The sequence below is a fragment of the Cheilinus undulatus genome, linkage group 19, assembly GCF_018320785.1.
Source record: "Cheilinus undulatus linkage group 19, ASM1832078v1, whole genome shotgun sequence".
NCBI lineage: Eukaryota > Metazoa > Chordata > Actinopteri > Labriformes > Labridae > Cheilinus > Cheilinus undulatus.
The window spans coordinates 22,656,995-22,945,352 of NC_054883.1; the positions used below are offsets into that span (position 1 = coordinate 22,656,995).

General features: G+C 39.7%; 5 protein-coding genes across 5 annotated transcripts in view; 1 reads left to right on the plus strand and 4 right to left on the minus strand.

Annotated features, from left to right (window-relative positions):
• Nucleotides 1-1,439, minus strand: part of LOC121527103 (C-C chemokine receptor type 4-like) — a 4,765-nt gene extending 3,326 nt beyond the window's left edge. Inside the window, exons 1-2 of the mRNA XM_041813816.1 lie at nucleotides 1,316-1,439; nucleotides 982-1,197 (exon numbers count right to left, since the gene is read on the minus strand). Of these exons, the coding sequence (XP_041669750.1) occupies nucleotides 982-1,175 (194 nt within the window). The 5' untranslated portion in view covers nucleotides 1,176-1,197; nucleotides 1,316-1,439. The remainder of the gene's footprint in view (nucleotides 1-981; nucleotides 1,198-1,315) is intronic.
• A 15,206-nt stretch (nucleotides 1,440-16,645) lies between these two features.
• si:dkey-225n22.4 (collagen alpha-1(XXI) chain) lies at nucleotides 16,646-92,109 on the minus strand. Its single transcript, XM_041814600.1, has 32 exons — nucleotides 92,031-92,109; nucleotides 91,684-91,820; nucleotides 91,452-91,571; nucleotides 88,845-88,961; nucleotides 88,510-88,696; nucleotides 86,041-86,206; nucleotides 85,743-85,965; nucleotides 83,429-83,602; nucleotides 83,224-83,301; nucleotides 83,079-83,090; nucleotides 81,354-81,449; nucleotides 80,499-80,552; nucleotides 80,339-80,392; nucleotides 79,654-79,707; nucleotides 79,516-79,569; nucleotides 78,254-78,307; nucleotides 77,879-77,932; nucleotides 61,102-61,155; nucleotides 54,143-54,187; nucleotides 54,001-54,051; nucleotides 53,100-53,102; nucleotides 47,451-47,504; nucleotides 44,434-44,487; nucleotides 38,125-38,196; nucleotides 37,633-37,668; nucleotides 31,987-32,031; nucleotides 22,849-22,881; nucleotides 21,787-21,942; nucleotides 21,472-21,526; nucleotides 19,691-19,885; nucleotides 17,337-17,414; nucleotides 16,646-16,833 (listed from the first exon to the last, which is right to left on the minus strand). The coding sequence occupies exons 1-32, from the start codon at nucleotides 92,107-92,109 to the stop codon at nucleotides 16,646-16,648; spliced, it is 2,832 nt and encodes a 943-aa protein (XP_041670534.1).
• Nucleotides 92,110-109,355: 17,246 nt separating this feature from the next.
• Nucleotides 109,356-138,579, plus strand: zcchc2 (zinc finger, CCHC domain containing 2). Its single transcript, XM_041813893.1, has 14 exons — nucleotides 109,356-110,319; nucleotides 114,592-114,712; nucleotides 115,228-115,298; nucleotides 119,251-119,322; nucleotides 119,851-119,951; nucleotides 122,379-122,482; nucleotides 124,151-124,213; nucleotides 126,088-126,148; nucleotides 126,881-126,974; nucleotides 128,950-129,017; nucleotides 129,108-129,184; nucleotides 130,148-130,264; nucleotides 130,362-131,993; nucleotides 137,142-138,579. Exons 1-14 carry the CDS (start codon nucleotides 109,519-109,521, stop codon nucleotides 137,201-137,203), a joined length of 3,444 nt encoding a protein of 1,147 aa, XP_041669827.1. The 5' UTR covers nucleotides 109,356-109,518; the 3' UTR covers nucleotides 137,204-138,579.
• Nucleotides 138,580-143,552: 4,973 nt separating this feature from the next.
• Nucleotides 143,553-163,847, minus strand: ift74 (intraflagellar transport 74). The gene is made up of 20 exons (XM_041814195.1): nucleotides 163,678-163,847; nucleotides 162,494-162,627; nucleotides 161,741-161,882; nucleotides 161,551-161,599; nucleotides 161,342-161,440; nucleotides 161,141-161,201; nucleotides 160,708-160,767; nucleotides 160,458-160,519; nucleotides 149,991-150,129; nucleotides 148,339-148,401; nucleotides 147,570-147,713; nucleotides 147,418-147,458; nucleotides 147,190-147,269; nucleotides 146,388-146,441; nucleotides 145,839-145,936; nucleotides 145,560-145,686; nucleotides 145,273-145,436; nucleotides 144,641-144,766; nucleotides 144,028-144,088; nucleotides 143,553-143,911 (listed from the first exon to the last, which is right to left on the minus strand). Exons 2-20 carry the CDS (start codon nucleotides 162,620-162,622, stop codon nucleotides 143,796-143,798), a joined length of 1,815 nt encoding a protein of 604 aa, XP_041670129.1. The 5' UTR covers nucleotides 162,623-162,627; nucleotides 163,678-163,847; the 3' UTR covers nucleotides 143,553-143,795.
• A 6,920-nt stretch (nucleotides 163,848-170,767) lies between these two features.
• Nucleotides 170,768-288,358, minus strand: part of LOC121527359 (microtubule-associated protein 4) — a 125,164-nt gene continuing 7,573 nt past the window's right edge. Inside the window, exons 2-18 of the mRNA XM_041814295.1 lie at nucleotides 286,190-286,246; nucleotides 254,811-254,924; nucleotides 250,236-250,322; nucleotides 245,798-245,974; nucleotides 236,612-238,063; nucleotides 194,873-195,249; nucleotides 194,033-194,620; nucleotides 193,250-193,504; nucleotides 190,183-190,357; nucleotides 189,931-189,993; nucleotides 186,956-187,260; nucleotides 184,753-184,809; nucleotides 181,155-181,247; nucleotides 178,812-178,893; nucleotides 178,401-178,513; nucleotides 172,007-172,193; nucleotides 170,768-170,922 (exon numbers count right to left, since the gene is read on the minus strand). Of these exons, the coding sequence (XP_041670229.1) occupies nucleotides 170,915-170,922; nucleotides 172,007-172,193; nucleotides 178,401-178,513; nucleotides 178,812-178,893; nucleotides 181,155-181,247; nucleotides 184,753-184,809; nucleotides 186,956-187,260; nucleotides 189,931-189,993; nucleotides 190,183-190,357; nucleotides 193,250-193,504; nucleotides 194,033-194,620; nucleotides 194,873-195,249; nucleotides 236,612-238,063; nucleotides 245,798-245,974; nucleotides 250,236-250,322; nucleotides 254,811-254,924; nucleotides 286,190-286,246 (4,190 nt within the window). The 3' untranslated portion in view covers nucleotides 170,768-170,914. The remainder of the gene's footprint in view (nucleotides 170,923-172,006; nucleotides 172,194-178,400; nucleotides 178,514-178,811; nucleotides 178,894-181,154; nucleotides 181,248-184,752; nucleotides 184,810-186,955; nucleotides 187,261-189,930; nucleotides 189,994-190,182; nucleotides 190,358-193,249; nucleotides 193,505-194,032; nucleotides 194,621-194,872; nucleotides 195,250-236,611; nucleotides 238,064-245,797; nucleotides 245,975-250,235; nucleotides 250,323-254,810; nucleotides 254,925-286,189; nucleotides 286,247-288,358) is intronic.

Genomic DNA, 288,358 nt, shown 5'->3' on the forward strand with positions numbered 1-288,358 from the left:
AAATTGTATAGGGTAAAGACATCGTTTAGCCATACAATAAATTTGACGATTCATGACACATTTAATGCCTCTACTCTATCAATAAGCCATGTGGTGGCATTAATCAATCAATAACCCATTTTTAGAGAAGGCCCATATCTGAATAATTATCCGTATCGGGTCTGATATTTACGTTATTTTTGATCCAACATTGGACTGACGGTGCCGCTCCATGTCACCGTTCTAAATTCATACGTTTTGCCAGGCTGTAAATGCACCAGTGTTAATTTAGTTAACTAAAACTATGACTAAAAATGTTCATCAACAGCCTTTTTTCCATGAGAATGACTAGACTAAGACAAGCCAAAAATGAATCATTGATGGCTAAAACTGACTAAAAGTAAGTTACGTTTTCATCAAGATGACTAAAACAGGACCAAAATGTAATTTAGTTTTCGTTCAACATTCAGAATCCATGATATTTCCCCACTTTGGGGAACTCAACTCAGTTTGTGTCCGGTCATCATCATATTTCACTCCCAGACTTAGGAGCAGTGAGAGAACCGCCCAAAGAAAGAAAGAAAGAAAGAAGTCTGGTACAACCAGGACCCTTCCACATGCAAGATGCCACGCCAAACTAAGCAGCTGGGGGAGAAGGGGCTTAAAGACCCTGTAAAGTGAAAACAAATTATGGATTATGGATAATAATCATGGATATATCAAGAGGAGGACAAATGGGCAGGCTCTCCTCCAAATAGAACTCGAGGTATACATGTGATAAAATGTAAAGAAGATCTTTGTACATACACATAAATCCATGGTGGAAGAAAAGCGGCTGCTTAAATATCCCTTAGAATCAATAAAGAGTTAATCCATCTATTCATCTATCAAATGCATAGTCTTGCTACCTTTAACAGCTTGAATCTTTTACTGCAAAATCATAGATTTGTTTTAAACGCTTAAAGAAAAAATACATTTCACAATGTTTGCTGGTCTACTCACCGATGGATGATCACCAGGACCAATATGTTACCAAAGACACTGAAGAAGAAGACAATGTAATAGAGCGTGGATAGGTAAGCTCCAAAAATATTCTCAGCAGATCTGTCACAGGGTTCAGGTGGGGTTTGAGACCCGTAGTATGACCAGTAGTCTATGGTTGGTGTTGCCACTGTCATAACTGTGGTTGATTCCATCTCAGCTCAAATGCAGAGGAGTCTGTAAGGTACAAAAATATGCCATGAAATTAAATTTATACAACAATAAAACCAGTATAAATATGAATTTGTAAGATGTAAATGTTGTTAGAAGCTTTTAGGATCAAAGTAAAGAGTACCTCCAAGGATCACAGTGAACCTAAGATGTTTTAGGGCTGGAGAATCACACTAAAATTAGCTGGCCAGAGAGAAGCTGTCGGTGTCTGAAGGCCACAGATGTCTGAGCAGCAGTGACTTCAAGCCAGTCCAGAATAAGTCAGCATGTCCCTCCCACATACAGTCACTCACACACTTCTGTGGTGTTTCCTTCCTGTTGCTGGCGATGAATCTGCAAGCTCACTGTGGTAACAAACCCTGAATCATTTACCATTAAGCTTTGTTTTCACAGAGACTGGACAAGTTTAACATTGAAACATTAGTATGACATTCAAACTACATTTTACAGTCATGATTACAGTTGTTTCAAACACCAATGGCACTAATATTTTAAAAGAAATACCTCTGATACTGAATAGAGATTTGTAAAAGCAGCCTATGACTGCATTTTTGTTATTTAAAGTTAAGACAATCACTTATGAAAAAAACAAAAAACCCAAATTCTGTCCATATGAATGTGGTGCAATTGTCACCATTTTAACAGGTTTGGATGTATCAGTATTTTTTATTTTTATTTATTTTTTTTTTATTTTTTTTTATTTATTTATTAATTTATTTGCACAGGGACTGACTGGTGATTGACCATGTTATACACAGTGCTCAGTCAGGAACACTCTCATCATACATTTTACCATTTTATTGCAAAGTGGTTTACAGTTTTACTAGGTGGAGATGGCCCTGCATAAAAGATGCTCCCTGGGTTAGTCAAGCAGCATGCTTTGACTCCCAGGGAGTACACAGCTAGAAACTCTCATATGGAATTCTGCTGAATACAATAAAATTAGTTCAGAGGTAATTAATACATAGTAGCATGAATCTCAATGTAAGGGTGCAACAAGCTTAATGCTATAAAGGAGGGGGCTGGGGTTGAGGAGGTGAAGCTGCCAGCAGCAGCAGCATGCTGCATCAGCATTAATACAAGCAGGGATTTGTGAGAAGTATGTCATATTTATATACAGCACTGTGTTGAGAGAAAGAGCTGTGATTGGCTGTGGGAGCTGGGAGGCGATAACTGGAATCGCTGGCTGTCAGCTGATCACGGCTGTGCCTATGACTACCATGTCTTGCATGAACTAACACTGAGCTTGATTTTTTAGGTTGTTTCAGATTGTAATTCTGCATCACTATTATAACACCTTTTGCAGTGGTGTGCTGTGCATTTTTATGTGGTAACTGATAAAAATACTTTACAGACAGTTTTTGTCCCTAACTCTAACTTTATCTGGTCCCAACCAGGTTATGGGCTTAGAGCAGCATCATGCCACGTATTTTACACCCGAGCCTTCAGAATGTTTCCATTAGCTGGTATTTACTGTTCAGCAGATATCATTAACAGCCAATATGTCCAGCTGAAATATGTAAGCCTGGGCTGAGCAGAGAGTTATAGTGGACTTCAGTGAGTGGGTAAATCTACCTATGACCAATTTTCTTATGAAGTGGAACCGTTTTCAATACCGAATCATGTCATGCAGGCATGGGTTGTTTAGGCAGGTGACGAGAGCATAATCTCACTTCTCTGTAGCTGGGAGTGCTAGCTCAGGGCTAGTATACAGTAAATAACTTCAGCTGCAGGAAAGAGCCATTGATGAGAATAGGACAGCACTAAAATATCCACAGTGGATGGTTAGGTCTTTCTTTGGGACTACTCCAAAAAAATTACAATGAAGGATTTACAGTTTTAGCTGAGGTTACAGTTGAGATCATCAGTAAGACTCAATTTTGAGTTTTCAGGTCAAGTTAACAGAGCACTGGTTAGGTAATTGTTGCTTTAGCTACCACTAATTTACATTACAAATTTAGTACTACATAGCTAAAGCTAACATAGCTACACTGGCTTACATAGTCACAATAACTATCAAGCGTAGATGTGTTAGCTTTAGCTGAAGCTGACAAAGCCAAGGTGAGCCACCATTAATCATGGATTAGACCTCTGACTAGGATTGGGTGGTATTCATTTTTTAATACCATTATACTTTCCCAAATATCACCAGGGTATACAGTATCACCACAAAGGTTTTGTTGTAAAAAAATCACATAGTATGAGCACTTGTAGGTATGCTTGTGCAAGAATAGCATGGACCTCTACAGCCCTTCATCTAATTATTTATAAAAAAAAAAATCTTCTTGACAGAGGATCAAGTGAAGTTTCTCTCTCTTTCCTCTCCATGTATGACAGTCTCTCTTCCTCCCTCTTCCCTCCCACCCAGAGGTAATACAAGAAATAATCATCCAAAACTATTATCATACAGGATCTGGGAATGTGAAGTAATGTTCTATGTGCTTTTAAACAGATAAAGATTGGACTTGTTAGGCTATATATTTTCAGATTGTGCTTGCTTGTGAGCTCCATCCTCCACATTACGGCTCTACATCCAGGAAGAAGAATTAAAGTGTTTGTACACTCACATTGACATGGATCACATTACAGCAAGCCGTGAACATTTAAAAGTCTGATTTTAGAGCAGAACAAACTGCGATGCCAGAACTGTACCAGTGCCAGCCAGAGCTAGAAGCATTGTGATTTTGCATTCTTGTTTGAGGTATTTTTGTCAAATATGCAAATTATGCATCAGTTTGACCCTAACATAGTTAACTAGCTCTGTAATCCAATGCTATTACAAAGCATGCACCTGCATCATTGAATAAATAACATTTCTACCAACCACACCAGCACAGACTTACTCCAGCTCTTCTTCTTGACCTGCTACTGTCACTGAGGAGCAGAATACCTCACCGAGGTAACAGCCACACAGTAGTTCTAGTTTTAATCCTACACCACATGATTTTAAATTTCCTTAGAATACTGCACATGCTTGCACACTGTGTAAACAAGCAGTGGGAGTTTCACATTTACACACTTCAGCTGTAAAATTTGTACCCAACTCTGCCTGTAATGCTTCTGTAACTATCTACTCAATCTCATATATCCAACCCCATATATTTTAATAATTTTATAGGCTACAGTTCTAACTCTTCTGGTATACACATCAAACACCCTGTTAACCCCGTTTTATCAGTATGAAAAATATTCATTTTGGAAAATTTGTTTACTTTTCTTTTAACATAAGGATTTCCATCTGAAAAAGAAAAAATGTTCTCATTCATGTCATCACTGGTGAAACATCGCTTGATCTCATGCTCTGGTTGTGACACGCTACTCTATGCATGTCTTACGTTTTGTGTGGTTTGTCTTTTGGCCTGTGGTTACTGTAAACAGGAAGAGGATTCTTCCCATGGAAGGTCTTTGTGGTGTCAGCATATATCCACATCTGGTGTGAATTTTTTCTATCCTGAGTCTGGGTATGAACTCTGCTGTAGATAACTCCTTTTACTAAGTAACATTGAGGGAGTTACCTCCTTCCTCTTGCTTCATACCTTAATCATTACTTTACACAATCTCTGTGAGCAATAGCAAACAGGGAACACTGTTATTTTATATATATATATATATATATATATATATATATATATATACTTGACTGAGTCAAGTGAGGCCTGCAGGTCTTCTGGGTTTTTTTGGAACCTCCTGATTGAGTCCTCAATGTGCTTTTGGAGTCATTTTGGTAGGCCGTCACTCCTGGGAAGGTTCACCACTGTTCCAAGTTTTCTCCATTTGTGGGTAATGACTCTTACTGTGGTTCACTAGAGTCCCAATACCTTAGAAATGTCTTTATAATCCTTTCCAGGATCAAAGATGTCAACGACTCTGTTTTTTTATCTGTTCTTGAAATCCTGTCTATGGTGCCATGATGTGTTGCTTTTTGAGCTCTTGAAGCCTACTTCATTTTGTAGGTTGGTGTGGATGCCTTTTTCCCTTAATAAATGAAATCATTTAACTGCATTTTGTATTTACTCAGGTTACCTCTCTCCAATTTTAATCTTTATAATGATCTGAAACATTAATATGTGGAAAAATATGCAAAAAACAAACAAAAGAAAAATCAGGAAGGGTTTAAGTATTTTTTCACTGTACTGTACATACTCTCTATAGGGAGGAGCTGAATAAGATGAGTCAGTTTATACTTGGGTGGTTCTGCAGAATAACACATAAGTACAATGAAAACAACTCCTCCTGATTTTGAATGTTGCCAAGCAACAGAAATCATACCAATGAATCAGTCAAAAGGGCTTTAAAATCATGACTTCAGGAATAAAAGTTTGCGTTTAGTTCAGCTTAACTCCGGCAAGGCAAGACACTAATACATTTAAAAATATAAGGATATTTATAACATTAGCCAATTTTCTGACAAGACACATTTGTGATTTTGAGTTTTATACGGATTTTCTCAAAACTGGAATTAAATCCCTCAGAGAGCTGATTTTCTTGCTGTTTTTGTTGACATGATATTACCAAAGGGATATTTTTGGATATTTCTCAATTGGTTCTTGGCGATCATAGTGATTATCCCCAAGAGATTTTAGCAGGCAAACAGGACACAATAGATGAAGCTAGGCTTTAAAGTGCCACAGATGGGCATAGGTGCTTCATGTTATTTAGCAAGTTTTTACAATGTGGGAAATGTAGTATTTAAAAAACATGAGAAAAATTTTGAATCAAGTGGGTTTATCGACAAACACCTTTTCAGAGTAAAGTAATTTCTTATTTTTTGGTGTCACATTATTCTCTGTATTGAAATTTGCAGCTGGTCCCGGCACTTCCCAATTACAGCCAGCCACTTGTAAAGGACAATGTAAGCTGTCAGTCCCAGAAGATGTTTTGTTTTGAGAAAAATCCATGATTCAAAGGGGAGTGGGTTTTCTGAATGTGATGTTCTGCTGGGACATCCAGATCTATGATAATCTCTAACTACCTAAGTACCGCAGCCTGCATCACTCCCCATCCAGAGTTCCCTATAAGAGGGCTTCCCCAGTGTCACATGTTGCTGATAGAAGTCCTAGTTTAATTGCCGTTATTTGTCAGTTAGAGTCACTGGTTCTGCTTAAACGTGTTATATTCTGAGTTTGTCTCTTTACAGCCAAATGGTGTGATGCTATTTTAAAGCTCAACAATAAAGTGCATGCACAAAAACTCAGTAAATAAGTCAAAAGGCACAAATTTAATGCTCCAGAGCACCGGCAAATGGACAAGCTGAGCCATTATGCAGTTATTTTGAGAAACACCCTTTTAAATGCAAATTCACCCATTGCATTTATCATCTAATGACAAGGTTGGTAACAAAATGGTAACATGGAATGTCACAATCTATGCAGGATGTGGATGGGATTAAAGCTATAATTAGGGTCCAGCATGTTCACTAACTTTCTAAAACCTCTTTGTCCACGACTGAAAATAGCTGTAGCTCTATGGATATATTCACCAATACACCTTATGATCTGTTGAGCCTTCACACTGTTGTGGGGAAGTGGGATTGTGAACGCTTTCCTAAGAGTCTTTTGGCCTGGCCAGTTTCTGTTCCTCGCATCTTTGTGCATCTTTTCAGGGTGATGATTTGCCAAATGGCTCCTTGTATAACTCATATTCCCCATCAAGTGTGTCATCTCAGTCTGGCAGTGCCTGCATATTCTTTTTGTTTTTCCTTCATCATTTCTTGACACCATAACACCCAAATGCTCCCACTAGTCAGATTTAAAAGTTGCTGGAGCATCCAGAATCTCAGAAACCTCAGTCACTCGAGCTTCCCCACTGATTCTCCCTCACCACCTGTATCATCCACCATTTTCGCGCTCTTAGATTGAACCAGCGAGTGGAGCATGGGTAAGCATGGGTGGATGGTAACTGTAGTTCCCACTTCTCTTTGCTCTGCACCACTAAAAAAACACACTTGAAAACACCTGAAGCCCTACCGTGTGAAACTGTCACCATTACAAAAATACAGGAATATCCCTTTATCGTCAACTTTAATTAATGCAATGGAATTAACTAACTGCTTTTGATGTCAGGGGTTTGCTAATGGATTATCAGTTACCATAATTCAATTAATTTTGCTCATCCCTGGTGAATGTATTATACCTGGGACTATGAGAGTGGGTTGTGGGAGTCTCTTAGGTGTCTTGTAATCTCCTCATTCAACACAAAGAGAGTGTGTGAATCTTGAGTCGCTGGTTGTACCTGGCTCAGACAGCCAGTTTATGACTTTGCATTCATCAAACAAAGTTGTGCTGGTAGCCATAGAAACCTCAGCCTCACGGCTTTGTCACGTGAATCCTTTAACCCTTTAAAACCCACCATTATGCAAGTCCACCAGGACATATTCTTACATTTTTACATCCTGTAGTGCCATTTTTGGGAGTATTTTTGTTTGCTTTACATCAATATAACCCTTATATCCCAAATGTTAATAATATGTATTGACTTTTGTCTTAACTACTACAATGAATTACTTGAAAGTGCAATAAACCTAAAAAAAAAAAAAAAAATCTTTTTTGTTTTTTTCTAGTGGTATATCTAGTGGTGTGTTTCCACCTGTTCTGACTGACTACCTTGTGGTCAAAGGTGAGTATGATGGACACATTATCCCTACTCAAGTAAAACTACAAAATAAGCAAGCAATTACTTTGAAATAATCTGTGATATTATTGATTATATATATTTTTTTAATTAAAAAAGGCCTAAATGTAATATAAATGCTTATAGTATGGTTAAAATCAGGGTGAATTCTGGTTCTCTATCTGTCTCTTTATTCAGAGCACGTCTGGTTGGCATGAGACCTCAGGGAAGACTCAGAATGCGCTGGAGCGATTACATATCTTGTCTGGTCTGTGAACACCTTGGGATCCCCCAAAAGGAGTTGGAAAGTGTTGCTGAGGAGAGTGATGTCTGGGTTGACTTGCTCAGTCTGCTACCACCGTGTCGCAGCCCTGGATATGTGGTAGAAGATAGATGGTTTGGTTTAAGGAATAAAAACATCTGAAATGAATCCTGAAACCCAGGTTCTGGTAGCTTTTACCCAACAACCTAGTAATTTTTACCCAATTTTTTTTGAGTCAAAAACATAACCCAACTCGCCGGTGTAAAGCACATAGCCCAGCCCCTCTGAGTTGACCCAACTCAGGGTTGGGTCCTCCCCTTTTGGACCCTGTGCTGGGTTACCAATATAACCCGTACTGGGTTATTTTCAACCCTGCTGTTTTAAGAGTGCATATGGGAACACAATCCAGAAATGCCATGGTAGTCTCTGGGCCAGGGCTCATTTAAAATGGGCCAAGGCAAAATGGAAACTGTTCTGTGGTTAGATGAATCCAAATTTGAAATTATTTTGGGAAACTATGGACACTGTGTCTTGCAGACTTAAAAGGAGAGGGGCCATCCAGCTTGTTATGAGTGAACAGTTCAAAAGCCTGCATGTCTGATGGCATGGGCAGCTTACTCATCTGGAAAGGTACTATCAATGCTGAAAGACAGGTAGAGGTCACATCCATCACAACAGCATGGCTTCACAGGAGAAGGGTCCAGGTGCTGAACTGGCCAGTCTGCATTCCATACTTTCACCATAGAAGACATTTGGAGCATCATATAAAATCTGGCAAAGAAGACACAGGACTTTTGAGCAGCTAGAATCCCACATCGAACAAGAATTAGACAACATTTCCCTCCCCAACTCCAGGAATTGGTCTTCTCACTTCCCAGATGTTTACAGGCTGTTGTTAAAAGAAGAGGGGATGCTACAGAATGGTTAACATTTTTAAAATGCCATTGCCTTTTTTCTAATTCCCGCTCGTGCCCCTCAAACATCCTGAGTCCGCCTCTACTCATTCGTTTGCAGGATGTGTACAGAGTCTGTGATTTTAAAAACTTTTTTATGAACATCAGGAGCATGATAATGATGAGCCTCCATAGAGACAACAGCAATCATTAATAATAGCAGAGAAGATTAGACTTGAATGGCTCCCCTGTGAGTAATATTAACTTTCCCTATGACAGTAAGGTTTATTGAGCACACACTGATACCAGCAGCAGTGGTTGTGTGTGTGGCCGGTTCACTGAGTGCAGAGGCATTCACTTAGCTAGGATGAGGGATTTGCACAGTAAGGATCGCTCTAAAGACATGTTAACAATCTTAAATGAGGACGGGAGAAGATCAGCGCTCAGTGAACCCCACTCACATCTGTGTCTAGGGATTTGGACAAACAACCCGTCTCTTCAGGATCAACATTAGCTCGTACATGATGGAGTTTTTAAAAGAGGAAGTTTGGTCTTTACTGCTACTGATAGTACATCAAACTACAGAAGCCGAGTTCAGATGGAATACTTTTAAAGGAAGGAGGGAGAGTTGTCTGTGATTTCACATGCTCAGCAAATTCAATAGAAAGAACAAAAACAAGCTTTTCAACAAGGTTTTAGATCATAGCCTTTACTAAAGGCATATGTATCGAGCAAGAGGCAACAAATATGTACTTTGATTTTTAAAACAGAAGACTGTTTTATTTGATGGGAACAGCGAGTCCATAACATTTTTATGCCTCCACTGGAAAAAGTCAAAGCCTGAGGCATTATGTTTTCTGCTTGTCTGTCAGTCCACCCAAGCCATTCTTGTGAAATGGGGCATCTCAAGAACTTCTCCAGGCATTGCACAAATGTCTAAATCCTGATTTAGCATTGTTGTTTGCTACAGTGCCCTTATTGGCCCTCATTTATCAAAACTTTTGTAGAAACCAGTACAAATTTGGATGTAAAGTCAGCTTTGGACATGGTCCAAATATACGTATCTGGCCAATCACAGCTGATGATGGACCAAGCTTGTATATGCATGTATTCAAGTCAGTGTGGACGTGCTGTGCAGCATAAACCTAAAGGTGTTAGATGTGATATTTAAAATGTATTTATTATTACACCCAACTGTTGACAACCCATTATTTCAACATAATCCACACATTTTGCTCCAGCAGAAGGTGAGCAACCTCCAGCGCTCCCCACAGGATTTAGGTGACTATGGAGAAGGGACCCTGAACCTGACTAAACCGGGATTCTGTAAGTGACACTGTCAAGACTGGCCAGCACTAGACAAATGTACAATGTGTTATGAAGCACAAAATACAACATTAGAAACACAACACTGTTAGGCAACATAAGATGAGCAAAAAGCAAGAATGGAAAAGGATTCTGCTTCAGATACTTCAGCTGTTAGGGTCTTTAGTCCACAGACGCCCACAGGGTAAACAGGCCCCTGTCCCAGCTTTTTTGGAACCTGTGGAAATGTTGGAATATGTGTTTTTTTTTTTCTTTTCTTTTTCAAAAGATTAAGAAAAAACAATAGGATTGACCTGTTTTGAAATGAAATATATTTCCATTGTTCTGTATTCAAGGTTGAAAAGGTTCTGGGAATCATTGAATATCATTAGAATGATTTTTTACACAATGACCCAACTTTTTTGGAATGATGGTTTGTATTACCTTTTTATATGACCATAAGATAGTCTTTTTTCCATTAAGTTCTTAGAAGTTTATGAAATGGAAATGGCCTCTCAGGCTTTAAAGTATCAGTCATATAAAATATTCAAAGGTCACATATTTTACCCCTTTAAGACAAGTCTATACTGGTCTCAGAGGTCCCCCAAAACATGCCTGTGAAGTCTGTTGCTGGTTCAACACTCTAGTATTGGATTTTTGCATGTCTTGAAAGAAGATAAGCAACTAAATCCCCTCTGAAATAATTAATCCCATTATGAAATCCAACAGTTGTTTATGTTTGCCTTTGATATTGAATAGACAAAAAAGTGTAAAAGAATGTCATAACATCAAAGATGTAAAGTTGTGTACTTAAAGGGATATTTCAGTGTTTTTAAAGTCGGGTCATATGAGGTAATTGGCAATAGCAGTGGCATTGCTCTTTAGTGATTTCAGTGAGCGGTGCCCCATTATTAAAGATTTGCTTGGAATACAGCATAGCAGGTGGATACAGTTTCTCCTTATAATTATGTGAGTTTAAGGTAAAAATTGGCCAAAAATAATGTTGGCTCAGTTGTACGCCACATCAAAAAGTTTTGAAGCGTTATATTTTTCATGCAGAGTGTCTCTGTGTTTGGAACTATTTTGCAATGCAAGTTTCAGCTACCTGTTTTTCCACCTGAGCATGACCAATCAGCTCTTTTAGTCCGTGGTTTTGATGGAGACAGCAACAGCAAACTAAACTCAAACAAAACAACAAAAAAAATAGCAATTTAGACTGGAGTGACAATGATGTGCTGTTTACTGTGGATATCTGGGGATGCTTTAGTTAGCTGGAGCACACAGAGGAACAACTTGTACAGATGGAGTCTCAGCAGGAAGAAAGAGAGGAGGAGTGGAGCAAGTTACCTGGTGGTGTAGGTGTGGAAACTTTAAGCCCATGCCCACCACCATGGAGAATTACTGCTATCATGAGTGGAATTTCACAGCACGTCTTCATGACATTTCAGATCAAGGATAGCAGCTCACAGACGCCTGCAGCCTGCATCACTCCCTATCCAGAGTTCTCCATTTGGTCAAAATTTGTAGTTGTAACAAAAGGCTTGTGCTCATAACTTCAGGGTCACACATAAAGATAAGATATGTGTGCTTCTGCAACTAAGACTTTGTAAAATTAATAAATAAATAAATAAAGCTGAAACTCTTCTCACACAAATTTTACAATCTCACAAATGTTTATTTTTTTTACAACTACATAATTGTTTTCCTGATGCACAAAATATTTCTGGAGTTTCAAATATTTTTTGCACATGTGCAAACCTTAATTTTGTGCACAATATGTTTTGCAGCTACAAAATATTTTTTTAGTTCAAAATATTTATGGCCCTTATTTAAGCCCATACGACCTCTCCAATTAAAGCAGTCTGCACCCATGCCTCATCAGCCGTACCTCTGCACGCTGCTTCATAACAGTCATCCTACTCAAATCAGTCTATAATCAGCTTCAAACACACACTGAATACCTAAATTACATGGAACTATATGTGATTATCATTTGTATGACAGCTTCCTTTGAATGGAGCTGTAGGCTTTATGAGAAACATACCAACATAAGATAAGAAAAGACAAGGGTCTTTCATGGATCAGAGTTCATTGAAATTTTATTTCAATAGAAAACAATTTTACAAGCAATTTTATAATGCAATGCACTAAAACATTTGACAAATTTATATAAAAATATCTTTGTAAACATTGCATCTCTCCAGCATATGGATATAGTACATCATCAACACATAAAAAGGGTATTAATTGATGCATTTTTAAAGAACACAAGCAACGTAATAAAAAATCCCTGGGTGGGAGCTGTGTTTTTTTCTGATGGAAATTGCAAACATTTTTTACCACATAAAAAAGAGGTGAACTGAGACTTTCGAAGTAAACAAACTATGTCACCATCTGCACAGGGAGGTCGACCGTATTTAGCACAGACTGCAGTGATAGCTGATACTGATAGGAAAGCATGTTGCACAAGAAGTGAGACTTAAAGGCAGGGAAAAAGAAACATAACAGTTTTTAAAAACCACAGCTACCTCTCTGTCACAGCATTAAACTTGAGACTGTATTCAAAAGGACAGAGGCTTACTCAGGAAGAAAAATGAAGATAGCATGATGATCATTAAGGCTGCAGAAGCCAGCCAGAGACCTCATCCTGCCTCCTACTAAAAGTCAGTCTTGGTTTATGTAACCTTACTCTTGTCATTTTATGCTCGGTCAGCAAAAGGCTCTTTTGCATTGTTGGTCGACACAAATAAATATTCCTTTTGTCATTCAGACTTGTCCTAAGAATTTAGCAGAAGAGATGGAGAATTACAACCTTTGTGAACTCCTTTGGATTGTGCACCAAAGGAGTTTGTCAAACATGTATGAAGATGTCACAATGGATTTTAAGCAAGAAAAAAAAAAAGCAGAAACCTTCATGCTCTTTATACAATGTTTTTTTTTTTATATAGTGATGAACAGAAGAGCTACCCTTTTACCAAATGTTATAAGGAGTGCTCTGCTATAGGGGGTGAAAGGAACAAAAAAATGAATAGATTCTAAAAATAGAGGTCGCAATAGCATGTGGATAGAAAAATGCATAAAAATGCAGGACCGAGGCAAAATGGAAAACTGTTCTGTGGTCAGATGAATCAAAATTTGAAATTATTTTTGGAAACCACAGAAGTCATGTCCTGTGGACTACAGGGGAGATGGACCAGCCGTTTACCAGTGCACAGTTCTAAAGCCTGCATCTCTGATGGTATGGGGTTACATTAGTGCCTATGGCATGGGCAGCTCACACAACTGGAAAGGAACTATCGATGCTGAAAAGTCGATTAAAGTTTTAGACTAACATATGCTCCCGTCCAGACAAAGTCTCTTTCAGCAAGACAATGCTAAACCCCATGCCGCATCAGTCACACCAGCATGGCTTGGTAGTAGAAAAGTCCAGATGCTGGACTAGCCTGCCTGCAGTCCAGACTTTTCACCAATAGAAAACAATTGGAGCATCATAAAAGGAAAAATCTGACAAAGATCCAGGCATTTTGAGCAGCTAGAATCCTACATCAGATAAGAATGGGGCAAAATTCCTCTCGCAGAACTCCAGCAACTGGTCTCCTCACTTCCCAGATGTTTGTAGCCTGTTGTCAATAGAAAAGGGGATGCTACACAATAGTCAACATGGCCCCATTCCTACTTTTTTTTATTTTTTGCTGCCATCAAATTAAAATTTTGCTAATATTTTCGCATTAAATGGTAAAAAGTCTCAGTTTCAACATCTGATATGTAGTTTATGTTCTACTTTGAATAAAATATGAGTTTATGAGATTTGAAAATCACTGCATTCTTTGTTTTACATTTCACAGAGCATCCCAAGTTTTCTTTTGAATTGGGGCTGTATTATTTAAAGAGTTAATTAATTCCTTAATTGGAAGTTGTCTTTGCAGATAAAAAGGAGTTATATGTTGTCAACCATTACCTTGTTTCTCTTTGGTTGTCTTTGTCTCTTAAAGTGTCAGGCACAGTTTAAGCACCAGGACTGTTTTAGGAGCATCATTTTAGCACTGGTATCAGAAAAAACCCAAACGATGTTCAGCCTTAGATGTGATAAACAATGCAGCCCTCTATAGGGGCTGCCTGCTGTAGAAAGTAACATAAGGTTGAAAGTCTTGGAATCTGAAAGCTGAAAGCTAAAATCAAAGTTTGGCACCATGCAAAGCATCCCTGTAAAATTTTCACTCTTCCAGCAGGAATGTTGGCTAAGTGCATGCTTAAATTCATCCTGCTTTGAAATACTTGCAAGGCTCCGTACCACTTGCTTACGGCACTGATACTTTGATACCTGCCAAAGCTTTCTGACAAGACAACAATCACCAGTGAGAGCAGCACACAGCACTCAGGAAACCGGGATCTTGAAGTCTGAACTAGAGAAAGACATGCAAACCTGTTTGTAACTCCACAAGGCTTTTGGAAGGGCTCCAAGTTCTTTGGCAGAGTTTTCTGATGACGTGTGTCTTATCGGGCCTACACTGAATTTTAAGAGTTACTTCTTGGGAAACTGGGACAGAAGCCATTTCCTATAAGAAAAAAACAAAAAAAAGTATTCCCCTTAAATGGCTGTGAAATCACTGTCTCATGAATTCTTAAGAAAATATTCTGTTTGTCTCCTTGCAAAGACATGGTTAAACTGTTTATTTCTGTGGCTGCATGTTTTGCTTTTTGTCTGATACAGCTAATGTGATGCTGTAGCGGCTTATTGTTGCCTAATCCCTCTACCTGGAACAGAATAGCTGCTCCATTTGGCTCTGTAGACCTGCTCCCACTGATGTGCCATAACTCCACAGAGCTGATGGGACTGAATATGTGATTAATCTGAATTCTTTTTACTAATAACAATGACTTTAGAGGAGAAACCAGCAACTAGCTTTTGAGATTTTAGCATAAAAATGTTAATGCCCTCTACAGGAGCTGTGTCCTTTTATTAGATCCAATTAAAAAGTATTAATGGACAAATAAAGTCATTAATCTGGTCACGTTTTGAGGCTTTGAAGAAAGCATCACTAAAATCAACATGGTCATACACCAGGGCAAAGAGGCAACAAAGACAGAGAATTTAAAAAAAAAAAAAAAAAAAAAAAAAGCAAGTCAAGATGCTGAGCTGAAAGAGACAAAAAGAAATCTCAGTGGCCTGCCTGGATACTGATGTGGCATTAGAAACAATAGCACCATAGCTCACCATTACTTTACACTGATTTCACTATCTGAAATTATTCAACCCAGTCTGAGAACGGACTGGAACAATCAGCTTCCTTCTTAAGTAAGAAAATACACTCACAAAACTCTGTGTGGTCATGCATGCATGAAAAAAAGTCATGCAAAATAAATCCAACACTGGTAAACATGAACAAGAAGACAGGTAACATTAGACAGTGACAGGAGTCACAGAACCCTGTGTGATAGTGATGGATTAATACAAACGTAGGTGTTCCATGCACATTACATAATAAAAATATGTCTTACAAGAATGGATTACATTTAGGATGCACTAGAAGCATGCTGACAGGAAAATAATACATCTCAGACAAAATCATTGTGGCTAGATTTCAGCAGTTTTACTCTTTCATTAATTAGACTTTTTAAGTTATTTTCTCACCGCACTGCATTATCTAACCTAGAGCTAAACTTTCACACAATTAACTGTCATGAAGTGTTACGTAAGTTTCACATAAATTGAAGATACAATCAGTTCACTGAATCAGATGCACTGATGGCAGAAATAACCACATTAGATGACTTAAACCTCATTTGATAAGACCTGGGAAATTCAGTGTGGGTTACATCTTGTCCAGTTCTGGTTGACATTAAGTCTGTAGTTTTTAACAACATAGCTAAAGAATCACAGCTGGAAACATCAACTAACCGTCCACTGTAGTGAGCTTATGCTGAAATGGGATCATTTTCATGTGTTTAATTTCTGAATGTTCTAAAAAGCCAACCTGTTAGCATCCAGTCTTCTTGGAAAATAGTCTTGAACATAGCCTTGAACATTAAAAATGAGTCTTGTCAAGGTAGAGGTAGCTTTTGAAAATATAATTCTTATCCCCCTTCTCTAAAAGGTTACAGAAAAACCAGGAAACACATTTTCTCTCAATTTCTAGAGTCTACTGAAACTTTGGTTGTTTTATCACACTGTTAGCCTTGTGTTTTAGAAAGTAAGTTTGCCTGCATGCAGTTAATTCCAAGTAATGAGGTTGTTTTGCCTCCATTGCAGCTGATCTCCACACACACGCTGTCATATAGGACTCAACAGTCACACACATCTCAAAAAATCAGTGATTCAGTAAATCGTTCCTGGAAACGCTTGGGTGTTTTAGTCAATAGCAGCTTCCCTCAGGCTGCTTTAACATCAGACGTTTGGTCCTTTGCTGTAATGTTCTCTGAGGTTGTAGGTCTGATAACACATGGAAATGTCACAAACACCTGGAAACCCTGGGTTGCCTCGTTTACCAGGGTCTCCTGGTGGTCCTGGTTTACCTGGAATTCCCTGATTGCCTGGATGACCGACGCCATCAAAACCACGTGGACCCTGAATTCCTGCAGTGATAACAAAAAGGAGGGAATAAGGAAAACACAGCTGGTGATGGTTGTACCTCATTAATGGAAAGAAAGTGAAAGATTTCATTAAATGTGATCATAGTTCCTGCTCTGTGAACTAAAAATAGCACATGATGGATCATTAATTACATCTGTTCATACAGTATGGGCTGAGTTAATAAGCTATTATAGCTTCCATGGAGGAACACAGCATTCACTGTCTGTGACCTGCCCTCTCTTCTCCTTCACCCCTCCTCCACAGCTGTCACAAAGTGTACTCCAGGAAAATTAAACCCTAACAAGCTGCTCTCCCATGTCAATTGAAGATATAAGAACATCAACAACCATGGTTCATTTTTGTTAAAAGCACACTCAAGCTCAGACCTGAAAGCTCAAATGTCAGGCAAAATGGTGTGGCTGTTGAAACCACTTCAGCTCCACAGTATGGCTAATGAGGTGAGGATGTTTCTGGAAACATGCTGACAGGTGGGCTTTTTGCATACCTGGCTGTCCAGGTGGTCCTGGAGGTCCATGATTACCCTCTCCTTTGCAGCCTTTGAGCCCTCTTAGTCCTATGTCGCCTAGGGGAATAATACAGCTTTAAAAATAGCATGAGTGAGCTTACATGAAAGAAATGGCCTTTCCCTTCAAACCAGCTGTGTCCAGTCATATTCTGTGAAAGACTCTGCACGTTTAACCCAATGATAAAACTTCAGGAATTAATTCTTTTATCTTGCTGCAACTTGGATTCAGTGCAACCAAATCCTCTCAAAATCAAATATTTTCATGACATGGTAAAATGTCTTGGTTTCAGCATCTGATAAGTAAACATTGGTTTTTGAGATTTGCAATCATTGCATTCTGTTTTATATACATTTTACATAGTGCCTAAACTTTTTGGGAGTTTGGGTTGTAATTTACCAGAACAAAAGAAAGATCTCTTAGAACTCTTTATAAATCTGTGCCGTGACTTAACTTACAGATACACTCTACTGACAAAAGTATTTGACCACACCTGTTAATTATTCCAGTGTTTTAATCAGACCTGCTGCCACTGTTGTATAAAATCTGTCTCCATTTGCAAACATTTGTGATCCTAAATGGGTTGTTCTGAAGAGCTCACTGACTTCAAGTGTGGCACTGCAATGGATGCCACCTTTGCAGTGAGACAGTTCATAAGATCTTTATAGACCAGTACTTTTACTTTTACAGAAGTAAATTTTGACCGGAGTTCTTTTACTTGAGTGCAATAGTCTTCTACCCTTGCCCCAACACTATCCCCTAACCCTTACACCCAACCCTAAAAAAATTATTGGAAATCATTCAGGTATGATTAACTCTAATTTAGCAGTCCAAAATAAAGAAAATGACCTGGCAGTTATCAAGAAACTTACATTGAAAATGTTCATCTTATTTCTAGAAAATAGCTTGGTAAAATAATGACCAAAGAATTGCTACAATATCAAGAGGGTAAGTGTTAGGATTAGAGGGTTAGGGTAAAACACCACCAGATTACCAGAGAATTGCCACAATATAACGAGAGTTAAGGTAAGGGTTTGGAAAAGGTACCACCTTATCACCAGAGAACTGCAACAATATTACGAGGGTTAAGGTTAGGGTTAGTGTTAGGGTAAGAGGGTTAGGGTAAAATACCACCTAGTCACCAGAGAACTGCCACGATATCTTGAGGTGAGGGGTTAGGGTAAAATACCACCTTATTACCAGAAAATTACCACAAAATTATAAGGAATTACCTGATAATTAATACATTATTTCTAGGTACTTAATATTATTTGTCATTACTTATAATATTACTTGTAAACAAGTTCTTACTCGTTAAAATGCCTACTTATTACTAGGTTATTACCACCCTATTCTTGAGATATTAGTACATAATTACTACTTTACTATAACTTTACTAGGTAATTATGTTCCACTAAACTTAAGTGCTACCAACATGGGCTATGAGTTGGTGCTATACATTGAACGACTGACTGAAAGTGTAAGTGATGAATGGCTCTAACAAAGAACCCTGTTGAAAGGGCTTTTGCTTCATTGAGGGTAAGCATTTTTCACCCGTCACCTGCTCTTTAATAGAGCTGAAAATCACACAACCTGGACACTGCACTAATTTTACTCTAATTAACTAGTTTTTACTTGAGCAACTGGCTTAAGATAAAAGCATCTTTTGACTCAGGCAAACTGATCTGCATTTTATTCCCCTAGAAACCCTTGAGAAGCGCCCAAACTCTGGAGCTTATACTTCCTACAATCCATCTTGATCTGTCTTTTTATAGACCTTCCCCGCTCGGTGAATCACATCTCCTTCAAACTAAAATTTCCCTCTAGCTTCTCCCTCATCCTGACAGTTCTAAAGTTCCTGTTCACCCTGACCTGCGGAGTGGAAATGGTACACAGCAGTGGAGTGGTACAGTTTGGCATCTTTCACAGATGATTAGCCACTCTCCGTCTTGAAGTGGTAATAAATCAAAGACAGCTCAATGAGATGGGTATGCATTTTGTATTTGTTGTCTTTTGCTCTGCTGCCTTTCACTGATGTTCACTTGTTTAATGATGTTGTTTTACGGGGAACAGTGAACATCAACACATCCAATTTGTTCCTTGTTGACACTGTTTTCATTTTAATCGTTGATGAAAGCAGCAGTAAATTTTGTCCCAGCCCTAGTTCATGAAGATGTGCTGTTATTTATCGTCTTGTTTCTGTCAGAGTAAAAAGACTGATTGAAACATTTTTGTCATAGTTTCAGAGAGTGAATCAAACACCGCTGGCTTTAAACAGACACTGAATACAGATTACTTTCACCTGCCGCAAGGTTCAAATTATGAGGGGTATCACCTTTGAGGCCTGTGGGACCCTGCAGACCAGGGGGGCCTGGGTATCCGGGAGCACCACTCCTGCCAGGGTAGCCTGGAGATCCCATGGAGCCTTTAGGTCCTGGTACTCCTGGCTCACCTGGGGGTCCCTTCACACTGTGGCAGGTTGCACACCTGGTGGAGTGAGCCAGGCTTTGGAGCAGTGCTGGAAGCTGATCTGTGGGGCACAGAGAGGATGTGATGAGAAACCCAACTAGGCCTAAATTCATATTTAGCAGTATTTTTTTATATAATCATACCATTGTAGACTTTTATAGATGTCATATATGTGATTTAAATGTTCTCTCTTAAAGTCAAGAGTCCCTGGATATTCCCTCTCATGTGCCACATTAGAATAAGGGAGTGGAGGGGAGGTGGCCAAAATAATGGAGGAGCTCTCTAGCATGTAAATGTTGGTCAAATATTACTGAAAATTGTGAAAACAACTTATATGGACAGGAAAAAAGCTCATTTTCATGATTGTTCCTGTGTTACTGATGTTTATGAAGAACAAGTGATTAGATCTGTATTTAATCAGAATAAAATTTCATTTTTCCAACTTCTTCAGGCAAAAGAAGTCACATTGCTATGAACCTTGTAAGTTTTTCTCTCCTCATTTATGAAACACAGAGGAATCCAAACAAGATTTATCTGCAGCAGGTTATTATACTGTACCTGCAGCAATCCACAAACCAATTTGATTGCCAGATTAGTGGTAATTTTATTCAGTCCCAGTCGTTCATGCAGACAACAGATCCAATCAGCTATAGAGAGACAGACGGAATCAATGTGCCTTCATATTAATCTGCTTTCATCAATAATCTGTTTAAATAATGAATAAAAATAGGGACATACAATACCTGCAACAAAGTATTCACCCCATTGGATGTTTTACCCTTTAATTGATTTTATAAGTCAATCAAAGTCAATATCATTTGGACCTTTTTTAGACAATTTTTTTCCTCAAAAATTAATCTTTAGTGGTGCACAGATGGCCCTGACTTATACTTTTCAATAGCCTTTTCTCTGAGTTATTTGGAGTGTTATTTTGTCTTTATGGTGTAATGGTGACCAGGGATACTGATTAATCAGTGTACATCCAGACATAGGTGTCTTTATACTGCAGTCACTTGAGACACATTCACTTCACTCAGGTGATCTCCATTTCCCTAACTGTGAGACTACTAGCACCAGTTGGTTGGACCTCTAGAAGTCAAGGCACGCCTCTTGTATGCAGGCAGCCTGGGTTCAAGTCCAGCTTGCTAGTCCAAGTCCAGTAGATGCACCTTTGGCTGCAATCAAAGCATCTTTCAGACGCCTGTGTCTTTATACTGCAGCTACTTGAGACTCATTCACTGCACTCAGGTGAGCCTCATTTCACTAATTGTGAGACTACTCCTCTACTTTACATCATCCAACATCAACTTCCTAAGCTATGGTTACTGAAGCGTCAGTGTTATTTTGTTATGAACCTTTAAGATACAGTGTACACCTGTCATCATACATCAGACGAGCCAAAATGAACATAAACAGTGGGGGGGGGGGGGGGGGTAATGGTAACAAATCCAGCAGCAGAAGGATCTCAGATCTAAATCTTTAAAAACATTTGGGTGGGAGCTCTTGAAAACCTTTCATCTGCAGCAGAAAAAGTTTGGGACCTCCTGCTCCACGTATTGATCTTCTGTTTGTTGTGTTTGTGTTTGGAGTTTCACACCCATTTTGGGTTCTAAAAAGTTATGAATAAAAGACAGCTGAGATACTTACTCCGCAGGACATCAGAGCAGAGCTTCAGAAGATGTTCATCTGAGGGAGGTTTGCCCTGAAACACACAATCACACTTTGATTCAGCAGAATCAACTCAGCCTGTTACTGAGCATGCCTGAAGATTTACAGGATCTTCTTATCACTGTATTCCCTGTCTCTACATCGCCCACACACGCTGACAGACATGCCCTCATTACACCTAAACATATCTCCTCATCCCAGACGGGAAATCACTGCCTATTTCTCTGAGTGCTTTTCCTTCCTTTGCTTCAAAAGATCCACTCAGAGGACATAGTCAGGAGGGGGTTCACTCACTGGTTTTCCGGGGTATCCTGGTTGACCTGGTTGACCTGGTGGGCCTGGCAAACCATCCTGGCCAGGAAATCCCCTGGGACCAGCTGCACCCATGTGGCCCATATCTCCTTTCTTTCCTTCAGTCCCCATGAGGCCGACATCGCCTGTATCTCCTTTCTGAAGAAGCAAGAAAAGGAAGCAGAAAAATCTCACAATATGATAAAAAAACGAGGTAAAAGGGAGGTTTATTTAGTAGCAACTTACTAAGAAATGCTATATTCCCATTTCAAGGTCTAAAAAGTAAATTATTAGATCTGAATTGCAAGAAAATTAGAAAATCAAACCTGCCAGTAGAGGCAATCAAACTTCTCTCATTGGGTGTCTCAAAATAAGATGCACTAACTTATAAAGACACAGTACATTTCAGTTCAAGGCACCAAAAGATACATTATTGCAGCATTTGACAAATATTTGTGGAAAAGTTAGTAGACATGAAACAGTTGTCAAGCTTAAGAGATAATCAGAATGGGGCAGCTGTGGTCCATGGTAGAACTGGTCATCTCTTGGCTGGAGGGTTGGGGGTTCAATCCCCACCTCCTGTAGTAACATGTTGTTATGTCCTTGGAGAAAACAGAATGTTACAAATAAAAAAAAACAAAAAACAGAGAGCTCAACAGATGTAGCATGCTGCGCTAATGGGAAAGAGATAAGCAACATGTCAATCAGCAATTGAATCTAAAGGTTTTGACTTTATTTCTTTGGTGTTTTAAAGCAAAATAATAAAACTTTTAAAAATTCAATGACATTCCTTCAACATGCTGAAGTATGATGAGCTATCCCTCTATGATTTGTGATTCTGTAGACAGTACATCAAGTGTTTGATATTTCTGACGTGTTCCCCTTCTGAAAGACGGCTTTTGTGATGTATATTTTTGCCCATGGGGCCAGATTTCCCCAGGCCTGGAGGTATTGGCTCCGTAAGTCTTCTATGGCAGCCGTGCAGGCTTGACAGGGCTTCTCAGTGTGCTGCAGAATAAGACAGAATGGATTATATCTAATACCGCCAAGTCTAATTCGACAAACCTCTCCTTTCCTTCCCCTGGGTCCCTCTTCGCCCTGATGGAAGAAAGAAAAGAGAGCAGGGAAGGATGGGGTGGAAAAGGGAAGAGGGGGGAAATAGAGAGAGACAGTTAGAAACTTCTGCTTACATATCAAAGACAGAGTTAGTATGTCAGACCAGCTATGCTTGCTGCTGCACACTGCCGATGCAGGATGTCTCTCTCTCTCTCTCTCTCGCTCTCTCTCGCTCTCTCTCTCTATTCTATCAAAACCTGGCTTACAAAACATTTTAGATTGGTTATTATAAGGCTTTCTACAAAGCCATTTTTTTTCCCGCTGCCTCTTGTAACATGATGAAAAATGCATCTTTGTATCCACTTGTCCTTAAAAGACACCATCCACTGGTAGCACATAGTCAGTCAGGATTTTCATAGAAAAATAAAGTACTGAAAAAAAAAAAACAAATAAGTGTGAAACAGGGGGCATGCTGGACCCAAAAAAGAGTGTGCTTGAGATTTATAGAAATAAAGAAAAGCTCTCCTTAATGTTTATAAGGCATTTATTCCCATGGCATGGTCAAATACCTGAAAGAACACAGAGTTTAGTTTTGACATCAAGCCTTCTCAAAGCAGTCAAGACGTCCTCGTGAAGGTTTGTTGTGAAATGCACTGAAGTGTGTTTTTAAGGTCAACTTGACCATGCTTTGAAAATAAAAGCATTTTAACTCTTACAGAGAGCTTTTGAGGTTATTCTTGTCAAACCCTTGTCTGAGCCTTTGGATATTTTCTGTTTGCTCTGCAGTGCTACCTCTTTTTAATTCTAAGGGCTGTCAGAAGATTTATTTAAAAACTACAATTAATCACTGAATTTGGTGATTGGGGGGATTTTTCATGTTTAAAAAAATATGTTTAAATGGATAGTTAGGTAGTGGTTCCCTATCTAAGAAAAGCACCAACTTTAATTGTTCAAAAGACAAAATCCCATTATAATAGACCTAATCTGTTTATTTTCAAGAAAAAAAAATCTCAATTGTCTTGTGTTTAAAAAGATGTTAATTATGAGGAAAAAAATACAGAATTGTTTTACTTTTAAGTTTTAAATGTACATGAACTAAAACCAGGAATTTTTCGACTTTCTTGTGTCAAAATATAAGACTTTTTAAACTTGGAAATTTCAAGTTTGTTCTTGTAAATATCCAGCTTTTTAAACTCTGAAATTCTGAGTTTGATTTCTTGTAAATACATGACTTTATAATCTCAAAAATGTTGTTTTTTCCCTTAAAATGTTGATGTTTTAACACAAAACTAAACAGATTCTCTTGATTTTTTTCCATATTTTAGGTTGGCCCAAATACATTATGTTTCAAATCATGGCTGTAAAAATATAAGTTCATCTAATTTTGTCAACATCAGAGCAGACAGAGTCCCGCACCCACCCCTGAGATCCTTGGCACCCCGACCCTGAACTGTGAAGCAGTGGAAACATGTTCTGTGGAGTGATGAATCATGCAAACCCTTCCAAGAAGAGTGGAGGCTGTGATAGTTGCAAAAGGGGGGGCAGACCATATTAAAGGGCATGTATTTGAATTTAGTGCCATTACAGTCCCTGTTGGTGTGATGGTCAGGTGTCCGAATACTTCTGTCCATATCATGCATGTGTTCATTTTGGACTTTTAATGCATTGCAAATAAGGTATCAAAGCTAACAGCCATAATTGTTTCTTTTCCTCTAACATAGCTTTTGAATTGGCATAGAAATAATCCAGATTTTCATAATACTGCTTTAAGGAAGCTTGGTTTTTAGGTATAACAAGTACAATGTGAAGTGAAACATAAAGAAAGCACCCATAACGCATAAGAGACACAACTGAATCTGAGTGATGTAATTTAGGGGAGTTGACACAGGACTATTTTTTATTTAAATCTCCTCTGATGTAAAGAAGCATCAACTTAGAGATGAGTGATGGCAGCCATTCTGATATTCTTGTCCACAACAAACACTGCCAGGCCCTCGGGAGATGAGACCGTTAGCTTTAACATTTTTAGGCTCTTTGGAGGCTCAGTCCCTATAGAAGTTTCTTTGTCATACAGAATCATTTAAACCTCAGAAACCCCCTCTTGTTTTTGGCTGCCACTTCCCCTTTACACTCAAAACATCTCCACTAACTTGTCAGTCTGAAAACACATCAAACTGAACACAAACACTTCAATTTTAATCAATACACTCATCAAAACCGACCACGTAACACCCTGTGACATCCCTTTCTTGTGTCACTGCAACAAGCCAATTTACTTCCATCTTATTGATTGTTTATTGCACTCAGAGAGACGTCTAAAAGCTTGTGTAACCTCGTGGTTGAACACATCCAGAGTAGAGTGACAGGAGAAAGACACTGCCGCCCACCTGACTCTTACACTATTGGGAGTGTATAGAAAATGCATTAGACAGAACTTTGTAAAAGGTCACTTTATTGGTAATGGATGTTTTCAACTACTGTCCATTCAGTCAACTTCTGCTCAGTCTCTCTTCTCTCTACTTCTTTTATTTCCTCATTTCCTTCATGTTAACTTGTTTTCACATTTCAGCGAAAGCTGCTTTTATGTTTGCTCCCTCCTTTATTGTGAAAGCTGTCCTTTTTTGTCCTGAGATGATACTGTGCTAATGTATGTTACCTGCTCAAAGCCTCTTTTTGCTTCCTAAACTTCAAAGATTGGGAATCTAGGCCATATTCTATATATAACAGAACAGCTACAATTACTGCCTTACAGGTTGTATTCCCTTTGCAAAACAGTCGAGGTGCAGTTTACATTGACTTTTTGTTTTTTATTATTTTTTTATCTATTTTTGTTTTCTGGAAAAATGAGTGCCATTGTCCCTACTTTGGGGAAATGTATCTGCATGGCTGAAAATCTGAAAGAATGATCGATCGTTAGTAAAGAGAGGCTGAAACATGAATAGTTATGTCCCATTCATTTACAATAGCACCATTAGATTTAAAACTTTTTTCATTCTCAAAATAGAATAAAACACACCACTTAAGATAATGCTGGACCAAATGGGGGCAAGGGGAATTGCTTTCCCTCGTTCCCTGATGTTAAAAAAAAAAAAAAAAAAATTACATATATATAATAAAATTGCCCTTTTGGATTGCCCTATGGTAAATAAAACAAGATAAATTGCCAGGGTGCCCTTCCAGTTAACTAAACTTGACAAAGTGTCCTCCAGGGTGCCATTACAGTGGGCTTAACATGACAAATTGCCCTCCACAGTACATTTCCAGTGGATATCATGTGATAATGTGCCCTTCAGGGTACCTTTTATTACACTGAACATGACAAAGTGTCCTCCAGCGTTCCTTACAGGGAACTTAACATGACAAAGTGCCCTCCAAAGGGTCCTTTATGTGGGCTTCACCAGACAAAATGCCCTCCAGGGTGCCCATTAAGGGACAGAACATGACAAAGTGCCCTCCAGGGTTCCTTACAGGGAACTTAACATGACAAAGTGCCCTCTATGGTGCCCTTCCAGTGGAAAAATTGTCATAAAAGATACCCAAGGGTGCCCTTCCAGAAGGTTATACAAGACAAAGTGCCCTCTGGGATGCCCTACCACTTGACCAAACATGATGGAATGACCCTTAGCATGCCCTTTACCAAACATGACAAAGTGTCGCCTAGAGTGCAGCTACCATGAAAAAGCAAAAAAAAGGAGCACCCCCCCAATACTAAAACTAAAAGTAGGTGCACAACCACAAAGGCTAAACTAGAAGCAGGAAGGTCAGCACTCAAAATGTCCTTTTTTTTTTACGTTTATTCAAGCTAACAGGCAACAACAGACACGTTTCGACATGTAGGTCTTCTTCAGCGTTGTAGACAAAGAGTGGAAGGGCACCTTCGTCCCTATTCTTTTATTTATTTGTTTATTATTCTATATTGTTTTATTGTTTATTTTCTTTTGGTTACGATTATCCCATTCTGTTAAAGTTTTTTTACCCTCTGCGTTCTTCTACTTAAGAACCCTAACTGTGTGCCTTAAAAATTATTTTCTGTATAAAAAAAGAACTCCTGTGTAACATTTTTTGCAGGTACTTCTTTGAGACACTTCTTTACACTGTTTTGTAAAGTGTTACAGTATTTATAATGTTTTAATAACAGACTGCCTGGCACATGACTCTCCAGTTTAGGATGGATACCTGGTATGTTTTTCTGGCTTCTATTGATCCTTTTGTATATCATCATATCAGGCTTTTGGCCACTAGGTGGAGCTTTACTTATTCAAGACTTAAATTATAATTGGTCTTCTCTTGGATAACTAGCACCTTTCCTGGAGCTATTAAGGAATTTGATGTATTAGCTTTTATGTCTCTCTATTGAACTGATAGTATTTTGTATGAGAGAGAAATACTAAGAATTCATTTGGATTTCAAATGTTTAAAGTGATAAACTTTCTTCTGGAGAGTCATGCCTTAAGCCCTTTGTTATTTTGTGATGTATTTTGTACATTATTAATTTGTATTATGTATACTGATGTCTTTGTGCTAGGTTTCAATGAGTGGTTGCATCTTACCCAGCTAAAACTAAGAGTCTTATTTTGAAGGATGTACCTGTGCTGTTAGAGTCATATGGACTCATCATGACAAATGCCTTCAAGGATGCCCTTCCAGTGAGCAAAGCATGGTATAGTGTCCTCCAAAATACTCTTCCAGTGGACTTGAAGTGACAAAATGTCCTCCAGGGTTCTTTACAGTGGACCCAATGTAAAAAAGTGCCCTAACAGGTGCAGCTACCATGGACTCATGTGACAAAGTGTCCTCACAGGGACCCTTCCAGTGGACTCGAAGTGATAGTGTCATCCAGGGTGCCTTTCCAGTGGACTTGAAGCAATAAAGGTCCTCCAGAATTCTGCAGAGCTTCCATCAAACATTGTTTACACTATAAATCCAGTTATATTGCTGCCAGATAAACCTAATCTGTGGACAAAGACTGTAATTTTCAGCACAAGAACTTCAATATGTGCAGTCAGTTAAAGCTGCTTGATATATTACAGAGTTATTGTTTTGGCTGCATTGTGTTGCACACTGCTATCAAAGCTCCATTGTTTCTGACAGGTGTTTGTATTGCTACATGCACAAGAGGCCTACTTTTCTCCTGTAATCTAAACGCCAAATTACCTCTCAGCCTGAAACATTTCGTAATGAGGAAGGAAACTAGGAAAATAGAGCACAAGTTCTGTTGAACGGCAGTGCAGAGACCCGTTTATTTCACCCATCACGAACAAGGAAGTCTGTCTCTAGACAAAAATATGTCATATTCGTTTGAGCAGTGACACACTTGTGATTCACAGCCGGTGCATTTAGCCTTGAGAGCGTGTGACACGGAGGCTGGGCTGCTCTCGACACTGTGGAATTACAGAGTGTGAACATTAAGCTGCATACTGAAGAATACAATCGTTTCATCTGTCTCAAGAGTCACAGACGAGACTACACAACTCTTCAGATGATGAAATATAGCAACTGCATTGGCACTCACACACACCTGACTGGATTAATCGTCTAAAGCCTGTCCGGGCATCAAGGGATGTGAAGATCAATGCCTCAGTAATCGATACGTAAAGATCAATTCTTAAATGCTACTCATTTGGTATTGTTCCCATTAAAAAGGATCAATTGCGAGGCTCAGCTGGAGAGCTGGGAATTGCACATCAGACAGCAATTCATATCGCTATGTTTGTTCATTACAAATTATTGATGAGGATGGTAATCTCAACACGGATAAACATGTTCAATCAATTATGTAAATGTGCCTCCCTCACCTTCTGGAACCTCAATTCACCTTGTTCTCAAGATCAAATCATTTCTCATAAATCGCCTTCTCCTGATTTAAAAGCATCCATCCACGTCATCAGTGTCCCATGTAGAGTGTTGACATGACAATAATTCATAAATGTTTATCACAGCCTTGTAGATGATTCAAGCAGCAAGAGCTATAAGGATTATCCATAAGATTTAACTTAATTCAGTGCAGTTAGGTGATTCTGATTCATGCATACCTCTACCTTAAAACAACCCAAAGTGTAAGTGCATAGTCATATGCATGCACTATACAAACATTCAATGCATGCTTTAGATATCACACTCTTGGTACTTCTGCCTACACAGCTGTACCAGCTAGTACAACACATTAAAATACAACAGGAAAACAACATTAGCAGCTTTCCCTGCAGAGAACAAAGACACACATGCATTTTAACTTCAGGCTAAACATTGGCTGTATTCACAGCATTTTGCAGGGGCAGAGTGATAAGCCTTAGCCCAGTTCAAGGGTTTGCTTCCTCAGAATTATTTCCTTATCAGGCACTATTTTCAAGTGACCCAGAATACAAATTTGTATTTAATATTGCCAGCAAATCTACTCATCATTTGGACAAAAATGATTCAGATCCACCTTGAAAAGCAGCCTTAGGCGCCAACATGTTTTTACATCTGTTCTCAAATGCTGAAGATTGATAATTTTCACTTTTGCCCTTAAAATTGGCAGAAACTGGTGTTTATTTTTCAAAGTTACAAAACATAGGTAGGTTAGGAATTAAGGAGAAAAGTTTACAAATGGAATCAATAACTTTAAAAAGTACCAAAAATCACATTTTGTCAGGTCCCTGATATGCACGATACAAAAGTATTTGGCCACAACTGCTAATAACTGAATTCAGGTGTTTCAATCTGACCTGTTGCCACAGGTGTATAAAATCATCACTTAGCAATGCAGTCTCCATTTACAAGTATTTGTTATCTTAAACGGGTCATCCTTAAGAGCTCAATGACTTGAAGCGTGGTACTGTGATAGATGCCCCTTTGCAATAAGACAGTATGTGGAATTTCATCCCTGCTGGATATTCAAATATCAACTGTAAGTGATATTATTAGAAAGTGGAAGAGTTTAGGAACAACAGCTCAGCCACAAAGCAGAAAACCACATAAAATCACAGAGCGGGGTCGAGGACTGCTAAGGTGCATAAGGTGTAAAATTTGCCTGTCTTCTTCTGATTTCTTAGTTGAAGATTGCCAAACTTCCACTGACACTTTTGTAAGCACAAAAACTGTGGGGTGGGAGCTTCATGAATGGGCTTCCATAGCTGTCACATGGACTGGTGTAAAGCACACAAACACTGGACAACACTGGACCAACAGTGGAAACCTTTCCTATGTGATGAATCACGCTTCTCTGTCTAGCAGTCAAAGGGGTGAGTCTGGGTTTGGCTGATGCTGGGAGAATGTTACCTGCCCGGTTACATTTTCCAACAGTGAAGTTTGGTGGAGAAGAGATAATGGTTTGGGGCTGATATTCAGGGTTTGGGCTAGGTCTCTTATCTCCAGTGAAGGCCAATCTTAATGCTTCAGCATACCAAGACATGCTGAACAATGCTATGCTTCCAACTTTGTGGCAACAGACTGGGGAAGGCCCATTTTTCTATTCTAACATGACTGTGCCCCAGTGCACAAAACAAGGACTATAAAGACATGGTTTGATGAGTTTGGTTTGGAAGAACTTGACTGGCACACACAGAACCCACCTTAACCCCATGGAGCACTTTTGGGACGAACAGTCCAGGTACTGTAGATTAAAATCTGAATATGCCTAAGAATATTAATATTTAGTACAATGTCAAATGTATTGTCATACTGCAGAGAGTGTGCTTATAGAAGTAAAATTAAAAACTTTAATTTTTTCCATCTGGAAGAATAAAATGTCCATGTTGTGATCAGCAGGGTTCACGTTTCTATTATGATCCATCTATTTGTACTTATGATCACAACATTTAGCAGTAACATGAATTAAACTTTGCCAAAATATTCAGTTTATTTTTTGAGAAAAAGCATTACTTATTGATCTCCAACTATATTATCCAACTTGAGAAGTTCAACTTGAACAATTTCGGTCAGCCTAACATGTTCACGTGTATAACAAGTCCATTGTTAGCTGGAATTACACTAGAAATGTAACCTAGCAAAGCAGATGGATTTGCCAGACCCCATCTCTGTTATCAGGCAAATCTATGGTGATAAGCTCAATCCACAATGTTTGTGCCAAACCGAGCACTGTTCGGACCAATTAGCGTCATTTAAGGAGAACAAGGCAGTAGGTTTAGTTGTAGGGTTTAGCTGTTTGCAATGGCTGCCTCCAGTGCAGGGATTAGCTTGGATATAGCTTTGGCATGAGTTTACAGTCATTACAGGTGGGGTTTGCCCGTGTGTCCAATGGCTGCTGCCACATTAGCTACTAGCTCAGATGTAGCTGTAGGAAAGTAGCAAGTTAATCAGAACTGGAGCACATTTCTGCACGACGTCATTGTGTCTTGTCACTCTGATTGGACGGGCGTGAATGTGACAGACAGAAAGTTCGTCCAATCACCTTCCGAGAATTTTTTGAAAAGTCCTGCCCCCTTCTCAGACACTTTCTATGGGAACTTTCTCAGGTGAATGTGAAATGTATTCATGTAATGGATGTTTGAAACAGCCAATCTGGTGTGTCACGTTACTATAAATGTCTGTTTTCTAACTGTTCATGTCCTAAATGTCAACATAGGGTCAGAGTTGCTTTATGCTTGCAAGAATTTGCTTTAAACCATAAAGCAACTCTTCTGCACAAAGTAAGCCCCTCTTCTAAAAGCTAACTTTTTCAGGCTGTTATGTTTGACTTTAGGTTTTTATTTCGCTCTGTGCAGCCTCCATGACGTTTTATTCCCCTGTTTCTAATTATCTCTCTCTCATTTACTGCTTAGTTTTGTCCATCTCTGTTTTTGGTTTCATTTCCAGTTTTCTTTGTTGTGATGCGCTCTGATTTTTAATCTTGTAAAGCAGCTTGTAAAGTCAGTAAAATGTTTTATATTTCTTTGAGTTTATTACCACTGTATTTACTGTGATAAAGTGTTCATGGTGTTTAAGATACAACTCCAAAAAGTGTAAACTTATGATCTAACACCCAATTCAGTATTTGTAAATGAAAACCAGCAGTAATATTTCCTCCTCCTCGTGCCCTTGTGAGGACATTTTGTCCCCTAACAGTCACACATTCACACAAACACTGTGGTTTTAATAACCCTACTAAAGACATAAAAAGATAATATCTACTGCCACCCAGTGGGAGAAAAAAGACTCTGCACTCACGGCTACACCAGGCATCCCGGGCTCTCCGTCTCTGCCAGGCTCCCCCTGCAAACAGATACATCATGATTAACAGAAGGTTTGTGTGAGTTTGTTTACATACATGCCTGTGTGGCTTCATGCAGTCTGAGAAAAGGTGAGATTGAATGTGTTCCACAATGTGTTTCAGTTTAAAGGTGTGTATTACTGAGTGCTGGTCCATGTCTTCATCCCGGCTGAGTGTGTGAGTGGAGAAAAGGTCATGATTACCACTAGCAGCCAATAAGAGAAACCCGTGGAGAGAGGGGATAGGAATTGGCTAGTGGTGACCTTTAACAAACCTGACTTTTTATCTCGTGTGTGTCTTTTCCAACTGCATCCTGCAGCAGTGCACACAGACACTCTGTGCTCGCCTCTCTCTGCTGCTCTGAGCCATCACACTGTCTTCCATTAGTGTGTGTAGAGGCGAGAAACTGAATCAGAGCATTCATCACAAGCTTTGATTGTCGCATTTCTGACTGATGCTGTGCTCACACTTACAGAGGTACAACAGGGTGACGTCTTGTTGCTACGGCGCCGAGGTGTTGATGTGTTACATTTGGGGAAAAAAGTCCCAGCTTCTGAACAGCAATGAAAACCAGTCACAGGGATAATGTGCAGCGCAGTTTTACATGCAGGGGTGGGATTTCAGTGTTCTCTGTGAATGGAATGATCACTTTAGTTACTGTAGGTAAGGCATCTTACATTTCCAGACAAGGACTTGTGATGGATTTTAGAGCATTGCAGAGGAAAGCCGCTGCAGTGTGAACTGCTCCAATCAGGCTGGCTAGCAGTGATGTCTGTGATTCTGTTTGTCAAGTCACCAGCACCTGGTTTAAGACTGTAAAGTCTGTTTCAGACCAGGTGCACGTGACCTGCATGGTGGACGCTACTCGGCTTGATTCCCATTTTCAGTTGCATGTCAACATGTCAGTGCTTTCAGATGACTTGCATGAGCACTGCGTCTTACATATTAAGAATCCAGAGAAAAGGGTGCTTGCCTATTTTTTCCCGCTAGCCACACACATCGTAGCAGGCTGCTATGGACATTATTTACCATGATATTTAAGCATTATTGTCTCACTACTATAATTGGCAATGTGTCTGTCTGTGTGTCTGTCTTGATTTGCATGCCACACTGTTGCTCCAACTGACCTTGATACCTCTGAAAACATTTTGTTGGTGTTCTGGTTTGAAACTGATGCCTTGAAAAATTCATAAATATGTAAAGATTTTCTATAAAACCCCTGAAGACTTCCTTCAGGGACTTCTGCTGCATTCAATTTACCTCAGAAGTCAGATGTTGAAGCCAGAAATAATGTCACACCTGAGTTGAAGGTGTTCCATTTGCTACGAGCTCAGAGTACGTGACAGAGCCGGAAACAACTGGGCTTAGTTGAAACACGCCCACAAGGAAACGTATCTGGATGAGTTGATACACCTGCTCCAAGATCCCTGATCAAAGTAAGCTCTTCCCTTAAAGCACTTCTCCATGCTCAAATTAAACAAGATAATACAGGAAATGTGTCACACGCTGCTGTTAGAATCATTCACAGAGAAATTGCGGTTTAATTGCTGTTTTGTCAGCTGTAGACACCAGTCCAACGTAAACATGTTTGAATATGGGTCCATCTCTACGGAGCCAGCATCACACTCCAGGTGGGCTTTGTGATTCTTTGTTAACACTCCACAAGGAAGTGTGGGCACTTAAACTTTGTAAATAACTCAAAGGCACAGCTTTAATGCTCATCTTATTATGTTGTAGGCCAATCACCACACATATGCGCTGGTGCACAGAGACAGTGAGCCATTATGCAGTTATTTGGGGAAAAACCACCCCTTGCATGCAAATTGTCCTTATTGCATAAAGCATCTAATGATGAGGATGGTAACAGCATGGCATAGAGTAAAGATTAGCCTATTGTCTGTGAGAGCTGATGGAGGTGCGCTGCAGGTTTATGGCACATAAACTTTCCAGAGATCAGGAAACAATTTCACCTCTGCATGACTTGAAAATAAATTATGTGTAGATATAGTTGGTATACTACTTTGACATTGGTTTTACTAAGCCATAGCCAGGAGTTGAATAAGTCTGAGACTCTCAGCTGCTTTTTTATCCATGTGTGGATATCATGATAAGGATGTGGTTGTTTTCTTAAGGTTTTCTTCATTCATAGAAGAAACTTTATCAGGGTGGTGCAGGATGCAGGCAGGATTTTACATACACATGGCGGGACAGGCGGTAATGGTCAGAAATCCAGCAGGAGTGGGCGGGATCAAGAAAAGAGTCCTTTGGCTTTAGTCATGATGATTCAAATTTGAGCAGTATGATCATTGTGGGGAAGTTTTGCCAAGGTTGTCTTTAATACTGGTAACCGTTTCATCCCTAATCAGGGATGAAATGGGAAGGAAGTGAAGAACACCCATAAGGAACACATTTGGTTGACTAACACTTTGACTAAAAATGTTTATACATTACATTTTCCCTGAGAGTGATGAGACTAACACTAGCAACAAACAGATCTTTGGTCATAAAACTGACAAGAAATAGATTTATTTATGTCAAAGAGACTTAACCCTCCTGTGTACCTTAAAAAATTATCAAGTACTTATCACAAAAACCAGCATTTAAGGGGTTAAAATTTTGAGACAGAATGAATATTTATTATAAATGCTGAGGACTGAAGTTACTTGAAGTATTTATTGAAAAAAAATGGAATGATACATTAATCCATATATTTTATATGGCAGAAGGTATTTTTTACCCTTAGGGACATGGATTTCGCACTTCTATAAAATCAGACACTACAAAAAAAAAAAAAAAAAAAAAAAAAAAAAAACAACAAAGGTAAAACTCAATCTTGATTCCCAGGCCAAGATAATTCAACCAAAAAAAAAAAAAAAAAAAAAAAAAAAAATTTGCATGTATGTGATGGAAAAATAATTCACTGTTAGTGTTTTTTGTTTTAACAAAAAATCAAGTTCTCATCACAAAAACTGGCATTTAAGGGGTTAAAATTTTAAAACACAGATAAATGTCATTATACATGGTGAAACTGAAGTTAGTTTAAGCATTTACGCAAAAAAAAAAAAATTATAATTGGAATGATACATTAATACATAATTTTTTTATGGCAGTCTTTCTTGGACGGTATTTTTTAACCCCTGGGTGTTGCATTTTTTTAGGAATGCAGGAGGGTTGAATGTGACTTAAATGTTAGTGCTGGACTGTTGGAGGTTCAAAAGTCCTACTTCGTTATTGTGCAATAGCTCTCATGTAGTCCAATCAATCAAACATAAACAAATAAGTCAATACAGCTGCAACAGGATGAGAGAAATCACTGATTTATCAAGGTAACTGCCTTTTTGTGAGACAAAAAAACTTTAAATAACCTAATAGAATCAGGCAGTTCATATATTTTCTGTTAAAATAAAGTGTAAGTTGTAGGTATTTTCATACAGTGGAGGAGGATAATCCTATTACAGCCTCACAGACGTTTAGTCACTTTAAAGATGTGCTTCAGTGCTGCGCAGGTACCCTGCTGAGTCTCTTTGTTTGTATCTCATAACACACAAGGATGCACATTCATGTGCAAAAGCTCATGGGAAATGAGGTACACATTCCTGCTGACAGTTATATGCTATGAAAGCAATGAGCCAGCAAAAGACAAGGGTAAAAGAAGACCTGTAACTGATGTAAACAAAAAGTTGGCTTTCCAAAAGATTAATGATGAAAGAAACACATTTTTCTGTACCTCAAGGATACATGTGGTTTGTTTTTGATAAAATGTGGAATGTCTGTAAATAAAAATCAAAAGGAAAGTTGTAAAAATGCTTTGTAAAGGATTTGAAATTGTGTCACAAAGGCACCACTAATCAGCTGTATGACAGATGAGATTTAAACACAGGAGAAGCACTTTTGCATCTCCGTTCCAACCCAGAGACTGAGAGCTGAATGCACTTTAAGCAGCACATAGGCCTCCCTTTTATTACATATTTAATCTTTAAACCGTTGATTATTGTAGAAACGAATCCAGGGTACACAGAGATTAAGAGGCTGCCATTACTGCAGTAGCATCTCATCACAACATCTGTGTTTGACTAAAGAAGTAGACATTTTCCTTTCTTAACATTAATTTACATTTAATCTTATTTTCACATAGATGAAAATTACTCCAGGAAGAATGTGGAGCTCTCAGCTGCTCATATGGTCATGAAAATTTAAATATTGAAAAAGAAAAAAAAAACAAGACAGCTTGCATTCATGAAGAGTTCTCCTGAAATTCTTCAAAAGTGATCAAGAAACGCGTTCTTATTATTTTGGTGTATCTGAATGATTCTTAGATGCCATTTTTATCGCTCATGTCCTCCAGGTTCTGTTTGTGATTTTTTTTAATGGACAAGATCTTCAGGCACAGCTGGGGGGAGGAACCTCAAAATGTCATGTCTGCTTTTTTGCAGATGATGGGGTTCTGTTGGCTTCTTCAGCAGGGGACCTCCAGCAGGCCCTGGGATGGGTTGTAGCTGAGTGTGAAGCAGTTGGGATGACATCTTCACCTCCATGTCCATAGTTCTCTGCCAGAAAATGGTGTATTGCTCCCTCTGGGTGGGGAGTGAGGGAGTTCAAGTATCTTGGGACTTGCTCATGAGTGAGGGTAGAAAGAACTGTAAGGTTGACAAGCGGATAAGTGCTGGTGTTGTTCTGGGTTCTTTTGTGACCTCCTGGATTAGTCATTGATGCGCTCTTGGAGTCATTTTGATAGGCCTGCCACTCCTGGTAAGGTTCCCCACTGTTCCAAGTTTTCTCCACTTGTGGATAATGGCTCTCACTTTGATTTGCTGCAGTCCCAAACCCTCAGAAATGGCTTTGTAAGCCTTTCTAGACTGATAAAAGTCAATGACTGTTTCTCATCAGTTCTTGAATTTCATTGGACAGTGGTATGATGTGTTGAGATCTTTTAGCCTACTTCACAGGCTCTGTTTAAAGGATTTCTGGACTCAACAGGTCTATATTCAAATATACTGTGTATATATTATGACCTGTGAATGTGAACTATCTATTTGAAACTGTGTGAGCTGAACTTTGTGCTAGTTCATTTTAAGTGTGGACTTGCACAACACTTTGGATTATAATGTTCAAGTTCTGATGCTGAAATGGAAAACTGACTTGCCTTTTGGAGAGAAGTGAGGTTGCCAAAACCTTGCTAGACTTTCTTATATAATGTGTATGAAACAATACAATTACTGTTAAAATAAATAACCCTAACTCAGATGTTTTCTTCAAAGCCCAGAACCTTTTCGGTCTCAGGGCAACTTGCTCCTCCTATAACTATTGATTGTGTGTGAATTAGGGATGAAGTGAATGCTCTTGCCATCGATATGCAATCTTTGGTAGATGCCAAAGCTGCAGTAGCTAAACCAAAGTTGGAGGAAGAACAGAACTTGTGCCACCACTGCAGGCTCTCTTTGGCTTCATCTAAAGAACTGACCCAGAAGAGGTTGGATTTAAGATGTACACCGGTAGTCTGGAGTAGATATCTTCACGTAGAATTTCTTTGCCGTCATAAAAACCCATACATTAAGTTTATTTTAGTGACCCCTAACACATGAATTAGTCACAAGTCACAGTACCTGGTGTCCTTTAGGTCCTGGCTCTCCTTTGTCCCCCTAAAAACACAAAAGATATCAGAACACTCAGTTTTCTCTCAGTGTTGTTTGACACTGATTCAAAACACTGTGATGAATTATAAACTGAAGTATTAATGTCATGTTGACCGCACCCTGTTCAATAAAAACAAAATACAGGCTGTTAACCAGGCTGGTCTGACTCCTACTGTATTTACTGCTTTTGAAGTGTGAAGGACAACCTTCAGCCCCATTAAAATGTATCATGTCATCTTACTAACATATGAATAATACATTAACAAGGGTATGTATTATGTTAAGCTGTCAACACTTCTACAGCACGACATGTAAATGTACAAACTCCTGACAGCCAAAGCATAAATCATTCATGAAGTGTCACCTCCTTTGCCATTGTCGACTTCATTATGTCCAAATAAAACCATGCAGGTCTTTATTTGTATAAAGTCCATGTGTGTTATTGTATGCATCGACTCTCACCCGATGACCTTTAAACCCCGGCAGCCCAGTGGCCCCCGCCATGCCTTGAAGACCTGGCACCCCTCTCCAGCCCTGCAAAGTTGAAAGATTATCGATGCTTAGAAATCAATAGATGACATTTCAGAGGGTTCACGTGAAGTTTAGCTCAGCCATCAGGAGGATTAAAGGGTACTGTGACCACATCCCAAGAGCCTGGGGAAGGGGGGCAATGCAAAGGTCTGTGGTTGACCCATAAATGAGTTCAAGTCCAGCGATTTACCACCTGACTTATACTGCTGACATTAAATTGATATGCTTTACCATGATACATGAACTTGGCTTGTAACTTGCCATCTGATACATGCTGTTATCATCAGAAAAGGAAGAATTTTGCAGAACTGTTGGACACGTGTGGTAGTTTTAGCATGCATTTGGCTAAGTCACCATGCTGTTTCAACAAAGACGATTTCAAAGAAAGACCAGAATGCAGACGGTGAAAGAAAAACACTGCAAGAGAGAGAAAATGGCTTATTCTTCAGGAAAAATAGTCTGATAATCTGCATCTTTGTTATTCAGCTGAAATATGAAAACCTACAAGGTTGGTGGGCTGTCAGTCTGTGAAGAAAAGCTACACTCTTGTGGCGATGGATCTGACTGAAACTGTATATTCACTGCATAAATATTCACCCCTCATAGACTGACTGACCTAACTCAACAGAGATCCAGCCAATTGGTGTCAGTAGTTTCACAATTAGTGAAATGGGGATCACCTGAGTGCAGGGAACTGTCTTGAGGGATTGTAGTATAAACACACCTGTGTCTGGAAGGTCCAGCCACTGGTTAATCAGTATTCCTGGCTACCGTTACACCATGAAGACAAATTAACACTCCAAGCAACTCAGAGCAAACATTAATGAAAAGTACAAGTCAGGGGATGGATACAGAAATATTTCCAAAGCTTTGAACATCCCCCAGAGTTCAGTTAAGTCCATCATCAACAAAAATGACACATGTGTAAGTCTGCCTACATCAGAAACTGAGTGACTGCGCAAGAAAGAGACTAGTGAGAGAGACCACCAAGACACCTATGACTATTCTGAAGGAGTTACAAGCTTCAGCAGCCTGCTTACAACAACTGTTGGCCCGGTTCTTCATCAGTTAAAGTTTTAAGGGAGAGTGGTAAAGAGAAAGTCACTGTTGAAGAAATCTCAGATTTAATCTGGACTACAGTTCCCCAAAGTCATGTAGGAGACCGCATGGTCAAGAGGAAGAAAGTTCTTTGGTCTGATGAGACCAAAATGGAGCTTTTTGGCCATCAGATAAGACGCTATGTTTCGTAGACGCCACAAACACACCATCCCCACTGTTCAGAATGGTGGTAGCAGCATCATGCTGTGGGGATGCTTCTAGGCCAGGCCTATTCAATTAGCGGCCTGGGGGCCACATGCGACCCAAAACAAAACCCCAGGTGGTCCAGCCTGTGGTCATGCCAGAGATGCAGAGGGCAACCTGGTTTCAAAGTTTTCATAAATTCCCAAAGTATTTTAGATGGTGAACGCACCACTCCACGTAGCCTAGCAACAGTCTACCTACAATGCACTGCTTTGTTTTAAAGCGTGGCTAGCGATGCTGACAGAAGTAGCTCCAAGATACCGAGTCTAAAACATGTCTTTTTCAACTTAAGCTGCAACTGTGCAAATTTAGTGTTTATGCACTTTAAGATATGCCTGGATAAGATGTGATCAAAATTATTATTTACAGAGTTTCATTTTATTTCTTCATTCTATTTATTTTATTTTTATGTAAGTGAATAAAATATTTCTCCTACCTCAGGTTATGTTCAAATCTGTTGTGTTCTTATGCACTTTTTGATGTGTTTTTGTCATGTTGCTAAATTGAAAGGCAGAATATGAATAAAAAGTGCATTTTTTTTTCATCAAAGTGATCTGTATTACATCTGGGCACCAAACATGTCTGGCCCGGCTACATTACTTGATTTTAAATTTGGCCCACTTGAATTTATTATTGAATAGCCCTGTTCTAGGCAATCTGTTTTCGCCTTGACATTAAAGAGGTGTTTTTGTAAAATAAATAAATAAATAAATAAAATTCAAATGTCAAAAAGCCAAATTATATTGGTCATGATTGATTTGTAAAAAGGTAAAACATCCAAGAGGGTGAATACCTTTTATAGGAATTGTAAATGAGAGAGAAACCACTGTGTGGCTGTAATCTTGAAGTGAAATTGCAGCTGTACTACGACAAGTTGAAAGTAAAAAATGAGGGAAAAATAGAATAATAAATCTTTTCCCTGATAAACCAACCTTGTACTGAACCATGACCTCAAAACCGAGGTACTAAGTGAACCATGACCTCTGTGAACTGTTGCAGCAATAGTAGTAAATTATTGTGGTGTCATTTTTCCTAATACAGTGAACATACTGAAATACTAAATATTATTCTACCATCCATATTTATTAACCTAGTTTCATGGGACTGGTTTACGTAACTGATATATCTGGCAGATTAAAGGAAAGAGCTAAGATAAGATATTGAAAAATATCAAACTGGAGCGGTATCCAGGTGTGGGTGTCTGTCTGTTCTGTCCCCTATGACAACTTCCAAGGCTGTAGCAGTGAATAAGAAATGTTTTTCTCCAGTAATCAAACCTTGTTAAATGTGACTTCTAGACTGGAAATGTTCAGGCTGTCTCTTTTTTCATAAAAAAACATCACTTTAAAAAGCTAAAGTCATTTTTGCTTTGACTAAGACCTGCTAAAAATCATCCAAAGTTACATGTGATTAAGCACAAGTACAGATAAGTCAGATTCTTTCTTAAAAAACAACAATGGCTGACATTTATGGAAGTAATTGCTCAGAAAAATGTCACTTATCAAACGAGTGGCATTTTCAGAGTGGCTGTCAGTCATCAGCAGGATCCAAACTGTAGATTGTTGAGGGAAGGAGTGTCTGACAGGATGAGAGGAAACAGATGGAGAAAGAGGTTGGTTCAGAGAAGAAACAAGAGCAAATCTGTCACCGTGATTTCCTTCGGATACCTTGAGGGGAATCAGAAACACCCTCACTAACCTGACCTCAATGCTGAATTTTGAAAGGCTTGCTTCACAAGGCCTTCAGTAGGGTAACATTATGATAAGAGACTAACAATTATACTTGCTTATGGCTGCTAAGGGCTTTGGAACTCCATACAGGATGAGTCTCATGATGCTTTGGGATTAATGCATGAATACCATTCTCTGGGTTGGTGCCAAAGTCTGCTTATAGAGGTAGTCTTCAAGAAGATTCATGTAGACTCAGGCACAGAAAGCAGGAAATGGTAAACTGTGATCAAATAAGGGTTAACTGAAAGTAGAGCTGTTAATCAATACTTAACGTCTCCTGATAAAATGATAACCTGACATGTGTCCATTGTACAGGAAATATTCATGCATCTGGGAAAGCTCCCATACACAGCATTTGACAGACACAGAAGATAAAAGACAAAAACACACTCCCTGTCTCTCTTTCTTTCTATTATGTGCCACCCAGGTCATCTCCAAAATGGCTCTGAATAGGTTTAAGAGTAAAAACATTCCAGTTTGGCAAAGCATGAAGTGACAACGGAACAGCCTGCCACTGGTTGTCACAGCCCATGTGACCCAACAACATGGACAGCATTAGCCGCAAGTAAACGATCTATAAATAGATGGAAAAAAACAGATACCATGACATTCTATATCTGATTTTCTGGTGTGGGTGTGGGAGCTGCAAGGCGCAGGGGTTAGCACTGTTGCCTCACAGCAAGAGGGTCCCTGGTTGGCTTCCCGGTCAGGGCCTTTCTGTTTGGAGTTTGCATGTTCTCCCCGTGTATGCGTGGGTTCTCTCCGGAAACTCCGGCTTCCTCTCACCATCAGACATGCTAATTAGGTTAATTTGTGACTCTAAATTGGCTGTAGGTGTGAGTGTGAGCTTGTCTGGTTGTCTGTCTCTATATGTCAGCCCTGCGATTGACTGGTGATCATTCCAGGGTGTAACCTGCCTTTCGTGCATGGGCTCCGTGCATAGGCTCCATTATTTCAAATTGGAGCATTGTAAGATGGATCTGCCTGATGACAGACACGGAGTCCATCCAATCTGTCGGCTTTGCAAGGTTAGATAAATGGTCAGATTGCATCCTTTTGATGGTGCACTCCTTGTGCTTAAAAATAAGGGGCTCATAGGTGCAAAATGTTCTAGACATCCATCCAGACTGGGCTGTAATGGCTTTAAACAGTCCTTGTCTACTAACAGTGTTCGTATTTACCACAGACAGGCTCAGACTGGTGTCAGGCAACTTTATTAAGAGGACTGTGACGGAAACAGATATTCCTGTCAAGGTAAGATCCCTTTGTTGCAACAGCAGGAACAGCAGCTGTGCTCTCTTCAAAGCTATTAGACTCCATTGAAAAATACAGACATGTTACACAACATTGTGGCTGCAGACCTACCTTCATTTTGAAAAGCTTATTTTAGGGGCTTTTTGTGTCTTTGGTAAGTAGACAGCACAGTGGACAGAGTTGAAAATCAGAGCAAGAGAGTGCTGAATGACATTCAGGAGCCTGGGCTGCCCATTTGGATGACTATAGCCTCCGCACATGGGGCGTGACCCTGTAACTATGCCATCTGCCCCCTCTCCCTCCAGTTTTTCAAAAGGTTTAAAAAAAACTCTAGGAAACTGCTTGTTCTAGTGAGAAAGAGCATCCTACCATTAAGTTTGTCTCTGCAATGATCCTTTCTATAATGATTTATAATTTTGAGTAAAAATCTACAACAGCCAAAAAAGTGTGGACACCTTCAAATGAGCGCATTTATCCCCAAAGCACAAATCAGTCTCAAGAGTTGTTGGAATTTAAAATTATGTTTAAAAAAATCAAAAAACATTTCTAGTTATATTCATTTAGACCCCCAAGTTATACAACAGTGTAATGTCCCTTTAACCTTTGTTTGTGAGTCTTAATTTTAAAAACATACTATTTTAAAATTATCAGATTAAAAGGATGATAGAAACTTAAGCTTCACATCTTCTTTTCTCTTTGGTTTAACTTTTAGAAATATGTATACTTTTTAATTTTCAGTAATTAGATTTGTTTGCTTGCTTACTTTTAGATACATGAGAAGACCGTTTGATTCTCCACTAAAAGCTCAGCATTATAAAGGCAGGGTAACATCTTGTTTGGCTGGATCCAAAGTTAGGAGATACATAGTAAATATGTCTTCTTTTAGAAAGTGGCCAGAGAGGAACCAAACAATTCATGCATCCACCAACGGATAAAACAAATGAGACCAGGGCTGGAGGTGGGAGGCTTTTTAGCCCTGGGGTTTCACCGCTTTAATCCACATATAAAAAAACAAATGAAGATCCATTTGGGAGCCAAACAACCCATAATTTCACGGATTTCCTGTCACAAAGAGTGAGACTGGATGGACATCAGCTGAGGAAATACATACAAGATAAGAGTTGAATGTGTTAAACCATGGCAAAACTGTACAAAACCAAACTGGACCACTTTTTAAACACAGACCATACATGAGCATTGTGTGACACAGCTCATTCAGACTTCAGAGGCTCTTTTTCGCCTGAATATTTCATTACTTTCAGGTCACAAAAGTAGCATGAGGTTTAAGAGTTTTTTTCTTTTTTTTTTTTTGCACCATGAATGCGTTGCATAGTCGTAAACAGCTCAGAACATGGACTTTTGGTAACTTTTCTCTATGCAGAAATCACTTATTGGCCTCTACCTGGAGTCCTCCACTTCTGCATGACGTCATCTGCAAAGAAACTGTTAGGAAGTATTTTTAGACATAAACATCTAATAATACTTCAGCAATTAATGCATCTATTTTGAATGTAGATAAAGGCCAAGAGTAAATAAAATAGCATTAAAATATATTTGATTATCCAAAAAGGTCCCTTGAACACTGCAAGGCCCAAAAAAGCCCCAAAATATCTTTATATCAAGCAAAACAGTTGTCCCCAACCTTTTTGTCCTGCTCCATTGATTCCCTGCTACCTTTGATTGAGAGCCCCCTGGTGACAGAAATGACATGCTGTGTTAAACGTAGGCTAACCTCTGTTTGCTAGAACTCTCCCTTTAAGAGTCATCTATCAGCTCTCTATGTATTTAAATGCTGATTCTCTGTTAAGAATGAACATTAAAGAAAAACCAGAGATAGAGACAGAGGCAGAGCATGAATAGACAGGGAAGGAAGATGCTTAAGCTTGAAATCAAAGCAGACAGAGGTTAAAGAAAACATTGTTACATCTTGTCAATAATCCGCTGCTACACTCACCTTTAGACCTGGTGGACCAGGAGGACCAGCAACCCCTTGATCTCCACAGTTCCCCTGAGGAAAACAAAACATCACAACGCGTTTGTCTGACAATGCTCTTTAAGTGTCGTCAGTTAACAACAGGCATTGCTGCATCTAATCCCTAACACGAATCATAGGGCTTAATTTTATCCATCACAAAGACCGGCACACGGGTCAAAGAGGGCATTTCAGGGGAGCAGCTATTTCGCATTCATGTAGGTGCAGCACAGCATGCAAAAAGAGGCCGGCTGAAGTGGAATATAAATCACAGCATGTGGTGATTAATCATTATCCTCTCAGCCAGTCCCATTACTGCTCTCTTCCCTGTTAAACAGCTGTGCCAACCACAATGTAAGGTAGCGGTGCATCGCTAAAGTGGCTCAACGAATTTAGGAGAGAGAAAGCTTTTCTAAGTGGTAAAAGCATACCGCTGTGTCATGCTAACAGAGATCCTGATTGGGAAAACATGCAAATTCTGAACAGGATAAACACTCTGCAGTGAAATACTGTTTGCATCATGTATTTAGAGTGCATGAAAAATTTTTATTTTGCAACTGCATCAAATGAGCACATGAGGATTGAAATATAGAGCTAGTTAGTCCAAATGACATAGTGTTTCTTTGTATTTAGTGGCAGTCAAAAATGGAAAAAGTTAAATAAAAATATAAGTCAAAGATTAAGGTTTCATCTTCCCACAGGATACAATAATTTACTTAGCATGAAACCTTACAGCCATTCATGCAATACAAAAGATATTTTCAAAAAAGGTTTAAAAAGACATAAAGGTAGCTTTCTGTTCTGCCAGGAAGCACAATTACTTTGAAAGTAGATGTTTACCTTTCTATATTTAAGACTTAAAAGCATTAATATAATAGCTATCAACAGCATTCTTTAAAAAAAAAATCACTTACACACCAAGAAATGACTAAAACAGTTTGAGATATAGTAGCTGTTAAAAGTCACATATTTTACCCTTTTATGACAAGTTTATGCTGGTCTCAGAGGTCTCTTAAATGTGCCTGTGAAGTTTGTTGCTGAAAAACCCCTCCAGTATTGGATTTTTGCATGTCTAAAAACCCCTCTGTTTCAGCCCTGCTTAGAATGAGCTGTTTCTGTGTCTGTGGCTTTAAATGTTAATTAGCTGTCTGACTTTGCCCCTGACTCCGCCCCTCTCAGAAAATCGACGTGGCTCTCCTTATCCTCCTCTCAGCTGAGGATCAGGAGAGGAGGGTGGAACTTTCTTCCAAGCAGGGAGGGTCATCCAAACCTGGGGGTGGTGCTAACTCCCCACATGATATCATGAGGGGAAAATCTGAAAATGGCTTTTTTTCTGAAAGCTAGAAAAAGAGAGAGGGGAATGGATTTTTCTGATTCTTGGGGGGGGGGGGTTGGGGTTGGGGGACAGGCCAGGGGCACATATTTTTGCTAGAAAAGCCTGAAAAAGTATATTTTGCATAATATGTGACCTTTAATTGCAGGTACGAGAGGTGTTGGAAGAATACGCTTCATGATAAAATTGCAAATATTAATTTCTACAATTCTAAACTGATTCTAGACTTACATCCACTGCATGGATAAATAAAACATTCATCTGAAAAACCCAGAGAAAAGAGTTCGGGAAGGGCTGGATATTTAAAAAAAATTCTCAGAAGGTGATTAGATGAACAATCTTCCGGTCACATTTATTACAAGCCGATCAGAATGGCAAGACAAAATGAGGCACATGTACAGCTCCAGTACTAACACGTGCTCTACAGGTAAGTGTTGCCATTGTTTATGAACAGTGGAGTTTGTCAGTGCAGTAAAGGAGACCAAAGATTGTTGAGCTGCTAGAATTCTTCATCAGAAAAGGTCAAATGTCTGTTTAAACATCTGAAATGTTTTGTTTAATTGTGAATAAAATATGCATATATAAGATCTGTAAATCATTGCATGGTTTTTATTTACATTTTACATGTGCCCCAACTTTTTTGGAATTTGGGTTGTACAAATATATATGTTAATGTGTGAACTTATTTTGCAGAAGATGTTGGTTGCAAATGATTTAACCAATCATTGTGTGCAACAGTGCTGATCTGTTCATGTGCTGTGTATTTAGTCTGTGATGAAATGTGCAGCCTTCAGACTGCTGTGGAGGTTTAATGAGCTGAGAGCAAACTTCATTCAGGTGGAAACACAGGTGTTAATCGAAATGATTTCACTAGTTAGGGTGTGTATAATTCAAGGTGCTTATTCAAGTTATGCATTTGTTTCTTTTTCATGGGCTAAGTGTTTGATTGAATCAGTAAATCATCAGACTTCTGGAGAAACTAGCCCGCTGCTCCTCTCACAATGTCAAAGAGACGATTTTCACCTTCATATGCACAACGCTCCCATCGTTCATGCTCATCTCTCCCCATCATCTGTGTGCTGTGTGTGCTGCGCTGAGTATACAATTTCCAAAGGGAAGGAAAATGTGCAATTCAAGGTCAGGGAAACATGAGCATGCACGTTGTGCTGGTCTTTGAATTGATGGATTGCCCCTTTTTCCTTACAAGGAAGAAAAGTTGGTATTTTTGCAGCACTATGAGGTTAAAAGTCAAGCTGCAACGGTGACTTTGATTTTTTTGCATTGATTTAGTTTTTTTCCCTTTTCTTTATTCAAAATTTTGCATTAAGTATTGCATTAGTATTTTTATCCACAGAAAATCTTCATTTTAAAAACATTTTGTAGAGTTAACGTGGCATGAATGCCTCAAAAAGTAAACTAGTTTGAAGGACAACAATCCAAATATAAGGCGTCCTTGGCGGCATGGCTTCATCACAAATTCAGAAACACCTATAATTTGATTGCAAACAAGTTGACTCCCTCTCAAGCAAAATGTTTTTTTCTCTATGGGAACATCAAGCGAACAGGGAGGGAGGGTACAACATTATAACAGGCTGAGAATAGCCGAGCGGCTGGGGAGCAGCAGGCCATTAGCATAATAACTAATTATAACGTTCAACGCACAGACCTTGGGACCATCTCGGCCGATCTCTCCGGGCGGCCCCCGGGGCCCCTGGATTCCCTGGATGGAGAGAGAGATATTGAAGGAGAGATGAGGAAGAGGGTGAGGGAAGGGATGAGGGAGGAGGGGATGAGAGGGGGAGAGAGAGAGAGAGAGAGAGAGAAAAGATGAAATGAAAGAGACAGACACAGAGCTCCAGGCTGAATGTGACAGAGTGCGTGACGGCTTAGTCAGGAGGCACTGAGGGAGAAATGAGATGGCTCAGGTCCACACATCACATACACACTCAGATTAACTCACAATATCACGTACGACCACATTAACACACTTCATTTTTCAGCAATACATCCTTGATTTCAGTGAAAGAAGCAAACCTCTTAGGTTCATCAAATAAAGATATAGAGCAATTTATTATAACACTGGCTTTATTATTTAGTTAAAATGTCCCAGACCAAGATCTACATTCATCATCAAGAAACGTTAAAAGACCTCATTGAAGTGACTGTGAAACGCGTATCAGGATTAAGACTGAGGCTATAACAGCAAATCCAGTGGCGACAGTTTGTGAACTACTACTTTACACTCTCCTCAAAAGTATTAGAACAATGAGGCCAGTTCCTTTATTTTTGCCGTAGACTCAAAAGCTTTCACATTAGGCCCAGTTGTTTCGAACCACACCGCAGCGCAATTCCTCTCCCTCCCCTTTTCCCCAACTGGCTTGCTTTCACACTAGCAACATCAAACCATGCCCCGGCCCACTTGCGTATTTCGTCTGAAATAGCAGGTGGCGGTATGCACGTAGCTGGTTCACAACCCCGCAAAGTAGGAGAAAGAAGAAGAAGCTACCATGGCAACCACTGGGGTTATGATCTGAGCAAAGATTGTTTTTGTTTTAACCCGGCAAAAAGTCCATCCTGCAGCCATGGATGCTTTAAAATTACTTTTTAAGATGCCAGCAACTTCGCTCTTCATATCTGCACATATACATTCAGCTAAGAGGATTAAATGGGCTCACACTGCGCAGATACAGTGGTTTTTGAGTTGACAGGAGACTTTTATTGCCTTTGCACCTCCTCTCACTGATTCCAACTTGTGTTCATCTGTAAGGTGAGCCACAACAGACCGTTTATTGGCTGGATTCTGATGCTTTCCGCACTTTGAGGAAAAATGTGAACAAACTGCCGCACTGTGGAAAGAAGTTTAGCTTTTATGATGACGTCATAAAGCTCTGTCCGTATACGGGTGCAATCACCTTCACATCTCATCCGAACCGTGCCAGAGTCCACTTGAATCGTGCCAAAGACCACCTCCCCAAGTAGGCCCGGGTCCTGTGCTCAGGCACTGTTCATTTGCATTCACACCACCAAAACCAACCGAACTTTGGGCTCAAGTGCACTTGGATCAGGGACCGGGCCCCCAGTGTGAAAGCACCCTAACAGTAGATGGTGATACCTTCACTCCTGTCCTCTGGAGGTTGGTTCTGATGTCACTAACAGTAGATGGTGATACCTTCACTCCTGTCCTCTGGAGGTTGGTTCTGATGTCACTAACAGTAGATGGTGATACCTTCACTCCTGTCCTCTGGAGGTTGTTGCTGATGTTTGTAACAGTAGATGGTGATACCTTCACTCCTGTCCTCTGGAGGTTGTTGCTGATGTCACTAACAGTAAATGGTGATACCTTCACTCCTGTCCTCTGGAGGTTGTTGTTGATGTCACTAACAGTAGATGGTGATACCTTCACTCCTGTCCTCTGGAGGTTGTTGCTGATGTCACTAACAGTAGATGGTGATACCTTCACTCCTGTCCTCTGGAGGTTGTTGTTGATGTCACTAACAGTAGATGGTGATACCTTCACTCCTGTCCTCTGGAGGTTGGTTCTGATGTCACTAACAGTAGATGGTGATACCTTCACTCCTGTCCTCTGGAGGTTGGTTCTGATGTCACTAACAGTAGATGGTGATACCTTCACTCCTGTCCTCTGGAGGTTGTTGTTGATGTCACTAACAGTAGATGGTGATACCTTCACTCCTGTCCTCTGGAGGTTGTTGCTGATGTTAGTAACAGTAAATGGTGATACCTTCACTCCTGTCCTCTGGAGGTTGTTGTTGATGTCACTAACAGTAGATGGTGATACCTTCACTCCTGTCCTCTGGAGGTTGTTGCTGATGTCACTAACAGTAGATGGTGATACCTTCACTCCTGTCCTCTGGAGGTTGTTGTTGATGTCACTAACAGTAGATGGTGATACCTTCACTCCTGTCCTCTGGAGGTTGTTGCTGATGTCACTAACAGTAGATGGTGATACCTTCACTCCTGTCCTCTGGAGGTTGTTGCTGATGTTAGTAACAGTAGATGGTGATACCTTCACTCCTGTCCTCTGGAGGTTGTTGTTGATGTCACTAACAGTAGATGGTCATACCTTCACTCCTGTCCTCTGGAGGTTGTTGTTGATGTCACTAACAGTAGATGGTGATACCTTCACTCCTGTCCTCTGGAGGTTATTGCTGATGTCACTAACAGTAGATGGTGATACCTTCACTCTTGTCCTCTGGAGGTTGTTGTTGATGTCACTAACAGTAGATGGTGATACCTTCACTCCTGTCCTCTGGAGGTTATTGATGATGTCACTAACAGTAGATGGTGATACCTTCACTCCTGTCCTCTGAAGGTTGCTGCTGATGTCAGTTGTTTGGGGTGTTTCTTTACAGCTCTGACAATGTATCTTTCGTCAACTGCTGCTGTCTGCCTTGGTCTACCTGTTGGCATCTGTTACTTAGTACACCAGTGCTTTCTTTCCCCTTCTGGAAATTCCAAATGGATTTACTGGCTACGGCCAATGTTTATGCCAATATTAACTGCATTTCACTCTACTATGCCTTTTTCTGGCACTTTTTAACCCCTTCTCACCTCTTTCTGTGTTTACCTTATTTTCAAGTAATTGACTTCCTGTTTAGATACAGACCTGCTTTTATTGGCAGATCAGATTGTAGCATGAACTGAACCATGGAAAAGGAAACTTGTTATGGATTGAAAATGAAATAAGAAACCATTACAGAGGTTGTCATGACTTTGACCTGTCCACTGAGCTGTTGGTAAATTTTGTAAGTAAAATGAGACAGAGAGGAGCAGTGACGGACTTATTTTACATCATTGTGGCTGCAGGAAAACACTGATATGCCTTAATGAAAGTGTACTGAAAGGGGCAATACAGTATGCAAATAATCACATTTTTTGATAACGATAAAGATATCACAATTTAATGATAAATTTATGTTAAATCCATATTTGAAAATTAAAGGAACACACTGTAAACCTGCTCATTTCTGCCATAAAAAGGGACATTTTTTTAACAGATGTGGCTTTCACAGCCTGACTTTGATGAGCTAAACTGTTTTGCATCTCCTCACTGAGTTGATATTTCATCACCAGAGGTTCCCACTTGCTATTGAACAAAAAGAGCTGAATACAGAATGTGCACACTTGAAATACCAAAAAAAAAAAAATGGTGTCAGCAGGGTCAGCTCACAATGAGTTCGACTCTGTAAATTTTCATCCTGATATTCTAAGTGGTTGCCTGGACACAGAAGCTGTCAGGTCTATTCTCCTCTTCCTGCTGGTGTTTGAGTGTCAGATAAGTCAGCGATTGTCTGCAGGCACAAGTTGTAGCAGCGCTCTCTTCTACTGACAGGAATAGAAAGAGGGGGATGAAGACAGAGCTCGTGGTTATAGGAAGGTGACCTCTGAGCTCTTGAAGCTCTGCAGAGGGCTGCTCTTGAGTTTAGCCAAGTTTAAAAAGGCAAGGGAAGTATGAGCCAGAGGCAGATTGAAAAAAAAAAGGCCAAAAGACCTGAATTGACACTATTCCATTTTTCATATGAAATCACTCCAGTTTAAGAGTCAAATCATGGTATCTAATTGCATTTTATCCTTTATATTTTTTAAGTTCATCCAAATAGGTTTCCAAAAGTTTCTGTGTTCAATCACCTTCTTTAACTCCTCTTTCCATCTACCTTTACTGCATATTTTCCCCCACAAGAGGGCAGCAGAGCTGCAAACATCCCAACTCATGCTGACCATGACTGACTATGTATTCACAACTTTCTACTTTAATTGCATCTGCTTGTGTGTAATCTTGTATACCAGAGGGGGGTGCCCTTTTGGTGTGTACAGCCATAACCCAGCACACACTTCTATCCTAAATTAACAGCCACTCACCACCTTAATGGCACTGCTAAATAAACCAAACGGTCTCAAACGGCGCCTGGGCCAAATTAATGATCTCATTATGGGCCGACTGCAGAGATGTTAATGTCTCAGCCAGGGAGGAGATGTTGTAAGACTGCTCCTTTCATAAAAAAATACAAAAACAGGTGAACTGTGGAAACGATTGTTTTACCTGTAGTGAATTAGAAAACGCTAAATGGTCTGTGCATGCACGGGTATCTGAATGCTTAAAATCCTTGGTTGTGAGCAACCTTAACTTAAAGGCTGTGGTGTGTGAATATAATTATTCAGATGTTTAAAGTGAGTCAAAAATTTAAGGGAAAAATACAAAAAAGGGATGATTTTTTCTTCAAATTCTGCTGAATAAGCACAGAAAAACTGATTGGTCTTGGGATATCATTTAAATTCCCAACACTTTAAATCTGTCCCCCCTCAAGATTATCTAAGGAAACATAGCCACAGTTACACCCATCTAGTGTATAGAGGTTGGTGAAGTAGCTCCCAAGTGGCAAGGTACCAAGTACAGATGAGATCCACCCCTGAGATGCGAAAGGCTTTGGACGTTGTTGGGCCATGATGACTGGCACGCCTTTCAATGTTGCCTGGAGGTCTGGGACAGTGCCTGTAGAGTGACGGACTGGGGTGGTGGTTCCCCTTTTTTAAAAAGGGGAACCAGAGCGTGTGCTCAAATTATCAGGGTACCTAACTACTCAGGAGCTGGAAAGAAGGCTCCAGCTGATTGTCAAACCTTGAAAACAGGAGGAATAATGGGGACAGCTCTTTATCCTTGTAGAACTTTTTGGAGGAACATGCTCATCCAGTCCACAACCGTGTCCCTCGGGGGTCGTGGGGGGTACTGTGGGTTTCCCGGGGCTGTTGCAGCAAGCCATCAGGTCCCAGTATAACCAAAGTGAGAGTTGTGTCCACATTCTCGGCACTAAGTTGGACACGTTTCCCTGCATTTTGGCCTCTGCCAGGCTGCCACTTGTCACCTTAGGGCCTCAAAATTCCATCCAAGCCTAGCTGGGCCAGAGTTGGCTTGGCCCATGAAAAACCAAGTGAATGGGCCCTCCACAGTTGTGATTTATTGATGACATTAATGTATGTGTGCTTGATCAGCAGCGTTGGTCCTAGCGTTTGTCCGGGCTAACAGTCCCCTCATTTTGGAGCTGAAAAGTGTATCAACATATATATTTTTTAACTCCTTGTAAAAACTTTTTCTCCAACTTTTTCCACTTTAATCAATTTTGCACATTTGTTGAAACATTTTAGCCCATTTTCACTATTTACCTGCCCATTTATGACACTTTCAACCCATTTTTGGCACATTTGACTGTTTTTTTTTTGCCAGCTTCTGCCTATTTTTGCTGAATGGATGGAGGGATGGAAAGTTATGCATCAGCTTGTGTAGTTTCTAGACTTCACAAACAAGCTGTTCTAGGAGTAAATGCCACCAAGTCTGTGATGCAGTTAATGCCCTTTCCACAGCCAACTGGGACAACAGTCAACAGCTTGTATTTATAATAAAAAATGGGGGCAGTTTTTTTTTAGTTCAGTTTACTACAACGGACTGCCAAATTCCCCAGAGTGTATTTCTGTGCTTGAGGAGAGAGCAGGGAGACATGTGCTGCCTCCATGACTGCCCGCTAAACTCCTTCCCTCTGTAATATTTTCACCCAGAATGTATGTCAGAATTGAAATCGAACTTTGCTGGAGATTTTGGGACTGCCAGCATTTATGCATATGCATAATTGCCATGTAACAAAGATCCATAGTTAGTGTTCCTTTTTTAAAATCCCATTAATCACATGTTTTATTGTCCTTTCAGGTATGCAAACTTAGGTTAAGTCATGGTAGCGTCTCCCCGTAGCCTCAGAATACTGACTTCCTTTCTGGATAAAGACCTGTTTTATTCTGAAAGAAAATAAAGAAATTTAGGTATATCAAGGATTATGATATTAGCTATGGAAAAAGGAACTTGTCATGGATTGAAACGGAAACAAGGGAACAGAAAAAGGTAACTTTTTGGTATCAAACTGTGCAGGTGACTTTTGAATTTACCAATGAGCTTGAGATTTATACATTGAAGTGAAAGTGAAAAAGTATAGTTAGCCAAGATCACCTTATTCAGAGGCAACCAAACCTTCCAAACCAGGAATACAGGGTACAAATCACACTTTCAACCAACCAAAAACATAAACAAAATTATAACCCTCCAAATGCAGCATAACTCATCAACCCTGTTACCAATGACTACAGACCTGAGATTAAAAACAACAATCTTACACAGTTATAGAGCTTTTAAAGAGAGTTGAGAGTGCCATACTCACTGGTCCATTTAACCCTGAAGGTCCTTGAGGCCCAGGCAATCCTCTCTCTCCCTGAGAAGACAATCAACATCACTGAACAACTGGTAACACTGGTTTGAAGTGGTGAACAACACTGACTAGCTGGTTACAGGTAACATATTACCTGTGGTCCCTCTGGCCCCAAGTCTCCAGGAAGTCCTCGAGCACCCTGCAGAAAACGCAAGGAAGGGTTAACAAGATCTTACTTTTGAAACTGGGATCTTTGTAAGGAGGAATGCCTTTCATTATTTACTGTAACTCTGCAGGAGAAGCATTTACACAAATATCAACATTGTAAGTAGATGGTACTGACATGGTTCCACCAAAAATCAACATAGTTTTCACACTTGCTGTGTTGCAGCAATAACTTCAGTTACATATGAATTAAAGTTATCCCATAGGGCATTTTATATAGTTTAAAATGGGATTAAGCCTGGTACAACAGATTTTGTCTAATCCCAGTTACAGGAACCATGGATGGCAGGGCTTGACAACGGGTCAGCGGTGCCAAATTGATGTTGTGAATCCGGTTCCTGTGACTATATTTGTGCTTTGGCGAATGCATCCCCTCAGTTTGGAAACTTTCATGTAAACTCAGGAGATTATGATGATAAACCTGCATTAAGTAAATATGTATGAGGGTGCATCACACCCCGCCCTGTCATGCCTTGCATTATCCGTCAGTGCGCCTGTGATCCATCAAAAGTTAAAGGCTTTAAAACGGGGCTCCCTGCCTTTTGTGCAAATACCAATGTATCATACTGAAGGATCAAAGTGTTTTGGATTCAGACGATGTGAACCTGCACTGATGACACCACTGTAGATAAAGCTGCTGTGACTGTGTGTGATAAAGTCAATGAAGCATAATCCTCGGGGTTTAAATAAGTCTGATGGATCCGGATATCAGCAGGTGGCTGACACGGTGGCTTTACTTTAGGAACAACATCGGGGCTAACACTCTGCTAACATTAAGAAGACTTCCTGTTTACTCTCTGAATCTCTGAAAGATGGTATTCAGTGTCACACTTTAATGACAGGAGAGTCCTTCTTATCCACAGTGGGAATTTATTTATGGGTAATGTCAAATACATGTGAGATTAAAGCCCTGAACCCTGATTTGAGACCAGTGGAAACACGAGATGCTTCGGTGTTTTAAATGAAGGTTTAAGCACCAATCACAGTGATGACTAACATCTTAACCTGGAGATTTCACAAACACATAAGGTGAGGCGGGTCCTGCATCATAACATCCACCTGAATCATCAATCTGTCAGCAACAGGATACTTTATCAGACTTTAACAGATCGTGGTTATGGAAACAACATCACCCTGAGGTGAAGAGGGGGTAAAAGGGGACGGGTGGGACAACAGACAAACAGGGAACAACAAGAGGCAGGAAGAAGTGGAAATAACCATGATCTAGTGCATTAAAATTGTGTGTGTCTTTGCAGCTTAACATGCCATCCCATTTAGACAGTTAATTTGCTGGCTTAGAATTGAACCTAACTTAAAGGCATTTCTTTACTGAAGGATTATAGAGCTGAAAGTCCTAAAACCTGGAGTGTGCTAGCATTTTAGCACATCCAGTTCCCTTGTCTCAAAGCTTATGAAAATTTTGAATGAGTTTTCAGTGAGACATCACCTTCAAAAACCCTACCAAAATTTTCAGCCCATATTGTACAGATTTCATTCCAAAAAAGTTGGCACATCATATAAATGGGAACAAAATTAAAATGCAGTGATTTGATCAACTGCATTCAGCAGAAAGACAAGACATCCAATGCAATCTGTTTTTGGATATTCAGATACACTCATTTTGAATTTCATGCCTACAAATTGTTCCAAAAAATATGGGACAGGGTGAGAGAAGACAAGGAAAGTGGTGGAATGTTAAAAAAGAAAAAAAAACAAAACAAAAAAAAAAAAAACACCCCTATCATTCCACAGGTAGGTACAGTGGGTTAATCGGTAACTGGTGATATTACCATGATTTGGTATAAAAGGAACACTCCTGAAAGGTGCAGTTGTTCACAATGAAAGATGGCACAAGTTTCCCTACTTTGTAAAAGACACTGTGGGCAAACAGTCTGGCAGTTTATGAACAACATTCCTCAATGTGCAATAGAAAAGAATTCACCATCTACAGTCCATTATATCATCAAAAGATGTATCAAATCTGGAGAAATCTGTGCATGTAACAATTACGACCTTTGGCCTCTCATGCTACATTGCATTAAAAACATCCTGTGATGGATTTTACAACATGGGTTTGGGAAGTCTTCAGAAAACCACTGCCAGTAAAAACAGTATCTCATTGCATCTACAAATGTACGTTTGCAGAGACAAAGCTATTTATCAACAACATCCAGAAGCCCTGACAACTCCTCTGGACCTGAGCTTGTCTGAGATAGACTGACTTAAAGTGGAAAAGTGTGCTCTAGTATGACAAGTTCATAATTCAGGTTTATAGAAATACTGGTCATGGTTTTCTTTTTGTTTTTTTTTTTTTTTTTTTTTTTTTTTTTGTCATGCAGGGCAAAAAGGGAAATGACCGACCAGACTGTTAGCAATGCAGAGTTGAAATCCGACATCTGTGATAGCGTAGGGGTGTATTAGTGCCCATGGCATGGGTCACTTACATATTTGTGAGGGATAGACTGCTTCATATAACTATTGCAAGGATATGTTTCACATTCATCAAGGAAACCTTGCATACAAAGTGTCTGGGAGTGTCAGAACTTTTTAAAAAGTTCTCTGAAGGAGATTGGACATATATTCTGTCTGTCACATGCATAATGGGCCAGTTAGAGGGACAAGAATAAATTAGGTAGTAGGCATGCCCAGCTTCAGTAGTAACCTGAGGTCAACAAGCAAATGCTGTCATCGTTTATGAACAGGGGAGCTTGTTGGTGGATAAAACTCAGACTGAAGCCACTTAGAAAAAGTGAAAAACATCTTCTCCACCAAGATAAGCCCTCAGTACTGCTCTTTTATCTTGTTTTATTTTAAGAATGTGGCCCAGTTCTGATAAAACTGCTGCCACCATAGCTACATCTGAGCTAAATGCTACAGCAGTAGCAGCCATGTCTAACTTACAATATAACTGAACCACTACTGTAACAATCGCAAACTCATGCCAAAGCAGGATGGGAGAACAGAAAAAACATATTTTCTACTAAGAAAAGCTTTCAATGCCTTCTTTTCATAAAGACACATGGTACTAGCTCTGATCAAACTGGCGCTATACTATAGTTACGTCTGAGCTAAATACTACACCAGCAGCAGCCATTGCTACCCTCTCCCAGTATGACTAAACTGTCCTTGTAGCTAATGCCAGCATCACTTCTACCCAAGTGATGCTAATTGGTAATGTCAGTTCTCAGACCGGGCACAATCATTTCAAACTGGAGCTTTGCGAGATGGCTCTGCCTGATGACAGACATGGATGAGGCCGCTTTGCAAGATTAGAGCATCATATGCTTTCATCCAGATGTCATCTTCTTCAGGGACGTCTTGCTTATTTCAGCAAGACAGTACCAAACCACATTCTGCACGAGTTACAACTGCATGGCTTTGCAATAAAAGAGGGCAGGTACTAGACCGGCCTGCATGCAGGCATAAAATACAGCAGTGGAATCCCTGCATCATTGAGCAACGCAAGATGTACATCAAACAAGAATGAGAAAGGATTCCACTTTCAGAACTTATACAGTTATTTCCTTCAGTCCCCAGATGCTTACAGAGTTAAAAGAGAAGACGATGTAAGGCAGTGGTGAATACAGCCCTATCCCAACTTTTTTCTAACAACAAAAAAAGGCAAAGTTGATAAGCATGACTCTTCTAAAGACATCAACTCTACTCAGCTGGTTCATGCACCATACGTTTATCATCTTTATGTTTGCAGATAAACTGATGCATTTGTGACTGTTTGTATGTGTTTGCATGTGAGTTTAAGTGACAGGAAAATACCCTGAAATGAATGTGGAGACAGTTTATAACAACTAGAACAATGTAATGGTGTATAGTAAAACTATTTACAACAATAAAACCTGCATTCACAGTCCTGGTTTCCCAGATCTTCATGTAAATTTCAGCTTGATTAAGAGGATTTGGGTTTTTGGGTGTAGTGGGGGGACTCGCTGCACGCAATCCTGTCTGCAGCAGAGGGCTGTGTGGTCTGTGTGTGTTCATATGTTAACATGGGTTTCCCCTGTGTGTTAATACTGGGTTATAGGATGTCTGAAGGCTGTGTGATTACAGAGGATGGGAAAAACAAGCTCCAAAGTTAGTGTGTACTACAGGTAAGTATACATCTAATGCACAAGTCTGTTAGTTTGCTTTGCTTTAGCATACTGCCTTCTATAAAGTTTGACTGTGAGGTTGTGGGGTGTAACTTATGACTTTACCAGGCTCACAATTACAGACACAGGATGTAAAAGTGTGAACATAAAGAGTACATAAACATAGAATAACATTCCACAATTACGGCTGCTTTTAAGCTGCAGGACTTCAAGTTAAAATAGGGACTTTCCATACGGATAAACCGCTTTTACTCGAGCCTCTTTCACTTAATGACATTAAAGTATAAAACCTACAATATGGAGCAATTTCGAGAACTTTAAAGCATAATCCAACGTATCTTCCAGAGAAAGAAAACTGGCCCATGAGGACTTATTCTTTTTTAAAAAAGCTATCTCCAGTGTGTTGCTTTTATGTTGCTTTATATAATGCTAGCACTAAAATGTTGACAAGCAAAGATGGGGATTTGTACCAAGGCAAACATGTTCATCTGTTCCTTCAGCTGCTTCATCTTCTTATTAAAAGCCAATCTTCTTTCTGCAGAGTGCTGAACATATATACGGATGATTGCTTAAGCAGCTGTGTGCACAAAATTCACTTTAAAGATGACTGAGACTCTCTGAATTTACTCTGCTGTATATAGAAAGCAGGAAGTATTTACTGTAGGTTAATCTAAGTGTGTGTTAATGTGTGGGTGTGTGCCTTTAAAATGTGGAAAAAGGGGAATTCAATTCCTCTGGATATATAATTTAGACCAATGTTAATCTATCTCTGAATTCTCGGTAACTGTTTGAGTTATTTGCATAAAATCAGCAACCATATTGTGTGGTTTTCCTGACAGCTGTGTGCTGAGGAAGAAATACCTCAAACCTGAGTGAATTTGTAATCTGATCTCTCCAGCATGCTGGGTTAGAGACAGGAAGAAGGGGGGATATTTAGGGTCCCCAGTCATCAGTGTTATTTTGAGAGTTTGGACAAGTTTGGGAACCCCTGTGTCAGGGTGCATGTGTCTGTTGTCTGAGTTTACTAGCACAGTGACCACAGTGTGTGGAAGCCACGGTGAATCAGAGCTCTCATGTCTGTGTGCTGTGGACTCTTTCCCTCAAACCTTTATGGGCCCATAACAAAAAGGAGTTCCTTCTTGCATCAGAGTGCTGAGCTGACAGGATTCTGACTTTGTAACCAGTCTGTGCTTTCATAAACTACTTTAACTTTGCACTAGGGCTGAGCAATTAGCAAAACATAATAATTGCATTTTTTTTTCCAGTATTGATATGCTTTTATTGTTAGGTTACTCATCTTGTTTATTTTTCAACAAATTACAGCAATAGATATTTTTTTATTATAACCTTTATTCAGTCAGGAACATTCTCATTTAACCATTTTATTGCAAAATTGATCTACTACAGTTTTACACAGCAGAGAAAGCTCTGCTCTAGAGATGCTCCCTTGGTTAGTCAAACAGCATGCTCTAACTTCCTAGGGAGCGCATAGCTAGAAATTTCCATATGGTTACAAACATTTATGATAATGTGCATTGAAGACCATAAAATTATTCAGACGTAATCAATCCATAGTAGCGTGGATCTGAATATGAGGGTGCAACAGGCTTTATGCTATAAAGGAGGAGGCTGGGGTGGAGGAGGTGAAGCTTTGCCGGCAGCAGCATGTGGTGCATCAGCATTGATGCAAGCAGGGATTAGTGAGCAGTAAGTCATCTTTAAAAACGTTGTGTTGAGAGAAAGAGCTGTGATTTGCGGTGGAAGCTTGGAGGCAATAACTGGTGTCAGCTCAGCCAATCACAGCTAGGGGTATGACAATGATTAAAAATATATATCTAATTACAATTATTGTTGCTCATATTGCAAATTTTATTGAATGGGATTATTGTTTTCATGTCACTCGTTTTAATTAAGAAAAACATACATAAAACACAAAAAGGATCATTATTGTAATCCATTTTTTTTAAATGGCACTTGAATGTTAGCAAAATGTGGAAAAAGTCTTTGTTGCTGCAAAAAAATGAATGTACCATTTTTTGTTTGTTTGTTTGTTTGTTTTTTTACATATTTCAAGTTAAAGCAACATTGCAATGTCTGTCTGCAATGTCTTTAATTTCTCAGCCCTACTTTGCACAGGTGGTGTTTTACTTAAAAAATAAAATAAAATTAAAAAAAACCTACAATACATTCTTCACACATTATACCTTTTTGAAAGTTCCTTCCAGGTTGGAGTTTTTTGGAAACTCTTTTTACTGTGTCCCCATGTAGATGAGAAAATGGAGAATTTGGCCTGAGCCATCACATTGTGTGGCAGTTTCTCCTCTGTTTTACGTCAGTGGTGTGCGATGCTACTTTTGTTTCCATAGCAACGTTGGATGCAGCCAAAGTTGTGCTAATTGGACTTGCTACAGAACTTTCTCCACAAACACAGTTGCTCCTGCTGTGTTGATAAACAGAGACGTGTGCCTGGACTACGGATCTCACTGCTGGTTTATAAACCTCTGCCAACATGGGCAGACACGTCAGGACATTATTTCTGTTTGTGACTAAACTGTTTCACCTGTTCAGTAGAGGACCGATGACGTTGGCATGACGTGATCTTTACAGCAGTGCGTTTTGCATCTTTGTGTGGATGTTTTAGGGGTGTAGATGTTCCTAAAACGTTGCATGTGAATGGGATTATTCCTGAGTACAGATGAGGAAAAACCTCGGCCTATGTTTGGACAAGTCCTCAGATTCAGCATAGGCTTTTAACAGTTAAAAAACATCACATGTAACTCACCAGGGCACCTTGAGGTCCAGCTTCGCCTGTCGGTCCAGGGACTCCCGTCTCACCCTGAGGACAAAAGAGTCACAATATTTCACCTTAGCATCAGTTTTAAATCAACTTTTACACAACCCAATGAAAAATAACATAGCTTTGGTATTTGCACCCGTAAAATTGATTTCTATCTGCTGACAGCAGGCTCAAAGCAAAGATGCTGGATTATTTCAGGTTTCTTCAAACATGAGTAATGTAAGCTGTGCAATAAACAAGGTAAAACACTGCAGCAACACCATTCTTCATTGATACATGATACCTGGCTCACCAGGCTAGTCTGAGTCGCCCAAGTCAGCATTAAATGATGCTGTGAAGTCAGAATTTTCTTCATCTTCTAGACAAGAACAGGAGATCATAAGCTGGCAGATTTGAGCTGAACAGCAGTGCTGATAACCAAGGCTTCTAGCAGCTGCTTCAGGCAATTTGAGAAATGATGTTCCACTCATTCATTCATAAAGCAAAAAGTCATTCTCACAAATGCGAGAGGCGAAACCAGAATTTTATATGAAAGGTTTGAAAAACTACAGCAAGAAAGATACTGTTGAGAGAAAGGAGCAGGAAGTGAATCCTGCATCTCCACCTGCCAGCTTCCTTCTGCAGAACAGCTCAGCTCTCTTTTTGAGGGTATCTGCAGTCCCTGTTGTATAACCAGAGGAGATGGGACAGGGTTTCCACAGACAAGTCAGCGTGCTAAGAATCTACAAAAGGCTTCCTTTAACAGACTTTCTAGTTTGTCATATAAACCACGAAGATAGAATAGTGATGTATCAGACTCATAGAGAACTGCCTATATCAGCTGTTCTGTGAGTTTATCTGCAGCTACAGTGACGCATGAACACCAGCCTGTGTGGCGAGTCCTGTGGTCAGAGCTTGCTGTGTAAGTCGGCAGCTCGTTAAAAAAGAAAAAAAAAAAAAAAGGACAGCAGCAAACAAGCACATTTCAAGCCACAACACAACATGCAAATTAAGTTTTAACAAATCCAAGACAAAAATACACTGCTTGGTTTCTCCCTTAGATCTTTTCATACTGTTTAACTTTGTTTTTTCAGCAGGGGGATGCAGGAGATGTGTGAACAAGTTCCAGTATGTCCCACTTTAATACACAGGCTCTGGTAATGAACATGTGAAACAAGCTGTAAAACATACTGTGGCTCTGCAGGCCATTCATTTTAAGATTTCATGATGTTCCCTGCAGAGCTGGGACGCTTTTCTTTATTATATAAATGTCTGCAAAGAGAAGTTGTTTTCCACATAAGATTTGCATTAAGCAAGTGAACCCTACGTGAGCCTAAGAATCACCGAACAGCAAGATTTAAAATGTATCTTTTAATATCATAATCACAATCATTGATTAATCTTGTATTTTTAACTTTCTATTCAATAGTTTAAATTTTTTATTGTACTATTTGCCATTTTCTCTCATAATTCTGACCTTCTATTTCATGATTAAACCTTAATTTAAAAATTTTGACTTTTTTTGACCTCATATTGAGTATTTTAAACTGTATTTCATGATTTTGACTTACCAGATACAGTTTCAGCTTTATGTTATAATTATGGCTTTTATCTTGTACTTTTCACTTTCTTTAAAATAATTCTTACTTTTACACTTATATTTTGACTGTTACTACACTAATAATTTACTTGCTCATAAATTATGTTTTTTTATGTTATAATTATGGCTTTCAACTGATCATTTGACTGTTTATACAAACTTTTTTCACATCATTTTATATTTTTTTATATTCATTCTTTCATGATTATAACTTTGGATCCCATTATTTTAACTTTTATCTCAAAATTGTAGCTTTTTATCTCATCACTGTAGGTGTCTTTCTGATAATTATGACTCTTTATCTCGTAATTTTGAATTCTATTTCACAATTTGGATTTTTTTGTAATCTCATGATCATGACTTTATCCCATGATTTTCTTTTAAAAATCATAATTTTGACTTTTAACTGTATTATCTTACTTAATACTTTAAACTTTTTTAACAAAACTACTTTCATTTACTTTTTAACTCGGAAGTTCTGCAGGGGGGGTGGAGGTTACACAGGGTCAAACACAGCTGTAAAAAGTAACCAGGATCAGATGCTTCAGGATGAGAGGACAAACACAAAACAGCAAATAACAAAAGAATGACTGAGTCCATGGTAGAAAAGATGGAAGATATGAGGCACTCTGATGTGATTTAAAATCTTCTATCCACCAGGGATTTCCACACGTTTCATCAAGACAACTATTTATATTTTGAACTTTAATCTTGTAGTTGTGACCAGTGTTGGATTGTAACGCAACATGCAATTTTAAGGAAAGTAGTTGGTAATTATTTCATGATGTATTAAAAAGAAGTGTTTGAAATAACTTTTATGATCAAGTTAAAGACAGCCTGCATGTATTGTCCTAGTTTGTATGGAAGCTGGTTCATCTTAAACCATATTCTGAGATGTAATTGAATTTCTCCCACCCCTGCTTTCTTTTTCTCTCCTTTAAAACCAGATGTGACTTGAATCTAGTCCTCCACTCAACCTGATTAATTTGTTGTCTATAAATAGTCCTGGTCCAGAGCTCTGCAGAGCTTGAAGTATGACACCATGAGGTTTGAAGCCTATTGCTTCTGTTGGAGCTCTGTGCTGACACGGAGGTTACCCGGTCCCACCATTGTGTATTTTCAGAGCAGAGGCCTGTACGTTGGCAATGAGGGACAACTGAATTAGCTCCCACTGCGTCTGTTTTCTTTTGAAGCGTCTCGCCGCACGACGCACATAAAGCTGTAAGAGCAGCAGACCTCATAATTACACAGCCAAGACGCCCACCACGGCCCAATAAATGACAAGATGACATAAATCTTTGGAAGTCTCCAACAAGAGAAAATAGACAGGAGAAGAGAGAGCACATAGATTAATCTGCTTCTTCAGACTAAATAGGATCCAACTGTTTGATGTGTCTGAGTCTAACAACACATGAATGAATGTGGGGGGATTCAAAGAAGCAACAACAAAAGAGCTAGAAGAACAATACTGTAAGAAAAAAAGTCTATGTATAAGCAGATGCTTTTAAAACAGACAATCAAACTAAACACTGCAGGCCTATTCAGCTACTGAGGGAGGCTACTGTCTGCAGTTGTTCTTAATGTTCAATTCAAGAATTTACTTTGGGAGTAATAAAGCTCTGTCTTTATTTTGTGCTCCTGTAGATCAGCCTCCTGTTCTTCCCTATCACACCCACATGTGTGGTAAATATTTCTACTGACAATATCTGGGAAAAAATCTTTCTGACATGGTAATAAAGGGGTTTTAATTATAGAAGTGCAGGTTAGAGAGCACATATTGTTAATTTGCTGAGGCAGAATGCTAACAAACAGAAAAATGGTGCTGCTGCATTCAGGCTGTCCTCTGCAGGGCTGAAACATCAACAATTTATCCTTACACTCAAGTGTTTCTACAGTGTATGAGTGTTTTTAGGAGCCTCATTGACACCTTCATATTATTTCAGCTCACCAGAAAAATAGATGAACCCTCTACTCTCTAGATCAGCCTTTCCCAAACTTCAGCATGCCATGGCCTAATTTGAGTCCTGAAAATGTCCTGGGGCTCACGATAACCCTTTACATGAGACCCAAATTTACCTTTAACAGAGAATTTGGATGCCAGTGCTTGCATTCAGACACATTAACTTTTCCTGGAAAGCATTGTGGGGTCACAAAGTATAATTAATAAGCCATTTGTTCAGTTTTAATCAGGCATCTGCAAAGCCAATGAAATTGTCTTTTCAAATATTTAGGACTGTTCTGATACCATTTTTTCCTTCCTGATACGATTCTGATACCAAGGTGTTTGGTGTCAGCTGATACTGAGAACTGATCCGATACCGGTGTGAACTTTCTGGACTGACTGTGCAGACTAGCAAATTATTTAGACCTTTATTTGACTCAGAACATGGCTCAACAAATAGGATCATAATGTACAGCACCTCTGTGACCCTAAAGTTGTTTTTCAGCTAGAAAACGTGCTATAAGAGCTACAAAGGCATGGTTAGCGTCACTAGAATGGCACAATGGAGGACTTTCAGAGGAAAAAACAAGAAAGCATCTGCAATCTATGGTTCAAAATGTATTTAACTTTGAATAATACATGTCTCTTCTTGTTGTATACAACAACACCAGGCTTGGCGGGTTAAACTCCAAATCCCCCACATTCTTCATAAACTTGAAATAAAATTACATGTAAGAAGCTGGAACCAGCAAATATCTGAAGATTTGTTTCAAAAGGATTTAAAAAATAAGTCGTTTACAATTAATTGTCTTTTTGGTTGACTTTGCTACCGATTTGTTGTGGCTGAGTTCCATGTTTCCCTTTTTAACACTGAGCATCTGCACAGGCCTGTCCAAGACACATCCAGACAAAAAAAAAGGATAAAGTCTATGATAAATGCTCAGACATGTTCTCTGAAGGCAAGAGACTCAACCATTGACACGGGACATCATCAACAACAAACCTTACCATCAGCCTGGCTTACATACTGTGGTGGCGGTGACTTAAAATCAAGCCTCGTCTGATTCCTCCTTGGTCTGCCGAGCTCACGCGAGTATGCACTGGGTCACCAGTGTTTGTAGTGCTGGGCTCTATGACAACTGTGTTGTCTGGCGGGGTGCGTCTTGAGATCAAAGCAACAACTCTTGGCAGAGGACAAAGTTTTCCTAAACCTTCCTAGACATCAACCACGATGTTCTTGTCCTTTACCTCGAGGAAGGAAAACAGAGGAGTCTGGATTTCTTAGAAAGAAGCTCACAACTAAATCATCATCTGCCTGTGTTCTGGTCTCTTTCTCCCAGGATGCTACTGTGATGACTGTAGCACAACCTTACCTTCTTAATTGCATGTAAATAAACTTGAATTTTCTGTAGTTGTTGGATTGGTGCACAACAATAACTACCATCATTTGTTTGAGACCAAAGTATTTGGAAATGTCTGAATTTGCAGCGACTTTCAATCACCCATGAGGCCATGAGGCTTCTCTTTACAGTCATTGCATTGAAGGCACCCAGTCAGGTGCAGACAGGACTGACCTGGTCCAGGTCATCCAGAAGATCTTCTTACATAGGATATATTCAACATAGCGAATAAAATATAAACGCATTAGCTTTTCCCTAGGCTGGGTGGTTCTAGCCGGACAAAATGTCCATTTTGACACCTCCCTTTAGAGGTTTTCCTGGTACATCCAACTGGAAGCAGACCCTCCAACTGGGGCTAACCAACAATATCATGCAGGACCTACCATTCCTGTCTGGACTGGATGTCTTGGGATCCCGCAGGAGAAGCTAGAAGATGTGGCATGCAAGATATTTTGGGATCAAACGGTCATAAACTTTAACATCTTGAACTTTTTATTGGCGACGATGCGTTGTTTGTGACAAGAAAATTCAGAAAAACAAAAGCACAAAAAAGTCAACAGGTCCTGGAAGATTTAAACGTCGGTTTGCCCGAGTGTGTCAAATCACTACTTGCATCAAAGATAAGGTCCAAATCAAAATTGTTGGAAGCCCGTCCCGTGCAATCTCTGACAAAACAGGGCTGGAGATGCTGTGATTTGAAATCTTGAACGTCAGCATTTAGAGCGCCGCAGACAAAAATCCAGTCATTATTATCGTAGCAGGTGGAGCCAAATAACTAAAAAAAGGACCCACAACGATCTACATGGAAAGATATCATCAGAGGTAAGTGAGAAAGTCTGGTTCTGTCGGGGTGTTTGATGTTGTGTATGTGTGTAATTTAGATGAAATGACTCTTTAACTAAGCTGTCATGTCCTCAGAATGATTTGTATTGTGGTATGGCAGCTTTATGTGTAAAACCGGACCATATAGGGACATAGCATCAGTCTATGCAGAGCAATGAGTGAACTGGAGCAGACCAGGCAGTAGCTAATCTACTTATTATTACGCTTTAAACCAACTTACATTCCATTCAGTTCAACCACACAAATACTGAACATATCAATGTGTAAAATAACCTGCTGTTAATAATGTCAATGCTGAGTGCAGGTAAGAGAGGAGGAACCCTGCCTAACATGGTTATAGTCAGTCCTAGTTTGGTGATGTTGAGGTACCAAAGACAAAAACTCATTTTTTGAGGGTATAAGTAGACAGCGTTTCTGTTTTCATTATTGTACTGACTGAATATGAGTGTAGCTGTATCATTAAACCTCAGATGGTGTAAAAAAAAAAAAAAAAATAGCTATACGCTATATACGTTCTTAGACAGAAAGGCAGTATAACAACAATATATTGAGCTACAACTTTGATTTTTTTTTTTTGTTTGTTTTTTAATGCTTGTTTTCCTTTTTTTAATTTGAGATTTTAATAATAGGTTATACTTGGAGTGTTTGTGGTTAGAAAACGCAATATAAATGCTACAGGGTTTTTTTTAATTCTTTGTTTTTCATATTTTTTGTCAAGATGAGACCTCATTATTTATATAAAAAAAACATTTTTATTTATTTTAATAGCAAGTTTAATTGCAAAAGGCCTCCCACTGATTTTTGTGATGTCAAAAATGCAGACATTTTTTTTCATAAACTACAAGTAAATTTGAGATCCTTGAAGGTTATTATCAGAAGCATTGAAATTGTAAAACAAAAATGAGCAATGATTTTTTTTCTATGTTTTTCTTTTATTTATAATAATTAAAATAAATTATTACACTCTGGGAGTTATAGTCAAAAATGGACTCCTGACATGAATAGCAAGAAAAATACCACACATGTTTTTAAAATCCACTTTTCTTGCATTGATTTCTGAGCCAAGATAAATATCAAATATAAATCAATATTTGGGTATTTAACCCTTTCACTGCAACTTTAATTGCAAATAAAAACTACTGTTAGCAAAACACACAAAACTGTTTTTTTTATGTACATTAAAATTTGATTTCCTCAAAGGGGATTATGATCGCCTTGAATATGTCCCTTATAACAACAGCTTTGATTTTTATGCATTACATTTTTTTTATTGTAAGATTTTAATAAATTGTTACATTTTTAAAATGTAGTTTCAATGGATTTCAATATTCTCATTTATAATTAAACTGCAAACACATAAATACATTTCCAGTGTTGTTGAATTAACTGAAAATGTTACTGAAGAAAAATCTTAACAGATTCTATAAACTTTCTTCTTTCACTTTGAATCTCTGTTCCTGCTCTGAAACTTCCAGACCTGCCAACTGTCCGCCTTTTATGACTTTAACTGAAGTAAAAAAAACAGACTGTCATCAAGTTTGTACTTGGCTGAGTTATGTTAACCTCATATTATGTCACTTCTCCACAAAGCGTGCCTGCACACCATGCCGTTATAAATAGCCTAACCTGTGTGTGTGTGTTTAAGTTTGGAGGTCAGCATGTGTGTGTTTGCTTCATTGAGAAGAACAATAACAAGCTCCAATAATAAGTAGAATAAATTAGCTCATTAAGATACTTTATTTGTGATGTTACAGCTACTACACGTTTGCAATACATTTTATTGATTTTCAGTGAAGAATGAAGTGGTAACTTTAGTTCCTATATGGTCACAAAACTTAAAAATGTCAGTTTTTAGCCTGGGTCTACCACTTTTGCAAATCATTGCCTTCTGTTTTCATAAATATTATACACAGCATCCCAACTTTTTTTTCTAGGGTTTGTTGAACCCACAATCTTTTCATCTTTTTTCTTAAAATTCAGTTTATTAATTTGTTTGGGGTTAGCTTTACCAAACCCACGTGACACCAGAGATTTTTGCACATCTGTGTTTGTGGGGAAACTGAAGTTTTGGAGGTCTAACAGCCTGCAGGATGGAGATACAGATGTAGTGAGGCGTTCTCTGAACTTATAGCCAAATTACAAACACCAGGGGTTAAAAATAAACCCCACTTAAAGAAGTGGCTTCGTTTTGATTTGAAGGAGGACACTATTGTTGACATTTTCCAACATAAAAACATCTTTGCAAACATCATCTTTCAGGTAACAGTTATGCCTTTACGCCTGGAGTAATTATAGGGAAGCTGTGTCGTATATTATGAGTCTCTGACATAAAACCTGATACATGTGCATCTGAAAATCCATCATTTTTGGTTGCACAGAGCTCTGCTTGATAATAAGAGACTAAAAAGTACCCTGAAGTGTTCATTTTCAACACATGTTTGAACGGTGATGTATAGCGAGCTGCTGACAGAAAGCAGTCTTGTATATGTGGCAGTATGTGATTAAAGAGCATGCTGACAGCCTTAAGCCTTATACAGCATGTCTAAGTTTAGGCCTCATTAACTTTCTATGGAGCTGTCATGGATGGGTGGGCAGGAATTATTTACAGTCGACAGAAGACTTTTCCTGAGGCAGCAACCACACTTGGAGCTGTTTTAGTTCTAATCACATCTACATTTGTAATGCTACTACACGATCACTGTATGTTCATGTTGGTGCCAGTAGTCTCACAGATAGTGAAATCTGGATCACCTGAGTGCAGTGAATGAGTCTCAAGTGACTGAAGTATAAAAACACTGTGTCTGGGGGGTCCAGTCACTGGTAAATCAGTATCCCTGGTTACCATTACACCATGAAGACAAAAGAACACTCCAAGAAACTCAGAGAAAAAGGTTATTGAAAGCATAAGTCAGAAGGTGGATACAAAAACATTTCCAAGGCTCTGAACATCCCCCAGAGTTCAGTTAAACCCATTATCAAGAAATGGAAGGAATCTGGCACATGTGTACATCTACCTATGACTACGCTGAAGCAGTTACAAGCTCCAGCAGCTGAGATGGGAGAGACTCTGCATACAACAACTGTTGGCCGGGTTCTTCACCAGTCAAAACTTCATGAGAGAGTAATGAAGAGAAAGCTACTGTTGAAGAAAACTCAGATAAAATTTGGACTTGAGTTCACCCAAAGGCATTTGGGAAACTCCATGGTCAAGAGGAAGAAAGTTCTCTGGTCTGATGAAACCAAAATGGAGCTTTTTGGCCAACACTACACATCACCACAAACACACCATCCCCACTGTGAAGCATGATGGTGGCAGCATCATGCTGTGGGGATGCTTTTTCGGCAGCTGGAAATGAATGCGACAAAATACAGGAAAATCCTAGAGGACAATCTTATTCGGTCTGCAAGAGAACTATGGCATTGTAGAAGACTGATTTTGCAGCAAGACAATGACCAGAAGCATACTGTGAAGGCTGCACATAAATGGTCTAAAGACGACAAGGTGAATGTTCTGGAGTGGCCGAGTCAAAGCCCAGACCTCAATCCAATAGAGAATTTGTGGATGGACTTTAAAAGGGCTGTCCACACATGATCCCTGTACAACCTGACAGAGCTTGAGCAGTTTAGCAAAGAAGAAAGGCGTAAAATTGCAGTGTCCAGAGTCCTATCCACACACACTCAGTGCTGTGACTGCAGCCAAAGGTGACTTTACTAAATACTGATTTGAAGGGGTGAAAATTTATGCAGTCAGTTATTTTACATTACATATTTTTATTTAATTGACTCTACTTTGTAGAAATCTGTTTTCACTTTGACGTCAGTGAGATTTTTTTGTTCAAAAAGCCCAATTATATCAACCATTATTGATAAATAATTTTTATAGGCACTGTATATGCACTTATAAAGGAGAAGTTGAATGAAAATATGCATACTATTCCACTAAAACACATCATTTATCATTTCATAATATAAGACATTCAGTACAGTGTTAGTTATCAGCAGAATTATACTGTTAATCATTATCACTAGCTGTTACTGCTGCTACATGTAAAACTTCCAACAGCCATGGTGTCCGTCATTTGTGGCCACAGTAACACTTAAATTATTTCTCACTGTGCCCTATGTGGTCCACTACAGGAAGCTTCCTATGTAGGAATTGGGAAGTAGGGAATGATTGTATGCAAAAGTGTTTTTTATTAAAAAGAAAAAAGAAAGTTAAATATGTCCCCTCATGTAGCCCAGTGTTCCTGCTACAGGATGTTGAGTAAACTCCCCCAAGAGATGCACTTACCATCACCAATCAGGCTTTAAGTCAACTATGAGAGGACTGCAGAATGTAAACTTTCCTTGGGTCATTAAAATACCCAAATTACTGGCAACAGCAGTGAGGACACAACCTTAGTGCCCTCACGTAACTGTAGCTGATGTAGGCCACACAGGCAGGGGCTTCATGGTAAAGAAAATGTTGGTTAAAATGTCAGTAGAGTGTCTCAGTAACAACAAAATGCTAAAGGATCTAAATTTCATCAACCATCTTTTAGCATTACTTAATGTTACGCCTGTCGTCCTTTTCCAAGCCACATACGGAGAAATCCTCCGTCAGTCGTCAGAGAGGCTTTGGAAAGATGTGGTTTACGCTTGAGTTAAATTGAAATGTTGTTAAAGGTGTGAAGCTTTCTGTTCTCTCCTGGTCTGTTTACATTTCTGCAAAGTAAATGTCATGTCTGACTTGGACAAATATTAGCAGAAAACTAACATTTGCATCTAAAAATAGTGTAAATAAATGAATCCAAAATACTTCTTTGATTCATAAGCTGCCAGTTTGGTCAAGGTACCGGAAACTGGTTGGGTTACAATTACACTGGATTTTATGCCAAATTATTTGTTAAAAAAAAAACATTAAAATTACTTATAAGATGTGCTAATGCATTGCTTGCAAATTCTAAATTAAGTTTAAATCAGTGCTAGCTCACAAAAACCATATACTCTACATGACTGCAGCAGGAGCTGTGTACTGCTGAAGTTCTCAGTTACAGACCATCTGCCTGTCTCTGCTTCTCACTGCCTCAGTGAACCAGATTTAAAGTTTCAGAGTTTCTATCATCTTATATGCGTTGCATATTAGTATACAGCAAATCTATAATATTCCCTGCAAATATATACATGTCAAATGTCTTAATAATGCATGCATACGCTGTGGTTTGAATAATTTGTGTGCCCCTTTATAAACAAATATTAATGCAAACTCAATCACGTGATATCTTAAGTCAGTGCATGTTCATGCTAGCTGGCGAGTATGACACACATACACACAAACTCCATGGTCAAAGGACAAAGTTCAGGTGTGTTTATCATATAGTACGCTCTCTTACTCTGCATATATTTTCCTCATTGACCTGTGGCTCTTTTCTGCATGACTCTCCTCAACTCTCTTGTCCCTGTTTCTGATTCAGTCCATCATCTTCCTCTATCAGTAAAAGCCCAAAAATAGATTTTTAAATCTACCCACCAATGTAGCTACTGGTAGCTATGGCTGAAATCCACCCACATTTTGCCAGTTGGCAGGTGTAAATGTCAAGCCCCATATTAGCATTAAAATATGTCCAAGCTGAGTAAAGTTTCTATTATGCTGAATGGCGCATTACAAAATAAAAGCTTGAAATTGCAGATTTTGTGGTGAATAACTAATTTTACTTGGTTGTATTGTACATTTGATAAATTTACAGTAGCCTGAATATGAAATATTACATGCTGTTTGGTGGTATTAGTGTTTGGATATTATGATGGGTTTACTTAACACTCACAAAGATGTCTACATGTCAGTGTCATTAGGAATTGTGCACGCCATTTTAACTATAATTTAAACAATAAAACATATTTAAACTAAATATATGACATGATATGATATAAGTTGGGTCATTAATTGATATTATTTGATGCAAAAAATTCTACATATTGCATCTTTAAGTCAGAGGACTATGACAGAGTTCTTCTAACACTAGCATTAAAGTTAAGCGGTTCTGCCCTCCTTACAGCTCACACTGCAGTGCTCTGTACGCTGTTTGCTGTAAATCATTAGGACGCTCAACGATCCCTGACATTGCATGAAGAAATTCTGTCTCTTTGTTGGTCTTTTGGCATCTATCAAGTAAACATCAGATTTTTTCCAGGAATTTCTGATAAGTGAACCATCTGGCAGTCGAGCTGTTTCGTAACAAATTAAGAAACCATTAAAAGCTCCATTTATCTTTAATTTTACAACTCAAAAATGGGTCAAATTACTTCACGTGAGGTGTGACTATAAGAGACAAAACCACAAACCCTCAAAAGAGTTAACTATTAGTCAGCTTTTTTCTTTGGCTTATATCATTGCCCTCATCAGCAGTGTTCAAAAAGCTGCAGCAGCTGTTTTTAGTGATATAAATCTGATTACACACTAACTGTACTGCAGACTGTTGGGACCACACAGCAGAAACTAACAAGTGAACATAGTGGAGCTAGCTACAGAGTCAGATACATGACAAAAGTATTTGGCCACAACTTTCAATTACTGAATTCAGGTGTTTTAATCAGCCCCGTTGCCACAGGTGTATAAAATCATGCACTTATTCATGCAGTCTCCATTCTTATATATCCATGACTCTAAACGGGTCGTTCTGAAGAGCTCACTGACTTTAAGTGTGTAACTGTGATGGATGCCACTTTTGCAATAAGATGGTTTATGAAATTTTATCCCTGCTGGATATTCCACTGTCAGCTGTAAGTGATGTTATTAGAAAATGGAAGACTGTAGGAACAACAGCAACTCAGCCACGAAGTCAAAAACCTCATAAAATCACAGAGAAGAGTCAGAGACTTGCTAACTGGCATGGTGCGTAATAGTCACCAACTTTGCTGAAGAATTCTGAACTTCCACTGGCATTAATGTTAGCACAAAAATTATGTGGCTGAATGCAAGCCTCACATCAGCAAGTCTAATACCAGGTGGTGTAATTTTCGAGGTTTGGGCTAGGCCCCTAATCTCCAGTGAAGGCCAGTCTTGATGCTCCATACCAAGAGAGTTGGGACAATGCTATGCTTTCAACTTTGTGGCAACAGTTTTGTGAAGGCCTTTTTCTATTCCAACATGACTGCCCCAGTGTACAAAGAAGGGACTAGAAGATTCGGTTTGATGAGTCCAGTGCAGAAGAACTTGACTGGCCCACTGCACACCTTTGGGATAAACAGGAACAGAGGGTTTTGTCCACCATCAGCACCTGAAAATATTCTACAAAATAAATGGGCACAAATTCCTCCAAAATATTGTGGAAAACCTTCCAAGACGAGTACTTTTCCTTACCAAACTGATTTAAGCGATCGCCTGCTTCATACCAACTTTTTCTTCATAGTCCTCTGGAGAAGCTTTATAACAAGCACTGTGCATTGCTTTCAATATTTAGCAGCTGTCTGCTGTTTTAATGGTCATGTGTTAAACTGCATGTGGTTTACCTCAGTTTTGGTGTGTTACAGAATAGGGCTTCATAAAGTGTTGGCCACACTGGTGGGTCCCAGAGGTACTGCAGGTGGGTCATTTACAGTTACTAAAAACCATAGAAATTATTCTTATCATTTATTTTGTCTAGTATATGCATGGCCACCCCTAGCCAAAGTGAGGCCGAAGTAGGGGGGGTGGCTCATACACTGGTTTGAGCCCCATCCCCCCAGATTGCATGAAGCTAAGCATACATTATTTTAATCATATTCACCATGCAAACGCTGGCCTGATGTGCAGAGTGGGAGTGAGGCCCCCCACATATGACGAGGCCCTTCGTGCTCTGCATGGTCTGTCTATAGGGAGAGACACCAGTGTATAGAACCAATGTCATGGTTTAACATGGTGTTGGATTAACTGGTGACATTCTACTGTCACTAACTTCCCAGTTTTAAGAATTTATAAGTATCTTTGGAGACATTAATTCTAATAGAAAACAACACTAATGGCAGAGGCTTATTAACTGTAATCTGTGACCCCATGAACACTTACTGAGGAACGTTAGTGCATCTGAAAGCCAAGCACTGACAATGAAATGATCTGTTTATGAAACAAATTTATGATAAATTAAAGGTAAATACTTCAGTCTCATGTTATGATTGTACAAGGGATTTTGGGGCACCTCAGAAGACTTTCAGGTCTTGGATTGGGCCATAACTGAACCTTCTTTTACATCCTATAATCTTGGAATAGCAAAAAAGAATCACCTCAAAAAAAAAAAAAAAAATAATAATAATAATAATAACATAATCAAAAGCATTTGAAATCAGTCAGGCTTGAATAAGAACCAATTTTCTTCTTAAAATTTGTGTGTATTGGTTGCTTGGACTTGAAAGTTAAGGTTAATCGTAATTAAAAAATAACCTTATAAATGACATATCCTGGCTCCCCCAACTGCATTAGCAGATGCTGTCCAGGAATAAAACAGCAAAACACTTGCTAAATTTAACCCTAGTTTGTGCCATTGGTTGGGTTGGCTGAAGAGAAAAGCACTGACAGAAAAAAACAGAACAGAAACCAGATTTTCCCTATCTATTGTGGTAATTAAGATAATAAGTGGACCATACTAGTGCTAAACTACAAAATAACCCACATAAACTGGCTGACAAACAATAACATTTAAATTTTTGGAAAATGAGAAGGATAGGTAAACCCCAGGGGACACACCTTGGTTTGGTTTGGTTTGGTTTAGTTTGTGGTTATCAGTTTGTGTTATTCTAAAGTCACTCAACAGTTAGCTACCAGCAGTATTTCTTAGACACATTAACCGCACACCCCCACCACTCGCATCCACATATGGACACCAACTGTGTGCTGTTTGAGCTCCACCGCTGTGTACCACCACCCTTCACTTGGTGTGGAGCGCTTCCAAATCCTCGGGGAAAGTAGTTTATTGTGATAACAGGACGAGTCCCAAATTACTGAGCTGGGCTGAGTCAAACTGGTTCGAAATAGCATCACACACTCTGAGCTGGTGGGTGTGCTCACATGCCTGCAGATGCGTACATGTGCTCTTTCATTTAGCTACTTGTTCTCTGAAAGTCACCACAATGAAGCATTTCATGCATGTGTGTAGTTTGTGGTGTTAATTTCATTAAGGAACACTTTCCCTCTGTGGAAGTGGTGCAAAACAGGAGTGTAATGTCTCAGTGACTTAGCTTGCTATAGTTGCACCATTGTGGTTTTAAACATCCCTCAGTGTGTCAAAGAGGAATGATGCTGTTATACTCAAGCAGTTTGACAGTCTGGCATCATGATGAGAGTAAGATTCTCTATGACAAAACATTTAACACAAATGCCAGAGACTTTGCTTCTTGCTGTCCATCATTAATAATAGTAAATGCATGGTATAATTTAGATCATGCATGCTTTGCATCATCTGCTTAATATTTTTTAAAGCAATGATTTCAAAAGGTTTTTTTTATGTGTATCTGAGGGCAGGGTCTTACCCAGGGTTTTAGAAATATTGAGGGCCATAACTCAGCTTACTAAGGAGACCTTGGGTTAAAGTAAACCTGATGTTTCTGGTTCAGGTCCCAGGTTACTTTATTTGTAACCATTGGCAGCAAGGCATGATTTACTTCAGCAATGTTTGGGGTGCCTAGGTGCCCTCTCCCAGCAAATGTGGAAATTAAAAAGCTTTCTTTCCTACATAAGAGGATTAGGGCCACTGAAAAAAAAATTGAGACACAATTATTTTTTTTTTAACTTGTGAGAAAAAGTCAGAATTCCAAGTTTAAAGTCAGAATTCCAAGTTTAGAGTCAGAATTCTGAGATTAAAGTCAAAAAACGCGCTGAGTCCAAAAAACAACAATGCTCGTCCCTCAGCTGCCGGCGTCCTTTTGTTGCCCCAAGTCCAAGACGCGGTATTATGATGCAGGCACGTTATGCCAAAGTCATCCCATGTTCACCCGGGTGTGACGTTCCCGTTGGAGCCGATCAGAAGCAGCCAGTAAAAACCCGTGTCCATTGCAGGGTCAGTCGACGCGGGTCTGAATGCCGATTAGACCCTCGCACTGAGACAGAAGAGTTCACCCAGTAATTAAAGGATCTTGAGCCGGTGGAAGCACTCTCATTGACGTGAAGTGAAACCTATCAGCTGCATTTCCATGATGGAGCAGAGACAAAGGGAACACAAATCTAGAATTTTAGGGGTTAGAGTTGCTTTTACAAATTTACTCGCTGACTGCAACTCGCAGTCATATTTAAGGTAAGTCAACAGACCATTTGTTGACTTGATGATATCCACAGGTCATTTAGTTAAGTTTGGACAAATTGCTAACATTTTATTGTTATTATCACATAAATCTCTGTTCCGTCACTATATAGTATGTCCCTTTCCAGCAGCAGCACCGCTGCCTGTAAGTTACGACGCTGTACGATTGATGACAGAACTCCTGTTAATGATGTCGGACTATTTGTCAAACATATTATAGGGACTAGCTATAGACGAGCATATACTTATGCAGCATTGCACTCGTTTTTGTTAAACTCAAAGCATTTTGTAAAAGGATTGTAGGAACTACCTGTAGAGGATGTGTTCTTCTTGCTGTGCTTGCGCATTCACACTGGCAAGTGCTTGGTCTGACCTGCTTCCTGTTTAAAGCATTTTATTAGACATCTGGAAGTAATAAAGTATACAGCTGCAAACATTTTGGAGAGGTTCAGTGGTATTAAAAAAATGATAACTGCCTATTCCTATTTCCATTGGCATTATAAATCTGCTTTTTAAACCACTAATAAACTACAAAACGAGTGAAAGTGTCAGTCAATGCAGAGCTTGTGTCTTGCCATTTTCAGCTTACATCTGGACCATTGTTTCAGCAGAGCCATAACTTTACAAACACACCAGCAGCCAAATCTGTGGTGTCTAAAAGTGTCCTCCTGATATTTTTAGTGCAAAGCACCATGGGACAGTCTCCCTCTGATAAACTTTAGGTCTCTTATTAGCAGGAGTCAACACTGACCTTTGGTCCCGGGGGCCCAGCCTGTCCTCTGCTGCCTTGTTCTCCTGGCTTGCCCTGTTTGGACAAAAAACACACTCTGAGAGGCAAAGTGGAGCAGCAACCAGATTCAACACCATTACAGTAATTACCTGTTTCACTTTAAACACTGCAGAGACTGCAGGAGGAAACCCCAAACACATGCACATGTACAGAAGAAACCAGACCTCTAAAACTCAGTACTGTTTTCTTTACCACCGTTTATAGAAGAATTATTTTCTGTACACGTGGCCATAATGGTTAGGCTGTTACATCTGCATATCTTCTGAATCAAATGCTGTCGTTTAAGCTGGTTTAATGTGAGTGGAGACGGGACTGTTGAACAAAAGCCAACCTTACCATTGGTCCATCTTCTCCTGGAGGTCCCGGCTTGCCTCTCTCACCAGGAAGACCCTGCACACAAAAACAAAAATAAAAATGTTAATTTTCCTTAGTTTTATGTGTCATATTGAATTTCATCATGTCCGCCATAACTCAAAGTCTTCACTGCAAACAATAAACAGAATAATAATTGATGTTTGATCAGTCTTGTGTCAGCTATCTGCTGCAGCATTGCTTCACATTAAATTAATATCTGCCAATGATATACTGGAAGGCTTGAATACTAGACCCTGGTTTTTGATGTTCTACAGGTATAAACTTGTGATTGCATATTGGCTTTTTGTCTGCAAAGATGGCAATACTTATGAACTGGTAAACTTTTCAGTCATGTGATCCCAGTGGTGTGGGAATGCCTGATGGGGGCAGGAAGTAGAGGACAGCCACAGGAATGAATGGCAAAGGAAGAAAGTTTGTACTCTACAGCTCTAAATGGACCTATACACTGCAATGCATCAGAAAATATAATTCCTACGCTTCACAAAGAATTGATCATTTCCACAGTTTAACCAATTTAACTGGTGTGAAGGTGATCAATATAACAGATAACTCAGTCCTTCAGACCTCCTCTAGCCAGATGAAGGGAGACAAGAGTCTTAAGGGGTCTTGTACTGAGCTAAGAGGCCAGCTAGAACTCGTTTAATGTATAAAATAATGCTCCTTTTCAACAAACATGCTTTAATTTGAAACAATGTAGTACTATCAACAAACTGAACCTTGTGAGGTAAGCAACTAAGTTATGATGTGCTGTTCATGAATGAGCCTGTTTCATGAAACAGCTCTTTCATGTAAGCCACTGTAGCTAGCTCCTGTTTGAGTGCCAGTTTCCTTTCCTCTGTCTTTTGTCATTTTTTAGTCTACATTTAAAAAGCTGAACTGGTACCAAATAACAACCAGCTCTAATGAGCGGAGCCAAATGAACTAGATCTCTTAAATAAGAGATGGATTTCCCTTCAAGGAGAGTAAGACTTCTTGCACCCCAACAGGAATTCTCCACTTCTGTGTGACGTCAACTGCAAAGAACCTACGCTTGAGCTTCCCATGGGTGTGATGTCACAGGGACATGGCCACCACGGAAATAGTAAGGTCTATTTTGTTAGAGAATGAACAGAAAAAAAATAGATAATTATCAGATCCATCAGTGACAAGCACAGCCTATAACCATGATGACACAGCGGCTATTCATGATGCTACATCCACAGGACTAACGACATTAATCTCACCTTGAGTCCTGGGGGTCCTGGTTCTCCTGGTTCTCCTGGATCCCCTTGCTCGCCCTGAGTGGTATAAGCAGAAATAGACAATATTGGTACTTGTAGAAGATCAGAAAAGACACAAAAAATGCTTCTTTGAAGACCTACCAGGAAGCCTACGGGACCAGGCTCCCCTTTTGGTCCGATTGGGCCAACTTCACCCTGCCCAGACAGAACAGGACAGGAGAAAAGGACATGGACAGGGTCAAATACTTGTTCACTAAAACATGGAACATTTTGAAGAATAAAAGTTTATGGTTTGGAAATACTTGTCCATCTAGTTTTGAAGTAACAATTCAGAGTTGCTCAGCTGACTGTAAGGTTTACACAAAATCAAACTATATCGTCTGCATAACAGGAGACATATGATTATAGTTATATTGGGGTATGTTTCCATAAAGAAAGCATCAAAACTTAGAGTTTACATAAAATCCAAGAACAAAAACATAGTTAAGGATGCACAATTAGACACTGTGCATACGTATTTCTTATTACTTTTATTCTTAAAATGATCCAAAAATGATGAAAGATAATAGACTTTATTATTAGAGTGTATGAAGAGCTGTATTTGTGCTATAAATGTGAAAAATAATTCACTGTAGATATATATAACATTCTAAGTTAGGGAAAATAGAGCTTTTCCCTGCATCACTCCAGTTGACATAAGTTTATTTCCTTGGATTTTGTAATATTTTTTTTTTACTTTGGTGTGTCTCCAGTGTAGTATAATCCAAGTAGATACTGCAATATAGTCTGTGGCTATAGAGGAATTCTAAAAGGATAGATTATTTACCTTTGGTCCTGGTAATCCAGGAGGGCCAGGTTCCCCAGTTTTTCCATCTTTACCCTGAAGACAGAAATGATGCATTGGCTCCATCATCTGAGGACACCATGATTACAGCAGAATAAAGTGCTTATAGGAAAATAGTGGTGAGGAAACTGTTAGCACTTACAGGCTTACCATCAGGCCCTGGTGGCCCCTCCCTCCCTTTTTCTCCTCGGAAACCCTGCAGAGTTGAAACAGTGAGTCATGAAATCATTATCACATTCTTTTGACTGTGCATTGTTCTGGTTGATTGTTATTTGAAATGAATGGAAAGATTCTTATTTGACTGGGTCATTAAAAGTGCAAAGCTAGAACTCATGTCCAGGACTTGTCCATTGTTTTGCATTGTTGCATTCAGAAACATAAAACCACATGATGCCTAATACATTAATAAACAATGTGAAAAAAGTAATTGCCCCCTAAACCTAATAACTGGTTGTTCACTTGCAGCAAAACCTCCAAGTGTTTGTGATAACTGGATATGAGTCTTTCACCTCACTGTGGAGGAATTTGTTAAGGTAAATTTGTTAATTAATGCCTTTTTTACATAGGGCCAATTTGTATAAGTCAACCAATCTTTTCCTACAGAGAGCTGTATAATAAAGTGCATCTCTCTGAGTAGATAATACTACGGTACCCCTGATGAGTCACCATGACTTGCAGTAATTAGGGGTCATTAGTAGATGACAGAAGCTGAGGTCTGAGAATGTATATTTTTGGTGAAATGCACCAAGTCCACATCAAACACACACAAATGATCTCCCTAGTTTCCAGTTCTCTGTGCCGTGGTCTTTTATCCCTTTCCATACAACATTCATCACTGTAGATTAATGCAAATAGAGCTACCAGTGTTTAATCACCTCCCTTATAATAAATGTTGATTTTGCAATCACCCAATACAGATTGGTTCTTAAAGGTTGTATTTCAAATGACTCAGCGTCTGATATGAAAAGTGTTTGTGTGTATAAGTGAGTGTGTTTACCATGCGTCCTGGCAGACCACGCGGCCCTGGTGGTCCAACCACACAGTTGCAGTCTTCTTCTTCCTTCTCCTCTGTGGCCGTTCGATTCAGGGGACACTGAGGAAACACAAACAGCTGTCAGTAAAACAAGGCTACCTCTTAAGATTAAAGCTGTTTGACTTATTTTTGAATGATTTTGTCCTTATAATCTGAATAAACTGGGATTTTATTGGTCTGCTGTGGTACACTTGACTTCAAATAACTGAGATGAGAGGAGATGAGGGGAGAAGGATCCTTCCTCTAGTTAAGTTTTTCACTCTTTTTCCCCATGAAGTGTGAATCCTTATCCAAACTTTAAAAAGTGTGCATTGACTGAACATTGAGATGGTGTTACAATTTGCAGAAAAAGTCCCTCTAAAGTAATTTTTTAACACTTTATTAAAGCTTACTTCTAGTTATTAATGTGTGTGTATAGATTTGAAGCAAATGCAAGATACTTGTGCTCTACAGAAAGGATAAGCACTCAGCGAAGAAGTCCAGAAACCCAGTTAAACCCTATTTGCCTCCACAAGTCAACCGTGCAGTCAGATGGGCAGCAAGAAGCGAACACTTCATCAGGGTTGTCAAGTGGGAACCCACCTTCATCAGTGTGCTGTCCAATTAGTCCCCTGACACCTCCAGAAGGCTGAACAGTGATCTCCAGCATCCCAGAGCCACCCCCCTCCATGCTAGCCCGCGCTGCCCACCATGCCAACATGAAGACATCTCTTTCTTACCTACCTTACAGCATGACCAACCAGCATTGCCTCCTTCAATAGACCCAGGCTTGGCAAGAGGGTGGGGGAAGCAGAGCTATGGTGAGGTACCCTGATACCCTGACTTGGACTGGCACCCCTGCCGGACTAGGCTGGCGCTCTACCTCCCCCCTCTACTTACCCTAGCACGACTCCAACACCAACAAGACTAGTATTCCTATCAACAACAGGGAACTGCAAAAGCTACACAAGCGGTATAGAGGACAGAGCCATTAGCAAGAGGGTGGGAGAAGCAGAGCTAGGGTGAGGTGCCCTGACTAGGCTTGCACTCACCCCTGCTAGACTAGGCTGGCACTCTACCTCCCCCTTATACTGACCATAGCATGACTCATAAAACACCATTAACAGATTCAGGCTTAACAAGAGGGGATAGAGCTTGGGTGTTAATACATGTGTATCAAGACTATATACAGTAATTTAATTTTGTACCTTGTCCTGTCATCCTATATACAATTGCAAAAAGTTGAGATGGAATGAAAAATGTGGGCAAAAATGGAATAAAGTGATGTGCACGTCCTTTTCAACATATATTCAATTAAATTCAGCAAAAACTGATCATGGGACTTATAAACTTTGATTAAAATGTGGAATTTCTTCCCATTCTTCCTTGACATCGATCTTAAGTTGCTTAACAGTGCATAATTTTTATTGCTGTGTTTTTGCGCATCATAATGTGACATACATCTTCATGGGAGATGCTCTGTTTCAGTCAGTAGGAACGTGCATGAAAATTGCACTGCTAAGTAGTGTTTGGGTGGAGCATTGCAGAGCACCAGCCCATGAGTATGTAGTGCTCACAACAGCATATCCACAATGGTGTAGCTATGGCCTCTTTGATTTAAAAACAAGCTCTGGGGGTTTCTTAACCTTTGTTATGTCTCAAAGGCTGGTTATTATAAAGTATAAGTAAGAGGATTAAATCTGCACTTACCCTTTCATCATCCTGTGTAAAAAAGGAGATAGAGGACAAGAGAAAACAATCATGGTTACAGTCATTTTAGACTCATACCACAAAGGCAATTCTAAAAGAGGACAGAAGATCTTGCAGAAGCAAAGACGGCGATAATGAGGTTTACCACTGAGTGGATCTCACAGGCCGTCTCTCTGTCACTCTGGAGAGGATCACAGTATAGACGCAGCTTCTGGATCTCCACCTGGATTAAAGGAAGGGAAAAGATGGCTGTCTACTTCAGAATAAGGATGATAAAAAAATGCATTCAGATCATTTTTGGTTGTTTTGCACATGTATTCTGCACACCTGGTTGCATAGTTGTCACTCACCGGCACAGTGAAGTCTGCTCCTCTCCTCTTGGCCACCTGTGTAATTCCATTAATGTAAATTGGCTCCACAGGATCCAGTTTTACCTCTTGGAGTGGTTCATCATCAAGGAAGCTGGTAACCTTGGTTGGCTTCACCAGAATTTTGAGCTGATGCCACTTCCCATCATAAAGAGACTGAGAGAAGGCACAAATATGGTTATCTCAAATGTTATCTCAAATGTTATCTCAAATGTTGTTCCAGTTTCATGCCAAGAGCAAAGTTCGATGTTAAAGGATTTATCAAAACTCCTTCGATCAGCGCTGTATTTCTGCACGCTCACTTGTGCTAATCAGTCAGCACAGCCAAAAGTGTGGCTTTCCTGAATGTGACACAAATAGTAACGACCAATAAGTCTTAGGACTGAGAACTGCTTCCTTTTCCAAGACAGTCTTCACTAAAGCTGACTAGGAGGCAGAAACAGAGCATCTATTGTCTCACTGAGCCACAGCCGTCCTTCCTAAATGACAAATCACAGCCTTCCACCTCGTGCCACATTAAACCAAATCAAATCAAACATGTGCAAACACAAATTGAGCAAAATTACAACCCTGTCTGATGCTCCTTGCTGAAGCTGAGGTGTCTGCTGGGACAGAGGGAGGTGGGTGCTCTTTGGAAAAACAACCTGGCGTGTCCATGTGTTATTAGCGTACACTGACATTAAAAGAGCCACTCTTCCGCTGGTTAGTTTCCATGGCGGTTTAGAGGAGGAAGCATTTTCTTTGAGCCTTCTCCTGGTTTACATCACATTACATCTTCACAGGCTCAGCTGTGTATTGAACTGAACAGGGGATGATGGGTAAATAACTGCTTGTTTGGCTCTCTCTAAGTCGTCTCAGTCAGGTTCATTCATAGCAGTGAACATAAAGGGAGAGCCAAGATTGGAAGTGACACAGTGTGTTCTTTCAGGGACAGGAAAATAACAGTGGCACGGTATGATTACTCTTTAAATATCAACTATGGGTCTTTTAAAGTAGTTTAAGGTTTTCCTTATTATCTCTGAGAAGCTTAGCACGATGTAGATATTATTTGTGTTGTGTGTTTATGCAGCTGTGTGAATTTTACAAAGGGGCACTGGGTGAGTTACAACCACAAGGGGTTTAAACTGCCAGCATTAAACAGGAGGGGGTGTTAGACTGGAAAGATCAGGGGTGTCAAACTCAATCACAGCAGGGGCTAGATTCTGAATTTAGGTCTAACCGGAGAGGCCAACAGGGTCAACACTTAACCGTAAACTGTCAACCTCATTTTCAACAGGAATGAATCATGGGGGAGAAATGTAGCCTTGTTGATAAGTGTGCATAATTGTGCATTTGAAGGATCAAAATATGAGATCTAATTAAAAATTTTGAGTTTTAAAGGTCAAAACATTAAATAAAATTCAAATCATGAGTTGTAAAGGTCAAAAGAAAAAATTCAAATGCAAAAAAAGTCAGATTAATGTTTTCAAAAAGCAAATATGTTACACAGAAAGTCAAATCATGACTCTTAAAGGACAAAATATGTACTACATTGGAAATTATGGGTTTGTGGAAATCAAGGCCACAATATGAAATAAAATTTAAAAATCATGAGCTTAAAAGGTCAAATTATTAAATAAAATTGGAAATCATGACTTAAAAAGGTCAAAACATGAGATACAATAGAAACATCTTGAAACATCAGAAAGATCTTGGGGGTATGTGAGTCTTTGTCTGTTCTGAGGCTGCAAAATTAGATCTTCAGATATTAACTACATACATGATAAAGCAGTTATTAAGTTGTTTATACAACAGACTCAGGTAGGTTCAGTTTTAGCTGCCTACTGAATTATTGTGCATCTCTCTCTCTCTTTATTCCAAATCCTTCCATTTACTCTAAGAAAATAGTAATGAAAGTGATGTCCTGGTGTGATTTATTCAACCATTTTTTTCAATCTGCCTGAGGTTCTGAAGCAAGGTTAAGCAATTTTCAAAGTTTAAGTGAACTGTGAGTCACACAAGAATTTAATTTTAGCGACAACCCAAGGCCAAACCGACTGAACTGAACCTAAAATGATGCAAAAGCCAGCATGATGAAGCCTTTGAAGCTGTGTCCACAGGCAAAGGTAAAATAATGTTGGAGAACATTATGCAATTTCCCTACCTTAACAGAGATGTCAAGCATTCTCACACCTCTTCCCCCATATGAGAAAAGAGAACATTTTCAGAAAATGGAAATCATATCCTGGCCAAAAAGCCAAGTAACCGAGTGAGAAAGTATGACCAAATCAACGTGGAGCTCGAGTATGAAACCCACCTTAAAGTTTTCCTTAAAGGTGACTCTCTGCTCCTGTGCTCGTGTACTGGTGGTGGTGAAGATGACACTTTTGTCCCTTCCACTCAGAGTCACTGCAGCCTGGATCTCCTTTTCCTTTGACAGCACTCTCCACAGGTCAAAGGTCATCTTGCTAGAGGTTCCCTTCAGACGTACGGTGGCTACGAACACATATGATGGAGGGAGGCCTTCTGGGAAAATGTCCCTAGAAAAAGGATGAAGTTAAATAATATGATGAGTTTGTTTTTTTTAGATGTACCCAGTATGGATTTTAACTTACTTTGTGTTTTCAGTGATATCTGTCGTGGCCGTCAGAGTGTAGGCTGCCTCTGAAATCAGAGAGCCAGGGATCTTCTTGGCTTTTATTTGGATCTTCATGCCCACCATCAGCTCAAAGCCTTTTTCATCCCTGGATGCTACAGGGATTCGTGTTGGGCACACAGACTCTGGAGAGAAAAAAATAGCTTTGTTAACCATGAAAACAGAATTTCTTACTGATATTCTTTTGGCTAACTGTTACATTTAATTGTGAGGTAATTTGTAATGGACAACACAAAAGGGTTTAATATTTCTCCTTAAAGATATGCATAGGATGTGAACTCTAAATCAAAACAATAACAGATGATGTGAGGAGTAATGGGGATCCATGGGTGGAATTTTCTATTACTCCACCCATTCCAATTGAAAATGAACTCCTAATGGATCACAGTGAAGACGAATGATGGAGAAGCTTGGGTGACAATGCACAGCCGATGACGGAGAAAATCATGAATTAAACAGCACAAAGCAGGAATGAGATACAGCAGGTGTTCCCAAACATTTTCAGCTTGACACCCAAACTTCTAAAAGTACATCACGGTTGCCATAATGTCAACACATTAAAAGTAAAATATTATACAGTACTGTGAAGAACTTCAAGGCATGTTTGGGCCAAATTTGAGGCTGAAGTAAAGCAGGTAGTGACAAATAAGCCCACGAGAGGGCAGCACTGGGCAGGATGTAAGACTGGCACAACCCCAGTAGTGCTCTGGATGTCCTTGCATGTTACCAGGGGCATGGGAAAATAAAAAATGGTGAAACACCTTCAGGGCAGGGTGAAGGGTGGGCATGGGGAGTAAGCATGGCCAAGGGCACTCATTCCCGAAGCCTGGTACAGGACCTCTGGTTGGGTCATGGGGCATTGTTTTCAGGTTGTCAAATGAATTTTCAGATTTTTTTTTTTTTTTTTTTTTGCTCCAATATTTAATGTGATATTTATGTCTGCACATTCTAGCCACATGGGGGCTCCACCCTAACACTCAGCCTCTACCATAATAAAACACAAACTAAGGCCCTATCTACTGGGTGGTTACTATTGCTCGGCTTATATGAAGGCCCAAGGGGTTGAGCATGCCATATTTAACATACGGAATGCGACATTGTTTTGTTGCAATGGCTTGTTAAAAGTGGGTCACCCGTAAAGAAAGTGTGGGAAACACTAGCCTAGGGTACCTTCCAGGGGGTAGTAGGGTTGCCCAAGCAGTAACCTCTGGTCCTGAAAAATGAAGCCAATGCAGAAGGTCAAAGAATTGCAATACCTAAAATGTCCACTTGAGGCTGGCTGCAGGAACACTGGAAGTCCCATCTGAACACATGTTAAAAAGCCATTTTTTACACAAGAAATAATCTGGTTTACAGCCTGCTTCAAAAACCAAACATGCCTCATTAGGTAACTTCTTCATGTGCTCTCACTGTACAGGGGGCGAATTTTCTTGTACCACAATCATTTCGATTATATCTCGGAAAAACCTCACTGCGCACTGATTGGCACGTCTCATTTGATTGACAGATAGCTTGAAAGGCAGATGCTACCTCCAGAAGGACAGCTTTAGTGCTAGGTGAGCTGACAGGAAGTGGAGCTCAGTGGGCAGTCTCTTGTCTGCCGTTAGGTTGATCCAAAGTTTGGTTGGGACAGCGATTTCAATATGGAGCCCACCACGGATTGGCTTCAAGCAGATGGCTGATGTCACACAGGCTTTGTCAAATTCTTTCTATAGTCTATGGGGCTGCCAAGAGCCCCTGGTTGTGCTGTAGATGTCCCAAGGGCATGGAAATTTCCAGCAGTCTCCGGGCATACCACCAGGGGTAAAAAAGCCCGGACAAAAGATTGACCTCGGCTCAAGTAATGTTTCTTATTGCTTTATTTGTGGTCCTATTTTCACACCAACGTTGCTATTGCTGCTTCCTGTATGGATAAACATTGACTTTTATTTTGAAGGAGGATAAAAAGATTGATTGAAAGTTGTAACAGACATGCCACTATGAAAAGAAAAACTTGTCAAGCATTGTGGAGTGAATGTATAGACCCCTGAAGAGGCATTAAGATTTTAAAGTGATTATTGTTTATGATGTTTTTTGTGCTTTGAAATAAGCCATAAAATCATCGGATCAGGAGTTGGTGGATCCTTTTTTTTTGTTTTGTTTATTTTAAGCTTTATCACGGAGCATAAAATACATCACGACCTCTTCGCTGCATCTACATAAGTACCCAAAACAAGGAGTTACTCACTGTGCATGTTAACTTGTGGTTGACTAGCAGTTCAGTCATAACCTATTATGTCAATTTTTGTGTACCTAATTTTAAATATTATCACTTCATTCTTTTGAAACCCATAGCGCCTACTCCCTCTCAACTAAACTACACAGCCAGAATAACTTCAAAACTGCCAGAGAAAAAGAGTAAAACAGAAAGATCAATTTGTTTCCTGACCTTCACAGAGCTTTTGCTCCATGGAGTCTCGGATTCTCTCCATGGCAGTGTAATCTTCAGCATACAGGACATAGGTGGGCGCTGGTTTATTGGCGATGGTTATCAGCTCTGAGATGGTGATCTCATTGCCCACTCCTACTGCAAATAATGTAATGCCCTGAGCTCTTGCCTCCACGCTGGCATCCACCTGCAGAAAAGTAGGATGTCTGCGGTGAAACGAGCCTCCGAAGATTTGAAGGTTTACATCTCATAATCATTATTCTGATGCCCCTTGATGCTTCAGGCCACCCAAACAAGCTTAACCAGCTATCACTTAAGCTTATAAGGGTATTTACCACGTCATCCTGAGATTTCCCGTCAGTAACCACCACAGCAATACGGTGCTTGACTTGACTGGCTCTCTGCGAGGAGGGAAAGACGTGATCTACAGCGAATCTGATGGCCCGGCCAGTCTGCAAAAAGGGTCAGATACAAGAAATCTTTGTAAATACAGCAGCAAAATGAATAACCAGACTGCAGTATCCCTATTACAAGAACATGTGTCAGAAGCAAAGCAACCAAGCCTCACTTGTTTATTTACCAAGTCTGTGCTTCTGCGGTCATATTTCTGCACATGCACCTGTGTTTGGTAAATGTTGGCTCCCTTCTGTCTGCCTAAGTGTAGGTTCCATCTTCATAACTAGCCTCAGCCTGCCTTATTTTATTAGTGTTGTGTTTTTGGGCAGAAAGCTTAAAGCAGTGAGCATTTTATGGAGCATATGGGACATTTTGTTGTAAATCACATCTGTGTTATTTGCACACCACCCTATCTCATTTTTTTAAGTGGGCAATGTCACACAAATATACAAACCCCAACTCCAAAAAAAGTTGGGATGTGAATACAGCACAAAGGCAAGATATCTAATGTTTGGTGATGAAGTTATGATGAACTATACACACATTCTGAATGTGAGGCCTGCAAAAAGTTGGGGCAGGCGCATGATTACCACTGTGTTGCATCTCCTTTTTTTCTAAAAACACTCTGTAAGCATCTGGGGACTTGAGATTGTTGGAGCATTGAAAGGGAAATTCTTTCCCGCCCATGTGTCCTTCATATTGTGCCATATATCGTCAACTGGTGACAGGTTGTAGCCAGTCTAGTATCCTCACTCTTTTATTGTGAAGCCACATTGTTGTAACTCATGCAGAATGTGACTTTCTTGAATCCTAGGAAATGATATTGTATGGATTAAGTCATAAGTTGCTCCATAACTTGCATGTACCCCTCACATTAATGGAGCCTTCAAAATTGTGCATGTTACCCATGCCATTGGCACTAATACACCCCCACACCATCACAGATTCTGGCCTTTGAACTTTGCATTGAGACTAATCTGTATAGAATTCCTTAGAGAAGCCAGAGGCAACATTATAAAAAACTTAACATAGTATATTATTAAACCCCTATCCATGCTGATGGAAATGCACAGGTCATCCTGTTACAGAATAGTGCTTTGAATCTCACGGGGGATTGACTGGAATGCTATCTTCCACAGTTACTCTCCTTGAGCATAAAACAATTTAAGTAGACATTTTAGTTTTAACAATACAAGTTCCTGGTTAATCTTGCAATATTGGAAGGAACCAAAACTTCTAAAAAATGTAGAAAGAAGAAAATATGACAGTAGTTGCAAGTGTAAAGATGCTTGGAAAACTGAACTGGAAAAATTACTTTTCTGTGGGCTGTTTCTTCTGTCACATTCTGGAAGAAAAGAACCTGATCTTGTCAGGATTTTGATAGACTGTATTAAGCACATACGTACATGCAATTGCACAGGTCATGCATTTGTGATGCTTCTGCATTATATCCAATATGTTGCACACTTATCAACATCTGTCTGTTTCCTGTATGTTTTCTTGGTATATATATATATATTTTTTTTTTTTTTGTTTTTATACTTGTTTGCTATCATAAAAGTTATTAGATTTTTTAAGCAGTTGGTTGATTTTCCTCTGCTTAGCCAAACTTTCAAATAAACTAAAGTCTGTCTTTTGCTGAGTCTTATAACATTTTTTGTTTACATATTTTTTTTCCTTTTGATTGTATGGAATTTTAAGCCTCTGACAGTGAGGTCACCCTCATTTCTGCAGCCAGCAACAAGGGGGCGACTGATTTTAGCTGAACATTTCTGTTGCCATACCGTTGTCCATGACTAGATTTGATGCTAATATGCTATGTAGTGATGATGGAAAAAAAAACAAAAAAACAAAAACAAAAAAACAAAGGAAATCTGCACTCTCAAAATGCCTGCTGAAAGCTGACACTGGAAACGGCAGGATTTTATAAAGAATGGACTGATAAGTACATATTTAACATGCATTATATTTGGTAGAAACAGCTGACTGGTGGATTTATTAAAAAATGGATGACATAAAGTTATTTTTTCAATCTCAGTTGTTTCTGGAATTGTTTTAATAGCTGTAGGGCGTTGATTAAAAAAAAAAAAAAAAAAAAAAAAAAAAAAAAAAAAAAAAAACCAGAAATGCCAAGGTATGTTTTTTCCTTTGCACATTTTCTGAATTTAATAATCTGGGGGCCTGATGTGACCAGTTGATGATCACTGATCTAAACCACTGAGCCTTTCAGGAGTGCCCCTTTACCTGTTACCAATTTATCCACCTACCTGTGGCATTTTCAGGAGTTTTTTGAGCATTCTATAATTTCCGGAGATTTTTCTTGGCCATCTTAACTTTTTCAGTTAAAGTTGCAGGATTCAACTTCAGAATGGGTGCATATTTCCAAAACAACAACTAGATTAATATTAAGCTAGTTGGAAAGGCCAGTTGTCCTCATAGCATTCAGTATGAGTGGTTAATGTGATTTTGACTGTTTTTGCTACTGTTTTTCATTCGCATGTCTGTCAGGCAGAGTAGGAAGAAAAGTCAAAAGGATGTTTACTTACCTGTGTGTTCCCTCCCAGGTAGTCGATGCCCCTTATGGCTCGGATGAGCTCAGTTCCACTCAAATGTTTCCCCAGAGGAATCTCCAGACGAGGAGTGTCGCTGTACTGGATCACAGCTACCTAGAGAATGGCACAAACACTAATTATAACAGGAACTGGCTGCATAATCATAATGAAAGCTAAAACTCAGTAATAAAGCCCAGCATATTCAGTATGATGTAGTCTTTATTACCTGTGTGTAGTAGGCGCTGATGTCAAATTGGCTGGTGATGTTTATGAGCCACTGTTTGGCCGTTTCAAAGTCATCAGATCCAACACTCCATGAGCCATCAACAATGTAGACCAGGTCATTCACAGCTGTGCTGCAGCCTGCAAACACAAATGTACACCTGCATAAGCACTAAGAAAGCAAAGAGAGTATGTGTGTCTGAAATATAAAGGTGAATAATCCATTAAATTACAGATAAAAAGGCTTAGGATTTAAATTCAACTCTGTAAACTCCTCACTGATTCGACACTAAAGGAAATAATTTCTCCTTGCATGTAAGTGTTGCTGTTTGCTCTAGAAAAAGACCTAACCTGCTCGGAGGTTGTCCTCCTCTGTAGCCTCCAGCGAGTTCAGTAGCAATAATGCACTCCATACTGACCACAGCAACATGGCTTCATAGGAGAGTGGTGCTCCTCTCCTGTCCAACCTGGGTGAAAATGGAAAGAGATTTTAATCATTAAAATTTATATTTACTTCTATCACCCCCTTATTATTTAAGAGCCCCTATCTGGCTAAAATTTCCAATTTGGCTTGTGAAAATAACTCTCAGAAAATGCAAGAATTTGATATGTGGCTATCCACCACACCAAAAAGATGATTCCTACAGTGTTTTTATAATCTATCACAATAATACATTTCATACTCTAAGTTTGCCAGGAGACTTGGGGATCCATGGTCCCCATAGGGCCTTGGCTCAAACTCTTCTGTAATTTCCTCAGATAACAAACTGGCGAGAGTGGTGTGAAAATGGAGAAGGCAGGGGAAGAAAGTGAAAGCGGCAGGACAATATGGCTGACAGCTCTCTGCCCAGGCAATCCAGAACAGACTACATACAGCCAATCTCTGGTCTAATAGTGCTGCCAGGAGGCCTACCATAACTGCCCTTTTCCATCAGGTCCGTTTGCGCTGGTGTGCAACACATGCACTGGAACCTGAACATGTGGAGGAACGTTATGTCCAGTGATGAGTCCAGATTCTGCCAACAGCAGCTGGACCATAGGATTAAAGTGTGGAGAAGACGTGGTGAACACTATGCTGATTTCTGCACCGATAGAGTAACATCTTTTGGTGGAGGGAGAGGAAAAATAAGGCTTGTCATGGGGTTATCTCAATGCAGAGAGCTGGAGATGAGATTCTGCAACCAGTTGCAATCTCATACCTCCCCAGTCTGTGACTGAACTCTGTCCTCAAAGATGACAACATTTATTGCAGACTACCTCCAGAGTTTGGGAGTGCAGAGAATGGAATGGCCCAGCAGTCCTGACCTCAACCCCATTGAACACTTGTCGGATTAGCTTGGGCGTCCTGTTCATGCCAGAGTAACCAACACAACCACACTGGCTAGCTTGTGACAAATGCTGGTTGAAGAATGGGATGGGAATGTAATGGGATGCCAGGCTGTTGTGGCTGTGTATGGTTCTTCCACACACTACTGTGGCTTCTGTTTGCTAAATGAGTAAACTGTTAAATTGCCAATATGTCTTGGTTTTCAGGCTTCAATCATCCAATCCACCAAACAACACCAAACAAGTTGTTCATTTGTTTGACAGAAAAGATATTGCTAATTTTTATGGGCGTGAAAAGCAGCTTCATTACTTGTACAACGATTGCACAGGGGGGAAATTTACAAGGGGGTTGGCAGGAATAGCAAGAGTGAGAAATTTGACTGTTCCCCATTGAGAATTTCTCAGGAGTTTTGTGCATGTGTGACACTTTTCTACAAAGTTTCCATGCACAGGAAGCTGGTTACACGGTCTGAAATTACGTTTGACTGCCTTGTGAAATCACATTTCTCTTTCCCTCTCCACTGTTCCTCTTCCCTCCTCTTCTTTCCTGTAAAATGTTTTTAGTGAGTCTTCATGTTGTGCCATGCAACATCAGTCTGCTGCGGAGAGCTCCCTGTGTTCAGTGTGCAGCGCAAACATGGCTCCATAGACCACAAGGCAGGGTCGAAGAAAATAACAACGTGAGCTCTGTGCAGGGATGGGAAAACTGAAATATAAACATGGAGGAGCAGGCTGCAGCGTGCTGGCAGAGGCTGAAAGACGGGGGAGGATCAGTGAGCTGAAGAGAGAACAGCCACCACATCTTTTCTTCTCAGTCTCCTCCCTGCTCCTTTAATGTAACTTTCTCTCTCAATTGTTTAACTTGCTTAGAAAGAACCGTTGTACTTCAAATACTTAACACTTGTGGCTGCAATGTAATTGTCCCCTCAAAACAAGTGGCTAAAAGGAGCATTGCAATGTGCAAGACTGAAATGAAATCAGTTATAAACAACAAAACTTTAGTGTCCCATTCATAAAAAGTATTTCATATTAATGTGAGGTAATATTGCATATTACAAATTAATGTAGAAGTGGTTCACTAAGAATCATCACAGGCTCTTTGTAGGCTACCAGATCAGTGTGCACATGTGCATCTCATATAAACTACACATGGGTAACAAGTGGGCCATTGGCTTGAAGTGGGAGAACTGTAAGCCCTGCGAGGCTAAATGTGTACTTGGCCAAAAACTTGGGTCACACATGTTGACTGTTTGGGTCTCTACTGGTTTTCATTTGCAGAAAGTGAGGTCTTTGAAAGATAAGTTACTGCAACAAAGATCGAGAACTGACCCTCTCTATATACACTGTCAGAAAGTCTATGAGGAACTTTTGATTGTTTTGCATTTTTGGTATCTCCTACTTATTCGAGATTAATAGGACCTGAGAGGTATAACATCATATCTCTACAATGGGTAGCTTTTAAAAGAATTGATGTGCTCATATGAGCGCTGAATGATGCTGAAAATTCAAAATTTTCCCTCAACTTCTGTGCAGGAAATCATAAGCAGCACTTTATGCTTTGTTTATAAGAACACAAGCAAAAAAAGAGGAGCTGATATCAACGGAGTGAGTGCTTGCCCCAAGTAAAGGAGTTCAAGTATCTTGGGGTCTTGTTCACAAGTGAGGGTAGAATGGACCATGAGATTGAGGCGGATTGGTGCAGCGTCAGCAGTTTTTCAGGCGCTGTGCAGTACCGTTGTGGTGAAGAAGGAGCTGAGCCGAAAGGCAAAGCCTTTGATTTACCGGTCAATCTCTGTTCCAACCTTCACCATGAGGGTTGGGTCATGATCTCTGGATAATAACCTAAAGACTGAGATTGCCAGTGCAAGCAGCCGAAATAAGATTTCTCAAGCAGGTGTCTGGGCTCAGCTTTAGAGAAAGGATGAGGAGCTTGAACATCCAGAAAGATCTCAAAGTAGAGCCACTGCTCCTTCATGTCAAAAGGAGCCAGTTGAGGTGGTTTGGGCATCTGATCATGATGCCTCCTGGGCGCCTTCTTGTGGAGGCCTTCTGGGTATGTCCAATTGGGAGGAGACCCTGAGGCAGACCCAGAACTCGCTGGAGGGATTATATATCCCATCTGGCCAGGGAGCGCCTCAGAATCCCTCAGGAGGAACTGGAAAACATTGCAGGGGAGAGGGATCCCAGGGCTGACTTGCTATGCCTGCTGCAACCGCAACCCAACCCCAGATGAGCAGAAGATGGATGGATGGATGGATAACAATGGCTGCAGGCAGCTGCATAATGTGTGTGACTATTGCTGTGTAATCCTAATTTGTCTGTTCAGTGCTGCTTTATGCAGACGTAAAACAGAAGTCATTCTGACAAAAAGGTCTGTAAAATCATTACAATTTTTAATCACATTAATCCACAGGTTTCTGTGGATTCCTTTTAGTTTTATTCATTTCTTATTATTCTTATTATTATAAATTATTCATTTCCCCCATAGTTTTAGTCTAGTTTCAGTCAATGGAAACTCAAAAACTTTACCCACAGTGGAGAAATATCATGGATTTCTAATGTCTGACGAAAATGAGATTACATTAAATTATGGTCTAGTTTTAGTCATCTTGACGAAAACTAAACTTACGTTTTGTCAGTTTTAGTTGTCAAAGTACTATTTTTTGTCAGTTTTACTCTAGTTTTTGTCATGGAAAAAAGGCTGTCGACACACAATTTTAGCCATAGTTTAAGTCAGCGAAATTCACACTGCTAACTATGCCAACTAGCAAATTATTTTAGACCTATATTGGACTCAGAACATGGCTTAACACATAGAACCACAATGTAGAGCATCTCTGTGACCTTAAAGTTGTTTTCCTGCTGAATACTGAGTTTTACTCCTAAATATTAAAATTACAGTTATACAGGGGGCTGCATCTCTCTGTCTCCCTCCATTATGTTCTATTCAGGCAGCAAGACGTGACTACAGAACAGCCTGCCATTGGCTGACAGATCCTCACAAAGGGTAAACAATATGGCCGCAAGGTATTCAAAGGCAGCAATAGCATCAATGGGAAGGCACAACAGCTTAACCTTGCAAAGCAGATGGAGTCACCTGTTTCTGTTTTTCTCACTGGTGACTCCATCTTGCAATGCTCCCATCTGAACAGTTTGGGCCTGGTTAGAAAGTGATAGGATCAATCAGCGTCAAGGGGCAGTAATTTCGGGTGCAGCAGACAAGAGGCCAGTACAATTATGGTGGAAGAGATTAGTGTGGATTCTGCTACAGCGTAAGTTTCATCAGAACTTGAAATTTCTTTTTTAAAGGAAGAACAAAGGATAACATTGAGTTGTTTTCTTTTCAAAGACAAAAAGGTCACGTACTGACATGTCTACATTCGCCATGGTTCACGTTATGCAGTTCTCTATCAAGTTTATACCTTGGTAGTGGCGCACCTCGGTATCAGCGACGACGTCACATGGTTTGTTGCTCTGATTGGCCCGTAAAGATGTGACAGACAGAACGTTCATCCAATTACCCTCCAAGTTTTTTTTTTTCAAAGGCTCTGTACTTCCTCATACACCAGCTATGGAAGGTTTTCTAGATGGATGTGTGAGACAAATCCATCTGACGTGTCAGGTTTACAACAGCTAGCTTCAAGAGGGAAAACATGTAAGAGGCAATGATTTATGGTTCAAGTTATTTAACTTCTGATAAACTGTGTCACTTCTGGTTGTGTACAACAGCGCCGGTCTGGAAGGCATTTTAGCAATCACATTCAGAGAAAACTGTTATGCAGCCACTATTCCTTGCTGCTGCTGTGGGTCCTTTGCTTTTTCTTCGCTGCTCTAAAAACAGTAGCCCGTGCATGCAGTGTTTTCTGGCAGCTAAGAAGAATTGATTTCTGTTTTGTAGTGCCAACATTTATCACGGCTAAACGAAGCAAAATATAAAGTTAAACCAAATGCTTTCATATCGGTGCATACTGTAATCTTGTGTATTCTCTGATACCAATACCTACATTTTAAGCAGTATCGGACATATTTCTGATACTGGTATCAGAATTGGGACAACCCTAATTCAAACTAGGCTATGTCTTAACTTATGCACATGGTGCAACTCCAAGCAGCTCCTTAATGCACAAATTTTCCTGCAGCAGATTCCAGGCTGCAGGTGCATCATACCTGAAACTCTGTTCACCTGTTTAATGATATGTTTGGGAACAAATGGCAAGTCTAACAGGTCATAAGACCGTAGCCTCCAGTACTTATTACAACAGTCTAAGAGAGCAGATTAAGTATAAACTGATAAGGTTAGCACATGTTGTCTGTCTTTGCATGGTGTATACTTCAGAGTCCAGAGTTTCACACTTATTCCAATGATTGCAACACCTATTCTCTTCAATTCTTATAGCAGATGAAAGACATTTAATGATAATGATAAAATAATATCAATATTCATCATTATCATGAAAAGTGTGAATATAAGGAACAATATTAACTCCCAGCTGTGATTGGGCAAGAGGCGGGGTACACCCTGGACTGGTCGCCAGTCAATCACAAAGCTAACATACAGGGACAGACAACCAGGCACGTTCACACTCAAGCCTACAGCCAATTTAGAGTCACCAATTAGCATGTTTTTAGTGGTGTGAGGAAGACAGGGTACTCAGAGAGAGCCCAGGCATACACAGGGAGACAGAAACGCCCTGACTTAGAAGCGAACAAGGAACCTTCTAACCGTGAACACACTATAAACAACATGCACAAATTTAAATTGATAGAGAGAGTGGCACACTGCACTGTCTGTCTTAGCTTGCATCATAAAAAAGACTGTTTTGTTTTGTTTTGTTTTTTTTGCTTTTAAGACAATTTGAAGATAATCAGATCAGGCAGGAACACTTAGTCTTATTCCTTTGCTTTACATGCCATCATCCATGTATTTATATCAGATATTATAAAAGAAATTTTAAGTGCAGGCGGGCCTATGCAGCTTCAAATGAATGATTAAAATGGCAAAGGAAATGTTTAAATAAGCCCAGTATGGAAGTGGTAAAAATGAGTAAACAGATCGATCGTAGTGAGAGTAAAAGGGAGAATAAACAGCAAGTGGATTCTGACTTTAACCTGGAGGCTGTGAGGTTAAGATGAACAGCAGTGAGCCATCACTCCTCAAGAGAATTATTCAAATGTTTCACTGCTTCTAAAAGTGTCTCTACTCGCATCCTCACACAGACACCTTGTGTTTTCCCCCCTTAGATCCATCCATACATCACTCTTTCATTTTAAAGCACGTTAGTCATTACAGACACAGTGCGGATAGGTGGGTAGTAGACCTGAATTCCTCCTAACCTCACTCTACATTTAGAAAACCAGAAGTGCAGTGGAGCGACCACATCAACTCTTTCCGCTGGCTTCAGTATCACAGAACATTCCTTGTGTGCATATGTTGGGATTGCTCAGCGCCTTTGGCTGAAACAGGGAGCAAGGAATACAAATATTCCTTATTTATGATTAAAATCCACAACATTTGGACAAATGGCTGAGAACATTGTTTTACCAATAGAAAAAGTCATGGCGTGGTCTGGATGAATGTTATTCCACCAAGAATTTTGGTTTAAAGGACTGACTTCTTTAAAATATTAATGGCCATGCATTTGCACTTCTTGACTGTGCTTGTGCATGTTTCTGCACCTTGTCCTGACAGCGGCAAGTACTAGATATCACGTTGCATCGTGTAGCATCCCACACTTGCTGTCCACACTGCATCTTTTGAATATTTAATTCTCTGTACCATGAATTTCAGTCACTCATTGTAAAAATGTGGCATCTAGTGCTTTTATTACAAATGCAGCGAGAGCGGGCATGTGGTGTTTGTATTGATGACATGAAGCACAACATTTTAAAAACAGGAACAGTCATTGTGAATGCAAAGCTATCACTACTGAGCACTGTGGAGAGAAGTGAAAGAAAATCTAGAAAATCTTCCTCTCATTGTGCAGTATAGTTTCCCACCTTTCCTTGAGCGGCACACACAAAACTTGCATAGCCTTGCTTTTATTATCTTAGAAATATTTATAAGATTCAATCTATTTTAACTACAACAGAGACAATCTTATATGCTTTTATTTCTTCAAGTCTTTATTATTGTTGTAGCCTTTTTAACCTGCCTGACTCGACTCGACTCCAGACAATCCTGAACTTAGCTGCCAGCCTTTTAACCAGACCAAAAACACACAATATCACTCTTGTTAAAGTGTCTTTGCACCAGTTCCCTGCATGTTGTAGGACTGATGGTTCTGATTACTTTTAAAGACCTTTATCACCTTGGTCCCAAGACCATCTCTGACCTTTTCAGGACAATCTGGCAGCAGATCGCTGCTGTCAGACCACTTTCAGGACATAAATGCTTCTGGTTAGGGTTGGGGTAAGGGTTACAGTAGGGTGGGTAAGGAAAAGTCTAAATGACAATAAAGCTTTAATACCAAAAGTGGCTAACCTGACCCTCAAAACCTAATTACAGAACATTTAATATAGCTGAATAACTAGTGTGCTTACAGAAAAAGCTCATCCTCCATAAAAACACACTAACACAGCTGACATAGCTAAAGCTAGCCTCATTAACAACTTGTAAAATTACAAATATGTCGTACTAGTAAATCAGGATTCCTCATTCCCTTCTGTTCAAAGGTTTGTTAAAAAAAATAATGTCTATTTACCTTCACTGACATTGTAGGCCCTTCTGGTTGGTTAATAAGCCAATATGTGTCTGCTTTTAAAAAAGAGGTCCCATATGAGAGAGACAGACAGACAGCAGGGAAGAGAAGAGGAGACAGGCACAGTTAGAAGCAGAGTGGTTAGGGTTAGGGGTGAAAACCTTTCCTTAAGAAACGGGCCACTACTTGATTGCTGTTCATCATCAAACATTGCAGATAAACAGCTGTGTCATCAGAGGTGACAATAAAGCCTGGACCATCTCTCATGGATCTCCATTTATTAAAACCATTAATAGCCCTGGTTTACAGGTGTACCTACCGAAAACACAGTAAACTCACATCCCTAAAGACTGAATATATGAGAAAACTGTTGTATTTTCTATCATTAATGTCAAAAATATTTACATTTATATGCCTCCTTCATAGTTCATGGTGCCATTTTGCAAGTGAACGCAGTGCATGGTGGGAAATTCATCATACCCCCTGGTTTAAGTGTGGTCCTGAAAAAGCTATGCAGCACTTGGCCCTTAGCCTTAGTCCTCAATTCAAAAGACTATCTGGATACTCCATCACCTGAAGTGAACGCACAAGACCAAGGGGAAGTGCTAAGATAAAGGCTGAGGGGTAGAAATAGGATTTACTCTTAGTCTCTTATAGCTAGAAAAAAGAGTCCCAGAATGCATTAAAAGCAGACACAACAGGCAATAAAAGGCAGCAACTACAGAGCGAAGCAAATAATGTTTAAAGTGGAAAGTTTAAAACACCTTCATCAGCTTCAGTCCTCTGCCCTCATTTAACAAAATTTATCAATAAAACATTATTTACAGTGCATTCAGAAAGTGTTCAATAATGTTCTTATGTTGCAGCCTCATGCTAAAATCATTAAATATTTTTCCTCTCCTTAATCTACACTCAGTACCCCATGATAACAAAGTGAAAACAGAATTTTAGATCATTTTGCACATTTATTAAAATGAAGAAACTGAAATGTCAAATTGACAGAAGTATTCAGACCTTTTACTTAGTTGAAGCATCTTTGGCAGCAAGGTCTGAGGTCCTGAGCGTGTGAGGTAAAATATGCAAGACAAAAAAATGATTGAGAGCACAGACCTCTGCCATTAGCACTATCTCCCAATAGTACAGAATCCTTTAAAAAATTCCTGGATCCAGACGGTGATCCAGATCACTCCCAAAATCTAATCAGTTCTTCCTTATGCCATTTCTGACATTTGAATCATAGGATAATAAACGTTAAAGTATGTATTGTTTGCCTAGATTTTTAACCAACATCAACCCCCACAGGCTACTGCTTATACCCCAGCAAGAGTATTTTTTCCTGAATAAAGGTCAGCCTATGTTTCACTGCATCTGAATTTAACTTTTCCCCCATAAAAGGGTCATGTGTCTGCTTTGAAAATCTGTGCTTAGAGAACAACCTCCATTTAGAGCAAAAAATAGCCAGTGTATTCCAGCTGTCATCTGAAACCCCATGGTGAGACTATTCTGTACATCATCCCACATACTGTCGCCATCATTTCCAGTCTGTTTACTACATATATGTACAGTAATTGTGATGAAGGACAAAGTTATTTCAGGCTACAGATTTACCTAACAACATAACAGAAGTATACAGGGAGAGACAGACCGGGCGACTTGTGCCATGTGCTGAGGCAGAGGAGACCTCGCTGACCCATAATCACAGAGGTGCATGTATGCAGTTATACCGTATATTTAGCTTGTCTTCTCATTGTCCTGATGGCTGGTCACTGGTGGCCAAACCAAACTCATGCCACGGCAACATCGAGTTTACAAGAAGCAGCAAGAGTAACAGCAACGATACATGCATGCATAAATACCTTATATATAATACAAATGATGTAAAACAAGAGACCAAACTAATCAGAAGAGCAGATATCACTTAAATTCTGTCAGAAAAAGAAATAAATATTGTCTCTGTTTGGCATCCACCACTTTCACTCTGATTAGTCTACATCCCAAAGTTTTATCTCAGTCTAAGACAGCTGTTGCTCTTGATTTATAAGTAGAAAACCCCTCTATAAAAGTCTTTTAAGAAAGCTTACGTGATGATAGAAGATGACGGAGCCTTACCTTCCTCTGTTTCACTGATGAATGCCACTGAGAGGAGAAAGTGAAGAGTGAAGCCCTGACTTGGTAGTGACAGTCCTCCCTCCTGCTGGCAGAGGGAGTGGTGGGAGTGTCGGGCCAGCCTTCACAAATTGTGGTAGGCCTCACCACAAAATGGGACATGACATAGACCAATGTGGATGTACGCATGCACAAACACGACAGATGTAATGAGCACAGTGGGAACATGCTTTTACTGTTTATCTATGTCAGTGTATGATTTTAGTTTTTATCAGACAACAGTAATTCTTTGATTTATATTCAGAGACTGACTTATGTGCACATTTCCAACTGAAATGTCTAAATTAACAAATTCTGGTGGGCACAAGCCTCCACTCTTCTTAGAAGGCTTTTCGTAAGATTTTGGAGTGTTTGGTGGAATTTGTGCCCATTCATGCTTGCTTTGTGCACTGGAGCACAGTCATGTTGGAAGAGAAAAAAGACCTTCCCCAAACTGTTGCCACAAAGTTGGAAGCATAGCATTGTCCAGCATGTCTTGGTATGCTGAAGCATTAAGATTGGCCTGCACTGGAGATAATGGGCATAATTCAGACCTTGAAAAACAGCTCCCTATTCCTCCTCCACTAAACTCCACAGTTGGCTCTATGCAGTCAGGCAGGTAACGCTCTCCCAGCATCTGCCAAACCCAGACTCACCCATCTGACTGTTTCCACTGCTCCACAGACCAGTCTCAGTGCTATTTACACCACTCCATCTAACATTAGACTTGGTGATGTGAGGCTTGCATGCAGCTGCTTGGAAATGGAATATCCATTCTATGAGGCACACTTTTAGTGCTTACATTAGTGAAAGTTCAGAACTCTTCAATTATGGAGCTGCAGAGCAATGGTGACTGTTATGCACCATGGGCATTGGCAGTTGTTGACTCCACTTTCTGATTTTTCATGGTCTTTTGCTTCATGGCTGAGTTGCTGTTGCTCCTAAATGCTTCCACTGAAGCATGATCCAGAAGACACACAAACGATAGATGGGGGGGCAGGAGGTGAAGAACACCAGTTAAGAATCAACAACGATGAAGGTAAGTTATTACTTTCAAACTCTAAATGAATCTGTATGATGCAGCTGCTGTCCGAAAATGTCAACATACACTAGGTGCGATCCCTACACTTTACAAACAAGTGATTTTTTTCCCCCAGGGGTTAACCGATTCACCTTGTGTCTACAATGAGGCAGAAAAACTAAAGAAAAAAGTGGCCTTCCTGGTTAACGCTACAAGCAACTTGCAAAAGATTGTTAGATTGCATGCAGGATTAACCAGGAGGGTCACTTTTAACAGTTTTTCTCCCTCACTGTGAGAAATTCATCCATGAAACAAAAAAGTAGCATACTGTTTTGTATAAACATCTTATGGAGTGCAGTTTCAATTGAGAAGAGCCTTCTGTAAAAAAAAAAAAAAAAAAAAAAAAAGCTGCAGTGTTAGATGGAGGTCAGCAGCTCGCTTCTACTCGTCATCTTTTGTTACCGATTTGATTCAGAGCCTCCAGACAGTGGGACTTACTACATGAGTACAACACTGCAATACTACATCACATTAACCATCAAAAGACCATATATTCAAGTCAAATAAAGCAATTATGTGTGAAATTTCACTATATTCTAAACTGGAGTGGTGCTATGGATAAACAGCCGTGTTTTTTTATGCAGCTGTGCAGGGGTTTAGTGTAATTACAGACTGTAGTTACCTTGTGGCAACAAACCAACGAGCATCTGCAGCATCTGGGGGTCTCTTTGATACTGCCTGTAAGCCATGATTTACCAATTACCAGCTCAAAGTTATTTAAAAGGGACATTCTTGCAAATAGAATTGCACTAAATTTGAATATAAGATCTGCAATCTTGAATTTTGGATGATATCCAAAAAGTCAATATTTACAAACTAATTTTAACCTATTTAGATCAATGCACACACTTTTTAGTGAAATGAACCCCAAATCTTTCCTAAAGTGACCCGATCCTCTTATTATGACAGTATACTTGTTTTAGAAACAGACATAAAACAAGAAACATAATATAGTATTCTATTCAAATATAATTTATCTAGATTATATGCACATTTTAAGAAGCTGTATTTTTAAATTAGAGTCAAACCAGACTTTACTTGCCTTTTTGAGCAACAAACTGCAGCTTAAAGATCTGTACAAATGATGCATCGTCCGCCTCCAGAGTATACTTGACTTTTCTACATATGTAAAGGGGGTTTTCTTTGCCCAGGCCTTTAGGTATTCTTCCACCAGCCAGTGCATCCTTCCTGTTAAAGACTGAACCACATTTTTTCAAGTTTTTGCTATACTGCCGATTTTTTTCCAACTTAATTATGGCCTCCTTCACTTGCACTAATACCTCCTTTGATTTCATATTGACAACTCCAATCAAATAGTCATAAAATGCCATTTCACCACTTAAAATCATCTCCAGACCTTTCATCTCCTTCATTTGTCTTAAAGAAAAAAGGTAACTTAAATAAAAAGGCTGCCTTAATGCAAAATTTTGTGTTTCGTAAAGACCCTTAAATCCTTAAATTACCGCTGAAGATCTACACACTAGTCACATCTTGAGTGTTTTCTTTCAAATTCACTGTGGTGGTAATTGAAGCAGAATGATTAAAAAATATGTTGCTGTCCAAACACTGACAGATCGAACTGTAAAACGCAAGATTACTTGCTTTTTTTATGTTGACATTTCAGTACAAAAATTCTGCAGAATACACCTTTAACATCTTTTACCCAGAGCAGATTGAGTGAGATTCACATGCAGCTTTAGGCTGTGAACAGTGAACTATCACTGCCCCCTGCTGGAGGAGCACAGTGAGGTTCAATGATGGGGTTGTTCCTGGTCTTTCAGAGCTAGTTTAAAAAGAACTCCTCATAGAAAAACATATTGACCTTATTGGACCAACATGAATGTCCTTTACATGTACTTGAAAATAAACTGTGGAATAATGATCACACTTTGTACAATGCTCTCTCTCTCATGTGATTTTCAGGTTCTCAGGTGGAACTGCATTAAAAACAGGCATGATTCTGTACTGGAAATCACTGCATGGACTCAGGAACACTTCACTTGGCTGTGCAAGTTAAGGTTATATCATGAAAAGAAGAAGCCATATTTGGACAGGATCCAGAAACACCACAGTCTTCTCTGGGCCAAAGCTCGTTTAAAATGGGCCGAGGCAAAATGGGAAACTGTTCTGTGGTCAGATAAATCAGGAAACTATGAATTCCATGCCCTGCTGACTAAATAGGAGAGGGACAATCCAGCCTGTTATCTTGGCACAGTTCAAAAGCCTGCATCTTTGATTTTAAGGGATTGCATTAGTGCCTACAGCGTGGGCAGCTTACGCATCTTGAAAGGAACTATCGATGCTGAAAAGCAAACTGAGGTTTTAGAGTGACATATGCTCCCGTTAAGACAGTGTCTCTTTCAGGGAAGGCCTTGACATTTCCAGCAAGACAATGCTAAACCACATACCACATCCATCACAACAGCATGGCTTCACAATAGAGGAGTCCGGATGCTGAACTGGCCTGCCTGCAGTCCAGACCAAGGTTATTATAGTTAACTAAAACTAACTAAAATATGAAAATAATTTTAGTTCACTGAAACTAAATAAAAACTAAGCCTAAATACAAAATGAAAACTAACTAAAACTCTATAGTGTGCTTACAAAACTAACTAAAATAAAATGAAAATTGAGACAAAATATCCTTAGCTTAAGTCTTTGAAACAGCCATACTGACTGGCACCTACACCCAAGCCTGGAGAGTGTAAAATGACCTGATTAGATTGTTTAAGACTTCACATTGTTGTAGTTTTATGTCTGAGTTGTATTCAAACATCATATTTAAATAAATACAATGATAAGTGAAGAGTAGCCTGTTTAAATACGTTTTTAAAAATGTATGATGTTCACTCAACACTGACATATATTAAAAAAAAAACTAAAACTAGCAGTAAAACTAATAGAAACTAAACTACATGGAATCATTTTTTGCAAAATAAAATGTTAACTAAACTAACAAACCAGCAGCAAAAAAAATAAATAAAAAATAAAACTAAACTGAAATTGAACATAGAAACAAACACAAAATAAAAATAAAACCTAATGAAAAATCCAAAACTATTATATCCTTGGTCCAGACATTTTCCCAGTTGAACATCATAGATCGAAAAATGTTGAGCAGCTAGAATTCTCCATCAAACAAAAATTGGACAACATTCCTCTCATAAAAAAAATCCATCAACCACTCTCCCCAATTTCCAGATGTTTACAGACTGTTGTGTAGAGTGAATGCTACACTATGATAAACATGGTCCTGTTCCAACTATTTTGAGATGTGGCTGCCATCAAATTCAAAATGAGTTAATATTTTTCATTAAAGGGTAAAGTGTCTCAGTTTCAACATGATATGTTGTTTATGTTCTATTGGGAATAAACGCCAGATGGATTTGTTTCACGCATCCATCTGGAAAACTTTCCATAGATGGCGTTTGGGAAAGGGCAGAGCCTTTGAAAAAAACTTGGAGGGTAATTGGATGAATGTTCTGTCTGTCACATCTTTACGGGCCAATCAGAGCAACAAAACATGGATGTAGCAGCTACCGAGATGCGCCCCTAACCAGGGAGTAAACTCCATAGAGAACTGCATAATTCAAACCATGGCGACTGTAGACATGTCGGTACACAACTTTTGTCGTTTTTGAAAAGAAAACAACTCAATGCTGTTCTCTGTTCTTCTGTTAATGAAGAAATGTCGTCAAGTTCTGAAAAAACAGTCGCTTTAGCAGCATCCACATTAATCTCTTCCGCCATAGTTGCACTGGTCTCTTGTAGATTTACATACAGACCAACAAAATACTTTTTAGTCAGTTTCCCTGCATTTCACAACTTAAATCAAGGATGACACTCACAGTGGTGGACCCTTTATGAGAGTGTATAGAGTGGAGTGGAAGTGTTTAAGGAGAGAATGTGGGGAGGGGTTTGAGAAAGGCTCACATTTATGGTTACTTATCTTTTAATTTGTCATTGTATCCTCTAGATGGCAGCATCCCCCCAGTTTAAAAAAAAACTGCAGAACTTTTATTTAAACCTCATAGCAGTGTTCTATTTTTATGTCATTACAATTCATGATGTAATTTTAAAAGGTGAAAACCTCAATGGAGAAGGCAGTGTTCAGCATGCTTGAAAATACTGGGCTGTGAAATAGTGTTTGCCACCTTCCTGATTTCTTTCTCTTTTTGCATATTTGTCACACTTAAATGTTTCAGATCATATATATATATATATATATATATATATATATATATATATATATATATATATATAAATTAGACAGAGATAATCTTAGTAAATACAAAATGCAGTTTGAAATGATGATTTAATTTATTATGGGACAAAGTCATCCAAACCTACCTGGCTCTCTGTGAAAAGGTCAACGCTGCCTAAACCTACTAAATCGTTGTGCCATCCTTGGCAGCAACAACTGCAAGAAAGCATTTTTTATAATAGGCAATGAGTCTTTTGCAATGCTGTGGAACAGTTTTAACTCACTCTTCTTTGAAGAATTGTTTAAATTCAGTCACACTAAAGGGTTATCCAGCAAGAACGGCCTGTTTAAGGTCATACAGCATCTCAATCAGAACTAACTATTTTGCACCCATTTGCACTTTTTGACATTGACTGATCTCCACTGATTACCACCACTAAGAAAAGTCATACTGCTTCTACTGTATCAGAGCCACAAAGGAAGTAGACCAAGGCGACCATATATGGTTCCTCGCCTCATAAAGCGTAAAAGTAAAGTAAGTAAAGTCCAGAATCTATGTCTAAACACTTTAGATATGTTGGGATAAGGTTGCTGTAAACATGAAAAACACTGAGATCTATTTGTGACTGAATTCTGGATTCAGGCCCTTTGAAAGTTTTTCTCCATTTTCGTGGCTAGATTTAAACTGGACGGGGCAAATGTAGCACCCCATGACACTAACAAGCATTGCGTGAATTGCCCCACCCCCCTAAAGCTATAACAATATATAAAATCACTGAGCAGTTTAAGACAGTATGTTGTTAGCTGATGTCACTGCCTTCACTGAAAATTAAGAGACAGTTAAATGCTGGTTTTGTTTATTGTGAGGTAAGTTTGCCAACTCTTTCAGCAACGGTGTCCTACAGGTCATTAAAAGGATCATTACAATGAGATTTTTGACAGAAAACAGTCAAATAAATCCCAGACTTCTGTCAAAGTCACACTCTGGCCACAGTGCATCACAAGGTCAGGGGGCAGGCTAATTGCTGGAGTACTTCTCTATTTTTCACTTGAACCAGGCACAGCAGGAACAAACATCTTACCTGTTGAAGATGCGCTTTAATCCATATCTCACTTGTCTTTAGTCCTGGATGTGGCTTTGTCTCTCTCAAAGCAGCAATCTCTCCTCTCGGCTGTCAGGGCTATGCTACAGTTCAGTAAAGAAGCTGATGATAGACATGCTCTAGTCCTACCAAGTCTTTCACAATAAAAGCCTCTAATTCTAATCATCATTGAAGAGCAACATAAGGAAATTGGGTGTTTTTAGCAACAATGTAACAAAGACACCTCATAAACAGGCAAGAGACATAACTAAACTTCACTTCAAATTCGATACGGAACACCTGAAGTGTAAAATACAGGATGAGAAAGTGAAACTGAGACGTTTAAGCACTAAACTCTCTGCCTCTTGTGACATAAATGTGATTATTTCTCTGGTGGCTCAAATACATTGCGGAGAGCAGAGAGATAAGTTTTACATTTATGTTGTAGCATTTTTTTTTTTTTTTTTTTGGAGAGGATAGTCTTTCAAACCTAAAATAAAGATTTTTTTAATCACTTTACATGGACTTTAATGTTCATTAGAAAAAAAAAAAAAACTTTTGGTAAAAGTTCACATAGGAAAACAATGTTTAAGGGCTGTCAATATTAATTACAATTATTTAAGGTCCATAAAAGGGTGCATTCGTTTCAATAAATTGTGATTAATTGCATGCTTCTTTGTCTTATTCAGCACACTTAGGTTTAAGCTTCTGCTGCATCTCTCTGCAGCCACAGTGATGTAGAATAAGTCAAACACTGCTCTTTAATGCCTCAGTTCACATAAAAAAGTCATGTCAAAAACATTCAATTTACCGATTTAACCAGGTTCTGTATCCAAACAGAACAAGTCAATTCATCTTGGTTTAAGACAGTAGAAATATCTGAAATGAAACAACTTTAATTTAATTTAATTTAATTTTAAAATGCGCAAATAAGGATACAATCAACTGTGACTAACTGCGATTTGATCAGGGTCGAAAACTTCAATCTTTTAACTGCCCTGTTATTGTTGGAGCATTATTTTCCTAATAGGCTGTTTGTGACAGCAACTGTAACCGTCGCCTGATGGCGGCAGTGTGCTCACCGTGCTTCGTTACTCTGCCGGAATTAAGGAATAGAAGAAGAAAGTAGCCTAGGAGAAAAGCTACAGTACTCTGGTTTCGTCGGATGACTAGCTAATAGTAAAAACACTGTTAAACGACCGACAGTTCACCTCTAATTTCAACTCTAAGAAGCCGCGGAAGTTGTCAGTAATGTGTCGAGGTTCGTTATTTACACTTTGAGGCCTTTATCGCAGCGCTGATAATGCTGAAAATGAAGCTACCGATGAAAACGGGCGAGGAAGGAGGCGACGAAACGGCCGAGGACGATTCATTGGATCGGTCGGAGCAGCAACGTATCCCCAGGGCTGTGCCTCCCTCATCAGGGTCCGACGGACTGGAGGAGTCGCCCAGACCTTATGTGCATCCACCCCAGCTGGACAAGGAGACTGTGTTTGAGTGGTTCGGCCTTCATCTGAACCCAGCCAAGAGGATCGAGTTCATGTGCGGGCTGCTACATATGTGCCAACCGCTGGAGCTCCGCTTTTTGGGATCTTACTTGGAGGATCTAGCGAGAAAGGACTATCACGTTTTACGGGACTTTGAGTTTCGGGCTAACAGTCCGAATGATTTGGGAATTTTAACGGACGTGATTGATCCAGTGGTGAGGTCCAAACTCCTCGTCTGCCTTTCCCTCCTTGGGTCTGACAGCAGGGAATGTGCTGGAATACTCTTTCGGATACTGAACCAAGTTGAACCAGGCTTGTTCTACAAAAACTACGACTACTCCCTTAATCCATTCAGGGACCCTCTTCACCACTCTTTTCACCCAGCGTGCCAGGACGGGGATGTGTACGGGCGGTCAGGACAGACCTGCGGCTTCTCCCCTAACGACACAGCGGCAGGACCTCTGGAGCAGTTGGCGCTGCTTTTTACCATGGCCTCGCTACATCCAGCTTTCCATTTCCACCAAAGGGAGACGGTCCGGGGGCATCTAGACAAAATAGAGCTTGCTATAGACGAGGAAAAACGGCGAAATCATCTTAGAATAAACGCCCAGACAACGGTAATTAATCGACATCGCTGTTTTTAATACCAAGCTAGCCCAAAACTTGCTTCAGTGTGACTTTTGCAATGTATTAAGGAGTTCACTTCTCACCAAATCTGGCTAAAGTTATACGGTTAACTGATAACTCAACATGTATAATTCACATGCTTAGATAACACATAGTATCGCTTTACATGCTGGTGTAAGAATACTCCCAAGAAACACCCTTTTGTCATTAAGGGACGCCCAATGCTAACATATGAGCTAAATGGTGTTACGGTGTAAAGAGCAGCCATGCTAAACGAATTCAACAGTGGTTGTCGTGGCTGCAGCAAAAGAAGACAAAAATCGTCAAAATCAATGTCTGTTTCTATTGATATCACAGAAATGCCGAAATATTAAACAGAAATGTTTTGGGTGTTATTGGATTTTTAAACAGTCTGGCAGAGTTTTCTGTCATCAACGTTAGTAAGTGCCGCCGACAGTCATTCTACTGAAAGTCGCCAGTTAACATGGTAGCTCTTTAAACCGTAACACCGGTTAACTTGGTAGAAGCTAACATTTGGCTGGTAGTTAACGTCTGTGGTTTCAAATATATACAGTTTAAACGTTTTTATCAATTCATTGAAGACGTTTGTTGTCGTCTAATTCCAAACGTCCTAGAAGTTAATGGGTTCATTTGTCACCGTTATCCTTGTAACCGCCCGTTGGAGTGAGTGAAAGTCATTAACAAGCTTAACTTGCTAGATGCTAAGCGGCTGCCCTTTTTAAGTCCAGTAAATGCAAAGCTCTTACAATACTGAATAATATAAGCAGGAGTCTGCAACCTCAGCCTTTCTATTGATCAGTTAAACAGGAGTTTGATATAGCACAGATTAATTTATTAACAGCTCATTATTGTAACTTTTTTATCCTTTACTTTGTAGGCTGTGTTAGGCTGATAAGGTAATAGCTATACTTATAATGACTCGAATTGTTATGGTAAGCTGTAGCCTTATGTTCATATGGTGCTTTATCATTTATCACATCTGAAATGAAAAGTTAGACTCCAATGTAAAGTAATTATCACACACATTGTAGAAAAACTTTAAATAGAAACAAGCGTGAGAACTACAACACATGTGTGCAAAATACTTTATTTACAGATCAGGAGTGGTCCTGCCTTTGATTTTAGGTTTGAAAACATTTGAGCTGCTGGGTGGAGTTAATGAAGGAGGCCACAACCGCTGGAGCTGAACTGAAGATACCTGCCAAACAAGCAATCAAATGTTCACTTCAAAGTTCAAATGAAGAACTGAAATAAGAACTCAAAAACCTATGATACCTTAGGGTAGGAATCGCGCCGCGGCACGGTTTGAAACAACTGGGCCTAGTGTGAAAGCGCCCTTAGTCTAGCTTGGCCTTCTTAAGAGTGGTGGTCACCAACTTTCCCAACTAAAGACCTATGATGGTAAAATCCAATATTATGCTTCCTTACCCTGCAGTTTCCGAATGATAATTAGTTGAGAACTACCACGGCTCAAACCTAAAACACCCCTTGGTTCAACCACTTAACCCTATTCCTATTTTTTGCATGTTTATGTCCAGGGATAGAGTGTCTTGATTCTGGAATGGAGGGGTAGGGAAAGTGTTAGGGGCACACCACCCTGCAAATGGAGATCTTCTCAAGGCACAGTCCAAATTGAGAATTAAAGAAAATCTCACAGAATGCTTTGCCAATCATCCCCAAGATTTGAAAACTGTAACAACCTTATATCATAATTTATTGTTGTTTTAATGCATTTTGGTCTTTTTGAATTTGACCAAAAATTTAAAAAGTTGCTCTTAGTAGTAATGTCCAGTATTGTCATTGTGTGCGTTGTGTAAATGCTGTCTACATCTGCTGGCAATAATCAGGAACAACATTACGTTGAGGGAGATTTCCCCACTACTCCTTGTAACTCTGTTTTGAGGGTCAAAGGGGCATTCATAATCAAGGGGTAGTGGTAAAAGTTAGAAATGGGACTGAACTTTGGTCAATACCATGGTTGAAAATACCAACATCAGCTCATTATACAGTAACTCTGTGAAACAAGGATGGATTTTTGACCGGAGCATCTTACAAATAGACCACCAGGTTTCCCCCCAGAAAACAGACTGGTAGTGTTCTTGTCCAGGGCTGATTTTATCCAGCATTTGTGAAATATTTGTACACATGAAACTGAATAATAACTTAACTTATCCAAACCTAAACTTAACCCTAGTCATGCCAGGAATGTAAAGCCAACTCTCAAGTGTCAGAGCTTCCCACCAGGGTCAACTGCTTTGAAATAATCTCTGCTTTGTGTGTGCTGCTCTACCCTTTTGTTTAAAGGGGACTTTTTATGGTGAGCATACCTTTAAACAGTCACTCAATTAAGACACCCTACAGGGCTGCTCCTGTTCTAGATACATTCACGAAGTTCGCTTTGATGCAAGTCGATGCCTAGACTGCAGATGAAGCACAGCTCTTAATAAAATCATGCCATATTACTCTCTGGGCTATCTCATATGTATATAGTAAAAGACAAAGAAAAGGTGAGTAAGATGGCAGTACAAAACAACAGCAGTTACAGGGGTTTCTTTCTGTTAACATCTGTTTCATGGCACTTTTGTACGAACGGCAGTTATGCTGGAGTTGCCTTTTAAACTCCACAGGTTATGTTTACAAGGCTGTTGTGGCTCAACTGTTCAGTTTTTCTTTTTTCCTTTTTTTTTTTTTTTTTTTTTTTGTATGACATGGTATGTGTACTGATTTTAGCTATTCAACATTTAACTGTGTCAGTGTGTTTCAGGAGAAAGATCAGTCCATTGTCCTTCCCATTTTTAAAATAAGAGCTGGGACATATGGTTTTGCTTTTAAGCTATGTTTGATATTGGAATTTGGTATCTAAGATGCAGATGATTATCTTCTTGCTGAGTGTTAGACCTACCTTTTTTAAGCTGACATCAACATGAACTCTTTCAATTTAAATCAAACTGTCAACATGCAGAGACAAGAGCAATCCTTTTTTCCAAAATGCGCTCAAATATGGAGTTTAATGTTGACCATATCTTGAAAACAAGATTAAAAACATGAATTTGAGCTTCCATTTAGGAGGTCAAAGAGCAGTGATGAAGCATCAATCTAGGATGAGAAAATGAAACGCTGGAAAAATGTTGATCGTTCAACGTAATAGTTCTACTTCAAAACTTTGGCACACTTGCACACAAAATGTAGATAGTATACTATTACCATTGCACTTGACTGTTTTTTAATATACATATACATACAGTGCTTAACAAATTTATTAGACCACCACCCAAAGTAAGGTTTATGCCACAGCTGCCCTAAATTAACAGCATTGGTAATTACCAAAATCATTTTTTATGTTTTTGCAATGGTTAATACACCAATATGTAGAAGCTCTTTAACTGAAATGATATTTTTAATGCTAGAATATAATTTTATCGTTGTCCATGAATTTTCAAATTTACTGATTTACAAAATAACAGAAAAAATAGTAAAGCACATTATTATTTCTTGATTGATGTGTCATATTATAGTTATCTACTTGCATTACTGAAGAGAAAAATTAGCTTTAGGGCTTGAATGTTATGCTTGATTCATTTCTGACTTCTCAGAGAAGCCCAGTAAGCTAGCTCAAATTTGGGTATAAAAAAGGTGAATTCAGTTTGAAATCCCTCATTCCTGTTCAAAATGGTAAAATGTGGAGAGCTCACTGAAAATGCAAGAGTCCACATTAAAGCACTTCATGATGCTGGATGGTCTCTGAGACAAATATGACAGGTGGTTTAATATATAAATATATAGTCATTGTGGTCCATGCAAACTGTACCTTACAAAACAAAAAAACCCTTGAAACCAGGGATGCAACAATTTTCAATGCAATTTAGAACTGTTGCGATATTGACACTATGGTTCAATATGCAAACCACTCATTAAATGTGCATCACAATTTTATCCTCATATTTTCTAAATTACTAGACAACTGGTATTATATTTACTAGAACATATTGAAAAGAAGTCCTGCAAATGACTGGCGCCCAGTCCAGGGTGTACCCTGCCTCTTGCCCAGTACAGCTGGGATAGGCTCCATCCCCCTGCTACTCCAAATGGGGGTAAGCGGTGTACATGATGGATGTTGAAAAGAAAGCTGAAACTTTACCTAAGAACATACAGACATGATACCTTCAAACAGTGTTTGATGATGTGAAAGCTGTAATAGACCAGGATGAAATAATCACTATCATGATGTGCTTTGTCTTTAGGATCTTCTAAATCAGAAGGCCGATTACCTGTCTCCTCCAGTGCTGGGATTGGGGGAATGTACGGCATCGCATCCTCCATGCCAGAGCCGACGCTCCAGCCGATGGGCAACACAAAGAGAAGGTGAATTAATTGATTGCTTTAATTGTGAATAACACATCTTTAAAAAATTTTTGTCAGTGTTGTAGGTAAAACGTGAAATTGGGGAACATGTTGAATATTTGAAGTACACAACATAAAACTGGTCCTGTACTAGAATCCTTAGTAGGGTCATACTTTGAAAATTATTATTTATAGGTAGTGAACAGAGATGAGTATCCAAATGTGACACCAACATGGTACCGAAATCAACATATATAATGCCTACTGTACTGAATTAAATCAGAGATTTAGGTGCTTCATTTTGGTACCCCACCACCCTGGCATGAAACAGTTAAAAGTATTGATTCAGACACCATAAGGCAGCGACCCTGTTTAAGAAGTATTGATTTAACACCAGCATCAGAATAAAAGATACCCAACCCTAAGTGTAGAAGGGATATGATGTGTAACTTTTATCATAATCACATGAATGTGCTTTAACGCTGATAAGTATAGTAAATATGCCAAGTTTTAATAGTGTGTCTTTGTTGTTACAGCGGTGCACATAGAGGGGATTGTCCTAAGAAGCATTTCTCGGACTCGAATAGACAAAGAATATAACTTTGAGGTATGTGGAAATACTATATACACTAAGACATACTCCCACAACTTTCTTCAAGTTTATGATGCCTGATGGAAATGTTACTCTGGTATGATGCAGTGATTGATGATGAAATGATAACCTCCTACACACTCCTATACTGGCTTCCAAATCTGTTACTAACCCCCCCCCCCCCATGCAAACGCTGGTCAAACAGTGAGCTTGAGACTGGATTGTAATAGGCAAAGCCCTGAGATAAACCTGAGGGAGAGATTTCCTGGTTGTATATCACTCAAGTTGACCAGTCCCTGCTAGTGAATGCGTTTCTTTTACATATCTGTATTATATCTGGCACAGTGATTGTCTAAGGTAATTGATATGGTTGAAATAGGGGCAGATATTCTTTATATTCTTTTTGCTGCACAAGTTGGCATTTGTACCCACTAATCCCTGGCTCCTGTTCCTTACTGAATCACTGTGGTGCTAAGCTCATGGCAGGACATCAGTGCTGATGAGCTTGTCTCTTCATAAATGAATGTTTTCCAAACACGGATTCACAGTAACAAATAGGAGTATTTAGTGCTCATTTGCGGAAATAAAATTTTATTAAGACAGATGGAGAGGAGAGGCTAACAAGCCTGTTGGCTTTACCGGGCTTCTACATTTAGGCCAGAAGCATTCACAACAGTGAGCTGTTCTAACTCTCCATCTGTTTATACTGGACCAACACTGATGCACACATGCAAAAACACAGAATACACACATACAGCTACACTAAGAAGACAACATATGACTTTTTCATGTAGTATATTTGATTGACTTTATTGTTATATATGAGAGTTCTTAATGTGAAGATTATTCAAGCTGGGATGAATGAACTTCTGTGAAGAAGTCTCTGTTTGGTCACTTAATTTATTTTCATGAAAAACAAATCCCACCATAATATCAGTAATTTATTGATAGATAATAACTCAAAAAGTTAATTAGTAATGTTGGCAGATGTGTACTGCCAATAAATTGAAACATACACGTTTTTTTCCCTCTTTTTCATCTTCATTCCTAAACCTTAAGGGCCTGTGTGTTTTTGTGTTATTGTAAGCACCTTTGTGCTATCAGAGACCACTGTCTGTCAGTGGGTTGTTATAGTGCTGTTTGTAGCTCTCCAAAATGAAGATGAAGCACATTTTTACTATTGCTGCTGAAAATATATTCTGTCTAGTACGTGCATGAAATCCAAAGAAATCTCTTTAGACAGTCAACATTAGAGGAACAGTAGATTTTAGTACAGGAGAGGCATGGTGTCCCTCACAGTATACTAAAAAGCGTATTGATATTGGTACCGGCAAAATTAGTTTGGAAATGTCTGCATAAGGGATGAAACGGCAACCAATTTTAATGGCCATCATGTTAGAATCTCTCTATACAAAATAATACCATTTATATTTAACTGTTTAATAAATGTACTTTAATATTACATTGAATAATGTCCAGAAAGCATGCAACATAGGTTTGTTAACTGAGGTGACTTATTCAGCATAACATTACTGTGATAATACTGCTAATAATACTGATTACTGTGATATTTTAGGCCACTATAATCATGATATGAAGTTTTGGTATTGTTACATCTCTGGCATGGACATATTTGATATCAGCAAAAGGTGTAATAATGGACTGATATTCTGAATTACCCAAAAATAATTCAGTATTATTACAAAGTATATACATCAATACATTAGCATTGATACAAAGACACAATTTAACTCATGGTGTAGCCACAAAGAAATCAATATAATTCAGTCAGATAATGACATTATCAGCTCTCCAAAAGGCCTCTTCCAATCCTTCAAATTCTTTAAACATCAGCCCAATAATTTTAACACGTCAACCAGTTCAGATTGTTTTCTGTGTTATTCAATCCTTCTGCTCAGATTTTTTTGCTTTGTGGTGCGGCTCCTGCTACTATTAATGCTTTCCAAAGGCTGATGCACTTAGTCACAGTCATGAGCAACAGATGAGCTCACACAGCTCAAAAAAGATATCATATCCCTGTGTCTTAACAGAACTGTATTTTTGCTCTATAATCTTATCTTGAATGTTCAGGGTTGGCTTCACTTTTGTTATTAAGACCAGAATTAAAATCTGTTGTAGAAGACCCACTTTTAAACCTATTTGTTCATCTTAGATGGTTGGCTGTGACCTACATCGAAGCGCCATCTTTATACTGATGAAAACACATGCATCAGTATGAAAATGTAAATGTAGCAAGAGGGGTCTGGCTGCAAACTGCAGCTCTCAAAAGCCTCCTCTTGCAGACCACTACTGTGAGATGCTGCCTCTTTCTGGACAGAACTGACATAACTTACCAGTAAAAAATATTTGCTGTTTAATAAGTTTTTTAAATTCAACTTTATTCATAAACAAAGTCTTGCAGTTACTTTCATGGATTAACCACAATGCAGACATCACAGACTAAGAAAACATTTGATGAATAAAACAAAATAAAGGTCAGAGGTCTAATCCTAGATTAAATTACAGGTAGACCAGTTGTAGTAGTAGCTCCGCAAACAGTGGATAGAATTAGCTTTGTTAGCTTTTGCTAAAGCTAACATAAAACGTGTTAGCTGCAAAGTTCATGTTACTACTTAAGCAAATGTAGCTATATTAGCTTTAGCAGTATGAGCTGTAGCAAACATAGCTCATGCTAACATAGCTACATAGTTAAATTAGCTTTTGCAAATGTAGCAGAAGCTAATGTGGCTAATGCAGCTTTGTTGGTTTTTGCTACTTAACTATTGAATTGGGAAAAATGCATGTGAGTTTTGCATAACTGTAAAAAATTGTACAGTCTTCAGCTTCATTACCTACATAGCTAGCGCAGCTTTGTTAGCATAAGCTACATAGCATAAGCTAGTGTCACTTACATAGCTTTGCTAGCTTTAGCTTAAGCCATGTTTGCTACACAGCTGCTGTACCAAACAAATATGGATTTATGAGATTTGGGTTACTGTAAAAGATGTTCAGTCTTCAGCTGCACAGCATGTATAGTTAATGTAGCATTGTTAGCTTTAGCATTAACTGCAGTAATGTTTTCACGGAGGACAAGGATTTTCCTGTAAGCAGACTGTTTAGTTGGCATATTAAACCTTTTGTTCTAAGGTTTTGAAAATCAGATTTTTTGTCTTTTAACTCCTGGTATCCTAACCCTTGCCTAAACCCTTACCCTAACTGGAAGTTTAATCTGATTTAATCGTGAAAGTTTATGCATATATATATCTGTCCTGACTTAGGCGGTCTCTCACATTAGTAGCCTGCATGATGGTAGAGCTGTTGTCTGTAGCTAGACTGTCTTAAATGCAGCTGCCACCATCACCTACTGTATAATCCACCTTGTATGATTGAAAATTCAATTTCTTTCATTGTGTATTGCGAGCAGCCGCTCGCTACTCGAACCTTTCGGAATACATAGAGACACTGGCTCAATTTCAATCTATTTTCTCCCCCATTAGGTCCTTTTCCTACATTCAGTTAAAGATTGGTATACTGTTAGGTACACAAACTATACAGAGTGCTAGTTTAAGACTAATGGATGCTGTTGGCCTGTACTTTGCAGTTGTTAGCGTCTGCTGATAGCTCAACTACTGAACCAGTACCTAGCAGTAGTGCAAACTCCACATGGTGGAAATAGATGGTACTAAAGGAGCTATAGAGCTGCACAGAAACTGTTGGGAGACAGTTTAACTTTTTCTCTCTGGGAGACTCAAAAAAGGGTTCATTTTAAATTGTGCAGATTTTACTGTAGATGAAACATTTAATAACTTCAGGATTCTTAAAGGTTGTAACTTCTCTCATACTGTATGTGTATGCGGGTTTTTAAGTGAATCAATAACACAGCCAAATTCCCTTTATGGCATTGCTGTTGTCATATTTCGGATTGTTTTCTGTGTAGTGATGAAAAATGTCCTTTGTTCTGTTTCAGGTGAAGTGGTCAGACTCGTCATCTAGTAATGTGACCAAAACACATCTGGAACTGGAGAATTTCCTTCTGAAGGTACCTGCTTGTGGTGAAATTATTGCTTTTCTTGGTAAATATTTAAATTTAGGGATCACCTAACCAGCCTCACAGACATGAAAACCAATACTTCCCTGTTAAATGCACTAGGACTTAGGTTAAGTATTTTTGCTGCTGATACATACACATTTCTTTGTACTTGGTCCTTGCACTGTGGTTTACAGTTGATCTGTCACAGCCTACTGGGAGACTTAAATTAGGAAGGACAAATTTTGTCTGATTGTCAAACAGAGCTGCAATTAAAGAAAGTCTGCAAGGCATTAGAGATGTTTTAAAGCAGTGAAGAAGTATATATGCTTAGCATTCTGTTTAGATAATCAAGCAACACATTAGTAGTAATGTACATTTTATTTATAATAAAATTTACATTATACACAAACTGAGATTATGGGGTGATTAGACATTTTCCATTTTTAAGATGGATGATTTTGGCTTTATTTATCCAGGCTTGTTTTTAAGTGCGCCCTGCCTATTTTCATTTTTGACATGTCTTTTTTCTTTTTGTAGCTTCCTAAAGATCCGTGTACCGAGTCTTTTGAGAAGAGTATCTTGTGGCTTCTGAACCAAGGGGACCAGAAAGAGAGCAGAGAGGTGGAGAAGAACCTCAGGTACATTAAACCCTGATATGAGCACCTTATTCAGCAGATACTGAGGAAATCGGAAGATTTATCATAAAACATCTTAGCATTTCTGTTCCACCTCTGAGAATTAAAAAGCACATCCAAAATTAGCCAAATCAAAGGAGATTTAAGGAATATTTATGATGAGTTGTGAACACAATTTATTTGGATAACAAAAATGTACATATACTTATTTTTTGAATTGGCAAATAAATTAAAAAGCAGAAATAGAAAAAACACTACATGAATACCAGAAATGACTCTGTCAACAGTAGAGACAAAATGCCTATTTCATTGATTTGCTGGGGTCCAGGGGTGTCTTTAAGGACTTAATTGACTGTGGTGGCTCCACAGGAGCAACAGTTTGTTAAGTGGTAGTGTTTTTGTGCACCCATAACGATGAATGTCATCGATTTGCCATTTCTAATTACAGCTAATTGTGAGTAAAGGCCTTTGCACACAGAGTCCTTTTGAAATTTTAGCACATTAAAAAAAAAGAAAAATCTCATGTTCTAAGCATGTTTACACACTGCTTCCTGAAAATGTCATCCGTCTTCTTTTTTTGGAACATGTTTGATTTTTGGGCATTTTTACACATCTGTCCAGGTCACTTAAATGGGTTATTGATGATTCAGAGCAGTGTCTGCTGCTTCCTTCTCACTTGGTCGCTCGCTTGCCCCCCTCCTTTCTCTCTCTTTGTTCTCTATCTCTCTAACTTGGTACAGTGCTATGAGCGCTATGAGCTGTGCCGTTTAGGGGTCTCTATCAGGATGGATGGATACAGTGAGTTTTTTCAAGGAGTGAGATATATTTGGGCTTTATATGCCTTTATTGACAGAATCGGTAACAGGTACAAGAGATTTGGGGGACAAGTGTGACAGGAGCCACAGGTTGGACTTGAACATACACCACCCACATACATGGGGCGCAACCTGACCCCTAGGCTGTCTGCCCCAAAATACTTTCTTTTTAAATATCTAATGTTACCAACACAAGCACCCCAGAGGACAGAGCTTTCTCGATTAACGCCCCAAAACTTTTTAATTCACTTCCTTTCAAGATGAAATTTGCAAGCTTTCAGAGTGTTTTTAATAGCAAACCAGACAGACTTTTTTCTGATTTTATTGCTTTTGCTTACTTATCTTCTTGCTTTTAATTTTTTATTGCCTTCAATTTTACTTTTCCTATTAATTTCTGTGTCTTAGTGAAGCACATTGGTCTGCATGTTTAACTTATAAAAGGTATGTACGGGTAGAGCTTAGTTGAGCTATAATGAGTTGAGAAGGGTGATGTTCAAGAGTTTGCTCTGATATTTTTGGGAGGATTTATTCCCCTTCGCAGTAACTGTCAAATGGAAAATAAGAGATAAGCTTTTATTTACAATTTGAAGCAATAATAAAAGAAAATTTGCCACATTTATGTAGAAAGAAAGACACTTGCATTCTTTCACAACACAAACCAAGTAGCATAAATCTGTACCTTTAACGGGAAAAAAATCCAATAACAGTTGGCCACAAACATTTTTAAGGGGGCCATGCCACTCCTGGCCACCCCTCTTGGACACGGCTCTGCTGGGGTCTAGCTTTAGCTGCTGGTTGTTTTGGTGAGTGAATCCAATCAGGAAATCCAGCTAATTTCCTGTTATTTTCAAAATGCCTGTAAAGCCTTTTCCCCTCGTGTAGTTAGTTTTGCTCCAGGCTCTCTCCTTCATGTATGCCTCACAGTATAAAAAAACCTTTGCTCTTACATGTTCTGTTTCACCAAGATTATATGATAGTCTTTTGAAATAACCCCAAACGGTATCTGTTTTATTTTCTGCTGTATCCATATATTGTGTCAGCAGAGCAACACAAACGCCCTCACAAACACAAACACACACATTGTCCCTAAGTTTCATTTTGTCATAAGTGAAACTTTGGGAAAATGAAACTGAACTGCCTGAACTCGATCTTTTCAGCAGAAGCTCTGCCCACAGTCCAGCTGCAATGCAGTTAGACTGCTGCTCACTTGTCTCCTCTCACCTCTCTTTGTTCTAGATTTCACTGGAAAGCATTTAGCTTCATTGTTTGAACTACATCATGTGTATTTATTGGCATTGAAACCGAGGGCCATAAATTGTTGCAAGAGTTTGTTTCATTAGTCACCTATTTGCATGTTCACGAAAGTTGAATTACTTTGGTGTGCCCTGTGGCACACAGTAAATGCTTAGAAAAACATTGAAAGGCTCATTGTTGACTGTGAAATATAATTATATCTGAGATAAAGGAAAGATAAATGTTTGGCTTTCAGTGTTATACGGATATGAAAATGTTGTATGTCACAGAATTTGACCTGTTGTCCTTATGTAAAAGTTATTCTGAGATAAATAGCATGACATCTGTTTTCCCCATGTTCCTCCCCTCTGTGCTTCGTTAGGGAAAGGTTCCTGTCGGCTCCTCCAGTCTTCAGACAGACCAGGAAAGTCTGCAGCTTCTTCAATTGTGACTCCACTTACTCTTCAAAACCTACCTGCTCTAGATGTGAGTGTCTGACTAAGACAAGGTGTAATCAGATTTTTCTTTCACGTCAATGTAATGTGTTGGTAATATTTAAAACTGGTCATATTTGAGCCATTTATGAGCTGTGTGTCTTCTGCTCATTAATGGCTCATTTGATAAGATGTGTTGTTTTATTCTAGGCCTCTTTTTATAAAGCATTAAATTGTTAACGTTATCAAACATTTATTGAACCTTGATTCGTTTCTGATTGTTTTGCAGTAACATATAAACCTGTACGTGTTTAATTTGTAGAGTTTTATAGCTGGTATTTTGTGAGTTTACTGTTGCTGACATGTGTTTTTGTGTGCATTTCAGGGATTTATTTGCATTCTGTCTCAGAGTACAAATACAAACCAGATACTTTAAGATAGTAAATATTTACTTTATAACATAAATTCCTTGAGACAGTCTTATCATGGAGTTTAACTCATGAAAATTTCAAGTTTTACCTTGCATGGGATTATTATTAACTGTTGATCTCTCACAGATTTCTGTGTTCTTAATTTTGCTCAAATCGGCTAAAGTACTAGTCACACAGGATTAGAATTACCTGTTGACTGCTGAGAATTTGTGAATTACCCTCAGGTATCAGTGTATGGTGCAGTGCATTCACAGGGGACAAGTGAAATTTGTGTTGTACCGAAATTTACTGATATTTCTGAAGGAAAGTATGACAGTGCAGCATGGCTTCAGCAATGAAAACACACATGTATTTGTTCATACAAACAATGCAATGTCATGCACATCAGGTTCTGCAGGTGACGTAATCTTATCTGTGGGGGAGGGAGAAGTCACGCGTTAAATATGAACCTCTCCTGTCATTTTAAGAATTTTCATGCAGTTGATGCTGCGCATATTACTCTGCACTCCGCACATTAGTTTTTGACTGGTACATATCAACAACTGGCTTTTTTAAAATCCTCCTGCTGTCGTTTATCTGTGAGGTTTTTCAAACTTTTTTTTGCCTGAATTTTTCACTACCTTGGTGACACAAAAGTAGCTTAAGAACTAAGAATGTTTTTATTTCCACTCTTTGAATGCTTGGTACAGTCTTGAACAGCTGAAAACATGACCTTTATGGTTTGCAGAACTCACTTCTTGCCCCCCATCTGGAATTCTCTGCTGCTGCATGACGTCATCTGCAAATAACCTTTACTTATCCTGTGCAAATTGTGCTATAGTTAAGGAATACACACAAAACAATAATCTCTGTATTCTAACTGAATAGCAATACACAGTAAATATCTAGATTTTTTTCTGTAAAGAATAAACAAAAACAAAGTCAGTTCTTAATCTAATCCGCAGAAATGCCGATTGTCACAAATTTCCAGGGGTTTAAAAGAATAACTTTATTTACATAATTTCTTAACTTTAATATCAAACAAGCACTTAGATGCTTACATTTATTCCAGAGTAACAGGGATTTTCTTAATAAATTAAAATGCTTACTTAGTACTCATCCATCCCTCCACACACATACTTAGAATTACTCTGTGTGGAAGCATGCAGGGCACAACTGTAGAGGTTACTGAATGAGGCCGAAAATGGCGACTGGTCCTGACACCTTCAGAGTCATAAATCTTACACCCTTCAGTGAGCCATGTTCAAATTTTGTAATGCTGTCACTAACAAAAATGCCCTTCTTTATAGGCAACTGGCAGCTTGGTAAAGCCTACCAAGGAGACTGTTCTGATGCCTCCAGTCAAGAGGAAGGTGAGAGGGTGAAATAAGTGCCACTCATTTTCAACATTATTTATTTTCTGCGGAGTGGCAGAGAGGGTGATGAGTCAATGAAACGTGATGGTCAGACAGAGGAAGAAGGATCGACCCACTAACCAGGCCTGCAGTCATAGCTGGAGCTTCATAGTATACATGAAAAGTAAACTACCATTTATTTTTGGAGGTGGGCTGGAAAGGCTGTTTCAATTCCTCATATTTCACAGCTATATTTGCCCGATCACGTGCTGACCTGGGTTCAGCTGGGGCAGCAGTAACCTCAGCCTTGGCCTGCTGCATACTTGTGTAAGAATTTTTATTGCCGGGAGATCTTGTGAGTGTTGGATTGATGTTATAATAATCAGTTTCGTACTAGTTTAACTTTAAGTTGTATATTAAAGGATTAAAGCTGTTGTGTGCAGTGAGATAAATGTTATAATTCCTTAAATGGGTATTTAGTAAAGCGAGAGAGGAATCATATGTCAAACATGTTAAGTAAATTTGTGTTTAGTGGGGAATATTTTTCTTGTATATATTTCAACCTACTAACAATATGATGATTCATTCATCACATGGGCTTATTTAAGTGAAGTAATTCACACAATAACTATCAGGCTGAAATTTTTTAAGCCTTTTCAACAGACTGAATAGAGCACACCGTGTTCCAAATTGTAATACAAATGATATTTTTCTCTGAATTTCCTAAATAGACGACGCAAATGACAGTTAGTATAATTTTCAATTCATCAATCGTTATATCTTAATTCAAATTTTATTGAACAAACCTACCAATGATAACTTTTTTTTTTTAACAAAAATAAAAAACTCAAAATGCACTGTTCCAGATTATTATGCACAACAGAGTTTCAAAACATTTTTTAAGTTGTAAAGAACTGAAAATGGTCATTTGTTGAATTTGCAGCATTAGGAGGTCATATTTACTGAAATCAAAAGCTATTTCAATCAAAAAACATCTTAACAGGCCAAGTTACATGTTAACATAGGACCCCTTCTTTGATATAACCTTCACTTTTCTTGCATCCATTGGACTTGTGAGTTTTTGGAGAGTTTCTGCTAGAATTTTTTTTGCAGGATGTCAGAATATCCTCCCAGAGCTGCTGTTTTGATGTGAACTGCCTCCCACCCTCATAGATCTTTAGCTTGAGGATGCTCCAAAGGTTCTCAGTAGGATTGAGGTCAGGGGAGGATGGGGGCCACACCATGAGTTTCTCTCCTTTTATGCCCATAGCAGCCAATGGCACAGAGGTATTCTTTGCGGCATGAGATGGAGCATTGTCATGCTTGAAGAAAATTTTGCTATAGAAGGCACGATTCTCTTTTTGTACCATGGAAGAAAGTGGTCAGTCAGAAACTCTATATACTTTGCCAAGGTCATGTTCACACCTCCAAAAGGGGCCTACCAGCTCCCTCCCCATGATTGGTGGTTTGTAATGGCATTTTAGCAGCTGCTCTCTTAATCCAAAGAAATTGTCTGGCAGAAAACTTCCTCATTATGCCTTTATGTATCTCCTGTGCAGATTGTGCAAATTAATGTTTTTTGCACAGTGGCAGTAATTGGCTGTTAGTGATCAGTTCCCAACCAGTTGGGGTATCTCTTTTTTAGTGTCTGATAAAAAGACTCAAGCAGCTACAGATAGATAAGAGATGGCAGCCACTGTTTGAAGTCATATTTGACTTTTGTCTCCTATCATTTTCTCTTTCAACATAAGAAATAACTGGAACACTTGAGAGGACATTTTTGAAAAGCTCATCACCAACATTCAGTTATAACCTATTGTATTTGTTAATGTTGACACTGTTTTGATCTTACTGGCTTAGTTTTTAAACAATTTTTCTGTTTTTTCTCTCAGATTTGGAGTCTTATGTTCAGGGGCACAAGAAAAAGCACGGGACCAAAAGTCCATGTCAAGGGTGAGTAGAAAGTCTGCAGTCTTGTATGTAAATACATGTCATCCAACAGATGAAAGTAGGACACTCTTTCAAGCCAAAAAACAGGGAAAAGGAAGAATACAGAGCGTTATAAAGTATTAGACATTTTTAATATCAACCGTAATTCTTCTTGTAATTTAGAGTTGTGCAGAGGAATCCTCCAGTTGATTTGTGGGTGCTTCCAACTTGAGCGGCCACTGAAACTGCAGTGGCAGTACTCGCCATTACATGCCTTACTTCAGCCTCAGTTTTGGCCCAAACATGCCTAAAAGTTCTACACAGCACTGTATGTCTGTGACTCTTAGTGTAGTGTCCGGTCTTACACTGTGCTCCTGATGAAGTCAAAACCTGTGTACCTTGCACTTCCATAGTTAAAAGCAGCTGAAGATCACATATTATTCTGGATCTTCTTTACATCTTTGTCAGTAATGAAATCACAAAAACAGTTGCATTTAAAGGAGAAAATGTTCACTTCTTTGGTCATCTTTCATTCAAACATGCAAATGTTACAGTGAGATACCACCACTGTGTTTTTTCCCTGCATTCATCTGTAGATGAAGGCATAAAATCGGTTTAGTTCCAGTGTTAAAAGTCAGTCTAGTCGTGTGAAGGCAGTGAAATATGTTGATCACATTTTTCATGGGTCTGATGCACATTTTTAAGATCTGATACACACTTTTAAAGATCGCTCTTGTCCTCTTTTATCTCTACCAGTCTTTCCAGTGCCAAGGGCCAGCAGAGCGATGGCTGGAGAGGGGGTCACACTGCAGAGCTCAATGGTTCAGCAGAGAGGAGGAAGGCTGAACAGGTGAAGATCAAACACCTTTAGATTGCTTTAACTCTTAACTTAGTCTGCTGGTTTCTTTTTTAAGGGTGGCAATGATATATGCCGGTAAAAATATATGATTAATTTTCTTGATAAAACATGTACACTTCCATGTTAATTTGACACTATTAACATGTTTGGAGAAGAGTGAAAAATCTGCTTAAACTAGGGTGGTGTCAGTTTGTACACAAAATTACAAGTCAGCATGCTTTCTGAGTTCTGTACAAAAAGATAGTAAAAAGGTTAATGTCAACAAGTCGGACTAATGATTAGATATGTAATTAAAAATGTCAATTACAAAGAAAACGCTTAATTGGTGGTGGGCCAGAGGGGTCAAAGGCCTCATTAGGTCAACTTGTTTCTCTCATGTTACAGCAGCAGAGATAGTTAGCACTGTAAGCAGTGTAAGTCTAATGATTAACTCCACTGTAAAGCTCAGAAGCACAGCTACTGACAGTTCTACAAACACTAGTTAATCATTTTACATGAAGGCCAGCAGGATTGAGTTAAAATAGCTTTTTCCTTTTTACGAATGAGACAGCAGAATGTGTGTGGGTCACACACTGCCACGTGAATGGGAGTACTCACCGCTAATCTCTCTGATTTAGGTCAAGACTGTGTATGGGTGAGAGAGAGAGACAGCACTCTGCCAATTTCACATAAAGCTCTTTCTTAAAACCATAAAACTCTTTCAAAATGTTTGCTATACTTGCTGCAGAGGAAACTAATACTAATTATAAGCATACTGGACTTTTGTTTGTTCTTCAGTGGGAATGCTTAAAGCCAACTAATTTACCATATATTTTTTTAGCTGGATGAATTGTGACTATTTCTTAGAAATTCTATCAACTAATTACATTTTTACTCATAATTTTTAATGCCATTTTGTTCATCAGATATTAATAAAGAGGAGTTGATTGGTGAATATAGTCATGGAACATTTGAATCACAGAAAGCATACATGTAGTGGGCCGGACCACCATGACATCACTTGTTGTTTTGTACCTTGAAGCCGGGGTTTTGTATTTTGACTACATCTATTTGTTTTGGAGCCAGAAGTGACCATATTTGGACAAAAGGATTATAGGAGTTGTGTGTATCAGCTGGTAGTATACCTGGGTGTGTTGTGTCCAGGGATGTGTGTTGCTTTGCATTGACGAGCATTTGACAGCTTTGAGCTGAATAGATTTCTCTCTGTGTTAACACAAGATCCAACTCAACTCAGAACACAATACAGTTCAAATGCAGATTTGGATATTATTAATGCTATCTCCACTCTAGAAAACAAGCTAACAAGCTTTAAAGAGCAAGGAAGCTGGAGGAAAAGCAAGGAAATATTCAGCCCAACACTCATTATGGCTTATCTACCTGTTTCCTTGTTCTTTGCTCATCCCATTGAGGTGATAGAGAAGAAAATAGGAACAGGGCAACTGGGGAATGCATAGCATGCTGTCAGGACATTACAGAATGAACCAGTGTAATCAAGCTGCTTTTGTCCCTGCCGCTTGCTCAATTAGGACACGATGTGAGACAAAGTACTGCTATGACCATTTGTTTGTGCTATGTGCTTCCTAAGTCTCTTAAGTTGTGTCCATGCATCTGTCTCTGGTGTCTTTTCCTTGCATGTGTCCCTCCATTTTAGGCCTTGTTGACAAATAGGCAGGTAATTTTGAAGTAGAGGATTTTCAGTGCACTTTGACTTCTAATACACAGGCAAACAGTATTTTAGGTCTCTCCTTCCATTATGAAAATATTTAGAAACTCTGCTTACAGCATTTATATGGTAAAAAGATTTTTATAGAGCCTTTCAAGTCATCTGACTACTTGAAGTGTTTTTTCACCCCCTCACTCCTCAATCAAACATGGCAGAGTATTGAACAGACTCTACATTTTAATGTGGAATCTTAAAATCAGAAAGATCACATGCCACATATCTGATTTCTTGTCCTCCTTGCAGCACCAGGATGCAGAGAAGAGGAGCCACCAAGCCACTAAATCAAAAAGCAGAGGCCTGCCTTCAGACAGGTGGGTTAACCAGTTTATATTGATGTTGTGGTAACTTTGCAGTTTTCAGCCCAGAGGGGGAAACTAACAGCCTCTATCGGTCTTTTTCAGGGACAAGGGAAAAGGGAAGGGTGCTACTTTTGTAGCTAATGGAAGGCTGGTTTCCCCTCTGTCATCTCAGAGGAAAGGTGAGTAAAAGAGAGGAAAAAATAACTCCATGAAACTGCTTTTTGTAATCAGAGTTACAGTGATAGAGCTCAGTGTAACCAATGGTAATTATGTGAATGAAGAATATTACTGACAGTGTTCACTGCATATTTTCCATGATGAAGAAAATATACTAACTAGATAAAAAATATGTCTTTGATCATAAAAAACCTGAAAAAAATAAATGTGCTGGTTTATCTTAGATGGTAGAGCAGGTGCTCATATGCTGGGGCTGCAGTCTGCAACACACTGGCTGCAGGATCAATTCTTGGTCCTGGCAATATTTGTTGCATGTCTTTCCCTGTTTTCCCTTAAGCTGCCTTGTTCACAAAGGCATAAAGCTTAAAAAACAATACTAATAAAAGTAAGGACTTTTTATTGACTGAAAGTGGATTGAAATGTTTTTTTTTTAGTTTCCTCAAACATGAATGACTAAAACTTTAATGGGTGAAAATCTTTAAATGTAACTCAAACATATGCTCAGTTTTGTCCAGAGACCAATACTGAATCTAAAATAGTTGCCAAAAAATCGTTTCTGAGCCTTACACCTCTAGTCATCTGCTTCTGAATCATCTGACAAACACTTAAAAATAATACTCGGCCTTCAGGATCAACTGCTGGGTGCATGAAATCTTAGAAATACACACAACAAACCTTGTTCACCGATCATAACAATCCAAAATTCCCTGATAAGATCTAACCACCAGATTGAAGTGAGACAAGTTATACTGATGGGCCTTTATGATAATCAAATAAGTCTATAGAATAAAGTAAAACGGAGAAACGGACTTGAGCTTGTATGGTGACTTGTTTTACCTTTGCTTCATAAGTTGTTTTGTCTTATAAAATGCCTTACATCATAGATGAACCATAAAGATGTTTTACTTTCTTTGCAGCCATAGAGGTTTTTACTAACATACTTTCCATGTTGTGTGATGTTTCAGATGGAGGTTCAGGTCCAGATACGTTTGGTGAAACATCATCAGAAAGCTACAGCTCTCCATCTAGCCCTCAGCACAGAGGACCAGAGAGCATGGACAGTGAGGATGACAACAACAAAGGTAAACAGACTCCCCCTAAGAATGAAGTCTGTCCTCCACCACAACCATGCTGCTGAGTCCTGGACTGACCCTGTCTGTTATCCTTTTGTTTCTGTAGACACAGACAGCCATTCTGATGACTCCAGCAAAGGCCCTGGTCCTGACATGTTCTTCAGCAACCAGACAGATCCAGCTGTGGTAGGAGAAGTCTCCTCTGTCCAACCTTTGTCTTCCAACACCCACCATGCCCAGATGGAGCCTCTCTGCCCAGGGACCAGCACAGACTTCCCTCTGTCGTTCATGCATCCTCTGCCCTATGTGCTCCCTAACGGAACTGTGGACTCCACTCTTCCTCTGGTCCCTCCTCCCAACCAAAGCATCATCCCCGACGTGAAGCCCTCATCTGGGGCCCTGATGATGCAGCTGCCCCTAGTGCCTCCAGCTGTTCCTGGACTTGTTGGAGACCCAGAGAAGAGGGACATGCTCCCAACATTTGGGATCCCACCTATGGGCCTCCATCCCACAGGAAGTCCTGCTGTGCAGCCTGTGGTTCAGAGGTTCAAAACTGCCTTGCCTCACAGCCAAGGTATCAGCGATGGAGCTTCAGGAAGTGGACCTACTCCTCCTGCCCCACAGGCTCCTCACCAGGCTCCTGTTAGGGCCATCAGTGTCTTGTCTCCTGGCCCCACCTCCTTCTCTTCCCTTCCGCAGCAGTCTCTGCCCTGCCAAGATCCGGCCGGTGCCAGCTCAGGCCTGGCTCCCTCTCTGCCACATGTGGAGACTTCTCATGCCAAACATCCTGGTTTAACGTTACCGTCAGGCATGCCTTCTCCCTACTCCCTGCCCCCTGTGCCCACCTCCGTCATGCCTGCGACAGGAGCGACTGGAGCAGTGCCATCTCCTGGACATGTACAGGCAGCTGTTCCTCCAGCTGTGCCCACCCACACTCCTGGACCTGCCCCCAGCCCCAGCCCAGCTCTTACTCACAGCACAGCACACAGCGACAGTACGTCGTATAGCAACAGCAGCGCTTCCTGTGGAAGTGCCCCCGTCATCCCTGGTAACCCAATCACCCCTCAGCAAACCCAGCAGCAACAAATGCCCTCCCAGCAGCCAACACAGCAACAGCCACAACAACAGCAGCTACAACCAATCAGCTGTGGGACCTGCGGCTGCCACAACAACTGCGGCAATCGAGGCAGCGGCAGCAACAGCAACACCGTGAGCATTGCCTCTGGCTGCCAGGCACCAGGCGTGTTCTTCCCCGCCCACCAGATGGCAGGCGTTCAGCGGCAGGTGTTCAGCGTCCCACCACACCTCTTCCAGCTGACAAGCCTGTGCAGTAACAGTTACCTCCCCCAGGCCCAGCCTCCTCATCAGGCAAACGGTGCCGCCACCCTTCCGACCTTCTTCCCCACCGCTCCCCCTCCCACCCACCCTTCACCCTACGGCCCCCTCCACACCCACACTCACAGCCATGCTGAAGTGCCATCACACATGCTGGGCACCCAGGCCGCAGCAGTGGCTGCAAACTACAACCTGCAGCAGCAGATGGCGCCCGCATCATTCTGCCAGCGTGTATACCAGCACGTGTACCCAAACCCTCTGGGAATGCTGCCTGCTGCTGCAGCTGCACTAGGAGGAGGCGGAGTCAATAAGAAGAACGGTCATGTGTCCTGTTATAACTGTGGTGTGAGTGGCCACTACGCTCAGGACTGCAACCAGCCCTCCATAGACTCTACGCAGCAAGGTAGTGCAGCTACACGGAGCAGGAAAAAACACAAGACCCCTTAGCCCTTCTTCACCAGATTGTCCTTAATTGTTCAGGCTTTCCACTTGTATAAGAACAGTTCATTTAAAGTAGAGATGCACGATATTGGGGCTAAGCTGATATCACAAATGCCAAAATTTCCAAACTTGTTAAAGCTCATATGACACCAGTATTTACACCTTTTATCTCTGTAAAGAAGAACAAGTGTCCATCATACTATAATTTCCCTGTTAATCCTATTAAGAGGGCACAAGACAAACATTTGATAAACTTCTGTCCTTATACTATATTTTAAAGTTTAAGGAATGAGGGGGAAAAAAGAATAACATTTAAGGTCTGCTTACAACTCAGTAAACTTAATGTCTCATAAGGTAAAAAAAAAAAACTATGCTACTGTACATTTTGACTGTACAGGCTGATATATTGGCTGTAAATATTGACAGAAATTTCCATAGGTACTGATATGTAATTTTCTAAGCTGCTATCCGTCGATACTGACTTTAATAGTCAGAACTTTTAATACTGTGATACTTTTTTTGATACCACATGATTTAAATGATCTCAGCGCAGTTTGGTGCATGTCTTCCCCACACTCTCACTTTATGTTTTCTGTCTCTCTTTGACTGCCCTCACTAATAAAGGAAAAAAACAATGTACATCCATATTTTAACCAAAAACTGCCTTGAGCAGAGAAAGAGAGGGACTGGGCACTGCAATGCCTGAGCAAGTGCCATCCTACTGCTAAAACAGAGCAGTGATATTGAGAGAAAAGATTTTTTCTCCTGATTTTTTTACACTCTAATAAAGTAGAAACACATCAGCTCCTCCACACACACATAAAGGAAGACACAGGATTTAGTTTGATTAATGCTGAAGACTTTCTACTTGCTGCCTTCGTCTCACCGCTCCACCTTGTGTCACCGCCTCTATTCTCGCTCACTGGTTGGCAAATGCGATTCTTTATTCTCTCTTAAAGAAGCATGTGTTAAGTCTGTGATAGACAGAAAGTCAAGTTTTCCTTTACATCCTGACTTACAGAATGACGGCGTCACGGCCCTGCTCAGACAGACACCGGTAAAATGTCCTAAGTGTGAAAAAATAGAAATTGCAGAATCACAGGGCACACTTCTTCTGATTTATTCATGATAAAGTGAAGGAAATACTTGTTTTTAAATTATTTTTTTGGAAAGTTGTATTTATTTTGCCTTTCATTATTATAAACAATATAAACAAATGTCTTGTATGTATGTTGGAAATTTGAAAACTACTCAATTCACCAGATTTAAGTGTCCAGGAGATTGTTGATGTGGTATCAAAACAAGCATCGACATCGTTTGAATTTAACTAGTGTTGAGTTCAAAATCTGGTACTGTGACAACTGTAAGACTGATACAGTGCAGATAATATTGTGCATCCCTAATTTAAAGCACAAATTTTGTAGAGCTTCTAAGTCATAACTGCAATTTCTTCTTTGCCTCATTGTGGTGCACTTAAAGCACAGAAACGGGCTTGTCTACTGTTGATAACCAGTTGGAGTTTACAAACAAGTTTTGTCAGAAATGCTCTTCCCATAGCAATTCGCAAGCATGTCTGAGTATTTTGGTCTTTTTAGGACAGCTTTTAACCTGGCTTACCAAGTGTATTCCTACACTTGTGCTGCTGATAGATGTTGTAAAAAGGTCTCCATGTGTATGTTTTCATGCACAAATACATTCAGGTCTGCAATAATTAGACAGTGACACAATTTGTATCATTTTGCTTCTATTTACCACCATAGTGAATGTGCATCTAAACATGCATAATGTGACTGAAATGTCGACTTTTAGCTTTAATTTAAGTGGTTTCACGAAAATATGGTATTTATCATTAGTGGGATACTTAAAAATTTTGGCAAATTCGCCCATTGCCATAATCCCTATAGTCTTACTAATAGGTTCGTTACCTTTAGTTGTTGGTGCAAATTATTTTTAGATCGCCTCTGCTGAGTTAGGAGCTGCTCTGCCAACGCAGTGCTTATGGTACCCCAGCTTTCCCTCATCAAACTCATTAAATACACAACCAACAACTCCAAAACGCTCTCGTGGACAAGTTGTGACCTGCACATTCACCACGCTATGAAAAATAACATATAATTATGTAACATTACGACACATGCAGCAAATACTCTGAACTATTTCTTAAGTAAACCACTGGGTGGAGTGTAGTTCCGACTTTGCATTTACCTTTTAAATATCTCTGTCTCGTAATGTTCCATGAGTATTTCATAGCGTGGTGAATGTGCAGGTCACAAATTGTCCACAAGAGCATTTTGGAGTTGTTGGTTGTGTATTTGATAAGTTTGATGAGGGAAAGCAGGGATACCATAAGCATTGCGTTGGCAGAGCAGCTCCTAACTCAGCAGCGCTGATCTAAAAATAGCTTGCACCGACAACTAAAGGTAACGAACCTATTAGTAAGACTATAGGGATTATGGCAATGGGCGAATTTGCCAAAATTTTTAAGTATCCCATTAACATTGGCATTGACTCTGGATCTTTCTGCCTTAAATTTTGCTTAGAGCGCTCTGAGTAAAAAGGCTGTAATTTCTAAAGAGTAAATGCCTTATTTTTGTCAAACCCCTTAAATGACACTGCTTGGTGGTTTTATTTCAGATCCATTGTGGTGGTAATAGAAGCAAAATGCTAACATTTTTGTCACTGTCCAAACAACAGCTGACTGAAGCATATATAAGCTTGGATTTAGTGAGATTGTTGAGAGAGCAGCCCTTGATTTTGCTCATGTACTGAGATCATACAATAGCTTTTAGCATGCCAGTAGGGGGAGCAGTGCCATGTGGCTGTGAGTTTTGACATATCCCATCAAAATTATGGCTTATGTCTTAGTTGATGGTTCATCATTTGGGAGAGAGAAAAAAATGCCAAATATTGATCACCTTTTAACCCACCGTTCACCTCTATTTTGCATATTTAGATTAATGCACATGTACATGTGTATTGAAAGTTTTTCCATTTATTTTGTGTCTCTGTGATGACAGTAATTTTTATATACCATAAAAACAGGAATACAAGTTGCCCCAGTGTTTAGGTTGCAGCCTGAATTTTTTAATTTGCCCAACAGAATAAAAGGTTAAAACTATCAGCTGTGATACAAGCCACAAACTGAATGACATAACACTGCTCCCTTAGTGGCATGGCAGAAGCCCCTTTTCTAGCTTAGTGCTGCTGCATGTACAGTTCTGTCATTTTTGAGGCCGCATACTGATGTTTAGACGGCAACGCACAGAAAAAAATGTTAATCTTGTTAGATTTTATTTGACTTTAAATTGCATACTTTGCTGAAAGTTTGTGAATTTTATATTTCTTCAGAAAAAAGAGGAAACTGATGACTGCCAAGAACTGTAGTAAAACTGTCAGCCTTTGTTAAAAGCTTAAGAAAATGTACCAACTTGTAGAAGAGATACAGTAGAAGCCTTTTAGGCCGGAGATATACTTGCTGCTTCACCTTGCGTGTGCTTATGCGTCTGGCTGCATTATGAGCGACCTTGTAAATATAGTTGCCCGTATGCAACATGTGCAACTGTAAGACACCGCAGGGAACACGAAATGGTAGGGCTGTGTATGACTACATGATATGTGGGACATACTTGACCATTATAGCAGTAATTATAATTATCCAGTAATTTCTAAAGAATAAGGTGGGAATAACCTAGTAACAATGTGGCATTTTACCTCAGAAACAGAAATATGGTATAAAGTATTCACATAGTAATGATTGAGCAATTCCTTATTATATCGTGGCGTTTCTTTGGTAATTAGGTTGCATTATGACACAAGGGCGTTTTTCTTTTAATTGCATAGAAGTTACTTGGAAACTAAGGAGGAAGGACTTACTTTAATTTACTGGGCTGATATGTAGACACTATCTTCTAACTACTTGTGACTTACGAAGGACATTTTTAAAAAAGGAAGAGCGAAGGCATTCAGAAATTACCATAAAGTTACTTGAAAATTATTCGGGTAGAACTCATCTTAATTTAGTGGACCAAAATAAAGAAATTACCTGGGAATTATCAAGGAAATTATATAGAAAAACTATCAACTTATTTCTAAGAAATTGCATAGTGAAATACTGACTAATTACTGGAGCATTACCACAATATTTATCAGGAATTACTTAATAATTACTTCATTTTTACTACGTAACTACTCGCTTAATATTACCATGTTTCTGCGTAAAATGGCAACTTATTTCTAGGTAATTTCCACCTTATTCCTGAGAAATGACTAGTTAGTTAAACTTTTTATTATACGATTATTTAACTATAAAATTGCCTTCAAGGTGATTAGGGCTCTTTAAAATAAAGTGTTACTGATAATTCTGAGCTCAAAAGGAACATCAGTAATCAATAGTAACACCAGATCAGCTCAGACTGATGATTGGGGGTCACCTCGGCAGCACTGCTTCTCCAACATGGACATAATTCTCTGGGTGTAGTGGTTAAGTTTATGACCATGTTAAATGGAGCCAACAGCGTTTGTATATGAGAAGAGGAATCCTTGCAAATGCCCCTTGGTTTACTTCTTTTTTATCATCAAGTCAAAATATCCTCCTCATATTGTATTTAATGTAAAGCTAACCTAATACAAAGAGGCACTGACTGGGCTGAAAGTTCACACTTTTACTTTTGGAACTGTAAAACGGTCCTTATTTTCATTATTTTCAGGTTTAGGGTTTAGGTCTAGGTTTTTCTCTGTGCAAAGAATGCGGAGAATAGTGAACCTGATTTATTAATTATCTTTTATTCATTGCCGTCCCTGCTTCTGTGACTGTCACACTTCCTTGGCCTCCACACTGCTTCGACCACACGTATATACTTTATCTCTTGTCCATTTTATGTTGATTTTTGAAGAAGTTCATGTCAAACCAACGCTAGGGCCTTGGCAGCCATGATGTATCTGCAGCTGTGTAGTTAACAACAAGTATATCTCCAGCCTTAGAACACCTGATGCCTTCAGTTACACAAAGTAATGCCCATATTATTTCTCCAACTGCCCACTGATTGTTGTATCTCTGTGTGTTTGGATGTATCTCTGTATGTGTGTATGTGTGTTGGTCTTTGCTCCACAGGTGTCTTCCGGTTGAAGTATGCAGCCTCCCACATTTCAGAAGCACTTGACAATGCTGAATGAAGAAGCTGAAGCAGAAAGGCTGAAGAGAAGTTCCTCTGGTCTCATTTCCACAGACAGTCCCCTGTTCTTCTTCCTCTGTATATGTGCTTTTCAGGGGAAGGAAAAAAAACTAAAAAAGAGAGTGACCTGCCAAGGGCTCAGTGGACAAAGCCTAAGTACTTGTGCCTGAGAAAATCTTTTTCCCATGGAGAGGATTCAGTGTCTTGTGCACAACAGTCCACGTGACTCCTGGTCCCTTCCCTTTCAGTTTGTTTTTGATATTTTTGCACTGAGGGTGGGAAATGACTAACTTATTACTTAATTATTAGGAAGTTCAGAGATTTGTTTTTACAAATGGAGACTGAAAAAGGTTCTTATTGACGTTTCTAAAACAGCGTATTTATGCCTTTTTCTTAATTATTACTGTTCATCTAGGATTTTATCGTCCGTCAGAATTGTACAGCAGTTTCAAAGATTTAAACAAGAATCAAAAAAGTAATGTAAGGAAAGTGGATTTTAGGTTTGTTGTTTTTAATTTTGCTGTAAGGTTTTGAATGTACACCTTCATGCATTTTTGCCACTTAATGTTTAGATGGAAGGTAATTGCTGCTTTGTATTTTTTATTTTTAAGTTTGACTTGCACTAAAGCGAGGCAGGAACATGTGAACTTAAAAAAAACAGGAATACCAATGTTAGGATTTTATTTTAACTACAAGAAATGAGCTGTCATTTCAGTGTTTTGGTATCCTTTTAAGATTTCAGGAGTGAAACGGCTTTTTATAGCCAATGATTTAGAGGTAGTTGTAACCATAGGAATAAAATACAAGGAAATCAAATTAGCCAAACTTAAGTCTACTCAAAGGTTTTCACTTATTTCCAGAGCAACGTAATGAAAGAGCAACATAATGAAACCTGTCTGATGTTGATATTTCATGATTTAGATGCTGTACTACAGCTGACCTTCAGTGTAAAGGCTCCAATTTTCCTCATCACGAGGTCTTATTAGGCTTCAGTTTGCTTTAAAAGAGCTGAAACTGTCTAACCATGTTTTTTATAAGTCGGATGTCATTTTTCCTCCTCCAAAAACTCACTCTTGTTAGCCTGAAATTTCATCTTAAGTTTGTGTCACACATCACACAGCCTGTTCATATTTGCAACTTTTTTAGTGGATTTGGGGGTTATTTTGTGTTGCGATAATCGTTCAGTACTTCCTTGCATCTGTCTCTTGAAATGTCTGTTTCAAAATGGAGTCTGCAGTGGTGATTGTCAGGAGCATGAGAGTTAACACTGTTTATGTCAACTGAAGAACTATGAATATTAAGAAGTGAGAAATAATATTTAAGTGTGTATTTATATACAAGTAAACTTTCAACAACAGTAAAGCTATTTTGATTTCATTCACCCTGGATGCATTTTTTTCTATTGGTATTTCTAATGGATGTAGCAAGATAGATGGTTGGTTTGATCTGAGAGGACATTACTGTAATTAAAGCAAGACTATTGAACTTTTTTCCACTTTGCATATGTTGTCGCCCGTACCTGAACAAGTGAGGCTGTAGCAGCAGAATCTGTGTGATCATTTTAAGGTTTGACAAATGTCAAGTGTTGTCAACTTATCAGCAGCATATTCGTTTGAAGCTGAGAGATAGACGGAATACCACTTGGGTGATGCTGAATGCATTTGGTGATTCAGTCAATCATAATTCATTTTGATGTTTTACTGTGAGGCTTAGAAATTTCAACACTGTGGATCAATTTATCAGTTAGTTGAATTGCCCAAGTCAGCAGTTAATTTGATCGTCCTTTAGATCAGTGGTTTTCAACAGGTGGGTTGGGACCCAAAAGTGGGTCACATAGCTGTTTCCAGTGGGTCCTGAAGGTGTGCCTGGGAAAAAAAATCAGGGGAAAAGTTTTTGATGTATGGAAGCCCTAGGTGGGCATACATCCATATATTGGATTTTTCTATTATAAAAAGCAAATTTTGGTCATTTTCTCAAGATTTCAATATGTTTATATCCTTTTCTCAGGATAACAAAGCTAGCTTTTCCAAAATAGCAAGATAACTCCTGGAGAAATTACCAGAATGTCCATGCTCTGTTAGGGAAATGGAGTATAACAAAAGGTATGCATGTGTGTCCTTCCAGGGCTTTTGCCATGATTTATTTTTCAAACACATTTTTGGATGTTCTCCTTGTTTTTTCATGTTTTCTCCCATCATATTTCCAAACCCTGAAATTTTTCATTGAATACATTTGGATGGTTGAAAGTTTTTTCTTTTTTGGTTTCTGATTTCTCATAAGGAGGGGATGGTGGGTCCTGATGCCTAACCAGTTGAGAACCACTGCTTTAGATGTCTATGGTCCTGCTGCTCCCAGAGCAACTTCCTCCACGTGTGGAGGGGTTGAAGCGCAAGAAACTCATGTTTTATGTTGTTCAGTTTATCAGGTATTGGCATGATTTATCAGTTGGTGTGGACAAAGTAAGCTGAATGTCCATGACTGAGTCTTAAAGACATTTGTACAGAGAAATAAAAGGACCGTTTTCCCCAAGCCTATTTTACTCATGAGATCTGCTAAACCTTTATCTGGGTCTGAATACTTTGCAAACACTAATGCCAAATAAAAGCAGTACAGTAATAAATAAAAAGGTTTTTACTAACTGACATACAAATTATATTTCATATTTTCCATTAAGTTTTTTTATTTCATTGACTAACTTTATATTGTTTTCTTGTGAGTGTTGTCCCCTTTCTCACCTTTCAGTAAATCACATTCCCCTGGTAAGCTAACAAGCTAAACTAGTAGCCTCCGAGTTGGCAACCATTATTATGAACTGACTCTTGACTGTTGCGGTAAATAAATAAGCCAAAAATAAGAGGTAGTGATTCCAGCTTTTATTTTTGGCTTAATCATATGATGAGTTAGCTATCAGGCTAAATTTAACCTGCTACAGTTTACTAGCAGCTATTTGCAAATATGAGAGCTAATTATCTTGAATTAAATTCTGCCAACATACACAAGAACAGGGGAAAACTAAACTAACAGCATCTTACATTTTTGGCTTAGTCGTTGTTAGCAATTTGCTAATAAGCAACTAAGCAAGCTAAATTAATGCTGCCTGCCATTTAAGAGTAAGCTTACAAGCTAATTTTACCTGCAAGAGTTTACTATTAGCTCATAGCAAATATGAAAGCCAAAATAATCTTGAATTAAATTATGCCAAAATATAAAAATGAATGGGGAAAAAAATAAACATAATCTTGTATATTTGAGTTATCATTTGTTAGCAGTTAGCTAACAAGCTACTAAGCAAGGCAAAATAACACTGCTTGTCATGTAAAAGTTATAACTTACAAGCTAAATTTAACCTGCTGAAGTTTACTAGAAGCTAATAGCAAAATTAAAAGCTAAAACTATCTTGAAGTAAATTCTACCAATACACACAGGATAAGGGGGAAAAATAGTAATGCCATTTTGTGTTTTTATCGGAGCAGTTTTTAGCAGTTAGCTAGCAAGCTACCAAGCAAGTTAAATTAATACTGCTTGTCATGGCTAAAGCTAAAATTATCCTGAAATACAGCAACCTATATACAGAGGATAAAGGTGGAAAAATCCAAACACCATCTCTTATTTTTTGGCTTAAAGTTGTCAGCAGTTAACAAGCTAAATTTGACCAGCTAGAGCTAGTCCACAACTATAAACAAATATGAAAACTGAAAAAAAAATCTTGAATCAAAATCTGCTATCTTGAATAACTTCTGTTAAATGATAAATTGTCATCTACCAAACAATCTTCATTTAACCTGCTGAATTTACTTCTGCCTACAAACATGCAGGAAAACATAAAGACACCCCAATTTTTATTTTTTACTCAACAGTTGTCATGTGTTAAACAGTTAGCCAGGAAACAAGCTAACCTACTATTGTTAAAACTAGCATGTTAGCAACTTTTTGCGTATTTGAAAACTGATGCATATGGAACTAGCATTTCAAGCTAGCCATCCTATTTTCCACCATTAATAAAATGCGTAGCTGGGAAAATTAACTTACTTCAATGTCTTATTTTTGAAAAACAAATTAAAGTAGTTAGCTACCAGGCTAACTCTGCTAACTTGGTAAAGAATAAATGGACAAACACTTTTCCCAGAAACAGCTCAGAGTTGACGCTTTAACTATACTCAAGCTACATTGGCAAGAACAGATTTCTATGCAGAAATGTTTGGTTATATTAGGCATTTGGGGAGAGTAGTGGCATTAGCCCCCCGATTTCAGAGAACCTTGCCCCTTCAGACAGGACATGCTTGGGAAAGCTAGGCTATACAGTGCTACAGATGGGTACAGCAGCTCTTCATCCTTTTGCAAGTTTAAGGTAAATAGGGGTCAAAAAGCAATGCTGGCCCAACTGCATACTATCGAGTGTTGTATTTTTCACCAAGAAACTGTGTTTAGTGTTATTATGCATTGCAAACTTTAGCTTCACTATGTGAACAGCTGTTTGAGCAAAACACATAGGATATCTGGGTGAATAACTAAATGCTCCAAAAATGTTTGATATAGCATACAACTGAGCCAACATTTATTTTTACTCTTTTTTTTTTTTACCTTAAACTCACTAAATTATGCAGTAAAACTGTACCAATCTGCTACGCTGCCTAGCAGCTACCCAAGCATGCCTTGTTTGAAGGGGCAAAGCACAAAATCACTGTAAACTATGCTACTTCTACAACCTAATATCTCATGACCCAACTTCAGAAATACTGAAATATACCTTGCTTATCGCTTGCAAGCTTACTGCTATCACTTGGTCTTTAATGTGATGTCGAGTAGTGATCCAAAATGTAAAATTTGGCTAGCTAAACAGCTTAAGCAGCCTTAATGACCAAAGACTAAACTGAAGAGGATCAGCAATTTTTTTCTAAATGTTAAAAGCAGCAGATAAAAGTGAATAACAACAATTTTGACTTTGTTTACAGTCTTGAAACTCAGATTTGTTGTCTAGCTTAAGAGCAGAGGGATGCTATTAGCTGAAAGGTAAGGGGATGGTAAAAATACAAAAAAAGTTACATAAAATTATCTGCCATGAAAACAAGAGTATCCAAAATAAATCACATAAAGTCTCTCTTTCCTGTCAGCTTTCTGAGACAGAGTTTGAAATGTTTTTGAACCAGAAGATTTCACTGCCTAAAAAGATGCCATTTTTTTCATGTGTGTGTTTCTGCTGCTCTTCTTCAGGCTGCTTTGTGGGTGCTCTGCTTGTATTTGTGGTTTTGTCCGCCATAACTGCTCAACTAACTGTCAGTGCTTTAGTTATTTTAAAATCTATGCATCTTAATATGACTGTAAGATGCTGGAGATATTCTGTGTAACAGTGCACAGCCTCAAACACAATCCTAACAGGAACAACTGTCTCATTAACTGAACATCATTTATTATGCCCCAAACTGCTTCCCAGAAAAGCTCCTCCTTTCATGGACACTTCAAGAGGACTCTGAAGATCCTGCAAAGTTCTGGATCCAGTAATCACACCCTGACTTGGATCAGTCAGACTGTTGTGTGGATGAAGGATGGAGTTGAGCAAGGATGCTGGCCGCTAAATGCTGTTCTGAACATTTGCAAAGGGTCGCTCTGCAGCCCTCAGTTGTAATGTTTACTGTAGTCTTTGATATCCATCTACTGGAAAGGTCAAATATATTTCTAGAGTGACATTTGGATTTTATGCAAAATGTTGATCTGTTTTTCCTGTAATTAAAAGCAATAAATATAAAAAAAAATTTCTTTCCTCCTCTATTACTCAGATGTTTGGACAAAAATATCCATAACTGAGGGAATGGACTAACTAGAAGAGAATGCACTGCAAAACAGGAAGCTGTGGAGCTCTGCATTGTATGATATAGCTATGAATGCTTAAGTGAAAAACATTAGTGCGTCACCTTTATTTTCTAATGTGCTAAACATGAGTGGAAATACAGCAGCGTGCAAACAGCCGAAAACCTCCTTATACTACAGAATACAATATAGCCATTTTTGTAGGATATTTAGGGCCCAAGCACTGACCTCAGAGCAAGGACCCTATTGTATCTGTAATGTTTTTTCTTCTTCATTATTATTCTTTTTCTGACACTTTGTGGTCGATTTGGGGTACTTAAACCCCCTAAAAAGTCTTGGATTTTTGCCCAACATCTGACTATTCCCACGTACCGCAAATTGCAAAACACACCGACATGTGCCGGGATGCGAGGGCCCTCCAGTGCTGCTTGCAGCCCTAGTTTTTAATTGTTCTCCAACCGACTGCACATTTTATTTCAAGGAAAAGCTGATATACCTGATGAGTTTCCCCTTAAATAACATTTATAACTCATTTGAGCAAGGCATTCTGAAAACTTTTTTATTCTTATTATAATTACACTGTCTTTTGCATTAAAATACAAAATTTTGCAAATAAATATAATTTTTCACTACACATACATTTTGGTATTTTTTTTCACAGCCACGAGCAGTTTGATTCTAGGAAATGAGCTCTTTTTAAGTGAGACTTAAACAGGCATGTTTTCTGTATCATTTTGAAGTGTTCTGTCAGGCTGAAGAATCTTAAATGTGACACTTTTTGCCTATGTTTAACTCCTGTGGTTCTGCAGAGATTCTATCAGACTCTTGTTGTACTCATCAACCTGCTGGAAGACGTTCTTGGCGACTGAGCCGTAGTCACTCTCCTGGGTTTTTGAAGCGATGACTGATGCTGCAGTTAAAGAAAGATCAAACTTTAACAGGCAGAGGTGACACCCCTCACGCTTATTCCAACAAGACTTGCTCTGAGTAGTAAGTGACAGGCATATAAAAGAAGGATACACTCTTTCATGACGAAGTTGTTTTGCTCCAAGTGTTGCCATTTCCTCTCAAGATTAGCCAGCTAAACACACAGAAACAGAGAAAACAAAGAAAAATAAAGTTACTACGAACAGAATGATGAAATTTTATGTAAAGTAAAACGGCAAGTTTCCCCTGTCAGTGTACAGTGCATTTCTATGGTTAATATGCATTTCTTACACCTTATCATCGACAAAAAATCCTCCCGGTCACAATGCTTTTTTTTTTTTTTTTTTTTTTATAAATATGATTGCATCTGTCAAATACATATAAACATGACTGTGCAGTCAAGAAAAAAAAAACCTGCAAGATTTCTCTATAAATAAAAAAAACTGAGTTTATGATAAGAAGCCGCATGCAAATTCTGAAACCATCAGACCATTATATCCTTTAAGTAGTGCAGCAATAAATATTAATGAAAGGGTGATGTAATCTGTTTTAGATCTTTAAGATGCTGCAGATATAATTGTGTTAGCTTGTAAAATAAATTGTTCACATTAACTGATATGTTGACATTAAAATCTAGCTCCAGTAAATTTGTGCACATAGGTATTATCTGTAATATATTTCCTTAATCTAACAGTAATTCCCAAACCTGAGTATGAGTTTCGTTTTCTTGCAGTTTGGTCTTGAGAGCTTCATATTTCTGGTTCATTTCATCAAGCAGCTGCTTGAAAGAATCCCGACGCTGAGACAGAGACACCCGCTCCTCCTGTAGTCTCTGCAACAGAGCAACATACAGCCATGTCATTATTAAACTTCTTTGTACTGGACACAGATAGTCAGGAGCTTTGTATTTAATCAAAATTGTCAAACACCCAAAGTGAGATGACAGAGCTGATAATGCTAAATACTAAAGACACACTGACTGTGAATATCAGAGCCAATACTGATGTATTATTCAGTTTTGATTTAAGATTCCCACAATGCCATTTTCCCTTGTTTGGCAACAAGCACAAACCAGAGTTTCTCCAACAGGTGACCTTGTCTGTCCAGAATATAACATTTTTTGATTAAATAGGTGTGCTAGACATCAGCATTAAAGTGACTGGAGACCAGCTAATGCATCGGCGCAATCCTTCCAACCACAATTAACTGCCTTTATCAGTGGCTGTCTAATAATTTAATCCAACTTTCTCTGCTGCAGTTTTCACTGCAGTTATGGCAGCCATCCAGGATAACAGTATCCACAAGTCAGTCCAGGATTTGTGAGTATATCACATTTACCTTTTTTTTCTCCTCTGCTTCATGCCTCAGGGTGTCCAGGTCCCTGTAGGTGATCAGCTCAGTCTCCATAGCATGGATACGCTCTTTCAGGCTGCTGAGCTCACCTGTGATCTTTCCCTCGAGCTGCTGCATCTTCTCCAAGTCCTGCTGCAGACGCTGTGACTCTGGGAGGAGGTTAGGAAGGACACGGACACAGAGGGATGGGTGGTTTTTGCTTGTTTTGGCATGTTAGGTTTTCCAAAGAAGGTAAATTTAACAGGCATTTTATGTGTAAGGATATTATTTACCAGTTGTCAGTCCCCTGGCAGTGCTCTCTGACTGAACCATCTCCGTCTCCTTACTAACCAGCACTTCCTGCATGTTCTTCAGTTCATTGGCTGTCACTTGATCCACCTGACGTAGCCGCGACATGTTCTACACACACACACACACACACACACCCACACACACCCACACACACACACACAAAACCACATAAAAATACACAACATGCTTAATCTTCTCTTCCAGGCTATCCTGCCAGACTTTTGTCTGTCTATCGCCCTCCTCTGGGTTCCTCAGCTCACCCTGCTGCAGTGCTCCAGGATGGAAATGATGTTCTCCTGACACTGTATAATCTTCTCCTGCTCCTGAGCCCAAGTGCCCTCAAATGACCCCATGTAACCTGAAACAAGGACAAAATATTTCTGCCAGTTACCACAAACTTCATGTTACTATACTCATAAATCAAACTGTGGTTAAGATACATGACGTCTAAGACGTTCATGGTTTTAAATGTGACAACATTTAAAAGTATGAAACTGAAACCATGAACCTGAATCTGTTGGCTTTAATATTCCCATGGGCATGATAACCAAAAGTAAATAAATAAATCAATAAAAACGCCTTGAAGTCACGAATAAAGCAACAGAGCTTGATGCTATGATGACGGTTTTGTTTTTATATAAATGAGAGTTGTCGTTCAACATATTCACAGTATCAAGAAAAGAATGGAGAACAGAACAAACTGGAAAAAACTTCAGGCAGTTTTCCAGACTGCAGGTGTTAAAGCATCACAAGACAGATGGACAAAAGACATATATTTCAATTTGGCAATAATAAAAAGTTCAACTTACGATCAATCTCTTCTTCTTTTTTCTTCAGCTCCTTGTATTTCTGCTGACACTCCCCTTTAAACAGAAAATAACATATTTAGTCTTAAAAGGTGCTGGATAATCAGCCTGTTAATAGCAAGACAAAAAAGAAATCAGGAAGATTTTAGACAAGCAAAAACTTGTCAAAGGTAGAAATGTATGAAACATTAATTTACAGTACCACTATATTGGACAAAAGTATTTGGTCACACCTATTGATCATCAAATTTAGGTGTTTTATTCTGATCTGTTGCCACAGGTGTATGAAATCAAGCACCTAGCCAAGCAGTCCCCATTTACAAACATTTGTTGTGAAGAGCTCAGAGACTTCAAGCATGGTAATGTGATGGATGCCACCTTTGCAATAAGATGATCCATGAAATGTCATCCCTGTTGGATATTGGCCGAATACTTTTGTCCTTATACTATATTGTCAATGGCCTTTTTGGGTTTGATAATAACTGATATCAATTCGTTCTGGATTATTGTTTGGTTTAGGTTTTCATAAATTGTGATGGTCAAAGTTCACTAAATCATAAATACAGCCACTAAAAAGGGAAATAATCTGAATATATACCTCCAATGAAAATGTTTGTTCGTTTCAGTCGTTATTGTAGCAATAAAAGGGGCTGACGGTCTCTGGTGCACTTTACAGCACGACACCTTGGTCCCCACCAAAATATTCAACTTGGCACACCCACAGGGAAGTTTTTCAAAAACATTTGATCAGGGAGAAAAACTTGTGACTGGTTTGGACAAGTAGAAAGCTGTCATCAGATGTTACCCTGTGCTTCCTCAGAGTCCTGCTCCAGCTGACGGACCTCCTCTGTGATCTGTCCCGTCTTGTCTCTGATCTCTGTTAGCCTGAAAACACACAAATACACTAATTATTACACAGAAACTAAGTCAGTCACACATTTAGATGAAAGAAATTATTTGGCTCAAAAGTAACAAGGTGATTGAGGAAAACAAAAACAGGATATGTGAATAAGCAATAACTAAGAGTACATACTGTCTTTCCATGCTGGCAATTTCCTGATTGTCTTCTTTCACCTAGAGTTAAAACATGAAATATTGTTTTAATGTAAATGGCTACTAATCATGCTTATAGTTAAGAGGTTGTTTACATTCTAGACTTAGATGGAGCCTTGGTGTGAAGCAAACCTGTTTTAACAATCTCTCTCGTTCCTCCTGTGGGGAGCCGAGGCTCTTGTGCTCAGCTTCCATGGCATCACGCTTCGCCTCCAGTGCTGACAGAGTCTCATGCAGCCGGACTACTTCCTGCTTTATGTGCGAGTGAGCGAGCTCCTGTACACAGAGAATGATGTTAGATTTTTTTCTTAAATTGGAAATTTGTTTTAAACAAAGGGAGAGATAAACTTACAAAAACACACAGACAGAAAAAGGTAATAGTGACAAAAACTGATATTACTACTACAGATCTGTAAAGCAGTTTTGATTTCTGTATGTATTGCTGGTGCTTAATAAATAAATCTTTCTTGCATTGCCCTTCAGATGTTAGTGTTACAGGCACACTACAGTGCATTTGGAAACTTCTGGAAAGCCCTTTGTACTTATTTCAGGTGTGTAATTTCTACTGCCTCATGTTGCATTATTTCTAAAGCCATTCATCTATCCATCTTTTTTTCCATTTTCATTAAGCTCCAGGACATGCCAGTGATTTATTTATAGGACATTGGGAACTACCTTTTTATACTGCCAAAAAGCAAAGGCAATATTAAAAAAAAAAAAAGAAAAAAGAAAAAAAAAAGAAAAATCAATAAGCTCTTATACTTCAGCTGGCATGCATTTGTTAACACAGATAGAAATTGCATTCTATGACTTGTGAAATGTCTTAAAAACACTGCTCTTCTACATTAACTCTTTGTCATCCTTTCCTTTTATCCTCCTGCTTGTTGTAAACCAAACGTACTGCTTCGTAGTCCTCCTTCCTGGTTATGAGAATGTCCAGCTCTTCCTGGATAACACTTAGCTCCTGCAAAACAAGACAAAAGAACAAGGAGTCAAGACAAGAGTAGTAATACAGCATGATACCTAAGTAATCACCCGTATCAAACTACAGTGTGAATAATATCAGCCTAGTAGTGGCATGAGCATTTAATTGATTTTGTAAAAGTGTGTGACATTCCTTTAAGCCTAGCTGTTGGATGTTTGTATGTATGCGTTGTAAAACGTTGTTATGTACTGTGTTACATGATCTTTACTTCTAAGAACTCTGTAAGTGTTTGGGGACTGAAGACAGGAATGGTTGAAGAAATGAAAGTGGAATTCATCCCATTCTTGCTTGATGTACATCTCAAGATACTTAGTAGTGTGGAATTTTCATTTTCTGTGCTTCATAATGTGCCATACCATTTCAGTGGGAGGCAGGTCTGGACTTCATACAGGCCAGTCAAGTACCCACACTCTTTTATTGTGAAGCCATGCTGTTGTTACTTGTGCAGAATGTGGCTTGGCATTTTCTCACTGCTTTTGAACTTTGCATTGGTAACAATGTGGAGGGTCCTTTTTCTCTACAGCCTGGAGGACTCATTGAGCTAATATCATGTCCAAAACCAGTTTGAAATGCCAGCTGCTCTTTATGTAGTTGCTGAAAATAGCGTTCAGTTTACATGAGCAATGTAAATTAATGAGAGCATTAACTTACATTTGGAGATGTAGTGACATACAGCAGTAACTGACATTGGTTTTCTGAAGTGTTCCTAAGTCCACGTTGTACAATTATCACAGTAGATTTGCAGTTTTTGATCAAATGGTGCCTTATGTCCCATTTTTTGGAACTGGAGTTGATGTGTACATATCTATGTCATTCAAATATATAAAGTCATGTCATGTGCATTAGTTTTAGGCATGTAGGGCAGTAAAGATTCACCAAGGGGGCCAGATGTGCAACCTGGGGTTGGAGGGGGCGGAAGGAGTCACGCTCAACACATGTTGACAAACTTGTGTGTTGCTCTGCAGCCAAGGTCAAGCTCAATGACATCTCCTTTTGTCTAGGCCTTCTTACACCTGGTGATACCCCCTGAACTGCTGGCAGCTTTCAGGCCCTTGGGTCATCCACAGCATGACAGGGTCCCACCCACTCAATCAGGTACCACTCAGTTGGTACCCTAGGCCATGCTTACTTGCAACATCCAACCCCTACTCCGCCCTAAACATCTTGACTTTGTTATTTTCTCAACAGATTATTTTCCCATGCTCTTGGTAATATGCAAGGACATCCAGAGCATGACCGCTGTCATGTCAGTCCTCCTTTCTTTCAGATAGTGCCCATCTACGCCACATCCAAGCCTTATTTCAGCCTAAATGTTTTGGCCCAAACAAGCCTAAAAGTTCTGCATAGCACTGTATTATTGAAGCATTTGTGATTAATCAAACTACATCTATTGCATAATGGTGTTTATTCAGGGTTGTCCTCTTTGACCCCACATTGCATGGGTAAGAGAGTCTCATGGGATGATTACCATATTTTGAACCCAAAGGTCCATAGCAGCATAGAAACAAAGAATTATAAATACAAATGCAATTGAGAAAGTGGTAAACAGGGCTATACTTTATTCTTACCTGTAGCAGGTCCTCATTGGCTGTTGTCATTGCAAAATACTTTTCTTGCTTTGCAGCTGGCATTGACTGGACAACCTCGTCAGCAACCCTCCTCTCCCTCCTGATCTCCTCTTCTATCGCTCTGATAGCTTCCTCTCTCCTGGAGAGTAAACACAGAAGGTGGGAGTAGTCTTTTTTTGCTTTTTCTTTTATTATTAGTTTTGCCTTGGTTAAAATAAGTTTGGGGTGGGAGACATAACATAAGACTACATCAAAGATGTGAGGGATAAGATAAATATTAATAAAAGAGCACAAATAAGATAAGTAAAGTAGATATCAGGTGGTTTGGGAAGATTTACAGAATTCCTTTCTTTCTCTTCAGCTCCTTGTCTGTCTTACTTCTTTTGCTTGAATATATCCTCTTCTCTCTCTCCTTTTAAGTTCCCCTCATTTCTTTTTATATTTCTCCTTTCCCTTATAATCTAAATTAATTCTACCCTCTTCATCCTCCTGTCTCTGCCCCCCAGTACCACTCAATAGTGTAATTACTTCTTTGCCATATTTACTGTTTCTTCAGCTTGTAATCACGTTCTTTCTCAAGCCACATTATGTAATAAAACTAATAACTAGCCCTTAATCCTATTCAATGATTAGCTGTAATGCTTAAACTTTTCTAAGGGGGTGTTAATAAAAGGCTCAAGAGAGTTCTAACTAATGCGAAGCAGTAATGAAGAAAGTAGGTTTCCCTTCATCTACCATAAAAGTTTAGCAAACTGTTGCACTATGTGTCAGGTTTTACAACATGGAACAAAGGTCAGGCTGAGCAGGCTACATCACGCTGACAGGTGATTAAAAGTTCAGCTGAGTGCCGGTAGAAGTACAGGTAAGCCGTTTTGGTTATTATTCAATCATATAGAATAATGACAGCAAGAGGTTTAAGTCTGAGACAAACTGTGTAAGATCTCAGGAATGTTTGAAAAGATAATTTGTTCTCTACACAGGACGAAAAGTTATTAGGCTGACCTACATCATCATTGAAGGTAAATCATAGTCATTAAAGGTGCAAGTATGCTGGTTCTTTCTTTAACGCTGGCCGGTAGCGTAATGTCCTTTAACAAGAGAACATCCTGACATAGCCTAAATATCATATATGTCATGGATTATAAAGAAGGCAAGTTCGGGAACAAACAGTATCTTATCAAGTAAACTGAAGGAAGTTAAGTTTTCATACTACAGTCACATAAGTGTCAAATGATAACATGACACAGAAAGAAAATTAAGGCCTTAAGGTTTTTCATTTTGACTATAGACAACAGTAACCTTGTATCCAGTCACACTTACTCTTAGTTGGTAGGAATAAGAACCATAAGACATTCTAATATACTTTAGTATACTATAACACAGAATAGCAAAGGATAGTATAGGATTGTATAAAATAGCTTAGCACAGCAAAATATAGTATAGCAGAGTACAGTGCAGTATAGCACGGTAACGTATACTAAGAAAAAGAATTGTAAAGGGAAGTAAAGTATAGCGTAGCTTAGCCAAATATAGCAGAATGAACTAAATCACACTATAGTATAGTATAGTAAATTGTATTGTATATTCAAGTGTAGCAAAATGAAGTAAAGTATTGTGTAGCTAAGTCAAGCATAGCACAGTGAAATGAATTGCTGTATAGAATTGTTTAATGCAATAGAGAATACTATGCCATACAATATAGTGCATTTTAGTATGGTATAGTTTAGTAAAGTACAGCACAGTACAGTATAGTATATTATAGTGTGGTGTAGTGTTGTATGGTATAGTATAGTGTAGCATAGTATGGTATGGTATGGTATTGTATAGTATAGAACAGTAAAGTATAGCATTGTTAAGTATAGTATTGTATCGTATTGTATAATATAAGTTACCATGGTTTAGTAACATACAGTACAGTACAGTAAAATTAAGTGTAATATAGTACAATATTGTGTTGTAAAGTGAAGCATCATTGAGTGAATTATGGTATAGTATGGTAGTGTAGTATGGTATAGTTTAGTATAGTATAGTATAGTATAGTATCATACAGTATGGTGTAGTGTAGTGTAGTGATGTTTAGTATAGTATAGGATAGTATAGTATAGTATAGTACGGTATAGTATAGTATAGCACAGTATAGAATGTTAAAGTATAGCATTGTTGAGTATAGCATTGTATTGTATAGTTTTGTTTAGTATAGTACAGTAACATACAGTAAAGTATAATGTAGTGTAATATAGTGCAGGACTGTGTTGTAATGTATAGGATCGTTGAGTGAATTACGGTACACTATGGTAGTGTAGTATGGTATAGTTTAATATATTATAGTATAGTATAGTTTTGTAATTATAGTTTAGTATAGTATAGAACGGTAAAGTGTAGCGTCGTTGAGTATGGCATTGTACTGGATAGTATTGTTAAGTATAGTATTGTAACGTACAGTACAGTATAATGTAGAGTAATATAGTGCAGCATTGTGTTGTTAAGTAAAGCATTGTTAAGTGAATTATGGTATAGTAATGTCCTGTATTGTATATTATAGTATACTACAGTACAGTACAGGACATTACAGCATAGTACAGTACAGTACAACACAGTACAGTACACCACAGTTAAGTACTGTATAGTATAGTATAGTATGGTATAGTATAGTATGGTATAGTATAATATAGTATAGTATGGTATAGTATAATATAGTATAGTATAGTATAGTATAGTATAGTATAGTATAGTACAGTACAGTACAGTACAGTACAGTACAGTACAGTATATTGTAGTGTAGTATGATAAAGTACGGTATAGTATAGTTATAGTATAGTTGAGTAGAGTACGGTAAAGTACAGTATAGTGTAGTATAGTATAGTGTAGTGTAGTATTGAATAGTTTGGTATAGTATAGTATAGTTGAGTAAAGTACAGTACAGTATAGTATAGTGTATTGTAGTATAGTATAGTGTAGTATGGTATAGTTTGGTATAGTATAGTATAGTTGAGTAAAGTACAGTACAGTATAGTATAATGTAGTGTCATATAGTATAGTGTAGTATGGTATAGTTTGGTATAGTATAGTATAGTTGAGTAAAGTACAGTACAGTATAGTATAATGTAGTGTCATATAGTATAGTGTAGTATGGTATAGTTTGGTATAGTATAGTATAGTATAGTATAGCTGAGTACAGTACAGTACAGAATAGTGTAGTGTGGTATAGTGCAGTATAGTATAGTTGAGTAAAGTACAGTGCAGTATAGTATAGTATAGTACAGTACAGTATAGTATAGTGTAGTGTATTGTTGTATGGTATAGTTTAGTATAGTTTAGTATCGTATAGTATAATAGGAGTAGAAAGAAAAGCAGCCAAAGATTATTACATAGTGCAAGTTTCTGCCAGCTTCTTGTGTGTTTAGCACATGAAACAAGCTAGATACATTTTAACAAGTAAAGCATTTATTACTTAGAGTCCCTTATGTATTGTTTTCAGGATAGTATAATGGAGAGGTTCCAGCAAACTCTTCTACTTCTGTTGTGGACAGTTGCAGCTTTGAATACATTAGGAAGTAATGCTGCTGTTGTTGAAGATAACAAACTGGTAAGTATTTATTCCACTGTCCTTTTGCTGAACAAAAACTTAGTGGGTGAAAATTAATAGTTTTTACATAGACTCTGAACCAGGGCCAGGATGTGGTTCCTGGAAGAAATGTGAAATCCATTATTTGGTTTATATATTTTAACAACTGTCCATCTTTCCAACCATCACTCATCAGCAGGAGAGAAAACTGACTGACAGTCGACTTGAAGTCATCCCTCACAGTGATAACAACTCCTCTGTTACAAAACTGTTGATTGACGGGGGTCTGATTACTCTAAATGAGGCTGACAAACTGGCCCTGGCTAGTTATTCTGTACTGGTTGAGTTCAGACTTCAAGGAAACAAAGTGACCAGTATACCAGCAAAGTACTTCTCTGTGGTACCCCACCTCAGTGTGCTGTCCTTGTCTGGGAACAACATCAGCAGGTAAAAAAGCAAGAAAATGAAAGACACAAGCTTATAAAAATGAAGCAGTGTTGTATCTTTGCTTCTGCACTAGACTTTTAAATCCACTTGTGAAGTATTTGTTAGGCCACAGGAAGACTGTATCTCTTTAAAAAGTTATGACTGTGAAACTATTTGTATTTTAATGGCTTTAGTTATTGTTATTGTTACATGTGTAACTACTGTCTTTCTTCAGCCTGGACCCAGGGTGTTTATCTGGTCTTGAAGTCCTGACAGAGCTAGACCTGTCCAACAATCTGCTGACAAGTCTCCATCCCCAGCTCTTCACAGGGCTCAATAGTCTACAGGTAAATATCAGCCAATACTCTTTTCCCAGTATCTTAGAAAGAGCCCTGAATTATTTATTATCTCTTTGTCAGGGTTGTCTAAGGATTAAAATCTTGTGATAAATCTTCCGTCTTTATTGCATTTTGAAATTCCATTACTTTGGGTTTGAAACAGGTTTGTTTCATTTTTGAATTTTTGAAATGAAATAAAGAGTTCCTGTTTGGATAAAAACCTGCTTTTATTTTAAATGGACTGTTAGATGACAGATTCTGACTTAGCCACAGAGAAAATTGGACTTGTTATGGATTGAAAAGAGAATAAGTGAACAGTAAAAAAGTGCAGATGACTTCTGACTTGTCCACTGAGCTGTCTGACTGTTTTAAGGTGAAATGAGACATTAAGGGGCAGTGGTGGACTCAGTTAGATCACTGTGGCTGCAGAGGCTTAACAGAAGTGTACTGAAAGCATGCAATTAAAGCGGAAATAAATAATGCATTAATTATAGACCTCAATTAATCACCATTAATGCGTAAATGAGTCTTACTTTTAATACCTTTTGTTTTTTTTAAATAAACACTTGCAACTTGTTATGCAGATAAGCAAAACTGACATATACCTTTATAAATTTAGCTGTTATTATCTGTCTTGTCCCAGGTTCTTAACCTACAGGGGAACCCATGGAACTGTTCCTGCCCGCTGCTGAGCACCATTAAAGACATCAAAGCAGCAGGTGTTTCTATTGGTAATTATTTGATTATTTAACCTTGCATTTATGACTTATTCTTCAGGCATGAACTGATGTAAAAAGGCGGTATGATTACAGTTTTTCCCAGTTGGATACACACAAAATAATGGAATTATGCATGTAATTCCTTAGTTACTTTTTTGTATCTTTAGACTGATTTTCTAACCTTACAAAGCAGATATAATGGCCAGTCTTCATGTCCTTCTTCAGCCAAATCCATCTTGCGAAGCTACAGTCAAAAACAATTGTGCCAAAGCTAAAAATGGCAACCAATCAGCGCCATTTGAGGAGAATGAGGTGGTAGCTACAGGCAGGGTTTAGTTGTACTGGAAGCCGATAGCAATGGCTGTCACCAGTGGAGCCTTTAGCTTGGATGTAGCTGTTGTATAGCAGCAGTTTTATCTGAACTGAACTGGGCCAAATTTCTTTATGAAATGATGAGCAAGAAACAGCACTAAAAGCTTTTCATGACAGAAAAGATATTTCAACTCTTCCCCTGACCTGCGTTAGTCTGAGTTTGTGATAGTTATGGGGGAGGATTAGTTGAAGTGTTAGCAAGTAGCACAATGGCTGCCTCCAGTGTAGCAATTAGCTCGTATGCAGCTATAGTATAGCATCAGGTTTATCCGAACTGGGCCTTATCTGTTTATTAAAACAAGAGCACAGGGCCACACTGAAAGCTCAACTTAGTGGAGAGTGGAGTGGATCTGTGCATATCCTCTACCTCATTTTGTCTTGTCACTCTGATTGGCCCGTCATGAATGTGCGAGACAGAATGTTTAACGAATCATTTTCTGAGAATTTTTTTGAAAGTCCTGCCCCTCTCAAATGCTTTCTATAGGGGGTTTCCCGGATGAATGTGAAATATATTCATGCAATCGATGTTTGAAACAGCGTATCCGGCATGTCACGTGACTGATTTTCGTTGTAGTTGTTCTTGTCCAAATAAAGTTATTTACTACATGTTATCCAAACTAGGTAACATTAGTATTGCTTATGCATATACTGTAATATATGCATGTGCTGTTTGGGGACATTAAACTGCATACTTTACTAAAAAAAAAACTAAAGGGAAAAGTATTTTCACACACTTTTGAATAAGTACCATGGCCTTTTGAATTAAAAACACACAGAGACCCTTTTGATGGAGGAGTTTTGTATTGATCACATCAGTGTTTATTTGATGCTCTGTAAGTCATTAGCATGCAATAGCTGTGTGTATTGTTGTGATGGAAGGTTTGATGGAGGTGGACTTTTACAGAAGACAGAAAATGGTTCTGAGCGCTGGAGCTTTGACAAAGTAGTTTACTGCTTTCTGTTTATGTTTAGAGTTTTGAGAACATTTGGGAAAACCAGTAATGACAGTATTTGTATAACAAATGTATTTTATGTGATGCCAGGGTATACAGGGGGAGCAAAAGCCCTCTGTACTTCTCCTGAAAAGCAGGCTGGAAGGAATCTACTGGAGGTGACAGCTGCGTGTTATCCTTCACCAACAACCACCTTCACCACAGACCCACCAAAACCCCCCACAGCTGTCAGTGTGAAGAAGTCTTGGGCCTCATCAACCATACTGAAGACCACATCAAATAAAAGAAACAACATCAACAAAGGTAGTCAAATAAAGATAACCATATTTTCATTTAGCCAATCTTCTGTTACATATTTGAAAGTATAAACAGGCTGCTCTCTCCTCTCTATTTCCTGTCACTACTTAAACTAGGCCCAACACCAGTGTCTGGAAACACATGGAAGTTCACAGCATGCGTTGCAGCCTTGGCAGTATGCACATGTGTGGTCATCATATGCGCCATAAAGGGGCCTTCCTGGTACAAGCTCTTCCATAACTACCGTCATCGACGGCTGAACTACACCGAGGAGGAGGAGGATGGGGACGTTGTGCCAACAGTTTTCTCAAAAACAGAAAGATACCTCAATGGTCAGACTTTGACCTTTGAGTGGGAAAACAGCCAGATAGAAGAGATTGAAGAGGAGGATGGCTATTTTGAAGATCCATACATTAAAAGGGAAGACTGTCATTGATTAGCAAATAGTGAAGAAAAATGAAGAAACAAACAGCTGCTGTTGAACCAGGGACAAAACAAGGAGAAAATCTTCACCGTAAAAAAGAAAAACAAAAACAAAAAAAAACAAAAAAAAAACAAACAAAACAATGATTTGTGTTTAAAAAAAAGAACGGTACCTCCTTGCTCTGAGGCTGTTGTGTGGTGCTTCACCTATATTCATTTATTTTACTATTTATTTTCTAAGCACTGTTTAGGTTTTATTATTCTTGAGGTTACTTTATCCTTGCTTTGTTGCTACTACTGTACGACTGTTCAAATGTTGGACAGAAAAAAATGATTTGTGCTTTTTGCACTTGTTTTAAAATGATGTGTTAAACTTCACTGTTGCTAAAGATCTACTATTTTAGCTTCTACTCAACAGTCTACTTTCCTGAATGACTATTCAAGCCTGACATGTGACTTCTATACATACTCTGACGTAAACAGTGCACACATGTATGTGCTTAGTCCAAAGATCCACTCTCCTGAGATGCACTTTATGGATATTAGTCAGCAGACATCCCTACCTACCATTTAGCTTACATATTTCAGCTACACCCATTGCCAACAGGTGTATAAAATCCACCATAAAGACACAAAATGTCTGTGGATGAAAGTTTAATATTTACAATAGGATGTGAGAACTCAGTGGCTTGAATGTGACATTGGACACCATCTTTGCCAGATCTCTATTTGTGAAATTCCAGCACTTTTACACCTACCCTTGTAAACCATAAAGTGTTATTATTGTGAAGTGGAAGTGGCAAGAAATAGAATTGAGGTCAGTCATAAAGACATATAACACAGTCTCACTGACCTCACAAAATTGCCATTGTATCACTAAATGCCTGGAAGAGATTTCCGTACTAAAACAGTTGATCAAAAGTTAAATGAGAGGTTTCCATGGCTAAATAGCTCCAAGTTAGCCTAATGTCACCAGCTGCAAAAGAAAAAAATGGTAACAGCTATGGTATACACTGCAACCATGTACAGGAGCAGAGGACACATTTTCAATAACTGGAAATCTGATTGATAAATATGGGATTGACTAATACAAAGAACAGTGACCTATCAAAGTATCTCATGTTCCAGGAAAGGAACAAAGGACAAAGTCTAGTCATCTGATGTTTCAAACCTTGTGCAATGGTTTAGGAGGGATCCTTTACTGTTTTCTTCGTGACTGTGTCCTTGTAATCATATTTAAGCAAAATGTAGCTCTTAAGAGCTACTGAATAACTCTTTACAAGTGTGGGTCAGCTAACAGCTTTGAGATTTATATTTTAGAGCTTTTGCCTTTTTATTGTGAGAAAGGAAAAGTATAAAGCATAATAAATCAGGGAGAGACAGCGAGGGATGATGTGTGGGAGAGAAGCCATTGGTTAGACTTGAACATTTGACACCTGCTTGGAAGATGAGCTTCCATACATGGGTTACAGCTATTGGCACCCCATCTCCCACATTTTCAAGGATGTTTGCCAGTGGTGCAAAACAGAAATTCTTTAAGAATTTTGTGTATTGAAAATACTCCGTTTTTAAATATGGTTATTCATATTAACCCTCTAACGCCTGTTGTATCATATTTGATACATACTTTTCTGATACCTCTATCTAATCAATATGCTCAATAAACTACTCAAAAAAAATGTACGAATACAATCTGATAAATGATAAAAATGCCCTCAAGTGGATTATCAGTTACCAAAAACACTTAATGAATGAAATGAGATACTAAAAATATATTTGTTAAATTTTATGGAAATTTTGATTTTTTTAAATTTCCGTAGAAAGTTAAATAAACATTTCAGTTCCAAGAAAATGAGAATTTTCTGGCTATTATTCGTGTTTTCAGGCTTTAAGGGGTTAAAATTGAAATTTAGCAGTGAAATAAAGCTGATATTTCTATAACATTGCACCATGCCATTTGATAACAATGTGTCATTTAAATAAACCATTGATGACACTTAAAACATTTGTTAGTTTTCTGTAACACAAAATGCTTAACGTGTTTTAGGAGTAATTAGTTTGACAGTTTGATTACTAAATATACAAAGTATTATGTATAATCTTTTCTAAGTTTTAGGGCATGAGTTTATGATATAAATCCTTTTAACACCTGCAAATGTAATAACTGCCCACAAATAATAAACCACAAAAGTACTGCAGATATACAGCTGTAATAATCCTACCATCGTTATAAATTTACCACAAACTTAACAGCAGTTGGCTACTGCAAATGTTAAAGTATTTACATTAGCAGGGATGTGTTACATTTGTGGGAGGGTTAAAGTTACTGCCTCCCAAAACGGCATTAATTGCCCACAAATGTAATGTGAAGATGAAAAATGAACGTTGAGGTCATTCTTTGTTGTAGCCTTTTCACAACTGCCAGTGGGTTCAACTCAGCTTAAGCTCAAGTCATATCAGTAAACAAAGCCATGGCAATTTTTTGTTCTCCATGAAATAGGAAGTCATTTTTTCAGAGTCTTAAAACACTGGTAGAGCAATGAATCTTTGCAGAGTGGATTAAAATGTGTCAAAACAGCACTCTGAAGAAATAATAAATAATGCACAGGAACATTGTTTACCCAGCCAGTTTTACTGTCTTATGATGACTTAAAATCCCAGTCCACTCCAAAATTGTTCTTAGTCTAAGGAAGTTGGAGCCCTGTATTCTTAAGACACAGTTACTTGCTTGAATAGGGAGAGATATCAAACTTAACAAGCACAGCCTTGTCCTGTAAGTTTTGTTCATGTGCAGAAAAATGTATGTTTCGTCACATCTCCATGAACAGTAAGATTTCTTATAGCTTGATAAGATGAACCCCTCTGAGGGCTTGATTCATGGAGAGCCCCTTGAATTCTGCAAAAAATGATATCAATCCACTCCTCTTCCCATTCATGGCTCTAACAGTGTTCTAAGATTCTGTAGAAACATCATGTTCCATGGCGAACAAAAATGGCCATGACTACATTTTTTGATGTGACTTGAGCGTAAGCTGATTTGAACCCACTGACAGGTATAAAAAGGCTACAACAAACATTGACTACAACTTTCATTTTTCATGTTCACATTACATTTGGGGGCAGTTAATACGGTTTTGGGAGACTGTGACTTTTACCTCACAAATCTAATAAACCACTGCAGATGTAATAGCACATTTGCAGTAGACTACTACAGTTATTTGTATTACTGCTGTTGTGTATTACATTTGTGGTTTACTATGATTATAGGCAGGTTTTACATTTGCAGGTGTTACAATCCTTATACAATTTTTTGTAAAAAACAAAAGCCTTTGAGAGAAAAGCCTAGAGCAATCAAACATTCACAAAGGACTTACTCCCTCCTCTCAGTGAAGATGCTGTCAATGCTTTCAGCTTCGCTGTCATTTTGGGCTTTTAACTGGAAGGAACACGGGAAAGAAAAACGAAAGGAATGAGAGGACATTCTTGTTTCATTTGCTATAAATTCTCTACTGTTGAATTTTGATTACCCCAAATCAGCCCATTGTCTCAAATCTTTGATGGACTTCCATCTTTTAAGGATTTAGGACTCAGCAGGTTACTACATATCTCATTTTAAATACTTACTATATTGTAGTCATTGATCATTTCCTCCATCTCGGTGTTGATGTTGAGCTTGTCCACCAGCTGAAAATAAAAAATAGAGAATTTGCATGAACAAGAATTCTAAAATCTTAGCTGTAATCTGTAGGAATGATCCACTGTTTAATTAGGATAACACAGCCAATTTTAAACAAGACTGACAGATTATGAAAAATTGTTTTGAATTATACCAGGCAACACTGCTGATGTTTATTTAGCACTAAACTTTCTAACTAATCTTTCAGCAAACATTTGCAATCATTAAACTGCTAAAGCTGGTTCCAGTCTGTCTCAGAATTGTGTTTCTAATGTCAGAAATGGTGTAATGACAAAGTAGTAAATACTGTGTAAAAATATCAGGATTATTTCCTAGGACCACAAACTAGAAATAATCAAAGAAAAGAGTTCAGTCATTTACCATGTTGTAGTCCGCAAGCTGGCCTTGTAAATCCTTAATCTCATTGGCCAGTACTTCTGCTCTGATGGGGAGAAAGAAACACAAAGTGTGGTTGAATAAAAAAAATGCTCCAATAAATTGAATAACATAATACAAATGTGGAATGGGCCTCTACGTAATTAATGGTCTATCTCAAGATTTAATATCAAAACCATCACTAACCTCTTCTCATAGGAGAGATAAACTGAGTTCTCTTGGTTGTAGTTGTCGATCTCTTTGTGCAACTTGTTGGTCTCTGTAGTTAACTCATTAATCTTACTCCTGTCAACACACCAACATATACCTTCATTTTTACATGGTAAAATAAACAAATGTGTAAAAACAGGTAGTTTAACAAATGGTTGGTGACTACAGAAAGACTCATGTCTTACCTAAGAAGGCCCAAGTAGTAGGATTTATCCAGAATCTGTCTCTGAGGTCCTTTTGAAGATGGGAAAAGAAAAGCGATGGGGGAGTTACAATGAGGGAGAGAGGTGGCTCAGAGTGGCAAAAAGTTTCAGCTCTAAGATTAAACCATCAATCTTTCCATGTGAAAAGAGTAAGATGCCAAATCTACTTTACCTTTCATGCCAGTCTTCATCCCACTGAGGCCCTGCTGGGTCACAGGCCTGTCAGTCACTTTGATTGGTGCTGACAAGACCCCAGGAGTGGCGGTGGTGAGGCCACCCCTCATACTCGGATGACCACTAGTACCTGGAACCATCTGGATAGAAAAACAAAGTAAAATCTCTGTAACATCCAAGCAAAAAGTCTCACTGCACTACAAGTACATGCCTCAGTTATAAGATACAAATATTTGACTGTGGCAGAAAAAAGTCCTAGTGGTTTTCTTAAAAGATAAGAGGAATAGCACCTTCAAATTGGGAAGTAATGTAAGTCTTCAAAAGACTATGCAGACCAACAAGTACAAGAAAGGATATGCAGGAGTCAGTAATATAAGTGATGTGACGGGCCATCTTGCAGCTGTTATTGTTTAACTTGCATTACACAGAATGAGGACAAATGACAAGCAAGAATCAGAGACAAACTGCCATCAGGAAACTTTTTAATGAATAAAAAGTGCTAATGGCAACCTTATAAATAAGATAATCTCAGATCCTTTCTAAAAAATTGAAATCCAAGGTGGAGTATTGACTGGAAAATAGGAAATTAAAATTCTAGAGCATCATAGTAGAGAATTTTGTTTTTTTTACATGTTCTTTATCTTTCTCTTAATTCACATTGACATGCTGCTGCTGTAAGTTTGGAAGAGTATCCAACAGAAAGAAAACATATTCTCAAAACCAAAATGCACCCAGGCTGATGTAGACCTACCCCCGTTGCAACACGTAAAGCTGTAGGAGGAGGTCGCATAGCAGTTGGGGGTCTTCCAGCTCCAGAGACCACAGAACCACTGCGGCTAGCTGGGCGGCCCATGCCAGAGGAAGGCCGTTGGCTTGCCATGATGCCTAAATACAGCATAAATGTTAAAAGTAACAGTTCTGAGGAGAAAACTGAAATTATTATTAATTTTACAACCTGCTGAAACTCAGTGCTTTTCAGTATATTTATGTTGATCAATAACATCTTTGAAGGGTGGTGGGTGGCTAGATTAGTTATTAGGTCTAACTATATTCTTTTACCCTGACATATTTATTTTCTATCCATCTATACCGTGCAAATCCAACTAAACACATCCTGTTCAGACACACTATATGAGAAAGGAGCAAACTGAAATTACAATGTAGGGTCTCCAAAAGTTAAACTACATATTAAGCATGGGTATACCTAATAGATGTATTTGAAAAAGGGCTCTTAAAGAGAATAATATATATTTGAATAATTAGAATCATCATTAAATAACTGACTTTGAATTTTACTCTGGTTATCTTTGTCTAACATTAAAATCTGTTTGAAAATCTGAAATATTTCAGTGTGTTAAATGTGAAAAAGAAATCAGGAAGGGGGCAAACACCTTTTCTCAGCACTGTAGCATATTTCTGTCTAAGTTACACCTTACATAGACATGTGAAGCTACTGAGATGTGATAAGTATTCACAAATATACGAGGAAATGAGCAAGTATGGCTATATTTATTCACTAACTAAGGGAAGAATGGCCTTATATTGTTTTTTTTTCTGGGGGGGGGTCCTTTCCTGTTTGAGCTTAGAAAAAAAATATTAGCGTAAAAACACATTCTTGAGACTGAAAGCTGCTGACTGCCATTTCGGATATTGAGGCAGTTTTGAAGACGTATATAACTGTTGATGTACTTCAAGACAGCACTTGTGCTTAGCTAAGTTATCACAAACTGTAGATACTACGTTTGAAAACTTAAGCTATACTCATGTCACAAACTTTTCTGAGTTTATTTTTCTCGGTGACACTCAGATTGGTAGGTTTTTCTTATTCCTTGTCATATCAGCCGTTTAGTTTACCAGCCGTCATCAACAGTGCTAATGCTAACCGTTAGCTTGCTACCATGGACTAGCTCGGATAGACTAGCTAAGGTTTCGTACCTTAAACTGGACTCGTTCTTTGTAGTTTCGACGATATTGCGGTGCTCTAAAATATTCAGTAGTCGTCTTCGTTGATATACTTATGTCTCCAACAAAATACTAAACTACAGCTAAGTAGCTTCTTCGTAAGAAAGTCGACAATTCGAGATGATGTTGACGTTACCCCAGTAACCGTCTTCTTCTCCTGGATATAGAAGGAACACGAGTTGAAAGGTGAGATGCTGCCCCCGACCGTCCAACTGAGGAAATGCATTCTTCTTGTTCTTTAATGAAGTTTGTTGGCGGCAAACAACGAATTGGTACATTTCCGCCACCTACTGGTATGGAGTGTGGATCAGACTATCTAATACTACCTTTTGCATTTAAAAAAATGATCATATTCTATCACTCACTTTAGTTTGCTTGAGACAATGAAATCAAACCCTATAACACTTATTTTCAGAGTTCTTTTGGAGTATATCTATTATATCCAACTTTATTTTTTAAGATCTAAAATGAACTGTCTTTGTTCTGCCTCATATTTCCAATAGGCTAGTATAAAATACCATGTCCCACTGTTTCTTCCAATCCATAGTAATCACATCTATCTGTGTTGTGCATTCCAATTTTCAAAAGTACTGTTTATCAAACTTTCTCTTTTTAAATTTTACTTTGTTTCAATATCTAGTTTATCAATTTGATTTTTTTGTAATATATTCTACCTTTATATATATATATATATATATATATATATATATATATATATTACTCCTCTGTGTCTTATTTTATGTGCAATTTCTTACATCTAATGTCAACTGGAAAATAAAGAGGATTGGTGATCTTTTTATTTCTTAGGCCTCCACTAGAGGTCAGTATCTGATTGTTTCTGCTTCAACAGAATATTCTTAATATTACATTTACATTTTAAATTCATCTTCATGCTGTTGTTAGAGGAAAATAAAATGTAACATAGTTGTAAACATGCTCCTGTCCAATCTTTTTTTGGAAAATGTTATAGGCATTAAATTCAGAATATGTATATTAAAAAGAGTACCAGTTTGAAAATTAAATAACTTGTCTTTCTGCTGTAGCTAATTGAATAATGGTTAAAAAGGTTGCAAATCACTACTCTGTGTGTATTTCACATATTCAATAATGTGCCATCTTTATTTATTAAATTTGGGGTTTCTACATTGGCAGGTGTTTAAACCTGAACTGATCAAACCTCCTTTAAAGAAAACTGTTGAAGACCTTTTTCCGTCTTTGAAAAGAAAACAACTCAGTGCTGTTCTTTGTTCTTCTTTTAACGAAGAAATTTTGTCACGTTCTGTTAAAACTTACGCTATGGCTGCATCCGCCATAATCTCTTCCGCCATAATTGCACCGGCCTCTTGTCGCTGTTTGCTTATGTCATGACTCTGCCGTATCCAAAAGTACTGCCCCTCGATGCTGATTGGTGTCATGACCTGGCTTGTAATGGCAAAACAAAGAAGAGAGACAACACCTGTCATTTTCTAACCAGGCCCAAACTGTTCAGATGGAAGCTTTGCAAGATGGATTGAGAAACACGGAAACAGGTGAATCCATCTGCTTTGCAAGGTTATTTCTGTGTTACTTTCGCTGTATGTATGCTTGTATTGCTGGAATAAAATCTTCTCCCAAGCCATAGTTCTCTTGCAGACTGAATAAGGTTGTCCTCCAGGATTTTCCTAAATTTGGCGCATTAGTTTTACCCCTTACTTTACAAGCCCTTCCGGGGCCAGCTGCTAAGAAGCATCCCCCCAGCATGATGCTGCCACCACCGTGCTTCACAGTGGGGATGGTGTGTTTGTGGTGATGTGACCATGGAGTCTCCCACATGCCCTTTGGTGAACAATAGTTCAGAATTTAATCAGAGTTTTCTTCAACAGTGTCTTTCTCTTTACCACTCTCCCATAAAGCTTTGATTGGTGAAGAACCCGGGGCAACAGTTGTTGTATGCAGATTCTCTCCCATCTCAGCTGCTGAAATTTGTACCTCCTTCAAAGTAGTCATAGGTGTCTTGGTGGCCTCTCTCACTAGTCTCCTTCTTGCATGCTCACTCAGTGAGCGACCTAATCTAGGCAGATTTCCACATGTGCCGTATTCCTTCATTTCTTGATGATGGATTTAACTGAACTACAGGGGATGTTCAGTGCCTTGGACTGTTTTGTATCCATCCTCTGATTTATGCTTTTCAAGAACCCTTTTCTCTGAGTTGCTTGTAGTGTTCTTTTGTCTTTAAGGTGTAATGGTAGCCAGGAATACTTTATATGATCAATGAAAGGGTAAAACTGACTGAAACTACGTCATACTCTGCAAACAGTGCCTATAAAAAGTAATAGGCACTGTGTGCAGAGTATGAAATAGGTTCAGCCTGAAAATACCTGAGTCATTCTGCAGAAATTGTAGAGCTGTCAGCAAAAGAGCGATGTTCACACCCATGAGAGTTTTAGTCCATTTTATTTCATGTTCAACAATCACATCACTAATTAACAAGTAATCACAATAAACACTTTTTTTTCCAAACCATAAAATAAAATTCAAATTAATGAAAAAAAAACAAAACCCACAAAAACAATAAGGAGGTTCTGTAAATGACATAGTAAGTCTACCAAACACATCCCACTGTTGTTTTTGAGCATGCTCTGCAGGTACAGTAGGTGTTCATTAGCTAGTGTTACACGTACATGTCTGGTACGAGTGCGGTGGCAGAAAACGAAGCTCTACGATGCTCCTTGGATAGATTACTGAGGAGCTTTTTTATTCATAACACAAGCCAAACCTGACAGCTACAGTTATTCTTCTTTTCAGACGTTGATGGTCTCACTTTGTGGGACTTTGAGAGTGAGCTCAGCAGCTGATATGTTCTTATACGCGGTTCTAGCAAATTACAGGCCATTATATCAACTTCTACACTTAGAATGAGAAATCCCCGGTGATATACACAGACGTGTTTCAGCTGCTTCTGCCCCCACCAGCATTGTTCTTATATCTTATTAACCTGCAGGGGTCACTGTGTCCTACATAAGCTTACTGAGCATTATTCTCATCTCTTAAGACTGGGCTTGCGGGCATGATTTAATGGTCTATGTGCATAAATGTGCACGACAAATTGAGTTAAAATCTCTTAAATTAAATCTATGTTGTCAGTTTCTAAATCAAGCTGCTGTTACATTGCTTTAAGTAAAGCCTAATTAATGAGATTTAAGAAATCTTGTTGTGCACATCCTTAGAGAAACACCAGGTCACATTTTGTGCGACCGGCTGCCACAGATCAAAAGTTTCATCCCTTCAACCATGAGAGCACAACCACCACGAGGCTACAGGAACACAACGATAAATACATATACAAAAGTGTTGCGTCTTTAGTACAATATATCTCAAAAGACATTCTTTCACTTCAGTGGCCCCTTTCCAATGAAAAAGGCAGACTTTTTCAACTTGTCATACTAATAATCAGGATAATAGTCATAATAGTCATGGTAAAACACTCCTCCCCATGGAACCATAAAAGGTACTTCGCTGATCTGACAAAGCTTGAACCCCCATCCCACCAATCCCCACCTGATTCTGATGCTTTGTTCTGTAATTTCAGGGTGATAACGAGTACATCAACAATAAAATATCTATATACATCCATGTGCAATCTCATAAGTAGCTGTAAGTAAAAACTCTGGGGTAAAAGCAAAAGCTAAAATACGGTTTCGGACAGGCACGAGGACTACTTCAGCTAGGCGACAGCCGTGGCACGAACAAAGCAATTTCAATGACAGCTGCTCTTTAAGAAAAGTTCTCCAACACCTGCATGTGAAACATTTCCACATTGAGGAGACATTAATTGAAGTTATTGCCTACTATATTTGATGATGCTCTCTTCGTTCCTTTCAACATGCAAAAGCTCATTCATAATTTTGGCATCACGTTCATTAAGGTTTTGTTTGAATCCTAATTATACATCTCTACTCCTCAGAAGGAGCCCTCTTTGATTTGAAGCATTAAGGTGCAATTTATTTCCATTTATTTCCTTCAAGGCTTTACTTTCTCTTTTACATAAAGTGACAATTTGAATAAAAAATACCATCACTAGTGTTATTTGTTTGTGGGAATGCACCAGTATCAGCTGATATCTGCCCTGTTGCCAAACATTGGCCATTTGCTAATACAGGTGCATCTAAAATAATTAGCATACCATGAAAGGGTTCATTTTTTTGTTGTGATTTAATTTAAACAAGTGAAACTTTCACATATTTCAGATTTATCTCATGCAAAGTGAAATATTTCAAGAATTTTGTAGTTTCAATTTTGATGATTATGGCTTACAGCTCCCGAAAATCAAAAATCCACCATTTCAAAATATTTGAATATTAAAAAAAAACAAATCAAAATAAGCATTTATAATACAAATATGTCTACATCCTTGAGAATTATGCACATTTTTGCACTCAGTACCTGGTTGGAGCTCCTTTTGCACATATTACTGCATTATTGCAAGATAGAGTAGGGGCGATCGGTCTGTGGAACTGCTGGGGCGTTTTGAAGCCCAGGTTGCTCTGATAGCTGTGTTCAGCTCATCTGTATTGTTTAGTCTGACCTTCTGTGGCTTACCCTCCTTGTGGAGGATGTCAATGATTGTCCTCTGGACAACTGTCGAGTCAGCAGACTTCTCCATGATTGTAGTTGTGTTTGCTGAACTACAGTTAGAGAATGAAGGCTCAGGAAATCTTTGCAATGGAAGTGGAATGTTGATTTTCATGAGCTGTAAACTGTAATCATCAAAAGTAAAACAAAAATGTCTTGCAATATTTCAGTTTGCATGAGATTAATCTAGAATGTATGGAAGTTTTTGTTTTGTCCTGTCAAGATGTCACCTGTTGGGCATCTGTTTTTTTTTGTCAAACTTGTGAGAAAAAGTTCCACTAAAAGGAGCATCAGCTAAATTGTTATTGACACATCGGTATCTGTCTTAAATTTCACAACTGGTGCATCTCCATTCATCTTATTTGTCTAAAAGGGACTGCCAATGGAGCTTTGGTTCCAAAACAGTTCAAATAAGGGAGTAAATCTTTAAAAAGGAAGACTAAATTAGTCAATATCTGGCAAAGGCATCTCGCTTGACTTTCACTGCAGTTTTTGTTTGTTTTAAATCAACACCAGAGGACAGAAAATCTGTCAAAGAAACCACCTTGAAACCCCCCAAAATGCACAGAGATTAACTTAGTTTTAGTAGATATGTGTTAGATCTAGCACTGCTTCTTGAACTTTGAAATAGGTGACATCTTCTGGTTAGATATATGAAAACTAGAAAGCGAACATGGAACAGCCTTTGTGGCTAAAAAGCCAGACATTAAGCAAATGATATTTGTAGCTGACATGACAAAATATAAGTAAATAATATGAGCTTTTGAGAGTAATACCATCCCAATATGAAACTAGTTTGGACATCATTTATCTAATAACACATCAGCTGTGTAGCACTGCCAAGAGAGATACACATGGCCACAACACTTTGAGTACACCTGGTTTTCACCTCAGAGTGTCATGTTATAATAACCCGACCATGCATTAAAGGCAACAGTTTGCTACATTGCTACAAGAGAAAGCAGATACGGTCACATCTTGTTCCACTGCCTTAACTCTGACAGGAAAGTTCCCAACACAATGAAAGGGATGTTCAGCTGATGCTTTCACACGACATTGCAGCGTAACCCTCATAGAAACACCTGAAATGGGACAACAGCCATGACTAGACAAAACTACCAGGATGTACAGGGTTATCTTTTAATAGCGATGACAGTTGTGCCAAGCGGTTTGTGTGCGTTTTGTGTTACTGTTGTTCTCTGAGCGGTTTTAGGCGTGAGCCTGCGGCATCTTTGTATGTTGTAGTTTCAGGTACGAAGGATAGGAGGCACGAACAAGACACACAGCGCCTTTGGGACGTTCACACTTCTTCAATCCACAATTTCACTTGCATGTTCCAACACATCTTAAATCTAAAACACAGCTCCTCCTTCCTCACTTACTTTCTCTATCCTTCTGTAATTCCTTCTCTGCTGTGCGTACAAAAACCTGTGCGTGTTTCCAAGATTCGCTGAGTGTTAACGGAAAAAAAAAAGACTGCCACTGTATTGCTTATACAGAAAGAAAAGTACAATAAATAAAGAAAAACCTGGTTTTTAAATCTTGAGGAAAGAAAACAGAAAAGAAGATCAAAACAGAACACCAAAGCTCATGTTAACGTTGTCACTCAAACACGTCATCACAAACACAAGAGAAAAGAGTTAAACAGCCTACTTGTTGTCTAGCTTTGTCATGATAGAGAGGAAGTAATGAAGCAGATGAGATGAGTTACAATGATGTTATTGAAGCAGAGTGTAAGTGGTTACTGGGAATAGACAGCCCATGAAGTCACAAGGATAAGGTGAGTCCGGGAGGGTTTCCACAATGCTCAGTCGACATATGAAGTGCTGCTATTTGGTGTGTGGGGGTGACATGATGCAGAGTCCACCACCACATTGTTGGTAAATGATTCCAGGTCAGCCAGCTTGGTGAAGATGCAACCAAAAGTTAAGAAACTTTCCCCTAATTTCCCTCCACAAAGCTCCCACCGAGGCCCAAGCTTAGTCTGTACAGTCACTTCAGCCATAGACAGAAGGGTGGGGAAGCAGGGATGATACCGGTGGTGCACAATGATAAGCTCAGAGCATGATACTAGAGTAGCAGAACTATTGGATGATTCAAACATTTGCTAAGACAGATTTAGGTTTAGAGTGTGATGGGGGCACAAAAAAAGGTCAAGATCCCTTTAAAGAGAGGCTGATGTCACCCTGGACCTCCCCCTGCTGCAAGGAGGGGGTGGAGGGAGAGCTGCTGCAGCCTGCAGACGCCAACGATTCAATGAGGGAGACACTGCGAGGGGTCGGGTGTTGGTTGTGGTGGTGATTTTGGTGTAGAGAATAGAAGGAACCGTGTGGGTGGGGACTGTCCTGGGGGGCCGGCCAGGTGACAATGTCGGCGCCGTGGTCCGTGCGAGAGCGAGCATTCTCGCGGAAGTTGAGCTTGAAAGACTCAATCTGCAGCAGACAGGGCAGAAAGAAAAATAAAAAAAGGGGCAGGGAAGAGGGGAGACCGGGAGAGGAGGGTGAGGGAGAGAGAAAAATATAGAAAAAAGGAGAATTGGGGAGGGGAGGAGGTGTTGGTGTGGGGGGGTTGAAATGAGGAGGGCAGAGGGATAGCAGAATTAGATGCCTGCAAGATAAGAAGTCAAAAGATGACGGTGTGATCAGGTGCTTTAGACCACAAATAACAAGATAAATACAGCACAGACAGATAAATAGTCTTAGTTCAGTCACAAAGACAAAGATTGGTTTCAACAACAGTAAGTACACATGTGGAAGAAGACACTCCTGATGCTGCTGATTTCTCCAATAGTCCTCCTCATTTCTTCTTTGCTATGGGGATGCATGATATTGGTACTGACAGAAATGAACATTTCTGCAGGCCACGTCTGTTAAAATGCACCATAATACTGCAGCTAACAAGTAAAGTTTATGGAGTTTTAAGAAGCACCAACAGACCTACTAAGTTTAAGTTCTTTTATTTTTTTACATCCTTATTCTTTAAACCTAAAGTGAGCTCAACAGGCAGAAATTTAAGGTCGTAGCTATGCTTAACTTAGTTTTATTTTTACCTGAGAAGAAGAAATTTTTAATACCATGGTCAATGTGAAAGCATTTACACTTTCAGTAATTCAAGCTTAGTTGCTTGCTCTGTGTAACCCACTTCAGGTTCATTATAGCTAAAAGATTTTTTAAAGACAATATTTCTTATTGTGCTATCACTTTCATATTTCTACATCTGTAAGCTAATGGTACATTTCTCCCTTTTTGGATAAACCTATTTTTATTATGAAAAAACAATGTGCACAACAATCTGTTGCTAATTAGGATTATTAATTCTTTATTGTATAAGCTTTAGAATAAAGGGGCACACTTCTGTTTTATGCACTAAGAACCTAGTGTTTGTTTGCAGGATATTTTAATGGTGTGCGTAGCTCTTTGAAAGGCAGGTAAAACTTTGTTTTATGGTTAAAATTAAATTTGCATTTCTGGATGTCTATTTGAAAAAGACTGTCATTGGGTTGATGTCTGATTGAACAGGCCAGTTTTTGTAAAAGAGACTTTGCATTCATTAACATAAAAAGTGGGGTGTAAATATTAGTTGGGTAAAATCGTCAAAAATCCAGTATCGTGCATCCCTACTTTGTTCTATTAAAATAAACCCTGAGCTAACAACAGGCCATGCCTGTTGTTACATGCACACGTATACTCACTTGTCTCTGGGATGCCTGACTCCAGAGCCTGGGGCTCTCGAAGGCCCTCACTATCACAGGGAGCCCCCTCCTTCAGCCCATTCTCATGGGCAGCAGCGCCACCTGCCTGCCCTGGCTCGGAGCCAGGGGCCGAGGTACCACTCAGGGGAGTCTCATTCCCCTCTGCTGTCTCCTGGGCCCCCTCAGCCTAGAAACACATAGCAGGGCGTGTCAATCGGTGGGATGGAACAACCTGGCTCCAAATCTCTGCATATCAGTCTTCAGAAAAAAAGACAGACTATGGATGTGTTTGTAGGTCTTTGCGTAAAATGTGTCATTGCAGAAATTGGTGGGGCAAATTTTGTTAGAAACATTTAAAGATCTGGAGCCAGACTAAAGTGGAAGAAGATGAAGCTGCAAACAAATAAATAGGCAAAAATAAGATTCAAACTCAACAAGTGCACATCATAAGAATGCAATGATAGAAAACAAATTTAAGCATAGTGTATTGCAAAAGCAGATGAAAAGTGTGTGAAAATATTTATTCTTGTGAAAGACACCTAATCTCTGAAATTGTGTGAATGCTAGTGTTCTATCGAAGACAAAACAAAACTGAGGAGACACTGAGTAGGAGTCAGATGCATTTTATTTAATTATATTCAATAATTAGTCAGGCTTTAACCCTCCCATTAAAAAGTTTTCCTTTTTTATGTTATGCTAGCTAAGGGCAGGATTGCCACGGATACAGTTTGGCATTGACAGTAGCCATTACTTCTCATTATGTGAACAGCCAGAAACGAATGCATTGGCCTAGAGCATTGGTTCCCAACTTGGGGTTTGGGACCCCCATGGGGGGTGCAAGGCTCTGCCTGCTTTAAGGTTGCCAAAATTAGATTCAGTCATACAAACCTAAAATCATGGTAAAACACGTATGAATAGTTCATGTAACCCGGTCCCTGAAAGAAAACCTTTGTGTGGAGCTAATTTATAAAGATTTGAACAATGAAAACTTTGAAATTTGATGTTAATTTTGACATCGTTATATAACCTTTTGTTCGTGTGGGTCCTGGTCAGCTCCTCTACAAGTGAGGAAAAATTGTCAATGTGTTTACAATGCTATCCACTGAAAAGCCAACCTTAAAATAAACAATATTGCAAACAAAAGTTTTTTTTTTTTTTTTTTTTTTTTTTTGAAATTATTAGGTCAAATATTGGGGTAACGATGAAAATCAGTGCAAGACACAAACATGGAGCAAAAATCAAAGGGAAAAAACAAACTGATTTCATGGAAACATTTACTGACAGGGCTGCTAAAATTATTTAATGTTCTCTATCTTCAGGCAAAAATAGTGATAGTTACTCTACCCTTAATAACCTGTAATTCCACATACATCGGCTGTGCTGTGGTCCCCAGTGAAAGGGTTTTGCTCCAAACTGGAGGCAAGCGATCTCTCACACTGGAAGTGGATTATTTTGCCTTTCTGGGGTTGATTTGCCGATCATTTCAGCATGATTCTATGATTTTATTGCTTCTGCCATGGGTGAGTAAATTAGAAAGTTAAACGGTTTATATTTTCTACAAAGGACGTGTGACTTCATGTCAAATTCTGTGGTATTCCACCTCAAAAGATAAAACTTTCCCTTACGAATGGCGCTGTAGAAGCTCTGTGACCCACTGACCACCCAATAACCTGTTGCTTGTGCTGTAGGATGAGACGTAATGATATAGTGATAATTTACAGTCAGGAGTCCATGCAATGTTTTGTTCTTTGAAAATGACTGAACACTTTGCAAGTTTTTCCGTCTGTTTGGATCGATCTGCTCTACGTGGATTTGGCAGCGGCTGGCGCTGAAATAGACCTGCTGCGTTGTCCAACGAAGTAGAGTGGAGTGGTGCCTCTGGGATGTGTTGGAGCCAGAACTGAATGTGGGCAGTGGAACGGCTCTGATTGACTAAAGAAGGAGTTCCCAAACTTGTTTGCCCCCAAAATAACAGCATCAGGGACTGGGGACCCACCAACTTCCCTGGGGGTGGTTAAAGCATACAATATTTCACAAAGCATCATGTAAAAATTTACATTCTGGGGAGTTTTTGTACATATTACTTGTGTATAAATAATGGCTAAGATATCCCCCTTTAAATAATTTAAAATCTCTCTTCTTTTTTTTTTTTGGAAAGCATCCTGCAACCTCCCTTGGGGGTCCTGACCCCCACTTTGAGAACCACTGGACTAGAGAGGGAGTAATTTGCTCTGCAGTGAGCTTTGTGGGCGGATTGTGGTGCAGCTGTTTTATGTGGAAATAAGAGGTTAGTTTAAAAAAGTCTCTCCAGCTCTGGAAAAAACAGTTATGCCACTTAAGGGAAAACAATTTAGTTAAAATATGGGGACAGTTTAACTCCATAAGAATCTCTATGTAATAATGTATTTCCTTAAAAAGCACAGTAAATATGAATGCAGAAAATACTCTGTTTTAAAGATGAACCAGAATTTTGTTAATCCATCTCTTTTGTATTTCTGCTTATCCTAAACCCACCCCAGCCAACTGTTGCAAACCACCCAGGAACATTTTGAAGGAATAAAACAATGGTGTACTCAAAGATGGTTCCTATTTCCTGTCTTTAGAGGGCTGAGTCATTTCTGAAACTGCTGGTCATGCTTGTTTTCATTAAATGTTACTCAAAGAGAGAGAATGTTTTTTTTAGCTGCAGATTATTCCACGTTTCCCGCTCCACTGAGTAATTGGGGTAGAATGATGGCATATATATTGTGCAAATAAACCACATTATGTTTGTTTGTCTAAACGAGGAAATATGTTGCTCAGTGCAACAAAGGTGGCAACAATAGAGCTTCAGGTTTTGATCATTTTAAACTTCTTCTATTCAGAGGAAACAAAAAATGCTATGTATAGATAAAAGGACATCTTTACAGTGACACAGCATGAGAAGGTGTGCAGGGAATTCATCCTACACTATCAGAATACAAAGATAATGCATGCATGGAATCCTGTCCTTCCAAAAAAAGCACTGAAAAGAAACTTTGTCTCTGTTCTTAGATGATAAGGGCAGGTTTCAAAGCTCTGCAGGTGTTCAAAAATAGACTTCAGCTATCAAAAAGTAAAGGTCTGTCTCAGTTGGGTTATTATTTTTATCAATTTTATTTATAGCCGTCCTTATGATCATGAATCTTGATTCAGCTCGAGGGTGTGGATGTCAACAGAGCGTGCAAAAACAGTGTTTGAAGATGAGAATGTGACTGAAGGATGGAGTCATGCTGTGATCATGAAACACAGATGGGCCGCCATAGGCTGAGGGGACAGGGGACATCAATTTACCTAAACTGACTTTATTTAGCCCTCTGTATTATACAAATGAACCTATCACAGAGAATAAGGAAGTTTGTGTTTTGTAGATTTTTTCTTTGTTGTAACAGTGCTTCTTGGCAATGAATCTGATACCGTTGGAAAGCCTGTTTATTTCCCTTTTAAATGATGCCACATTTGTAAGGAACATGCATTTTTGGGGTGAGCAGCAGAGCTGACTATGCGGGTTGCCCCTACGAAAACCTTGCCAAATCTTCTCTACCAATGCCAAACAGCTTATCCTGCCATTGACCCTTGACTGGTTGATTGGATGATTGAAGTCTCAGTAGCCTCAGTAGCGTGTGGAAAAACCATACACAGCCACAACAGCCTGGCACCTCCTCCTCATGCTGGTCACACACTGCTGTGGGATAGCATCCCATTTTTCAACCATCATTTGTCAAAGTCAGACAGTGTGGTTGTATTGGTCACAAACAGCCTGCCCAAGCTGATCCCACAAGTCCTCATTGGGGTTGAGGTCAGGCCATTCCATCCTCTCCACTCCATATTCTGGAGGTAGTCTCTGATAAACCTGTTTGGGCAAGTGCTGTCATCTTGAGGGATAGAGTAGAGTCTTAGACTGTGGAGGTATAGGATTGCCACTGGTTGCAGAATCTCATCTCCATATTTCTCTGTATTGAGATTGCCTCCAGTGATGAAGTTTTTCCTGTGAGGGAGATGCTGCCCCCCACACCATCACAATGCCTCTTGTCTTCTCCAGACTTTGACCCTAAGATCCAACTGTCTTCAGCAGAACCTGGATTCATTCCTGGACATTGCAATGATTTGCATAAGGTGCCAATCAGGCAGGTGACTGTCAGTGTGTGGGGGTGCCAAAAGCTCAATACAAGAGCCGATAGCAACAGCAGAAAAAGCTGTTTGGCATCAGCAGAGATGATAAGGCAAATTTTTCATGGGTGCAACACACATGCTCAGCTCTGCTACTCATCCTCATAAACGTGGCACCATTTGAAAGGGAATAAACAGACTTTCTAATGGTATAAGATTTACCGCAAAGATGCATTGTTACAACAAAGATATAATCTACCAAACAAACATTTCCTTACTTTTTGTGCCAATTTAAATTCAATATGACTCACTTCCTACATAAAATGAATCATATTTCACAAATCTTTGTACATCTCTGATCTTTCTATCATAAAGTGTTAGAGTCGAGGTTTTGTGGTGAAATATTCAATCAATCTCACTTCAGAAGGGTAAAATTACAAAAAAAGGAGCTGTCTGCCTGTGTGAGGGGTTTAAGATGCTTTTGACTGAAGCCAAACAGGCTTCAATCTTTTTAAATGTCATTTTGAGCATGACAAGCTGATAATTTTCAGCTCTTACACAAACATCTCTGACATTTTTATTTGTCAACAAGCAGACACTCAGGAAATAAAAGGACGTTAGTCAGCAGTGCTGTCCTTCAGACAACCTTTCCTCACAGCCAGACTGACAAGGCTCCAGAGTGGTTTTCTCACATACACATACTAGACTTTTTTCCTCTTTGTAAGGAAAGTGCTCCTTATCCTAGGAAAATGGTTGACTTAGTGCACATCTTCAAATGTTCATATATTTTGCACTAAATATCTGCCTATTTAATCATGACTCCTTAATGAAATAGAGCAATGATTGAAATTGAAAACAAGTTAGTTTTTCATCCTGAAAAGCCAAAGATCCAGGAGTAAAACAACAATAGTACAATTACACTATAGAAACCACAGATTTGACTTAGACTGGCCAAACTACAGTTTAAAGCCCAACTTTTGACCAGATTTGCACCCACTGTCCTGTGTTGAGGTTTGTTGCAAACAATTATTTGTCCAAAATATCTTTGAGTGTGTGATGCCAAAATGATTATTCTACTGCGCCTTACTGGACCGACGCCTTCACAACACTGAATAGTAAATATCAAACGTGTTTTATATCTATGAATCTAGTTCTGACCTCTGACCGAACACCCAGTGAGAGGGAGTAGACAGGGTTGATTTTTATGAAGCTTAGCAGGACGCGGAAGTCATACACCCAGCCATGATCAGCTGATAGCCAGCTGATCCCAATATTGCCTCCCAATTCCCACAGCCAATCACAGCTCTTTCTCTCAACATGGCGGTCAGTTTAAATATGACATCTTTCTCACTAACCTCTTCTTGCATTAATGCTGATGCACCATGCTGCTGCTGCTGGCAAAGCTTAACCTCCTCCATCCCAGCCTCCTCATTTATAGGTTAGAGCTTGTTGAACTCTCATATTCAGCTTCATGCTTCTGCGGATGAATTACTTCTGGACTAATTTAACTGTATTCAATACACATTGTCATCAGTGTATCTATCCACATGGGGGTTTCTAGCCATGCACTCCCTGGAAAGTCAACGCACTCTGCTTGACTAACCCAGGAAGCATCTTTTGAGCAGAGGCTTCTCCGCCAAGTAAAACTACTATATCCATTTTGCAATAAGTCATCAAATGTCTAACAAGAGTGTTCTTGACTGAAATGTAGTTTTATGGCTTGCAAACATAAACAAAAGTATCCTTCACTTCAGCCTGGACTTCAACCTACACTTGTTTTTGTTTTTTGCTGCAACTGTAGCACCTGCCAAGACATCATGCTGAGGATTTTGGTTATCCTCAATGTTTATTTTTCCTCTGAAGTCACATTTGATCATGCCAGTTTCTGTGAAATCTCATATGTGGGGAATCTTCACTGTCTATTATTACTGCAACACTGATATACTGGTGTATCAGCATCAGAATTAAATTGCAGAAAGGGCAACAATACTTGCTGATAAGCTGTATGCTGTTTTTGAATTTAAATTGTGCATTGCTAAAACATACTATCTTGCCATCAAGACTATCAAAACCAGGTTTTAAGTATTAGACTGCAATCACCATGGAGAAAACCATGGAACCTTGTAAAACCTGAGTTATTGCCACTGTGATTGGTTGGCTCAAAGAAGGCTTCATACACAATCCTAATCCTGTCATAAGGATGCAAAGACCACAGAGTGCCAGTGCTGACGGATTATTTAGTTGTCTTCATGTGTGATAGTCTCACCTTGATGTTTCCTCCACCAGGTGAGTGGCTCACATTATCCATGGAGCCCACTTTGGACTGAGCCTTTTCCCTGAAGTTCACTTTGTGGGACTCGATCTTCACATCGCCACCGCCTGCAGCACACAAGGACAATTAGTCTGACGATCCTCGACATGCATGTTTGGACATATACTTACACATTCAAGTTCAAAAACATTATCCTTCAGTTCTTCAAGTCAAGTTTAGAATCAAGCTAATCTTATGCTCTTATTGTGAAATTTGCTTATTTTGCTTTTGCGATCTGTGGCAATACATCTTATCCAACCCACCTGTAAAATCTTTCACTGGATTGTATTCAAAGGTATTTCCAATATAGATCACACAAATTTTTTAAGCAACATGCATTTAATAAAGCAATGGTTCCTAGCTCACCAGGTTTGTGCTTGATGTTGTCCTTGGAACCACACTTTGATGTCACCTTACTCACATCCACCTTCTTGTTGAGGATCTGCACCTGTCAAATGCCAAACAGGCCATTTTATTAACAGTGATCAAAACAGTGTACAAGGATGTTGGTTTTCTTTCCTTCTACGTCTCCAGCTGTGTCAGAAACAAATTGCACAACAAATTACCACAATCCAGACAAGCTGTGCTCACCATAAGACTTGGAGCCAAAACAATTGTGGGCACACAATAATTTTCTGGCAATTAAGTATACAGAAACCAACAAGACATACTTAGAAATTCAGAAAGAGAGTTCTGCAGTGTCATGCCCTCCTGGGCTGTTGTAGGTTAATACTACTGCAGCTAAGAGAGCCAACAGTTGACTGAAAAGTCAAAATGAAAATACTATGGGGGGCAAAAATCCCCCAACGCAATAAACACTGACTCTAAGACATGACACTAAAATTTGTGACAGACACACCTGAGGCTAAAGCCCAGCTCAGACCAAAGATTCATGGCAAGGTGAAACTTGAAATTGCATGCAACATGCAATATTCTAAGCCTGTCAGTTCATACTGCTACAAGGGAGGAGACGATGTACTATTTCCATTGCAATGGCTCTTCAGTATCCATTTCTGCTTTTCATGCTGGTCTTGAAACTTTTATTGTATGATATGGAAAAGGATAGTCTCAGCAAGTTACATGCTATTCTGCTTTGGTAAAACTGGTGGAATCTCGACCAGAGTTCACCAAAAGGCATGTGGGAGAATCTATGGTCAATTGGAAGAAAGTTCTCTAGTGTGATGAGACCAAAATGGTGCTTTTGGTCAACAGACATGATGCCAAACACTGAACATCACCACAAACACACCATCCCCACTGTGAGGGAAGGTGAGGGCAGCATCATGTTGTGAGGATGCTTCTTGGCAGCTGGCCCTGGAAGGTTGAACTACAGCTTGGGAGAAGATGTGTTTTCCAGCAAGACAATGACCTTAAACATGCAGCGAACACTACACAGAAATGGTTTAAAGACAATGAAGTGAATGCTCTGGAATGGCCAAGTCAAAGCCAAGACCTCAATCAAACAGATAATTTGTGGCTGGACTTGAAAAGGGTTGTTCACACTCAATCCCTGTGCAACCTGACAGAGCTTGAGTAGTTTTGCAAAGAAGAATGGAATAAAATTAGAGAGTCCAGATATGCAAGCCTGATTGAGACCTATCCATACAGACTCAGTGCTGTGATTGCAGCCAAAGGTGACTACTAAATACTGGCTTGAATGTTTTTTTATGTAGTTACTTGTTTTACATTACATATTCTTATTTCATTGACTCTTTGGATTTTTTTGGTCAATAAAGCCAAACTATATTGGCCATGATAGATTTATAAAACCAATAAAAGGGTAAAACATCCAAAGTGGTGAATATTTTTCAAAGGCACTATATTTTCAATATATTGCATGTCAAAAACTTGGGAAGATCGGGCCAACTTTTGCTTAATTTCTTCACATTACTGATTTAGGTGAAACCCTCACTGGCCACTGAAATGCATAGAATAACAGGCTTTTTGTGACTTGACAAACTGAATTGCAGGACACACTGTCAGTTGCCCTGATTCAAGCTGCAACGCCTCAGTTTGCACAGCTGTAACTGTGCCCTTCAGTGTTTTAAAATGTCCTAGGTGGATTGTGAATCTCTAGTCCAAACTGGGTTTAACTGGGTTTACAAGCCAATTCTCAAAAAAAAAAAAAAAGGGCCAGGAAAGGCACTTCAGAGCAAAACCGCTCCCTTTGCAGAGAAAATTTTTCTGTCTCTGAGAAGAAAATGTGGTTGATTCTAGCTAGTAAAATGATTTGACGTACATAAATTAGATCACTCTTACAAATCATATCAGAAGACCTGAAATGCTATTTTTACCTTTTGGTGGATTTATATTCCTCAAAGAACCAGACAATCCCAACTGAAACAGCCAATCAGAGGCTTATTGCTGGGCTTATTGTGCTTATGTTTTGTTTAGTAAGTTAGTGACAGGAAAGGACAAAACAGATAGGGTTTAAAGAAGCAAGGGACTGTGAAGCGGGAACCCTGGGCTTGCTAGCATGCTGTCCAATTCTTCCCCTCTACTTAAACTTTGAGCACCTGAAGAACTATCTAAATCTTTTTAATGCTGCTATTTAGAAAATACTCTTGAAGCCAAACACCCCCACTGATGCTGCCTGTAGAGCCTCAGTCATCAGACTATTTTCCATTGTTATCTTCTTCTTCCAGTCAAATTTGGTTGACTAATGGGTTGATGGATACTTGCTCTAACTATGGGCCAGGCAGTACTTACTTTCCCTCCACCAGGAACATGCTTCATATTATCCTTGGAGCCCAAGCGTGAGGTGACGTGGCTGAAGTCCACCTTTTTGGAGACTATCTGAACCTATACGGACACAGCATAGCAGCAAGAGGGGAGAGCAAGGGAAGGGAGGGAGTAAAATAAGAAGATAGGAGAAAGAAGGGAATAAGAGGGAAAAGAGGAGAAGAGGATGTGAGGAAATCAGTAGAGGAGAAGACACCATAACAGGTAGGGTTAGAAAGGATAGGAAAGGTTGGAGCAAGCTTCACCAGGGAAATATTGAACATGGCTACTGATGTTTTCTCTGTTTAAGCTGAACTTGCAGGGAAGTTGTCTGGAACAGTAAATATAACTTATGTCTCTATTTGAATGGTGACAGTGACAGACATCCTGAGGGGCAAGAAGGCTTTCAAGTGGTTCTTACACTATATGGACAAAAGTATTCAGCCACCTGACCATGACAACAACAGGGACTGTTACGACACTGTATTCAAATACATGTACTCTAATATGGAGCTGGATTCCCTTTTGAAGCTATAACAGCTTCCATCCTTCTCCACAGTGAACTTATCAAACCACGTCTTTATAGTCCTTGCACTGGGGCACAGTCATGTTGGAATAGAAAAGTGCCTTCCCCAAACTGTTGCCGCAAAATTGGAAGCATAGCATCGTCCAACATGTCTTGGTATGCTGAAGCATTAAGATTGGCCTTCACTGGAGCTAAGGGGCCTAGCCCAAACCCTGAAGACCAGCACCATACCATTATCCCTCCTGCACCAAACTGCACAGCTGGCACAAAGCAGTCAGGCAGGTAACATACTCCCGGCATCCTCCAAACCCGGACTTGCTCATCTGACTGCCAAACAGAGAAGTGTGATTGGCCACTCCACAGAACACATTTCCACTGCTTGGACTTGGTGATATGGGGCTTGCATGCAGCTGCTCGGCCATGGGAACCCATTCACGAAGCTCCCAGCACACAGTTTTAGTGTTTAGTTAATGCCAGTGGAAGTTTGGAACTCTCCAGCTATGGAATCACCATCTGCTTAGCAGTCGTTGACCCTGCTTTTTGAATTAACATGGTCTTCTGCTTCATGGCTGAGTTGCTGTTGTTCCTAAACTCTTCCACTTTTTAATAACAGCCCTTACAGCTGACTCTGGAATATCCAGCAGGGATTAAACTCGACCCATGTGAATCACAACCGTTTGCAAATGGAGACTGCATGGCCAGGTGCTTGATTTGATACACCTGTGGCAATGTGTCTGACTGAAACACTTGAATTCAATAATAAACAAGTGTGGCCAAATACTTTTGTCTGTATAGTGCATTTTCTAAGGTCAAATTCACACACTTTTAATGTGCATTTTCAAGCTTTTTTGGCACCTTCAACTCTTTATTAATATACATACATGTTTACTTTAAAATACTACCTTACTTCTTTATCATTGAAGAACAGATACTATTCTACCTGCATAAACAACCCCAGTTACATGTTACATAAAAGCAGTCTATAGGTGCTACAGACTGGATGACAAATTTAAGAACAACCCAAATGTATCAATCTGTAACATTATTGCCCTAAAATGATATCCTTTTCAAGAAATCTTTATGAAAATATGGATGGGCTGACCCACACTGGATTACCGCTTGATATTCTTCGAAAGAGAAACAGCAATTTTTTCTAACATTTTATTGATTATTTCATTCTTATTTAATGTGAACAAACTCAGTACTTCCCACAGTGTTGCCACCACTGGTGGGCCATGAGAGGTTATTTTTAATAACTAAAAAACATAGAAATAAAATAATAATAAATCATTTTCTAAATGATCATTTTATACTTAATTGCGTGTTACTACTTTAAGTCTCCGAAGTAACAAAACACAGCCAGAAGTTTTAACTTATGCTAGCTTTTAATCATTTATCTTACCTGATGTAAACAAACACTGTCATGATTAAAGTGGTACTGGATTAACTGATGATGCTCCATTATTGTGTTGTTCACATCTCGATTTTAAGAATTTATCAGTGTCTTTGGAAACATTACTGTTTCTTTAGGGGAATTTTCTAGGCATCAGTGTACTAGATCTACTCTCTAAAGATGTCTACACATCGTTAATCACTGATAATGCACTGTTTGAACAATCCATGAAATTTAAGCATTTTTAAGGATTTTAAGCACCTACACAGACCCTGAATGTTGTTTGAACCAACTGTAGGGTAAAGGACAGAAGAGGTTACTAAATGCCCTATATTAATTTTTTATAGAGCACATACATGCAGAACAACATGAAGACATTTTTTCATATTAGTGAAATCCACAGAGCTCCCATATACAGTGCATTCAGAAAGTATTCAAACCCCTTCACTTCTTCAGCTTTATTATGTTGCAGCCTGATGCACCCAGCCAAAAGCAACATGGGGAGAAGGGCGTTTGTAAGAGACCAAGAACCTGACGGTAGCTCTGACTGAGATCCTGTGTGGAGATGGGACAAAGTTCCAGAAGGACAACCATCACTGAAGCCCTTCACTGATCTGGGCTTTATGGCAGGGTGGCTATAGAGAAGCCTCTCCTCAGTGCAAAAAAACATGAAAGCCTGCTTGGAGTTTGCAAAAAAAAGCACCTGAAGGATGTTATGTCTGGAGGAAACCCAGCACCACTCACCACCTGCAAAATACCATCCCAACAGGGAAGCATGGTGGTGGCAGCATCATGCAGTTGGGGTACTTCTCAGCAGCAGGGACTGGGAGACTGGTCAGGATTGAGGGAAAGCTAGATGGGTTCTAAATACTTTCTGAGTATGCTGTAAATGTTATAAACAGAGGGATAACAGACAACATATAAAGCAAATTACAGACAGATATCACAATAATCACACACTTAACACATAAAAACAATATAAAAAAGACCTGTTAGGCAAAGTTAGTCTTTAAAGTGAGTAAAGCACACCATATGCTTCTCTTCAGAGAATGAAACAAACTCAACACTGTCACATATCTGTCTGTTACAGCTCATTGTATTCACTATTGTGAATTCCTTCCAATCCCAGACATATCGTACTCAGAAACTTGTTGTGGGAAGCATGGATCAAACTGTTGAGGAGATGCAGCTGATGCTTCTATTATACAGCTGCAACTCAAAAAGCAAGAAGATGGTAGAGAAGTTCCTTTAAAGTGATTTATTCAGCAGAGAAACTTTCAAATAGCCTACATCTAAAGTAAAAGACCAGTACTGATACTAATAGACACTGCAAGCAGGTTTCACTGTCAGATCAACCTGAAATATAACAAACATGAATCCACATCTAGTCAGTGCATCCTAACTATATATGTGTATCCTTTTTCTGTCTGAATCCATGTTAAGATTGGCAGTGAAATTGTGTTTGCCAATGCGACAGGATCCTGCAGGTGCTTTTATTACTGAAAAGCCCCTGGCTAGCCCTCGAGTGTAGCTTTGTGCTCTCAGTTTGCAATGCGGTTTATTAAAAACAAACAAAACTATGAGTGAAAAAAGGCAAAATATGCATGAACAGAAAGGAGAAATGGAGGGTAGAGTGTGTTGTGATAGTGGGGAGGACGGAGACTCACTTTGCCCTGGCTTGTGTCTTTGGAGGCGAGGCCCCTGCTCTGAGAGGCAGATGACATCTGGGGAGACAAGCCCACCCCAGGTCAACAAATAAAAAAAAAAAAAAAAAAACGAAATAAAACACAGGAAGAGGAGGTGATGCAAGAGGTGCAGAAGACCAAGATAGCAGAGGTGGGATGCACAAAAAGAAGAGAGGAAAATAAGGATGGATTTTGTTTATTGTAACTAGGGTCTAGTCAGTTTGGCCACAGTACGAGAATCCGACTGGAAAAAGTTTTAAAACAGGATCCAATCAGCGGATGACAAAATGTGTGCTTCCTCAGTACCAACATGTTATTGCACAATGTCCTCAGTTTTTGGAACAGTACTGCACTCATCAATGTCACTTCTCCTTCAGTGTCATACTGTTCATACTTAAACATCATAAAAGCTGCATGTTCAGTGCTCAAAAAAGTTTTCACCCCTTTGGATATTAAATAAGTTGGCTTTTATGACAACGAAAAAATATCCTCTTTAATGTCAGAGTGAACAGCCCGTTAACATCCCTTTTCAAGTCCAGCCACAAATTCTCTATTCGATTGAGGTCTGGGTTTTGACTCGGCCACTCAGGAACAGTCACCTTGCTGTCTTTAAACCATTTCTTTTTAGCTTTCTCTGTATGCTTCAGGTCATTGTCTTGTTGACAACCAAATCTTCTCCCAAGCTGTAGTTCTCTTGCAGACTGAATAAGACTGTCCTTCAGGAATTTGCCACATTTATTTTACCCCCTACATTTACAATCCTTTAAGGGCCGGCTGTTGAGAAGCACCCCCATAGCATGATGCTGCCACCATTGTGCTTCACAGTGGGGATGGTGTGTTTGTGGTGATGTGCAGTGTTTGGCATCTTGTCTGATGGTCAAAAAGCACCATTTTCGTCTCATCAGACCAAAAAACTTTCTTCCAATTGACCATGGAGTCTCCCACATGCCGTTTGATAAACTCTAATCCAGATTTAATCTGAGCTTTCTTCAATATTGTCTTTCTCTTATCCACTCTCCCATGAGGTTTTGACTGGTAAAGAACCTGGCCAACAGTTGTTGTATACAGAGTCTCTCCCATCTCAGCTGCTGAAACTTGTAACTCTTTCAGGAGTAGTCATAGGTGTCTTAGTGGCCTCTCTCGCCAGTCTCCTCACTTATACTGTTAAATGACCTTTTCTCTTCGTTGCCTTGAGTGCTGTTTTATTTTCATGGCGTAATGGTAGCCAGGAATTCTGATTAACCAGTAACTGGACCTTCAAGACACAGGTGTCTTTATACTACAATCACTTAAGAGACATTCACTGTATTTACGCTGACATTAAATTTCTATATTTTCTGTATTTTTTTTGTCATAAAAGCCATATTATATCGGCCATGATTGATTTACAAAATCAATCAAAGCGCATCCACATCCAAGAGGGTGAATACTTTTTTATATTATTTTTTTATGTTATGTTATTTTATATCGTTGCACCTGAACATCTAACTCACACAGGCTTTTTCGTACAATACTATATTCATACTACAGTACCGAAATTTTCTCTTTATCTGTATATTTTTATATTATCTATATATCTCATTTCTCTGTACTGCATATCTCACTCTTATTAGACTATTTTCTGCACTATCCCATATTCGATCATAACACAACAGTACAACTATTTCTAGTCTCAGTACATGTTAGTGTCGAAATGGTGTTGAAGGTGACAGAATTTTTACATGAAACAATAAAACTCAGACCCAAGTTTGAATAAACCAAAACTATCCTTAAAAGATCTGCTGCAAAGAAAAACCACTCTTAATTTGTTTTATCCTCAGACATGCTCTACAAAGGTGATGGAGCTGAGTAGAAAACGTGGAATGTTTCCAATGAACATGCAGAGGGTATGGGGGAATATGATCAAATAAAAGAGGATCTGACTGTCAAACCAGGCAAATTATACAGGCAAAGAAAGTTAAAAAGGAAAAGAATTCAAAGAATGCACTGCAGTGTAACTAGTGAGGCGAGTGTGTCAGTAATTCTGCTTTATTGCTAGTTGAGAGATAAAGGGTTTGTTGATTCTAGTTATTATTTCAGTGGAATTTGAGATGAGTTCGAATAATAAGTGAGAAGTCAGTGTCCAGAATCATGCTTTTTAAAGTCAGACACCCATGCAAAGAATCAAAGCCTCAGTCAGACATACCTTCCCTCCTCCTGGCTGGTGCTTCATGTTGTCTGTCGATCCAATCTTAGAGCGAATGTTACGGATGTCAGGAGTCGGTGCCGTGCCAGGACGAGCTGTGGTCCTCGAGGTGGAGGTGGTGGTCGTGGTGGCAGTTGTGGAGGAGGTGGCCCGGGCAGCACGTGGCACAGGGGGTTTCTTCTCTGCCGTTCCGGTGGTGGAGTTTGAAGTCACCGGCTTGGCTGCTGTGGTTCGAGTGCGAGAGGCAGCGGCGTTGGCAGTAGAGCTGCGTGCGGTGGTGGTGGTCTTGGGCTTGGTAGAGTCTGCTGAAGAGAGACAGAATCTTTTCTGAGTCTCTTCTGAAAGAGATGACAGTCAGCTCCATTTGAGGTGACTTCTTTAAAAAGGCCAACAAAAGGGAAAACGGCTGACCTGTCTGTTTTTAAAAGTTCAAAACTAGACAGTAAAGCTCTCAAAGGTAACATCATGAATATTCTGCATCTCATTTGTGTAACAACAGGAATAACCAGACATAGGCGATGAATGCCAATTCCTTTTTTTTTTCCTTGTGGTCTGATGAAATATGTCTTGGTATGCAAAGCAGTACCACTGTGCAGCATTAGCAGCCATTTAAATCTCTTCATTCACATATATTTTGCTAAATGTCAGCTTTTTCTGTGCTGAGGCATGCTGTACCATGTGTCCTGCTGTCAATCCTCCCTGAGAGCTTTTGCTATACCTCCAGCTCCTGTTAAGACGTGTTTAATTGAGGAAATCCTTGTGCCTGCCTCCATGTTTCTAAAGAGTAATTTGACTTGCAGTATGAACTCTGAGCAGATCAGACCACCAGAGGCTGTATCAGCAGGAGCTGCAAACTCTTGTCAACAGCAGGAGGACTGTAATCCACAGAGTGCTGAAGTGAAAGGTTTTTAACTCCCCAGAGCCTTTCAGCAATAAAGCCTCGCTCTCTCCCTACGAGCCGGCCCGCATTGTCATGGTGGGACTGTGTGTGTTGCAGTGTCACACTCCTGCTGACAGCTCTCCTGTTGCCATAATGTAAACTAATCTGCGGACAGGAGGGGTAAAGCTGTAGCTGTGTAGGAAGAGAGAGAGGGGAGGCAGAGCTGGGGAGAGGATTATAGAGGAGGAGAGGGAAGAAGAAAGAGGAGAGGAATATTTGCAGAGAGCAAAGGCACAGAGGGAGGGAGAGCACTGCAGTGCTGTTCAGACTATGGTAGGGAATAACGGCACCATTCGGACAGAGCTGCTACAGTGAGATTTAATGATAATATTCTTCACTTGGCTGCAGCAGTGTTTAAATTATCAGTGCAACCTAAAAGTATCCATGTGGGACTAGAACAGGGTGCTTAATTGGTGGGTCAGGAGGCAAAAGTGGGCTTCCACATTCCATCTTCCAGATAGTGAGAGATGGGGTACACATTGGTGGCCAGTAAGTCCCATTCAGTCGCACACTTAATTTAGCACCATAAACTTACCTAACAAGCAAGTCCCAACAGGAAATTTGTGGGAGGAAGCCAAAGCACCCAGAGAGAACTCACACATGCAAAGGGAGAACATGCAACTCCACCTAAAAGGCCTGTTAAATAGGAATTCAGACTAGGAACCTTCTGCTTTGAGGCAACGGCACTAACCACTCCAGAACCATGCAGTCTTGAGCTGTTTTCAGTGGGTCACAAATAAGTAACTGGGGAGAAATTGTGACAAAAAGTTTACGATGTATTGAAGTATTCAGACCCTTTACTCTCGGTCGAAGCACCTTTGGCAGCATTTACAGCCTTGAGTCTTTTTGAATATCATCAGCAAGCTTTGCTCACCTGCACTGGTGGATTTTTAGGTCTCTCCAGTGATGTTTGGTAGGGTTCAAGTCAGGGCTCTGGCTGGGCCACTCTGGAACATTCACAGAGTCATCCCTAAATCTCTCCTGTGTGCTCATTGTCATGTTGGAAGGTAAACAATTGGCCCAGTCTGAGGTCCTGAGTGCTGCAGAACAAATTTTTAAGGATATCTCTGCTCCATTCAGCTGTCCCTGAACCCTGACCAGTCTTCCAGTCCCTGCTGCTGAAAAACACCCCCACAGCATGACGCTGCCACCACCACGCTCACTGTTGGAATGGTAAAGGGTATCTTGTTTCTCACAGTCTGAGAGTCCTTCGGGGGATTTTCAGCAAATTTTAAGTGGGATTTCATGTGTTTTGCATTGAGGAGAGGTTTCCATCTAGCCACTCTGCCATTAAGCCCACATCAGAGGAGGGCTGCAATGATGGTTGTCCTGGAACTTTGCTCCATCTCCATAGGATTTCTGGAGCTTCGTCTGAGTGACGATCGGGTTCTTAGTCTCCTGTCTTACTAATGCCCTTCTCCCCTGATTGCTCAGTTTGGTCCGTCAGCCAACTCTTGGAAGAGTGCTGGTTGTGCCAAACAATTGAAGAATTATGGATGCCACTGTGTTCGTGGAACCTTCAGTGCCGCTGATTGTTTTTGTAGACTTCCCCAGATCTGTGCCTTGCAACAATCCTGTCTCTGAGCTCTGTAGGCAGTTTCCTTTGACCTCACAGCTTGTCTTTTTGCTCTGATATGCATTGTCAGCTGTGAGGACTTCTATAGAGAGGTGCATGCCTTTCCAAATCATGTCCAATCAATTTAATTTACCACAGGTGAAACATCTCAGCAAAGACCCAGAGAAATGGGAGGAACCTGAGGTAAATTTACAGTGTTTTTGCAAAGGGTCTGAATACTTGAGTCAACACTTGTGTATACCGTACTGAGTGTAGATTGATAAGAATAAATGAGGGTTTAAATGCAAATGTCTGGATGCACTGTATACTGTTTATAGGGTACATTTCACGTGTCTATGATTACTATTTGACTTCAGCAGTATGTGCTTGAATAAATAACTTCAGGCAGAAGCTGAACCAGTTTCTGTTAGTGCATTTGTCTTGTCCCTACAAGTTCTAAGAAGTGCAAAGGAGTCACACCTGTCGAAGTCCTCAGAGTGCTGGGCTTCTTCTCCTCTCCCGGTTTGCTGTCGGTCTTGGAGGCTGAATAGTAGACAGTGAGAGTGCGAAGATAAGAAACTAAGAGCATAGTTAAAAGCATGCATAAACAGTTAATTGGTATTTTGCAGCTTTAAGCTGAATTAATAGGTTAAATTTGGTCAAATACTGATTATGAAGGATGTGCGTGTGTCAAAAGTGTAAATCATGCGTGTGTGAGCACGCCTGCCCTACCCAGAGGCTTCCTGGCTGCAGTGGTAGTAGTGGTGGTGCGAGTAGCAGCAGTTGTGCGCACTGATGAGGCGGTTTTGCTGGCCGCTGTGGTGGCAGTTCCATTTTTGGTGGTGGCAGTGGAGCTTGTTGTTGCAGTGCTAGCCTTTGGCACAAGGGGGCGCTTCTCTGCTGTGGTCTAAAGAAAAACAAAAACACAGGAGATATCAGGTGAGGGGAGAAAGGACAAACAGATGAAAGAGAGAAAAACAATGTCGGCCGCAGTAAATCTGCTGGCACAAAAGTGGGTCATTATGTAACTTGTGTATGTCTTGTTCTGTCATCGGTTCATGCAAATGTTCAGTGACTTCACTGAAAAATTAAGGTCAATGTATTTCACGCATGTGTGTTACATCAAGTCCAGGCGCTGCTGCCTGATGATCACACATTTCATTCAGCAGCATATTTCCCCTACATAACCCCTCCAATGATGCTACGCTCCACATACAGCCATGCAAGCTGGCCTCGATGAACTTAGTCAGCCTGCAGCCCTGGGCACTACGAGGCTAAAAGAGGCGCTTAATTTTTTGGGCTGTGGTGTCACACTGGCTGCAGTTAAAGAGGCCACCAAACGAGGGAGATAGAAAGAGGGTGTGTCTTTTAAAACAGGAAATATTAACTGTTTATCAAAATAAGCCCATCGCATTTACAAAAATTCCCTATTGGACCAGCTCGAGCCACAGTCTGGAGATACTGATCCATAGATCTAAGCTTTAGTAGGTCTACAGAGTTGATAACCACAACATACTTTCATTGCATAAAGGGACAGATGCAATCTAGACATTTTTTATGTCTGTAGAACAGAATAAAGCTGAGTAAGAGGAGAGCTTCAAAAAACAAAGCTCCCAAGGTTGCCCTATACAGTGCTGAGAAAAAGCATTGGGTTGGCCCCAAACAAATTTTAATTTTAGACAAAGATAACCTGAGGAAATAGAAAATGCAGTTTTTAAATGATGATTTCATTGATTAGGGGAAAAAAAGCCATCCAAACCTACCTGGCCCTACGTGAAAGTCATTGCCCCACCTTGTTAAATCAACCACACCAAGTCCTGATGACTGCCAGACCTGCTAAATCCAGAAATCCCTTAAATAGAACTTATCTGACAAAGTGAAGTAGGTTTAAAGATCTCAAAAGCAACACATCATTGTGCTGTTAAATGAAATTCAAGAACTGATGGGAAACAAAGTCAATGACATCTATCAGTTTCTAAGGCTTTGGGACTCCAGTGAACCCCAGTGAGAGCTATTATCCACAAGTGGAGAAAACTTGGACGACAGTGAACCTTCCCAGGATTGGCCAGCCCACCAAAATGACTTCAAGCGCACTGCCTACTCATCCAAGAGGTCCCAAAGCAGCCCAGATGACATCTAAAGACCTGCAAGTCTCACTTGACTCAGTTAAGGTCAGTGTTCATGATTCAACAATGAGAAAGAGACTGGGCAAAAATGGCATCATGGGAGAGTTGAAGGCCAAAACCACTGTAGACCAGAAAGAACACAAAGGCTAGTCTCACATCTGACAAAAAATTTCCTGATGATCCCCAAGACTTCTGGGAAAATATTCTGTGGACTGATGAGACAAAAGTTTAACTTTTTGGAAGGTGTGTGTGCTGTTCTATCTGTAGTAAAAATAACACAGCATTTTATCAAAAGAACTTCATACCAACAGTCCAACACGGTGTTGGTAGTGTGATGATCTGGGGCTGCTTTGCTGCATCAGGACCTGGGCCATAATTGATGGAACAATGAATTCTGCTCTCTAACAGAAATCATATGATATATAGCAAATACATTCCCGACAACGGAACTGTGGCTAGTGGAAACACTGAGTGGCTAGTAGCCATTAGTCACAGTGGCTGGTGTGAAAAAAGTCAATGTCAAGCCCTACGTGTACACATTTGCGAAGACTTAAGACTTGACTTGGACTCGTGACCAAAGACTTGAGACTTCACTTGGACTTGCAAAAAAGGACTTGTGTGCATCTCTGGCATGGCCTTACACAGGCTGTTCATGCTTGAAAACCCTCCAGTGTGGCTGAATTAAAACAATTCTGCAAAGAAGAGTGGGCCAAAATTCCTCCACGGTAACGTGAAAGATTCATTGCTTAATATCGTAAACGCTTGCTTGCAGTTGTTTCCACCGAGGGTGGCAAAAAAACATTGTTAGGTTTAGGCGGCAATAACATTCCACATAGGGCCTGGTAGGTTTGGATGGCTTTTCACCCTTATTAAACGATTTAATTTAAAAACTGCATTCTGTATTTCCTCAGGTCCTCCAGCATGATGATTTCTATATCATTCAGCAAAGTTGTCAATGAGAAGTTGCTATTAGCTTTGTTGCTTTTTTACTACCATTTGTCTTTGCCATATGAAGTTAGCATATCTAGTACAGTACAGTAGTGAAGCTCTCAACCCTAGTGATTGTTGTAAGACAGACTCACAGCTCTTTGCCCTCCTTAGCTTGTCACCTGTCCTCACTGAGGAGTGTTTTAGGTCTAATAAGCACTCTACAAAGTTAATTTACGTAACAGTATACCCCCCATTATCTATAAATAGAAGGTTATGTCCTCACAAGGGAGAAAAGCAGTTAAAAGTGCCACCAGGTAACCCACAATAAATGGAGTGAATTTTCAATGGCTTTGGGTCTCGTGTAGTGAGTGACATTTGCAGTGTACAGCATTGCTTATGATGTGTATCGATTAATGCGCACTATGAAAAACATTTAAACACGTTAGTGTCCGATGACCATGATTCATCAGAATATAAGATTTCGCTAATGTTAGTCTGCCAAAGCTAAAAGGCAGATTATCCTGAAGATGCTGGTTCAACAGAGGAACACATCTGTGAAAGACCCAAATTAGCACATAATCAGGTGGATTTCTTCATTGTTCATGTAAAAATTGTGACTTTATCAGTTCTGTTTGAAGCTGGCAGAGTCTCTAAAGCTCATTAATGCTGCCGCTGGTGAGCATCCAGCATAACTGTTGATTAAGTCCCATGGCGTGTCGTTAGCAATGTCAGCTGATACCTACCTTGGGCTTAACATCACGTATAGTCGAGGTGGTGGTCGAGGATGTAGGGCGGCTGGTGGAGCTGGTGGTAGAGGGCCGTTTAGGGCCAGCGGCGGCTGTGGATAGTGGCCTGGTTGTGGTGGTTTTTTTGTCTGAGGTGGTGGTGGTGGTTGAGGGTGTGGGGCGTTTAGTCGTGGCTGTGGTCAAACCACCAGCAGCCGTGCTGCTTGGCCGTGTTTTGGCTGCAGCGCTGGGTTTGGCTGCCCCAGCAGCCAGCTGTGATGCAGTACCGAAATGAAGAGGAACGATGGAGGGCGAAATAAGGAGGGAAAGCAAAGGAAAAAAAAAAAATAAAGGAAATTAATGATAACAGTAGGAAGGGCCAGCAGCAAAAGCAGCATTTAAATCATAAATAATACCAAAAATTTCAGGAAAATAAAAAGCCATTTTTGACTGTGAAACAGGTATGAATCTGAATTGCCCTTGACAGGGAGCTTCTGTACAGCACAGACAGTCCCCATAAAATAGCAGGAGCAGAAGCTTCAGCAGCATGAATCTTGATGTCTTTGCCATTCAACCCCCCCTTAAACCCCTTAAATTAAAGCTGATGACCACATTTAGTCACATCTTGATCGATCTAATTCAGATCAGTTCTGGTGGTAGAAAGAGGCAAAACTATTTATATTGTGTCACAATCCAAATGCTCATGGACTTAGCTGTATTTGAGGTAATGAGCTGTTGAACAGGCGTACCTAATAAAGTGATCGGTGAGGGTATATTTGTGCTGCTAACATTGACTCTTACCTTAGTCTTCTTGTCTGCCAGCTCTTTGCTCGGTGTGGTGCTGCTCTCAGTTTTTGCTTTCTTGGCCTTCTCTCCTGCAGCTTTTTCCTTCTTCTCATCCTTCTTCTCCACCGTCTTCTTCTCGGCTTGCTTCTCATTCTTTTCACTTTTCTGTTTATCCTCCAACTTTTCTGTCAGTTTGTCGCCTTTTTCCATCTTCTGTGCTTTGTCCTCCTCCTCTTTCTTACTTTCTTTAACCTCTAGTGTTGCCTTAGTCTCGTTGTCGGCCTTCTTCTCCACCTTGTCAGAATCAGTATCGAGTTTGGCAGGTGTCGGCTGTTGCTCTGGGGCCTTTTCCTCTTTGTCCACGTGCGGCTCTTTGACATCCTTCACTTCGGTTTTCTCAAACTTCTCTGCGTTTTTCAGCTCAGTTTTGTCTTCCACTTTCTCTTTCTCATTTAGCTTTTCTGCCTCTTTTTCTTTCTCTTTCAACATTTCGGCCTCTTTTTCCTTCTCTTTAAGCTTTTCAGCCTCTCTCTCCAGTTCTTTTGCCTTTTCGGCCTCTTTTTCCTTCTCTCTTTGCCTCTCTGCTTCTTTTTCCTTCTCTCTCTGCCTCTCTGCTTCCTTCTCCTTCTCTTTCAACATTTCTGCCTCCTTTTCCTTCTCTCTTTGCCTCTCTGCTTCTTTCTCCTTCTCTCTTTGCCTCTCTGCTTCTTTCTCCTTCTCTCTTTGCCTCTCTGCTTCTTTCTCCTCCTCTCTCTGCCTCTCTGCTTCTTTTTCCTTCTCTCTCTGCCTCTCTGCTTCTTTCTCCTTCTCTCTCTGCCTCTCTGCTTCTTTTTCCTTCTCTCTCTGCCTCTCTGCTTCTTTCTCCTTCTCTCTCTGCTTCTCTGCTTCTTTTTCCTTCTCTCTCTGCCTCTCTGCTTCTTTCTCCTTCTCTCTCAGCTTCTCTGCTTCCTTCTCTTTCTCTTTCAACATTTCCGCCTCTTTTTCCTTTTTCCTTTGCTCCTCTGCCTCTTTCTCCTTCTCTTTCAGCTTCTCTGCCTCTTTTTCCATCTCTTTTTGTGCCTCCTGCTGTTTATCTTTCTCTGCTTCTTTCTCCACCTTGCCTGGAGTCTCGCTGCTCACAAACTCGACCTTCACGCTCTTCTGATCAGCTTTCTCCAGAGGTTCAAAGAATTCAGTCTTCTTGACATTGTCATCCTTTTTCTCCTCCTTCTTCTCCGTCATGCTGGACTTGACTGAAAAGAAAAACATAATGATATTAGAAATAATGCCAATGTATCATCAATACAGCTCTTCTTTTTTCTATGCAGTTACTCAGTCACAAGCATCAGGAGGACCGTCAACATCCTTGCCTACCCTAAATCTCCCAGCAAGCATGCCTCTGCTCATTCTCCAACAATCTGTGTCTTTTGACAACATTTTGCAGAGGAGACATTAGTGATCCTAAATGGGTTGTTCTGAAGAGCTCAGTGACTTCAAGCGTGGTATTGTGTTGGATGCTACCTTTGCAATAAGACTGTGAATTGTCATCCCTGCTGGAAATTCAATAGTCAACTGTATGTGATATTATTAGAAAGTGGAAGCGTTCAGGAAAAATAGCAACTCAGACATGGAGCAGAAGACCACATGAAATCACAGAGCGGGGTCAATGACTGCTAAGACACATGGTGTGGTGGATACCAGGAGAATGTTACTTGCCTGACTGCACTGTGCCAACCAGAGACTCAACTCTGACTCGTGATTTGGGACTTGTGCACAGTCTTTGGGTTTTAATTTTTCAATCATGATTTCTTATCCCCCTGTCACTCTTTCCCCTATTGTCATAAGTAAGTGTACGTATGTGCACGCCGCGGCCAGCTGGCCACAGACAATGACAACAACGGCTAACTTATGTTGAGTATGAAGGATATTACCATGCTATGTTAATATAGAAACCAACTTTATAAGGAAAGTCTTGTGTGTGTGTGTGTGTGTGTGTGTGTCTTAATATTGCACTGCTGTAGTCTTTTTAAAGTGAATTATCAAAAAAAATAATCAGACATGTGTGCATCTCTGGTGTCAACTGTGAATTGGTAGAGGAGGGACAATGGTACGGGGCTGTTCTTCAGGGTTTGGGTAAGGCACTTTATCTCCACTTCCTCAGCATACCAAGACATTTTGGACAATGCTATGCTTCCAACTTTGTGGCAACAGTTTGTGGAGGGCCCTTTTCTATTCAGCACGCCCCAGTGCACAAATAAGGGCTATAAAGACATGGCTTGATGAGTTGGGCGTGGAAGCACTTGACTGGCCCGCACAGAGCCTTGACCTCAATCCCATCAAGCACCTTTGGGATGGACAGGAATGCAGATGTGAGCCAGGCCTTCTTGTCCAACATTAGTGCCTGTTCTCATAAATGGTCTACTGAATGAATGGGCTCAAATTCCAACAGAAAGATTCCGAAATCTTGTGGGAAGCCTTCCAGGAAGAGTGCAGGCTGTTAAAGCTGCAAAAGGGGGGCCAACCCCATATTGAAGTACATGTATTTGAATACAATGTCATTGCAGTCTCTGTGCAACATAAGGTGTCCTAATACTTTTATTCTTAAAGTGCATTCCTCTGTTTTACTAAGAATATACAGTCTATGTCTACACTGCTCCTAATACACATTAATAGTTAATATCAACCAGATATATAGAGATATTTTTAACTGAATTATGTTTTATGCATTGCTTCAACAGTGCTGGCATAAGATAAAAAAGAAGCTTTCCTTTTGTCTGAGAACATGAAGAAAATGTCCTTCTTGTGGTTCAGTGGTGAAGGGCGATTTGATTTTCACAGATGCCTTTTAAGTCTGTGCTTCAACATGGTTCACTGGAGCAATACATGTCCTTAGAGCAGATTGATATCTGTGTTTGAAGGCAGGTCAGACTATTTCATTTGTTTGAAGACCAAATAGAGACAGAGGGTTCATGTGCCAGAAAAGATGAGACAGAAAAGATCATTCTGAGTCTGACACAATCTTAATCATCCATCCACACAAACTCAGAAAGACGAGCAGAGGGAGAAAGCGTGAGATATGTACTCCCATGACAGATCATCCCTCTCCTGTGCATCTTGTGGTGCTTTACATCTTCCTCTCCTCTCCCACTACCTCCCTACAATCCCCAGTGCCCTCTACTATCCCCATTACATATGTGCTGTTTCTTCTCTCAGCATATATCCTCTCAGATTCCCATATATACAGCTGGAGGTGACATATTTAGAGTGGTTGACAGGCTTAATATATCTGAGATGCAATATCCTCCCGATCTTTCGTCTTCCCTGTTTCCTGTCATCTGTCCTGACCAATCTCTGCTGTCAGATGCCATCTGACAAGGCAGATATTACTCGGAACAAACAACCGCATCTCCTGTTGTCCAGGATACCATAACATCAGTTAAGGAACAATAGAAAGTGGATGTATAGGAAGAGGAAACAGAAAAGCTATTCTTACTGTAAGTGTTTGGAGAGATGGAACATGAAGGTGAAAATCAATGCAAAGAACATTTTGTTTCCTGAGTATCAACAACACTGCAGATTATTAACACACGTCTGACGCTTCCAGAATCATTACCTGCACCAACGTGATTTTATCTGACCCCTGTTTTATCAGATATAGGTGGTAGTAATGTGGGTAAAAGCTTTTTTTGTCTTAATATTTGGTATCACTTTATTCAACATTGGACAGCTTCCATTAGCCTGCTTGCTTTTGGAATAAGAGCTCTTCTTTAGTCTGCAGGCTTAGGAAACAACAAAAAAAGCTAAGACAAATTGGTGATTTTGACTAGAGTGACAATGATGTTCCATTTATTGTTGATATGAAGGGATACTTTTATGATCTGGGATACACAGAGGGACAATTTCTACAGATGGAGACTCAGTGGGAAGAAAGAGAGAGGGGAGAAACTTTAGTGGAGACTGGTTAGCAGAGAGGATCCCGAGTTACCTGGTGGTGTAGGTGTGCAAACTGTGCACCCATGGGCCTTAGTTTCAACACTTCTTCAGGACATTTCTGATCAAGGCTCATATATGCCTGCAGCCGGATTCACTCCCTATCCAGAGTTCCCTGCCTTACTGAACGACGATGTTTAACAGACCTTCTTCAACTTTCATAAGGTGAAACCCGCCCTGACCAGACGAGCGGAATGGAAATTTGTCATCCAAGTTAGTTTACAGCTATTACTTTATTTTTCTAATGGCTGATAATTAGACAAGACACAGTCGGCATAATGTGTGTACTTTATGAAAGCAACCTGTCAACTGTTGAAGTGGAAAAATGAGAAATAACTAGTTTTAGTTTAGTTTGTTGCTTCCTCTGACAAAGCCACAGCTCAAAACAGCTGATCAGATACACTAGGGCAGAAAAGCATTGCTTACATTGCAAAATAGTGGCAAACAGAGACTTTCTAGGTGAAAGAACAAAATGTTTTGCTTTAGAGTGCACTTGAGCCTGCATTGTTTTTCTGACATTTTTTGCGTAAAACTTGCTAAATAAAGAGATGAACATCTGCTACACTGTGTAGCCTTGCTTCCCTGTCGGTATGACCAGCGAGTATTCTTAAAGGGACAGCGCTCACTAGAATTTCTGGAGCAGTGGCGTGCACAGACTTTTTCAAGGGCAGGAGCAAAAAGAAAAAAGGGCACATACAGCGCCTTCTCGCCACTGAAGAGGGCACTAAGTTTTCACGTGTTTTCGAGGGCACTTTAGACATGTTTATATGTTATACAAATGGCACATTATATAGCCTTAAAACAGACAAACTAGACTACTCAAGTTAGTTTGTAGTTAGGATCACCATCCACAAGAACTGTATAGATTCAACATTGGACTGTGAAGAACACACAGAAATAAATAAATAAATCCCTAGGGGGTCTGGGGGTCTTCCCCCACACCATTTTCAATTAAGTAGATGCCATTTCCTGCATTCTAGTGCATTTTAACACCATATTAGCACCAGATAATCCAAACTGGTTCTGTGAGATATAGTTCTGGCTTAATATAGATCAATAAAGGGCCCAACATAAAAGTCATTGCAACAGTAGTGTTTCATAGTATTTCTTGGTCCTAATGGTCTTCTGGAGTTTAGTGTGTTTTTCCACCCAAGAGAGTAGTTGTGTTTTGCCAACCAGGAGGGCACTTAAACATGCCTTTTTGCCACCCAAGTGGGCAGTTTATCATGTTTTTACCACCCATGTGGGCAGTTTAATGTGTTTTGCCAACCAGGAGGGCACTTTAGCACACATTTTGCCTCCCAAGAGGGCACTTTAGAGCGTGTTTTGGCTCCCAAGAGGGCACATTAGTGCGCATTTTTCAACAATCCCCCCCCCCCCGCGTTCACACCACTGCTCTGGAGGCTAATGCCACTATCATTGCCAAGTGCCTCATTCGACCCATCTGAAAAAAAACACTGAAATATCCCTTTAAAGAAAGATTGGAATTTTATCTTTATAAGTGGGTTTTAATAATGGATGCATGATATTATCAGCACATTATCAGTGCATGCAAATTTCTGGTGAGGTTTACAACCCATATTGTGGCAGTACATATCAGATAATGCATGAATTTACCATTGTCCTTCAACTTATGATGATGTTGTTATAATGCTTTACTTAACATGGGCCTTCAGATCAGCTGATCATATCAAGCTTCAAATCTATGCACAAAAACTATATTTGTTACTGCCAATAAGAAACCGTAAATAGGTAAGTGAGACATATTTTATGGTGCAGATTTGTTACTTAGTCGAGCAGTGAGTCATTAATGAATGGTTTAACTATTGAAGAGCTAAAACAGAGCTTATAAATCAGTATGCATGCCATCTGCAGCCATAAAGTAGTAAATAAACACTGTATTTGTATGTAGTCTTAAAGCATTTTTCAATTCTTATTTGACTGACTATTTGCTAAGAAGAGAAAATGTATTGCACCAAAAAAGAAAACAAGTCTGCATTTAAAAATACAGTTTTACTCCAAGGGGCAGATAAAATATCAGCACTGCAGCCTTGAAAGTGGAGAGACAGAATTCATCTGAACAAAACAACACTTGAAGCTGAGTTTGTAGTAGCTATTTTTAGACCAGACTCAGTGATGTGGATAAAGACCAAATACTATGAGTCTGGATGACGCCGCTGCCCTACTAAATCCAAAGATCACGCGATGTAAACACGCTAAAAGAAGATCTGTCTCATCTGTTGACTCACCGAATGAAACACGGGCATCATTTGACCTCAGGTGATGCTGACCTAACGACCTAATAACAAGGTCAGCTGAGCACCAGAGCCACTGACCCTGCTGTGTCCCACTTTAGGATGTCTGCATTTTGAAAATGGAGCAGAACAAATGACCGACAAGAATCAAACCCCATGTCTGTGTGTGATTAATAGCACGACTGGAAGATCTGGGAAATGGTTGACGATTTCTTTGCCCGATAAATGGAAGAAATCGTGATTTATCTATAAACAGTTGATTTTCTATAAGGAATCATCATTTGTGTGGTAATGGTTTTCTTTCTGTTAGCATTGCAATAGTTCAAGATCTTGGCAAAGACTCAGTAGGTGCAAAAATAAAACATTATGACTGATCACTTAAAAGTACTCGTATGTATTACCCCATAGAAGTGACCCAAAAGTTGTTGTATAATCCATAAATTGTTGGAAAGAGCCTCTGTAACTACCAATCTAATTGGCAAAAACAATTATTGCTCCATTCAGGCTATGAATGGGTGCTAAATGTCTATTCTTACGTAGATTTGCCTGTATTCTCCAAAAAACTCACGCCCCGTAAACTATCTTAGTGTAAATATCAACTCATCAATACTTTTAATCCAATTCTTAAAATAACTTCAGGACTTTTAAATGATGTCCTTGGTGTTTTCATGAATAAATTGAAGCTGGACTATTTTGCAGGGAGTACACTTAACTGATATTATCAAACCAGTAAACCTGCCTCGTAACCCACCTTAAAGGGTTATTTCAATATTTTTGGCAATAGTAGTGTCATTGGCCTCCAGAAATATCAGAGAGCATTGCCCCTTTAAGACTCGCTGGTCATTCTGGCAGAGGAGCTAGGCTATACAGTGTAGCAGAGGGGTAGAGTTGTGCTATGTAAATTAGTAAGTTGTAGGTCAAATAGGCCAAAAATTAATATTCAATTATACACTATATAATTCTTCTAGGGCATTTTATTTCTTACCAAGAGAACCTCTGTGTTTGGTCATAATTTGCAGTTCAAGCTTTGGCTTACATTGATCTTCTTCCTCAGCTTATCCGATCAGCTGGTCAACGACAACAAAGTCAACTAAAACTACTTTTAGGACATGATGCCATATGCTATGCTACGCTAAGGTACTATGCAATCCAATGAGATGCGATACAGTATAATAGGATGTGATACAATACCACATGATATGATGCAATGCTGTGCGTTTTGATGCTATATGATTTGGTACGATCCAATACAATACGATGTGATATTAAATATATAGGGTGAAGAGTGGCTGAGACGGGTGAACTGGGTTGTAAAGCTCTGAGCAGAACGAAATGACATTGTTAGCCTACATTACAGACCTGGAACGGTGACACACATCAGACCTTACAGAGTGAACACAAATCAGTGACTGCATACAGGAAAACAAACAAAGGTGACCTAAATAGAGCGAGACAACAGTGTGACAGGACCAAGGATAGGGAACAAGACAGGAGGAGTAGCAGTCCAAAAAAAAAAATAAACAGCCTTCAGTCATTACACTGTAAACAAAGAGAGACTCAGGAGATCAACTTGATCCTCCAATTAGGGCAGAAACCTGATACGTGTCACAGCTGTGGGAAGCTGAGAGGTGAAAATGGATTCATTTGAGCAAACGAGACATGACACCTAACCTACCTACTCTCTCCTGTGGGACCTTTCATTTCCACAAAGCTTTACCTTCTTCTTTGTCCATTTTCCTCTTAAAATTGTCTCCAGATAAAGATTCAGCCTCTGTTTTCAGACAACAACATCATGAGGCAAAAATGATTCCATGACCAGAGAATCCGAGCTACAAATGTGAGGCAGGCTGGACTATAACCCCAGTGGAATAGGAGCAGAGGGAAAAATAGATGAGCTCGAGGTATGACTTGTCTGCAGAACAAAAAAAGCAATGATTCAACTCCCGAGAGACGCATCTATTATTGATGGAGCTTTTGATTGGGATCATCAATCCCTGTTTCCCTGAGGGTGTCGGGGGCTGGGGATGGAGGGCATTACTGAGACACATATTTGATGAGAACATTAGGGCACAGTGAAGGTCAGACATGATGTCAGAACAACTTCTAAAGTGCAGTCATGACAATATGAGAGTGGCACGCCCATCAAGTCTATCATGGAGGTGTCCACTTAAGAAAGGCTGCAGGAGGCCTGGACGCCCCATCAACATTTGGGTGGGTAACATTTTCTGACATCCAAACAGTCATCCTTTTAAGAAGAAGGTTTTATGCAACTTCCATCTAATTTTTAAACTAAAAGGGTGACACTGCCAAATTGCCTTTGCATCAAGCTTGAACAAACCTTTGCATGACTGTTATGTTGTTCTCACAAAGCAGCAGTCCTGCATTGGGTTTCAGCTGCACCTCAACCTGCTGCTTTTAGCAGAGCTGCAGAAGCACCAGGATGCCCTGCGGTCTCTACCTCTTGTATAATAAATGGCTCAGGACAGATGAGAACAATGAGCATCTGGGTGCAGTGAGCCAATTCATCAGAAGGTTTCATTAGCATAATGATAACACTTACAGCTCATTTAGGCCTGTTAAGCCCGGACTCTCCTGAAGAGCACCACCTCAACCCAGAGCTTCTTTCATATTCTTGTCTCATTAAAATGCTAAAATATGCTGACTCGTCTTTAACGTTAACACTGCTCTTCAAGCCATCTCATATTTTTTTTATGTATGTAGGTTAAAATGGGCATATCTGACATTTACACACCTGTAATTGGGGTTAACATGTTAACAAATTATCATGCATAAACCCACCAGTGTTTTTAGCTATTTCTAAGTAAACTGACACGGTTCTCTGCAGACTCTCTTATCAAAGTTGCAAATAAAAACAATTATAAAGGGTCATATTCCATTCAAAGCATATAGGCAGACATCTAAAGTAAATCTCCATCATCATCAAACTACATAGGACTCAATTCTGAGGCCTTCATTTGGCTCTTCAAGTGGATTATGTAAATCAGCTCTTATGGATACTGTCTCATTAAAACTCTGTCACTCTTTGCACCACAACACTTGAGTCTTGTCCACATTGACAACAGCATTTTCTATGAAGTGAAAGATACACTCCGGCACTGACCTTTTAGCACATCAAACACACTGGACTTGTTTAAGTGGATGTGAAGAGGGAACAGAGATGGCACTTTGTTCTGTCTGAAGTGTGTCTTCTTTGTAGACAAGTTAAAGTCTCACAGGCGGCAGAGTTATGATATAGTCACAGTCAGCAGGGAAGATGCTGAGCCTAGCAACCACTGGGCTGAAATTGTTTGGATTTTACTCTCTTATATATTCAATAAAGATTCTCAAAGCCTCCAAAATGGATGCTTTTGCAAAAGAAAAAAAAAAAAAAGGTTTTGTTTTGACATTCTAAAACTGAATAACATCGTCCAATCCCATCTCTGGTTGACTTGAACTTGTACTGTCACTGATACTTGCCATACTGTTGTTTTTCCAGCTTGTGTCTTCTTAATTGTAGCTGAGACATCTAGTTTCTGTCTTTGAGGTCAGGGCTCTCCAGGCCACTCCAGAACATTGAAAAATCAATCTTCTTCAAAGCCGTAGTTCTCTTGCAGACTGAAAAAGATTGTCCTCTTGGGTTTTCCTAATATTTTGTCGAATTAATTTTTCCCTCTACCTTTACAAGCCCTCCAGGGCTGGCTGCCAAGAAGCACCACCACAGCATGATGCTGCCACCACTGTGCTTTACAGTGGGGATTGTGTGTTTGTGGTGATGTGACCATGGAGTCTCCCACATGCCGTCTGGTGAACTCTAGTCCAGATTTAATCTGAGTTTTCATCAACAGTGGCTTTCTCTTTGCCACTTTCCCATAAAGCTTTGGCTGGTGAAGAACCTGGCCGACAGTTGTTGTAGGCAGAGTCTCTCCCATCTCAGCTGCTGAAGCTTGTACCTCCTTCAGAGTAGTTACAGGTGTCTTAGTGGCCTCCCTCACTAGTCTACTTCTTGCATGGTCACTCAGTTTGTAAGGACGGCATGACCTAGGCAGATTTACACATGTGCCATATTCCTCCAATTTCTTGATGATGGATTTATCTGAACTCTGGGGGATGTTCAGTACCTTGGACATTTTTTGTGTCCATCCCTTGACTTTTTCAGTCACCTATTCCCTGAGGTGCTTGGAGTGTTCTTTTGTCTTCATGGTGTAACAGCAGCCAGGAATACTGATTAACCAGTGACTAGACCTTCCTGGAGAATGGCAGAGGGACTCGGACACACTAACACGCACGTATGTGGTGCTCACGCAGTGAAGGTATTAAGTCACTACAGTGTAGATTTGACATCACATTAAAAACCAGGCTAGATAGTTTTGTGGGTGGCCCAGATTCAGTTCTATTGCTTCTTTTCTGCATCCCTTAGACAACAAAAACTGGAATGCTTAAATCTCAGTATTAAACATTTCAGAGTAAATTTTAACTCCCAAAGTGTAATTTTAACACCATTCTGAATTAAATGGCTTTCAGTGTTGAAGTTATTTAACAGTGTTAATCATCAGTGTTAGTCCAACTCTGTCAAGAGTCGATTAATCTAAATTCTGCTCACTTCCAATTCGAACTGGAGCAGAATTTTCCCATCATGCCCTTGGTCAGAGTGTTTTAGACGTGTTTTAAATGTTGTTTGTTGTACAGTGATCTCTTTATTGTTGTTGTTTTTAAGGATTAACACTTTTGCACCATGAGTGAAGTTATCCACTGAATTGGCCACTTCTCAACTGCAGTCTGCAGTTAAGGGTAGTGCACTGATTTTCATCTATGTGGCTCTGCCATAGTTGTTCAAAAAAGAGGGCAGTCTCTAAGTATTAAAAGCACACTGCAATGTGTCAGTAATTCAAATTTACACCCATGATGAAAGGAATTGACATGTTGTGTTAAAATGTAACACTATGGATGTATGGATGTAATGTAACACTGGGAATTCTGCTGTGTACTCAGCCTAGTTTTTGACTCTATTTACTGTTCTCCTTGATAACCAAAGGCATAAAAAGCCTGCAAAACAATAAAATCAGATAAATCAGGGGCACGACTGATCTGAATGACCAGAGGGCAGACTGTAGCTGTTAGCCAGGCGGCTAAAGATCCACCTCAGCCGTCATACATTTTGTTTCTGATCAAATGACAATATCAGAGCAGACAGGGTCCTGAGCCCCCCCTGAGATCTTTGCCGCCCAACTGGGGGTGCCTGGACCCTAGGTTGGGAACCACTGACCTAACGGTTAGGTGGAGCCTCACGTACATATCTGGAAGGGGTTCAAGTCTGGGCTTTGGCTCCTTTCCTCCATGTCATTCCCCACTCTCTCTCTTCCCTGTTTCTGATCTCTTTATAAAAAAAGGCATAAAAAGCACACCAAAAACAGACCTTTTAAAAATGCCTCTTCCCATTGCCTGAGACTTGGTTGATAATTTAATGCAGCCACACTGTCAAATATATTAATAAAAATAACAGAAATAGCCTAGATGCCATACCCCAGAAAAACAAACCAGTATATAAACAAATTAACAGACAGAGCTGCCTTTAAGCGATGTGATGTCCATCATAATAAATAAATAAATAAATAAATGATTAAACATAAGCCCACATATTAAGCCTTTACAGCAGAGAACATCAAATTGAATGTTCCAGACTGAACATTATGTGAAGAAACAGCAGAAATCCCCCCTTTAAGCAGGAAACACCATCAAACAAAAATAATGTGACCTGACAGAGGACCAGCACAGTGATTATTTCACTGACCCTGTTTAAGATTCTTACTTTTAACTTCACAGACTTCATCTATTCACTCTATTCTTCATGCTTTAGCCATCTTTCCTTGCAAAGTTCAACCAAATCCTATGCTTTCTTTCTTTAAACACTCATTTGCATCCCCCCCTTCATGCCCTTTTCCATATTTCCCATTTTTAACCGTTTCAATCCTCCTCCTTCTCTTTCTCGATTTTCAAATCTGCTTATCCTAATTCCCCACATCCCCTCTAGAGAGAAGGAGCTAAGACCAAGCTATAGTGCTGCACATGTGGAGCTCATACAATAGAGCGGCCTCCGCTTCACCACTGCTATGGAAAAAGAATTCCTCTCCAAAGGGTTGGCGTATTTTTCTGAGCTTTTTTAACACAACAGGAGCTACCAACATCTTTTCTGACCTTTATATGAATGCAAACAGTAAATATAACCCAGCTTGTGGCTCGATGGCTCTGCCATGCTCCTGTTAACACTTCAGGGGGAAGAAAAATTTAGATTACTGCCCCTTTAATACTCTGGTGGTCAGGCTGGCAGCTTCTTCTACTCTTGGCTTTGTGGCAAAAAAAACAACCGCTGTGTGAGCGAAGACAGAAAGAAAGGGACAAAAGGAAAAGGGGAAAATGTGTAAGAAAGTGGAGGAAAATGGTCACTGAAAAAGCAGAAAGCGTCCCATACAGTGGCCCTATTTAATCCAAAAGTGGTCATGATTTAATGTGACCAAGACCTGCTTTCAGCCATCTTAGTTCTGCCTGTCTACCAAGAATCTAATGAGCATTCAGAGCAACAGGAGAAAGAGCAAAGCAGAGACGGCATCACAGAAAAAGAAGTACAGTGCGGAGCAGGAGACTAGACAAAGAGAGCTGCCACCAGCAAGAACGAGCTTTGTTTCCTGACCCTGCATGCAAATGTCATCTGAAGAGTCAGCTACTATCCGGGCTGCAAGCTTATTAACAGCAACACATTTGCATGCACATTAGCACTCATGAGATCGCCACATGTGACCATCACATAAAACTAAGATAGACTTGTTGACTCGGTCTCCAAATATGCTTTATAAATCCATGCACAAACTCTTCCAGATGAGTATCTGTAATTGGCACACTGTCTTTGACCAACACAATGAGACAGACACGACCATCCTGGAATTTTAAGTAGCCCGCAGGGGGCTGCTCCATTGCTGTCGACTTCGCTCATTCTTTCTCTTTCACTCTCTCTCACTCACTGACACTCCTCCTTTCAGTCTGCCTCTGTAGATATTTGTAACCCCGAGCCATATGCAATCTTAAACCAGAGAACAAATCAGGTTTGAAACTGAGATGAGTGACTAAATGAAGGGCTTAAAAGATAAAGGAAGCATTACTTTAGACTGATGATGCCTAATTCTATAGATCTATATGCATTTGGAGACCACAAAGAGGATTATATACATATTATAAGGATTATATATATATATGTATATAAAGGAGAACTAAGATGGTATTAGAATAAGCAAGACAGCTTTTCTTTTAGTGCTTTGCACACTTTACAAAGACATTGTCTTCCTTTTAGCATTTTCCGACTGCCTGCCTGCTCCACCCACTTTATCTCAGGGCATGCAAACGTTTTCAGGGCAGTACAAGACTCAATTATATCAATGAAAATCCACTTTTGGGAAGGTTTGATCATATTTTGGGGTCAGTTGAATATACAAGCACCTCATCTATTCATTCATAAAATCTACAGTCACAAATATGCGAGCAGTCTGTGCAGCTTAGCAGCAGCAAACTCACAATCAACATGTTTCACAGTCAACTTCAACAGCTGCAGATAAAGTTAAAGATTAGAGGGAAGAGTGTGTGCGCAAAGTCTGCACCTACCATCCTCCGTGATGAAGGGATTTGTGCTGGAGCTCAAACCAACGTTGGTGGAGTTACTAGTGGCAAGGTCACTATCAAAGTCCCCTGCCATTGTTGATTTGCCAGCTCCAAAGGCTACGCCAGCACTGGTGTTGAGTTTAAAATCCTCTTCAAAGTCTGTGTCTTTAGCCATGTCCAGTTTGCTGCCAGTTTCCCCTTCTTTGTCGTAGCCCATAAACAAAGCAGAGCCAGTGTCCATGCTGCTGAACCCCTTGGGACTGGGAGGCACCGGAAGCACAATGCCACCTGTCTCCTTCTCCTCTTTTAAGCCCTCAACTGGAGCCTCTAGTGGTGACAGGGGGAAACCAGTATTGCCATCCTTCATTGGTGGGAAAGGGGAGAGATAAAGGCGTGGTTCAGGTGGGGATTGGCGCAGGTCAATGTGTGTGGTGCCTGCTGCCGACAGGGTCGGTGGAGGGGTCGGGGACTGATCTTCTGCAACTGTGAGTGAGCGCTTCATGGAGTGTGGTGAGCGACGCTGACCACCCACGGGTGAAACAAGCTGGTCCAGCCCAACTCCGTCTCCGCCTGGGTACTTATCAGGAAGCTCTAGACTAGTTGGTACCGACAGGTGGGAACATTCTGACATGGCACGGCGCATAGCCTTCCTCTGTTGCTGAGCTCGGCCCATAAAACAAGGCTCCAACTCTTCTTCTAAATCTTCCTCTTCGCTGTTGTCCTTCGAAGAGCCATCAGATAATTGGCTGGCCACGTTAGCTGCTCCAGCTCCAGCCACAACCTTGTCATTCTTCTCCAATTGGTTGTCACTGGCAACTCCAATAACGCAGTAGTTAGGCGCCACCTGGGGCATTGCAACCTTTGGGCTGGATTCAGCAAAACTGGATTTGTTCCATGGCTCAGATGGAGAGTTACCATCAACTGGAGAGTCATCCACCAGTGAGGCTCCCATTGAGTGGGGGTGCACTGCAGTAGTGGGTGAAGGGAGCTTAATATGCCCAGCTGGAGATCCTGGAACAGGTGGAAGGGTGACCCTGCTGGTGCCTCCACATCCCAGGCCAGAGGGCAGTCTGCCTGGAGAGGCCGGGGAAGGTGATGGAGAAGAAGAAAGAGGGCTGTCTGGACTTTCTCCAGTGCTCCCCAGTGAAGCATTGCCAAGTGAGGTGCTTCCAGAGATACCCCCAGCCTTTCCTGGCACCTTCAGCTCCACGTCCATGCCACCCCTACCTGGCTGCTCAAAGAAGCACAGCTTGTCTTCATCTGTGAGGCCGGAGGATGTCAAAGTCCCAGGACCTACAACCAGGCTCCTCGGGGTGCCCATGTCCATGCCTGAGGGGTGCTGCCAATCCCAGCTCTGAGCCGGCACACTAGGTGGCAGGGACGGCACCCTGCACAGCTCACTGTACTCTGAGAAAGGAGAGCCGGGCTGCTGATCGGAGAGAGAAGACATGCTGTCTCTCCTGTCTTTTCTCTTCTTCCCTTATTTGTTTCACAGTCTCTTTGTTTCAGTCTGTCTCCAGGTTTTCTTCTCCACCTGTCTTCCTTCCTCTCCCTCTTTGCTGCGCTGTTGATGATTTCCTGAAGTCACTCAGGTGTGCTTCCCTCCCTGTGTTTTTGTGTGTGGACTCTCTCGTGCTGTGCCTCTGCTCTGAACTCAATCACACACTGAGGTGGAACTCAATGTGCAGCTCTCTCCCTTACACCCCTCCCTCTCTCTCTCCTTCATTCTCTCACTGTATATTACCGTGGTCATATGACCCAGTTGTGGCAGCCGATTGGCGGCTGTTGGCTCCAAGATCCCACCCACAGTGGTGGAGTGAGTAAGCCCCCTCCCCTCAAGCTTTCTCTTTCACTCCACGTTTTTCTCCCCTCAACCCCCTTTTTTCCCCTCTCGTTCTGTTTCATGATTAAAAAAAGCACATCGTGTTCACACAGCTCTATCTGTCCCCACGGGTACTGAGAGAAGGTTGAGGCAGATGCTACAGGGGGGAATGGATTTGATTTCAAGACCTTGCAAACCATCAGCCTTGACACACCTCCACACATCTGTTTACACATTTTGCAAAGACCCATGAGAGAAATGCAATGATTTTGTGCATCAGATTTACTGTATTTCTATCGATCAATGACAACACTTTTTCAACTGGCCTCAGACATCGTCTCTCTACTATCTCAGCTCCTACTTTTGTTTAATAGGATGTGTTTAATATAAAATACAGAATGTTCTTGGCACAAATCTTAGCTTGGCAGTGAGGCTACAAGAGTGCTTCATAAAATCCTTTTATAAAAAAGAGATAAAGTCCATTTTGAGAGCTTTTAGACATAAACAAGGCTTCTAAACAGACTCTAATCCGGCCCACTGTTCTGTAGAAATATGCCTGGAATTGGGGGGCAATGTCATTCCACTTTCAAGTCCTGAGCCAAGGTTGTAAGAGCTAAACTGACCAATGAATAAAGGGGAAGCCGGCTGAGAGAGACACATCTGAAACATGTGAAGGCCATTTTATGTGTGTCAGCCATCCACAGTTAGAAGCTAAGTCCAAAGGAGATTGAGTCATTTTGATTAAAGGTATAATCATTTTTATTGAAAGAATTAATATTGCTGAGATCAAATATATCCCAACACAGCGTATGTCTGTGAGTAATGCCCTTCAAAAAAAGAGTGAAGTCAAACTCCCTCTGGGTTTGTTGTTTTCAGCTCTATCTTCACGGGCTCATGTTTTAGTCATGTGACTCCTCCTTGTCCGATTGTGAGCCCTGCTGAAACATCAAGGCTGCTCGATTACTGCAAACATTGCCATTCTTTTGACTAACAATTAGAATACAATTATCTAACAGGTTGACCTGGGAAGGCAACTGAATGTCCTGGACCAAATTTTAAGGACGACACTCATGGATAGAGGAAGCCCATGAGCATAAAGGTCCTTACACACCAAACACGTTTTATTTGGTGAGAAAAAGTTGCAGAAAAAAAAAAAAATATTTTTTTTAGGAAAGTGGCATGCCAATGCATTCTTTCACTCTAGCAAAACCTCTTCTCTTCTCCTACGTCTTCAGCAAGCCAGTTTTGCCTTCAATCTGATATCATGTAGGCTGGTAAAAAATGGAGACGGGCAGCAGACCGCACAGCTAAGGCTGGCCACACGCTAGATGATTTTTAAATCTAAATAGATTCTAAAGACATGGGAGACCACAGACATGAGGACAAATTCAAATCATTTTCCATCTTATGATTTTCAGTGTTTAACATCCAGCTGGTGACACTGCCCGGTCTGCTCGCTCTCATCGTCGTTGTGGGTACCCGGTCTAATGCTGGCCTGACACCAGAGGACTTTGCTAAAACTTTTAAAAGACTCTAAATAGACTGATATCTGAGAACTTCTCACTGCTAAACACAATCTGTCAGCAAGTTGCTGAGTTTTTAGTCTCAGACTAAAATTATGCAACGACTGTGGGTCACTTATTACAAGACTAGAATATGATTCCTTTTGAGACTATTTCCCATCAAGCATCTGGTGGAAAATCACAACAATTCTTGAGCAAAGAACAAGATGCAGAAGGAGATGGAGATCACATTTAAGTTAATATCATTTATAGTCTGATGTTTTTAGATCATTAAACACGTTTGATATTGTCGTATCGTTAAGAATAAAGTAAGACTGCCTCAAAAATCCCATGATTTTACCCTGGCTTTGGAATGTTGTTGACGACTTTGACCTCGGAGGAAGAATCACCAGGCCACCATAAGGCTTTATGACCCTAAATATCAAACATGTTTGATGTTTACAATTTGGGGTCTGGGAGGCTACGACTTGACTTGGATAAGTACGATAACTATGTTTCACCCCACACACTTGAGGATTGTTCAGGCAAATAATCATTTGTGACGAGGCTCTTCGAGATAGGGGGGAGATACGATCATTAGGGGAGACAAACCTGGCATAAAATGCTGAAGTGTGTGGCCAGCCTAACAGGACCTTACTCCAGTGATACGTTTAACAACAAAGTCTCCTCTGTTATATGGCTAATTACTGCTCCAGGTCAATCAGCCCCCTGAAGTTACTCCTCTTCTGCCTCCTGTAAAACCAACTGCCCTCTATTATTATTGGTAACATGATTTAGTTTATGGAACGCAAGAAAAGTCTGTCCCTTCTTCCAGCCAACTTGGCTTAAAAGAGGGAGCAGTGCAGTGAATGAAACTGTGAAATAAAACTGCGCTGACATCCTACCTGTGCATTAAGGTGCTGTTTATCTTCTGCTCTAATGTGTATCTCAGTTTAGGTGTCCGGATGTTTGTTATCCTAACACCAGAGGGTGAGGTCAACAACATCTCAGGTACAGAAAAGGACCAGAGGTGTGATGCAAAGATATGTCACTGCCTGATGCATGTAAAATGTCAGACTAAGTTATGAGCCTGTTCTGCTGAGACAGCAGAAAGATAGGAGGGGGCAGAAGAGAGAAGGCCTCACAGGTGACAGGGGACCAAATAAATAATGCATCACAAATGTTTCAGCAGGTATGCATGCGCATATCTGTATATCTTTGCACAGATACAGGATGGAAAGTATATCTTGAATAATTATGTTGACTTGAGAAAATGTTTACTTCTCTCAGTGATACCAATCTAATTTCTCAGCATGAGAGGGAAGGAAGGGAGATGGCAAATAGAGTTATGGGACACAGAAGAGACACCCACAAGGAGCATCCCTCTCCATTACTCTCCATACTGCTTTACTGTTTTCACACATCCATATAAGCAAACAGAGAGAAGGCAGTAATATGCACTTTATCTACCATAAACCCAGAGTACAAACACACAGAGAGTGTATTCTCCTGGGTAATTAGTCCGAAAGAACATTGTAAGAACACAGACATGCTGATTACAGCTCAAACACTCAGCTCAGACTAATTCACACTGAGTGGAGCCTGGGAGCATTTAACAAGAACTCAGCCTGGCATCAGAATCCCTACCACTTCCATTTCAGCCAGTCCTATCACGCTAATTTCACCAAAACTGTGATTTCCAAGAAGCTACAAGTTTTACTGGATCTGTGGTGAGTTAACTCAAACCAACAGGGGTGAACTGTGCGTCAGCTTTTTGGAAAAGTTCTGGTCTTCAGACTGTTGAGCTGTGTTGAGCTGGCCTTGCGTGGAGATTACTTGGGGGAGGGGGTGTCACTGATACATGTTGGTTTTCCTACAACAAAATAATACATTCTGTTGTAACAATATTTGAGATGATAATCAAACATTTCCATAAAAATTTAAGTTATTGGCTTTAGATGGCTAAAGAATTCACTTGGGGGGACACTTTGAAAACTTTGAAAACTTGTACTTTTATGTGTATTTAGTGGATTTATTTCTAAAATGAGGTTAGTTGAGTTTTCCTCTCATATTTTCCTGAACTTTGATGGATTTTTAAGGGAATTTGTTTGGGGATATTTTGCATGTAATTTGGGGGGATTTCAATTGTACATGTTTGAGCATTTGCTTTGAAACTTGGTGGAATTTACCAGAGCCTCTTCAGGAATTTGTTTGAATTTTGGGGGGAATTTGTTTGGACATTTTCCATAATTTAGCCTTTAAATTTGTAGAATTTCTTCATAAATTTTGAGGGGTAATTATTTTGAATTTTTGGGGAATATGTCTGAAATTCTGTCAAAATTTGCAGGCAAATTTATCTTTATTTAAAAAAAAAAAAGGTGAAATGTTTGGGGAATAGTTGAGGATATGTTGGGGTATTTTGGGAGAGATGTCTTTTTTTTTTTTTTTTTCATTTAACGGAAGGTTTTGGTCATGTTTTTAAAATGTTCTGCATTTTAAGAGAAATGCTTGTGTTCTGGACATCTTGGATCATTTTAGAGTTTTTTTAGGAAAATTGTTTGAATTTTGAGGGTGAATTGTTTTGGGATTTTTACCATAATTTACATGAAATTTTGAGGGATTTAATTGGTTAAATTTGGTGAATTTTCAAGGAATTTTTGGTGAAAGTTGCATATCTTTAGGCTTTTCAGAAAAGTTTACTGAAATGCTTGGGAATACACCCCTACAGCATGCTGCCAACCATGTTACATGCTTTCTTTGGAGCGATACAGCTCTCATCAAATTTACCTTTTTTTTTTTTGCTCGCCCCTCAATCTTTAGCATCTAATAATTAAATTTAACACTTCCTGCACAGGTTATTCAAATTAGCAGCAGCACATTGCACATTTTAAATGTTCGTAAGTGCTGTAACATTAATTAGCAGAGAAACACAAGCATTTCACACTGTAGTTCCTTAGGTAAATAGGAGGGTATGATCATACCCTTAAATTTAGATGAGCTGTGATGACATTTTACACCTCATCTGTGATCTACGTAAGTGTTCAATTAGAGAAAGAGTCTTATTTAGGTGTTATTCCATAATATATAGAACATCAAGAGAGGGAAAGATAGGCTTTGGTTTTCAGGCTTGTTTTTGTATGCGTGTTTGTGTCTGTGCCAGTCTAAACTGCTGGAGGTAACAGTCGTTCTGGATGTCGGTTTGGACTGAAGGCAGAAAACTGTGATTTATAACAGGCAGACAGGCAGACCGGGACAGAGCGAGGAATGGCGGGACGGAGGGTTATGAGGAAACAGACGGATGAGAGCAAAGAGAGGGAGGCAGAGTCAGAGAGAGGGGATGAATGGAGGACTGAGTGTGGAAGTGGAGTTGACGTTCTGACGCAGAGAAAGAAGAGAGAGGAGGAATTATCAGGGTAACTAGGAGGAGGAGAGAAGAGCAAAATCAGTAGAAGGAGAACAAATAGAAATGACAGGACTCAAGAAGTGAAGAGTGAACAGAAAATGAGGAGAATTGATGTGAAGAAGACAGAATGAACAGGAGAATGTGGAAGAAAATGGGCTCTAAAGGAAGTTTATTTATTAAAAGACAAAACTAGTAGAGTCAAAATTATTAGCCTCTTAGGAAGTGACCTTTTGTTGAGCCATAGCACAGACCACTGTTGTGCAATGATGTTATTTTACATTGTAATGCTCAAAGCTTGTAAAATCAAGTTAAACTGAAGGTTATCTTCACATTTAACCACAGTATAAAAGCTTCAGTAAGGGTTTGAGCAGTCACTGGTAATGTACAGTTATTACAGCATTTCCAAGTGTCAAGAACAGGAGTGAGAAAGATCATCAAGAAACTCCATCATGCATCTGATGGAAATTCACAACAACTTTTGAGCAGAGAATAAGATGTAGAGGGAAATGAAAATCACATTTAAGTTAAGATCTCTTATAATCCGATTTTTTAGATCATTTAAACTGATACACAAAAGGAAAGTTTAACACAAAAGTAACTTTGCATGTTACTGAAACCACCAAAAAACTATCCAAGAAACACTGCATAATAAAGTACAGTGTGAAAACACAAGTAGTCTCACCACAGAAACAGATTTTACTTTGCAGGTTTATTGTACCTGTCATGTCAGCCTGCAATGAATTGATAGATTAAGTACACAAACACACAGGAGTAGAGATCTGCCTGCAGCTCTGAGCAGAAATGTTTCTCAAGCTCTTGAGTTCTGAGAGGACATTCAGCGGCTCTAGAATGATCTTCACTCATTTTCGTGTTTTGAAAATTCAAGTCATTTGATGTGCTTACACATTACATCGACATGGTCTTGGATGACAGTCGTGCCACTGAAAAATACAATTAGCATACGATCAGACTTAAGACTTACAACAATAACAAACTCATTTGATATTATTGTACCGACTGAAGAAAGACCGCCTTAAAACTGCTAAAATCGAGTCTTACGACCACCTTACACCTAACGACCAAAATCAAACCGATAAAACTGCGTATCCCTACTTCAAAGGCTCCATGACTAAAAGTTCTGTCTTTGCAAATCCCTCATCATCCAAAACCCAGAATGACCTTTTTGCTTTTCATGCTAACTCTCCTGACTTCAAAACTGATCAAAACAGTCAGAAACTGTAAATGGTTACTGCACATATTTCATAAGTACTGGGCCAATGAGCAGGTCATTGTCCTTCACAGGCTGTTTACTCAGTACAACTCCATGATTAAAGGGATATCTCTGCAGGATTAAACGCTAAAGCTACAGACAGTTATCACTCAAACCTATCCAATGGCTGCATATTTGGGTTTCAAATCAAAGGAGAAAGAATTCTGTACTCCTGACTCTTTCACTGGCACTGTTTCAGTTCCTGAAAACCAAAAACTTGGCTGTAGTTCAGGAAGCACACGGTGAATGGTGAGCCTTTGCTTCAGGGTTTTGACATTTCCATCACGTTGCACGTAGGTTTGGTATTTTTGGTAACACACCATAGGCCTGACTTCAAGGAAGTGTGAGGAGACGCTCAGCAGGGGGCGTGTCACAAGCAATCAGACAGCAGAGTGCACTCTTACTCTCTGCACAGGAGCATAACAGTAGCATATTGGGCTATTTTTATCGTAGCGCGTGATGCTTTTTGACCAGTTCATCCTAACAAGTTCGTAATGTTTTTAGTGAATGACTGATTCTGAAACAGAAGGTATGCACAGCCCTTTAATTCATTAATTCATTAAAGGTGTAATATTTCTTTGACCTGAAATTTGTGTCAAAATACCAGTTTTAATTTTTTTTTTTTTTTTGTGCAGCAGAGATGTTATGTACGACATATGCAATCATTCAGGTGCCATTTATTTTAAAATATTCTGAAAAAATCCTACCCTCTTCATTTTTGTTACTTTTTTCAGAATAAATGCCAGAATGACAAAAAATCCTTCAATGCAACATTTCATAACCAATTTGCAACACAAGTCAAAATCATAAGAATTAGACACTGTTTAGGAATAAAAGAAAGTTAAGGAATAACCGCATATCAAATTGCAATTGCAATATTGGGGAAAAAAATCACAATTAGATTATTTTCCGAAACCGTTCAGCTCTAGTGCTTACTCACAACATCGGCTCCCAATGATAGTGGACGATGGTTGTGTCAAAATTGTCACATGACCAGACTTAACACTTACGACAAAACTCAAATGAGATATGATCATAACACCAATACTGAAGAAAGACTGCCTTAAAACTGCTTGGATCAAGTCTTATGACCACCTTACACCTAACAACTGAGACAACAGGAGTGAGCTGAGACTCTAACAAGACTCCCATGATTTTACTTCAACTGTTGGCATTTTGTGAGCTGCTGTTTAGATTTTGGATCTAAAGGTACTGAAATTTGGATGTTAGGTTCCAGTCCTAGTTCATGGGAGATGTGACCCTGTCTTCTTCCTTTCTTCAGTCAACCCATCAAGTCAAACAGCTCCTGTTCACAACTCCATGTTTGGACATTGTTAAAAGGCAGGCTGCAAGTCCAGTTGGATAACACGTCACCACCAGAAAGACAAACACCTCAGTAACTGTGTTGTTACATTGGCTACAGACATTTCCATCCCCCAAACTCTCCACCTGATTTCATTACAAAACCCCAATCCCCAGCATTGCTCCACACAGTCACTGTCATTTTCTAAACATCACCACAGACAGACTGACAGACAGACTGGAGTGGACGTATGAGTACTGAGGTAAACATACTGGCAGGTAGGTAGACAACCTATAAGCATGTGTGTACTGTTGCTGTTATACACATCTGTTGTTTCTTCAGCAAATTTCTTTCCCCCTCCTCGGGCTGCTCGCCTCTCAAAGTACAAATCTGATAGAAGAACCCCACGGGGACACACTCAGCCCGCCAAACGGATGACCTCACCCCGTCTGACTGGTTGGCAGACAAAGACACAGAAACACAGACCATACAAAGTGTTATATAATCCCACGGGTGACAGAAGCGTTGTGCCTAATAACCCGTGCAGGCCACCAGGAGGGCACACAGACGAGACAAAAGCCATCGCCGATAACAGCGCTGCTTGCCACCTTTAAATGGCCCATCTGATTCAGAGTGAAAGTAACAGGGAACAGCTGTGTTTGACACAAGGAAACATGGGAGTTTTCCACATACTGTAGATTGTCACGTTTCTGTTTGGTCTGAGTCACAACTAACTCTTCTAGCTTTAGGGCTTAGCCTTGGATTTAAGAGCTAAAAATGATGAAGCTTCAGTTGAAAATATAACATCCTAATAACCTACAATGCATCTGGAGTAGGGCTGTCAGCCTTGAGGGGATATTTCTGTGTTTTAGGAGTTGGGTGGTATGACGTACTCGGCAATAGTATAGGCATTAGCCTACAGTGATTTCAGTGAGCACTGCCCCTTAAAGAAGACCTGATCTGGCAGGTACACTACACTATACAGTGTAACAAATGGGTACAATTTTCATGCATAATTGAATGAGTTTTATGTAAAAAAATAGTCCAAGAAAAAGTGTATCAGTGTATCATTATTTGCCAATCAACTGTTTTAATCTGTGGACTTTGACGGACAGCAAACTGATTGTAAACTTAACTAAAAATGAGAGATTTTGAGTTGAGTGGTGATAACATGCTGTTTACTGTGGGCCTGAGTACCTAGAGGAACAACTTCTACAGATGAGGAATCAGCAGGAAGAAAGGGAGACCCCCCCCCCCAGATTTACCTTCCTTCAATCTGACTTTTTATAGCCAACACTGGCATGTGATGAGGTTTTTCATGTTAGAAAAAGCTTCCTATGCATGGTAAGACTGGTTGTTTTTGCAGCCTGCTTTCATGTGTGTTACATAATGAGGCTGTTCTATACATACCCATGTAGATTATTCATGAGCTGTGGTACTTCTAAAAAAACTGCCAGACAGCAAGTTGTCTAAAAAAAGAGTAGAAATTCCTATGGCATGGGGAAATGGCTTTATTCTATATGCAAATTCATCTCAGAGAGCAGAAATAGAAAGCAGTGATGATTATAGGTGTGGAGAGAGAGAGAGTAATGTCGGCAGGGGGGTCTTGAAGAATGTTTAATGGTTGGAGACAGACAGACTTTGGTCTATTTTTAGCTCAAAAACATCTTCTTCTCAGCCCGTCACAACACCCCCATCCTTGTAAGCATCCATTGTTTCCTCCACAGCCCCTCTTCCCATTAGTCACCAAAGCAACTGCCTCCTGTTGCTATGGCAACTGGCTCCTCATCAGTGCACCAGTTCCAGCCATGTGGGGGGGTTGGGGGGAAATAGTTTGGGGGGATGTTTGGTGTTGGGGAGGGGGGGCAGCGTCGGAAGAATCAAGGGCTGGTGGAGGAAGGATGGAGCAGTGAAGACTAGGAGGAGGGGTGAGGTTATTAATATGCTACAAAACCCCAGGGGGGGTATTCTACTATGCTAATTGGCTCTGTCTCTACCTACAGGTCAAAGAGTTGATTCCAGTCTGTGGTGTCTTTTTGTTAATTACAGTTATAAAGCTGGAGAGAAGATCCTTGGAAAGCAGTCTAATGGTGCTAAAGTGAATGATGGATCAATGAGGAGATTTGTTCAGGGTTTATTTATGGGGAAAGCAGCACAGACATAAAAAATAAATAAATAAATAAAAAAAGAACACCACCATATCTACTACATAAGTGAGAGCATTTGTTAATGGAGGAAGCATCTTTCTTTGTGACTGATATCACAGATGGTTAAGTCTGCATACAATAAATGTAGCCTGGGTTCCTCACCAGTCAAAGCTTCATGGGAGAGTGGCAAAGAGAAAGCTAATGTTGAAGAAAACTCAGATTAAATCTGGAATAGAGTTCCCCAAAAGGCATGTGGGAGACTCCATGGTTAGTTGAAAGAAAGTTCTTTGGTCTGATGAAACCAAAATGGAGCTCTCTGGCCATTAGACAAGATGCCAGATGTTGCACATCACCACAAACACACCATCCCAGCAGTGAAGCGCGGTGGTGGCAGCATCATGCTGTGGAGATGCTTCTCAGCAACTGGCCCAGGAAGGCTTGAGGGTAAAATGAATGCTTCAAAATTGTCAACACTGCCAAAAAAAAATCCTGGAGGACAATCTTATGAAGTCCTCCCTACTGGCTACGGTAGGGATGGGATTTTACTGTATGTTTGGTACTTGAGTACTTGCAAACCATAATACTGTTAAAAATCATCACACATGGGGCTGTGCGTGGCTCACTTTATTTTTTATTCTCTTCTGCCCAGCCCGTCAAATCCCAGCTCTGAATGAAGTAATAAGATTTAACTATGCAACCATTACTCAAGCAATGATAGCCCCTACGAGTACTCGTACCCATCCTTTGGAGCCATATTAGCTTGTTGACTCCAAAGTCTCCCTCTGTTAAAGCCCACAGACACAAACATCCTATTAGATATGCTGAGGCAAAAAAACACATTGTTGATGCTTGCATTGCAAAATAGCTCCAAACACAGAGGCTTTCTGGGTGAAAAAAAAAAAATGACAGGCTTCAAACATTTTTGATATACCGTACAAACGAGCCAGAAATGTTTTTAGGCCCATTTTTACCTAAAACTTGCTAAATTGCGTGGTGAAAGTGCACCTGTCTGTTATACTGTATAGCCCAGCTTTCCTGCTGGAATCACCAGCATGTTGTTGTAAAGGAGCAACACTCACTGAGATCCCTGGAAGCTAATGCCACTACTATCGCCAAGTACTTTATACAACCTAACTTAAGAAAAGAAAAAAAAAAAAAAAAAGAAATCTCACTTTAACTAATTCCATTTATTTCCATTTGTATACCATTCACACAGTAATAGGAGCGATTCAGGGCTGCCTTGAGACACTTCTCCTTTGGAACTTGGGATCAAACCCCAGACGTTCCGGTTCAGAAATGACCACCTCTACCACTGATCCAAAAGCACAGTGTTTAAATCATGGATCTTATTATTATTAAAGCACCACTACAAAAAAACAAAGTCAGTGTGAGGAAATTGGAAGATGATCAAGAAACCTCCCTGTAGGACATCCCTAGCACCTTGTTGATCTAACTTGTCCCTCATTATCCTGATCATCTGGAGCAAGAGAGTGCAAGAAACAGGGCGTTGGGATTGGGGATTTTACCAACACTACTTGAATCAAATCATAACTACTACTAAGGGTGAGAATGTGGATGTGAGAACATGGCAGTATAAATAAAATGAATCTGTAATGCTTCCAACTATGGTAGTCTTTCAGCTCATAAATGTGCCTTTTCTTGTCTTCAGTTTTCCTGTATTGCTTCGTGATGAAAGGACTGTTTTCCTAAATTGTGTCATAACAGAGAGGAGGGAGCGTCTCATTTATCTTTATTAATTAATGACATGATAACCAGCAGCTCTGCTATTCCCTATGAAGCAGCTGCCTCTGACTGATCTAAGTTCATTATCTATAATAGATGAATCTGGCATTCTTTATAAAAACACAACATACCAACTCCACCCACTGGTGTGGCTTCCTGTCAAAAACACAAACATGGACACACAAACCCAAAAACTGTGCCTGTGTTAACGGCTTTTACCAGCACAAATGTCCATGGAAAGTGTGGTACCCATTCTGCAATCACCCTCATTATCATAGATGACAGCCAGTCTGTCTGCTGACGGACAGCAGCTCAGAAAACTGAGCTCTGCTGCTACAGTAAAATCCAAATGGATGAGGCTGGATGCTACAAAATGAAGAACGATGAGGGAATGGAAAATGTGATTGGTTTCCAACCTGTCACTTTATCCTCAATTTATTCATAAACCAATATCAAGAAGATAATGAATCAATTATGTATCCATGAGGGTTGCATAATATTGAGTTTATATCCTGCAAAATACCAAACTTATACCTAAAAATTAAAATCTGGAGATTGAAGTTTTTTATTTATTTTACTGAAACTATGACGGCTGCTAAGATGTTCACATCTGTGATCCTTGACTGCAAAACAGGGCTGGGAGAGAAACTAAGATGCAGTGCATTCAGAAAGTATTCAGACTCCCCTTCAATGTTTTCAATAGTGTAAAATATTTATGCTAAAATGATTTACAATCATTTTTTTCTCTCTCTCTTATCTACACCACCATCAGTGGACAGTCATGTATTTCCAGAGATGTTTCATAAGGTTCAAGTCAGGGCTCTGGGTGGACCACTCAAGAAAATTAAAGAATTGTCCCTGACCCACTCCTGTGTTGTCTTAGCTGTGTGCCTACAGTCACTGTCTTGTTGGAAGGCAAACCTCCAGCCCAGTCTGAGGTCCAGAACAGATTTTTATTGGGGATATCTCCATACCACTTCCCCTCAACCCTGACCAGTCTCCCTGTCCCTGCTGCTGAGAAACACCCCCACAGCATGATGCTGCCACCACCATGCTTCACTGTTGGGATGGTATTGGGCTGCTGATTAGTGATGCCGGGTTTCCTCCAGATATAACATTTTGAATCTTGGTTTCATCAAACCAGAGGATCTTGTTCCTTACAGTCTGAGAGCCACTCGGGTGCTTTTCTGGTGACTCCAGGAGGTCTATCATGTGTTTTGCACTGAGAGGCTTCTGTGTAGCCACTCGGCCATAAAGCCCAGATCAGGAGGGCTGCAGTGATGGTTGTCCTTCTGGAACTGTCCCAGCTCCTCACAGGATTTCTGGAGCTCAGTTACAGTGACAATCAGGTTCTTGGTCACCCCTCTTACTAAGACCCTTCTCCCTGATTGTTTAGTTTGGCTGACAACCAGTTCCTGGAAAAGTCCTGGTGGTGCTAAACTTCTTCCAATGGAGAATTATGGAGGCCACTGTGCTCTTGGACACCAGTGCAGCAGCATTTTTCATAGCCTTCCCAAGATCTGTGCCTGTCAATGATCCTGTCTCTGAGCTCTGCAGGCAGTTCCTCTGACCTCACAGCTTGGTTTATGCTCTGATATGCATTGTCAGCTTTGATGCCTTGTATAGAGTTCTCTGTTCATGAATCTGGTTATATTTATCAAGTTTTAGAGGAAAAAACAGGTTTCAAAAGGTTAAATGTGTCCTCATTCTTCTTTGCATCACAAACCCTTTGCCGGTAGCTCTATGGTGTTATCATATCCACTGTAGTTAGTTTTGAGTGAAATGTCTTTCTAACCAGAGCTATGACTTGGTGAAAGTGTTTACTGTCGCAGACAGTCATTTGTTGTAACAAAAAGAAAGCAAAGATTGTTCCTGTTGGTGTTCAAACCTTACATTGGGATTTAAGTCTGAGGATCAAACAAGAACACAAACATACTGAAAGCTTACGCAGGAGTTTAGGTGGCATGATAAAATATAAAAAAATAAAACTAAAGAAAGGCATTGAGACTGTCAGGGTTTTTGTGGCAGTGGGTTTTTGTAAGTGATTGCAAATGCAGGAGTCTCAGTGGGAGGTCATAAAAAACAGCAAAGCCTTCCCAGTTTTAGCATCTTAATTATGCAAAACATGTAAACAGCACAAGCAGGCAGGAATGAGAGCATTTCTGTACCAGCCTGTGAAAATGGAGATAACCTAAACCAGTAGGCAGCAGGAGAGAGAGATGGAAAGAAAGGAGGAGGTAATAGAGATGAAAAAATATGTCTGACTCAGTGCCATCAAATAACAGCCTGAACCAACGACCACACATTCAGAGACTGAGCTGTGCAGAGTTTCAACCTCTGGTACATTTGTGGCAAATTATAGTGAAAGATTTCAGGAGGCTTTCACCATTTACAATAAAAAATGAAGGCTGTGTTTAATAGGAGGAGAGGGAAAGAGACTGGTACAAAAATTATCCTCCAGAATAGAGCGAGATGGAAAAGTGGTTGGTACAGTATGTTTTTTTCCAACCTGTGACTGAGTGTGGCTGTGGCACAGGCTGACTAATCCCGACTGGAAATGAATTCAGATGTCACCTAGAGCTTAACAAAGAGATGTTACTGTTCATTAGCAGGGAAATGACTTTGTGGAGTCAACAGAAATGGCACCTAATTCTATTTTAAGACACAAAAACCCTGCCACTGTGTTGTTTTCTGTCATTTAAACTCACATTATTTAAACTCTACAGACAGGGGACATCTAAAAAAGACAATAGCTAAAGATGATGTAAAGGGTAGCAGCAAACCGTTGGAGTGATTCCCTGCTCCTCCATCCTCCATCCTCATGATGCACATGAACTGATAGATGCTGCATAAGTTTCTTGTTCCTTGTTAAGTTGCAACAATGGACAACTCGTCTTGTGCAGACCCAGTGAAAAACATGGGTGTCAACCATCTGTCCAAACACTCTTTGAGAAGTCTGTTGTCAAGCAGGCATGGATCAAAGTAAAAACCAAGCCTTGAGGTGAAAGGAGCTGCCTGCAGAGCTCAGAGAAAATTTGCAGCACTTAAAGTTCCCAAGAGCAGAGTGGCCTCCATAATCCTCCAATGGAAGAAGTTTGGCACAACCGGGACTCTTTCAAGACCTGGTGCCCCAGCAAATCTGAGCAAAAGAGGGAGAGGGTCTAAGTAAGAGAGGTGACCATGAATCTGATGGTGTAATGGGGTTTTAGCTCCTTTGCCTCAACACCTCCCCACTGTGTGTGTTCCCCCAACACCCCCCACTGTTCTCTTTCTGTGATGCCTATCCTCTCACAGACATGGGGAAACGATAGGGCTAGGAAGGTGTTGACTTTACCATATGTGTAAATACAAAGCAACAAAAGGTGACTCTGCCCATTTCCTGACAAAGTGTTTAACCTGGGGCCCATGACTGAACCAAAGGGTCCTTTTGTCTTTTAAATTGTGATGTCCAGACCACCTGGAAACAAAACCCTCTGCGGGTGTGGATTCATCCCGGACAGAGGGGTGTCAAGCATACCTTGGGGAGGGGGCGTAGCTTAAGCATAAAATGTTCTAGTCTCTTCTCTCGGGGTCTTCTGTCTCTGTCTCTGCTCTTTTGCCCTCTCTTCCTGTCTCTCTCTGTCTCTCTCTCTTCCTCTCTCTCTCTCTCTCTCTCTCTCTGTCTTTTGCTGCATACTGACTGCTGTATGTGTTGATTGACCTTGCAAGAATTACCTTTTTGTCAGCCGGCAGATTGTCCAATATTTCTTTTGTTCACCAGCAACAGATAAAAATTGCAACAACAATGGTCACTCTGACTGAACTCCAGAGATCCTGTGTGGAGATTGGACAAAGTTTTAGAAGGACAGCCATCACTGCAGCCCTACATTGATCAGGGCTTGAGAGACTCCCAGGCTGTGAGAAACTCCCTCTGGTCTGATGAAACCAAGATTGAACTGTTTGGCTTTAATTTTTGACGATATGTTTGGAGAAAACCGCTCCTCGCCTGCCCAATACCATCCCAGCAGTGATGGTGGTGGCAGCATCATGCTGTGGGGGTGTTTCTCAGCAGCAGGGACAGGGAGACTGGTCAGGGTGGAGGGAAAACTGAATGGAGCAAAACACAGAGATATGCTCTGTCATAAAATCTGTTCTGCAGGAAAATCTGCCATTCCAGGTGTGCATAGCTTGTGTCATATTTAAAAATACTCAAAACTGTAACTGCTGCCAAAGGGGCATCCACGAAGTACAGAGTAAAGGGTCTGAATACTTTTGTCAGAGTGAAATTTCAGTTTTTCCTTTTATTACATGTGCAAACGTTCTATAACTCTGTTTTCACTTTGTCACCCTGGAACTGAGCGTAGATTGAGATTATTATTTTTTTGACTGTAGCATATGGTTGCAACATCAGAAAAAAACAAATTGATTACTATTATTATTATTTCTGATTATTATTACATATTTTTTAACTGTTTGGGTGAGGGTGAACCAGACTCAAAATGTCAGAATGGGGAAAATTTGTCAATGTAAATCTAAGACAATAAGATGTGCATCTACCTATTACTACTAATCAACACAATAAAGTATTAAAAAATTAATTAATTAATGTTTTTTTTATAGACACTGTTAGTCTAGGGCGACAAATCATTAAGGCTTAGATGGAAACACAAAGAAATTTAAGAAATGATGCATCAAATCCCAAGCAGGACAATGATGTAATAATCAATAAAGTGTAAGTGAAGCCCCAGCTCAGATCTAACTCTGCCCACTTCAATATTTCAAAAAATACACAGAAAGTGAGCTGTTTGGTAGAGAGAGGAGGGAGGGGAAAAGGACGTCTTTTTGAGATGGGGTTTTCGAGATGAAGTGGAAGTGACAGTGACTCCCCTTGCCAGAAAGTCACACAAAGTCCCGCAGCACTGCTGCCTCAGAGCGATCCTTTTAGGTGGAGGATTTTTCCCTTCAAGAGTCCCCTGAAGCAGGCTGGAGTGTGCTGGAGTGTGGTGGTGGACTGTAGTGGTCCTGAGCACTACTTGATTGGGCCATTTGCTCCAGCACCGGCAATACTAAAGCCGGAAGCTCTCGGAGCCTTTGAACCTACAGTAGGTTTCTACATCACATAAGCCCCGCCTTTTAAGAAAAGATTTTTCAAAGCAGATGTATGTTTGAGCTAATTAAAAGTCATAAAATGCAGATAACTTGACACGCCAGATGGATTTTTTTTCACACATCCATCTGGGAAAGCTTTAATAGGAAACGTTTGGGAAAAGGCAGAGGCTTTGAAAAAAACTCGGAGTATGATTGGGTGAACGTTCTGTCTGTCACATCTCTACAGGCCAATCAGAGCAACAAAGCACGTGACGTAGCCACTAGCAAGCTGTGCATGCACAGCTACTGAGGAACAACTCGAAACATGGTGACTATAGACATGTAAGTACTCGACTTGTGTCGTTTTTGAAAAGAAAACAACTCACTGCTGTTCTTTGTTCTTCTTTAAACAAAGAAATATCATCAAGTTCAGATAAAACTGGCGCTTTAGCAGCATCCATGCTAATCTCTTCCTCCATAACTGCACCAGATCTTGCTGCTGCTTGTTTACGTCACGACTCTGCTGCGCCCGAAAGTACTGCCCCCTCGAAGCTGATTGGTCCTGTCACTTTCTAACCAGGCCCAAACAGTTCAGATGGGAGCTTTGCAAGATGGATTCGCCAGTGAAAAACAAGGAAACGGGCGTATCCATCTGTAGGGGTGGGTAAAAGTATCGATTAATCGATGCATCGCAATATTTCCTCCCCCAATTCAACATCGTTTCAGCTAATCCTCTGAAACGATTCACCTCCTGGCCAGTGGGGGTCGCTGTGCATGTGATTCACGTTGTATGGATGGAGGCCACACTCAACTAAACAACCACCAACCATAACCATGTTATGTGAGGTTTATCACAATTTCCAAGAGGACAGAAATATTATTTAAGTTTACATGCACTTTTTCAGTGTTTATACAGACCTGTCATATTTTTTTACTTTTGTACTCCATATGCACAAATACATTATTATTGAGCAAACTTTTATTTTCAGATGTTTTATTGCTCAAAAATGTGAGGTGACTTACCAAATATGTTCAAATGGGCATGAAAATAATTATTAAAAAATTGTCAACAGGTTAATTGTGTATTTTTACTTCTTACTGAATCGACATTGAAGCATTTAAATCAATATCGAATCGAATCGATATCGAATCGCAACCTAAAGAATTGAAATCGAATTGAATCGTGAGGTTCTTAACAATACCCAGCCCTATCCATCTGCTTTGCAAGGTTATATTTTTAACAGTTTGGTGCAAATGTCAGGAATAACACCAGCACTGTTGTGTTTCATCAAAGTTCAGTCAGATAACTATGTGTACTTTTGAAAAAAAAAAATGATCAAGTGTTCACTACTTCTTTAATGATGCCTTGGAGTCTAACAGGTTTTCAGTCGTTTTAATAGTTGTGTGTTTATGTGTGACCCACACTGATAGCACCATCAGTAAATGTGTTGTCACTGTGGTCCCTCATTAACTCCAGCATCTGTTGCTGTTCCTAGGGCAACATTAACCGATCCTTAGTCTCTATGGAAACCCCCCCCCCCCATGTACAATTCCCTCCCCTTCCCCTCACCAAAGGCATTTTACATCTTTATCTGCTGCTCTAAAACACAGAAACAAATACCGGACCTTTGAATGTTTATCCAGAATGCGCCACAGTGTGCACCAGTATCGAAAGTAATCTGAACATTATTACAACACTCCTGAATTATCTACTGCTGTGAGTGTATTTTTCTGTCTAATCAGAGCTGTTGTCACACACACCTCCATCAAAGACATTTTTGCTGATTCTGGCTGCTGAGGCATGAAGGGCAAGCTGAGCTACGTGCACGTCTGCCTGTCTAAGAATCCGTCTGAGAGTCGCTGTGAAAGCTTCTCTAGGAGAATTGATGCTGACTCATTTTCTAATGGAAGGCAGGAGAAAATCTTGAGCTCTTGTTTAAAGAACTATTTCACCTGTTTTTGGATGCATTTATGCATCAGGCAGGTATTCCGGTTGGTAGATACGTAGTAGTTATGGCTATAAACAATCATACCACCTTGATTTCATTTTATTCTCTTAAAGTCTCCACTCCTTAAAGCAAAAGCTGGATCTGAAAAACACGCTTTTTTAATACACTCAAACAAAACTGAAACTGTAACCAGTGGACGAAAACAGAGGCCTGGAGTGTATTTTTTTTTTAACAGTTTAAACCACATAAGTGTTTGATGTTTGAACTTGAAACAGAACATTTGTTGTCATCATCCTAATAATGAAGCTAAAGCACCACTGATTCAAAACCTTGACACATTTAGAGAAGAAGTTCCTTATCCAGCAGAGCTGACACTCTGGGAATATGTCTGAGGAGCACGCTGTAGTGAGAACACCTATTTTTCTCTAACATGCTGACAAAGAGAAACTCTAAAGTTACTCTGCCATGTTGGAAATCAGGTCAACCCTGAAAAGTTTTACTAGAGCTTTAAAGAGATTAACTGAATAGTCTATGGTTTTCAGTTAAAGGTCACATATTAGGGAAAATACACTTTTTCAGGCTTTCATAACAAAAATACGTGATCCTGGCCTGTCCATAACCCCCCAAGAATTAAAAAGAAAAATCCATTCCCTCCCCTCTCTCTTTCTTCACCTTTCAAAAAACATGCACTAAAACAAGCCGTTCTTGGATTTTCCCCTCGTGATTGTCGTGATTGGAGTTAGCACCACCCCCAGGTTCGATTGGCCCTCCCTGCCTGGAAGAAAGTTCCACCCTCCTCTCCTGATCCTCCTTTTAGCTGCGGCTCAGTAACGGCTCGTTCTGAGAAGGGCTGAAACAGAGGATTTTTTTTTTGAGTGTTTTTCAGCAACAAACTTATCAGGCCTGTTTTGGGGACCTCTGAGACCAATATAAACCAGGGGTAAAATATGTGAACTTTAAAGTGAACCAACTCAAAAGGCCATGTGGGTAATAGTTTACCTTAATTTGGATTAAAATCCAAAAAGATATTTGTCATAAAGGGTGAGACTTAAAGAGTACTGTACTGTATGTAAGGACTTTTTAGTGGAAGACCTGAATGAAGGATTTCTGCAGTTTCAGCACCACGGACAGAGAATCTCTTTAGCCTTACTGAAAAGAAACTTCCAATTTAAGCTCATAATACTAATGTGATTTTCATATTGATTTTGTATGTGATAGTATGTGGGGATTTTGGGTTGATTAATGCAGGTTTTTCAGGGCCGTTACTGATTTTAAGAAGTTCAAGACACCAATCACTGATATTTGGATCTGATATGCATTTATTATGACATACAAACTCTACTTAATGTTGCAAAAAGAAAAACTGCATAATCTAAGTCTATCTGCATAATAAATGGCACAGAGCAACACAGGAAGTGACACCATATGCTCACCAGTGGCACCCAGGCTTAAGTATTGATTGGCTGGTACTCATGTGACATCCAGCCAATGAGATTGGGTTGCATATGGTTAGACTGTGGAGAGTGAAAATAAAGCCAAAGGGGAAGACACATGTTGCAGTGCAACCAATTTGGTAAGTTTATTGATTATCAGTAAATAAAGTGCAGCTGCTGATGATCGGCTAAATTCCAAACATCAACCTCACTAATCAGCCGAAGTCATCTGGGATATTTCAGCAGTGCTAGTGATAGTTTGACTCAACAAAGGATGGACAAAAAGAGAATCCTTTCTGTTGCACATTTATAGTTTTAAAGGCTTTACTATCTTTGCTGTGAACAAGGTTCCTTCAAAAACAATTCAAGGCTTAACTCCACTGAGCCCTGTCCCAGAGAAAGGCAGGTTAATTTCATAGACTGGAGTAAAAAAAATGCCCATGCAGGCCATGCAGGAGTCGTCTTTGTGTAGCGGCATAAAGTTTGTATTAGATGTTCCAGTAAATCTTTATTGTTAAAAATGGGCCATTGGAGAAAAAGAAAAAAACATTTTTACTGATCCTTGGTGTAATCCTCCTGTTGATACCATCAATAATTTAGGGGTACAGTATCCTGGTGTATTCTGGTGAAAATAAAATAATAATAATAATAATGATAATAATAATAAATGTAAATTGTATTGTGTTGTAATGTTCAGTAACCACCATTTGGAGCTGCTTCACATGCAGGAAACAAACTCACTGAAATGTCCTGCTAATATGTCTGACTTTTTTAAATGTCAGTATCAAGATGTTTAATTAAATCTTAACAGCTAACTGTGCTGGCCTGGAGCCATCTGTCTGGGTTGAGACCTGCTGCTGAGGCTCACTACAATCACTGAAATCATAACAGAGACTGACTCACACTCTTGTCCCACTGTTGGCTTTCAGTTACTTGATTTACTTTATAAAATCATGCCAACGAGGCAAAAGTCTCAGCACCTCCCCGCAAAAGCCGTCAAGAGTCATTATCTCACCCTGTTTCAGGGCTGGAGCCATACTGTACAAATGTCCCTAGTGGGGTTACCATCCAACAGTCTGTGCCCCAATGGAAAGAGCCCAAATAACTGTGAAAAGCACTATGTGGTAAAAATAGACCGCTGATGCAGTATATTCATGACTTCCTGCCTTTTGAGGATTTGTGTTTGTCCTTAAATAGCTTGATGACTCAATTGTAAGCATTTTGTGTGTCTATGCAAGATCACAAGGCCACCACAGCAATGAGTTTGTGACTGTTCTCAGGCTGCGGTCTATGTTTTCATGTTTTTCCCAACTTACAGCCTATTTATTGGTCAGTTTTTATTGTCTTCACAGGACATTCTGTACAAAAAGGTTTGCTAAAAGTGATTTTTCCTTCTCCAACCTGCACTGAAGACAACCAGAGTCTCTTGAATTTGAGATCAAAGGCCACATATTTTACCCTTTTAAGACAAGTTTATATTGGTCTCAGAGGTCAGCAAAACATGCCTGTGAAGTTTGTTTCTGAAAAAAACACTCAGCATTTGATTTTTGCATTTCTGAAAAACCCCTCTGTTTCAGCCCTGCTCAGAACGAGCTGTTTCTGTGTCTGTGGCTTTAAATGTTAATGAGCTGTTTGACTCTGCCCCTTGCAGGGCCCTTTTTTTTTTCAAAGCCTGAAAAAGTGTATTTTGCATAATATGTGACCTTTAAGCTTGTTGTACCTGAACCTGAACAGGTTGTACCTGACTTTAACTTTCTCATCTATCTTTCATTAGCATCTCATTTTAATTGAATTTCTGTATTATTGTACTTCTTATCCCGTGTCCTATGTGTATGTTTGTGCAAAATATTTCAATGTGCTTTTCACAGCGAGGATGACAAAATATTACAGGGCAGGTGCAATATAAACTTTAACCAGTAACTCCTTTATCCCTATCCTTATCTTTACCCACTTGTCTGATTGGTTATTTAAATCTGCAGTTATCATGACATGTGTTTTCAAAGAGATTCTACAGAAGATATACTGTTGCTGGGAAAAGCAAGACCAACTGCACTTGGACTTTTCTGGGCACAGAACCAACACAAGCTGGGTGAAATTAAAAAGCTCTGAAAAGCTAAAAGCCAAAACAGGTTGTGGTTATCATGCCCTCTGATTGATGCCAGTCATTTAATCAATTAAAAGCTCAGTCCATCTTTCTCATGTAATTTCAGCCAACCAAACTGCTCAGCCATGTTCAACGAGACATTCGAGTCCATAAAAATGTCTCTACATTATTAATGTGTACATTTCTGTGTTTAAACATGTGTGGCTGATGTATGCACACTTGTCATGAGTAGTAAGGAGGACACACTGTGTACTCTAGGCTGGCTATTAATAGCCTCAGTGGTAGATGTAAGGTTGACAGTCTTCTTCAGTACAGAATGATGTCCATTATGTAGATTAGGGTCCTTTTAAGAGGGAAACAGTAGATAAAGCCAAGTATGCAGTAGTCGGTGGTTGACAGATCATTACCATGCTGACCTGGAAAGTGTTAAGTTGTACATGGATGCATTCAGAGGAGTCCACTATTCACTTTTTTCAAGCACTTTTCATTTAAAGCTTGTAATTGCTTTCCAAATTTAGTAGACCAATTGACCCTTTGCTAAGTCCCTCCCACGAATGTCTACAGACCAATCCTATATTAGGAACAGTAATGTATGCAAGGAAGGCCTGTCAAGCATTCAACAGAAGCTGGTATGGCAGATTTCATCATTGGATGAATATTTCCAACTAACAGGAGCTGCTACAAAGTTTGGGGCTTCTTTTAATGGACGTTTTGAGCAGAAGAGGAGCAGCTAAAGCCTGTAAGAGCATACCACTCCCACAGTCTGAGATTTTATTCTTCCTTTCATCAAGCCATCAGTCTAAGATAGACTACTGCATTTAAGCGTCATTAGATTCGTAATGCTCATGCATTTCGAGCTAATGAAGTGATCAGCCTGTAAGTAAAGTCTGTTATATTAAAGCACAACAGTCACTAATTGGTTTGGTGATAATTTAAATATTTAAAGGTATGATGACCCCGGGCAGAAATTTTATCATGGCTGTCATCACTACTGCTAACTGTTTCATCTCTATGTACTTAAATAGTCAAAAACACTCCATTCAAAATGACAGGTGCAAAAGCTTGACAGGCATAGCAACAGTAAGCACAGGGGACAGGGCTTGTCTAGTATTGTCCGGCGTCAGCTCTTAGCTGTTAGCTTGGATGTCGCTGTAGGACTGCTGCAGTTTAGTCTGAACTGGACCACTGTTCTTGTAGGCTACTTGATTCGGACTTGTGATTTGAGACTCCTGCACAATGTTCCGATTTAAATTTTTCCATCAAGATTTCCTCAACCAGGCATGTGTCTTTCAAACTCTATAAACTAAACTAAACTAAACTAAAGTGGTAACAGTGCAGACCTCTGCCATTAGCCCTATCTCCCAATAGTACAGAATCCTTTAAAACATTTCTGGATACAGACGGTGATCCGGATCAGTCCCAAAATCTAATCAATTTTTCCTTATGCTATTTCTGACATCTTGTGAAAATTTCATGAAAATCTGTCCATGACTTTTTGAGTTATGTTGCTAACAAACTAGCAAACAAACAAATGAACAAATGAACAAACCCACCTGATCACATAACCTCCTTCGCGGAGGTAATAATGACAAAATCCCTCTCCCAGTCAGGCATTTCAAAAGGCATCCCAGATAGTTGCGGTCAGCCATATACTAGGTTTCAACCTAGTCTTGTTTCATTTCAAAAGAGGGGTTCATAAGTTTGTCCATAACCCTCTTCTCTTACCATTCAACTCACATCTTCTTATTTCCTCATAATCCAACAAATCTCAAACAATATCTCTCTACATTCTACGACTGCAGCTCAATTTTTTTGCAGGAAGTAAACAATATTTCTCCATCCTAGCATCCTTCTTGAACATCCTTCTGTTTTTTTCTGAAAGCCTCCACAGTTTCTTACTTCAAATTTTAAGCAGTTTTTTTTGTGTAACCCCTCTTTCCTACTGTACTCCCCTCACTGTACCCATCCATTCGGTTCTAGCTCATCATTGTGCTCCACATGCCTTCTTGCCTTTTGTGAAAGGCTTAAATACCACTCTGGGTGACAGAGACCAACAAAAGATCTTATTACAGAGGGAAGATGGAGCCAGCTGTGTGCAGCACTCTGTCTTCTTCTTTTGCTCTTAAAGCCATAAATATATACCTAAAACATATTTAAAAATTAACAGTTTTAACATAATATGTGTCAAATCTAATGAAGGACTTCTGTTGTTATTACTTGCATCCCATTTGTTTGCTCTGACACAAAAATGGATTCCTACATTCTTGGTCACATTAGCAGAATGCATACCCATTCACACAGGAAATGCACACTGAATATCACAACAAGATTACAATTCAACCAAAAAGAGCCCAAATCCAGCACCCTTTCAGAGGCAGAAAAACTAACATAAGCCCTTTAGTTCTTGAGGACACGACGGGAGGCACTGATCAAAGCAGCTTAATAGCCAGGTTCAACACTGCTGTTCCTGTGGAGAGCTGAAGGCTGCCTCAGTCCTCATTACAACCTCCAAGAACAGGCAGAGACGGGAAGAGAAGAAGGAAGGACGGGGAAATGAATCCTCTGGAACTCATCCCATAAATCACAGCAGCACACATTAAACACAAAGAAGGGAAACATGACTGCATGCACTAGCACAGATGCCAAAATGCACTTAAATGCACATTTACAGCCACAATAATCTACAAAACAATACGGAACTGACATCCAAACACTCACAGAGACACAAAAACACACATCAGCATATTCTATTTTTAGCCTCCTGTCTGGTGTAGAGATCACAACTTCTCAGATACAGCCACCCTTTTAAGTACAGCTTACTATATCTGATTTTAAAACCAGGTTGCATCAAGAACATCAGGAGTAGCTTATACTATAAGATATGATCTAATTGTAGTGATCGTGCCAACCTGCTCCAATACTCTGTTTAAAAAAAAAAAAACAAAAAAACAAAAAACAAATGCAAAAGGTCATAAAATATTAAGTATGAAATTGACTGAATGGAGTGGCCAACTTCCATTTTTTCTTTAGAATCATCATTATTTGTTCTTTTTCACGGCGCAGGTTAGCACTGTTGCCTCACAGCAAGAAGGTTCCTGGTTCACTTTCTGCTCAGGGCACTCATTTTTTTTTTAAAGATTTATTTTTGGCCTTTATTGGATAGGACAGTGGATAGAGTCAGAAACAGGGAAGAGAGGCCGGATTCGAACCCGGGTCGCCTGCATATATAGCATGCGCCTTAACCACTTGACTACCGACGCGCCCCAGCTCAGGGCATTTCTGTGCGGAGTCTACATGTTCTCCCCGTGCAGGTGTTGGTTCTCTCCAGCTTCCTCCCACCACCAAAGACATGCTCGTTAGGTTGATTGTTCACTCTAAATTGGCAGTAGGTGTGAATGTGAGCATGCCTGGCTGTCTGTCTGTATGACAGCAGCGATGAAAATGTGTGATTAATTTTTATTTCTAAATTCTTAAAAAAAAAAAAAAAAAAAGCAATGTTGTGCGCATTATGTTTTGTTGGTGACTTTTTGTGTATGCAGTCTATCCTACTGTTAAACAGAGTTCACAATCGGTAACATGGGCCAAAGTTTTTTATAATCTGTAGCAAGCTGTCAAGGATCAATCAAATTAATAAAAAAAATTATATGGCAATATATTGTCACATGCATCTTGGTGATTCTTGTTTCGATACAGATGTTACAGAAATGATAAGACCATAAACACTGGGACAGCAGTTCTAACATCCCAAACACTACACGAGTTAGAGATACTCACACCAATGAGCCATGCAAGTTGTGCAGTAAACAAGGTAAAACACTGTAACAACACCAGTCTTCATCAACACATGACACCAGACTAATAAGCAGTTGGCAACAACAGCTAGGCTCACTGGTCAAAATTTCCCCAATTTCTAAACAGGTTAGAACATAAGAAGCAGTTTATACTTCATTTGTAAAGACTCAAGCTGAACAGCAGCTGGACAACAACCAAATTCAGTGTAGGACATGTTTATAACGGCATGTTTATTATCCCTAATCACCTTGTACCGTGATACATATCGTATTGTGAGGCTCTGGTAAATATCCAGCCCTAGGGCCTAACACATCCTCTGAGATAACCAGCGCCAACCAACCAGGAACATCCCTGCTGTTATGCATATCACAGGTTTTCACCTCATGAAGCCAACAAAGCAAGGCTTTCAACCACTCTGCAATCATCACAAAGTGTCGTCTCAATTATGATGCATGAAGAAACCGAATAGAGCATGGTAAAGAAGAGGAATTAAATATGGACTCACCTGTGGTTGAGAAGCAGCCCAGTCAGGAATCATCATAGAGCATGGAAAATAAAAAAGACAGAAATAGGAGTTAGCAAATGGCACTTGTGTTTGGTTGAAGTGTTAGAGGCAAAAGAGGAAATATTGTTAAATAAGAACTGGGGAGAGGGGGGCGGGTCAAGATGAAATCTACTTCTTTTATACAAACATTTATCAGAATTTGTGACAACAGAGGGAGCTGATAAGAAAAGAAAGTTAATTGTAAACTGCAGAAAAGACATGGTAACACGTCATCTCTTGATGCTTTAGAAACAGAGAATAATTAAGAGAGTTAGCACAAACATTTGGACAGAAAAGAGAAAGTGAGAGTTGTTTTTGTTTCGATGAAGATGCCTAGTGTTGTCTCTAAAGAGAAAGATTGTGATTGGTTAGTGGAAGCACACCCATCAACAGCAACCCTGTTAATCATGAGAACATCTGAGCAAGACATCACTGGGAATGAAGACAGGAAGAGATTAGACTCTAGCCAATAGACAGCCTTGATTGGCCAACATTTGAGCCCATGCGTTAGTCACTCCAAAGTGGATCAGCCAGAAAGCCCAAACCAGGTATTTCAGGAGTTTTTCCATGCAGGGGAGAATATAAATGGGTCTATCTATCCATCGTCTATGGTTTTATCTCTAAATCTAACTTCTACTACAACCAACCTTCCATGAACGGGTCAACTGGAGGGACCACGGCTGGTTCTTCTGCAGAATCAGCAAAACTTGGGAAGAAGGGTTTAGCTGCAGGGTTGAGGCCCGAGGCTGAAAATTCCAAAGGATTTGCTGCTGGAGAGGAAGAGGGGCTGATGACTGGGGATGCTTGTGGAGAAAACTTCTGAGCTCCTGGCGAGGTGGGACTCTTTGCAGAGGAGGACGACGAAGAATGAGACTTCTTGGACTGTTTCTGGGCGTCTTTCTGCTCTTTGGGTTGGAAATCTTGAGCTGTGGTTTTGGGAGAGCGAAGAGGGGCCGGGCTCGGAGTGTCAAAGGAGAGGCCCAAGCTGACAGGATCGCCTGAAGTGTTGGCCTCGCTGAAGTCAAAGAGCTCGCTGTCCCTTGTGATGTTGGAGTTGTTCAGGAGCCATGAAGCGTCTGAAGGTGAGAGAGGAGGGGCTGAGGCTAACACTTCACCTCTGGGTGAAAAGCCAGGACTTGGCTGAGATGCTGGACTGAAAGCTGAGGTGTCTCCTTCTGGTACACCCTGAACACCAGACTCCTGGAAAGAGCTGGTGTTGTCAAACATCCCACTGTCGACCATGTCACTAGCCCTTGTTTCGTTCCCTGGAGAGAAGGCTGGCAAAACCACCTGGCTGCTGTTACCCAAGCTGGCATTTTCAGTATCCATGAGGAGGCTGAATTCATCATCAGGGTGGAGGGCCATGGGGAAGGAGCCGAGTGGTGCTCCGTCGGTTACAGCAGATGGCATCGTGAAGGGAGCAGCTGTGGCTTTCAGCTCGCTGTTCAGGACCAATGGGCTGATGCTAGCAGCTGTTGAAGAGAAGAGGTCCTCAGATAGGGGCTTGGGTACTAGGCCTTCTTCTGGGAAGACTTCTGTCTTCCAAGAGCTGTTATCCATGTCTGCGAATGATGACTCCAGCTGAGGAGAACTTCCTAAATCCATCACATCATCCTCTGTGATTTGAGAGGCTGCTGCTGATGCAGGAACAAATGGTTCTGCCATCACTCCCCACTCCTGCGGAATCTTCTTCCTGCTCTTACCCTTCTTCCCCCTCCCTCCACTCTTCCCAAGTTGCTCCTCCCATCCACCGTCTCCTCTATCCCGCCTCGGGCCTATCCTGTTGTAAAACTCCTCTGTGTTTTCCCCAGCTGCTTGCGCCTCAGGGTGTCCCTTGCTCTCTAGGTGTTCGTAAGACCCCTCATCTTTCTGTCGCCTTTTCTTTTTCTTCTTCTGTTTTCTATCCGATCCTTCTCCCTCCCTTTCATCACCTCCAGCATAGGCTGTGCTCTCTCGGGTAGGCCAGCTGTCAGGCAGGTCATCAGGGCTGACTACAAGATGGCCGGCGTGTCGACTGATCACCGTGGAGACGCTTGGGGTGAAAGGGAGGTCTGTCTGTAGGCAGCCAGCCTGGTCTTGCCAGCAGTCGCCTAATGCACCTTGTTGTGGGTAAAGAGGGGAAAGTCAGAGTAGGGGATGGGTGAATTTGTGCACATTTGGCCCTTGGACAGGAGAAAAGTTTCAGTCTAAAGAATACAGAACAAAAACATCATAACACTGACTGTATGAAAGTATTTATACCAGATATTTGGATCAAGTAAAATCATCAAAAAGGATTGGAGACAGCAGAGAAGAATTTTGAGAAATTCAGTCTAGAAAAATTGGGATGCATGCCACATGCTGAGCCTTTATCACAACACTTATGCACATAGAGTTTGAGATTATATTTTCTTCTTCATTTGAGTGCCATCTTTTAGTTGTTCTTCTGCAGCAAATCCTTAGCAACCAAGTTCTCCTTTGAATCACCTTGTGTTAGACCTTAAGACACCAGAGTACAGAACTACAGCTTCCCGTGTGGTAACCCAGCTCCTCTACATTCTTTGAATCTGGGAATTTTGGAAGTGATTTCTGAGGTTTTTTTGTTTGTTTGTTTGTTTGTTTTTTGCATTGGAAAAGAAATAGAAAAATAAATAGCATTTGCTGATTGAACTTTTTTTTTAAAGCAAAATGTTTGGCCCAAAAATTTACAGAAAGAAACAAATTAGAAAGTTTTACTTTAAAGGTCCTACACTTATGTGAACCTAAAACTAGAATTTGAGATTACAAAGTTGAAAACAAACAATGACATGCAAGAAAATCAGACCAGATAAAGTTGTTTTCCTTCACAAGTCCTGCATTTGAGTGCCTGTTTAAATGATACTTCTTACTGGGACTGATCAGTAAGAAGATATTTGTGATTTAGCCCAGACTCATGACATTTTATTATCATCTGGACTAAGAAGATACATTTCTGTAAAGTGGGGTTATCCAACCGCTGTTTTCAGTTTCAGTGGTTTCTTATAAATATGCAGCTTGATAATCTCAAAAAGTTTTTTTTTTCACAAAAATTTACAGATACTCTTCATTTTCTCACTATTTAGGGTAGCCCTTGTATGCTGTCACACACTTTGTTTCTAATTATGATTTCAAATGAATATATGAGCTTCTAAATTTGACAACATGAAAGCAGACAGAGATCTTTGGCACCCCCCGTGCCTGAACCCCAGGCTGAGAATCACTGTCCTAAAGCCAGGTGTACACCGTGAGCACTTCATCTGATTCGGTCACAAATTTTGAGTTGTACGACTCGCTTGGAAGTTGTGTTGACTTGTAGTCAGATTGCATTTGTCATGCAGTGTACAGGGGGATATGACGGCTGACTATGACCCCACTTCGGTCCAACCAGCTACTCCCAACAGGTCAGATGGATTTCTGATATGTTTCACATTTTGGCCATACCACTCCAGAAACTCCAACAGTGAGAGCAAAAACAGCAGATTTTCTACCCCCCCCCATAATAAAGGAAATAAAGGAGTAGGAATTAAGCCTACCCATGAACACAGATGGAGCTGCGTCTCTGTGTGTTGGATAGCGCACATGCCTGGCTTAAAGACCTCTTTCTCTGATGGCATCCTGTACAAGTATTACCCAGGCTTGTCTCCTCATTGGTTATTGCATCGAATTAAGCATCGACTTACTTTCATTCAAAGAAACAAAAATAAAACGCTTAAAAACACTACCACTGTACAACAGTAGGAAGCTTTTCTTGCTCTCCAGGAAGAGGTTCTATGACTGTAGGATGTCAGCAAGCTATGAATGTGATTCAACATGGGGCCACACATTTTGGAGTGTTTTTACCCATCTGGCAAGATGGCGTGGAGCCGTAGCATGTGCCATGCCACGCTGGCATGCAAGTATATGTATGAGTGAGTCCTGGGTGCTTGGTTGACAAATTAGCCCAGCATCATTGACACACAAGTAGTGCTGCTGCCAGATACAGTCCCAGATTCATGAAGCATTTATTATAATTTTTGCTCATTACAGAGCACTGTCTTCTTGACGGTAATTAAAAAAATGCCGTGTCTATTTTCAAATAAAAGGTATGGCTGTATTTCCACCCATTCCTAGCTGTAAACTGATGCATTGTAGCTTGAAATGAATCACCCTTTGTTTACTGGTTTAGATAAAGATGTATTGGTAGATGTTGCAAACATACACATGCATTTACTTTTTTCCACTTGGATCAATTGTCATTGTTTCTGCATGTATGCTCTTAATTCATATATAAACACAGTTTTGTGTATATATAATTTTCAGGATGTCAAAAGTGCATTTTGCTATATTCAAACAAGTTGTCAGAGTTTGCTGCATCTTCCGGCGCTGCATATGATCTAGTTTTGCTATGTTTTGTAATTGTACAAAAGTTAAAAAAGAAAAAGATTTAAAGGTGTGGTGCTTTTGGATTGCTGACTCACTGCAGCCTTGCAGCTTAGCACAAAGTTGCCCTCTTAACCAAAGACTATCTGAGCCCTATAGAAGAGAGAAAGAATAAGGATTGTTAGTTTGCATTGTCTGCAGACTTAAATAAGGGCGTTGAGTGCATATACAGTGTTACACATGAGCACACAAAAACAAAAGACTGCCTAATGGATTCATGGAAAGGAGGTCAATTACAGGCAAGCATGCTGTAACTAAAACAGCTCGATCCGGGGACATTTTATAAGAAAGCTCAGGTAGAAGGGAAGTAATGGGAGTAGAGATGTATATACCCACTGAGACAAGGTTGTTCTACTTTGGCCTAGTTTGTTTCTTGCTTTTAGGTATACACACTCACACACATTTATGGAAGAGGAGCTAAAGTGGAGCAGCTGTCTGGATCTATACAGTACATCTACTCTCTGGAGTGCTGTACTTCATGTTAATAAACCTGTGACAGATCTATAGTTCGCTCTATATGTGCAGGAATTAGGGAAGACAGAGAAAGTCATCAACTTAAGGGATAAGAATAACTTAAATTAAAGGTCCTGAAACCTCCTTAGGCAAAAGTCACAGCACAGAGTAGTCATGTAGTTTTACAGGTGCACTTATGTAATCCAAAAAGGTACCATATTTTCAAATAGATACCTTATGTATGGATTTGTACTTTTCTACAATGTCAATACCTTCATTCTATGATAAGCAGATGTTGGGGATACTATGGTTCTTGAATGGAATGTTATATTCTGCAGAGCACAAGATTACGTAAACTGCACTTTTAGCCAAACGAGAATGCTCAGAATTCAAAGCCTCTGAAGCTTGAAGCAAGCATTGAGTAATGACTCAACTCAGAAGAACGGGGTCATGAAAGATCTTACTACATCCCATTCCATCCTGTCTTTTTCCCCAATGTCCTCTGTGAAAACAAGAAAACTGTCCATTCCAAGGAAGCTTTTTTAGCTGGCTTGATTTTTTCTGATTCAGGTGATGAAACTGCACATCACCGCATCGTTTCCTTGGGTCATTTTTAAATCACGCTGGAGTATTCTACAGCAGGCCTAAGACGAACCACAGACTGTCTGTACGCTCATAGTGAATGGAAGCTAATGCCATGCATAGCATAGTAGTCCCACTCTGCATTCAAGACACTAGTTATTTAGCTAACCCACCGACAAAATTAATGCTAAATTAATATTAAGCAATTTTTGGGCAGGTCTGTAAAGCTCCATCAGTCTGCAGATAAAAAGTAACTTTGACAAAAGTATTTGGCCACCTGACCATTACGACTACAGGGACTGTTATGACATTGTATTAAAATGCATGCACTATTATATGGAGTTGGTCCGACTTTTGCAGCTATCACAGTCTTCTTGGAAGACTTTCCACAAGATTGAGTGTTTCTGTAGGAATTCGTGCTGTAGGGCATTTATGAGGTCAGGTACTGGTTCACAATCACTGTTCCAGTTCATCCCAAAGGTGCTCGATTTGTGGATGAGTTTCTGTTGTCCCTAAATGCTTCAACTTTCTAATAATATTACTGACAGTTGACTGTGGAATATTCAATAGGGAATACATTTCCCAAACTGTCTTATTGCAAAGGTGGCATCCATCACAGCACCATGCTTGAAGTCACTGAGCTCTTCAAAACAACCCAATTAGGATCATAAATGTTTGCAATGGCTAGGTGCTTGACTTTATACACCTGTGGTAATGGGTCTTATTGAAACATCTGAAGTTAACCATTAAAAGGTGTGGTAAAATACTTTTGTCTATACAGTGTATGTGTTTTTGAAAAACAAACACTTTGTTAATGTGCCACGAAAGGACTGTTAATGTTAGCCAACATTACTCCAATAAGACATTGTTAATATTTAAAAGATTTATCTTCATACACCCTACTTTATGTTTGTCTTCATTCTTTCTCTGAGGCAAAGTTTATAAAAGAACCAAACCAACTAAATATAAATTAAATATATAGGGTATTTTCCATTGTTTCAAATGGGAACCAGTCCATCAACAAGAGACTAGTAGTTTTAGGTAAACCTGGTTTATTTTTCTCCACTTCTCCCTACATGTTTTCAAAGATCAGCCCTCCACATCTCATGACAGGCAAAAGGGGGTTATGTGGTTGCCGCATTGTTGAGTCATCATGTGTTTCTTAGTACTTTATACACATACCAGAGATGTTCTTCACACACACTGAGACACCCACAGGATCACAGTCTTATAATGAGTTCAAGGGTTGCAGTGAGGGGCTTATGAGCAAAAGTAGTCTCTATTTATTAATAACCATCACCTAATGTTTGAATTATCTCCATCTACTAGAGAGGGCCGAGCTGTGGCTCTGCTACTTGCATTGAAATGTAACTCATGCAATCCTCTACCTGGTGTCAGAGCAGGTTACAGTGTTATTAATTCCCTCGAGGATCTCTGTTGATCCACCTGAGGCTTTAACACTGGCTTTGTGCCAGAATGGATCGACTCTTTTTGTCTTGAGCCCAGCATGGCAGCAATTTCCATCCACATTAAAATATCTCTACCTGCTCAAAGGTGTAGTTCAATTCATGGCAAACTTGTTTAAAATCCAAGGTGTTTTTAAAAAGCTGGCTGTGGCTCTGATCGTGGTCAAAGAAGCAGTTGTATATACTGTAACTCCATACATGTGTTGCTTATTGTAGCTCCATTAAAGATTGGTTAATTCTTTAACAAACACATTACTTAAGGCATATTAGGTACGATTTAAGTCTTCTGTTGCTGGCCAGTGAAAGCTAATCACTTGCTAACTTTCTGGCTTTGCAAAAAATCACAAATATTCTGGGACAAAATTATTCAGACAGAATTTATGCTCTAAGGTTCCCGAGGACCTACAGGATTGTGCATCTGGACTATATTTCCCATCAGCATGATCAAAAAGGAGAAACTTGTTGAAAAGTGACCCTCCCACAATCCTGATACAATGATTGGGTATAGCAGAGAAAGTAAATTATTTGTTTAAAGAATCCTCAAATTTCCTTTGGAGTCAAAAAGTTTCTATCTAATCTTATCTAAGAAATAATGTAAGGTCCCATGATCAATGCTGGAGAAAACTGACATTAAAAAAAAGGATAGGTCCTAGTCTACTGCTTTTCCTGGAAAAAGGGAAAAGTCCCTTGTTGTTATTTGGCTAAATGCCTTTTATTATGAAAAAGCAATATCAGGAAAATCATATTTTTTCAGCAGCAGTTTAGCTTCACAGGAGAGAAACTAAAAAGAAAACTGCAGTCTTGTTGAAGGGGTAGAAAGAGGGGCATTAGCACTTATTTAAGCATTTAAATGTGCTAATGCCCCTTTTAATTTGGTCTACTGGGATGTAATACTGTTAGAGTGTAAAACACAGTAATCAAATTTCAGGCTGCATTGCCCAGCTGTAATACATACACACAAACAATCAGACTCACTACACAGCCCTGTTCCACCCTTCAACGTTGACTGAACAGTGAAATGACTTCACCACACTATTATGCCACTGTGACATTTACATTGTTGGTGGATCCAAACAACCATGACTGTCTTGAGTGTGATGAAAACAATGCAATGCAAACTTGATCTCTCTACTTTTACCTTCTTTCATTTTCTAAAAGCCTAACTAGGGACAGGAGATGGAAACTAGCAAAAGCTATAATCTCTATATGTGAAACATCAGTTACTTTGAGCTTGTTTGTAACAGAGTGAAGTTGCACTACATAGTTTGCATTGCCCCTATCAAATAAACTTAATAAATAAATAAAATATTTTGCACCTTTGTTCATACTTTTGTGATGTTTGTATTTTATTTTTATTTTGCTACTATATTTTTCTATAATAATCTCTGTAAATTTCCTTCCTCTGAATATTTTTAGTCTTCTATGTTAATATTATACTGATGCATGGTAAGCTTAAAGTCATGTTACCGTTTACAATTATGTGGCTCCTTGTTAAACAGCATCGTATTCACATTGAGCGCAATAGCCATTGTGAAATGTATCCCCCCGCTCTCATCTACTAAAGACACAGGGAGCTCTGCCACCTGCTGTGGAGCAGTGCACCATGGGGGTGCTCAGCTGCTGTGCAGCTTTATGCATCATTCCACAGGCCACATGTAACGCTAGCATGCGCCTATTAGCTGACACAAGCCACAGCATGGTGACAACTACAGCCCCACACTTTCAAGCATCAGAAGAACATTGAACTTGAGAGAGGCCCTATGGTGGGGGTGGGGGCCGGGCAACAGAGAGTGGACACAGACACATCCAGCATCTCTTTGAATACACACAGAAACACCCGTGCAATCACACATACAGAACTATAGTGTATGACTAGAAGCCATGGCATGATGGCCCACCCTATATATGTCAGCATGAGATGTGCACTGACCTTGAGTGGGATGACTAAATCACACCAGAGCTGCTGTGTGTTTGTGAAGGAAGCTATAAAAAGAAGAGGTGTACAGCTGCTCTGAATACTGCCCCCCTGTGTGGAAAACTACAGGCAGTGCAACAAAGGCCAGTCACAAATATCTTTATATTACATTAATATAATCGTAAATTTGATTTACTTATCCCGTTAGACGAACACCCAGTGGATAAAACCTATTACATGACAATGCTATAAAAGTCAAGCCAAGCCAAGAGTAGCATACCCACCCCCCAAGGAGAGCTGCTAAACAACTAGGGTATAAATTTAGACATTTTAACTTTTAAATTCTACAAATTTGTGTTAGAAATTTGCATAGTGACTACTTCAGTATCTCAGACTTTTGCAAGTGCGTCTCCTTGTAAAAACATCCCTACAACAGAGAAGCAACAGAGGCCATTACTTGTTTTATATCTGTGTGTGTGTGCTGCATAGACTGCATGATGTTGTGGCTGATGGTGACAGCACAAATGAGTGAGTAGGCATTTCTTATCAGCCCCGCCTGTGTTGATTAACTGGTATTCCAAATGCTTTTTTTTTATCTCAGGGTAGATGCACACCAGATGAGACCCTGGGGTTTAGTTACCCTTTAAGAATGATGACATTAAATGTGGATGGAGACTTAAGTTGAGGCTTAATTCTGTAGTTTGGTTTAACATTTTAGTATACAAGACCTTTAAAATAAATGTATTTAGGTTCAGATAGACCAGCTGAAGGATTCTGCGTAAAAAAGTAAATCTATGTCTTCATCTTTGCCAAGCTGCCCCAGAGAAATGCACAGGGGTACCATTTGTTCTGCTTCATTTACTGACTCGCCTTGGGCGTTTCACAGGTGTAAATAGGAATATAAATTCTGATTGTCAAGCACAGCCTTGGCAAAAAAGAACAAGTGAGCACTTCCACTGTTGCCTTGTAATAAACCGAACATAAGAGTGAATCTGTCTTACCTGCTGACAGGTCCAGAGGGCTGCGAGGAGCCTGAGGTTCAGGCATCATGGGGCTGTGCTCTTTAGGGACATCTGATCCCACTGTGGGTGTGGGGTGCTGGGGTTCAGCTTTGCTTGCTGACAGAGGGGCAGTCCCCACCTCGATGTTGACCCCCATCCCAGTGGATTGAGAAAAACCTGAGGATAAAATGTTAACATGAATAAAGGGTCAGAAAGGGTGCTCATGGGAAACTCATTATTCCTGGTGGCCAGGAATATCCACCAGGAAATGATCAGACATTAACAGTCATGAAAATGCTCACATTCCTCTAATAAGCTGATGTGGAGTATTAAGCCCAGTTTAGACCAAAGATCTGTGAAGAAACAAAGTAAAACTCAGCCTAGGACGGGCTGCTCTGCATTAGTCTGAAAGCCTGTCTCATATATCTCTATATCAAAGCAAAAACCAAGCCAGCATTGTTGCAAGGCACAGATTTTGGGGAAGGCTGCACTGACGGTTACCAAGAGTAGAGTGCGAAAGATCCTGTGTGGAGATCGGACAAAGTTCCAGAAGGACAGCCATCACTGCGGGTCTCCACCAATATTGGCTTAGGACAGGGTGTCTAAATGGAAGATTACATGAAAGCCCGCTTGGAGTTTGCAAAAAAATCCATGTGAAAGCCAAGTGGGCTATTATGTGTATAGCACCGAGGAGAGGTTTCCATCTAGCCACTCTGCCATAATCTGTTTTCAGGGTTTGGACTCTCCAGTGAAGGGTCATCTTAATGTTTCAGCATAGAGACATTTTGGACAATGCTATTGTCCAAAATGCACCTGACTGGCCTGCACAGATCCCTGACCTCAACCCCATCGAGCACCTTTGGGATGGACTGGAATGGAGATTGAGAGCCAGGCTTTCTTGTCCAACATCAGTGCCGACCTCAAAAATGCTCTACAGAATGAATGGGCTCAAATTCCCACAAAAACACTACAAAATCTTGTCAAAAGTCTTCCAAAAAAGGGGGGGGGGGGGACTCAATATCATTACATTCCGTGTTGGTGTAATAGCCTATTGAAATGAGATTTCCATTTTGCATTTATCTGATTCAAGCTGCGATAGCTCACTTCACACAACTGTGCACTAATTGGTCTTGTTGTATCTAAGTGTGAACTGGGCTCAACAATTTGAGCTTCCCACTCTGAGAGTGACTTCACCGGATCATACCTAAAGGATGTGGTCCATGGTGGCCATGCACAGTAGATGTCCAGATACTGACTGGAAAGTGATTACAAATACAATGAATACTGCAAAATTTAGAGAAAGATCAACCTTGACCTGCTCTTTTGTAAAGTGTGTCGAGATAGCATCTGTTACTAACAGTTGGGAGACAAATAAAGATAGATTAATTTTAGGTGGTCAAGGGTAATCTCTTCATGGGTTTATTTATACCAACATGGAAAAATCAATGCATATAAATACTGAGACAGAGCAAAAAATAAAAGATGACGCCAACTAGGGCAATGCATGAGCTAATATAAAACAGGAAGCAGAATGAATCAGACAAGAGAGAATAATCTACAGCTTCCAGCGATAAACTGTAAGTCATTTAAACATGTATGGTATATGTGGTACGTGTTGGCAGGGCCTGTGTGAGATAATGAATGTGTTTGTTTCTACTAGAGGTGTGTATGTTTTCAAAAACAAATGAGTCAGATACACAAAGATGCTACATGTAAACGAGGGCATTGTGTGTGAGCTAAATAGGTGAAAATGGGTTAGCGATACGTTCAGAGGGCATTCATGGAGGCACTAGAGTCAATAGAATGAGTATTTATAGGAAAGGTTATGTCTGTATGTGTTTGTGAGAGCGAGTAGGAGCAAAGAGTATGTGCGTGTATGTGAGTCAAAGCCTGCAGCAGGATACGGTGGCCCAGAGACGACAGCTCTCATTAAGACAACAGGAAGAGCCGGGTATGCAGACGTTGGCATGGTGAAAGACATAACTCAGCCTCATAACTCATACTCTGTGTGTGCGTGTCTGAGTGTGAGTAAGTGCATGTATTTGTGTGTCACCTTCCAGAGTACCAGCAGTGACAGCTTCAGCTCTGCGTGCTGCTAACAAGCTTGGCCTCACCACAAGCCATTTATCAGGCTGGAGTTTACGAGCAAAGATTCAGAGCCAGTTGTTGGACTCAAGTTACATTTTAATAAGGAGGGAAATCTAACAAGCAGAGAGATCTTGTTCAAGTTAATTTGTGTTTCTGGAACTGCATTTTTGAATGGTGATCCATTTTTTCACATGCCAGCAACCACATTCAGAGAATAATTTAGTAATTTTAAAAAACATGCAAGTTTAAAAGTAATAAGCTCTTTGTTGAATATTAAGAAGTGATACATCTGAATCTTAATCAATGAAGAAATTCAACACAGAACTGGTCCCTCTGACTGTGGAGATGGGACAAAGATCCAGAAGGACAACCATCACTGCAGCAATCCTCTAATCTGGGCTTTATGCCAGAGTGGCTAGATGGAAGTCTCTCCTCAGTATAAAACACATGAAAGCAAAGTCCCTGAAGGACTTTCAGAATGTGAAAAACATGATTCTCTGATAAAACCAAGATTGAACTGTGTGGCTTCATTTCTGAATGTTATGTCTGGAAGAAACCAGGTACTGCTCATCTCCTTCAGAATACCATCTAAATAGTGAAGCATGGTGGTGGCAGCATCATGCTGTGGGGATGCTACTCAGCAAAGTACAGAGATATCCTCAAGGAAAACCTGCTGTGCAGCGCTCAAGACCTCAGACTGGGCCAAATGTTCGCCTCCCAACATGACAATGACCCTCAGCACACAGCCAAGACAACACAGGAGTGACTTAGGGAAAACATTGTGAATGTCCTAGAGTGGTCCAGACAGAGCCTTCACTTGGAACCCTTTGGAACACCTCCAGAGAGACCTAAAAATGGCTCTCCTGGGACTGGATGGGGGGGGTTGACCACTGACTCCTTGCAGCAAGAAGATTCATGATTTGGGGAACAGATGACTTAGGAGTTAGGTCACACAATCACGTGACCTTGTATGCCTGATTGGGTTCAGGAAATGGGGGACAGTCATTAGGAATGAATGGGAACGGATGAATCCAAGTACTTTACAACTCTAAATAGACTTTTGTTCTGCACTTATCATCAGAAACATCTATTTTTAAGGAATTCAATCCCTGCACTTTACAAAAAGTGACGTTTTTCACAGTTTCAACCAATTTAACTGGCATGGGGGTGATCAATATCACAAATACTCAGTCCTGCAGGTGAAGGGAGAAAAGAGTTTCGAGGATTCTTGTACTGAGCTAAGAGGCTAGCTGAGCCCCTTTAATATATAAGAAATTCCTAATTTTGTCACGAACATGCTTTTAATTAAAACAGTGATGTACTATCAATGGAAAAACGCTTGTGGGGTAAGCGACCAAGAAATAGTGTGTGTTGTTCCAGAACACACTTGTTCTGCAAAACGGCTCTTTTATGTGTGTCACTGTGGCTAGCTCTTGTTGGAGTGACTGTTTCTTTTCATCCCTCCGTCATGATTTAATCGACATTTAAAAAGCCAAACTGGCACCCTAACCCTAACAGCCAGCTCTACTGAGCTGAGCCAAATGATCCGGATCTCTTAAAAGAGATGGATTTCCAATCAAAACAAGTAAGGCTGGACAGACCTCAGCTGAGGAGACACGAGCAATATTAGTGTTTGATGAGCTAAAACTGGACTGAACCAAACCGCTTAGTAGAAATGGACCTGCTTCTGTCTTCTTTGAGTTTTTTTTTTTTTACTCTTTTGGTGAATATTTCACTACTTTTGTGACACAAAAGTAGCCTATGAATTAAGAATGTTTATATTTTGGCATTTTGAACACTTGGAAGTGTAATAAAAAAGCTCAAACACAGCCTTTTAGTAGCATTTCTCTATGCAGAAATCACTAATTGCCCCTCATCAGGAGTTCTCGCCTGCTCCCTGATGTCATCTGCAAAGAACCTGTACAGTCCAACAAGCAGGGGGCCTGGATTCAAATCAGATCTGTGTCTCCCTTCCTGTACGTCATTCCCATGGACTTTAAAAAAGAAGATTCCTGGTTCAAATCCCCGCCGGACAGGGCCTTTCTGTGCGGAGGTTGCATGCTCTTCCACTGCTTGCATGCATTCTGTCTTGGTATACAGCTTCCCCCCAGAGATCATAAACTTGCCTGTTGTATGAGCCCACGTATGAGCATTAAGGTTTGTCTCTATATGTCAGCCCAGTCCAGGGTGTACCCCACCTCTCACTACTGTGAGGTGAACCATCACATAATCTGAAATTGCTTAAGTCAAGGGTTGTAAAACACTATAACATTGGAAAAGTTCACGATGAAAGAGACTGTCATTTGATTTAATGCTAAGTTGAAAACCTGTAGAAGTATTGGGAGTGTACCTGAAAAAGCTCCCATCCGGCCAGCATCCATCATTTGGGCAGGACTGGTCTGAGAGCCCAGAGGATCTGAATAACTTGCCATGGAGGCTGGCAAGTGAAGGAAAGCAACAACAAAACCGAAGAAAAAAATGGTGGAAAAAGCAGAAGGGAAAAGAAATCATGAGAGTGGAACGAGTAAAGATGGATGATGAAGTCACAGAAAGAAACAGAATGGGAGTAAGAGATGGATTGGTAGAAGAGGTAAGATGTGATGGTCGGGCATGATGGGATTAATAATGTATGATGGGCAAGGTGGAGGGAGAGAAAAGAGAGAAGGTGTTTTATTAAATGTTTCTACATTTCAGCACTAAAATTTCAAAACCGAATACTATAAAGAAAAACTCAGACAGCAAATCTAATAATGCACACATCCACTAGATAAGCTTATTAAGGAGAGGTAAAGTTTTCTGCGAGAAATATGTTAGTCTGACTGAACCCATGCTGGTAGTACTGGAGCTGTGCATGTCTTCTACCTTTTGTCTTGTCCCTGATTGGCCTGTAGTGAATGCGACAGGCAGTAGGAATGGGCGATATCCTATCATTTGCAATATACCACGGAAAAAACTTTCCACTATGGGAAAACACTTTCAACGATAATTACAATAAACTATGATTGATGGTGAATGTGTCTGCAACTGTCGCGCACACATACGTCATCAACTTCAACGCACTCGTAACTCGTGTGCAGAAACAAAACAAACATGGCTGAAGGCGGAGTTGAAACAGAGGATGAGTTTGTAGTCAAACGAGGGGCTACCTCCATTATCTGGAAATAGATTGGTTAGAGGAGCAGACAACGATAATTTGCACAGTGTGCTTTATTTTACGATCCCCTATTCGTTTTACAGCCGTGCAAATTATGCACAGCCCCACAGTTTATACGAGGAAATAACGGAGCGCTTAGTCTAATATTTAGAAAGATATGAGTAATAAACTCGCATCTCATGTAGATTTTCTATAAGGTTAGCATATTATAACATTTACAACAACATAGAACGTACATGATAGGATAGATAACATGATACATGTTTTTTTCATCAGCACTGGGGGTCTGTCTTTTAGGTGCATAGGTGTCTACAGTACACACCTCACAGACAGCAGACAGACAGACAGAAGTGTACGGTGGAGGGACAGATAAACATTAAAGCACCACACTGTATGCACTATATCTGAAAATATGATTATAACTACTGCTACCACATTATAAGCTTCAGCGTAATTATACATAATGGAGTTAATCAAACTTAGTTGAAAATAATTTATCAAATTTACTTATTTTTTTATTAATTTAACAACAAGAGTTTCAACCTGGACTTGCAGTAAGTGACTTATCTCTGTAAAAACAAACATGGTGGAGCCCGTCTGCTCTGCTCCACTGAAGGAACCTCCAGACTTAAAAGAGGATACCAGACTGTACTTTGGATTTAAACACTACAAAAACAAAGGCAAACTGGACATATCCAGGATGGGCCACATGAGATAGAATAGTGCTGTAAATACTTCTAGTTTAGGGTCTTTTTTAACGCTAACACTGAAATTTTTAATAATGTGCCAAGTTGGAACATTCTTTGTACTATTTCCAACTAAATTTCTCCTTGAATCTCTTACATGTAGAAGCAACATTTTTTACTAAAATATCCCTACATGAATAGATATCTATTTAAATATTTATATAAATAAAAATAAGCAGCCAATTTGATATATTTTACCTAGCCAAAAAGATTGTGTTGAATGGTGCTATTTTTTATCATGATTTATATTGTTATCGCAGTAAATACAGCAAAATATTGTGATAATTTTTTTTAGTCCATATCGCCCATCCCTAACAGACAGAACATTTGTCCAATCACCCACTGAAAATTTTTAAAAAGTTCCGCCCTTCCCAAATGCTTTCTATGGGAAGTTTCCCAGACGAATGCAAAAGATATCCATGCAGTGGGTGTATGGAACAGTCTTTCTAGCATGTCAAGTATGCTCCCAGATGAATAACTTCCCATTGGATTAACATCATAATTGTGTTCTGCTGACTAGTTAAATGTCAAATAAACATTCTGTAAACCAACTTTACAATCTAAAAATGCAGAGTTGACAAGCAGAATGTGGCTAATGCTAATGCTAGCACCACCAGCCTTCGTCCACATTTCTGTGCAGCATTTTGTCACTCATTGCTTTGGTTACATGCGAGCATACCCTGACACGGCCTACGTACAACTTAATTCCTATTTTATCGATCAAAATAGTACTAAACCACACTGTTCCTACGAGATACTATTGGTGCACTCAGTTCCCTGTTGTTTACATCCAGTTACCCTAGAGCGGTGTGGCAGCATGGCAGCAGACTTAAAGCACAGCTACAGTAGCTTCTAGTGGTTATGGTATAGACAGAGGATTGGACCTGGATTGTGGGCCTAAATGGATATACATCATGCACATATCCCTCTGAAGTGTGGGGAAAAAAAAGTTTGAATTGAAGGCGTAAAAAAGCTGACATTCTCAAGATAATGATAATGATAGCTTTATTTATATAGCACTTTTAAAAACAGTTGTTTACAAAGTGCTTCAACACAGCAAGAACCAAAACTCAGGGAAAAACAAACCTCAACAATCAGAGCAGAAGAGGAGCTCTGTAAATCCAAACAAGACGGGAAGAATATAATGTGAACACACGTGACAATGTGGATAGGAACACTGAACTAAAACATTAGGAGAGTAATATCTGACTCAAGCCATGATGTGCAAAAACATCAGGATGCCAGCGAAAAAAAAAAAACAAAAAAAACTGAGACAACTTTAATGGATGATAATTACATATTTGTTAAAAAAGGTAAAAAAATAGGGAAAAAAGAAGACAAAACGGCTAAACAGCAGTAAGGACATTTAAAGTGGCAAAAAGTGCCAAACAGTGCAAAAATATCATAGAAAAGGGTAAAAAGTGGCAAATATGGGTTAAAAGCGGCAAAAATTTGACAGAAAGTAGCAAAAGTGGATTATTGTGGCAAAATGGTGGTAAAAAAAAAAAAAAAATTGCAGAAAGCAGAAAAAATGGGTTAAAAGTTACCAAATGAAGTTGGCTAAACAGTTGCAAAAATGAGCTAAAATTGAATTAAAGAGGCAAAGAAAGTGGCAAAAATGGATGCAGAGTGACAAAACAGGTGCAAAAATGGGCATAGAGTGGCAAAAACATGGCCAAGAAGAGCAAAAAGAATCATAGAAAGATGTAAAAATTGGCAAAAGGAAAAATGGCATTATAAGCAGCACAAAGAAGTAAAAACAGGAGGGAAGTGGAACAAAAGGGGCCAAAAGTTGTAAACCAAAAAAAAAAAACAAAACAAAAAAATAATTAAAACGGGCAACAAGCTGCAAAGATGAGATAAAAGTGCCAAAGCAAAGTGGCGAAAACTGGGAGTAAAGTGGCCAAACAGCTGTAAAAATGGGCAAAGAAAGTCAAAAAATTGAATTAACGAGCAAAAAGATAGGGGAAATGGGTATTAAGTGGCAAAACAATGGCAAAAATGGGCATCGAATGGCAAAAATGGGTTTTAAACGGCAAGAAAGGCCAATAGGGTGAAAACACCTTAGTAGGGGTAAAAAGTAAGTAACAAAATGGTTGGACAACTAAGTACAAAGCGAAGACCATACCTGAAGTGGCGGGAAAAATAGATAAAACACGTATGTGTACAAAACAACACAACATCGACTACTGCACTGACAAATAAACCTGTTTGATCAATAGTTACATTCAATAAATCATCAATGATTCAGTCAAACTGATGCAAAAGCGATAGATAATTTACCAGACGTGAGCTGAACAACAACTTCCGGAGCATCTAGAGTGACTGAGCCGTCAATCAAAAACTTGTTGGCCGATGGGGATACGCCCCAGAAAAGCCCGCCCACATGTGGCATTCGTGTCAGAACTGAGAGCAAAAACTCAAGAAACGCAAACAAAGGATCAGGCAGCGCAAACGCAAAACCAAGAAGCGAGAGCAAAAGTCTGATCACTGAGAGAGAAAAACAGGAACTGTAAACAAAAAGATAGATGTTCAAAAATCAAAGACTAATAATTTGATTGCTATTTCAAATTTGTTCTCCTGATGTGAACATTTTTTTGCTTAGATCACATGTTTTTGTTCTCAAATGCTTATTTTTGTTTGATACTAAAAAAAAGTTTTTTTTGAATCTTTTTGACACAAATTTTATTCCACAGTAATAGTCTGATTTACTTCTCAGATTGAAAATGAGGTAACTGTTAGCCAGGACGCTAGTACCAATGCTGCTGATCAAACTTACATGCATTGATATCATCAGTAAACCACAGCTGGGCCCATTTTCTGTTTTTATTCTCAGGGGCCCTGCTGATTCTGTAGGCAGCCATACCCATTTCCAGACTTGGCCCAAAATGGGACTTGAACCAGTGACCAGCAGGTCTCCAACCCAAGTCCTTGCAGACCCCCTTAGACTACTGCTGTACTATTACAACGATTTTTCTCTTTTCCCCACAAGTTGGTTTTGGACCAACAGTTTTCAACTTTGTACCTGATAAAAGGTCCGAAGCCAGGGCCTGCTGTTGGTCAAGTGATCTTGGCCACACCTCCCCCTGTGGCTCTGGGCGCAACGCTGAAGTCTGTCCCCCTGCGGTCAGCTTACAACCTACAGTGACAACATGGATCATTGGACATTAGTTCCCCCTCCGCGCTGATGATGCACTACTTTATAACTGTGATTTAATAACACGAGGCAATTAAGAAGCAGACTGCGCTGAACACATATCAACACAAATTACTCACACAGGCGTTCACAAAATACCAACACTTTTATATAATGGAATCCGTCACTCGTATAATTATCGCAACACCCGCACATGCACCCACACTCTCACCTGCCAAATTTCCTCCCAAAAGCAGATATCCCAGTCCCATAAAACTCAACATTCAGTGGTGTTTGCTGTGTACTGCTGAGTGCCTCTGTCCCTGTCTGTCTCCACTGCAGCCTCAGCTGGCTCTGAGCTACTAACACTGTGAACCCCCAGTCACACACAAACACACAATGGCCGCACACTCATATGCACGCGCACACACAAAAATGCAATCCCAGTCGGAGAGTCTGGGTTTGGTGTGACGTTTCACTGTCTGTCTGGTTCAGGTCTCAGGCCCCGCCAGCTAGCACCTCCCCTCGCACTGCTCAACCTCCTGAAGCCCATTCCCTCCCTCTCTGCTCCTGTAGTCACCCTTCAACTCCTGTCCCAGAGATATTAACTGATCAAGAAAGGCAAGAACTTTGACTGGAAGATTTAAGAAAAAAGTAAAAACGGAAAGAGAAGACAAAGGGGAAAAAGACAGTAAGGGAAATCCAGGCAAAAGACCAGAGGATGAACTTGCAAAAAAGTATAAAATGGAGGTTAAAGAGAGGTGCGGAAAATGGAAACGAAGGAGTGATGCATGGAGAAAAGCAAGAAAAAATAGACTTAGAAGAAAGAAAGTGAGTCAGATTAGTAGCAGAGGGAGGGGAGGAGCAGAGATGAGAAGGAGGGAGCCACCGATGGCAACCCTCTCCCAGTGGATGACAGTGAGGCGAGCAGACAGGACGCCACCCAAAGTCACAAGCGCTTCCATATATCAGACATGCACGGGGCTGTGGTTGGGCGTGCATTGTCTGTCTCAACAGGATGCCGAAAACACACCATGGGCAGGGTCACCCATTGATTTAGCAAACACTCCTGCAGCAGCATTCTTCCTTATGGTCAAAAACGTTGTTCTCTGCCTGTGTTTGAGTCCCACTTACGCCTTGTAAACACAAACTAGAAGGATAACACAAGACATGCAAGGTTACAGGAGGTTAACCGTATGTCTAAGGTGACCGAAAGAAGCCCACCTGAGTGAAGAGAGGGTCTAAGAGCAGGAGGAAACACTGAGGTTTCCCTGCTGTGCTGTGTCGCTCTCCAAGGTGCTGAATTCACAGAAGCAGCTTTAAAAGGGCAATCAAGGGCACTGACATGTAAACCTGCATATCTCTGTTTGCATCCCTGATCCTTTCTGTGATGCCCTGGTTGACTTGATTAAACATCATCTAATTAAAATATGTGGCCAGTGGGTGTTCCAGTGAGTGTGAGTGTTCAGTGGGTGATGCATTTGGAGGTTACGCAGACTTGTGACTTTAAAGCTGTTGGGTGTCTGTTAAGTACCCATCACTTAAAGGAAACATCTTAGGGCAACTTCGAGGCAACATCAAGACACTGAAAAAAGCTTTCAAGAAGACTGTAGTAGTTTTTGTCTATGACTTCATAGTCACTAACGAAAGTATAGACTAATTTCTACAAAGTAAGTTTGAGCACAACAATCGTCAAAAAAAAAAGGTCATCACAATCAACCACCAAAGTTGGACAGTTAAATGCAATAAATAACTTTTTACATGTATGTGATATTCTACTGTTGTGCAGTTATAAAAAACATGAACAAGTCTCAGAAAGTCTATGTATGTGCAAAGAGAAATCAAGAGCTAAAGGAAGGAGTCAGCTTCAAAGTGATTATTCTGTGAAAAACAGAATTAAACATTGTTATACATTATGAAATACGCAGAAGTGCATGTACAAAATGACTCTCATAAGTTCAATGATAAAGCTGTTAACTGTTATATTTGTTCTTTCCAGTTTGGATGAGCTTAACCTTATGGTATTTGTCTTACTGTATGGATAAAAACCTGATAAATCTGATTTTATTTTGAAAATAAAAAAAGAACCTCTTGTGGATCAAAGATGATTACTTAACTTTGCAAAGCAGATGGATTGTCCAGACTCCATGTCCGTCATGCAAATCCATCTTGCAAAGCTCCAGTTTATAACATGCCAGGTTTGGAAAGTGACTTAGCCAATCGGTGTCATTTCACGAGGACAAGGCTGAAGCTGCAGGTGGGGTTTAGTTGTACTGGAAGCCAACAGCAATGGCTCCTGCCTGTGTAGCGTTTAGCTTGGATGTGGCTCTAGTATAGCAGTAGGTTTATCAGAACTGGACCACATTTTTTTAAATACATTTAGAGCACTGAACAGTACTGAAAACTTTTCATGATGGAAAATATGTTCTCACTCTTCCCCAGACCTTCTTTAGCTTGACTTTGCAATAATTACAGGTGGTATTTAGTTGTTTTGTCAGCCAGTAGCAGTGACTGCTGCTGGTGAAGCTCTTAGCTCAGATGTAGCTTCAGCAACAGTTTTAATCAGATGTTGACAGCATTTCTTTATTGAAAGAGGAGCAGAGAACCACATCGGAAGCTTTTCATGGTGGGGAAGATGTTTTTCCCCTTCTCCCAGCTAGCCTCAGCATAAGTTTGATCCAACGACAAGCTCCACCATTCATAAACTTTAACAGCATCTTACTGCTGCTTATGTTACTTAGCTGAGCTGCACATGCTTACTAACCCATTTTGTCTTGTTGCTCTGACTGGCCTGTAATGAATGTGACAAACAGAGCATTTGTCCAATTTCCTTCTGAGAACTTTTGAGAAGTCCTGCCCTTCCAAAACACTTTGTATGGGAGGTTTCCCAGATTATTGTGGAATATATCCATGCAATGGATATATGGAACAGTCTCTCTGGCATGTCAGGTTACTTCCTGCCATGGTTTGGGTCACCTTGGTCCTTCAGCAGGAATGGTCCCTCCAAATCAACACAAGTGATTCTATTTATTAAAAAGCTTTTAGATCTTGGGGCACAGATGGCCTAGCAGTTAGGTCGTGCCCCATGTATGCAAGTCCAACCTGTGGCTCCATTCCCACATGTTATTCCCCAATCTCTTGTCCAAGAGTTGTCCAGGCAGGAAGTCATGGTGAAACACCTTCTCAAGACTTTTTATGTTGACTTTTCTTTTAATTTGTTGCTGATCTGTTTGTTTGAGTATAGCTGTGTCAGAAAAAAAACCTGTAATTTATCTTATACTCTAGTAAAGCACATTTTATTTGCACATACTCCAGGGTATCTAAAAAGCATCCTTTGACTGTATGTCTAGGGGATCATTTTTCATAACCAGTCTGATTCTCTGACCTCTTGGATTATAGCTATTTAGGGGCATTCATGCATGTTCTTCTGCTAAGTAAATTTGGATTCACGCCATAGAATATATGATTATGTAAAAAGCCCCTCTCATCTGCCATTTGCCCCTTACATTTGAATAATGCAGTGGGCTGTTTCTTTCATATAATTGTGTTTGTCCTCTGTTAACACTGACATTTGTGAAATTCAGGGCTCAAATGTTTGATTTTCTGGCTCACTCCATGTTGTTGTGCCCAAGGCTTACTCCAAACTCAGACAAGATTTTAAGGGGTTCAGGTCAGTCCACCAGGGAATATTTCATGCTGAGTTATTCTCTGCACACTGCTCTGTGTTCAATGTACCAGAGATGAACTGCTCAGCTTGACAGAGAGAGGAAGACCAACTGTGATGCACGTCATGCCAGTGTTTGTGCATGTGCTGTCTTTTTTCGGAGCATGTCATATGAATTGTTCTTGGTACCGTAGGTGAGTCAGAGCCCGACAGGGGACTCATTACATTGTCATCATTCATCATCATGACTATTTGACCTTAACCAACTGTTTCCTTATAGGCTAGAAAATGAAATCCCTATAAGGCCTCTACCATGGTAGTGAATGTAGATGGACATTTTTTTATATAAGAGAGGGCAAAACAAACTTCTCATTAAAAAAAAAAATAATAATAATAAAATAAAAATAAACTCACCGATGGAGGCAAAAACCTACACCAGAGACATATCAGAGCACCACCTTGCACTTATAAGTTAGACCTTGAAAAACACATCATTTTGGTCTTGTTGGCACTCAGTCTTAAGTCAAAGAGGTTTCTCATTAAATGCTGCTTGTAGCTCATTCAGTGCACTTTCTAAGGAAGATCACAATGCATATGTGACCATATCATCAGCATAAAAATAAAACTTTGCATCAGTAATGTTCATACATATGTTATTCATACCTATGGTTAATAAAATTGGGCCCAGTATAGATCCTTGTGGGACACCATTTTGGAAATTTAAAAAAACTAGACAGCAGATAGTCCCCTTGTTGAGGACTAGCTGATAGCTGGCACTAATGAAAAGCCCTGAATGGCATGTATCATAATTATATAATGTAGTGCTGAGTTTCCATTAGACTTTTTTGTCAGCAGCCAAAGAGAAAATAACTGAATCTGCCTTCTGTTACCACCTCTCAGGGTGATGTGATTGAGTCTGTGTCTTCTTATAAATATCTTATTATATATATTCTTGATTAATGATTCTTTGACTTTTAAGCTACACACTGACGAACTTGTCAAGAAGTTAAAGTTGCAGTTTGGATTTCATTTCAGAAATAGGTCCTGTTTTTTATTTACTGCGAATAAAAGACTTGTTGCAGCCACTTTAATGCCTGTAATTGATTATGGAGATGTTTTATACATGCATGCATCTTCTCAATGCCTTAAATCTTTGGATACCATGTACCATGGGGTGCTGAGGTTTATAACCAACCTTAAGTCCTAAACTCATCATTTCATCTCTTTCACTGTATGATCAAGTTGGTTGGCTGTCTTTATCAAAGTGTTGGCTAAATCAGTGGCTTATCCTTATTTATAAGACCATACTAGATCTGCTTCCATCATGTGTGATCCTATTCATGTGAAAAGTTTTGGAAGTTACAGTTTTCACTCTGTGACTCAGTCACTAGACTTATTTTAGCTTTCTGTTCCCAAAGTCTGTCTTGAAATGGGTAAAAAGAGTTTCAAGTATGCTGCTCCTGCAGCCTGGAATCTACTGCAGGAGACTTTTTGTCTTGGAAAGCTGGTCTCTTTAATTTTTTATTTATTTTTTTTTTCTCTTTTTTAAAGATTTATTTTTGGGCTTGTCAGTGCCTTTATTTGACAGAGGAGGACAGTGGATAGAGTTGGAAATGGGATGAGAGTGTGGAGAGACATGAGGAAAAGTGCCCCAGGCCGGATTCCAACCTGGGCCGCCCACGTACATGGGTCGCACCTTAGACCCCTAGGCCATCTGTGCACCCTCTTTAAATCTTTTTAAAAGTAGACTGAAGGCATTGGAGGATAATGCTTCAAGTTGTAGATGCTCTGACCAATAACTTTGTGCTCTGTGATTCGGAATTTGTCTGATCTGTGTTTATAACTGTCAGACTGCCATGTCTGTAACTCTGTTCATTGTGCTGCTGCCTTTCTTGGCCAGGACACCCTTGTAAATGAGATTATTGATCTCAATGAGGTTTTCCTGGTTAAACAAAAATAAATAAATAAATAAAAATAGCTGGGGTTCCTCAAGAAATCTGCCACTTTAGATAGCCATATGCGACTAGTAACCTGCATTTAATAGCATTAAAACATCTGAAAACAAACAAAAACAAAAAAAAAAAAAACTGGGATACAGCTTAAGACTGTGCTTAAATGGGACATGAGACACATTCTGCTTTATAAACCTGACCCAAGACTGAGACAGTAGAAACTGAGCCTGACAGTAAACTTGAGTAATTGTTGCCCTGTTATCACAGCTTGCTTATTACACGACTGAATCTCAGAAATGAAAACACTTAGCTTCAAATTAACGCTGTGAGCTCTACATTAGCCCATTAGCACATTAGCTGTTACCTACCTACCTAAAAGCTTACGACTTCCAAATAACATCCTCCAATGAGAACACCAAACAAGGAACCGTTGTTCTAACCAGTGCTACGTTAAGTAAACACCACCTTAAATTTCCACATTACTAATGAAAATGGAGTCTTACTGTTTATTAGTCTTCATACTGATGATCTCAACTGTAACCTCTGCTAAGACAGTAAAATCTAACCATTGTGATTTACATGGAGTAGTCCCAAAGAAAGACAAAAGTGGCCACTGTGGATAGTTCAGTACAGCCCTACTCTCATCAAAAGCCAGCACATGCCAATCAAGCACTCCCAGCTTTGGGAAGTGAGATGATGCTCTCACCATCAGACCTAACGATCCACGCCTCTTCTTCACCCTGTGTTGAATATAGTTCCACTTCATCTGAGAATTGGTCATAAGTAGATTTACCCACCCACTGAAGTCCACTACAACTCTCTAATCAGCCCAGACCCATCTTCTCCCTGGTCGCTGCATCCATGTTTATGCTATCTGCAGCTACTTTGGTTCAAGGATCTTTATTGCCTGCAGTGTTGACTAACTCAAGAACCTTCCATATGGCTTATTTCCCTGCAGTTTCCAATAGCTCTAAACTTCCCCAGAGACAAGTTTTGTTGGATGTCATCCGCCTAAATTAGTCATGTGCTGAGTTACATACATAAACATCCCCAGCACTGCACAGGAAGTATGCCGTAGTAACATTTCGGATATTTTAGCTGTTAATATTCTTATCTGCTAGGCAAAAACCGCTAAGTACCAGCTAACAGAAACTCTACTGCAGTGTCACCCTACATTAACTGAATAAGATCATGTGATATAATCCAACAAGTAGTCTATAAACAGTTATAGCTTGTGGTCTGTTCATCTCAAAAGCAGTTCCTGTTGTAAATGTGTTTAAGGATATAATTAGACCTCGCTTATGTCACCTAACCCAAAGCATCTACTTATGAAACATGAAGTTAACCTTGGCCTCTAGTAAGCAGCACCAATGAAGTGTTATATCTGCCACTCAGAGTTACATTTCTGATCCTGTTTTTAGTGTCAACAAATTTCAAATCATGTCAGAGCTGCTGCTGCTGCTGCTGGGGGGGCCCTGACCTCAGTCTGAGGACGAAGAATGGGGAGACTCACTGGATCAGCTTTCCCTGTGACAGATGAACTTTGTCGTTTTGGAGGCATCTGAGGACACACATGCACGGACATGCAGACCAAACTCCTCTGCTGCAGCTGCACTAATGTGTAAAAACAAATGTGTCCTCACTTACATACACTAACATGCATGCACAGAGTAACAAACACGTGTGCTTAGAGAAAGAAAAGCACAACATGATGTCAGCTAGAAAGTCAGACCTCATGCTTGGAGGATGTTTGGCTGACCTGACAGAAAATAAAAGATAAATATAGTCTAGAATGAACACACATACACATACAAGTCTTGCCTAATCCTGCTCATGCTTGGATAAGTTCAGGAAGTGACACTGGAGCCCTGTGAGGGCTGTTGGGAGGACAGGCAGCAGATTTGGTTTTAGCTGAGAATCAGGGGTCAGTGGAAGAATCCTGACACTGAAACTTTGTTATGATGACCATCTGAAAAATGACAGGAGGAATAAAAGACACCTTAGAGAGCAGAGTTTTGACTTCATGTTCATCTTGTTGTATCCTATTATCGTACCTTTGTACCAGAGCAGAACAGAAAGAGGTGTTTTTGGCAGTGTTATGACATTTACACACATCAGCTACAGACAAAATTTGAGCACACTTCTTTGGGGAGATGACTCATTTTATAGCTGTACAACAAGCTGCTTTCTAAATTGCCTGAAATAGAGAGACTTAAAATAACAGTTATTACTACAACAATTTCCACCAGGTAGAGACTGAGTAATTTCTATGCAAAAAAGAGATTATCTCAACACCCAAACCAAGTTCAATCTCATTATACATTCTGTTCAAACTAGGAAAAAAAGGCAGGGGAGGACAGGCCATGCACAGATCCTGCATGGTTGCAGGTCCATTATCCAGAATTTTTGCACTGAACTGTCTAAGAGGAAAAGTCTCAAATCTTTCAAAAATCCTTGTTTTCTGTAGTTTTAATGGATCATGACATCTGCCATGACTGGCAAGTCCATACTAATTAGTACTCAATAAACTGCTATGGCAATAATTGATTGACAATGCTACAATAATGATACAGATGTTACCGATTCGATTTTGCCACAAAACACAATTAAAAACAATTAACACAATTAAAACGCAATTAAAAAACACATCCCCTGTGTTGCAGTTACCAAAAAAAAAAAAAACGGCGGATGCTGAACTGCTACATGCAGCACACTCCAGACTAAAACAAACTGGCAGTAATGTGAATGAAAAAGATTATCAGCTGCCAACTGAGACAAACAACAAAGATACTGGATTATAATGGTTTCTTCAAACACCAGAAAGTCAGGAGTTGGACATGAATCATGTACGGTGGCCTGGAAGTGCAATACAAAATTACCAATCTGTTGCAAAACTTCAAAACAATTTTACATTAGCTGTTTTTTACATTTCATAAAACAAGTCTACATTAGCAAAACACTTCTACAAATGACAGAACAAGTTTATATTTTACAAAAAAAAGTTTAAAAAAATATTTTATTTAAAAAATTTAAAGTTTGATAAACTACATTTCAAGTTTTTAGTCACATTTTTTCAAACCAAATTCACAAAGTCCATTACCAAATTACACAGTCTGAAACACAAAAATATTGTTCAATTTCATGAAACAAATCAAAAATTAAAAAACATATATATTAAATAAAGGATGAAATAAATTTAAATTAACCAAAACAAATTTAAAAAATGCAAAACACCTGAATTAGCTCAGATAAATTTACAAGATGTTGACATTTCAAGTTTAAAAAAAAAAATTCAGACTTGAGACTTTGTAATTCTGTATCAGAATTTGAAATTCAGTTCCAGTTTTGTAAAAATGTTTCAGACTTTGTAATTTTGTATCAGACTTTATAAATCCGTTTCAAGCTTTGTAGAAGGATTTCACTTATTGTAATCTTGTGTTTGAGTTTTTGTAAACTGTTTTTTGTAAAATGTGCACTTACTATGCTATTTGTTTCAAGTTTTGTGAAGTGTTTCAGACTTTGTAATGTTGTATTGGACTTTTTAAATCTGTTTCAAAGTTGTTTGAAAATGTTTCAGACCATAATTTATTAGTCAGTTACTTTGTGATCAGATTTTGTAATTTTATGTTGGATTTTTTGTAAACATACATTTGTCAAATATACATTTATTTTGCCATTTGTTTGAAGTTTTGTAATTTAGTATCAGAGTTGGTAAACTTAAACCGTACAGCATAGGTGATAAAAAAGGCCTCAGACAGCTACTATTTGAATGTGAGTAACACTGGGTTAATCCTCAATTGTCCGTTTATTACAGATGTAAAGTAAAACGACAAATTGAATGGATTCTTAGAAAAGTGATACCAAAATATTAATGATGAATGACAAACAACGGGACAATTTTCAATAGAGTGGGTCGTTTAAATTACAAAAATAAAAATATATGTATTTATACTTATTAATAGCTTAGTGATAATAAATAGGATATTTCAAATATCTCAAGGGATTGCTGAGGTTCTGAAATTTAGTCTAAGTACTTAGTAAGATTTAGTTGTTTAGTTTTACAGTGTAGGATCCTTAACTAAACTTTTGCTGTTATCCTCTACAATAAAGAGCAGCTGATGTTGGGACTTCTGTTCAGAAAAACATGTACGTTAGTCCTAGAGTTGGACCAGATTAAATATTAGTATTGGGTTCAATATTTACATTATTATTTTCGGATCAGACATCAGACAGATAGCATCAATCCACATCAATCCGATTTTATCATCAAATCATTGTTCTTCATTTATTACTACAGGCCAGAGCCAAACGAGCTGCCTTCTAAACCTGGTTGTTTTTCAATGGCAGTCTATTGCAGATAAAAAATGAATGGCTCCCCATGGGTTTCCTAACCAAAACTGACTAATGAGATCTGAGCCGGCAGGATAGTCTGAGATTTCTGCAGCTGTCCTCCAGCTGACCCCAGCCTCTCCCTGCCCCTCTGCTTCAGACTCAGCTCCTCGAGCTGGGATGGACACGATGAACTGGCTGAGTCTGGGTAGCTTCAGTACCACAGGCACACAGTGATGGTTCACAAAGGGGACAAAGTGCTATTCTGTGGTTAGGAAAGACGTCCAGACAGTACAGTATTAATCATCTACTCTAAATCAAACTGAATCAGCCTCTTCCCTTTACATGTACCTTTATCTGCAACCACCTGTCAAACTTTAAAGACTGACTGTTTTGATCTAGGTCTGGTCTTTGTCTGAGTAAAGGTAGGGGACCTGTATCCTTACTACACTAAGATTTTTTTTTTCTTAATCTAAAGAGGAGACAGATGAAAGACTTGAGAAGTGTCACTGAGGTTGGGAATTACATCTAGTAACAACTCTGGTGTACAAGACTGGCCTCAGTTCAGGGGTATCCCATTGCCATCCACTTGTCTGATTTTGGCAGATATTAAGACTACTGATCACCCCTTTTGATGGGTTGTGAAAGATCTGACCAACTACTCACTCACTTATCTGACTCTGTTCCTCCCTATGTAGATGATCAGCTGATTAGCAGCACTCACTTTAAGCACCAAACCAACCAGATCTAGATACAAATTTATTTGAACTACTACTAAAAATAAATATCAACATTATCCAAAAAAATGGGCTTGAAATCCCTGTCTATAATGCGCTTTAATGAACCTCTCACCACTAGAGACCGTAGCTTCAGTTAATGGGCGCAGCCTTCCTCTCTGACCCTTTCCCTGGATGTAAACATCCAGGCGGAGGCTCTTAAGCTGTTAGCGTGTAGTAGGAAGACCGCAGTACGACAGTTTTCCAAATTAGTAAATGGAAATAAAGTGGTATGTGGGCTGTCGAGGGTTAAGCTCACGTATGACTACTCACCCGAAGTGAAAAGAGGCCAAATATCAAAGCACAATATTAATCTGCAAAGAGGAACGAAGGCGGGCAGCACTAGCGTTCAATGCTAGCCACACTGTAGAGAGTATTATCATGCTAACGTCACACCCACTCTTCTTTGTGTTCTGTCACCTTTAGACTAGTTTTGACTATTCTAAAAATAGATTTACGTTTAATTGACTAGGTAATTATACCGCTAAGAACATCCTAACTAATACCAGCTCAGTTACACACAGACTGTCTGATGTTAGACTGCGGTGCGTTCATAGCCTACTGCAAACTGTAGGATGGATTTGGATCGGTCACTTGGATCGGCGTTGTCAGTCAGATATCCGATCTAATTAGGTCCATATCAGACCCGATACCGATATTGGGTTGGATCGGTCCCATCCCTACCAATAATCAGCGTCAGTGCTCAGGTCTAGGCTATCACTGTCTGGGTCCAGATGATATGTCTCTATGTCCAGGCCCAGATCATTAGTTTAGGTTAAGATCTCTGGCATCTGTATCTTGGTCCAGATTATGAGTGAGGGTCCAGATCTTCAGTGGCTGTGTCTCTGTGCAGATAATTATTGTGACCAAAAACAAAGTTTCTTCTGATTGAGATGTCTTAAATTTGGTTAAACTTGTGTTGACTCAAATATAGGTACATCATAGCCAAGTAGAAATATGCAGGGAGGAAATGCCTACTGATGCCTACTCATAAGAGACTGCAGTTACAGTTTCTCTGATTTCCCAAAGAGTGTAGCTCCAAAGCTGAGTCATATCCCATAGAGGTTAGTTTTAACTACAGTACAGTATCTAAAAATGTATTAGCTATGACAGCTTACTTCTATATTCATGGCATCAGCCAGGGGGCTGAATTTTTAATAAGATTGCCTCTTTTATATTATACTGTATTAAGGCTCAGAGTTATGCATAATTGTCCTAGCTGTGTGCTTAGGGTCAATGTCATGTTGGAAGAGGTACCTCCTGCCCAGTCTCAGGTCCTGAGTGCTGCTGAACAGATTTCAATTGGGGATATCTCTGTACTTTGCTCCATACAGCATCCCCTAAACCTTGACCAGTCTCCCAGGCCCTGCTGCTGAGAAACACCCCACAGCATGATGCTGCCACCACCATGCTTTACTGTTGGGATGGTATTGGGCAGGTGCCTGGTTTCCTTTAGACATAATTTTTAGAGTTCAGGCCAAACGGTTCAGACCAGAGATTCTTCTTTTCCACAGCCAGACAGTCCGTCACATGCTATCCTGAAAACTCCAAGTAAGTTTTCATCTGTTTTGCAGTCAGAGTGACCATTGGGTTATTGGTCACCTCTCTTACAAAGAGAAAGGGGAAGCAGTAAAACATTTTTGAGCATGTTTAGGCCAAGGTTGTGACCATGATTAAAACTCAGTCAGCTTTAGGAGAGAGTATCATGATGTACAGAAATGCAGAGTCAAATGCAATGATAGCAGAGGGTAACTTTGATTGACAGAATCACTGTATGTGATGTCTCCTTTGTAATTTTTGATGTTTGTTTGATTGGACCTGCAGGTATCGCGATTATTCATAGCTGCACATTGGAACCTTATTTCCCTCTATTTTGGCTTCCTTTCTTCCTGTCATTGCAGCTTTTTGACTTCCCTGTCCTCGCCTGAAAACACCGCCCTGCTTGGCTGCCTGGAAAGGAGACAATAACACTGAGGCAATCCCTCTGTAGCTATTTTAGTCTCATTATAACTTTCCCTTGACCTCCCGCACATCAGTGTTTATTTTTTCACTGCTAGGATTAATGAACTGAGTTATCACAACGGATTTTCTGACTGCTCTCAATATCTTTTTCTCATATTTGCATTACAAACAGTTGTGCTTTCCAGCAATCCTCACTGTCATGGATCACAATGATATTACTGAAAGAGCAGGGGGTCTGCATTAGACTCCCACCAGCAGGGATTGTGCAGTCAGTACCTGTCAAATCAACAGATGAAGCAAACAAGTGCACATTTCAGGGTGCAGCAGAGTCAAAACATATCCAGTTTCCATGTTGATGCTTCCCATTCGGAGAATTTCACATTTAAAGCTTTGAGGCAAATCTGTAAAATGCACATGCATACTAAAATATTTCTGACATGAGCGCAGAAAAGGAGCCGTTTATTCTGTCAGACATGTAAACTCTCACATGTTGTGCTTTGGAATCTAAAAAAAACAGTCTGACACACCTTCACATGTGAGAGAAGCTGATGAAAAGCTTTCTGTCTGCACAGAAGACATCAGCAAAGGAGGAATTAGGTTTTTTTTTCCTCCCCAGCTTAGGGATTTAAGTTGATTCATGAATATTTAGAGGAGATTTATTCAACATTTCAACCAAATCACTTCTTCAAGTAAAACGGGATGACAGCGTGAGTCAATTTTTTACAAATATGGTGATGTGCTCAGCTAAAAGTTCGAAGTTACGCTTTGTCAATCAAATGAAAATATTATGACATAATGTAAAGTAGGCTAGAACAAGATTGGAGTTTTTAAGGCTGACAAGCACTGGTTTCCCACATATGCTAACATGTCCAGGTCTTAAAAATGCAAAACTCTGAATTATGGTTTTTACAAGGAGTTCTGCAACCATGGCAGCTCCTACAGCCACTCTAGAAGCTATGTGAGGGTTTTATACTCACAGCAAAGGAGCCAAAGTTTCCAAAGTGCTGCTAAAGTTAAGAAAATACCATTACACTGACAGAGACTGCAATGACATTGTATTCAAATACGTGTACTTCAATATGGAGTTAATCCCCCTTTTGCAGCTATAACAGCCTCTACTCTTCTTGGAAGGCTTTCCACAAGGTTTTAGAGTGATCCAGTGGGGATTTGAGCCCATTCATTCTGTAGGGCATTTATGAGGTCAGACACTGATGTTGGACAGGAAGGCCTGGCTTGTGATCTCCATCCAGTTCATCCCAAAGATCCTTGATAGGGTTGAGGTCAGTGCTTTGTGCACTGGGGCACAGTCACTTTGGAATAGAAGAAGGCCTTCCCCAAACTGTTGCAACAAAGTTGGAAGCACAGCATTATTCAAAATGTCTTGGTGTGCTGAGGCATTAAGATTGGCCTTCACTGTAGATAAGGGGCCTAGCCCAAACCCTAAAAAACAGCCCCATATCATCCTTCCTCCACCAAACTTCACAGTTGGCACAATGCAGTCAGGCAGGTAACATTCTCTGAGCATCCACCAAACCCAGGCTCGCACATTTGACAGCCAAACAGAAAAGCGTGATTCGTCACTCCACAAAACAGATTTCCACTGCTCCACAGTCCCGTGTCGGTGTGCTTTACACCACTCCATCCAAGACTTGGCTTTGGACTTAGTGATGTGAGGCTTACATGCAGCTGCTTGTTCATGGAAACCCAATCATGAAGCTCCACCTGTACAGGTTTGGTGCTTGCATGAATGTCAGTGGGCGTTCAGAACTCTTCAGCAATAGAATCAGCTGAGCGTTGGCGACTTTTATGCACCATGCGCCCCGGCACTTGTTGATCTTTCTCTGTGATTTGATGTGGTCTTCTGCTTCATGGCTTGAGTTGCTGTTGTTCCTGAATGATTCCACTTTCTAATAAAATCTCTTACAGTTGACTGTAATTCTTGTTGCAAAGGTGGCATCCATCACAGTGCCACACTTGAAGTCACTGAGCTCTTCAGAACGACCCATTTAGTATCACAAATTTTTGTAAATGGAGACTGCATGGCTGTAAGCTTTATTTTTACACCTGTGACAAAGGGGTCTAATTGATACACCTGATTTCAGTAATAAACAGGTGAGGCCAAACACTTTTTACCATATACAATAATACAATGCAATACAATAATAACTTTATTTATCCCCGAAGGGAAATTAATTTGTCTGGAGTCTCATGTAGTCATCTGTTTATAGTAGAATTATAGAGTCTGATTGCTGAGGGTATAAAAGATCTCCTATATCTTTCCATCCTGCAGCAAAGAGAGAGGAGCCGTCCACCACCATTGTTTTTTTTTTTGGTCATTTAAGGTGATATGAAGTATATGGTGAATCTGTTCATGAACTGACAAAACTTTGGGCAGCATTTCAAGTGTCCCTTGTTTTTGGCAGCTGAGCATCCATCAGCAATATCTTATGAGGGAGATCAGTAGTTCATCAATCGTGGATACAACAGCTGGTTTAGCTGTTGGCCAGTTTGCTTCACTTTGTAGTGTACTGGTGCCTCCTACAGGTGGCAGCGTTACCTCATAAAAGGAGCTTAACAGTCATCCTTATTTGGTCAACACTATGCTTTTACTGACTTTGTTCAACGAAACGAACCAAAAACCTCTCAAGGAGCACTGCGACAGGTATCCTCCTTCAATATTAATTCATTAATCAGTCTTTATCTGTATAGCTCCATGTCATAACCACAATTATCTCAACACACTTTACAAAGAAGGCAGGCCTAGACTGCACTCTTAAAAGCTTGATTTATGAGTCTAATCAATTTTTTTTTTTTTGCTTTAAAAGAGGAAGAAAGAAAATGTTTATCAACCATTATGCTATTAATGCAAATATTTTATATGAAAAAGAAAATTCACCCCAAAAAACTCTCCTTGTTCAATTCTGTTCTTATATCTTTTTACTGTAGGCATTAGTTTCCAACTTGTAAATGCTCTGACATGAGCGTGATTCAATCAGTCTGATAGTTTCTGAATTATTGTAGTCCAGACCAAAGTGATGTAAGAAACCAGTGGTCTTAAATGTTTTTTTCTTTCTAATGGAACCCATGATGTAACACCTTATTTCCCTAGATCAATTATTTATAAGGCATGCTGCAGGCATGGCAGAAGTTCAAAGATCCTCAGATGATGTATGTCTTCACTATGTGTGGGCAGATGCACATTATGTTCTGTTCTTGTGTAAGGCTCTATGCATTATGTACATCGCTCCTCAAGACATTTTTCACATAAATGTCTTACCAATTTTACAGTAAGGTAAGAGTAAAGCTGTTTTGTGTTAGGCTGTATAAGAGTTTTGACGTTAATGCATGTAAGACTTTAGCTTTGTCTCTTTTCGCTGACATTGAACACTACAGAGCTCTGAGCATAAGTAGGACATGCTGCCCCATATAGATTCTCACGCAAACACAGCCCTGCTGACAGAGAAGATCCCACAGGTCAGCTAAGACTCTGAAGGTTGCTGTATGGTGGATGGGAAAGGAAATCTTCAAGGCACCCTGCTGGGCGTGGACAAGGTCAAGAAAATGTTTGAGGGAATTTCAATGAGGCTGAAACTTAACATGATTTTGGCACTCTTCATTCTGTCCATGGAGGCTTACTAAGTTAACACCTTGCTCTATAAAACGTGATTCAGTAGACAGACAAACATTACAACTTCATAATTTCATACATTTTATGTGGGATTCCACTCAGTCAGTCAGTGTTGAGTGGTGTAGAGAGGCCATTAACTTTGCAAAGCTGATAGATTGGCTAGACTCCATGTCCATCAGCAGGCAAATCCATTTTGAAAAGCTTTAATCTATAACATGTCTGCCGAACCGAACATGGTTCTGACCAATCAGCATCATTTGAGGAGGATGAGTTAGTAGCTACAGGCAGGGTTTAGTTGTACTGTGAGCTGTTACCAATGGCTGCTTCTTAGTGTAGCGGTTAGCTCGGATTTATAGCAACAATTTTGGCAGAAATGGGCAGTTCTTTAGATCATAAAGAGAAAAAACATCATTAAAAACTTATCATGATGGAAAAGATGTTTTCAGTCTTCTGCGGACCTGCATCAGCAGACCGTTACTGGGGTGGGGGTCTAGGGTGGGTCTCTATATACAATGCAGCAGTTACAAGAAGTGGGCATCATTCCTTCATTAAAACAAGAGCAAAGAGCCACACTGAAAGCTTGCCATGATGGAAAAGATGTTTTCGTTCTTCTGCTGACCTGCTTCAGAGTTTGTGATTGTTAGGATCGCTGACTTGTGCTGCACGTCAATAACCGTTAGCTTGCATGTAGCTGTAGAAAAGCAGCAGTTTAAAAAGACCTCAACCATGTTTCTGCAATAAAACAGTTTGCAGAAACGTGGTTTGGGATAGGGTGGAGACCAGTTTGGAAAAGCAGAGTTATTTGCTGGAAAGTTCACTTACTGGGCACTGCGAAGGTTCCCCATACCATGCAAACTTTACGGGATGCTTCTCTGTGAGCAGTGACCTCACTCTGGCATCTTTGCATTAATACATGTCCATAGAATTACCCAATTCTGTCTCAAAAGGGCAACTGGACTTGCTTGAGGTTCTCAAAGACATTCCACCTCCTGTCCAAAAGGCTTCTGTGAATCTGAGAACTGAAGAACCCCTTTTGAGGACAGACGAAACATCTTCAGAAACCTCAGGCAAGTTCAGTAGCACTTTTGGCAAATAATTTGATAACCATGACCTGGATGGATGAAAAATTACACAGATGTTCATGGAATTAGGTTTGTGCATGGACATATTGCAGCCCTATGTGTGCATGCAACATGTTAATGATCAATAATATAAACATTCCTCCAGGATCAATAAAGTACTGCACATCTCCTTAATAACAATTCTTAGAATGCTAACATGCTAAATAATGTGGTGTATACTGTAAACATGATACACATAAGCAAGTTAAATTTGACAATATGAACATGCTAACTTAAAGTAAAGTAATGCGGAAATGCAGCAAACATACACCTTGTTTTAAGTGGATTTCTGCACCCAAATCCATGCTGGCTTCTACTAATTTTGATAAATGAGAGCCAGCATCTCTGATGGCTCTACCACTCTCAGCCTGCCATCAGATTCAGATCGTCTGTGAGGGGGGGGGGACATTATTCTACATTTACAGCAGAGCTGCTGCACTCACACACATTTAGCAGGCACCAAAATGCACCACCATCCACATGTTGCTTTACGTGCTACTGAACCTCTTAGAGGGAGACTGATAGAAAAAGCCAGTGAGCTTCCGTCATGCTATCTCTGTCTGCTTTGTTTCCCATATAGCATTACCTTTAACGTCTGAAACCGACTTCAGTCTACCATTGATACTAAAGAAGGCTTTCATATACCGATATCAGACAGACCTCTTTGAAGAAGTATCTTTTATTCCTTCTCTATCTGTGTTTTTATGCCAAAGCTAGAGGGGAAAAACTCCTTTGTCATCCAAAAGGAAAGAGTAATAAAGGCTTGTGTTTTGTTACCAGAGAAGGCACATCTCTCAGACGCAATAGGAAATCATTTCCCTGAAGCACACATTAATCTGGGATCCATACAAAACTCACCGTCTAAAGTAAAAGAAAATCTGAAAGAGGAGAACAACACTGCACTTAATAAAAGGCTGTGGGACAGGAATAGAAAGAGACTTAAAAAAGCAGCAGTTAGACATTAGATAGGAGGTTTAGTCCAGGATGGTTAGAGGAAGAAAGAGAAACCCATAAGCCAGGTAAGAGTGTGTTATATTTCCCTTTATTAGCACAAGGTGCAGACAGACAACACAGAGAGGCACGTCTGTTAAAGGGCACATCAAAGAGGCTGGATTCAAACCTGTGTGGCACATATAGCATGGTTTGGTTTTATGCATCTAAATATTCAAAATCTCTGCAGGGTTAAAAATGTGCCAAATCATTGCATCTGCAACCAACAGTACATATTGAAACTTGCAGCCATGAATAGATGAGAGTGGTTTAAGTTGTGCTGGACAAACTGGTGCTGCATCTGCTGAGTGCAAAGACAGATGGATATGTGCTCATTTATGACTCATACTTTTCACATTAGGGTGAATTTTACTCTGTTAGCACAGTGATGAATGAAAAAGCAGAATGAAGAACATCATAAGCCTTCTTTCACAACTTTACTGAGACAGTCAGGCAATGTAAAATACCTCCAAATTAAGGAAAATGTTTGTTTCTGTTGGAAACATGAAGAGGGTGCCCATTAATGTGCCGAACATCCATCCATCCACTGTTAATTTTTAACAGAACAGAGATTAATGCAAGTATGTTTGCTACTCTAAACTAGTGCAGGGCTCATGCAAGTTATCTGCAACACTGAAAAGTAGTTTTTTGCATTTTGAACTGCAGATTTGGCATTGTGGAAACAGCTGATCATAGCATGGTTCCCCTTTTTTATGAACACTGATCAGTGCTTTGCAATTAATGTTTGCTAACAATTACATAGCTACAGCCAAATCCCAACAATGCAAAATACTATCAACAAAAAGGGGAGAGGGGTGAATCATTTTTCAATCGTTTTTCAAAACGACAACAGAAGAAGAAAAATTAATTTATATGTAAAAATTTAGCAAAACTGATGGTGCATTTCAAATGTCATACCAGCTCAACTCACCTTAACTCTATTACACCAACTACATTGTATTTTGATTGTAGGGGTCATTATAGCACAGGTGAGCCATAATGTCCAACACAACACAATGGAGGACATGGAGGCGATGGTGTACCTCGCTCTGGGTCAGTGAGTATGAAGCCAAGATTCCCACTCATGATGCACCAGGTAACCATGATTGCTCAGTGGCTGGCAGTGTCTTGAAGTCATATTTTTTACTGATGCATCTTGTCGATGTCACGTTTTGATTTTCATTCAGATTGCATGTTAAAAAACAGCTTTCAGACTGCCTGTGCGAGCAGTGCATCTCACACTCTTCACATGTGCGTCTTGTGCAAAGAATCTAGGTTGTTTGCTGTCACCTGATCCCAAATGCCTGATGGAGGAAGTGGGGACAGCAAATAGCAATGAATGAAGATGGAGGAAAGTTCGTACTTTAAAGCTCTGAATGGACCTGCGCACTGCAGTCATTATTAGAAATTTCTACACCTTTAAAAATAAGTGATTGTTTTCCAAAGCGTCAATATTACAAATGACTCAGTCCTGCAGACCTCCAAGTGTCTAGAATGGAGGGGAGTCTTGAGTCTAGTACTGATCTAAGAGGCTAGCAGAGCCTCTTTAACATTTAAAAAATTTCTCATTTTGTCACAAATTTAATGTGAGCCATGGTAGCTGGCTCCTGTTTGAGAGCCAGATTTCTTTCCTCCATCCTTTGTCAGTATTTAATCCACATTTAAAAAGTCAAACTGATACCAAATGAAGAGCCATTTGGGAGCCAAACAACCAGCTTTGCTGAGCAGAGCCAAATGATCTGGATCTCTAAAGCAAGAAAGATTTTCCATCACAATGAGTGAGACTGGACAGACATCAGTTTTAGAAACAAGGACAAGATCAGTGTTTAATAAGCTAAGCTGTACAGACCCAAACTTGACTTGGTGGAAACAGACCACACACCATTGTTGTGTGACACTGTCTGTCCAGGCCTTAGCGGAGGTATTTTAAATTCCTGCCTGCTGTTTCTCTGTTATTTTTTTAAATTTTTTCCTTTGTCTGATTTTTTTTACAATTTTTGGGGTACGAAAGTACTTGGCATAGTCGTAAGTAACTAAAAGAAAGCCTTTTTGGTAGCATTCCTCTTTGCAGAAATCACTCCTTGCCCCCCATGGAGTTCTCCACTACTGTGTGGTGCCAAATGCAAAAAACCTATAGAAGTCTTGCCAATTTTTTTCCTGAGATGTGCATCTTAGCAAATGCATACAACATTACCAGTAGAAAATGTGTGCAGTGTGTTTCTTGATGACCCAGATGAAGGCCACAAGCCAAAATGCATCTGTCTCATAGAGTTATTCTAGAGTTACTCTAGTAACTACTGGTGAAGTTTCCTGCTTCCACATCGGTCATGAGCAAAGTAAACCCAGTATGATTACACTTCTCATTTAGTCTTTTGTCCTTAACTTTATATATTTTAAGATTTTCATGCTTTTATTATTGAGTGGAGGACAGTCAATAGAATCAGAAATGTGGGAAAGGAGACACAAGTCAGAACTTAAAACTTATATGTTAGGCCATCTGCATCTCACATTTGTCCTTTTTAAAGTAAAAGAAGAATGTCCCCAGCTCAGTTTGGCTATGCAATGATTGAAGTCACTTGTAGGGAAATTAACTGAGGTAAAACTGAAGAAAGACAGGCAGTCGACATGCAGCACCCATGCCTGGTATGAAAGCCATGACAGAGCATGCTGGAGCAAACACGCACGACTACTGCATGCAGAAAAATGAAGCCAGTCTTAAACAGGCATTAGTATTGGTTCTGCTACTTGGAACCTCTTTAGACGTGATTCAAAAAAGTATTAGGTCCTAGCCTTCACAGTAGAGTAAAGCCAGAATGAGGCAAGCCAGTAGCACATAGTGGGAATACACCATTATTTCTTTGGAGTTTGTTAAACAGTGCTGTGTCAAAAATACCCTTGATAAATTGGTAGGCATTATTATTCAGAAAATTTAAACATTTTTGTGAATAAAGGTTATTTATTGCTGACAATATACATCTACAGACACAACCAACACAAAGAGTTAGAGTGAAAGAAATGCAGAAGTAACAGAGAGTAGATTCTAAATGAACCAATCTGCCCAAACATTATATAAAAATCATAACAAGCAGGTTAAAGATTACTGAGACACATCATATACATATTACTGATTGTCAGTGATAACTTTGTTTTTGATGCTACCTCCTCCTTATCTATTTGGCTACATTTAAAATAGTGCAAAGCAGAAAGAGTGCAGGGGTTTTAAGTACAGCCTGCAGTGTCAAACGAACTTTATTAGGACAAAAACCTTGACCAAAAAAGTCTGAAAATAGAGTATGAATAAAATAACGTGCATGTGTGTTTGAGTGCATGTGTGTCTGAGTGCATGACTGTGTGCTGATGTCTGCATGTGTCCAGCTTGCAGCGGTGGAGACTGGATTTGGGAGCAGTCAGACAGAAGGACGAGGGCTGGCTGCTGGATACCGTCTGTGTCTGTGAGGACATGAACTTAAGAACAAACTGTCTGCTTCACTGAGACAGAGAGGGGCTACAGATGTGCATTAGAGCTCACTTTGACTTATGTAACAGCTGGATTTTTCATCTTTACACCTGCCTGGGATTGTCTATTAGAAAAGAATACTCATAATTAGGAAGAAACTGTTGATGAGGGGACATTTCATTGGACTAAGTGGAGGGAAAAATGTCATTCTGAGTTAAGAAACACTGGCAAGGAAAAACTCAGACAAATGTGAGTGCATGCCCTAAAATCATCCAGTTTACCCAGCAGAGATTCACAGAGAGCCCACTCATCATGTGGAAGAACAGCGTGTGCTGAAGCTAGAACAGCCAGGATGGCTTTGTGTGAGAGAAGGAGAAAATAAGCGACAGTGAGAGTGACAGTAATTTCATATCTTGTCCACAATCTCAGACTCTCTTCCTCATCTTTGATAACAAGAGTCACAGAGAGGTTAAATAGTAGGGATGCCTCAATCAGGTGGAGATAGAAAAAAAAACACCCACAGGTATACACTGGGCTTTCAGGGACAGAAGACATCGCTGTCTCTACTTTGATCCCTCATCTGCACCATAACTGTGTCACACTAGCACGGAAGGAACAATTTCGCAGTGGGCTGATTCAATTCATAAGCTCAAAGCACATCAGCATTGTGAGTAAAATTAAACCAAATTATAGTGCCTTCAACTCTAAAAAAAAAAGAAAAGAAAAATGCCAAAATGCTACTCACAACATTAGCTTTGTGTTGAAATCTGCAGAATGGATGTTAATTATCTCACTTAACAGGATGAAAGGAGGTTATATTACAGTCCTGTGCATAAGTTTTAGGTGCCGACATTTCATCACAGGGTCTGATGAGCCACAAGGGGGTGCAGCTAGAGTCAAGCTAGACATAACTCTTTTGTCCAAGCCTATTCACCACTGGGACTACGCCTGGAAACCACCCACCGTTTTCAGGCCCTTGGGGCATTCACAGCACAACCAGGGGCTTGTGGCAACCCTACTACCCACCCAGAAGGCATCCTAGGCCATGCTTACTCACCACATCCATCCTTGATACTGCCCTAAAGGTGTGGTCTGTCTTATTTTATCAGCAAATTATTTTCCCATGCGCCTCTATGCAAAGATATCCAGAGCACGACCAGGGTTGTGCCAATCCTCCTTTCTGCCCATGGTGCCCTCAGAAGGCTGCTTGACACATCACCTCCTCAATTATTGGCCCAAACATGCTGAAAAGTTCTGCACAGTGCTGTATATGTTCAGCGGTCAGCTCAGTTGAACGACTATTTGACAAACTTGAAAGAAAAAAAAAATATTTTGTAATTCAAAGCATGTTGTATCAAAAAGCTATCAAATTTTAAAACAATGTGACAACCTTAAGGTTTGCATGTTTTCAATGTCAATTCTTGAATGTTCATACAAACAACAAGTATATGGTGCTTTGTACTGCTATTTTGATTTGTGCTCCTTTATCTAAAACTTAAATTTCAAAATGACGCATCAGTCACTCCTCACAGATTTATTCTATATGAAAAATTTGAGGAGTGACAAGATATCATCTTAAAACACCTGCCAGCGCCTACAGGAGCATGCTGGGGTGGAGGTGGGTTGAAAGCAAGAGTGCAGTGCTGATTCTGGGCAGAGGTGGCAATTGCAGAGCAGAGGAAGGGACCGGAAATCTTGCAGCTTAAATAGGCTGCCGAATTAGGTGGATGTGCATCATGCAATTTGCGGATGCACATCAGGAGTCGACTGAATGAAACAGCTTGCAGGCATCGCTACATATATCTCCTTACATCAGTTGGTCTGCTGTTTGATCAGTTTTTACTTAACTTTGTAATGTACTGAGACGTCGTACAGGTCTCGGCATAGCCTGATAGAAGCAGCAGAGAAGTCATCCTATTCAGTCGAAATCAGACTTCTACTGACATTACTCAGCAGAGCAGCAATAATCAGATCGTTGCTCCCAAAGAGCAATGCAAAAAGCACTCTTGAGTAAGGACTACTGATCTACACAATGATATCATTTATCAATTACATGTTAATTTTTTATAACTAATTAAAATAAGTTTAACCAGAAAAAAAAGATTACAAAATATTTCAGAGGCTAAAAAATGCAAGTTTGAGAACATTAGTTGCATTATGCAACTGACACATTTACCATATTTTGCTAAGAAAACTCATTTAAACTAGGGCTGTCAAAGGATCAACATTTCTACTGTGATTAATCTCCCCTCTTTGAAATTTCACAACTTTGCATCTAACAGCGTTTTTGTTTTATTTGGATTTTTTATTCTTAAACTAAGAGTAGGCTATTTGACTTCCTGTTTGGACTAATACCTGCTTTATTTTGAAAGAAAATGAGAAACCCTGGGTCTAAAGATTATGGCAGGAACTTGACCATGGAAAAAGAAACTTTTTATGAATTGAAAAGAAAACAAGGGAACAATTTCAAGTCAAATGTTAGATAGCACAATGTGACTTATGTACATCATTGTGGCTTGCAGGGAGACGCTGCAGTGGCTTAACCCAAGTGTGCTGAAAGGGACAATAAAGCATGAATTATGGACCTTTCCCATCATGATTAATGTAGTAATGCTGATGGCTCTAATTAAAGCAAATCAAGCCAGCAGTCAAAGGTGCTTCATTTCAGTGTAATTTAAATCTCAATACTGATGTGCTGGGTATTATTAGAGGCTAGCCAATATAATTACACTACACCACACATACAGTGCTTTTCTTAGCTGTGGACACCAGAGTATCAACAACAGGTGGTCAGTTTTGGTGCTCGATGATTAGAAGCATCACTAAAGATTGTGTATTTTTGTTGAAAATCCACCAATTATGACTGACCAATCCTGATAAACAGGGGGCATCTCTACTAAATAGTGTCTGTGTACATGAGTGTGTTTCACAGGGAGAGGGAAGAGGTGCACAGAAGCGGAAGCATGGCTGATTGACAGTCAGCATGACGATGGAGGCGGGTTCTAGTCCTCTGGACGAAGCATGGGGAGGAAGGAGGGAGAGAGGGAGAGAAGGAATGAGGGAAAAAAAGGGAGGGAGTTGAAATAAAAAGTGACAAGAAATCAGGGAGGGGGGATAACGGTTGGGAAAACGTTCAAGAAAGGTTTCATCAAAGTAAAAGAAAACATGATGGTATGATAGAAAATAAAGATGTGAAATTATAAAGAAGAGCAAAAATATTTTAGAAAGATGCTCATGTCAAAGTCCAAACAGAGGAAGGAAAAAGGGGAGGGAAAGAGGGGGGAAAAGGAAGAAAGCAGGTTAGTCAAGCTGTCATAAAATCAACAGCAACTTAACTCTAAACTCTCAAATACTTGACCAATGTGGAATAAAGCAGGCTTTTTCTTATATCCTATGTTCCAATAAAGCTGGGGCACTGTGTAAAATGTAAATAAAAACAAAATGCAATGATTGCAAATCTCAGAAACCCATATTTTATTCAGAATAGAAACTAAGAAATTTCTGGAACTAATCAGTTTATTCTAGATTTGATGACAGCAACACATCCCAAAAAAGTAGGGCCAGGCTTTAAATGTCTGGGGAGTGAGGGGACCATGTTGCTCGAGTTGTGAGAGAGGAATGTTGTCCCATTCTTGCCTGATAGAGGATCCTAGCTGCTCAACAGCTCTGGGTCTTCTTTGTTTATTTTTTCCTTTTTCACATTTTGATTGACTACAGAACAGCATTCCATTTTGCCTCAGTCCATTTTAAATGAGCTTTGGCCCGGAGAAGACGGCTGCATTTCTTGGTTGTATTCACACGGAGGCCCTTCTTTGCATAATTTGATTGATGATTTGATTAGACTGATGAACCTCTGTCCATATTTACTTCTGAGAGACTCTGCTTCTGACCCCTCTACTGACCTGTTGCCAATTCACCTAATTAGTTGCAAGATGCTCCTCCAGCTGTCTTTCATTAGTGCCACTTGCATATCAAACCTTTTGCTGCCCTGTCCCTTCTTTCCTGAGATGCACTGCTGCCCTAAATACAAAATAAGCTAATACTTTTTCATGAAATGGCAAAATGGCTAAGTTTCGACATCTGATATATTGTTTATGTTCTACTGTGAATAATATATGGGTTTATAATTTTTGACAAATCACTGCATTCTGTTTTTATTACATATTACACAGTGTTCCAACTTTTTTGGAATCAGAGCTGTATTTTTCAGTGTTTAAAGTTGTATTTTGATGCTTTTTGAAATGCATATTGGTCAAACATTTGTACAGCATTACATTTTTATTGCACTTATGAGCCATGCTGAAGCATCATGCCCTGGAGGTCACATGCAGCATCTCCACACACACTGTACAGTACACAGCCGTACATACACACATCTGCATTTGCCCTGTCAGGATTCAGCCTACGCTCTCATTTCTCTGACCCACTTACTACTAATAAACTGCCCTGTCCTCTCCCTGGGGTCTGCTGGGAAAACAATGATGAATGAATCCTACGCACCTCCACCAGGGCAGATGCTCTAAAGTAGGCCTGCACCCTGAACTGATTTTTGTGCTTACCATTGTTGCATTGTGGGAAATCAGACAGATGGATCGACTAAAGCAGTATTTCTCTCACACATGCATCACTTAAAGCTGTGTTACCATGCTAACAGGAGCTTTCCATGCCATGCAAACAGACATGCCAACACAGATGCCTGATTATTATGCTGATCAATCCTCCCACTGTCACCAGCATCCATACCTCTAAGGCTTCAAGTCATCTCAATGGACCACACAGACGTACATGAAAGATGGGAGTGGGCAGGTTTGACAGTAACATCTTTCCCACAACGCACCTGTGTCGGCTTAACCCAGTTTAAGTCCTTTAAAGATAATAATGGTTTTGTTTTCAAAGAACAGTGGAAGACATCAGGCTGGATAGAAGCCACATAAAGCTAATTTTATTACCTACAAAAGTGGAGCCATTGACAGCATGGCGGCTCACTAATGCCATTACCACAGGTTATTTTAATCTTAACAAAGCAGACATGTACCTCAATAAACAAAGACACCCATATTTTTCCTTAAGGTTAAGAATTAGACCTCACATTAAGAACTGACCTCACATAAAGCTGATGCCAATTTGCGGCACTAACAACATGATGTAAACTGATCTTTCTTTAGCTGAATATAAAAAAGGTATGGACAGCTGAAGTTGGATGGGGAGCAAACTTTCCGGTAGTTTTAAGATGACATAGCATACCCATTTTCAGCCTCTTAACTCAGTCCCCTGTGGTCTAAATGAAATGTCTGTGTTGTGCTTTCATCAAAACTAAATATATATCAAGCACCAGAGAAGTCCTTGACCCTGTATAAACCAGCTCTAAACAGCCCCTCTGTGAACGGTCTGTTTTGGTGCATGTCTCTTTAAATGCAAAGAGCTCCTTCTCAGCCCGCCCCTCTTTTTCATGGGGTGTGCTGACTAAACACAGCTGTTTGTTTTCATGGTAGCAGGTAAGGATTTATAATACTGTAATACTGCGGACTTCACAGAGGATCACGAAGGTCACAGTTTGGTACAGGTTTGGTTCATTCGATAAAAAGGAACATAATCTACTACTTTTTTAACTAACAGTGTTGCTCATATCTTGTCCATCTAGTGTTCACAACTATCAGCGATGTTGGTACAATCTCTTATGAATTAAATATGAGACAAGAGGAAAACAAAAAAGGAAAAAAAAAAAGCAAAACAGAAATTAACAGCTTAAAATCTACTGATTTGAAAGAATAAAAAAGGCTATGTAAAATGTGAATTAAAATACATGCATGCAAGAGAAGTTGCCCTCTCTGTTGTCTCTCTTGCTGGTTTTTTGTACTTTCACATAAGTCCACTTGCATTTGCAAGAATGATGTTTTGCTTTACTTCTGGAAATGCCACCAAGAGAGGACAGCATAACTCATGCTCCTTAATGAGCTGTCCGGAGGCGTTGTTATCAGCACTGCTGTTCAGCTCAAATCTTTACAAATAAAGGATTAAGTGATGCTTATAATCTCCTGATCTAGTTTGGAAGTTGAGGGAACTTTTGATTTAACAGTGTCATTCAATGCTGGTTTGGATGACACAGATTAGCCCAGTGAGCCTGGTGTCATGTGTTGATGTAGAGTGGTGTTGCTACAGTGTTTTACCTTGTTTATTGCAGAACTTGCATGGCTCAACTCCCGACTTTCTGATTTTCTAAGAAACCAGTAATATACCCTTTGCTCCTGCTGGCTGTAGATAGACACTGTGATCCATGTTACCAGTGTGAGTAACTTGTTTCTGTGTATGAGGCTTGCACTGCACCATGCAGTTTTATAACTGCTGCCATCTGTTGTTTTTTTTTTTTGTTAACTGCACCATAGGGGATGTGTATATTCTAAAACTGCCATTGCAGCATTAACAGCCCTTTAAATTCTGTAACATCTGTACTGATATATGTATCGGCAAGGTGCAACAGGCAATGCATTGCTCTACTGATTTTAAAGCACAGGCCTATTTAGCTATGGAATCAGCAAAAATCCTAATGATACCCAACCCTACAGATCGTTAGCATACAGACGGTCAACAAGGGCTACCTTTCTAGCCCTGGCTCCAGTTACTTTAAGAAATTAAGAAGAGTTTGAAGGAGAGGCTAAATGTCTTCAAGAACCTCAAACAAGTCCAGTTGCCCCCCTTCGGACCTTCATCTCCGATTTTCGCACACAGCTTAGAATATTTTCCAAAAGTCTGCCAGGATATGACAGGGGCACTCAGTGCACATAATAGATCCACTGTTTGTTTTTGACTGATGCTGCTCTCTTGCTTGTCTAACTTCCTAGCTCTCTCCATTTCTACTCAAAGTACTTAATTGAACCTTCAAGCTAAAGTCATTCAATAACATCCTCATATATGGTGTCATTAGCTTAAAAGTTTGTTTATCTGAGGCTGAACTTGACTCTCCTGCATATTGCACTGTGCAGATATGTGCAGTTGTGGGTAAAGCATGCATTCAGTGAAGATGACTTCAACATATGTCTACCCCCATGCAAAATCCTCTCATTGCTAATGACATGCACAGCAGCTCTGCAGATTCAAATGGAAAGACTGCGTGATGACAGGAAAAAGTGAACCAAAGAGTAGCAGCATGAGGAGCAAGAGGCTGAGAGATGAGGGGAAAAAAAGAAGACGATGGATGAGCTTGTTTCCAAAATGAACCTCATTCACATCTTCACTGTCACACACAGATATAGTCCTTCTCTCAGTCTTTTTCAGACAGCCAGAGGGAAAAATAGATAGTCTGTTCATTAGACACAATAAATATTCCCCTCCAGAGCTGTGTCTTTTCTCTATAGCTAATTATCTCCAATATGAGATAACACTTTAACAATTCATTCACAACAAAAGAAGAGCTGAGTGTGAGAGGCTAGTCTGAGTGAGCCTCAATGGTTATTCATGTTGTAAGAATGGCTGTGATTGCTTTATCAGGATGAAACTTCTGTCCTGTAGTCAGCTAAGGGCTATTTCATGTATCAGCTATACAAACTGACTGATTTGCATTTCACATGGGATTTATAATTAAGTACTTGATTGTTTTTTCATACTGTCCTTTAATCTTGATCTGTAGTGAGGCAGCTTTACTATGAAGATTACAATAAAACTCATGATTTTTGGAACTGCACAAATCCTCTCTTTGAATACAACCCTCCCCTCCAGCCATCACACTTCCCCTGCCCTCTACTTCCTGTTTCATCAGTCAGTGTCAGTGAGAGGAAGAGAGACGGACAAGTGCTGATAAATATCTGAGAACGAGATAATCAGGATGACTTGGTTGTTTTAAGTTTGTCTTTTCAGACCAGAGAAAATCTCTTCTGCTGGTTCACCTTCAGGTTTACTCCTTCTGTCATTATACCCAAAGACACATGATAATACCACTTATGTATGATGTACAATGTGTAACATGAGGAGGCAGACTGAAGGGGCAAAGTCAATCCACCCCGATCAGCCATCAGAGGTTGTAAAAATTGGAAGAAAAAGGAACTATAGAAAAATTATAAATCTGGTTTGAGCCTCTGAATGAAAGATAGAAAGGCTGAGGGGAACACTGTTCCTTTAATGTGAATACAGAGCTGAGAACAACAAACCCAGAGGGAGACTGACTTCACCATCCTTTGAGATAATCAGTAACCCAAATTAAATTTACATTGAATATACTTTATTTTTGCTATATTAATATCCAAAATTTTGCATATTAAGCCTTTCTAATAGAAGACAATTTTAAAGAGAGCAAGAACTTTTATTGTAAGAGCTCAAATAAACAAATAAAAAAAAATCAGCTTTTTATTTTTTTTTCTTTTTGTTAAGGAAAATAAATTTCCTTAGCATTCATGCATCACTAATGGCTTCTATGGATAACAATCAATACTGAGCTCAAGGGAGACCTCCCACTTCTTGGAGGCTCTGGTTCTGGAAGTCAGCTTCTCCATCCTAATTCTCTATTGCCATTGCAGAAAAAAATTTGTTCTGCTTCCTCACAGCGAGATATTTCCTGGTTCATATCCCTTTCTGTGTGTCAATCTGAGTTCCATTCAGTGTTAGACCCAGTCTGTAAAGAGTTGATTGATCTGCATTCATCTCTTTCTCAAACCTAGCCGGAAAATATATTGCCAGCTATTTTATAGCCCTTCACAATATAAACACTGAAGCGTTTATATTGTGAATATTACTGCTGCTACATGTTGTAGTTTGTTTTTAAATAGGGTTTCATATGGGCTTTTTGTTGTACAGCCACCATAAACAGCTTAGCCTCAGGGTGGAGGTAAACATTTCAGGGTAAAAGCAGGATGCACCACACAGATGTGACTTTGCCACCTTAGATTATGAGTTGTGTTGAATGGGCTGTAAAATGAGCCTTTTTCTTCCACGTGAGCCTATACCATAATTTCTGCCCTGGATTGTTTCATTCTGGTTAATGCACAGAATAATACAGTAGTCATTATGTCTTTAACGCTCAAAGCAGAAAATAGCTCAAGAGTTTCCTGACTTTTTTATATTTTCTCTGCCTTAATCTCTCAGGTGTCAAGAAAGAGTGAAAGGAAAAAAGAGCAGCTGCCTTGTACTCCTCATGCTCAAGAGGACACTGAACGGATGATGGAGCAGTGAGAGTGGCTCATCCTGCTCTCCAAGGCCGCTGATAATACTGATCCCACATTGACACTCATCCTCTCTCACACACAGAAAAATCGAACTGAAGAGAAGAACAAGACGGAAGTAAACAAGGTTGAAAGGTGAGAAAAGAAAAAGACTAAAAGGGCCATGATTGGTGGGTGAAAATGACCAAGCGGCCATAGCAGGCTGACCGAAGGCAGAAGGAATTATGGGATATGTCTTACCAGGCTTTTGCACCCCGTGTGCTTCCTTCTCTCCATTCTCCAACGCAGTAGCCGTGTCTACACGCACACAAACAAACAAACACGTTACTATCTGTAGCATCTGGGCACTAAAGGCCTGACGAGACAGCTATCAAACTGCATCATATCGATTTGTACCGCAGAAACAAGACAGACTGAGACTAAGAGGAAACCAGTGACCCTGACCCTCAATACAGTCCCTGAACAAAAGGTGTGAGTGTTTGTCGTCTTCTGTATGCCTGCGAGTGTCTCTGTTAATAGCACACAGCCTGGTTCTGGTCAGGCTGGGGCAGGCAGAGGGCAGCATGGCATGCTGAAGGGGTTGATGCCATCTGACATCTGAGTGCTGAATCACCACAGTGTATTTATCTACCGTGTACATCAGAGAGACACAAGGAGCACACTAGGGCCGCTCCAGACTCTGAGGAGGGCTAGATTATTAAAAGATATGCAGTAATACTGGTGAAGTCAGTGATTTTTAATCAGAATTATTCCACAGATTTATCTAGGCTCTAAGTATTCAAACACAGAGGACACTAAGAAGGTCATGCAAGGCTCTGTCAGACCACCGTAACAAATTTGGATTCAAAGTCATGCTCAAAGACATTTTGACTTGGAGCATTAACCACAACCCCCCCATGATTGGTGGACCATCTGCTAAAGATAGAATATAAAGCAGTAGTATTCACTGGGACAAAAATTATTTTTGGAAGAGCCGCATTTACAAAAAAAGACATCAATTTCTTCCCTGAAAGCTATTTGCATTTGAGAAAGAGACAAAAACTTTATAATTTAGGAATGAAAAACATGTTTAGTGCAATTTATTGATAATAATCTTTATTGATAGTCCTTAATGATCAAAGTCCTTATTGACAGACCTAGTGATGCTATCAATTTCTATTTGGTGGAAAGAAGAGACGATTGCACATTTTGTAAATTATTTATTTTGGGACAGTAAATAAAGAAGGAACCAGGGATGAGAGAGTGGGGATCGACATATGGGAAAGGAGTCACAGGCAATATTTCATATTTAAAAGCATCAATCTGATGCATTTTGAGAGAAAAATCAAGCAGAATTACAAGACAGTATGAATATATAATAAAGTATCTATCTATACATGGTCACATTATGCTATATAAGAAATGAGACTGACAACTTCTCTCATGAAAAGCGCAACAGCACAACTTTAATGTAGTCGCTCAGATGTGCAAATGGCCTATCAGCATTATCATTAAGTACAGACCCTGACAATGACAAACCTCAGACCAAATGCTTTGGTCTGCGCGAGCGAACTGCTTGTACACTTCACAAACCAATCAGGTAGCAGCAGGGACATGCACAGACATTTTAAGGGGCAGGGGCTCAAGTGAGAAAAAGGGCACTTTTCTTCATAAAAATATTCAAAGAAAGTTAAATATATTAGCCCACCCCTGACTTAACCAATCACCAAATTATTTTGATACCCTCACATTAAGTTGACAAATACTCAACATATTTCTACAAAATAAATCAGTTCATCACAAGAGTAAGCAAGAACAAAATAATGACACCATGGTCATGTTTTCTATGCAGCTATTCTCTACTAAATATTTAGAATAACTGACTGTAGCTACTAGGAAGAGGGGCATGGTGAAGTAAGAGTTTTCAAGAAAAGAAGAAAATGCATGATCAATTTGTTTATTTTTGCACAAGATAATAAATTCTTTGAATTATTTTGGTGTAATTGAATTTAAAAATACTTCAAAATACACATAATCTTTACACTAAACAGAAAAGGACCGTTCTATACATAAATAAGCAAGCCAACGTACCCTCCAAACTGCTATTAGACCAATGATTAGTTGCAACAACAAGGCTTAGAGCATCTGCACTCCTCTACTGCTAACTTTGTTTATTTTACTGGAGAAAACAGCAGAAACAGTGAAAATCACTGCAAAAAAAAAAAATACTGACAAAATGGAAATGGCATTGTGCTGCAGACATGATTAAAATGTAAATGATTTGAGCTTCTATAGCCAAGCAACAGAATACAAAATTTCCTTATACTAATGATCCATTGTTATTATAATTATTATTATTACTATCATTATCTTTATTATCATTATTATGCCCTTTCCAAACAAGCACACACTAACTAATGGTGACATGAT

What these genes read in the sequence shown, in the direction of transcription:
- ift74 (XM_041814195.1), bottom strand. Translation starts at nt 162,622, where the DNA reads ATGGCAAGCCAACGGCCTTCCTCTGGCATGGGCCGCCCAGCTAGCCGC. An exon ending in TCCTGGAGCACTGCAGCAGG is followed by an intron (nt 145,687 to 145,838) that starts GTGAGCTGAGGA and finishes GTGTGTGTGTAG; the next exon opens with AACATGTCGCGGCTACGTCA. An exon ending in TGCCAGGGGACTGACAACTG is followed by an intron (nt 145,437 to 145,559) that starts GTAAATAATATC and finishes ACCTCCTCCCAG; the next exon opens with AGTCACAGCGTCTGCAGCAG.
- zcchc2 (XM_041813893.1), top strand. Translation starts at nt 109,519, where the DNA reads ATGCTGAAAATGAAGCTACCGATGAAAACGGGCGAGGAAGGAGGCGAC. An exon ending in AGAGGCCTGCCTTCAGACAG is followed by an intron (nt 129,018 to 129,107) that starts GTGGGTTAACCA and finishes GGTCTTTTTCAG; the next exon opens with GGACAAGGGAAAAGGGAAGG. An exon ending in TGAGGATGACAACAACAAAG is followed by an intron (nt 130,265 to 130,361) that starts GTAAACAGACTC and finishes TTGTTTCTGTAG; the next exon opens with ACACAGACAGCCATTCTGAT.
- si:dkey-225n22.4 (XM_041814600.1), bottom strand. Translation starts at nt 92,109, where the DNA reads ATGTTGCTGTGGTCAGTATGGAGTGCATTATTGCTACTGAACTCGCTG. An exon ending in CAGGACCCCCAGGACTCAAG is followed by an intron (nt 78,308 to 79,515) that starts GTGAGATTAATG and finishes TTTTGTGTGCAG; the next exon opens with GGTCTTCCTGGTGAGAGAGG. An exon ending in CAGGATACCCCGGAAAACCA is followed by an intron (nt 21,527 to 21,786) that starts GTGAGTGAACCC and finishes TGTGTGTTTCAG; the next exon opens with GGCAAACCTCCCTCAGATGA.